This window comes from Podarcis melisellensis (assembly GCF_964234715.1).
Source record: "Podarcis melisellensis genome assembly, chromosome: 4".
Classification (NCBI taxonomy): domain Eukaryota; kingdom Metazoa; phylum Chordata; class Lepidosauria; order Squamata; family Lacertidae; genus Podarcis; species Podarcis melisellensis.
This window is the reverse complement of record NC_138531.1, coordinates 81,189,006-81,426,388: the sequence shown is the minus strand read 5'-3', so window position 1 is coordinate 81,426,388 and position 237,383 is coordinate 81,189,006. Positions and strand designations below refer to the sequence as shown.

Below are 237,383 nucleotides of genomic sequence, written 5' to 3'. Positions count from 1 at the left end.
CTCAATATGGTATTTTAAAACTAACTTTATGTATTTAGAAACAATGTTTACAAAGAATACAAACTGAATGCCAGCGCTCTAAACAGAAGCTCTGTATATCCTGTACTGAAATATCAAAAATAGTACTTATGCTTTGCCTGGGTAGTTTAAAAATGTTAATATAATATTAACACTGAAGGTCACATGAGGTTGACCTACAATATATAGATCTTGGGCAGGAAATAACTCTGGAAGGATCCACTGGTAGATCAGCTGGGTGATTTGCACTAGATCTACAAGGGCTTCTATTTTTCCCATTGTGTAACAATAGCAGGAAGGGAAAAGCTTTCTCACCCCCCCCCCTTCACCCCCCCAGGCTGCTTAAGTGAAGAAAGCTTGGAAGAAGGCAAAGAGTTGATTTTTGTTTAAAAGTACTGTGAGCTCAGCTCTGATACTGAGCGCATGTTCAGCTGGGTTCTGTTCCTGAATTTACAGGGCTCTATTAGGAAGCAAAAGTCGAGTCCACAGTCCTGGTCCCATCTGTGCCTAGTCTAAGCAACAGCTTTCAGTCTCCAGTTCTGATTAATCAGGGCAGTCAACAAAACCAGAAATAGGATTAAGCCGTTTTGACCCTGGTTTCTGTTTAGTGGCTCTTCTTTTGCACCGGCTAAGTAGATGCAAGTACCCAAGTACCAGAGAGGAGAATTCAAAAGTGTTTACTTTTTCTTTGTGGGTAATGCCTCCCATAAACAGGTTGGAACCTGAGAGGCCAGTTCAAATGCCATCATGCTGTCCAGTGGTTTCCCCCCTAGAAAACAGGGGCTGGTACTCACCATAAAGTTGTTACAGTAAGTGCCGCACTTTTTAACAACTAAAGAAAGAAGTGCCAATAGTGCATACACTTGAGTACCCCCTGAAAAATTAGCGCTGATCTTGTCGGTCCTTGAGAGAGCTGTGCTGTGCTCGCCTGCACATGCTCTCTCCCACATCCAGTTGCACAGATGCTGAGATGTCCCGCTCTCGAATTCGCCTGCCTTTGTTTCCCTTCCGCATGGGCCCCTCCTGATTACTTTTCATCTCCTCGCTGACTTGTTCACCAGCTCCCCCTTGTGATGTCATCTCCAGATGTCATTGGCCTGACCAGTTTAGAGTCCAGATTATTATTAATGATGGTGATGGTAAATAAATCCAGGCCTAAAGTCTTTTCCTGTAGCTCTTCCCTGGACACCTAACCCTAGTTTGATACGCTGCCATTTATCACTGCTCCGTCCAGTCCATGTGGCTGCATTCCTAGCTCAGGCAACTGGGTTATTTCACAAAAGAGATAGAAGGCATCTGCTGAAATCCACATGTAGGATAGTCATGCCAGACAGATCTGCCATAAGCCTTTTTGGATCTGTTGTGCAGAGGTGGGGAACAGGATCTGGCCACTGGGCCAGATCATTCTTCCACCTACTCATGCAAGCCAACTATGACAGATGGGTGGGGCTACTCATCGGTCAATCAGCTAACATCACAGTGCCATCAGGTGGCCCTTTTTTGCACAGGACTTTGCAGGCAATGCCAGGCGTCTGTTCAGCAATGCCTGCCTCCCCCTATCAGCTGTGGTGGCATGCACTGCCTTTCCATATGTGTAATTCAATTCAATTCATCTCAGCTCATAGTCCTTAGGACTACGTCAGCAGGTTGATTTGGCAGTAGTTCAGCATCAGCATCAGCATGCTTAGAAGATGCAGAGCCACCACACAGGTGCAGAATACCACAAATGTGTTTCATCAAAGAACACACCTAAGGGATTGTTCAGTTGAAATTGCGCCCTTGTAAGGGAAAGCTAACATAACACAGGTAGAAGTTCTCCAGTGTTACTGTAGACGAACCAGGTCACTTAGGGCCATTCGCTTGCAGAAACGATCATGTGGAGCAATGCAGAGATGTGGAAGCATTTGGAAAGACCTGTAGGTATACATTGGAACAAATTGCATGTAAAAAATGACACTGCCATCGTAACTCTCATGCTCTGTGCTGAAAATTCCACCTCTCAAATTGGATTGGCAACAGCATTTGGGCTCTTTATAACGCACTCAGCGATCTAACTTAATATGTTGAGCCTAAACCTTGCTGTTCAGTAGGATGTACCAATAGATCCAGTGGAAGATGCTTCTGGTAAGCATGCTTAAGACTGCAGCCACTGCCTTCTTTTTTCTTTTCTTTATTTCACTGGATGTTAATTTGACTACAGAAAATGGTCAAAATGTTAGAGGTGCCTGCGTGTAAGGAAACAGTTTACTTAAACTAGTCTGAATGGCTTGAGTAAGTGAGCAAAGTACAAAAGAAAACATAATTATCAGGATTCTGATCTGCAGGAAGAGATCTTCTTTATCGCAAATCAATTAAACTTTAAGCAGAAAGGCCATATCTCAGTAGTAGTGCTCATGTTTTGCATGCAGAAGGTACGACTGGGAATGTCCCTTGCCTGAAACCCTGGAAAGCTGCAGCCAGTGAGTGTGGACAATACTGAGTTAAATAGGCCAATGGTGTGTCTCTCTGTAAGCCTCCTTCCTATATACATTTCAAAGACCTAATTCCAAATAGGCTTCAGTTGCCACTCAAAGAGTTTGAGAAGTGTTAAAGGATTTAGGAGACCGAGCTTAAGACATATATTTTTATTGAGTGTCTCTCAAGGGAGGCACACAAGTATTTTGCAACGTTAAGCTCCCTGACTCTTGGTAACACTTATTTTTGCAGCCTCCATTCTATAGGGCCCAAACTGGCACTACTGCTTTCACGTTCCTCTTCTGTATTTTTAATGACTAATTCCAGACATCCTGAACAGAGTCCAACTTGTAGGAAGCTTAGGCAGACTACAGTCATCTTGAATCACTATTAATTCACTCCTGACACTGAGCAACAAAACATTTAAGGTTTGAAGCAAATATAATTTTGTTAACAGCAATAGCAAATGGAATTGGATAACCTCTTGGGACTCAGTCCTGTTTGCCTTTAACCGATTTGTACATGCATTTCAAAAATCTAAAAGGTAGTCATTTCTCTTTTACTCTCTAGACTTTTTTTTTTTTTTTTGTACGTTCAGGCACTCCAGATACAAATTCCAGGTGCACAAATATATGTTCTGGTTAGATCAGCATCAGAGTTGGATAAAAATGGGTCTTCCCAAAGTGGCCTTCCCTTCCCAAAGTGCTAGTTTGCACAGCTTAAGAATGTTTTAGAAAATGTAAACCATGGTAAATAGTGAGCATCGTGCAATAAATTTGTTTTGACCATTCTCCTATAGCAGGTTAATTTGGTCATCTTTATATGGGGTGGATGTGTTTAAGTAAGTCTGGTACGTGGAGTTTGAAGCACTAATAGGGTTTTGAGTGGGGGGGCGGAGGGCTGCCACTCATTAAAAAAAGCACACCTTGATCTTTTTCTATTCATTCTTTAAATGAAAGTCACCGTGTCACAAATGGAAAAGCCTGTTTTACAATAAAGCACAGTCATACCGTGAAGACCCTGTTTATCCTTCATGGTTGTTGTTTTTTTGCATGTGTGTAAAAAGCTGCACCAGTTGATTTACTGACTGTCGGGCAGTCTTTAGGCACCATGGCATTTACCAGAAGAAGAAAAAACTGGACTGAGAAAACCCTGCTTCACCTTTTTTCCCTTTTCCTCATTGGTGTGTTAGCATGTGAGCCTCTTTCTCAGGGCTTACTATTTCCTAGAATGCTATATAAATATAACTATACTTGTATCACCTCTATTATTGTAGGCGGGCAGGGATTCCCTACGTGTACAGATAGCTCAAGGCACCAAAGCCTTTCTTTTTAAAAGGGGGCATTTCTGCACCAAGGCAATGAAGCTTGGTTGTGCAAAAAGCGAGCTTTCTCAGGAAAAATTGCTTCTGCTTCACATATGGACATGAGTTGCAGAAACCTGGATCTAGTTTTGTGTTCCATTTGAAGCCAGAGGTCATGTTCATCCTCTTTCCAGAGCATCCATCTATGTGATGCTGCAGCTCTGTGCCAAACATGTCCCCAAGCATGGCTTTGAATTACGCCTAATTTCTTCCATTCCGCATTTGTTAGTGAGCTTCCAAGCAGCAACAGCTTCTGAAAAGGAAAGGTTATCCGATTTCCGCACCTCTTATTTAAACCTGCTTTTGCCTTCCTTGCTTTTACAAATAGGTACTTATCGCCTGCCTGTGAGTAGACCTATATCCCCTATTATGACGAAGGACAGAACTACACATTTATTGCAGCTCTGTGAGTCCTTCATAAGTGTAACTGAGTCCTGCTAAGTCAAGGAAGGGAGATGAAGGAGTTTTGGCTGTTACATGGCACTTCTCCCCTTCTCCTCCGCTCCTGCCATGTGCTCCCTGGGTAAATCTGCTCCAGAGGGTTTTTTTTTTGGGGGGGGAACCCTGGAAGCGTTTTAGGGGGCACACAAAGGGTGCAGAGGTTAGGGGATCACAGCTAAAACATTGCGCATCTAAAACTCATTGCGTTAGCAGGACTGTTTTGTTGGAGAACCACCTCCTCAAGCTGCTTCATTTTTTGGCAAAGAGTGATAAGGGAAGAACTTTGGGCCTGCTGTTAAAAACGAGCAGGAGCAGGGCCAGAAAAAAGGGGTCCAACTCTGTCTACAACAAAGGCACTGCATTAGTGCTAAAGATGTGTGGAAGAACAGAGACGACATACCCTCTACAGCTAAGAATCCCCGGAAGGAAAACGGGCAAACTATTGATGTGCGTCGGCTATGAGAGAGTTGAGCCGAATGAATCCACCTTACCATTGCATGAATGAGGAAATTGAGCATGCCTTTGTTTCAGATGCTGATCCGTTTAGGGAGCTGTCCAAAGGGTTTCTCTCTCCAAGTTTTCAAATAAGCAGGCCGTGTTTAAGAGCTGCAGCTGTTCCCCTCCTCCCCTCTCCTTGGCATAATAACGAAAACATTATTTAATGCAGTGCAAAGCAACTGTCAACATTTTGCTGTAATCTTTTCCAGCTGGGATAAAACAAGGAGTTGGGAGACGGTAGAGGACACACAAACTGAGTCCCTTTTCTTTTCCTCTGGCACAGAATCTCCTATGACCCGGCAAGGTATCCAAAGTACATCCCTGAAGCCTATTGCCTATGCAAGGGCTGCCTGACTGGTGTTTACGGGGAGGAGAACTTCCACTTCCGGAGTGTCCCGGTGCTAATGCCAGCAGTCATCTTGCGCCGAACCACGACGTGCACCGGAGGACGCTATGTCTACACAGAGGATTATGTCACTATCCCAGTGGGCTGCACCTGTGTACCACAGGTACATGAAAAAGAAGTAGAGGGTGTAAATTCCAGCATAGACAAGCAAGGGGTAAAGTTGCTCGTTGAATCGTAACCGCAAGCCACCATCAGAATGAAGGCCCCAGAAGAAACCTGATGGCAAAGGTTGCTTTGCATCTCCTTTTAGCTTCGCCATTCCCTGGTTCTGGGAGTTCTAGAGTCCATTCATAAACACACACACACACCTGCATGATGATGCGGGCTGCAGCCTGCATCCATGAATGAGTCCATATGCACAGGACATTTGTGCCAGCTCAAATACAGTCCCCTTCAGTGCAGTCAGATAATGTACCCGGCTGCGAGGCCTTTGTTTTTGAGAGGTCAGGTGGTGCTTGTGCATATATAGGGCCCACCCATAGAAGCAGCGTGCTTTGAAAATATCATTACAAACGTTGCAAAGACAGAAGCTGGAGGTGTGGTGGGACACAGTCCAGTGACACAGAGCCATGATGAGATTTGAAGAATCATAGTTGAGTTGCACAAATTAAGAAATCACGCCTGGAAAGTAGTTCTGGGGATACAGTAGTGGTCCAGGAAATATGAGGCTTGTACCATCTAATAGCTGCTATAGATAAAGGCAGAGGTCCACAAATGTTGGCTTTGCTCTGAAGCAGAGTCATTAAGTGTCGTCATCACTGACCCCCTTCTGAGATCCACATATGCCCTGGGGTCTGTCATGTCACACTGAACCTTAAAGGGAGTGCAAGCAGCTCATTATTTATCTGCTCCGAACATCAAATGATGGGGGACTCCCTTTTGTCACATCTTCTAAATCCTTAATGTAGAGGTGGCTGAAAGGGCTGTGTCTTTAAGATATGACCCTGATGTTGGGATTCTGATGTTAGGATTCTAACAGGGCAATGTCCTGGACTCCTGATTATTTTTGTTTCAGCTTTAATTGTTACTTCTGTGTTCAAAGGAAGAAAACCTTTCACAAAATAACATTTCGAAAGCAGCATCAGCAGACTCGCTGAAAAGGTAGCATCCTCACACTGCAAAGGAGTATCAGTCTACGAATAGGAGCAGTGCGAAATGTAGAGAAGTGAAGAACTTTACTGCTGGCGTTAACGAGGAGTAAAGTACTGGTGTTTTTCCAGTTTACAGCTCAGATGTTGATCAGAGCAGTATTGTATATGCCGCAACTGCACACCAACCCTATACAATATACTCTTGCTCACATAACATCATGGAAAGAGAAGTCTCGGCTTGAAAAACAGTCTGGTTTATGACCCCTTTCAAAAGTGTGGAAACATGCCAGTTACCCTTTTTAAGCTGTTCTTAGCTTTCAGCTTACAAGCCAGTTATCAGTTTTAGATTTTTCAGGCTGCAGGAGCCTTTGGGAATAACAAGGATGATGAGAGATCAGATAAATGAAACCAAACTGCTTGGCCAAGGGGGGGGGGGATGTGCCTTGGCTTCCATCGGTGAGAGAGGGAAGCATCTGCCAAATTAAATGAATGTATGAGCCAAAAGCTCTAAACAGCAAAGGTTCAGAAAACTCTGTAAGCTGGAGGCAGCTGCCTCTTTAAACTCCCAATGATAGACAAAGCTGTTGGCTCAATTTACAGGGTTAATTCTGTCTATAACTCATTTCTCCGCAACTTCCTACATTGCAAGCACCATCCTTTATGGATATTCTGTGACTATTTCCCAAGTCACCCATTCCACTTGGTGAGAGTGAGCCATGGTTTTCTAATGTATAATGTTAGCAAGCGTCAATAGGTTACCAAATTGCTTTGCCTTTATTCATGTATCTTTCTAGCTTTCAGGTAGATGGTTGCTAATCTATCTCCAAATTGCACATGACACAGCAGTTGCCATTTGGCCTTTGTTTAGGGTGACCAGAATGACACCGTTGGACCATCAGTAGTTGTGTAGAAGGGGTGGCAAATTTTTGGGATGAAGATTTCCCCTCAATTTAAGGAAGACACAAACTGAGAATAGCAACTAGTACAGGGGTCTGCAACCTTTAAGACAAAAAGAGCCACTTGGACCCGTTTCCAAAGGGGAAAAAAACTGGGAGCCGCAAAACCATTGCGACATTTAAAACAAATATATCTCTGGAGCCGCGATCTGACAGCGGGTGGGAAGGTGGACGTCGGGACAGTGCGTGACTAACGCACGCCCCCCCCCATGCGACATCACAGCCAGTACAGCGCCCGTCACAGTGGGGAGTGTCAGGGCACACAATGCGCCTCCTCCCCTCGCTAGTATCCGCCCCAGAGCCGCGGCAGAGGTGTAAAAGAGCCACATGCGGCTCCGGAGCCGCAGGTTGCAGACCCCTGAACTAGTATGATGACCTGAGAAGGGTGACTAGGAGGAAGAATCTGTAAACCAAATCCTATACGGAACAATTAAAGAATACCTGGGTGCATCTAGCCTGGAAAAGATTAAGGAGAGACATTCCAGCCGTCTTCAAATATCTGAAGTGCTTTCATGTAGCAAATGGAAGAATTTTGTGTTCTGTTGCTCCTGAGGGTAAGTCTAGAACAAATAAGTGGAAATGGTGGGAAAGGCAATTTTGGCTAAATCTTACGGGAAACTTCCTAAGAGTACAAGCCACTGAACAGCGGAACTGCCTGCCTCAGGAGGCAGTCAGCTCTCTTTTCTTCATTGGAGATATTTAAGCAGAGGCTGAACGAATGTCAGGGATTTTGTAGTCACACCTTGCAATGTAGATCCTGCATTGAGCAGAGTGTTAGACAAGTTGACTTCCACGATTCCTTCCAACCCAGAGGCCCATCTCTGCATGAAAAGGCGTATCTGCCAAAATCCTTTCTTTTTCATAATGGACTCTGGGGATGAGAGGATTTATTCCATTCTGTTATTTCCTCTGATGTGCTCTGCCCAGAGTTTAACTCCTGGTCTCTAGTTTAACTACTTTTTTTATTTTAAAAAAATTACAACTAGATTTTTCACCATCTAGCTCTCATTTCTAAGTTTCTGAAATTACAGCATGTACAGTTTGCAAATGAGCTGAAAGCTGAGGCATCTCCCTCCCCACTGCTTTCTTAATGCACCTTTGTACTGAAAAAACAGTACAGGAAGATCCATAATAATGTGAACCTATTTTTGGACGGTTTTACTAATGTGCACACTTGTTTTGGCACGCAGGTAAAATACCATCCAAAAAGAACCATCACACAATTGTGTAGAATCACATATTGCATTTTTACAATATTAAAGGTAAAGGTAAAGGTACCCCTGCCCGTACGGGCCAGTCTTGACAGACTCTGGGGTTGTGCGCCCATCTCACTTAAGAGGCCAGGGGCCAGCGCTGTCCGCAGACACTTCCGGGTCACATGGCCAGCGTGACATCGCTGCTCTGGCGAGCCAGAGCCGCACACGGAAACGCCGTTTACCTTCCCGCTGGTAAGCAGTCCCTATTTATCTACTTGCACCCGGAGGTGCTTTCGAACTGCTAGGTTGGCAGGCGCTGGGACCGAGCAGCGGGAGCGCACCCCGCCGCGGGGATTCGAACCGCCGACCTTTCGATCGGCAAGTCCTAGGCGCTGAGGCTTTAACCCACAGCGCCACCTGCGTCCCTTTTACCACACACATATTCATGAACACACTGGTAAGATGGTAGAAAAGGGATTGCATTCCAATCTTGTTCAAGTTTATTCCCCCCCCCCACTGTTTTATCAACAAATGGGGAGGAGTGACAGACACCCTGAAAAGCCACAGCTAATCAGAACAGGCAGCACTGGGCAAAAACTGATCTGCTATAAGGCAGCTTCCTATGTTCCTCCATAAAAACGAAAAAGAAGAAAAGAACTCAAATACAGAACTGTGAATTTCTAATCCAATTGGAAACAAGAAATCAACTAACTAACATTTCCCAAAATCAAGGTAGAAACTTCTGAAATACAGTGGTACCTCAGGTTAAGTACTTAATTCATTCGGAGGTCTGTTCTTAAGCTGAAACTGTTCTTAACCTGAAGCACCACTTTAGCTAATGGGGCCTCCTGCTGCTGCTGCACCGCTGGAGCACGATTTCTGTTCTTATCCTGAAGCAAAAATCTTAACCTGAATCACCATTTCTGGGTTAGCGGAGTCTGTAACCTGAAGCGTATGTAACCTGAAGCGTATGTAACCTGAGGTACCACTGTATGCCTAATGGAGCCTGGCTAACCTTTGCATCCATAACATGTCCTCCTTCTAGAAAACTTCCCAATGATGAATTTAATTTCTCTCTCCATCGCTGCACTACACTGCACGATGCTGTGGCTCTTCCAACCAAACATTCCTTTCAGATTACTTCACAGCCCTGAGTCCATGGACCCCTAACAGAATCTCTGCATTCTATACTGGGGTGGTGGGGAGGGGGAAGGAAGGCAAATTTAAAAGGAAAGAAATGCTTGTTGAATGCAGTCCAGACATAATTTGGGAGCACAATTCAAAAGAAACACTGGCAGCTATACATAATTTGATATAACTTTTATGGCAGGAGCCCCTCCCTGCAACTTTTATTGGAAACTCAGAGGTGCAAATTGTGGTAGTCATTCACTTTAGTATCAAAATCAACTGACACAGAGGATTTTCCTTGCATCTGCCTTGTATTTTACAATACAACCAGCAGCATCCCACCATAATTTCCAGCATCAAACGGTTCAGGCATCTGTGACTACTATACTATGCAACTCACAGGCATGCACTATCAGAGAACAGCTAATTTTAATGCACCCATTTGACCACAGTTCATATGCTAAACTGGGTGAATTATGTGTATCTGCAAGTGTCTAACGCTAAAGTTGTGGCTTTCAAAGGCCCCCGGGGAACCTTTTCCACACTGGCAAACTAGTTAATGACCTCTGCACATTTTGGTTGGAGGCGATTATTCATAATGGGAAGGAATAAGAATTTGCGTGGGGAATGCAACTATTATTGTAGAGGAAACTGTTCCAATCAAAGAGCAGAGCACTTGGCGGCTTAAGTAAGGGCAAGATTTCAAAGTACAGGCAATATACAGGCTTAGTCTGGAGTTCTGAGATAATGAATACAAACCAGACTCGAACTATTGAAGATTTTGTGCCAAGGCATATGTATCCAATGTTCTCTTTTGCTCTTATTTCAGAATTTAGTTCATATTCAAACAAAAATTTAAAACCTTTGGTGCATAAGTGCATAAGCCTGTAGAATGCACCCTGCAGGGATACTGGGCAAGTGAGAGGTGCTATGGTCGTGGGAACTGCTGAAATGCAGGGCTGTATGAAGATGCCAGGGCACTCAACTTCGTAAGAACATAAAAGAGGCCGTGCTGGATCACGTCAATGGCCCATCTAGTCCAGGCAGCTTGTTTCCAATGTGGCCAACCGGATGTCTATGGGAAGCTTTCCGCTACCCAAAATATTAGGGGGAAGAAGGAGCAGGTGTGTAAACACAAGGACCAGTGCATGGAAAGCTGGAAACCCCGCGGGAAATGTTAACATCATACTTGACATGGATGTCAGCAAGCTCTTCAAAGCAAACTGGAGAAATGGGAGACTTGTAAAAATGGGAAGACTGACTTAAAAGGGAAGTAAGTACCGTATTTTCCCACATACAAGACGATGTTTTTTATTATTAAAAAAAAGTTAGAAATTGGGGGTCGCCTTATACACAGATAGTGCATAGGAGGGACGGTCGCCTGTTGGCATCCGCGAGCAGGAGATTATCAGCGGTGATTTGGCGGGTGATTGGTGATTCCCCCCGTTTCCTTAATTTGGAGTCCCCAAAAAATAGGGGTCATCTTATACGCTGGGGCATGTTATACATGGAAAAATACGGTAGTATCCTGCACTGCTGAGCAGGGTGTAACTAAAATGAATGGTTGCAACTTTCCTCCCAGTATTTGTGTTAATCATTTGCTGGACTAGAGAGGAAGGGGCACCACACCTTCCCCTTCATCGTATCTTCAGTACAGGGAGGTCCCATAATCCATAAAATCAGACCAATACTCATTAACAGTTAGGGTTCTGTACAATGACTGCAGCTCAGCCAATGGCTGGGGCAGAATAAAAACCTAGCCATTCCCCATCTCCAAAGCAGAACAGGATTTAGGCAGTTTGAAAGGTTGGCAAGTCCCTGTACCATAATACATAATACATCATACAAGAGAATCTAAGGACATTTTATGGCACACAAGCGTAAAAAAATGAATTCAGTACTGTGCATACAACTTCAGTTTGATAAAGGTCAGAAAGGTTATCCAATTGCCTCTTTGGATCAATGGATGCTATGCTGCAAAAATGCTTAATGGCTTATTCAGAGAAAAATGAAATTAGTTCAGGTTTCATATGCAAAAATGCTGTGAGATACACCTTGAGTGTTTGATGAGGGTCACGCTCTTCCAAATTAGGAAATAATTGGGAAATAAGTATTTTGCAACTCAACCACATGATAAAGTCAGGTTCACAATACACCTGGGAAAATAATATGGCAGCCTAATAACATAAAATGCCCTTTTTAAAAAAACTTCTCCCGTTTCTGTGCAACATTTTAATAAAATGTTTTCCCTTCCTCTCTAAGAAGGCAATAATTTCTCTAAGAGAGCAATAATTTATTACAGATCAAATACACAAGGCAGCAATTCATAATGAAAAATATGGAGCTTGTTACCAGTGCTGGAGTTCAGATTTATGCTTGCCAGGGACTCATGAAGAGGAACTTAGTTACATCACTTGTCCTCAGCTTCAGCTGCCCACAGAATTATAAAGAGCAATAGGAAAGGGAGCAAGACCTGTCAGTTGGGTTGGCAGAGTATAAGAAGTCTTTTGGTGGGAGAAAGGTTATCCAATGTTATTGCACCTGTTCCATGTCCACTTGCTCAACCCTCGCCTTTCATCACCACCTCCGTCCTATTAGCACAAATATTGCTGAATGTTAAAAACAAAAACAAATTACAAATGTTCACACCTCCAGAGAAGGAAAAAACCCCAGACTGAAACATTTGGTTAATTCTTTATGAGTAGTGTCAAGAAACAGAATCTAGTCCAGAATCATAGTTCACGTAACATCTAAATTCATTGGCTAGGTTTCGAGTATGTTTTGGAATAAACTTGCTCATCTTCACACCAAGATACTTAGCAGCATATTCCTCCATAACAGCACCTGCAGCAGAAAATGAACAAAAGATCATGTCTTAATGGAACAAAAAGAGTAAGAACTTTCTTGTTGGCCCATCCCATTTCAAACAGTGGCCAACCTCAGACTTCTCAGAAGCAGGGCATGAGGGCAAATAGACTTTCTCTCTGGTTGCCACGAGCAGCCAATGTCCAGAGCCAACATTGAGATTTCAGTTTGCTATCATAGCAAAAAGGTAAAGGTACCCCTGCCCGTACGGGCCAGTCTTGACAGACTCTGGGGTTGTGCGCCCATCTCACTTAAGAGGCCAGGGGCCAGCGCTGTCCGGAGACACTTCCAGGTCACGTGGCCAGCGTGACATTGCTGCTCTGGCGAGCCAGAGCCGCACACGGAAACGCCGTTTACCTTCCCGCTGGTAAGCGGTCCCTATTTATCTACTTGCACCCAGAGGTGCTTTCGAACTGCTAGGTTGGCAGGCGCTGGGACCGAGCAGCGGGAGCGCACCCCGCCGCAGGGATTCGAACCGCCGACCTTTCGATCGGCAAGTCCTAGGCGTTGAGGCTTTAACCCACAGCGCCACCTGCGTCCCTGTATATCATAGCAAAACAATGGCATATTTAAATTATCTTTTTTAACTACTCCTGTTTCCCCCCCCCCACTATCCTATATCCCCTTACAGCAGCTTTCTGTAAGAGCTGACTGTTTCCCAAATCAAGATGCTGTACAAAGTCATGAGCATTATCCTTTTAAATGAATGCAGACACTATAATTATAGATAATAAGATGTTAGATGTTGCAATGCTTATACCTGTACAAAGCAGAACCTTTCCTTTAGTCAAGTATTTTATGGTTTCTGCAGTTTTTCTGAGACACTCTTCAGACAGGTAGGGTGGATCTGCTATGACAATGTCAAAACTGTGCGCTGTGAGGTTGGCCGGAAGGTTCAAGGGATTGTTGTAATCGTAGAAAACATATTCAGCTCCATGCACAGAAAATCTTTGGTCATATTCCAATAAACATGTTGAAAAATCTTTGTTGTCCCGTTCTTTCAATTTTTGATAAACACTGGGCGCACTAACACATGCTATTCTGAAAAGATAAAGAAATAAAGAAAAAGGTTCAGATATTTAATCCAGAACTTGTGCTAAACAGTGTGTACACGGCAACCTGAAGTTCGCATTGGCATAGCAATTACTCCGAAAAGAAGGATTTCTTTTTTCGAGTGGAAATGCTAACTTAGAATCACTGAATTTAAGAAACTTCACAAGCAACTGCAAACAAAACCCTCACACACCAAGTGGACTGTATCTTCCTTATTAAGGACGGAGAACACCCACAACTATCTGCTTCTTCAGCTATGACAAGGTTAAACAATGCATTTTTATTACCCGCATATTCCCAATGATATCTCTACTGACTGCATTGTGTATATTCAACCATTACAGTTTTCATGCTCCAAGAAATGCAATCCCCACCACATGTAGGAGCCAAGGGCTGAGCTTCTGTACTGCAAAAACAGTTGATCATACAGAGTTAGTGTGCACAATTAGGACTGTGGCATGTCACAGGAAGTAGAAAACTGGTCCTCCAAACAGTTCTGGAATGCCATCTTAGTCAAATTCACAATAAATATAAAAGAGGTCTTGGAGATGGACAGGAGTTCTTAGCATCATTTTGCAAAGTTCCCTTGGGCCTCAGAAGTGAAGCTTGAAATCCTTGCACAAATTAATAGATGGCCTCAAGTCTCAGTCTCAATTCATCTGTAAAATGGAAATGTTGGTTGCTTCGTCACAGGTAGGTAATAAGGAAAGCTTTGCATGTTATATGCAATGTAGAAATTATAAACACCAACATTTCACAGTCCTGTGCTTTAATGATCAAAGTTGTCTCACTATCAAAGCTGTATTACAGTGATGTACTACAGAAAGGTTGACAGATTAACATACTATGAAAAAAAAATGGAAAACAGTATTACAATATTTTCAAAAAGACAAAAACACATTGCTAGATTCATAGAACTCACCTGCCACCGCTTCCAGCTGCTCTTGCAGCCTCGTTAGCTAAATGGAGCGCAGTTTCAGCATCATACCAAAACTGGCTCAGTTGCTGGGGGTAATAAAGCACAAATATCAGTAATACGCTTCTCTTGTACAATAAATGTCAACAGAATGGGGGGGGGGACACATCTGACTAAGCAAAATGGGGCTCAGGGTTGTATATAGCCTCCACTACAGATATCCAATAGTTGTGTCCTTTACTCTTTCCATTTCATTGTCCCCTAAGTAAAAAGGGCACACAGAAGAAAAAGGGAGACACAACATGTCAAATGATCATGGTAGAGATCTGAAAGGTTAGACTGTGGAAGGATCAAGATGATAAGATACAATGGACTCAGTAGACAATGCTGAGTGTGGGGTGGGGGGAGCCAGAGAAGCATCAGCAGCAACAGGGGTTAAAGATTGGCTGCTGGGTGCAGACAGTGGACATACACTCCTGAATCACATTCATGTTAACAATTAATAATTTGTTATTTAAAATATGTACATGTGTGTGGCCCAGGCTTATGCGACACACCAGGAATTAGTTGCCAAGAGAAGTGGGCACGGAAACTAGAATGGGAAACAAGTAGGGTGGGGGAAGACCACATGCTTGATGCTTGGAAGAAATACAGTGGTGCCTCGCAAGACGAAATTAATTCGTTCCGCAAGTTTTTTCTTCTTGCGAGTTTTTCGTCTTGCGAAGCACGGTTTCCCATAGGAATGCATTGAAAATCAATCAATGCGTTCCTATGGAAACCGCCTTCAGACCAGGTCCGGGGACAGTCTGTCCCCCGACCTCTTCTGAAGGCTGGGGGGGGGGGACAAGGGCTTTTCTTCCCACCGCCAGCCTTCAGAAGGCTGTTCTGAAGGCTGGTGGTGGGAAGAAAAGCCCTTCTCCCCACCTCCCACCCCGCAAGCTCCGGGGACAGGAGGGCTTTGCTGCCGCCCGCCAGCATTTTAAGATCGCCCCGGGACAGTGGAGAAGTCTCCGCTGTCCCGGGAAGGCAGGCAGGGGGAGCAAAGACTTTCACCCACCGCCGGCCTTCAGAAGAGGTCCTGGACCCAGAATCCGAGACCTGGGAGAAGAAAGGATCGAAGAAGATTGGAAGAAATTCAAGATTTATCTACAGAAGTATTGTGATTTAGTGGAATATTAAGAAGGATGCTTGGTTATAAATAATTGGCCATCACTAAATTGGATTAGAATTTGATGATAAGAGAGATTAAGAGAAACAAAATTTGTAGGAGAATTATTATATTGTATTTAAAGAAGTGGTTATAAAATTGAAAATAAGATGATAATTTGCTTGATAAAAATTCATTAATGATGTAAGTGGGAGCGGGAGATGTGAGGAAGTCTAAAGATGTTATGAAATCTTGTAAAAACAAAGTAATGCTGTTTATTATTTCTGTATTTCTTTTATTAAAAACTCCAATAAATATTTATATATATAAAAAAAAGAAGAGGTCCTGGACCTCTTCTGAAGGCCGGCGGTGGGCAAAAGTCTTTGCTCCCCCCTGCCTGCCTTCAAAAGCCGTCGGGATGGCGGAGAAACGCGCTGTGCTTCTTCGCTATCCCGGGAAGGCAGGCGGGGGGAGCAATGACTTTTGCCCCCCACCGGCCTTCAGAAGAGGTCCAGGACCTCTTCTGAAGGCCGGCGGTGGGCGAAAGTCTTTGCTCCCAACGGCCAGCATTTTAAAAGCGGTCCGGGATAGCGGGAAAGTGCGCCGGCCTTCCTGGACCTCTTCTGAAGGCCGGAGGGGGGCGAAAGGCTTTGCTCCCCACCGCCAGCATTTAAAAGAGGTCCCCGGAGATTTCCCTATGGGCTTTCTTCTTGCGAAGCAAGCCCGTAGGGAAATTCGTCTTGCAGAACGACTCAAAAACGGAAAACTCTTTCGTCTTGCGAGTTTTTCGTTTTGCGAGGCGTTCGTCTTGCGGGGCACCACTGTAATGATGAGAGTTTTGTGTCCCAAACTGGGATCAAGAATACAAGTAAAATTTTCCTGGCTCCACTCTTGGTTCCCCTGCACCCTCCAAATATCCAGTTCATACCCATTTCTTTGTCATGAGAAAAACTGGAAAGTACAGGTTAGGTAGAAAAAGCTGAGCCAATGATAACATTATTTCTTAGTATTAAATTGGATCTTCGGTTCCGCTTAATTTTTCACTGAAGGAAAAGATAATCTCTCTTCCACTTTCCCAAACTGCAAGTTTCCCATGAGAAGCAAGCTAATGAGTGGAAATAGTGCAATTATACTAATGCAGTCAATGTCTAACAAACAGAGAAACACACGCCACTAGAGACAATTTGCTTGCCCAGAGTTTACATTCTCTGAACTGTTAGTCAATACAGCAAGTTGACTTTAAAGCCAAAACCAAGTAAAAAATTTCATCTGAGCTGTAATAATAATGGTGGATCTCGATGTCATTTAGCATTCCAACTATTGATAGTCTTGTTGGGTGCCTCTCTTATCATTTCTGTGATCCTGTACCATTCTATAGAAGTGCTACCACAAACTGCATTTTAGTCAAAATGCACCTGCTTACCCAGTTCTCTTCTATTGAGCCAAGAGAACTGTTATCAAATCTTTCTGTTGCCTTAATGTCTTCTCTCTGCTGTTGCTCAATATAGAACTCTTGCAGAGCAGATAAGGCTTCCGATGAAAGCTGAGGGACATCATCGTCACTGTCACTCATTTTCTAGACACAAAGGAAAATAAAACAACCCTTTTGTTAATTAACAAAAATCTTCAAAAGATACAGGGATTAGCTGTAAAATTATATCTCTTTGCCATAAGAGGCAGAGATGAGAACATTTTCTCGTTTCTGGCAACAACAAAAATAGGAATCAAGGCAATATTTCAGAAATATTTTAAATTTCATACATTTTGACTGCCCATACATCATGGAGAGCATCTCTAGGAATCCTTATAGAAAAGGAGTTCTCAAATACTGTGGGTGTTTGCAGCTGATATTATTCCAGATTAATTCCCTTCCTATGTTATTTTCATGTTGAAGTTACATTTTAATTGGTGGGGAGCAAGAGAACTAGAAACACTCTTTAGTTTCACTTTTAAGGTGTCAAGCAAAATTATTAAACTGTATATTTTATTATTCTCTTCTGAGCCAATATCAGCACAGCTGTCAACTTCAAAAGAAACATGTTTTCATGTCTACAAACCTCCAGCTGCGTATATTTATGGTATGTTAAACATGGTTCATAATGAAAAGTCTTGCATGGATTAAGATCATATTTGACAAATGTATGCCTAAAGCAATTTAGTAGTAGTAGTAGAAGTAGTAGTAATAATAGTAGTAATAGTAATTTTACACCCCACCCATCTGGCTGGGTTTCCCCAGCCACTCTGGGCAGCTTACAGTACAGTCATACCTCGGGTTGAAGTAGCTTCGGGTTAAGCATTTTTGGGTCGCACTCTGCGGCGACCCAGAAGTAACTGAGCGTGTTACTTCTGGGTTTCACTGCTCGCGCATGCGCTCAAAAGGACATCACACGGTTGCGCGGAAGCGGTGAATCGCAATCTGCACAGACGCGGGTTGCGTCTGCTTCAGGATGCGAACGGGGCTCCGGAACGGATCCTGTTCGCATCCAGAGGTACCACTGTACATATAAAAACATGTAAAACATAAGACATTAAAATTTTCCCAATACAGGGCTACCTTCAGATATCTTCTAAAAGTCTGACAGTTGTTTATTTCCTTGACATCTGATGGAAGGGCGTTCCACAGGGCAGGCGCCACTACCAAGAAGGCCCTCTGCCTGGTTCCCTGTAACCTCACTTCTCGTAGTGGGGGAACTGCCAGATGGCCCTTGGAGCTGGACCTCAGCGTCTGGACTGAACCATGGGGGTGGAGACGCTCCTTCAGGTATACTGGGCTGTTGTTTAGGGCTTTAAAGGTCAGCACCAACACTTTGAATTGTGCTCGGAAACATACTGGGAGCCAATGTAGGTATTTCAGGTCCGGTATTATATGGTCTCAGCGGCCACTCCCAGCACCAGTCTAGCTGCTGCATTCTGGATTAATTGTCATTTCCAAGTCACCTTGAAATGTAGCCCCATGTAGAGGGCAGTAGTCCAAGCAGGAGATGACTAGAGCATGTACCACTCTGGCAAGACAGTCCGCAGGCAGGTAGGGTCTCAGCCTGCGTACCAGATGGAGCTGGTAGACAGCTGCCCTGGACACAGAATTGACCTGCGCCTCCATGGAGAGCTGTGAGTCCAAAATGACTCCCAGGCTGCACACCTGGTCCTTCAGGCACACACTTACCCCATTCAGGACTAGGGAGTCCCCTATACCTGTCCACCCCGTCTCCCCAAAACAGTACTTTTGTCTTGTCAGGATTCAACTTCAATCTGTTAGCCCCCATCTTCCAACTGCCTCCAGACACTCACACAGGTCATTCACTGCCTTCACTGGTTCCGATTTAAAAGAGAGATAGAGCTGGGTATCATCCACATACTGATGAACACCCAGCCCAAACCCAATGATTTCTTCCAGCAGCTCCATATAGATGTTTAAAACATCTCTCAAGTGCATTACAGAAATGCTTCTTTAAAAATTATTGCCTAGTTCACCACCACTCTGGGGCTTATGTGACCAATTTATATCAGAAACATATAACCGATTGGGACACAATTTCTTCATATAACTTTGTAAAGTGGTTGGTGTGTGGGGTGAGGTTTGGAAATAGTCAGACTCAAGCCCCACTCCGTCCTAAAGCTCACGATGCATCGGAAGTCGCTTTGCCGCTTGACCTACATTGTGTTAATGGTTTTGATTTTTATCTAAGCAGAGATGAGGAGCCTGCGTCCCGCCAGACATTGTTGGATTACAACGCCTACCATCCCCGACTACGGACTGTGCTGAGATTGCCACAGGTTCTCCATCCCCAACCAGAGTAGTTCAAGGAAGCCACCACACTTAAGACCCTATTCGCCCAATTCATATTTGCAGGTGCTGGAGTGAAGTAAAGCCTTCCTTGACTTCTGCTCAGCTGCAAACTCAGCAGGGAACTTTGGGTCCAGCCAAGGGACCAGGGAGAGTTTTACACTACTGTATGTATTCCTGAAGCATTTGGGGCTCGCTGCCTCTGCTCAATACCACCCACTTGTGCAACCTTTTATACGTTCCCTCTTCCTGTCCTTTCAAAACAAAAAAGAAAAAGGGGGGCATCTGGGCTAGCGACTTCGAGAGCGCCCCAAACAGCTATGCATGCATCCCTGGAAGGCGGCGGGAGGAAATCTCAGCTCAATAGAACAAGTTTGCCACACTGACTGCCCCCCCAAAAAAAAGTTTTTAAAGGAAGTGCGTTGGGAACTGCGGCGTGGAGGGACTCTGCAAACACACGCAAACACACCTGACCTTCACAAGGAAAAAAACACAAAATAAATAAACCCAGAGCGCTATTTGCGTGAACACGCTGCCCCACACGCCACCTTTGCCCCTGTCGCTAACCTTTTCCATGATGCTGCGAGCCCAGCCCAATGCAAACCTCCTCTCCCCACCCGCCCCGTCCCACGGCACGTCCTCTTCGTCCAACCTATTCCCCCCACAGGCACAACACTGAGAGCTGCCGGGCCTCCCCATCTCTTCCTTCGGGACTCCGCTCCTTCCCTCCTGCGCCGGCAGCCATTTGCCCTTCCCCGCCACTCACCGCAGCGCGGCCTCCCTTCGTCAGGCTCCGCCCGCCGCCCCTCGCGAGCAGCCGGGAAGCTTCTCTCTTGCGCCCCCTAGCGCAGGGAAAGCGGCTCCTTTGCTCGCCCTGTTTGTCCCTCAGAGCGAGCCTGATTTTTTTACTATTTTCTTTAATCTTGCCACCTACCGTTTATGACACACCTCATCTTTATTATTTTATTTTATATTAACGGAGTGGGTGTGAGTGGGTGGGTGGAACGGGCCAGTTAATAAACACGCAAAGCTCACCTATAAACCAGTTAAGGAAAACCGACCTGGAAGCATGAGAATTAAAATAAAGAGTGGAGCGAGGCGTTTAAATAAAAGGGGGAAGGGGCTGTTTGAAGGGAATAAACAGAACTCGGTGGTGGGGGGAGAGAAATGGGAAACGAAGGAAAGGGTTTTAAAAAATGCTATTAGAGATAACATCATTCATTAGTTCTGCATTATAATTAAGTTCAGCTACATGACACTGCCAGTTATTGCAAAATACCTGAGGGGTCTTCATTCACTCGGACTACCAGATTTATTTAGGATTTGCAGCCTACCGGGAAGTAAGACCCATTGAGTTGAATGGGGCTTGCTCCCAAGTTTAGGAATTGAGTCTTCGTTCTGAGCAAGCTTTTTCTCTCTCCAGTTTGTACATTGGTGTAACTAATCAGTTACTGTTAAGTAATTCTGTTCCAAATGGTTACTGAATATATAAAATTGGTTAGCCTGATAGTCACGGCTATTGGTTGGTTCAACAACACTTCCATACTGCCCCAAGTCCTGAGCGCCACTTTATATTAAATCCAGGGTCACTGCCCCTCTGGTTGATTCAGTGGCCAGCTGTTCTAGGGCAGTGTCATGCAAGGAAGGTATCTAGAAACATGACCTCTTTTGCCATAACAATTCACCCCACTAATATCAACTCCATGTTGCACAGGGCTCAAGAGGTCATATGACCATCATTTTATTGTTTCCTGACAGCTCCCATGGAACAAGAAGTAACTAGATCTTCAATGGGCCATCAAAATCTTACCTTGGGTTAAGAATTTAATTCGTTCTAGAGGCCCATTCTTAACCTGAAACTGTTCTTAACCTGAAGCACCACTTTAGCTAATGGGGCCTCCTGCTGCTGCCACACCGCTGCTGTGCGATTTCTGTTCTCATCCTGAAACAAAGTTCTTAACCCAAGGTACTATTTCTGGGTTAGCGGAGTCTGTAACCTGTAGCTTCTGTAACCCGAGGTACCACTGTAATGCTTTATCTTGTGCCTCCTTTCACCTCAATGGTAGTACTGACAGCAACTTTGGCACGCTGGATCAAAGCATGTACTGCATTGCAATGCTATGAGGTGTTCGCTATTGCTGTGTCTGGGAGCATTATTGCTCACTCCACCAGGCGTGCTGCTACCTTGGCTGCACCCAGTATTAAAGCTCCTGGCTGATATCTGTAGGATAGCCACCTGGTCCTCAGTTTCTTCCTCTATCAGGTACTATGGATCAGATACATTTTCCTTGCTCAAAGCTTTGTTCAGCAGGAGGGTGTTCCAGAAGAAAGTCTCAGTGTAGGGGAGGACCCCTGGACAGTTAAGTCCAGCCAAAGGTGACTATGGGGTGCAGCCCTCATCTTGCTTTCAGGCCGAGGGAGCCGGCGTTTGTCCCCAGACAGCTTTCCAGGGTCATGTGTCCAGCATGACTAAACCATTTCTGGCACAACAGAACAGTGACAGAAGCCAGTGTGCATGGAAACGCCATTTACCTTACGTCTGACTATAGATGGTTGCTCAGGCAAGTTCCTGACCCATATGGGGAGAGCTGTTGAATATCCCATCTTAGGATCCTTTCTGCAACTGCAGAAAAATTAAATATTGGTTCTTATTTGAGCCAGGAGATTGAAAGAATCTTCCCCTTTCTTTCTCACTGCAGGGTGGAAGGGGGGACAGTGTAATCCTGATTGTAGTAGTATGTTTCCTTGGTTTGGGTGAGAGCTGTTCTCCTACTGTTCCCGCTGCCATGGCCCTTTTTCTTCTTCTAATGTTAATTGGAACTAGTTTGTTGTGGTGAAGAGCGTATGGCTGTTGAAAGCTGGACACCACTGTTAATACATTGCTTTTTCCATCTTGGTACTGTTACGCCCTGGAATATGCAGAGAGAGAGAGACAGACTCTATGAATTGCATCCCCCTTGTCTACTAGTAGAACAAATGGGAAGAGCAACCCATATGTGTTTATGTCTTTGTATAGCTATAGCTTACCCACTGCTATAGCTTACTCACTGTATTTGGGGCCAAGACTGGAATACATCCACAAACATGGGTGAAAACATAATACAAAAATGCCGAATAGATGACACAATGCATATATAATATGCATGAACATGTTTTCGAGTTTTACTTTTGAGTCCCAGAGTTTTAAAGCAAGCTGGTGCAGACTGTACAGGCGTCTCCATGTCATCTACAAGCAGCAAATCGGCTGGCTGTATTACAAATCCTTAGTCCGCTTTGCTATGAGCAAAGGAGATACATAAACCCAATGGCTCTATGTTGTCCAGATTCCAGCCTGTGTTCAAGCCAATATTTCAGCCAACCCTAACTCCTCGGGTGATACTTTGATGCAGTACAATTTTGTTTGTACAAAACTGAGACTGCATAGAAATTTTAGTAACTACTTATTCACCAAAAATGTCCCTCACATTTTCAAACCATAAGAGTGTGGCAACAAAAACTTACACAATGAGCAAGAGACAAGGAAATACTAATATTTAAATATCTGCTCCAAAGTACACCACTGCAATAAAATAGAATTAATGAACTGCTCGAAGCCTACTTTGTCTTCACTCCAAAGGAAAGCAGTGTCCAACCTAGTGATAACAGAACAAACAATACAGGGAGGGAGCTGCAGCCCAATATAGGGAAAAAGGCAGTAAGGGAACCCCTAGCTACTTTAAATGAATTTAAATATTCAGGGCCTGACGAGTAGCACCTGAGATCTTGTGGATGTAATCTCAGTCTCCATCTGTAATTTTTGAGAATTCTTGAAGAATAGGTGAGGTCCCTACAGACTGGAGACATGCAAATGTTGTCCCAATCTTCAAAAAGGGAGGGAAAGACCACCAGCTTGACATCAATCTCAGGAAAGGTCTTGGATCAGATACCGGTAATTAAACAGTCGGTCTATGAGCACTTAGAAAAGGATGCTGTGATTACAAAGACCCAACAGGAGTTTCTCAATAAACAAGTCATAATAGTTACAAGCTTGGTGGATCAAGGGAATGTGGAAATAGCGTATCTTGATTTCAGGAAGGCTTTTGGCAAGCTGGAATGTGTGCAGAGGAGGGCAGCCATCGATCATCAAGGGTCTGGAAACCAAGCCTTATGAGGAACAGTTGATAGAATTGGGTATGTTTAGCCTGGTAAAGAGGAGACTGAGGAGATATTATAGTCATCTTCAAATATCTCAAGGGCTATCATATGCAGGGTGGAGCATATATGCAGGGTTTTCTCCTGCTCTAGAAGCTAGGACTCAGACCAATAGTTTCAAGTTATAAGAAAAGAGATTCCAATGTAACATCAGGAATAACTTTCTGACAGTATGAGCTGTTTGACAATAGAACAGACTCCCTTGGAAGGTTGTGGACTTGCCTTCCTTGGCAGTTTTTAAGCAGAGGTTGGAAGGCCTTCTGTCAAGTATGAGCTATTTGAGATTCCTGCATGTCAGGAGGTTGGAATGAATGACCCTCAAGGTCCCTTCCAACTCTACAATTCTATGAATCTATACTCAACTACAGTACATTTCTGCTAATCAGTAAGTTTTAATACTATACAACTTCTCTCTAGTCTACAGTACCCATGTCCGTCCTTTTTATTACAAGGGCACTCAATTTAGGATCCAACAGCATCAGCATAATTCCCCACCCCAGAGCATATGTGACTTTGCCTCAATAGCTATTCTAATAGGTAATCAATATAAGAACATACAGTGGTACCTCGGGTTAAATACTTAATTCGTTCTGGAGGTCCGTTCTTAACCTGAAACTGTTCTTAACCTGAAGCACCGCTTTAGCTAATGGGGCCTCCTGCTGCCGGCGGCCGTGCCGCCGGAGCCCGATTTCTGTTCTTATCCTGAAGCAAAGTTCTTAACCTGAGGCAATATTTCTGGGTTAGCGGAGTCTGTAACCTGAAGTGTCTGTAACCTGAAGCATATGTAACCCGAGGTACCACTGTACATTTCAAAGTGGGTGGGTGGGTAACCAATGAATAATTTCAGGCATTTCTCCAGCAACAATACCACCTAATCCAGAAATTAGAGAGTATTTATTTGTTGAAGAAGCACTTGAAAATCCAGGGTTTGGGAGATAACTTCACTAGTTTTGAACAACAGCTGCTGCTCTCTCATGCCAATTTTTACAGCTTTCTGGTTTGTAAGCACCTAGCTTGTTGAATGTACTGGTCATCCATATGAGCAGCAGAATTCCCTGAGAAAACTAATGTCTGGGATTGAGTAAAGAGACTGCTGAATATGAAAAACTAGGCAATAAAAACATTCCCATATATTGAACATTATAATGGCCCAAGAAAAGTTCCAGTGGCTTGTCTTCCACTAAATTAACCCCACTTCCGCGGACTATGACAAATACCATTCTGACATATCTGTAAAGCTGGCAGAACAGCTTCCCTTCCTATACCTTTGCAGCAGTCAGGCTGCTACCAGAAAAAGCAGGAAGAAAAATAAGATGTATTTTAGCAAAACCAGTATAATTAGAACAAAAATGAATTCAATAGCAAACCAATATGTACAGTGACAGATTTTCCCAAGGGAAATGGATAACCTATACACACCTACACTATGGTTTGTTCATTCCTCATTCTTATGCTCTGTTCTAAAAGTATGAAAGGAACCAAATATAAGAAATCAACATTACGGGGGGACGGGAATGTTTAAATTTGAACAAGGTTTTGCTTTACCAGGTTAAACTAATAATCAGTGTTGATGGTTTTTTCCCCAAGTTACAGTTCTCGTCTCTAAACATGATGCACCTATTTTAAAGACTGTAGATGGAGATATATATATTTCAGTTAAAATAAGAGACAGGTACCTATTGTAACTTGCTTTCCTGAGGCAATTTGGTTTTGTTTGTTTTTAATACATATGCATTTATCAAAATATTTGCAAGACAATTCATTTCAACGGCCGTAAAGTCACAAAAGTGCATAAAAGCCTGAAGGCAGTCCGAGAGAACTTCAGCAGAACAGTCTTTCCATTAGGATGGTAGACGAGTATGTATAAGCATTCACCGCAGTTAAGTGTTGATCTTGTGAGAAGAGATCTTCCTAAGATTCTCTGGTCAATACAGCAATAGTTCAAAAGTAGCAAAATGCTGTTTTAAAAGCGATGGAGCAGATCAAGAAAAATGAATCATAGACACAACAGTTAAGAGCAGGTGTGACGAACATTGGATATTGGTTCCCCCGCCCCAGCTATTTTGCAGTGTTGACACTGACTAAGTTTACCGAAAGAATAAACCAGACAAAAATATTTGTACTGTAGTCTTGCTTGCAGCAACCACCTCCTGCTTCAGAACAGAAAGAAGACACGTAAGCCTGTTATATAATCCCACTTTTTGGTAAAAGGCAATACAATGATTTTTAGAGTTGAAGACAGAAGCTCAGATAGTCAAACATTCATGTAGAAGCAAGCATTATTAGGTGTAATAAAGAAAAAGTTGCAATCTATACTTCCAAGACTTCTGCAATAAAACATTTTACTAGTCAGCCAGCAAAGAATACCAAACCCAAATACTGTACTGAACGATGCACATTGAAGCGCCAAGACTGTGGTGCTACATTTATGGGTGTGTTTCTTTACAAAAAGCACACAACCCACTGTCAATTAAACGAAAGGTTTGATGTTTCAGTATCCAGCCAGGATTAAAAGAATGTTTCTCCTTTCCCTTCCACTCAAATGCTGTTCTAGAGAGAATTCATTTGCTGAACAAGGCAGGTTGGTAAAAATCCTACAGCAACAGTTCTTCATTAATGAGAACAATCATAGCATGAAGCTGAAAAATACGAGTGTGAGCAGGAGAAAGGGCAGTGATGGGTAAATTTAAGGGTTTCCAAGTTGATGATGCTCATCTGTGAAAAGAAACAATTATTTCTGAAACAGACTAGCATTATTCAGTCAACGGCATGCCTCAATAATTTGAAGACAAACTGTTAGTTGCCCAAGATTAACATGTTTTTCCAGCTCCTAAAATTGGCTTCGTAAGAGACGAGAAAACAAAACAGCATCTGAGGTGTTGGGAAGGCAATCATGATTTTGCACCCTTGTTGCCTCTTCTCAATACTGAATGCTCATTTCACTGCATTACCAAGAGCAAATGGCCCAGATTCTACTCAGATTTTGGTGGCACACAGAGGTAGAAAGCTGAATAACTCCCAAACTGGGTTGAAAATGTGCTACTATAAACTTATCTTGAGTAGAAACAATTGGAAAACAGTATTTCAGAATTCAGAGCAAAGGGAGATTGTAGTGGAAAAAGCAAGAACATGAACACCACAAAAATAAAGTTTCATAAGGAACCCTTTGCCACCAGTATTCTGGCTTCTTAGGTGACTATAACCTATGGCTTTTTAATGTCAGCTTCATCTTTATCATGGGATATTCCATTTACTCTGATATGCAGTGGGATTCAGGAACTTTTATGCAATTTCAGCACTGTCATTCCATTTTTTGTTTAATTGAGACCAGGCTGAGAACTGAAAAGCTTTCATGTTCTACTTCAGTCTTATGGTGAATTATGTTTAAATGTACAAAATTTACAGTGCAGCACTCCACATATCTACTCAGAAATAAGTCCCATTGAATTCAATGGAGCTCGCTCCTGGGGTGTGTAGGATTGCAACCTTCATGACCTACATCTTACAGGACCTTTAGCATTATGGCATTAAATTGTGTTCTGCATCATGAAAAGAAAAAGGAAAAAAAAGATTTTGCATATTTGCCAAATTTTGCATAGCATGGAAGTCCAAAAAGAACATGTTCTACTTAGAGGACTTCTCAAAATAGTGAAGAATCTCAAGTTACAGAGATGACTCCACAAACATCAGCTGGCCAACTCAACAAAATGCATACCCTTCCAGTCAGCTCAGTCAGGAAAAGCAAGTTTCTCTGAGTTACCAATGATTTCAGATGGTTTTTGTTTGCCTGTGAGGCGCTTTTGCACACATAACCAATTTCTGGCGTAGAAGTAGCTCACATAACCCAACCTATTTCCAAATTAAATATCATCCTTGATTTTGCCCTATTGCAAGACTGGAAAAACCTACCATACCTACTACACCCAATTTTAGAATTATTATACAAATGTGGACTATTAGTGAATGGTTTGTATGTTTTTGTGATCACAGGGCTTTCTTTCAGTTTACATTGTAGTCAATTAACTGTCAAATAGTAGATGTTATAGTTAGCATATGACGCTAGATTCTAAGCACTTCACAATAATATACAATTGTTTAATTGCTTGACAAGCATTATACCCAGTATTTGTGAATACGGGAAGAATAACTTTCACTTCGCTAAAGGTCATGGAGGACAGAACTGCTATTAGAATTTAGGATTCTTTTTCACTAAAATGTAAACTCACTTACCGCCCCGCCCCCCCTATATTTCATTTCAATAATAATTTGTGATAATACATTTTGCTAGGAGGTATGCCTTTAAAACTTATGAACTTAGATTACAATTGTTTTCAGATTTTTAGCTCTGTTGCAAGTTGAGACCATTAAATATCTATCCACACTTTGAATATATTTGTTTTATGTACAAAAAACTCTTCAAGAACCAGACAGAAGAACAAATTAGAATTCCTGTTCAGTTCTTTTGGCTGTAAATATGCCAACACTTCTATTGACTCCCATGTTGAGTTCAAAGTTAACTTCCCCGTGCTCAATTCTCTAGTTTGCTCAAGATGTATTAAACTGTGTCAGTCAGATTCATATGCTTTGAACAATCTAGCAATTAGCAGGGTGGAATTTTAAAAAGCTATCCCCAAGAGTAATGAATGTTTTGGAAAGGTGGACTTTAACCTTGGGGGAAGCAGGATCGGCGAGCTTATCATGAGAACAGACATCCCATGAAAGCGTCCAAACACCACATTCAATATTTTTATATGTTAGAATTATACAACTGTGGCTTGCATAACAGATTCTTGCATAAATCAAATTTTAAAGCATTTTCTATAATTTCTCACTGTGTGCCAAAACAAAGTGCTCTTATGTTAATGAACCAATTTCTTTTTAAAAAAAGTCACATGGCTTAAATTAACAGCCAACTGAAATGCATTATTATTTTTTTATTGACTTCCATGAGCTTTGTTTGTGCCCCCACTAATAGAAGTACATATTATCTCATTATAGATTGCTTTCTTTTAAAGACATGGACATAGTCAAGTAATAAAAGAGCTCTCCAGTGTGGTGAAGGTGCATAGGCACCAAGTCAGGTTTCCAGAGCTGCTATAAATCTCTGAAATTGGTAAAATGCTAACATTCAGAAGCTGGAGATACATATTGTGACATCTGGAAACATGTCGGATGGGGAAAGACAAGATTGAATGTCATTTATACTTTTAAAAAATACAAAAAACAGAAAAGATAGTCAGCCTTCTTAGATATTACTAACAGTTACAAAAATTTCAGGTAAAAATGTACTGGACAGTGTCCCTTTAATATAACATACATTTAAAATGAGGAAGAAAAGTTTAAGATTACAAATAATCCATGACAACTCTTAATTTTAGAACCAGTCTGCCAAGCATTGTTGTTCACAAGTTCCATTCATTTTGCACTGGCATCTACAGAAGCCTGTAGCAAATGCCCTGGGAAAAAAATGGAGGCTGCAAAGCAGCAGTGTTTGGTAGATCTTTCCCCAAGCCAGCCGGAAAGGTAGAATTCTTGGGCAAGTTTCACTATTGCCTTGCAAGTTTTTTACACTTTAAAAGGAATCTTGCAGACCCGCTTATTCTCAAAGCTTCTAGAGATAACCCTCTTTATCTCATATTTCCAGAAATTAGAGGTTCACATGGCACCAATTTTAATCACTAGTTATATAAACTAGAGCAGTTATACACAATAACTGAAAAATGCAATTGAGTTACACCCCAATTTGCTATGTAGTTGCCATCTGTGAAACCTAGGCTAGACATTTGCCTATTTTGCTAACCGTTAACGGCCTTCAACACAACCAGTCATGTTTTGAAAGCTGTTGTTTCAGAACCCCCCGAATTATCAAATCATTTAAAAGGACACACTCAGAATCTGTCATAATTAGAGTGAGAATGGCTTTGGAGGAGCCACAGGAACTAAATTTTCAAACAAACAGGCACCAAAGAAATTTCCTCATTCTACAAAACAACACTAACATTAGATTAGAAAAACAGGTGAAACAATATGAACCGGGAAGGAAGAGACTTGGGCTCAGTTCAGATGTCACAGCCAAACCATGGTCCTCAAACGAGTGGTTTTTAGTTTGGATAAAAATTATGGCTAGTAGAAACCAACATTTGCACCATTCAGCCACCACTGCAAAATTCGGCACATTGGAACATGGGGGGAATGCATGAGCCTGCGAGGGGAGAAGGGAATGCATGAGTCCAGGGTGTCTTCTTGAAGGCAAAGCCATGGTTTGGTGGCGGTATCTCAATTGAGCCCTACTCAGTAAGTATTTCAGAACTTATCTTATTCAAGGAAACAACTTGCTCCTGCCTGTCTTCATTCTATGAAAAGGTTTTGCAGAAACAGTGACAAATCCCTCTCTTGATTTCTGAGTTCATGGCTTACCAAGAAGGAATTAAAGAAGTTATGTCTTGGACCCTTACAAAATCCCACAACGTGTGTGTGCGTGTATACACTCACGCATCAGGTAGTGTGATTAAATTTTGAGATGAACAGCTCAAGGGTGGCAAAGAATTGAAAACATGATGCTTATACAGAGGCAAGTGTTTTATACATCCCCATATAAAATGTAAAAAAATTACTACTTGGAAATATCCAAGGGGGGGGGGGATCTTGCAGAGGATGAAGCACAAGGCCTTGGAGACAAATTATCCCCTTCCTTCATCAAAACAGTTCGTTTTAACCAGCAGCATATGCATTAGCATTGGTTTAGTTTGGCTTGCAACTATTCAAAAATTCCCTGCTTCCATATTTTTAAGTTCCTGCCACTTCGTTCCCATGGCAACCTCCTATTTGGTGGGTGCAGGATGAAACCATAAAGATAATCTTACATATTATTTTTTTTTAAAGTGCCAACACATTAAATGAGTGGGATCAGAGCAGCAGAAGACAAGCACCGCGGAATCTGACACTGGTGGCAAGACATCAGACCACAGTTCGGTATTCTGAATCTTGAAGATCAAACGTTCACGGCTTATGGCTAGACAAGTCTGACACTCGCGGAGTCTAGCCAACGAATCTAATGCCCCAACATAAAAAACAGTTTGTAGAAATTAATAATTTACACCATTTGAAACATTATTGCTTCAACAAATTCAGTCTAGTTCAGTCTAAAAATACACTGCAGTTGTGTACAACCTGGGCATAAATCAATAGATATCGAAAGTAAAATTACACATGAACTTCTCTCTTTACACTCACACAGACATAATACTCTCAAACACAGGAGGAGGGCTGCAAACAGGTACAATGGCAGCTTAATGCCAACATTCTAAAACAGTTCTGAAGACCCAAACTTGCCTTAGATTTCTCACCTAACTTACATCAGCTATTTTTATTTTTATTATTTCTTTTAAATTAAGGCAATGAGATGGCTACGGTTCCTAAAGTTCATTTCAGGGGAAACAAAAATATACACCTTTCTTCTTTCTGAACTTTAGGGCAGCAGCATATAATGTAGAAACTTGTATTACACAAACATGCAACGCCAGGTTGATGTAAAAAAACAAAAACAAAACCCCTCCCAAAAAACAAGAATCCCCCCCAAAAAACCCTAAATCCACATTAAAAAATATCATTTGGTGTTTTCTCTTCTTCTTCTTCTTTTTCTTTTTCTTCTTCTTCTCTTAATTACACACACAGTTTTCAGAGGGGGGGAAAATAAAGCTTAAAATTGTTTTACAGTTCTGTATGTGTCTAAATCACACACTAAAAGGGTTTATAGTAACAGCAACAAAATTAGGAATCTGAATCGTCACTATTTGAGGCCATTTGGGACAAGGCACTGGTTATTTTGACTGTGCCCACATCTGTATACACTTGTGGAATTCTTTTCTCTCCCTCTTTCTCTCTCTCTTTTTTGAAGATTTCAGTTTTTCTGTTTATTCTGTACAACATAAAAAGGTATGACAGACTGTGGCTAACAGACATTAGCAGAAGCTGATTTTAGAGTTGACACCTCCTATTCCACTGCACTATATAAAAACTTCCAGGCTCTCTAAAATCTTGGATGGCTGCAAAAAACCCAGAAACAGGCGTTAAAATTAAGTCAGCTTTCAGCATTTTTCAGTGCATTTTGCAGAAAGGGTCAAGGTTAGGCATACAGTTCTGGTGTTTATTTTACACAGAGGAGACCACCGACATTTGACATAAAGTCTTCTAAACTTTTGAGGAAGGCCATCTTCTGCTTACGGTCCAAAGTTGGTGGAGTGCTGCTTGCGGTAAGCTTGTTGAAGGCATCTGCTAATCGCTGGTAAATTATAGGGTCTTGTTGACTTGTTAATAATGTTTCAACTAATTCAGAATATTCTGCCTGTGAAGAAGAGAGTCTTTGTTACACAATAGAACACTGTAATTGATGTCCTTTTCATTTCATTATATATCATTTCCCAGTAAGCTTTAACCTTACAAGACCACCACATATGATAAAAATAACCTTCTTTAAAGGATGTTTAAAATAACCTTTGTAAAAAACTCCATAATCTTTCCTTTTGGGAATTATAGGGACAGAACTACCTACAATGTACAGAAATTTATCCATGTATGCTACTACAGCAGTTAGAATGTTACTCGCCCAAAAATTGAAAGAAGCAGAAGTCCCAGCAAAGGAAGAATGGATACAAAAAGTTATGGAATACGCAGAAATGGCAAAACTTGCTGGAAAAATAAGAAATCAAGATAATAAACTTTTCATAAAGTAATGGAAATGGTTTCTTGAATATTTACAGGTAAATTGTAAACAGATAAGACATTGGCAGGATTATTGTAATAACCCACAGTTTTATAAGCGTATACATTTAAAGAAGATGAATGAGCAAATTAAGTTAATTTGGATATGCAGAGGATACTAAAAATTAATTTAAGGAACTGCAGAAAGAGGAGGAAGGAAGTCAAGTTTTGAAATGTTAAAATGATTGTAAAATTGGTGAAATGTAGAAACTTGAAAAGTACAAATAAAATTTGAAAAACTGGGGGAGGGGGACGACATTGTAATTGATGAAGTATCAGCACTTATATCGTGTAAATCCAAAGATTTCACATAGATCCTAGTAGTATTAGTAAAAAGCCATTCGAGGTAGCTCAATATTTAATTATTGCAGATCTGGGAGTGTGTGTGTGTGTGTGTGTGTGTGTGTGTGTGTGTGTGTGTGAAGGCTTAGGAAGAGGGTCATTTCTCAGCCCACTAGGTGAATTTAAGGCTGAGGGTAAGGGGTGCAAGAGGGAGATTCAACCTCCCAGACACCTCTTCCTTCTTCATGCATGCAGAGGCCTCTTAAGAGTCCTACCCATTATTAGAATTATTCTGCATGGAAATAGGTGCTGAACATTAGTGGTGAGAGTAAATGCAGGATCCATAGTTACTTGTTGTTAACTTCCTAGAGGCAGTTTATTCTCGACTCTGACGTAAGCTGCTTGACATTTTGAGAACTATCACAGCTGTGATCATTGGAAGTGAAGAGAATAATAGAAACGCAGAAGCTCATACCTGATGCAAACATACTAACGTGTAAAACGCTTCACCCGCTGCAGCTGTCATTTCTGTATTGTGCTTTTGCAGTACCAGCATATCAAAAACCATCTAAATTGCAATAAAATGAAGTGACTTAATAACCTTGAAATCAGTTTTGCATACATGTTGACTGCTGAAAATCAGAACCTGTACTATAGAAGCCACGAGACATCATAGCTATTCAAGACAGCCGCAATAAACAAACTTTAAAATTGCACACAGATCTGTGAGGTGGAGGGAGGGAGTTGTTGAAATCGGCTCCTGTGAATGATTCAATGCATATTCATTGAGCCAGAGTAACTACTCCTTTATTTTTATTTTGCCCTTCATAGAACTATCCCAGAGAGTTTTACAATAAATTTGGCTCCTTGAATAGATATGACCGCTTTTTTGTTTGGTTGCAAACATTATTCTACATTAAATATCAGAAGAAGGAATATTACATAGTGCGTATCCTAGCTAGCAGGACCAGTGGTCAGGGATGATGGGAGCTGCAGTCCAATGGCAGTTCCAACTTTGAGAAACATGCTTTAGCAGAAGTGTTGTGCAAGGCAACTCCCAATCCAGTTTTTGCACCTTAAAACTTTTGCAGAAGCTCATTTTAAGAACTTGGCATGGCTCACTAGAGTTTATACCCCACACTTTGTATTCTCCTTATTTGCCATTTCTTCTACTGGAGTACAACCTTTGAGACATGTGCCAGTCGGGCAATAGTTTGAGGAACGGCACTAACACACTTTCTCCTTCCACTCATGTCTCTTTGGATTCAAGTTTCAGTTCACTTCTGATTCAGAACATGGATACTGACTTTGCTTTCTAGGGAAATAAAATGAATAGGTCCACGCCTGCAACTCACAAGACAGTTAAGATACGGAACACCCCTCTTACCTTAAGAAAGTGCCTTGTTGCTAAAAAGAGGGATGAATCGGTCTCCTGTGCTTTTGCACACTGTTCTGCTAATGGGGTCAGAGCTTCCAAGCAGAGCTGGCAAACATCCGAACTCATTCTGATTAATCAAAGTCAAGGAATCAAAAAACATTTGCTACTGAAAACAGGAACGTGGCATCAGGAAAATATTAGCAATTAGACCTTGTAACTTGCCAACTAGCTTTAAAGAACACAAGACCATCATAGAGAAATTTGTTTAAAAATTGTCACCATTCTCCTATAGGCACAAGTCCAGACTTACAGTGGACCAACTGAAATCAATGGGACAAGTTATCACAACTAACTTAAGTCAACTTGATTGCCGTAGGTCCACTCTAAGAATGATTATATATTGGTTCAACCCTACAAAATGTTTCCAGAAAAGGTTTCTTAATCATTTTTTCTCATGGTTCAACTCAAATGCAATTAAAGAAAGGGAAGAGAGAGTTTAGCGCTCAAACATGTACATGTAAGGGGGTCAGTAGAGAGACACACTGGCTAAAGGCAAAGGAAGGCACACAAAGTTCACCAAAAAGGATACGACGTCATCCCTAATTCTAGGGAATACATAAGGCTTTTAAACAAGTCTTCTGGAAGCTGTGGAATTTTCTCAGGGAATATTTCACAAATAAAAGTAATTAGTTTGTAGTACTGATTACACAGCGACGGAAACTATAGGAAGGAATAGAGAAATCTTGGTTAATTAGGCTTCTTAAAATACAAACCTCTATTCTAGCACCAGATTATAAACACCATGTTAGTAAAAAACAAAATACTATAAAATACAATATAGATGTCTTCAGTTTATATATAATCCAGATCCTGCAGGCTAGTTCCAAATTGTTAATTCAAAACACACAGGTTACGCGAAGAAAAATAATTTTAAAAGCTATGATTTAAGAATAAAAATTGCTGCAGGTAGAAGTCAATTTGATGTAAAAATATTCATTTGCATTTACAGTGCTACCTTGGAAGCCAAATGGCTTGGCTCCCAAACAAACCGGCTCCCAAATGATCGAAACCCGGAAATGAGTGTTCCAGTTTTCAAATGATTTTCAGAAGCCGAACATTCTGCGCAGCTTCCAATTGGCTGCAGGACGCTCCTGTTCTGACAGGGTGGTAAGAGGCTGAGGCAGCTGAAAATTGAGCCTGACCCATTGGCATTGGTCCAGATCAAAGCCTGGTTGCTGTGCCAGTTCCAGGCTGCCTAGAAAAAATTGATTGTTCTGCAAGCCTCAGGCTAACACACACATGTACATATGCTGTTCAAAGCTCAGAAAAAGGAGAAAGCTTCCAGGAATGGGTTGGCATTCCCACCCAGGAACACAAGAGCAGGCAGCAGTGGGAAATGTACTGCTGTATTTAATGGCTTGGTGTATCTAGACTTGCGGGCTAAGAGTTTTCAGTTGCCTTGTAAACCACCACCCTCTCTGCAATGTTGCATTCAACGGTACTTACTTTTAGCAAGTCTTGGGACATTAAAGGCAGAATTAGATTCACCCCATATAAGACAACGTCGGCCGCTGACACAGATCTACTTGTTGCCTGCCCAGGCTCATGTCCCCTAAATACTTCATCTAAAAGGAGAGGGGAATACAACAGCACATCTGAAATATGCCTCATTAAGACAAATACACATTCCCTTCCTGACAAGTCTGATATATAATGAGCACACACTCTGCTTAAAAATTATTATGCAGAAGCAACTGGAGTTCAGAACAGGCATTCTTGTAAGTCCATCTTGAACTTGATTCTGGCCACTGTAGCTGGTCTTAATTTTCTTTTCAGAGGCACTAAGAAGCAGAATGTTGCACACATACCAGTTCTGCATGTTCTGTGTCCACGACTTGGTACAGATGTATTTTTAAAGACTCACTATACGCAATGATGCAAAGAATAAATTGTGTAAAGTTACAGATGGTGGATCAGATTCTTCTTTGGACTCCACAATGGACAAAAGGAATCTGAAACCCAACTAGGAAAGGAAGGAAGGCAACTCTAAAAAGAGAACCGCCATCAATTCCAGCTAGGGGGTATTGAGCAATCCAACTGCATCAAAGACGTCAGTTTGTGAGTTAAAAAAAAAAATTGTATTTACTCTTCAATTTAAAGTTGTCTAGAAATAGATGCTTTGAATATATTTCAGAGCAAATGCCTCCTAATAATTTGGCTATAAATCTACCTTGTGGTAGAACAAAATCTAGGCATTACATAAATTAGCCACAACAGTTTTCTGTAAAGTTCAGCATCATGAAGTTAAAATCTATCTCTAGGAAAGCTCAATGTAGAATCTCATATAACCTTTAATTATAAACTCGGAAAGACTTTCAAACCTTACACAGATATAAACCAGGATTTACACATGTATGGTCCAAAGGTGATTAATGTGAGTCTTTCACGTTGAATTTTCTTCAAGTTTGGTGCAAAAATCAAAGAATGTGAATTCACTGCATTTCCCCATTGAATAAAAGTATCTGTACAGTTTTTAGTTGCTATCTGAAGAAGTTTACCCATGAATAAACATGTGTATTAACTAATTATATAATTTCCAATGCATTAAAATGAATATTCTCCTGTTTTAAATGAAAATGCTCTAATATTCTCATTAATTGAGAAAATTCTCAGGAATATTCTTGAGAGTATTCTCCAAAAGATTATTCTCAAGAATTTAACATCACTACTTACACTTAACACTTCCATTTAAGAGATTTATGCCCTGCCTTCCAGTTTATCAGAATTCCCAGCTGACTTCCAAAATTACACAATATTAAAGCATGAAACTTTAAAAATACAAAAGGAGCAAGTAATGTTAAAAAAAAAGCAGGAGGGCAGCTTAAAAATGAGGGGGGGGGATAGCAGGAAGTTCCATAACTTAGGTATCACTGGAGAAAAGACCCTGTTAACTTGGTTGCCACATGCCCAACGTTTAGAGGGACACTGAGATCAGGGGGGGGGGGGTGATCTCAGTAGTCAAGTTTGTTCATATCAAAGCAGGTAGTTCATATGGAAGAAGGAATGGGGAACACACTGGCCTCCGGGAGCTGCCATTTATGTTGAGAGTTCAACATCTAAGGGCCACAGGTTCCCCACCTGAGCTTTAGATCAGGCAGAGGCAAACTCGGCCCTTCAGATGTTTTGGGACTACAACTCCCATCATCCCTAGCTAACAGGACTAGTGGTCGGGGATGATGGAAAGTGTAGTCTCAAAACATCTGGAGGGCCAAGTTTGCTTATGCCTGCTTTAGATACTCAAATGGCAAGAGGTAAAGTGCCCAATGCTTCCCACCCCCACTCTGAATCCTCTCTTACCTGTATCACTGAAATCTATAAATTCTTTTGAAAGTAAATTGGTAAGAAGTTCCATGATGAGAAGAAGATCCTGGTATTGGTCCTCTTCTGCTGTAACATCTATCCGCTGCCTACCTAAATTATTTTTGGAATACACTTGAAGTAGGGTCAGACAAGCTTCGTATAAATTCATGGCTTTAGACTACAAAGAAAAGAAGAGGGGGCTTAGTGGGAAATGTACGTTTGTTTCAGTAAGGACAGTGCAAGCTTAAGAAACAATTTCCATTACTATTTACGTTGTTCTAACAGTCTCTAGGATACCGTCTTTTTTATTATTTATTGCATTTGTCACTCTATAGAAAAAAACCAAATTTCCTGCAGGTGCGCAACCAACAATACAATAAGGAAGTGAAATCCTAGCCAATCCCATTCAAAGATGAGCACCACAGGAAAGGTTTGAAATCACACCCAAATACAACCCCAAAACTTAACCACCAAAAGCCTAGATAAAAGAAAACAATTGAAGCTTGGTGCCTAAAATCTGAGTGATGGCACGACGTGTGTTTCGCCAGGGAGAGCATTCCACAAACAATTTCTCATTCTTCAAGAGCCATTTTCAAGTTCCTATGGGTGTAACTATCTGCCACTTATTAATAAAGTATTCAAAAATACTGTATGTGTTGTCAAGAACCAAATGCCTATTTTTCTACTCATGTAAGGATTTAGCATTATGAGAAGGAGTCCAGTTTATGCTCTTTCAACCTCCTCTCTTCTTCTCAAGTGCAGCTGCAACGTCAGAATCTTCAACTATTTTAGATTATCTGCAGTTTATAGTGTGTTGTGTGACTTAAAGCAAGCTTGTATCCACTAATCATAGTTAAGGTTAACCACATTTTGTGGACAATATGGCAAACTGCAGTAAGTCACAAATGGATGCAGAAGTATGGTATTTGCAGTGGCCACTCTTCACCCCTGGAGGCACACTCCATTGTTTCTTGAGACAGACGGATGCCAACAACAACACGAAGGAGAGGGAAGCATGTGAGCCTGGGAGGAAGGCTAGTCTTGTTCTTGTAATGTTAAACTATGTTAGTGCTAGGTCCAAAACAGCCCATCCTGAAGGATTTTTGATTGACTGAACCAATTCCAGAGCGGTAAATATATTAAGTTTGTTGCAGCAAAAACGACAAACCTAACACTGGTACCTTGAAGGCATAACAAATTAATTGTGCTGCACTCCTTCATGGGCTAGAGACCACTTAATCAGATGCATGAAACCCAGATGCATGACAGATGTATGTTTATGTGTTATATGCACACGCATGTGCACATAGATTAGCAGTGTAAGAGATAGGGCTGTTCTGTTGCTCTGTAGAGGACAAATGGTCATGAGTTCAAAACCATTCCAAATGGGCAATGGAACAGCATAGAAAAACACCTAAAAATGGGCAAATACTTCTGCTAGTGAGCCATAAAATTTCCAGTCTCTAGTCAGCCCATCTGCTAACATCCAATCTGTTTGTGAACTCCATCTCAACAGCTTGTCTGTGCTTCCCTATGGAAATTTTCTGCTGCTGTATGGCCAGCTGTTCAGGAATAGATTTACTGGAAAAAGAATACAAGGCAGTTCTTAAGTTTGCAAGGTAGTGGGCAGGTAGGGCCTGGAATAGCCTGAAACATAAACCTCAAGTACTAAGGGAAATTAAAAGGGCTGAGCATTGATTGCCCAAGTGCTCCAGTCTTCAGAAACTTGCACCCCACATCCACGCCCAAATTGTGTATTTGCGCCGTTATTTACCTCTCCAAGATAGCATATTTGTTTATGTGCAACTTCAACAAAAACTTCTATAATGAGGTTAACAGTCTCTGGTGTATTCTTGTACACCTCCATGAGTCCAATGCAATTGGTGAGGAAGTCCATTAGAAAATTAAAGAGAATTGCTACATTGTCTATCTGCGTAGCCTCAGCTATGCCGCAAAGTGCCTCTAAGGTGGCAGTGATTTCCTGTTTCACCTCCTCCTCTTGACAAATCTGCTGGAAGTTTTCTTGGTTTATCACATTCAAGAACCGCTGCTGAAGTGGTTGAAGGACCTACGGAGGAAGAAGCAAAACAGAATGCGTTGCAGTTCCATGTTAAAGCAGTAACAACAACCTCAGCTGGGGGTGTGAAATTTCTGACTTTTAACACTTAGCGAGAGCAGCTCTAACATTAGAGAGGCAGTACGCCTCTGAATGCCAATGGATGGGAATCGAGGGCTGGTGTGCTCAGATCCTGCTGCTGTGCTTCCTATAGGCCTCTGGTTGGCCACTGTAAGAATAGGATGCTGGAACAGATGGGCCACTAACCTGTTCCAGCAGGGCTTTTCTTGTGTCCTTACAGAGCCATGCTATTCCATAGGAGACAATCTGAAGAATAGCCGCTGAAACCCTGTTCACTCTCCAACTTATTTGGAAGCCGGCCTGGCCTCCAGGAGAATTAGGGGTCTTTTGACTATAGCTCAGGAACGCTCTTTGTCAGGCTTACAGTGCTACTTTGGTTGTTGAACGCAATCCGTTCCAGGAGTGCATTCGACTCCCGTTATGGTTCAAAAACCAAGGTGCGGCTTCCAATTGGTGGAAGGAGCTTCCTGCACTCAATTGGAAGCCACAGACACCGCATCGGAAATTCGACTTCCAAAAAACATTCGCAAACCAGAACACTCACTTCTGGGTTTGCGGTGTTTGGGAGCCATTTCATTGTACTCTTTAGAAATGTGTCCCCATTCGACAACCAAGCTACCACTGTATTTCCCTTTTTAGTGCCGTTCTGCGAATCTGCGAAGACCATTATACCTTTAGGAGCCAGTGCTCTTGCTGCTCCTGCTTATTTTTGCTGGTGGTTTTGTACTTATTACTGCTCTGCAGTAGAAAAGGCTTCCCACGCAGCTTATGGAAGATCAATAAAAAAAAAGCAGTTCCTTCCTGCCCACAAGTTTACAATCTGATTCTTTCACCTACACTATCACACAAACGTTTGTCCTTCACAACTTACTTCTGATAGTATTATATGATGTCACTGGGACAAAAAACTAACACTTGGTTCTATGCGGCTAAGAGGCTCCAGTAATTATTTCTGCAGTTCTAACGTCAACTACATGATACACTAAGACTAATGTTAAAATAAGCTGGCATTTAAAGGTTTGCTTGAATTCTGTCACATGCAAAAGGAGATGGGAAGCCTGTGGTCTTCCAGGTGGTGTTGGGACTCCCAACTCTTACCTCTGTCCAGTACTGCTGTTTGGTATCTGTGTCCATGTGAGCGAAACCTCCGAGAACTAAGGCTTTCATTAACGTTCGTTGCACAGAGCTAGACAAAAAGTGAAGAGGTGGGTTCCGCCGGGCAAACTGCTTTGCTAAGTTCCACCAGTTCTCACACTGAATCACTAAATTTGCCCTAAGAGCAAAAGGAGATTTAGACAATGTAGCTCAAAAGCGCACAGCAGTGACACAAATAAAGATTCAAAAGCCCTGAATGAGCAAGGCATATGGAGGACCCGTCTTCATCCATGCTGCTTTTGTAATTTTTAAGCAGGTTTCAGTGGCGGCCTCCTCCACGTGCCCCAGCCTTCCTAGATTAGGGGAGTAACCAGAGAGGTATTTTCCGCCTGGACTAGGTTGTTACAGAAAGATAAAATACACACATACAATAGCTTTATTTCCTTAAAAAACAACCCCTAAAATTATGGTAAGGATTAAAAAACAACAATACAGTGGTATTGTTAAGAACTCAATTCGTTCTGGAGGTCCATTCTTAACCTGAAACTGTTCTTAACCTGAGGTACCACTTTAGCTAATGGGGCCTTCTGCTGCCACCACACCACCGCTGCATGGTTTCTGTTCTCATGCTGAAGCAAAGTTCTTAACCCGAGGCACTATTTCTGGATTAGTGGAGTCTGTAACCTGAAGCGTCTGTAACCCGAGGTACCACTGTAATCTAAATCAGCCTTCACCATACTGGTGCCATCCAGATGTTTAGGACTACAGCTCCCATTAGGCCCAGCTAGCTGATGTTCATAACATCTGGAGGGCACCAGGTGAATGAAGACTGATTGATGCACTGGGGATTCTTTCGAAAAATGACAACTATTTCCAGCAGTAGATGTGCAAAAGCGAATGCAGAGCCGGCTGAGATTTTTTTTTTGCATGGGGCACATCTATTTCTGAGGTCATTCTTGTTCCTCTTGTGCTCCCAAATTGAGGTCTAAAAAAATGCTGATGAAACAAGCTGTGGAACTCCCTCACTAGGCCTATTTGCCTGGCATCTTCCTAATTACATCTTACAGTGTAATCCTACTTGCGTCCACTCTGTACAGGACTGCAGCCTTAAGCACAAGGTGATGTCTATCCTGTTTCTTTGGGCTTTTTAACGATATCCAGTTGAATTGTATGATGCTATTTATTATCTATTAATTTGTGAACTGCCTTCCACAAGGCCTTAAAAACAACTAAAATAATTGTTACAAGCTGTAGCGGAACATAAAAAATGAACATCTAGGGCACAGACTTTTTCATCTAGCTGGGAAAGCTTGTTGAAACGAGAATGTCTTCAACTGTTGTCTTGCTGTTAGGACTCCTTTGGGCTGCTCTGAACTCACCTTGGGTTTTGTTCTCAGAATGAACAGTGTAATTAAATGAGTGGTTGAATATTCCTAGCAAACACTGGTTATCCTTATTACCATCAGCTTTGACGGGGCCAAGCCAGAAGAGAGGCTTTACAAATAGCAATTTGCAAGAGAGTGGGATTTTGGGGGGGGGGGGGTTTCGTAAACTTTCCCTCCTGATCTACAATGAACCTAACCTTTCTCAGGCGCCTTGCAGCTGCTATTTATATAAACGAGAAACATCAGCTGCATTCAGGCAACTAGCTAACAACAGAATCTCAACCAAGAATGCTGGGGAAAGGCAAATCTTTTTTTTCCAGCTTGTAACATTTAGGCTTACCTCTCTCTCCTTTCTACCAACGTTACTAGCAACTGCACGGTGTCATTTGCAAGGTCCTGCTCAGAACTCCACACGGCAAGGTTGCTGATTACTTTTTCTAAGAGGTAACCCACAATCCATTGCGCGCCCTCTGTGTCAGCACCAAATGCTGTATTGAATGGCAGACTTATCTAGGAAAAAAAGGAAGAGAAAGGTAATCCATACTGTACCTTGATGAGCACCACAGAATTACTCTCCCATGGAACTATGCTGACAATTTTGAATAGGCTAAGGAAGGGTTGGGTAGCCTTTGCTCCTCCATCTTTTGCCCAAATATTATTCCCATAACCACTGGCCATGCTAGCTGGACCTGATAAGAGTCCAACAACATCTCGAGAGCCAGGGATCCCCTTTCCCTGGGAGAAGGCAGATCTTTTGAGTTGTGTAAGTTATACGGTACTTTGATAAGAAAATTCTCAAGTTCATTCCCTAATGCTGCCATGTTCACATGTCACAGCGGATCATGTTCCAAACACTTTCATTTTCTGATAATAATTTATTTAACAAATTTTATACATCCCTTGACTGTAAGAAAACCTCTTGGTGGTTTTCAAAAATATAAAACAAAACACTGGATTTCTCCGTAGGTATGGGCTAACCACAATTTAATTATAACTGGAGGCACAGGATCCCTGGCAGTGCTGCATGCATATGTTTTCAAGTTAGAAACAAAGGTCTATGGTCTGATTTGAGCCCTAACCTGCATATGCAACAGAATGAGGTGGTAAAGGAAACTGAAGCATTTCAGGCCAAAGGTGAGGTATGCCATTTTAGGAATTTCCCGCCATATACGGACTCCCTGTGAGTAAAATGTTAGCACATCAGACAGAAAGATTCTATAATACTCACTGCTATACAGTCGTATCTTGGATCTCAAATGCCTTGCGACTCAAACGTTTTGGCTCCCGAACGCTGTAAACCCAGAAGTGAGTGTTCCAGTTTGCAAATGTTCTTTGGGAGCCAAACATCTGGCGCGGCTTCTAATTGAGTGCAGGAAGCTCCTGCAGCCAATCGTAAGCCATGCCTTGGTTGTTGAACGTTTTTGGAAGTTGAACGGATTTCCAGAACGGATTCTGTTCAACAACCAAGGTACGACTGTACTAGCTTTCTACTTGCAGGCAGGTTTTTGTTTTCAGATAGAATTCAATCCTTTGCCTGCTGGTGGTCTGGTCTAATTGGATCACCTCAGAGTTCTAGCACCTCATCCCCAAGTCATGCTGCTGTATTTACTCTATTTAGAATAAGTAGTGAGCAAGACTAATAATGAAAGGTAGAAGCTTAGGCCTTCCCTAGCAAATTCATCACCTGATTCACCTGGTACATTTAAATGGAGGAGGGGGGAATGCTTTTAGATTAAAATAGTTTTACCTGGTCATACAGTTTTTCATCTACTAGGAGATAGGTTTTTGCCCACCGCTTAAGGAACCATACAATGTCTTTTCCCATTTGCGGGCTCAGGAGGTGCGTTAAATCTGCTCTTATTGCTCGAGATTCCACTTCTGACACTCTTAGAATAGAAGACAGTAACCTGAGGAAAATTAAAGACACCATGATTCTCCCTCAGTGTTCTCCTGTTTATCTATTTCCTCACCACAAACACACACACAGGCTTGAAATTTTCAAAATAAGGGGTGGGGTAGACTGAGTGACATGATCAGTACTGGGATTTCTTAAGGGCTGGGTGTAATTGTTCCTGTTTGGAAGAGTATGTTCTCAAAGGATTCTCTTAGCTCCTTCATGCTCTAAATGACAGCTATCCTGCCTGCCTTGCAGACTAGTATGTGCTGAAGAGTCATCTACATTTGCCTGGGACTCAGGTTACTAGAGAAGAATTATTTCCCCAAGACCCAGATAGTGCTGGGAACACACTCTAAAGTTCTTGAAGCGTCTGTTGAAAGACGTGCCAATTTTAATGTCTCAAATTGGTCCAAAGCCACAAAGGGCTGTAATTTTGTAATTACTTCAATGGTAAAGTATGCAAGCCGGTGAATTAGACTAATAATAATAATAGTCATTGCTCAATGGTACAGCATGTATTTCACTGCATAATGTCCCAAGTTTAGCTCCCAGCACCCAGAATACAGGTTCTTGTGTAGCAAAACTGGGACAGATTCGTGATCTTAGAAAGCTTCTTCTGCCAGGCAGAAGACAGGGCTGGGCTATTGGCCTATATGAGTATAAGGCGACTCTTTAGAACTCTATTTTTGTCCACAAGGTGTCTCTGCAGTGGCAACTGTACTATTTAAAGGAGAAACTGTGCTCATGGATATGTAATGAACAAACACCTAGGAAGTAACTGCAAACCCAAATGTGTTTACCATGTATTATGTGAAGTGGTTCTTAAGGATGCTTGTAGAGCTCTGGAAAGCCATTATCAATTTATTCTCAATTTTGTCTTCCAAAATACTGGAACATGGTAAATATTATTTCTGTTGCCACTTCTATACCCATCTTCCCTTACATTTATTGACCAGTGCCGTGGTTCCAAGACTTGCAGTGCTTCTAAAAAAATACTCAGCCACTGCAACATCACAATACTGCAAATCACATTCCATCTCACGGCACAATATTTCCCCCCAGCATGTATAAATATTGTCAACTTAAGGGTCACATGCGCAGCAATCAAAACATTTTATATCGTTTCTTGAAGAACATTAGCTGTCAAAAAGACCACAAGTTTAACATTAATTTGAACTGAAACAGGGGATGCTGTAAATTCAGTAGAATACACTATCACTTCCTCAAGATGAGATTTTGGAAACTGGCACTGCTCTTGTAAAAGAGAGGAAACCCTTCAAGTATTCCCCTTAAAAGTCAATTGAACTCCACATCTAAAATCCGTTTTGGAAGCACACAATTGGTTCTGTGAACTGCAGCCCTAACAGCCAATAGCTTGCAGTTGAAAAAAATATACCCCTTTCAATGACTAGAATGCATTTTGAAAACCTCATACTGACTTAAGACAGTGTACCCTTGGGCCCCTGCTAAAGATAGAATTTTTATTAATTGTTTCTGCCTTGTTATGATATATAAATATACACTTCAGTGGATAACCTGCAGGTGGCATTTCTACACATGCCCACAACTCACTTCACTTCCCATTATAAACTACTTACTTGTCTGTTCAAACACTTAGCCCCCTCCAGACTTGATGCTATTGTCTAATCATAGCTGCTCTTGCAGTGAAAACTGATTTTAAATTGCAATGCAGCACTAACCTCTCCTCAAAGCAGAGAAACCTTTACAGATTTACTTCCTCCTCGACCATCAACTCTAGGTCACTACGGCAACTTGCCACGAAGCCTATTTAACACTTTTTCACCATGAGTGACATTCACAATGCTCACGTGGATTAAATAATCTAGAGTGTTAGCCCTATCTACCTCTGATTTGTTTTCAATATTTGGCATTAAAATACTAAATAAGTTACCTAATAACAGAATCGGTTCTGTTGTACCCTGGAATGGAAGAGGCCTTTTCTCCTGGAGATCCAAGAATTTGAAGCGTTGTATTGATGTCAACCTCAGTTGAATGCTTAATGGAATACTCCATTATTTCTGGAGGTATTAGCGGAGTCTCTCCCTGAGTATCATTAGCTAAGAGGTAGCCTTAAAATTAAAAGCAAACAAAACAAAAAAAGAAAGTAGTGACCTCAGGTTACCTGACCTAAATTAAGTACTGCTTTAAGGGCCATCAGAAGAGATGTTGAGAGCATTGGCATCAACATTTGACTATATTCTATCAGATGCTTAAGCTGTAACTTGCATTTACGTTACCATATTTCAGTTTTCTGCATGTGGGGACACATTCTGAAGAGTACAATGAAATATAATCACTGGGGTGGAAAGCAGCAGGCAATAGGGAAAAAAATACTTATCACTGTAAACTACCACAGCAAATGTAAACTAACTTTTTAAGTAAGTGCACAATGCAAATAACCTTCACAAATGTCAATTCGACCCTTTTTCACGTTCACTGTGCCTGCAGCAAACCTGAAACATTTCAGAAGTTCTGCAATATTGGTGGTCCAAAGAAACTGACTTTCATTTCAGAGGGAATACAGAAAGGCTAGGAGTATTTCATTAGGAAGATGCGATAAAACAACTGTAGCCCTATGGAGGAAGAACCTATATATTATGAGGAATATATAGCATGTGAATCATGCCATTCCACCTGCACTTGAACCTGATGAATGATTGCAAGTCTACGCCTCCTGCAGCATTAAACTCCATTTGAATATGATACCCAGCAGGTGGCCGCCTGGCAGATTTGAGGGGGTAGGCAAGTGCCTGACTGGCTGGTGTGGTCCAATCTCAAAACTTGGGAGGACCTACAATTAACTCCTTGTTCAACACACCTTGCTTTGTCATCTGCTGAAAAGTTTTAGCCTTTTAAGAAGGAAGGTTTGACAAATGGCACGTCAGCGAAATTTCGCTGTAAGGAGACATTCAATTCTACAAACACACTGATGGGAAGTCGTCAGCCATTCGCATGTTACGTACCAATACCCTTTCTCTAAAACAGGACTATTAATTCTTCAAGCGTCAGCCTGAACCTATCGTGGTGGGGAGGTGGCAATACACTGGAGGTAAATGTGACGTTCCGTTCATGCTTATTAAGGGGAAAGTAGTTTGCACTGCCCCTAGCTTGGTTAATGGGTGAGGGTCTGGGATTGACATTAAGGGGAGCTGCTAGTGAAAAGTGGGCAACGGGGCTTATTTGCTGAGGGAGAACGTGTAGAAGATGCTGCTGCTACACAAATTCTGGCTCCTTCAGTAGCAGCACTTTTGTTTGCCACCTTTCCATTCCCTTCCTCTTTTCAAGCTGGCTCTGGCCTCTGGAGCCACTTGCTTTAAGTAAAGCAAGAAAGCTAAATCTGGGTGGAATGAATCTCCGCCTCAGTTGGTGATGGTGGAACATGGGAAGCAGCTATGCTACAGAGTCAGACAATTGGCCCATCTATCTCAGTGATGTCTGCACTGGCTGGCAGCAGCTCCCCAGGCTATCAGGCAGGACTCTCTCCCAGACCTACCTGCAGATGCTAGGGATTAAGCCTGGGACTTTCTGCATACAAAACAGATGCAAACTGGCCTTGGCAGTGGCAGCTATCGCCTCCACTAGGGTTATTTTGCTAAGCTTTCTGTGCTTAAGTTTCATTGTCTCAGTGCTAGTGGGACTAAGTGGTGAGGCTTTCTGAACTCTGAAGGAACAGACTCCTTTTAAGATTCCCTAAATATTTAGGGTCATCGAAAAAAGTGGGGGGAGAAACTTAAGGTTGGGGGGTTGATAGCCTGTTGAGCTGAGTTTCTACTGGAAAAGCTCAGGCCACTGTGGCTAGGCAGCACCATTGGGCAGGGAGAAGAAGAAAAACTGCCTCTCCACCTCCTGCTTCCTGGCTTACAACTGTAAGAGCAGCTTCATCCCAATGTAAACTGTTCTCCCTCAGCAACAGAGAATTGATGTGTTGTTTAATGGTACTATCCTTTACCCAAACCTCTTCTTCAACAGATGCACACCAGAGGCACTAAGAAACTTTTGCAAATGGTGTTATTCATTTTTTATCATTCCTTATTATATTTTATTTTATGGCCGGGGGGCAGGCTATGATGAGCTACTGTCACAGTTACAGAAAGCCCAGCATGGCCTCTTCCTGCTCCCTTGAGGGCGCATCCTCATGTGTGAACAGTGTACACGCAACTTCCATTGTTAAGCAAAAACTACCAAAACGTCAGTCAAAGCAGCACCCGCTTCCAACGGTGCAACATCAGTGGTTTGTGTGTTCAAAGATTTTCTACTCACCTGTGACTAGGATGAGCCAATGAATGTCCTCATATAGGTCATCAAGCGCTTTATTGTCAATAGAGGCTGACCCGGCTGAGCTAATTAACTGCTGATGCCTTTGCAACTGGCCATGAAGCCTTGTCACTCTGTCTTCTAATAAGCTGAGGGAAAGTATTGAGAAAACTTGATCGTAATTGCATTCACCCTGGGGGAAACCCCTGTAAGCACATTTACAAAGGACTGCCACAGTCCAGAAATGATTGAAGGCCATACCTTGTAAGAAGAGGTATACAGTGTTCGGCAGCAATTCTTCCTAACATGCCTACGCTGGCCAGCTGGTCACAGAACTGCTCTCTGTCATCCTCCTGCAGCTCACTTATTTCTTCCTCTTCTCTGGAGGCAACACCATTGGCAGTCTGACATTGAAATGAGTTAAGCAGATGTTGAGGAGAAGAAGAAGAAGAAGAAGGAGGAGGAGGAGGAGGAGGAGGAGGAGGAGGAGGAGGAGGAGAGGAAGAAGAGTTTGGATTTGAAATCCCGCTTTATCATTACCCGAAGGAGTCTCAAAGCGGCTAACATTCTCCTTTCCCTTCATCCCCCACAACAAATACTATGTGAGGTGAGTGGGGCTGAGAGACTTCAAAGAAGTGTGACTAGCCCAAGGTCACCCAGCAGCTGCATGTGGAGGAGCGGAGAAGAGAACCCAGTTCCCCAGATTATGAATCTACCACTCTTAGCCACTACACCACACTGGCTCTCTGTGAGTTCCAGTGAAGTTCCTTCACTGGTACACAGAAAGATACAACTCCCTGGCTGCTTGTTAACTGTTATTTCCCCCCCTCACCCACCCCCCTCAGTACCTCAAAAACAAAACATAGATTCAAGAAAGTCTGGCTGGTTTCCTCACTTTCTCTTCCCACAGGTAGAGGAACTAGAAAAACCATTTAAAATTGCTGAAGACATCACAGTAAGGATGCAAGGCGTGACTTCTTTCTGAGGACCTCTTTCAGCCCTCTTTCATTTATGCAAACCGTCAAATAATACTCTTAAACTTCAAAGCCTCAGCTGTTTCCTGAAGAGTGCCTCTCTACTTGAAAATCCTAGCTGCTACTTTGATATCGAACAAGCCAGCCTCTGCCATGCCAGCTGTGGCTTTTAAATGGTTACTCATGGGAGGAGTGCCTCATCATGCAGACATCTAAGATTTAACCTGTATAAACAAATTACGCTAAAATTGCCAAATTATAAATTCAATGACTTCATTTACTAAGTATTTCTTGTACTGGCACTGATAAGCTTCTAATAGTGCTACCATGTGCATTAACCATGCTTTGTACAGCACGTGTAGAAACACTGAGTCACTTCAATATACTTTAAAAGGGCAACAATGGGCATTCCCTAAAACAAAAGGAATACAGCTTCTGATAGGTACTCGCTCTCAAGCAATCTACATAAAAAACTGGAAACCAAGCAAAGATTATATCCATTTTGTCCTTTAAAACACCACAGAAGCTTGCTCTCTCTTCCTGGCTTGATAATACCCTACACCTTGAATTGTCAAAACGTAAAACCTTAATAATTCTGCAGTAGATTATATCTGAGATATGAAAAAACAACAACTAGATTCCGACTCTTCAGAACTTTAAATGGCAGACTAAGAAAGCTGGAGGAGGCTTAAGTCATACTGACAAGGAAAGGACTGCCCTATTGTTGCTATTTGGTTAGGGTTTTTTTCTTCCGATAGGTTTAGACTTGTTTAAATTGGGAATTTTTAAAATCCATTTTTGTTGTAAGATGCCTTGGAAACAGTTACAGTGGTATATAAATTTAGGGCTCAGCTCACACTGCAGGAGCCTTCCCCAATCAGGTGCCCTCTTGATATTTTGAACTATAATCCAATAGGTGCCAGCCAGCATCAAGGAAAGATCCCTTTTGTTTGTGGAGTTACAATTCTGGATCCAACCCATAGTCGATAGGTAAAATTACTTCTGCTATTTAGTGTGTGGTTTGTCATGGGCAGGAGACAACTGGAGCTAAACAGCAGGAAGAAAAAGCTCAGTCAAGTGTCTTTCCTTTCTTGTAAATATTTCAGCCTCCTCTGTTAATTTTAATATTTATTTTATTGTAGGCAAACCAAAGCTTTTTAATTACTCTGCAACCCCAGACCTTCACTGACAGCTCAAGAACTTACCAAATTCCTTGTACCATCAGGAGCAGCTAAGTGGCACTGGATGTAAGAATTAAAAACCTGAACAGCATGTTGGGTAAAGAAGCCTTTATGGAAATGTTTGTCATCTTGTACCAGAGTTAGCCAGGATTCCAAGAGCTTGTCATATGCCTCCATGTATACCATGTCGTCTTTGTCAAGCTAAGGAAACAGAAGAAAAAGACCTGTTACCCGACAAAAAGTTGCCCAAGCTTTCTTCATGTTACACTACTGTGCCTATTAAGAACACAAGGACAAAGTGTTTTCAATAACATACACTCGCAGATTATCAACGCATGTACCACTCATTCCGAAAACAGTTCACAGTTGGCACTTTCTGGAGAAAGATACTTTTTAGTGGATCCAAGCATCTAAAATTGCAGACAGGCTGGATCCAAACAGCTGGTTGCAAAATCAACTAAGACACACCACACCAGATATAGCAACTTGTGCCAGCTCAAATGCCACTACAGAGGGTCTCTCAAGTCTCAGAGTTGGCTTTTCAGGGATGTAGGCGGGTTGCAGCACAAATGAGGCTGCGAAAACCTGTTTGGGGAGTAGAACGTAACTTGCAGTTCTTAATGTCTAATCCATTTCGACTGTAACAAAGTAGGTAGATGTGTTTTGATGAATATGACATCTTTTTGTTAATTCGTTTACCTTTTTAAAAAAAACAAACCAAAGAACACCAATATATTTTGCCTCTGAAAAACATATTTAACATTTTGAGAATAAGGAATCATTGAACACAATGCCTCCAGTCAGTCAGTCTTCCATAGTAATAAGTGCTCCCTCTTGCGGGCTCTTTTTTGCAAGTTATGAGGTCTCAAAACTTAAGGAAGTGTTTTAGCTACCTAACAAAAAACTAAAAAAAAACCCCAGCAGCTGCTCAGAGATAAGCTTACCAAAAAGTTGTCTAATAATAATAATAATAATAATAATAATAATAATAATAATATTCTTCCTTCTGAATTTCTTGAAAGATGATTAGAAAATTCAACCAGCTTCTTCAATGATTGGACAATGGAATTAGAATAGACTCATAGCCCTTTTCACATATTGGTAAAACTGGATATAATCAACATGCAGTGAGATTGTCCCAGTTCAGTTCTTATGCCAAGTATACCCACTGGGCCGGCCTCACATACATATCATGGAGTCCCAGTGGAGTCCCATGATTAAATCATTGTTGTACTACAATAAAACATGATGACCGAAGCTGCCTGTTAAATTGAATAGCCCCTCCCCTAAATGAAACAGGAAGGCCTTGTTTCCTTTTCCCAGTCTCAAAATTCTTTTTTACACCCAGCTACTCCTTCCCCTTCCTCACAACCACACAGATGAGAAAAGCCTACTTATGTACCCCACCCCCAACGAAAGCACATAGCGATTGTCGAGAGATGTAACGCTTTTCCGAACTGAATTATTTCGAATGTGCTTTGTGCTAAGTGCTGATCAATGTTATTGACTTCAGTCCATATGGCACAACTTTTGGCTTGTTGCTGATCCTTGCTCTTCTCTGCACATATCAGGAGGGACTTCAGGAGTGCCATGCACAGTGGTACCTCGGAAGTCAAACGGAATCTGTTCCGGAAGTCCATTCAACTTCTAAAACGTTTGGAAACCAAGGCACAGCTTCCGATTGGCTGTAGGAAGCTCCTGCAGCCAATTGGAAGCTGTGGAAGCCGTGTCAGACGTTCAGGTTCCAAAGAACTTTCGCAAACCAGAACATTAACTTCCTGGTTTGCGGTGTTTGGGAGCCAAAATGTTTGAGTCGCAAGGCATTTGGGATGACTGTACTGCACTTGGTTTTTGGAGCAAACACTCATGGGCTGCTTCTGCCTGCACCAAACTTCAGCATAGCATAACTGCTCCCCAAATCCTCCTCTAAGAATGGGAGCTCTCATGTCGGACTGAGCTTTTACACTCCTGGTTCTGTGTAAGAACCTCCCTCCCTACTGTGTGCGGAGAACCTCGGGAGGGACACATGAGCATCTAGCCTGCCAAGTGGGCCAGGGATACTTCTTAAGCAAACAGCTTGGAGGAGGCCTGTAAAAGATTACGAAGGAAAACTGACAGCACAACTCACGCTTTTTTCCAACCCATATGGAGATCTATCATTCCATTCTACTGGAATGTTGTAAATACAAAGCAAAAATTAACTTTGTGAGCCAAAAATACATGTTCTGTTAAGTGAAACCAGAACACATGCAAAAACTGGGCTGTTCTAGTAATTCAACTATTTAAAATATTCTTTAAAGAATGAGGAAACCTGAGCCACTTTATCCTAACGCCCTGACAGCCCATAGGCTGGTCTTCCTGAAAATTTGGCCAACCCATGAAAAGGCAAACATCAACTAACAGAGCAGTTCATGGGAAACTGTCCCTTGTAATTTGTTTCCAGTCAATCAACTGCCTTTAGAAAACTTCTGAAGGATATTAGCTTGTTTGATAACCGTGTTGCGTCCCTCCCTGGTCATTTAATTAGAACACACATTTAGAGACTCTTTGGGCACAAGGACATGCTGTACCAGTACGAACCTACAAGGTATTAAGAACTGTCAGTGCAGAATCCTCTGCAGGAAATCTAATACCCATCTGGTGTTTGAAATATAGCCATCTGTGCCAAAAGAAAAACCATAATCAAGAAAGCTAAATGCCACTATGACATTGCATCCAAAATTAAGCAAAAGCGAATAAACTATTCCACTAGTTGCATTCGGGATTTTGGTGACAAGATGGCTTCAGAGCCTTCGGGGAGGATGCATTTTAAAAACTGGAAGGTGAACTGTTTGTGTAAGGCAGAAGATCCATTCAGTGCGAATGAACTGTAAGCAGATTCAATGATCTTTCGTTACTTCTTTCAAGCTAGGACAAAATGCACTAAACTGCAATCAGGAATGGTAAGGCCTACCTACACTGGACATTACAAGATAACTTTATTATAAGATGAAAAGGGATTTCATATGAAGCAGAATAAAGGCTATAAAGGGTGAGAGTTTGCAGTGAGTAAGACCCAGAACAGAGTCTTAAGCCAATTTATGAAAAGTTGGTCTGTCAGTCTTTGATGATACTATTATTATTATTATTATTATTATTAGCCGCCCTTCACCCTACAGGCCCAGAGCAGCTAAGAACAATTAAAACACAATGTCAAAAACAGTTTAAAGCAAATTACAATCAAAGTATGTCCTAAATATATATATCTCAAGTGACAAAATCCATTGTAAAGAGAGGTTTCTTCAGCATTCACCAAAAGTTGCATAATCAAGATGAAAGATGCACTTTTGTGGGGAGGAAGTTCTACAAGTTAGGCGCTGCCAGGGAGCATGTCCTCTCCTGAGTCACCACCCCCTGGGTTTCTGACCATATCTCCGCCCTGACAAATCAACCCTTCCATGAATGGCAGGAGCTATGCATAATGTGTGCATCTTACTTGATTATAAACTAACTGGAATCAGCTGCGGAAGTGGTGTGCCTTTTCTAGGTTATGCCAAGTGTGAAGCTTTCCAGTGAAAATAGTAAAATGGTGGGGCAGTTGCAAGAAGAACCCAGGAAGGAAGAATGGTGTGAGGTTCATGGGATGTGAAAAGAAGTCCTGTCATATCAGTTGGGTATCCTTCACAATAATAATAATAATAATAATAATAATAATAATAATAATAATAATAATAATAAAAATTTTATTTATATCCCGCCCTCCCCAGGCGAAGCTGGGCTCAGGGCAGCTAACAACAATCAAATAGTTTAAAAAGAGTTGCGACAGATATTCATTTCCATGCTTCAGACACAGTATTGGAGCTCAAGCTGTACTTTCCTGTAGGTGTGTCAAACTACACACAAAAACATGAAGCGTATTTGAGAGAGACGTTTATCTGCTTAGGATTTATTGAGCTTCCTTTTCAACTACCAGTTCATAAAAGGCACAGCAGTGAACAAAGCTGTTTATGTAACAAAAGTGTCCAATTCAATCCTGCTGTTCCCAATAAAAGGCAATGATTTCATGGATGGGAATTAAAGAGATAATTTAACAAGAACTAGATTTGGTATGGTGTCATAGCAAGAAAAAACACCCCAAAGCAGCCTCATTTGTTCACTCTGTGGTTCCCGTTTCCCCACGTTAAAAGTATTTTCTTAATTAAAAAAACAAAGTTAAACTCTCAAGCAAAATTCAAAAGCTGCACTGAGGCAGGTACCTAACACACAATTTTAAAATGTGAATTCACTGCTGAAGTGCCAAGTTTTGAACTAGTACTAACTTCTCACCTAATACTGTCTCAAAAACTGCTCTCCAATTACCCCGTTTGCACACAAAAAGTAGACTAACACAACTCATTAGAACTATTACAAATATATTTAGCATTTGTGGGGTGGGGGTGGAGGATGCATGGCAAGCTGAACTAAAAACTAAAGATAAAATTTTTGAGCAAGCCTTTAGGAATTCAAAGATCTGTACTCACCACTTCTTCCAAGGCAGCACTTCTCCCAAAAGAGCAAGTGAGGTGTGTGAGGCAGTTAACGAACGAAGAAAAAAGTTCATTTGGAATGGCTGTTAATATATTGCGAGGAAATACAGTGATCAAGTTGCTGATTATACTTGATATTCCCACCGCTTCAGAGTCCTCTATCTCAATTCTGCTAAGACAAAACATTTTTATTTTTTAAGAGAGAAGAGTAAATAACTCTACCGGCATAGTCAAATCAAGACCCACTGTCAAGAATCTTTTAAGTATTCCACGCCACTGTTCAAGCTGCAAAGAACTACAGGAAGCAAGTCCCTCCCTCCTCAAATTCTAGGAAGCAAACCTATTACATACCCATTGATAGTGTTGAGCAATCCCTCAATGAAGTGAGCTAAGTAATCGACTTGAGAACTTTCATCTGGAAAAACTGGCCCGTGGAGAGAGGCTAGCTGAGCCAAGCACTGCAGCGAGTCTTGTGCCATATCTGTGTCTTCTCTAATTTTTCGATGCACCTTTTTGGAAGCAAGAGGGTTAACATCACATGAGAGGCGGGGGTAGGAAATTAGACATTCTTCTACCATCGCCACATGGCTTGCAATCCTAAAGAGCACACTGCGAGTCCATGCACACTCAACACACGCTCAGAGCTTTCTCCACTGAATTTGAAATCAAGAGTCTTATTATTTCTAGGCACCCTAAACCTTCCAAGCTGCCCTCTCAATATACCAACTTCATAAGCCATATTTAATTAGTCGAAGGCAATGTTTCGCTGGGACCTACCTACATGTTGAACTGTCTATGCATGTTGAGACTTAAGAGAGAAACAGATGCCAGTCAGACATGCTGCTACTTCTAAAAACAGCAATAATGACAGCCATCTGTATTATGCTAACTATGCCTGGGCTAAAGTTAGTCGACAAGTTCAATCAAGATTATATAGATGCTTCTTTAGCAGAGGTAAACACAGAAGCCGCAAGAAACCAAATATATTTTGCTTGCAGCAAAATCTTTTGATTCCGTTTTGATCCACTCATTTCTGCGAGCAGGATCATGTCACTCTTCCTCAGGAGGTCCTCAATGAGAAGAAATCATCTCAACAAAGTGAGCATCCATTTATTGACTGAATTTTTATGACAAAATAAGGATATCAAGAGAACTTACTTTACATAAATTCTTGGGTGCAAATTAGAGCATCTAGAATCCGACATCAAGAAATAGTCATCCAATAAGAAATACAATACTAGTAATTGAAATCTATGGATATAAATTAAATGAATGCCCATCTCAAAGTACTAAAAAAAATAGAAGTGGTGATAAATTAGCGTTCTCTTTGATTAAAGGAACACATTGAATTTTTAATATAACGAGATTCACTGTAGTGCTATGTTTTCTAGTTTAATCGAAGCTCCTACTGAAACACAAGCATGGCAAATAAACACTGCAAATCAGGAATTAGCCAGCACAGCAGAGATTCTGCTTTTTAGATACTTAGTAAGCCATAAAAAAGCTGATAAATGTGTTAGTTACCCTTTCATTTGTATGAATTTGATATCTAAAATAAATCTAAGTGTGTCTGGTAAAGAGAGTGATATAATTTGAAAAGAAGTTCTTTTACCAATAAAAGTGAGCCTTTGAGCCAGAGACCTCGTAACAGAGAATTACATTAGAAAGGGTTAACCTGTAAATGCAAAAACTATTTGCTTGTGGGGGTTCCCAGCTGACAGTAGCAACTGTCTGGGTTGTCTAGACAGCTGTTCACATTGTGTGCAGCTGTTAAACGGTCTGCCAGCAAGTTTTTCACCTTTTTGAAAATGCTTGAGCAAGATAAAAAAACTCACAAGTAACTATGTACACACAACAGCTAAAATTGTCAAGCAAATTAATACACTATACAAAATATTTACTAAACGCTATTTGACATCTAGACAAGAGTTTTAAATATTTCTTAGCTTTGAAACCAATACCCGCACATTCCTGCAATACACCATTTTATTCCTGGAGATAAACCTAAACTGGTTTCTTCCATGTATTTTTTTCAGGATGGTAATCTATATTCTTAAAGCATTGTCTTTTTCTCCATTAACGTGCAATGATTTGGAACCAAACCAAAGCACCACTGAACATGTCTAGATGGCCACAGATTTCCTGAACAGAGTGCTCAAGGCACCAAAGGCGGCCTCACATGCAATGCCGTGATTTCTTATATGGTAGAGAGATCTATGTAGAAGACATACATGTGCACTGTTCACATGCAGCAAACATGCATGACAAAATTGACACATGTGTCCCTGGTTGCTTATGACAGCGACACACATCTTTCCTGCACGGAAACATCATCAAAGTAGGAAGTTGCCTACATGGGTATACAGCCCTTAAGCTGCATTAAGTTCTGCTATACCAAATGAGAATAGGGCCTTCCGAGACAGCAGGCAAGGATTTGTCTGCTTTTTGTAATCGACTGGGAATTTTTAAGTGTCGTTATTAGGGAATTGACTAACTTCACCCTGCAACACCACTTCTCAGGTCTAAATGACACCCAGATTAAACCCTATTAAAATTCATTGGAAACTTAAATATGGTGCCTTCAATTCTTTTCACCAAGCAAGATCTTAAAGCAACAACATCAGCGCACATAGGAAGAATTTCCGTTAACCTCTAACTAACAAACAAACCAACAAAAACAGTGTGACCTTTAGAAATATAACTGTTTGGCAAGTAAGAGAATTTCATCTATGCAACCCTCACCTGAATTCAGAGAAGGGAGTACCAGCTTCTTTCCTACTAAGCTAGCAACAGCAGAATGGGACTTACCGTAAAGAAAAGCTCCATAACTCTGCTGTCCAGGAGGGTCTCACGCCAGGACTCTGTTGGCTTTAGCATCACATTTTGTGAGGATTCAAACATAGCTATATAATGTCTGCCTAGTTATCGGGTGTCAAGGTCAACAACAACATTCCGACTTGCCTTTAAAGAAAGAGGAAAGAAAAAAAAGAATCCCAGATACAACAGGTCCCATTCAGAAAGAATGCAATGGAAACAAGCTTTAAGCCCCTCCACATACACAGCATAATTCATGCATGAGGGCAAGGAATAAAAGGTATTAAGGACTGGGAAAAAAGAATGCCCTAGGAATGCCAGATAACAGTTTGATCACAATGACGAGACATTCCATAGTGGCACAATCACTTTAATAATCATCCCGTTGTGACAGGAGAAAGGGAAACAAAAATGATACCACACTTGGCAGGTATGCAAACTTGAACAAAATATTTTTCTTAAACCATTCTGAAATGTTATTGGCTGACTTTATCACAAAATTAAAACGAGCCCTTTGAAATCTGTTGATCCTGATCTTTATAACAATCTAACAGGCTTCACAGAATTAAATGGAGTTTATCTTCAAGCTATGCAGAAGAACAAATGAAAATCCTAATATATACAGGACTGGGGCAGAGCTATCCTGCTGGGGTGGGATGGAGAGAATCCAAGGTAGAAAGAAAGAAAGAAAGAAAGAAAGAAAGAAAGAAAGAAAGAAAGAAAGAAAGAAAGAAAGAAAGAAAGAGGGAGGGAGGAAGGACTACCACTAATTTCAGTGGGTCTTATTTCCAAGTAAATGAGCTAAGGATTTCTGAATCAAGGGACAGACAATGAGTTCTATGGGGCTAGAGCATCAAAATGGGAGACAGTCCTCTAAAATAAACAGGCTGAACAACCCTATCACAGAAAACTATTACAAAATATTATGAGATTTATTTTGGCAATAAAAATATACATGTAATAAAGATGTGAACATTTGCACTCAACGTTAAACCAAAGTTATAACAAACTATGAATGTTTAAGATATCTGCCAGTTATCTGATTTATTGTGTGGTTCAATTTATCGTATTTTGCCAAGCACAGAAAAATATTCCATTCATTTTAAAGTTCCACACATAAAGCAGGAAGAAACCATTGGTCTGAAGGGCTAAACCGCTAAACACATATTTCTTCCTAAAGATGCGTTGCACAGCTTTTGGAGCCCCCCCCCCAATGATGCATAGTTGGCTAATTTCAAAACTGGAGTGGTAAATTACGCTGCACATCATTCACCACCCTATCAAACAACTGGTAGGCTTTTTTGGGGGGGGTGCTGAAAATTGAAAAACAACAACAAAGGAACCATTTCAGTGCTGTCAGAATACAATGCCTTTGACAATTATTCAATTTAAATAAAAACCATTTGCAATAAGGGTAGGGCATAATGTAATTCAAGAGGGTGCACACTTGTTTTTAAAGATAAAGATTTGAAAGATTCTCACAACATAATAAGTATGTATTATTATTACAAAGTGTAAATGCAGTAGTTGCTATGATCAGAACAGCGGGTCTTGTCTTCTGTATGGGCCCTTTGGCCTCCAGCACCTCCCCCTCCTTTTTTAACCTCTTATTTTTAACTTTGCTTAGGGGTGGGGGTGTGCTGCAAAGTGCAATGTCAGTAGGACCCCCAGCCTCCTGCCATCTTAATTTGCCCAGAGGCAGATTTCTGCCATAGGCCTGTGCCCCAAAGTCTTTTAAGAACCTAGCAACGCCCATGTAAATAAATAAAAACACAAAATAAATACAGATAAATACAAAAATATAAATAGCAGCTTCAGCATAAGTATATGTCTAACTGTATAACCACATATATTAATAAACCCCCGGTTCGGTATCCTCTTGACCCGGGCGTCTAATTCCAGCTCCTATCTAGCTCCAGTTTTGTTGTGTTGCTAATTGTTGTCTTTCTGCAGATGCTTAGTCAAATATTTTGATGCATTTGCAACAGCGAACTATGAGTGATTAGCAAAGAACGCAGCGACATAGCAAACGTAGCAGCCCGTTGGGAATAAAATTAGAATTCTGAAGCTTACAATTCCTCAAGACTGTTTGTCAAGATCAGGTGATTATTTCCCACATGTAATAAACAATCTTCCAAAGGATATAATTTGGAGGGAGAAAATTCCAGCTTAAGACCTGATTGGCTAGTGCAAGATAACGCTGAAAGACTGAAGACATCTGAGCATTAAGGTTTTCACGCCGGCTGAATTCCTGTAGTACCTCTACTGTGAGCATGAAGATCTGTCGGAGGTCGTCCTCCTGTCCGGGATAAGCAAAAAACGTTTTAATTTCTTTGGTTAAAATAATAAAACTATCAGGATTTTTTTTAAAAAAAAATACATGCTCCTTAGTGTGTGTTCTTTGCAATCTGAAGATTGCCTTGCACCAAGTCAGATCACTGGTCTATCTAGGGCAGGGGTGTTAACTGGATTCTAGACCGGCTGCCAGTGAGAAGACCTTTAACCAGCCTTACCTGGAAACATTAAGCAGTGGCGTGCAATCAGTGGACTAGGGGGACGAGACTAGATCCATCTCTCCCACCACCTTCCCAAAGCCCACCACCGATGCCAAGAATTGACCTGCATGCAAAGCACTCAGCTATAGTCCAAGTTAACAGACAGCTCTTTTCAGATGACAGGTGATTTAACGCAATGCGTGTGTGTGAAGAGGCTCATGGAGATAAGTCTTGTCTATTACCTACAAACTCAACTACTGTACTTATAGATACTCTTGTTTACTTTTGTGTACATATCTGTAAGTGAAACGGGGATTTCCTTTATTCTATATTTCTAAGAAGAAATGTCAACCATGCAATATTTGTTTACCTGAAATATCCGCTTGCAGTTGCCGTGGAACTCCATGCTTAGCCCAATGTTGCTGGTTTTACTTGAACTTGAGAACTCGCTCAACAGCGCCGTTAAAATGGAGCAGGCCAGTGTTTGCTGCAAGGATACAGGGGAAGTATTATTATTATTATTACTACTACTAAATTAAGTGTATGATGAAGTAAACCTCAACAATATCTTAACACAACACATCTGTTATATTACTTATTTTAAGAAAACCAGCGTTAGAAACTCAAGATATATAAGCTAGGGGCCAAATGGCTCCTTAAACCAAGGTTACAGTCGCCAAATGGAATGTCTAAAGTCTTATTTTTCAAATGATGGACGGATTGTGATTGATTCTCAGTTCAGATGACAACCTTGAGCTAGTTAAGAGCTTTGAGAACTTAAAGAAGAAAAGTCACTTGATGGACAGTCCACATATATATTTGCCTATTCCTACTCTCTTTTTTGGGGACGCGGGTGGCGCTGTGGGTAAAAGCCTCAGCGCCTAGGGCTTGCCGATCGAAAGGTCGGCGGTTCGAATCCCCGCGGCTGGGTGCGCTCCCGTTGCTCGGTCCTAGCGCCTGCCAACCTAGCAGTTCGAAAGCACCCTTGGGTGCAAGTAGTTAAATAGGGACCGCTTACTAGCGGGAAGGTAAACGGCGTTTCCGTGTGCAGCTCTGGCTCACCAGAGCAGCTTCGTCACGCTGGCCACGTGACCCGGAAGTGTCTCCGGACAGCGCTGGCCCCTGGCTTCTTAAGTGAGATGGGCGCACAACCCCAGAGTCTGTCAAGACTGGCCCGTACGGGCAGGGGTACCTTTACCTTTACCTTTACTCTTTTTTTTGTAATGGTGACTGCTTCTGCTCAGGCTTCCCACTCTCTGAGCAGTTTAAGGAAGCCCCTATTGCCCTGACAGTTCATGTGAGCCAAAGTGGTATGGCGGCTTGCTCAGTAGGGCTGGGTGATGTATCTCTGCTGCTTCATTCCCTAAGGTGGGGAGGAAGAAGCAGCCGAGATGCATTCCATACATTGTGATATATCAATCATATCACAGTATTTAGGTATCACCCAGCCCTACTGAAAACATTGGAAAGTCAGGCAATAGTTATATGGTCCAAGTCACTTACAGGGGCCACCAGTGAAAAAATCTCAGTATTTTTTTTTTTAAAATAATTTATTAATCATCTTTCACTTGTGTCTCAAGGTGACCATACCATACCTACCTACCCACCATAAAACAGATAAAATAGTTTTAAAAGGTCTAAACAGTTTTAAAGGTCTAAAAACAATAAAAAATGAACACCGAAGGCAGCTGGAAAAGCTTGTTGAAACAAAAATGTATTCATTTAGTTCTGGAAAGAACAGGTAGTGGGTGCCATATCTCAACAGGGGTGCAGTTCCACAGGACTGCGGCAGCTAGGCAGAAAATCCTGCTACAAGTTACTGTAGAGCAGGCTTGCAGAATACAGCGACCTGGTGGGTATATAAGGGATAAGGTGATCTCTCAAGTAACCTGGTCCTGAGTTATATAAAAGGCCTTATATGTTATTACCTTGAACTTGCCCTGGTAGCAGATTGGCAGCCAGCGCAAATCCTCCAAACAAGGTGTTATATTCTGGCAGTAGTTTCATAGAAACATAGAATTGTAGAGCTGGAAGGGTCCCTGAGCTAAGGCCTCCCGACCAACTTCAACGGTAGATCCACATAGAGGACTTTGCAGTAATACAACCTTTAGTTGAATCCAGCCTTATGGTTTTACTCTGCGTACAATTTAGGAACATGATGTAAGAAGAGCCTGATGGGTCAGGCTAATGGCCCATCTAGTCCAGCATCCTGTTCTCACACAGGGACCATCCAAATGCCTGTGGGAACCCTGGAAGCAGGACCTGAGCACAGCAGTATTCTCGCCTCTAGTGACTGGTATTCAGAAGCACATTGCCTCTGACCATGGAGGCAGAACATAGTTGTATACCACCCTCTACAGTGGTACCTCAGGTTACATACGCTTCAGGTTACATACTCTTCAAGTTACAGACTTCGCTAACCCAGAAATAGTGCTTCAGGTTAAGAACTTTGCTTCAGGATGAGAACAGAAATTGTGCTACAGCGGCGCGGCGGCAGCAGGAGGCCCCATTAGCTAAAGTGGTGCTTCAGTTTAAGAACAGTTTCAGGTTAAGTACGGACCTCCGGAACGAATTAAGTACTTAACCTGAGGTACCACTGTATTCAGAAGCACATTGCCTCTGACCATGGAGGCAGAACATAGTTGTATACCACCCTCTATCTGAAAATTGGGGGAGGGGGTGCACAAAAAGGGAAAAAAGAAAACAAGTCTAATGGTTGAAATTCCTAAATCAATCAATAAAAGTCAAAATATGGCTTTATAGAACATTTTGGCTACCTTTATACTCAAAAGAGCTACTTATTGTCGTGGATCAGTCATAATCTTGCCAGGTTACAACACATGGGGCTTTAAAGGTTTTTTGGGGGGGCGGAGTTAAGGTTGGACACATATAAATTTCCCATGAGAGCGTGGATAGAGAGAAGTTTCTCTCTCTCAAAAGGCTAGAACTTCAATGAAGCAGAATGGTGGAAAATTCAGGAAAGACAAGACCTTTTCACACAGCACACGATGGAACGATCACAATGCGTAGTGGTGGCTACCCATATAGACACCTTTAAAAGGGAATTAGACAAACTCATAGAAGATTAGGTTATCACTAGACATGATGGCTGTGTACTCCAAGACCAGGGGCAGCAACAAGAGAGAGGGCTGCTTCACTCATGCCCTGCTTGTGGGCCTCATCCAGGAATCTGGTTAGCCACAGTGAAAAAAACATATGCTTGACTGGATGAGGCTTTGGTATCACCCAGCAGGGCTCTTCTTAGGTTCTTATTGCAAGGTTCCAAAGCCCCTCTAAAAGCTAGAAGCTTTAAATATTGCATGCTCATATTAGTAGTACCTCGGGTTACATATGCTTCAGGTTACATACGCTTCAGGTTATAGACTCCGCTAACCCAGAAATAGTACCTCGGGTTAAGAACATTGCTTCAGGATGAGAACACAAATCGCTCAGCGGCGGCACAGCAACAGCGAGAGACCCTATTAGCTAGAGTGGTGCTTCAGGTTAAGAACAGTTTCAGGTTAAGAAGGACCTCCAGAACAAATTAAGTACTTAACCTGAGGTACCACTGTATTTGCATTTTCCAGACAAAGGTCTGTTGCAGTTTTATCTTGGTAGCTAAACACGTCTTGACCAGGCCAGTAGCTGGATAGGAAAACCCTACCTGTGTCAATGAATTTCACTAAAATCTGTAGTAGTGAACTTTGTTCAGTTCATCCCCAAAATTTCCAGATGCACTGAAGTTTATAGATCTTCCAGACTCCATTAAAGGTGTATACTCTTGTTCCAAATGGGTCAAGCTTTACGTTTAAGGCGAACTTTCAAATACCAAATGTTACCTTTGGCGATAAGTGTCACAATACCTATTTCTGCAAGGGAGAGCGATTTATAGCTCCTCTATATCATACATTAAATGTCCCGTATTCCATTGTTTTGCTCTTCACAATGGTTGTGTGCACAATAGATGTCTACAACTATTGGCTTTATTCCTAGACTATTTGGAGCCAAGGTGCCAAGGATGGACAGAGGGACAGGAATTGTTAAAGGGTCATGCATGCCGGCAAGTGTCCAGGGGTTAAACGGAAATATGCACACTACCTCTGAACACCCGAAAGATTAAAGTCGTGATGATACTATTTATGCGAGGTCACGCAACAGCTGACAGTAGTGCCATCCACCCACCAACTGCGACATCTTTGTTCAGAAATGCCTCTGATGTCAGTACCTTGACCCCACAGAGAGCTAGTTATCTCAGCTAGTATACACAAAATTAACATTCTTCTTAGCTATATAAATCCCAGACAATCCAAGAAAAAAAGAAAGAAAAAGATACTTTTAGATTAAATATGCATTTAAGTGGAATTCAGTGGGAAATTACAATACTGAGTTTGGACTCCACAGCCAAAACAAACAAGCAAAAACCCTTTATTTTATTTTCTAGAAATACTTATTGTCTACTGCTGCAGTGCATGCAGGTTATGGCTTTGGCCCATTCACGCACTATTCTGAATTCTGGTGTGCTTGCTTCCTGATAGTCTATTAGAAAAACAAATTTCAACAAATTTAAGTGCTGGGCAGCAGGTCTCTATCCTTTCCTTATATTCTCATATACTTCAAACAATACCTGATGATTTCAGTCCTTTAATTTTTGTTAAGTCTCCATAGTAGTATTTTATATCACTATAACAGACTGACGCAGAGGTAATATTCCTGATCTACTAACCATGGTTAGCAGATCAGTATGCTGTCATCTCACAGGTTCTTTCCTTTCCCTCCCCAAATTCTCTCTTCCTTCTATGATTTGCTTTAACCACGCTGTACAGCTTGGTCAGCATTGGCCCAAACAATGGTTAAAACTGGCTAGAATTGCCTGCTAACCAAAGTTTGCAAATCCACCTCGAACCCTGGTTAAGAAGAAAGATCTAAAGTGTGTAACTGGAGACAGTACATTAGCTTCATACCAGCAAAGTTTGTACCTCATGAAACTAGTTTGTCTCACCCACCAGAAATTTCATTAGTTCCACCACATGAACAAACTACATACCCAAACAATAACCCCATCTGACAAAATAAAATAGTTCTCTTGTTTGCAGAGTGAATTGTCTCTTAGAATAGCCTGGCACTTACCCCAGTTGGGCTTTACTACCAGGAATATACTTTATAAAAGTTTGCCATGCTTAAAAGAGACTTTCAGCTGCTCTAACGGAAGATCAATGAGAATGTGCTAAGAGAGATTAACTGGGCAATCAGACACCCAGTGGAAGAAAAGTGGTCCCAGACAATTATGATTGTTGTTTAAATTTAGGATCTAATGAACCCAACAATGCTACTTTGCAAAAAAATAAATATATATATATATACTCTTTTTATTATAAGAGAAATAGTATGAATTATTTCTGCATGCTGCCGTGCTCTTACCAAAAGTGTGACTCGTGCCTTCAGAAAAGAATGTCACTTAAACTGAATGATAAAGCCAGAATGAATGTTTGAAGGGATTTCACACTTGTGTCTGGGACTGTCAATGGCATACGCGCACCGTTTTATTTGAGAGTGGTTAGGTTACAGAGGATGAAAGGGATAAGAGTTCAAAGACTGTTTAGGAAAATAGAGGGGAGAGTGCACACCTGTCCAAAACACAGAATCTGATCGGAGAATTAATTTCGGCAGCTAAAACTGTTGTGTCTCCATCAGACATGTGAATCCTAGTCCACGGCAGGCGAAGAAGGATCGCTTTGCTTTGACCAGTTGCCTTTGCTAGTGCTTCTCAAAACAGAAAACAGTGAAATCCCTTTGGAAAACGCCTGTGTGTATGTGTGTTTTCCTCTTTATATCTAAAGCAAAGAGAGTGCTGCACTTAGGGCCAAGAGGCTTCACAGTTGTGTTATCGCAGCATCTGAAGCTAATCCTGCTGTCTTAAATCACTTTCAGACACCGCCAAGATGATTTATAGGGTGGCTGTTCTTCTGAAATGCTTCTGTGAAATCCATATTGTCATTGTTAGCTGATGTCTAAGAACGCAGGAAGTATTTGATAACACCACTCAAGAATGACTTGCAACTAATACAGCGGGAGGAAGCAGGCACAGTAAAACAAGGAAGCTCTAGAACTAACATGGGCGTTCTGGAAGCAAACCGTTTTCTAGAACAGCAACTTCAACAAGTGGCTTTTTGTTTTAAGTCCTTGTCCTTATGCAACCTTCCTCAGATGAAAAAGCGGTAAATATAGCTTCTCTTTTTCAGTCAATCCTGAATCATATGTACTGTTTAGATGTTCTGGGGTTAAATCCAGCTGCTACTCAAGTCAATGAAAACCCTCACACACTTTGACGAAGCTGGAGCCAACGCTCTCTGCGCTAGCTGGGTGTTGCATGGGTGCTTTTCAGAAAAGAAGGATCTCCCCAAGAAATCCTGCACACTGAATAAATGTGACTTGAATTGCATTTCATTACAGCTGAATTATGCATTCAGGGATAATTTTTTAAAAACATTAGTTAAGAGTTTGAGTTAGCGTGTCAACAAGTAGTTAACAATAGACCAAACAAAGAATCAACACACAAATTCAGATATGTATGAGGCTGCATGAAAACAAGAGGTAACTGGTTAACTGGAGACATTTCTTCCCTTTCAGCTACGGGTATCATATCTAGACAACCATCTCTCAGCTTAGGGTGCTCAGATATCATTGCCCAAATAATACCAGTCCGTAGCCTTACTGAATTTAGAAATTTTTTTTTAATTTTTTTTTATTAAGTTTTGCATAAATATATTTCACAGACATACAACAGACAAAAGTAAATGAAATAAACATAAAAAGAAAAGAAAAAAAGAAAAGAAAAAGAACATAAAATACGTACAACATGAACAACACAACTTACATTAATTTTACAACAACATTGATCGACTTCCCTTTATCTCGATTTCGGATAATGTTATCTTAATTATCTTTCTGCTGTATCTATTCCAAAATAAAATTTATAACATAGTAAGCGTTATCTCATGCCTACTGTGAATTTTTTTTTTTTTAGATACATCTATATTTCTGATTAACATTTTGATTTTCCCTTTGTCTCTATTTCCATATATATTCTAAATTTGTCCCATACATTACTAAATTTTGTACGTTTTTGATTTCTTATTTTCTGAGTCAATTTAGAATTAGAAATTGTTTTTACTGCTGATGTTTTTATTTTAAGGCTATCGCTTTTTATTTCTTTCCTCTATGTTAAACTAGTCTTGAATGGAAATAAATAAATAAAATGGTAACCACAGACAGTTAAACAGGCTAGCAAAGAAAAACCCCCACTATAAACATTTGTGGCTTTATATAGGTTAGTTTAACATAACAACAAAGCGTTCACCTTTATTTTCTTTTTCTAGTATTTATTACTACAGTGGTGCCTCGCAAGACGAAATTAATTCGTTCCGCAAGTCTTTTCGTCTTGCGAGTTTTTCGTCTTGCGAAGCACGGTTTCCCATAGGAATGCATTAAAAATCAATTAATGCGTTCCTATGGAAACCGAACCGCCTTCAGACCAGGTCTGGGGACAGTCTGTCCCCCGACCTCTTCTGAAGGCTGGCGGGGGCGAAAGTCTTTGCTCCCCCCCCCCCGCCTGCCTTCCCGGGACAGCGGAGACTTTTCCGCTGTCCCGGGGCGGTCTTAAAATGCTGGCGGGCGGCAGCGAAGGCTTCGCTGCCGCCCGCCAGCATTTTAAAATCGCCCCGGGACAGCGGAGGAATTCTCCGCTGTCCCAGGGCGATTTAAAAGCCCCCGGGAAGGCAGGCAGGGGGACAAAGACTTTTGCCCCCCGCCCGCCTTCGGAAGAGGTCCTGGAAGGCTTTGCTGCCGCCCGCCAGCATTTTAAAATCGCCCCGGGACAGCGGAGGAATTCTCTGCTGTCCCAGGGCGATTTAAAAGCCCCCGGGAAGGCAGGCAGGGGGACAAAGACTTTTGCCCCCCGCCCGCCTTCGGAAGAGGTCCTGGAAGGCTTTGCTGCCGCCCGCCAGCATTTTAAAATCGCCCCGGGACAGCGGAGGAATTCTCTGCTGTCCCAGGGCGATTTAAAAGCCCCCGGGAAGGCAGGCAGGGGGACAAAGACTTTTGCCCCCCGCCCGCCTTCGGAAGAGGTCCTGGACCTCTTCCGAAGGCGGGCGGGGGGCAAAAGTCTTTGCTCCCCCCGCCTGCCTTCAAAAGCCGTCTGGGGGCTTTTAAATCGCCCCGGACAGTCCCGGGGCGATTTAAAAGCCCCCGGTTAGGCAGGCGGGGGGGGGGGCAAAGAGGTCCTGGACCTCTTCTGAAGGCTGGCGGGGGGCAAAAGTCTTTGCTCTCCCCGCCTGCCTTCAAAAGCCGTCCGGGATAGCAGGAAGCGCTTCCCTGCTATCCCGGACCACTTTTAAAATGCTGGCGGTGGGGAGCAAAGCCTTTCGCCCCCGCCGGCCTTCCTGGACCTCTTCTGAAGTCCGGAGGGAGGGAAAAGGCTTTGCTCCCCACCGCCAGCATTTAAAAGAGGTCCCCGAGATTTCCCTATGGGCTTTCGTCTTGCGATTCAAGCCCATAGGGAAAATCGTCTAGCGAAGCGTCGCAAAAACCGAAAAACCCTTTCGTCTTGCGGGTTTTTCGTCTTGCGAGGCATTCGTCTTGCGGGGCACCACTGTATATTGATATCTCACTTTTCCTTCAAGGAGGAGTTTTTTCTCACAACAACCCTGTGAGGGAGGCTAAGCTAAGAGGTGCTGGCTGGCCCAGGGCCATCCACTGAGCTTCGTGGGGATTTGAATCTCGTCTCCTAGGCCCTAGTCCAGCACTCTAGTTGCTACAGCACGCTGGCCTATCAATCAGCACCCACCAGCTCCCCAGCTTCTCTCGCTTAAGGACGTAATTACACAAAACTGGTCCATTGACAGACTGCTCCATTTATCTTTTCTTGATGTATTTTCATTTTTCTTCAAAACACTATTAGTAACAGGAGCACAGATGCCTGAAGAGGGCTAAATTTGGCAACACTTCTTGAAATTGAATTGGGTTATCTATTTTTATACAGTTTACACGTATTCATATTTATATAGGTTTCTTACTGAACCATTCCTTGTTTATTTATCTTTGTACTAAATTACCTGCTTTAACACACAAGGTTTCGTTGTGCCATCTGTCTGTGGGCTATGCAATTTTGCTTCCCCTTCCTTTTCCTTTGCAAATTGTGGGCGGAAAGCACCAACATTACTAATCTGGGCCCTAGAGAAGAAGGGTAAGCATGAAGAAGCCCCTTGGGCTTTTGTTTGCTGTTGCACTATTTCCAGCTCCAATTTATAAAACACAGGTTATTTTATTTGACGTTTTCATTTACTAAATTTATATACCGCCCAACGTCTGAAGATCACAGGGTACAACATAAAACCATGCACCAAAAGGACCCCCCACAAAAATGTGTAGAATAATAATAATTAAAAAATAACACACCCACATCTCACATATGTTTAAAAGGACATAGATTTTGACAGCAAAAGCCTAACTGAAGAGGAATATTTTTGCCTGGCGTCTTTTACAACTGGAGTGAAGGGACAGGACCCTTCCAGATCATAAAACTTAAGATCTGTGTGCCCTGAGGGAAGGAAGAAGAGAAGCAGCCCAGGCTCCTATGGGCCGCATACCACTGCTCCTGAAGCAACTATCAGGTCGCTTGTGCCCCTTCACCCTCTTGCTACTTCAGATCTGTGTGCCCCGAAGGAAGGCAGATGCGAGGAAGGCCCAGACCAGGGAGATCATGCCAAATGGTCCCCAAAGGACCATCCGTCAGCCTGGAAGGACTCTGCTCTGCCGTTCTGTATCATTTGCTTTGATATTTTAAGATTGCAAACCATCTTGGGTGACTTGGCAACAAGGTTATGTATAAAGACAATAAATAAAACGTTTCAAGAATCCACTTCTGCTTTTCCTTTATATAGAAAAAGGATCGGTGCAAAGCCTTAGGGGTTCCACTGCTTCATAGTAGAACTGTTATCAAGAGTTTGAGGGGGGCTTATCAGTTCCAATATGGCCGAATTGTCCTATGTGTACTGAACTATAGTGATACCTCGGGTTACATACGCTTCAGGTTACAGACTCCGCTAAGCCAGAAATATTACCTCGGGTTAAGAACTTTGCTTCAGGATGAGAACAGAAATCATGCAGCGGTGGCGCAAGGCCCCATTAGCTAAAGTGGTGCTTCAGGTTAAGAACAGTTTCAGGTTAAGAACAGACCTCCAGAACGAATTAAGTTCTTAACCCGAGGTACCACTGTATATTCAAGACTACAATGTGATGCCCTTTCTATCAGTGGCTGCTACCACGTTTCGATGTCAACCTCTGTTAAAGTTAGCTTTGCTGGAATCAAGAAGCGTTTGCCAACATTCGCTGTGCAGCCTGTTTTACAAATTTACAAGGCACTTCATGGACAAAATTGCCCCGAGTGATAGCCTGCCTTCTTGCCTGCTTCAGTGACGGGAACAATATATTCCCACTGGCAAGCTTTCTAACTGTCATCCATTCCACTTTGTTCTGTCTATAACAAATGAGTTAGTTTTGCGTGGTGATGCTGCTGCAATTTTCCTCTGAAACTGTTTGGTCTGGTTCTCGATACATAAAGAAGCAGCTTGCTGGCGTGTTCTCAGATCCTCTTGTTCCACTTCAAAGAGTTACCCCTCTATACATTTGCTATTAGGTTAGGGTTTTCAAGCTTTTAAATTTCCAAAATCAGAACTTGCTCTGTGCAAGTTCAGATCCCACAAGTAACTTCCTTTGCCCATTTCCACAAAACATTGAATCCAAACGGACATACTATGGTTGTGCTACCGTTCCAAAGCAGAGCACAAACCAGCTTCAAACAGTGGGGTCCAATCCTGGTTTGGAGGGCAGGCACAAACCATAGTTTAATGTTCAAATGCAACAATAAAAGTAGCAACTTGATCTGCAAAGTGCAAAGGGGGGAGGAAGGAACATGAGGCTGGTTTGTGTAGCAGCAAACCACAGGTTGGTATTATAGCTGAACAGAGCTTCTATCTCTCATGCTATTAATAAGGCACCCCCATAGGACACAAAATGTAACAGCTGGCTCAGAATTTTTCACTGAAACTTTTGCTTCATGATTGTACTTAAATAAATTCAATTTTTAAAAAACAAAAGCGGGATGAGATTTTGTTCAATTACAAAATGTTTTTAAAAATTGCTTCCTTAGAACACATTTTATGTGGGAGGGGAATAAATTTTTAGTTCCACTTTATTGCAATCCTTTACCGAAATGCTGATTTCAACCCGTTCCAAAGTTTTCCACAGGCCATCATGAACACCTTTACCCTCCTCCTCTGCTTTGAAACTTTCCAAGAGTACACAGCTCACTCAACACATTAGAAGCAGTGTTCAACAGACTATTTTTATGTATTAATATGAGGCAGCTCCCCAGGCAGCTAAAGGCAAGCAAGTACACACACACACACACACACACACACACACACACGAGAGTATGATGCATTTGCACTTTAGGTCTCAGAAAGGGGAATCCTTCAAATAGCAAAAGTAGAAAGAGTACCAAGGTCCAGGGCCAAGGAACTGCAGGCATCTGTGGTTAAGAGGAGTCTCTCCCACACACATTTCCTCAGCATCTTGGAATCAGTGATGGAAAGCATGAATTAAGCTGACTAAAATTAGTCAGTGGCTTTTTAGCAGAAGCTCTGTCCATCAGAGACTGAAGCAGGCTATAGTGCAACAGATTACAAGAGGTAGAAACTTTCATGATGGGTGCTTCTAGTTATATAGGCAGTTTGGTCCACCCTCCTCAGCTCATAGAACAAGTGAATGGTGTTTTAGACACATCTGTATAAGATGTATTTTGCAGTTCGTCAAGGGCTTTTATGAATAACCAGAAATGTGTAAACGTCTTCATCAATGATGGTCAATGAGCAGGATTAGGCCTCTGAATCAATTCTATGTGGTGCCTGGTCGTCCTGTGAATTAATGGCTCAAAAAAAATATTGCCCAATTTTACTTGTAAGGAATAGAAAAATGTTTTCCAGTTATCAAGCAGAAATAATCAACACATGCAATATTGCATCTCTTCCCAATTCGGTACACAAGATCCATGTAATTAAAAATGCATGTGTTTGCATAGAATGGTACACTCGAGTACGCTTGATCTGTAAAAGTGAGAACATTTTCTGTTTGATAAAACTCACTTTATTGTGGAGACTGACTAATTCACAAGTGGCTCAATTTGTGTGGCAAGATACACACTCTCAACCCCTGAGCAACTATCCGGAGATCTGTCCTCAAGAATTGCTCCTGAAAAAACAGTTCTTTGGAAAAAACTCAAAGTGCTCTTTGATCTGGCTGTTGTTGCATGATGCAAATCTGGGGCCTCTTCAGTTGTTACCCCAATTGCTCCCACGCTGCTCTAATGGCTTCCCGCATAGCTTCTTTACTGAAAACAAGGCGGGGAACCCTTCTCAGTCTACTGTGTACAACATTCTAGGGGCCACATGCCAGCAGTGGTCAGGGCCAGAGGGAAAGTGGGGAGAGCCAGAGTCCCTTTGTATAGTGGGCTACATTCCAACCATGCAAAAGCCAGCAGTTCCTATACAGTTGAACCTTGGAAGTCGAACGGAATCCGTTTCGGAAATCAGTTCGACTTCCAAAATGTTAGGAAACCTAAGCGTGGCTTCTGATTGGCTGCAGGAAGCCAACCAGAAGCCACAGAAGCCCTGTCAGATATTCAGGTTCCAAAAGAACGTTTGCAAACCAGAACACTCCAGTTTCCGGCGTTCAGGAGCCAAAATGTTCAAGTACCAAGGCATTCGGGATCCAAGGCACAACTGTGTACACACACACACACCTTCAAGCAATGATTTAGGTTTTATACATATTTGTGCTTTTTGTAGCACTGCGATAGGAGTTGCATTATTCTCATTACACCCCCTTCAGTATTTTTTGTTAGTCGGCTCACAGAACCTGTAGCACAGATTTCATCTGGGGAAAACAAACATACAAATCTTATCTTTGGACAAGCATTAGTCGCAGATAAGCATTTCAACTTATTTGGCTTTAACTAGGAAAGGTTTCAGTTTGAAATCTAGATGGCTTATTTCCACAACGGAACTTTTTAAACCTTATCTTCTGGCTTAGTGTGTGGAATTGAACTCTAAAGGCACACAAGTGGAAATAAGGTACTGGAAATCTATTTAGAGCTTCAGAGAGGCTGGAGGATATTTCCTCATTGGATTCTAAGAATGTAACACGAGTAAATTTTGTATTGCCATTTTCAGTTCTGTGCCGGCACACACACACCCCTTCGGCCCAACCACACCACTTCCCCAGGGAATGGAAAAGGTCTTCCCTCAGACAATTCCAACAGCTGAATCATAGACAGGACACAGCAAGGGACAGATGCAAATTGAACGGAGTGCAAGGGAAACAATGCTTGCCAATGGAAAATCCACTTTGATATCAAACTGTTGTGGCTCTTCAAACAAGTTCAGTACTAACATTCAAATGAAGTTGTCACATTAATAATGTGAATGAGAGCTCTACAATGAATCACTGGGAGAATAACATATCCTTTGTGTTGTATTTAAGTGTCAAATTTGAATCAAAGCATAATGATCTCACTTCGTGGCAGAGTACTGGGATTTAACTTATTACCATACCATAACTAAATTCATTTCACAATCGCTAGTTCATTTTCCCCACTTAATGGCAAACTTCTACTCAAGCAACAACTTCAGCCTGGCCTACAGATGCAACAGGATGAAGTGGTCAAGCGGGCTGTAACTCTGCAAACTGCCAGTTTTAACAATCCTGGCCAAGTAAAGCTCCAGAATATCAGAAAAAAGGGTCTTCCATCCCACTCCACTCTCTGCTGTGCTAACTTTCTACATGCAGGAAAATCACAAGTATATGATTTCTCAGATGCAGGCCACATTCTGCTGCATGTGTAGACCAGGCCTCACCAGGTGCAACTCACCAGATTCAGTTTTTAAGTGCCTTAAGTTTGTGAAGAAAAGTTTGTGCAGATGGGTTGGAATACATTTTAAAACGCAGGAACTTACCACTGTGGGGTTGCCGCTGCTTATCAACTGGCTGACTTCATGAAAAATGCTCTTGCATTCAATGGATTTGTCTAAGGACCCTCGTTTCACTATTACCGCTACGGCTAACAATATCTGCTCCCGCACATACTTCTGGAGGCTGCAAATACAATTTTCAAAAAATTAATATTCAGAATCAAGGCAACCGTTCCAAGACTTATAAAGTAAAATCCTTAGCTGTACTGCTTTTGGAGTAGAGCAGGGATAGGAACCTTTGGTCCTCTAGATGTTGCTGAACTACAACCCATCGCCCTTGGCCTTTGAAAATGCTTGCTGGGGCTGATGGGAGTTGTAGTTCAGTAACGTCTAGTGGAACAAAGGTTTCCCCCCCCCCCCAACCCTGGAACTGAATTGTTTGGTCCGCTGCTGCTTTGAGCCTGATTCTCTTGTGCATTAATTGTTGCACGTTGTCTGGAACATTAGCTGCAATCTCTGAGAGATGTTCCTTTTAAGTTACTGAAAACTTCTTTAGCTCCTATGGTACATAATTCCCCATGGTTAATATAAGTAGCACAGACAGCATCCATCTGACTGAATAGAATCCAATTATTTTACAATCTCATAGAATTGTAGAGCTGGAAGGGAAACTGAGGATCATCTAGTCCAGGGGTAGGCAACCTAAGGCCCATGGGCTGGATCCGGCCCAATCGCCTTCTAAATCCGGCCCACATACAGTCCAGGAATCAGCATGCTTTTACATGAGTAGAATGTGTCCTTTTACTTAAAATGCATCTCTGGGTTATTTGTGGGGCATAGGAATTTGTTCATTTTTTTCCTTCAAAATATATTCCGGCCTCCCACAAGGTTTGAGGGACAGTGGACCGGCCCCCTGCTGAGCAATGTCAGCTGATGGGCAGGAGCGCGGAGTTCAATCCTGCTGTGCTCCATTTTGGCAGCGTGCTTCCTGTGGGGAATGTTCTGGCAAAGCAGAAAACCCTGCAGACAACAGAAGTGGTTTAATAGCCAATTTCTCTTTCCACGGAACTCTGGGAACTGTAGCTCTGCGAGGGGAATAGGGGTCTCCTAACAACTCTCAGGAGGCTTAAAATACTACAGTTCCTCTGATTCCTTGGGGGAAACTGCGACTGTTGAAAGTGGCATGCTACTGTTTTATATGTATATGCAGATTGGGACTCAAGTCATTGGTCTATCTAGTCAAATCTTGTCTACTCTGGTGGGGAGCAGCTCTCTACAGCTCTCTGGCAAGGAGTTTTCCCTGTCACCTGCTACCTGAAACACGCAACTTTCTGCATGCAAACCACATGATCTTATCAATAAACTATGCTCCTCCCCATGAAAACAGAAGGCATTTTCTCATTGACTGGGTTCCATATTTCTGAACAGGAACACTTACAATATTTTTTTTAGAACTGGTACACTTCAGAAGTGTTTTTTTTTAGCAGTACTACTTACTTAGGTCTTTGTAAGACATATGTTAAAAGGAATGTTCGTAGGGACTCGATGCTACTTTTTTCCAACAGGATCCATTCTCGTACAACTGCTTCCATGATCGCCGTGGCAGCTTGAAAAAGGACATAGTCCACTTTACTAGTTTCTGCCGGAGAGATCCAAAATGGTAAGTTTGCAATCCACAGGAACTAACCTAGAAGGCACTGGTTACACAAACCCGCCACGATTAAACACAGTTAGCACAAACCGAGCACGTTAAAAGGGTTTCCCAATCAGAAATAAGTGGCAACTGGCAGGTCATAATGTTTTTTCATTTAAAGCAGGCTTCCCCAACCTGGTGCCCTCTAGATGCTCCAATCAGACACAGCCAGCACTGCATGGAGGGTGCCCGCATGGAGGTTAGAGAAGGGTGATTTAGAGCAGGCTTCCTCAACCTCGGCCCTCCAGATGTTTTGAGACTACAATTCCTATCATCCCTGACCACTGGTCCTGCTAGCTAGGGATCATGGGAGTTGTAGGCCAAAACATCTGGAGGGCTGAGGTTGAGGAAGCCTGATTTAGAGCATCATTTTTGGGTGCCCTTGCTTTTCAAGCCAGGTGGATGCTGACTAGAGACAAAAGGCAGGGTCTACTCTGTGTATGGCTTTGCTGGACACTACCCAGAGCCTTTTCTGTACTGGCACCATGTCTTTGAAATACCTTCCCCAGTGAAAACTGCTTGGTGCGAACATCACTGTAATTTAGGTGCCATGTAACTCAGTTTTTTGTTCAATTCGGCTCTTTTATGTTTGTACGGTGCTCTTTTAATAAAACAGATTTTTCTTTAAAAAATGTAATTTTTGTTTCATTTTGGTTTAATATCTGCCAATTACTGTAAGCTACTTTGAGCACCATTGGTGGAAAAAAGCAAGACAAACATTTAAAAACCCAAAACCATCATCACCAAAAGCAACTAATTCATAACAAAATGACACCACAGGGTGCCAGGGCAGTGACGATTTACAGAGAATTACATTAATTGGTGTCCTGCTTGTTACAGCTGGCAAAAGAGTGGACTTGCTGGTCCCTAACTCAATTCTCCCCGTTTCAGTGAATATTGACCTTTAAATCAGGGGCTGAGGAGCCCCACTGATATCTGGGGCAACTTACTCTTTGGTTAAGTGTGCAAAGGACTGCAGAGTGAAAACCCCAAGTCCAATCTGGCATGCAGACAGCAGCATTTCTCAAACACACCAACACACAAAGAGGCAAGTGATGCAATGGGCCAATGAATCTGTCTTAGTGATACACTTTGAATATTCAGCTGAATACACACATAAGGACTTACCTAAAATATGCCTGCAAACAGCAAATGGCGATTTTGATTTTCTAAATGATAAGAATATGTGTTCAGCATGCTGACGTTGTTCATTATTGACCATGGAAGGTGGTGCCTAAAGAGAAAATACTTTGCTTCAATATATTGGAGGGGAGGAGGAACCTTCTGTTTCCAGTGTAAACCCATGTTAAGAATAACCACAAGTCCCTATTTTCATGGGCAGAAAGATGACTACACTTAACTGAAGGCTATTTTGGTGTGTTTTTCTTTAAAATAATAATATAAAAGATTATTATGATGATCAGATTTCTAAAATATATATTTATAGCACTTTTTCACATTAATGATCCCAGGAAAGGCTACAAAACAACGAACATTAATCAGCATTCAAATATAATTACAAAAATTCCCTAAAACGGATTCAGAGACAGCCTGTGATTCAGATCCATCCCAAGCAATACAGTAGCAGCAGAACAACTCCCAGTAAAAGCCAATGCACTACTTCTTCAGTTCCTTCCTTCTTGCCAAGAGCACAGCAAATACCATATTTTTCGCACCATAGGGTGCACCGGACCATAGGGCGCACCCAGTTTTTAGGGGGGGGAAATCAAGAAAAAAAATTGTTTTCCCCCAGCCCCAAAGAGCAGCGTACAGGCTGCGCACAACCTCTCCTTGCTGCAGGGGTTGCGCGCAGCTATGGAGCAAGCCAAGGCAGCAAGAGGGATGGATCCCGCTTGCTCTTTGGGCTTCCCCTTTAGCCCCGTGCAGCCTCTCCTTGCCAGGAGACGCTGCGCGGGGCTTTCCTGGCTTTACTGGGAGGTGGGGGGATTCCCTCACCTCTCCCAAAAGCCCGCAGAACCGCGCAACCCCTTTAAAGAGATCGCGGCTTCTCCTGGCTTTTCTGGGAGGTGGGAGAAGGGACAGATGCGGCCAGTCAGTCCCTTCTCCCTCCTGTGGAAAAGCCCGCAAGAGCGCACGGAGCTTGTGTGCAGCTCTTGGGGGCTTTTCCCGCCTACCTCCCCCCTGCATTCGCTCCATAGGACGCACACACATTTTCCCTTGCTTTTTAGGAGGGGAAAAAGTGTGCCCTATGGTGCGAAAAATACGGTAGCTTACTCAGCTGAATAGCCGAGAAAACTTCAAATACTGGTAAAAGAATTTAGTATCAAAAATACCGGTGTTAAAAGGAGTCAGCTAAGACTTCTGGGTTCCAGCTATAAGCTGCCATTTAGTATCCTTGCTACCTACAAACTGATTCTTGTTGACAATCAGCCATAATTAACTTCTCCTGCACTGAAGACATATTTGGTCCTCGACTGGGGGAACCTGAATATAGTAGTATCATATTTCCTAGAGCACGTTTGTTTAAAAAAAAGGGGGGGGGGAGAACAGCAATGTTGCAAACTGAAGATTAGCTAGACCTGAACTTTCAAGAAGCCAACAACAAGGTCTTTAGCAGTAAAATACTGCCCTCTAGTGCAGTGGCTCTCAAACATTTCCCCCACAGACCACTTGAAAATTGTTGATGGTATTGAAGGACCATTTGATAGTTGTTTTCCTGTCCGCAGTTGCAACTGTAATGTGCTGCGTTGAATGCCGTATCATTTTTAATTGTACTTGTATCGCTTTCTTTCTTTCTTTCTTTCTTTCTTTCTTTCTTTCTTTCTTTCTTTCTTTCTTGCATTTTCTTGCAGTGCAATTTGAATTCTATAGAATTAAAATTTTACATGTTCTTCACAGACACACTGCAGAGGGATAGCTCAGTCAGTAGAGCATGAGACTCTTAATCTCAGGGTTGTGGATTCGAGCTCCACATTCCAGGGTTTTGAAACTCTTGCTCTAGTGTAAGGTCAGCATATGCCATGTGAAAACACACAACACTATTCAACTTCCCAACAAAGTCTGGTCAGCTCGAGGTTTTGATGTTCTACAGATCATTCTGATAACAATCATTATTTATTATTATTAATAATAATAATTCCATTTATTCACCAAAAAGACCCCCGTTTGCTTACAGTATTTTAAAAACATCTTATTAAAAGAGTTTAAAACTCTGGCAAGAATTGTGGGGGGTGAGGATCCTGAAATTAAATACAGCTGTACCTTGGAAGTTGAACAGAATCTGTTCCGGAAATCCATTCGACTTCCAAAACATTCGAAAACCAAAGCACGGCTTCTGATTGGCTGCAGGAGCTTCAGAAGGTGCGGAAGCTTGTGTAAGTGGACTGTGCTACAAGCATCCTATGCTATACTACACAATATTGTATAGTATACAAATACAATGCCTTTAGAATCCTGTTGTACAAGTAGTAGACAAAACTTATTCAGAATCTGAAAAGCATGTCACTGTAAGCATTCATACACAACAAGCGTATGTATCTGAAGGTATATTATGGAATTTAAGGATTTATAGTGATCAAGTAGCTTTCCATCAGATGAATTTTCAACTAAGTGGCCATTATTAACTTTCAAACTATCTTTTAACCTGCAAGACACAGTTGAATACACTATTTAATTCACACATGTCTATCCCTCGAAGACAGCCTATAACCACATTGATTGCTTGCAAGCAAAATATTATTTGCTATTGTAATGTTATGAGTCACTGGCTACAGAGAAATAATTCTTTTACCCGAGTTCCAACTTGTTCATGATTATAAAGAATATATTTCTTAGGAGTGGAGACTGAATGAGGAAATAGGAATGTGTTCATTGGCAAAAAAGCAGGCAAGTATATTTTTATTGGTGCAAAATATTACAAGTGCTCTGTAATTTTATTTAAAAGACAGGTCAATGAGAAGATAGCCTATACAAACACTCTGCAATAAGCAGAAAGGAGGATATTTGAAAGCAAACAATATATAGAAAAGAATAGGCAAAGATGTCATAACAGGACAGAGGAACAATATTTTTTTAAAAATAAGCCCACTTTGAACTTTGGAAAAGTTTGCATAGACTAGATCTCTACACAGCCAATAGTGACACACACAACTGTGATATTGCAAGGATTCATGAGAAGGATTACAAACAACATACAAGTAATGAATTGTGATAATGCAACCCAAAGAGCATCTTCTACAACAGGGATGGGGAAGCCTGCATGCCTCCAGAGATTGCTTCTTGGCCGTTTGGCTAATTCAAGTGTAGTTATCTTATAATGGCAATGGTGCCCACCTGAGAGACAGCGGAACTGAGTTCCAGCTGAAAAAAAGTCCTGCATGGTCAATGGTCAACCCCTAGCACAGTTATTATATGGGGCTCAGATTTGGACAGGTGCTCACCTTGGATCTACAGAAGCTGTTCAGTCTAAGTTTCTAAGGCAATTTTTTCTGTTCCATCCTGTGTTCCAAATGCTTCATTGCACCTGGAGGCTAATCTCCCCTCTGTTGAATTACATATTTGGTGTAGGACATTTAATTATTTGCTTCGGCTAAATTTAAACCCCACCAGTCTACTATCCTTAGTATCACAAGATTGTCATAAGAATGCTTGGACCAAAATTGTCAACCAAAAGCTTTACTTTTCTGGTTTATCACCATGACAGTTATTAACACTGGGCTTTAGTAAATAACCACATGCAGGAATCTATGCGGCTCCAGATCAGCAACAGTCCCGGAAAAGAGAAGCCAATTGAATTTTTTGCAGTGCCCTTCTGCAGCAGGCCACTAAACATACACTCACATATTGAGTTTCCAAGGAATCTTGAAGGGCAGCCCCATGCATAATGCAATGCTGTAGTCTTATCTCTTGTGGACACGAGAGAATGCATCACTTTGGCAATACTCTCTGGGTCCAGGAGGGGTCATAGCTGGTGTGCATCACTTCTTCACTTCATCACTTCTATTTGGGATAAGAGGTTTTCAACAGGTAGAAAGAATGAACCACAAATTACAAGGACTGAAGCAGCATACCATCCCTGTTCTGCAAACGCAGGTGTGAACTTGCTCGACTCCGGTGTGCGTCCTCCCCATACCCCTCTATGCACATGTTAAATGGTTCGGAAGAAGCTGTAAGTTATTCAGTTCTCGTGCATCAGGAATGAGAAGCCTGCAGGTTTTTGTTGGCTAGGGCTGATGGGAGTTTCAGTCCTACAACATCTGGAAGGTCACAGGTTCCACACTCTTCGAGAGCTTATTTGACAAGTGAGGATTTTTAGTAGTGTTCCTAATCGTAAGCTGAAATTTAACGCTGAACTTAACGTAAATGAACTAAGTCATACTCAAGCTAAAATCAATGGGTTTGACTAATATTAGTCCACTGATATCAGCTGGTCTACTCTAAGCATGACTTATGAGTCAAAGAATCAGAATTGTAGAGTGGGAAGGGACCACAAGAACCATCTAGTGAACCCCCTGAAATGCAGGAATCTTTTGTCCAATGTGGGGCTCAGACCCATAACCCTGAGATTAAGTGTCTCATGCTCTACCGACTGAGCCATGAGCCATGACTTAGCTGGATTCAACTTGTAACAACAGCCAATACACAAGAACAAATATATCCACTTAACAACAAAGATATCAACAAGGACCTGAGTCACATGCAAGGCAGAAGGAAAGGAGAAGCCAGAGAAGACAACAATTAAACCCAACACATGATAAAAGTCTATGTCAATTCTGTGTTAAAACTTCATCCACTAGCCTCTAGTCAAGCCAGCTGAGTTAAAGTGTGTCTCTCTATGCAAAATATCGCGTTACTGCGTAAAAATAAGAGGCATGTCTAAACGTGATCACTTTGATGTAACTTGGTTTCCATCCATTAGTTATATAAACGGGTACAGAGATGCTTATCGTACATGAAACTTTATGGTGGATGTTTTTCCTTGAAGTAGCTGTGTTAAGTAATACCTAAGTAATTTGATGCTGTACTCATGCTCTCCATGAACGAAAGTTGTTTTTCTTTATATTTATAGAAATTGATAATATATACATATAAAATATATATAATATATATTTAAAATGTTACTGGGTAAAATACACCCTTTCGGTCAAGCATCACAAATGTCAAAAAAAGGTCTACTTTGATGGCAAATTATGGAAAGTTTGGGCACCGAGGCAAGAATCTAAAGAGTAACAGGCTCATACAAGAGGTTTGTACTACCCCAGATGAATATTTTCATCAAACAGATCACACATAAACAAAACACATGCATATCATACCAAAGTACTTTTGAAACTGTCCTCAGTTTGGAGGCTGCTGTTCAATAAAAATAAGCTGAAAGGATTTCATGGTTCTTTTGACCCTGGCTTTAATCTTCAAGTAAATCATTTTGTTTTGTATTCTTGCATATGTACAGGAGAGATAGACATATCTATCAGCCTCCCTCTCTCTATCAGTCTCTAAGCACTGCAAGGGGCATGTATAATACATAAGGAAATGCCCTGATTGTGCGCCTAAGTTGCATACCAGCTCCATTTGGTGGCAAACCAGTGTTTAATCAACTATAATAACTATACAATATGCCAATTATAAAATGAAAAACTAGCTTCAATCAATCTTGCTTTCCCCCTTTGCCAGCACCATAAAGCCAATGTTGAGGTTTTATTCCTGACGTTTAACATTTGTTTTGAATTCAACTGATCCACCTGGGATCATAATAAAAATACATGATAAGTATTAAACTTTTGGAAAGACAGTACAAGCACGTTTTATTTTACCACAGGAAAGTGTAATACATCCACTGAAAGTTTTTTTTAAAACCCTGCAATTTTGTCAGGACAAGTTATGTGTTGTTTACTGTTGTAACAATTGTTTTCTCAAAATTTATCTTCTATACCATGAAAATAAATAAAAATGTTATTTTAAAAAATTGAAACAGGGAAGCACAAAGGGAAGGAGAGGCAAATGGAGACAAGGAAGCAGAATGCAGTTGCTTCAGTCAGGTGCATTTAAGTTTAGCTGCAGACTACAGTAGCTAGCATGAGAACTAGGGAGTTGTGCCAAGCCAAAGAGATTTGAAGAGAAGAGAGAAGGCTTCCGGAACAGCGCGCTCAGCGTCAGGTCGGAGTTTGAGCTCTAAGCTGTTCACGACAGACCCGGCACCTGGAGAGGCGAAGCAGGAGCAACAGGAGGCTTAAGTTGCCCCTATTCTGGTGGATTTCCCGGGAGCAGAGGCTCAGCTGCGCAAAAGGGGGTTTCCTCACACTAGAATTGGACTTAAAAACACTTTAAAAAGAAGAAATTTAGGGGAGAACCTCAGCACAAAGGAGCGAGACCGCCCTCCGGTGCCTTCGCCTCCAGACCCCATGAGCTAGTGCTGGACTCTCCAGTAAGATATTGACACAAATTCAAGGAGAACAAGGCCATGGAGGTCTTTGAAGGCAAGGGCAGGCTTGTGCTGGATCTGGGAGAAAACAGGAAGCCAGCACTGTAAGTTAAAGATCCTGTCTAAACATGTCAGTGGCAAATGATAGCCAGATAACAATAATGCCTGTTAAAGGAATATTTCAGATAGCCAGTGTTTCTGCATGTGAGCAAATTTGATTTTAGTGTGTAAATTGGCATCCAAGGCTCCACTCTAAAGACATGTACCCAAGAAAGAATGTTGTAGCTGAGGACAGCAGACCTTTCTCAAAGGCTTAATCATGCTTGCTTTTATTTTGCATAATGATTACATACAAAACCACTGTGTACTGTCCCTACTCTTGTCAGGTACTTCCAACACCTTCAAATATCCAGCAAGTATCATTTCATATCAGAAGCAGGGTTCTGCCGATAATGAATGGCTGGGCTAGGTTTTGAATTTTTTGTTTCTAACAGCCAGCTGCAAAGCCCAGTCCCGCCATGATAACAGCAACAAATTATAAAGATTGGTTCAAAACTGCAATGGGTTTGCTCCTTCATTAGCCTCTATGTATCTATGTTAAATGATCTGACCAATGATGGTATCATGGTACCTAATGGCATGATATGAACCTTATTTACTGAAAGTTCAAATAGTGAATTAAGGTGTCTATTCAAAAGGGGTGTGCATGTGTAGCAGATGTGAGAAATCTTCTATATTCCAGGTACAAAATACTACCTGTCGTCCAACTGTTGCTAACACTATACTGTGATTCTAAGACTGCGATCCTTTGTAAATTTACCTGGGAATATGATCCACAGAACTCAGTGGTGTCTGCTTCTGCGTAAACACGCGTAGGTTCAACTTTGAGAAACATAATAAGCATTTGTTTAACAAAGGCTCTTCTTCAGCCAGATGAAATTTAGATTTCATAGAAATGCACACAGAACTTTTACCATTCTGCTTATATAAGCCTCATCAAAGAGAAAAGGTACAAGCTCCACCCTATACTCTCCCAGCCTTGTTTTTACACTGAAATCTCTTGCATCAATCAATTAGCATAGATAACTGAACAAGAAATCTCCTGTCTACAGAGTGTCTGGCTTCCTCTGTCTTCACACCTTTTCAATTTGAGCTGATCGTCATAGACAACAGTAAAACTTTAAACCCTTCATTCACCATAGCAGGGAGGGCCTAATAACTTGGCAAAAAAATCTGCCCAAGCAAATGCTGGGAAACTTTAGTAGTTAAACTGTCAGGTCTTTAAGAGACAGACATGTTTCGTTAAAAAACTCAAATTCGTGAAAGTGCTACAGCAACATTGGGGATCCTCCAGACTGCCAAGAAATCCCATTTGGCCTTCTAAAGTGGTATGGCCCAAACTACACACATCTTTCCATCACTTGGCATCATATAAGGTTAGGCACGGGACTTGTAAACCAGCAGAAACAAATAGAAATGGAAATTCCTTTTCAGCCACCCTTCACCCATTATTCAATTGAGATGCCCAATATACTTATGCATTATGTAGGTACTGTATCTTATTAGTAAAAACGATTTGCTCCTTTAAAACAGGGGTTGCTAACTTGTGGCCCTCCAGATGTTGCTCTATTATTACAACTCCCATCAGCCCCAATTAGCATCCAATGATCAGGAATGATGAGAGCCGTAACCGAATTGCAGGTAAGAGGGTCTACAAGTTAAGCTTCCTTGGATTAAAAAAAAGAAGCTTTCAGATGATTTTGCAGCCCACTTTTACTGTTGTGTTCTGAATGCTTTGTTTCTGAATGTTTCTGAATATTGAAAGAGATGGAGATTTATCAAAGCTCTAAAAAAAACCCCCTCTGGTGTGCGATTTTCACAACCTCAAGGAACTATTGGCAAAGTTTGAAATTTTAAAGCCATTTATTCCCCAGGTTGAGCAATATGTCCCCTAAGAATTGTGTCCACAGAAAAATCAGGAATGGGCCTCAGGCTATCGTGCCCCTCCCATCTCTTTCAATTCTATCACAGCAGGAAAAAGGAAACAACTGAACTGGAAAATCCCATGTGCTCTCACTAGTCCTGCGAGAGTAAGCTCCTTCCCATATTTGACCACATAAAATGTCTATGTGGGGAAGAAGGGGTTAATTGCAAGTAAATTCCACCATTATTGGTTAGCTTTGCTTCCAAACTGACTTACTAATAACTGAGGTGTAAGACACATATCTAAGCCTTAACAACAAATCCTTTTACAGAAGCAATTATGGAATTGCGTTGAAACATGTAAAATAGTCATTTTCAATCATATAAACAACAACAACAACAACAATAATAATAATAATAATAATAATTTATACCCAGCCACTCTGGGCGGCTTCCAACAAAATATTAAAAATACAATAAATCATGCAGGCTTTCTGGAAAGATATTAGCAAAGAAAGAAAGAGAGAAAGAAAGAAAGAACAACAAACACTTTTAAAATCATAGAATTGTAGTGTTTACAGGACTCTTAAGGGTCACCTGGTCCAACCCCCCTGAAATGCAAAACTGTACTTAACATATGTAGAAATGAAGCATAAAGAAGAATGGACCCATATGCACAACTTTCCTTTTGTCAGCTATGGAGAAGGTACCACAAAATCAGGGAAATTTGCTCATCAAGAGCAAGCAATGGGAATCTCGTGAACTTCTGAACTGCAATCAAGGGATGCACTTTGGCATCAAAGAAAGTTGCTATTAACTCAAATAAAAGCACAGAAGGCATGGGAAGAATGCCAAGGTATATATTAAAAACACTCCTTTTCTAATGTTTTGCTACCAAAGTTTTGTAAATTATTTTAGCCTTCCAGTCTGTAATGTTGTAGTCTGAATTAGAAAACTAGGCATAGCTATCACAGAAGTAACCTCCCACATACACATCCCACAATCATGAAGCCTGTTTGCTTTAAAAATAGTACTTCCCCATCAGGCAAGGCTTTTGTCTGTACAACTTTGTTGTGATCTGCATTTGTAAGAGATTGGGACCATTTGCATAAACAAAGCACACCTGGTGTGTTCTGCTGATATGAATAGCTGCACACAATGAAAATTTCTGTCAATAATACCATTAATGGGATTTTGTGTCTTGCCTCCTCTTGAAGTACTCTGGGCTTGTTGGGTCACACTCTTAATGGCACTGGCAAAGGCGTACAAAGGAATTCATAGCTCACTTTATACTCATTCACCCAACACAGAATCTACAGTCCTCTGCAAATATCTCTGCGTCTCAATTACAGTATTAAGCAGATTTCTACCACAGCTCCTCAGAAGGATTCAGAGTGTAGCTTATTTAATGCAAAAGTTCCTCTATTTTCCTGCTTTTTTCGAAACATTCAAATCTGATGTTCTATTTCAGTTTAGAGTTTGGGAAGTCTTTACAATATCATAATGGCTTTAATATCTATGCATATTTGAAGTACGGTAAACCATGAACCAATACAGTGTATTGTTCAAACGCCTATCTTGCACAGAGAAATAAATGTGTGCTTAGTAGTGAAATATAGAGTGCATTCCCATATAAGCAGGCATAAATCACTCCTAAACCAAAGTCTGTGCTAAATAATTTATCCTGTGTACTATTAACTCTTGGCAAAAGATAACAACCCAGACTTTTCACTCAGATTTCCTTATCTATAGTAAATCCCAGGAAAGGTATCCACAGATTTTAAATCTGCAGAGTAGAAACAGCTTAGCCATAAAGACTGTTCTCTACAACAAGAAAGCACACAAACTACCGACCTTTTAAGTGAAAGATATGCACCAAGAGAATTGTGTTTACATTTGAGACATGCCTGAATTGGAAGTGAAACCGTGTTTGCCTCTAGTGCTTCATTGTTTCTAACTACTGTATACAGAAGTCCCTCCCCTCCCCTAGCTGTCCCCTCTTGTCCAATAATTGCTAACCCACCCATTAAATAAAAGGGTGCTGTCACATATTTAAATAGTTTAAAGAAAAAAATTACCATCAGCAAGTCTACAACAAATGAAGCTGAAATATTAACAATAAAGCAATCCAATACTTCCTTCAAGCACAGATTTTCTACATATCACCACATATTCACCAGTGCAGTGGGTAAAACCAGAGATACCTGGGTTGAAATTACCTCCTGTACGTCAAGCTTGCTAGGTGATCTTATTTTTTTGCCTTAAAACATTTCATAAAATTTATATGCTTCTTGTTGGCAAACTGCTTTGAGGTTTTTTAACAAAAAGAATAAAACAATAAAACTATCAGTAAAAACCATAAAACTCTTTAAATCATTCAAAATATAAAGTCAACTATAAACTAAAATCAGATTAATGCATACATCCACATTCTACACCCTAGATCCAATGGGAGCCTAATCTACCTCAAAGAGTTGTAATGAGGAGCAGGAAAGATAACCACAGACATACCAGCCTGTTTAAAGAAAGAACAGGACGCAACACTCACACATACTAGGTAATGTTTTCATCCATGCTATGCATTAATGTATAATTGTTAAGCAATTGCTCAGTATCTACTGATTACAGGGTAGTATGGCAGATCGTGTGATGCTTGTGTGGTAAACTTATGCTTACATAAAAACTGCTCATGTAGAAGACTATGAGAAAATGTTAATTACCAATTCAGAGCATCAGTTTCCCACTTGTATAGTGGAATACCAATGACTCGCCTTCTTGTATTTTGGGAGAATAAGCAATAACTTTTTGACATTTTGGCAATATTATTATGGTATAGTTTTTTGGTTGGAGGATACTTTTAGCTGACGGATTTATCTATTTCTCTAGTATTTTATTGCTTTGTCAATAACCACAGAAAAGTTACTAGCCCGCAAAACAAATTTTAGCAGCCTGCTATAAGGGCTGCATTTTCATGGCTGCTCATGAGGACAAGACTCATCCTTAAAGGCCTACATGGAAACCTATTGAAAGGCTTGGTTGTTGTTTTTAAAAAAGACTTCTATATAGTAGACGGGCTCAGAAATGATGGAGATGTTAAAGCACAGGTTGTGTGGACCATTTGCACAGGACCCCATACCTCCTGTGCCTTCCCTCCTGTTTTTAAACATCAACTTTAAGAAAATTCTTACCAAGTAGTTTCTCTCCCCCCCCTCTCAAAGTTTGCCTAAGATTTCATCTAAACAAATAAATTAGCATACACCAAAGTGTGTCATGGGTATAAGTTCTTTTAAGGATCTAGCTTTGCTCCTGGAAGGAGAGAACCGGCACTTTTCTGCTAGGCCTTTGCATTTCTATGCAGCTCTGGCTTCTTCAGAGTCAGGCACAGAAACCAAGTGGGCTATTCAGTCAACTCACAGGCATCTATGGCATTCCTGGACACCTATGGCTACCAGGAAACCTATGAAATACGAGGCTGGTTGCAAGTGTTTCGGGTGTGTGTGCAGAAGATGCAACAAGTTACACTGCAAAGCACTTTCCACACACACACAAAAATGTTTAAAAAATTAATGGTCACAATTCCACAAAGCCCAAACCATCAAAATTCTACCGGAGTAAACAAGTGTACCTGGGTGGAGGTGGGGGCATTGATAGCTTCAATGCTAACAACAGACTGACAAAGTGGCTCTGACTGCCTTGTTTCACACAAAGCTTTTAAACACTGATTGAAGGAACAGTTTTCTCTTTCATAGGCAATACTAATAGGTGGAAAGGTTTTGCTATTCAAGCCCAGATTTTCCAGGTGCCTTGACTGTTGAGGAGAACAAGCAAATGGAACAAGCATCTTAAGATTTATGTAACCCAGACACATGAAGGTTGGCTTGCAGAGACAGAGGCGGGGGGGGGGGGAGCATTCACTAGTTGAAAAAAAAAGGGAATGAATATGTCGTTTTATACTGATTGTAGCAGATGCGCAGCAGGAAAAAATGTTTCTAAAATGAAAAAAGGAGCAGAGCAAAGAGTGGTGGAGCAGCCCATAGCAAGGATCTGAGCACGTGGGTACAGGAGTGAAATGGAGAGGATTTGGGAAGCAGAGGCTATGATGGTGCAGAAAGGAGCAGGAGCCCGAAGCAAAGATAAAGGAAGCGAAAGGGTTGTGGAAGGAGAAGGGGCCCCAAAGCCGAGAGCACTAGCAGCCCCATCCTACGCCCGTTTGCTGGGAAGCAAGTCCCCCCCTCGCGGAGGGGGGTCCATGGGACTTGTTCCCACAGCCAGCGCGCACGGGGCTGCAGCTTCGGAGGGAAAAAGAGGGCAGCGGCGAGATTTCCGCGGCACCGCGCGGAAGGAGGCGCAGCCCCGCGGAGTCTCTCTCCGAGGAAGGAGCCTGCAAGGGAGCCCAGGGAAGAAGAAGAAGGGGCACTCGCGGCGTCTCCCCCGCCCAGAGGGATCAACTGGGGGGCGGAGGGGCCGCCCCGCTCCCCGCCGCGCCCTCGGCCGCCCAGCCTGCCCGCTCCGCCCGCCGCCGCGCCGCCCTCACCATCAGCACTTTGGCCGCGTTCTCCAGCTGGGCGATCACCTCGGGGGCTCCCCCCGCCGCCGCGGCCGCCGCCATCATGGTCTCTCTTCAATGACGCGCCATGCACTGCATTCTGGGACGAGGCGGCCGCCCAGCCAATCCCCGGCGCGGGCGCGGAAGGAGAGAGGGGAGGGAGGGGCGAGCGGGCAGCGGCGGGAGAGCCTCGCGGAGCGGAGCCTCAGTCGGGCGGCGCTGCCCGCCCCGGCCGGGAGGGTGGCGGAGGCGCGCGCGTGTGCCCGCGTGGGGGGGAAAGGGGGGGTCTCCCGCGCCAAAACGGCCATGAGGAAAAGCTGGACAGTCGCTGCCCTGGTCGGGGGAGTGGGGGGTGGGATACGAAGATGTCCCCTGAGACTCACCGCAGCCATTCGGGTGCCGCGGCTCTTTGCCTTTTTAAGCGCAAGGTAGCGCAGACCCCAAAGTCCCCTGAGCGAGGCTCCGGCTCCGGGTCGAGTTTGCCCCGCCGGAGCTCTGCATGCATGCGGACGAAAGGTGTGTTTGTGTGAAACCGTGAACACGGGGGAAAGCGCCTTTGAACACGTGCAGAGTGTTCGTCACTCTGAGCGCGGAGTAAGCGCTGCCCGGGAGGTACTGTACTTGGTTTCCACGTCAAAGGGTGGTGCACGCGCTTTCCAAGTAGGCTCAAAAGCGGCGGAAACGATCCTGGACTATTTTGGCGTTTTAATATCGCGCCTCAGGGCTTACAGAAAGAGTAAAGTTAGCAAGCGCGCACGGAGAATAAAGTCGGGCCAGTATACTAGCAGCTCTTATTTAGCCCCGAAAGCATCACTTTTTATTATTATTTATTGATTAGTAAAGCGGTTTCACTGAGCCCAGATTTTGAACTTTTTTTGCTTGCTTTTGTAATAGGCAGCAATTCAGTAGATGTGCATCCTGAACTTGTACTTGTTATTCACTGTCAGAGGCACTGTGGCCCTGACAGAATTGGAGATACCCTGTTCTTCTGTGCAAAGTTCATTTTTTAAAAATGGGAAGGAAGGACTGTAGCGATAGAGCTGTTGCTTTGCCCCAGGTTCAGTCTCTGGAATTACAGTTTTAAAAATAATCTGATAATGGGGGAAACGTATGCTTGAGACCATGCGGACTCACTGCCTTTCATACAAGACAATACAGATGGACAAATAGTTTGAATTGACCTCTTATGTCTGTATTTACCAAATGGAGCTGTCTCTCTTGTACTTCACACAATAATAGGCTAATCTTCCCATGCATATATGGCCGCTCACATACAGAAATGAGACCCCATGCTGCACCTAAAAAATTGCTGATACAAAGCATGCAGTTTCCCAAATGTGTGCTTGTATGCACTACACTTGTTTTCAACCTGAACAATAAATCAAGTGGGCGTCTGCTTTTTGTTGAGAGTCACATTCCCTCAGAGGAATCAGTCAGGGACTATATGCCAGTGCTGAGCAGAGCCAAAGCTGCATGGAGAGGGAATAAAGATCTGGCCCACCTAGCCAAAAAAGGTTCACCCATGATGTGCTTTTTGAAACTGATGCTGCACATTTCACATAGATCCATACCAAAAACTGAATTTGCAACATACTGTATACTTAAATCTTATGGATTCATTGCACTTTAGATCTTCACTCATAGGGAATCATACTTTGACCTTTATTATATCAGTTGTTCCACCATAGCTACTCTTCACACGTAGGTTTAATAACTATAGTGGGATCTGAAGAGCTACTTCAGGGAATGCTATGGTTTTATTTTTCTTTCAGGAGCAAATATTAGAAACCGTTTTTGAAAGTCCTTTAATTGTGCTATGTTGCAAGTGGGGTTTCATTCCTTAGCTCCTTTGGATCTTGCCCTATACATTTTAAGACTCCTAGGCAAAATAGATTTTAATAAATTGTTACAAATTTCTAGCATTAAGCTTATAGTATACTATGGCAGCATACTATCACAAATTACTTAGTTGCTTGGAATAACACAGAATTCACTTGTTTAGTAAAAAAAAGGGGGTAATGGTAAGAGGAGGGGAGCAAGAACAAATTTTCCAGATACTTACTGAGAGCTGATACAGATAAATTTCTAAGTGAGAACTGTAAGCAAACTGAATTACTCCACCACCTGCAACTCCTGAAGATAAGGCTGAAGGTTAACATTTCTACAGCTAATTATAATCTCATTACACTTCCCCTTTGTCCATATAGATTAATAGTCACTAAAATAGAACCATACAGAAATTAATCATAGTGAATATGATACAGTGAGAAATGGAACTGTGACACTACATATTACCAGCTTAACATGCAGCTAAGTTGTTATTTTTCTCAATTTGTATCAAAGCTGGTTTGGGTGGAAATACATAAAAATGTGGCATTTCATAAGAAATTATAGGAATGATATAGGACAGATGTGGATATCAGGAAAGGTCCTAGAACAGATAATTAAACAGTCAGTATGTGGACAGTCAGAAAAGAATGCAGTGATTATTAAGACTCAGTATGAATTTTACAAAAACAAGTCATGCTAGACAAATCTCTCTCTTTTTTGGATAGAGCTGCAAGCCTAGTGGATCAGCAGAATACTGTGGACCTGGTGTATCTTGATTTCAGTAAGGCTTTTGACAAAGTCCCACTTTTCGAGGAAACTGGTAAGATGTGGGCTGGATGAGGTACAGTAACTGAAAGTTGGATTTGTAGCTGGTTGACTGACCGAACCCAAAGAGTGCTTGTTAATGATTCCCCGTCGTCCTGGAAAAAAGTGACAAATGAGTTGTCCTGGGCCCATTGTTCAACATCCTTACAAATGACTTGGATTTAGGTATTTAAGGGATGCCCATCAAATTTGCAGATGACACACCAACGCAACAGAAGACAGAATCAAATTGGAGAACTGGGCCTAAAGTGAAACTAGCAGAATGAAATTCATTAAGGATAAATGTAAGGTTCTACACTTAGGCAAGAAGAACCAGATGCACCAATATAATACAGGGGACACTTGCCTTGCCAGTAGTACATGTGAAAAGAATCTAGGGATCTACTGACTACAAACTTAACATGAGTCAACAGTGTGATGCAGCAGCAAATAAGTTAATGTTGTTTCAGCCTGCAGTAACAAGTATACTGTCCTGATCAATGGAAGTAATAGTACCACTCTATTCTGCCTTGGTTAGACCACACCTGGGGATTGGATAGGAAGTACTAGAGCTTCCCTGATGGAACAAAACTTAGCTTGAACTATCAAGTTTTCTCCAGTTCCATTGTAGGGACACAACACTCATTGCTAAAGAAAAGCCAATCTAAACATGGTCTTGGGGCATGTGTAGAGTTCCAGTTGAACTGAGCTTCTGAGCATCATCTTTCGCAGCCCAACCTGGAGATGGCAGGGCTTTTAACTTGGGGCTTTCTGCATGTAAAACATGCTAGTATTGGAGCAGAGGCTATTATTAAATAAACCACTTGCTCTACAAACCATTGGCCCACGGCTAGAATGAAATCTTTTAATTGTGTGATGATTAATTGTACGGATATGTCAAATAATGTAGAATGTCACCCGCATATACTGCATCCTTTATTCTCAAATGAGAAGTGTCCTTCATGCTTTGCAGTTGGCTAAATGCCAGCTGCAGCAGAGAGGCTCCCTGAAAAACAGTGTTATAATATATATAAAGGGCACCCTTGTCTTTGCTAGCAGACAAACCCTTAGTTAATTAATGGCTCTGCTTGTATGGATGCATGGTTTCTGAGCTTCCTTTGGTTCTAACAAAGTCTTTGTTTACGAAATGTGCTTATTAAAACGAGTTAATATGTTATTCTACTGGCTGCAGCAACATAACGTTAATTTTATCTTTGTAGAACTATTTCTGTATAACTGCCCCCCAACAAAAAAAACCCCAGGATCAGGGCCATGCTACAAGGCAATAGGTTTTTAACCCAGGTGTGGGATATGTGACCCTACAAATGCTACTCAACTCCAACTTCCATCAGCCTCATCAAGCATGGCCAAAGGTCAGGAATTATTCGAATTGTGGTCCAATAACACCCAGCCATGGTGCCCCAACTCCTGCATAACCACACCATAACTATGGTTTATTCATTCAGTCATTCCAGGATGGATGTTTACAATCATGCTATTTCAAATGCTGTTTGCAACCACTAAGACTCAGGCAGAAGTGTATATTGCCGCATGCCACCCCAATCTCTGAGTGGTGTGAGATTCCAGGGGGTTCCAGGTTGCTTTCCCAGAGTTCCTTGGAATGAAGGAGACAGTGGAGACTGTGTTGTCTTGATGATAGATGGTTTATTTGCACATCTATATAACGTGAACCTAAGATGGAGTGGCTCACAACATTAACACCTTCCGGACCTATCGTGGAGGAGGCACACGAAGAAAGATCTCAATGAGCTCAAGGTCCAGATAGGTTCATATGGAAAGAAGTGGACCTTTGAGGTATTGAGGTCCTGAGCCGTTTAAGCATTTAAAAGTCAAAACCAGCACTTTGAATTTGGCCCGGAAACTTCCTGGAAGCCATTGCCGTTGAGTCAGGATAGGTAATATGTTCAAACTGTCTTGTCGTGGTTATTATAGTTCTGGGAGGGGAATAGTGTCTCCTGACAACTCTCAGCACCATCAAACCACAACTCCTACAATTCCTTGGAGGAAACCCATGCTGTTTAAAGTGGCATGATACTTCTTTAAAAGATGAATTGGATGCATTTGTATATTTCACATACTGTCTCCACTTTGTTCCTCAGGAACACAGTGTGTGTTTCTGTTCTTTTGAGACAGTCCTTTTAAGGATCTTTTTAATAGTATTGGACAAAGTGTTCATGTTGAATGTACATCATTAATCTAATCTTTCTGACAGATCAGGTCCTAACACTTTAGAGAAAACCAGCCTGCCACACCATATATTAAAAGCACTCCTGTGTCGCTTAACAGTCATGGCTTTCACCAAAGAATTATGGGAACTATGGTTTGGTAAGGGTGCTGAAAGTTATTAGGAGACCGCCCCCCTCACAGAGCTACAGTTCCCAACACAGTTAATAAACTACAGTCCCCATAATTCTTTAGGAGAAGTCAGGACTGTTAAAGTGCTTTAAATTTATTATATGGATATGATTGAGTCACTAATATCCTTTTAGTTGTACATAGGCAGGATTATTTTCTTCCATCTTAAGCACTAGATAAAATATTACAGCTCAGTGGTACTTTAATAGCTGGAAGATCATTAAAGATGAACCTTTTAGATTCCAATCCTATAACGCGTACCTGGGAGTAAGTCCCACTGGACTCAATGGGAATGACGTTGTTATAAATTCCACTCAAAATTCCAGGGCAGAACTCCAATGTATAGCTAGCAGAGTAAAAACTTGTAACATGTTGCAAGACTCCCCCCAAAATAGACCAGAGGCAACTATATTTCATATACCAGAATTTACTATTGCTACTGAAGGTAAATGAGCATACTGGTCACAAATCCAATACATTCATGATTGGCACTGTCCATAAGAAATCAATTTGCAGCAGAATTAACCTAAACTTACAATAACTTAACAATAAGACTAAAACCTTAACACTAAGTGTACTATGTACAGAACACCACACTGTTATTATAGTCAGCATGACCTTGAGTGAAAGACATAACGGAAGCAGTCCAAACCAGCTGTTCAGCTTCTCCGAAGGAATAACCCAAACATCAGGAACCTTCTGCCTGTTTTTTTAGGCAAAATAGAAAATTCCTTGTCAGTTAGTGTAGCGTTTGCCCATTCTTTGGGGATACGTTTGTATTGGGGGAGACAAGGGGTTACTAGGTTGACCAATAAGAAAGCCCGAAGGCAGAGCCTACCTGATTTTGAGGCTCAGCCCAGAGGTTTTGACAGTTTGGTTGGTTCTTTTGGGGGGCGGGGGAGACAGAGGAGTCAGGGTGAGTTAGAGACAGGGACAAGACTGAGAGGGAATAGAGTGACAGCATTTCGAATATATTTTAAAACTTGTTTGTGTTTGAAATAAACTTTAATCTTCATTGTTAACTCTACCTGACTGATACTCAATACTTCAACAGGGAACCCTGGGTTTTTTCCACAAAATTGGTGGCAGTGGAGGAATAAAGTAGTGGTGTACAGGTCAATAGTCCGTGAAACAACTGGGGGCTTTGTACGTACGCCACAGTTAGAAACCTCCATCTTGCACTAGCTTGTATCACACAGAGAAGCTTCCAGAACCCTCTTGAATCAATTAGAATAGGAAAGAGCTCTCTACACGTCAGATCAATACTTTCTTCACCAAAAAATGCAAACTGACAGACACTTCTAAAATCAGAAATAGCTTTTCTTCACAGTCATATAGCATTTGAATTCTTCATTCACATAAAATAATAAATTATATCCCTTATACATATATGCAATAATCAACAACAAAGAGAGATGAGCAAAAGGTACACATTAATATGATGTTTCTCCACTAAGCTGACATTCCGCACAGGACAGAATTGGAAACAACCGAAGAACAATAATACCTAGTACTGTATGTGTGTCAAGACTCAATTGCTGAGGTCTTCTCATGGGACGATGTTAGCACTTGCCCCTGAGCTTCAGCTGACCTTTACCAGGGTCTGAGCCCTTAATGTTGTTGGCCCTGCCCTGCGGAACCCCTTGCAAACAGTAGTTCAGCAGGAGACATCCCTGCTTCTTTTCAGATGCCTTCTAAAAAACTAATTCAGACAAGCCTTTCATATCTGGAACACCTATGGGTGTGTTTGATTTTTTTAAAATTGTTTTCATTGTAATAGTGTGTTTTCAGTCTGTATACCACCTCATTATATTCTAGATGAAAGTGCAGTTTATAAATAAATAAGTAAGTAAAAGGGTGCACAATCTGCATAGTATTATTTAGCTTTATAACAGGCATATGATATAGAACCATCATAACACTGTGACCTGAATGGTGCCTGCTATGGGAGCTTATCACTAAAATCTCTCTGCTGACTAAGCTACAGCATACTCTTTTCATTATGTAAACCACTCCGGAACAAATTTTAATGAAGGGTGAAATATAAATATTTCAAACAAACAAAGAAATCTATGTAATAGTTTACAGGCTGGTTGCAGAGCAACATACCAAGCCATTTCTCAAAATTGGCATGGTTGCAATGAAAATCCGTATTACTCATTTGCTGCATGCCGATATGATTTATTCCGTGTGTTTTCAACCCAAAATTGAATTTAGGTTCATATTTCTCATAGATGAACAATTAATCTGGCCATGCATACTAGAGCAACCAGAAGATTATCCATGTTGATGCACAGATAATCTTCTGATTGCTGTAAAGCATGCATAGCAAGATTATTTTTTAGCCTATAAGGAGTAGCACACGGTGAACAAACAGAAAGGTTTGAGCTAACATCTCTTGTCTTTCAAATGGAGTGGGCAGCCTGTGGCCCTACAAGTTCATGTGGACCTTGGTGGTGGAATTTTATATGGCCCTCATTCAGATCTTTGGCAAGAGCAATCTGTCCCTCTCCATATAGCTTGCAGGGGATAGAAAAATGATATGAGATAGAAGGGAGTGCCTAAAGTGTGTGACTCTACACACTTTTTGGCTCTGACCCTGCCTACCACAGACTTCAGCCCTGCCTACCATCTGCACACGGCTCCGAATGTATCCCCCCCAGCAAGGAAATGCACATACTCTGTAAGTGTCACAGAAAAAAAATAGGCATCTTGTTTTCTCGTGGGAGAGCATGGCAGCCATTTTGTGTGCCATGAGATCTCACGTGATTTCACATCAAGATCTCGTCCAGAAAACAACAACACTTCTGCCCCAAAAAAGCACATTTTTTATGGGTGGTGTGATGGGACGATGAGCTGCTTGTGCGTAAAATGCAAGTCCCTCAGAGTTTGATCAGGTTTTCAAACCTCTGCCTGTGACGGAGCCCCTCCAGCATGGCTGCGTCAATCACTAGTAGAATCCGAAAGTGGCTGCTTTCGGAATCGTTTCCAACATAAAAGCTCTTTAACGGAAACACGTCGTCTGGCCTCTCGGCGTGACAGTTTCCGGCGAGGTGTGGGTGTCCCTATAGGAGGTCCTGAGACCTCCCCACTGTTTTCGCTGGAAGCGTCTCTGAGCCATCCCTCCGACTCACTTTCCCTTGGAGTTCTTGCTCGCCCTCTACTGGTTCCCTCTTCCGCTGCTACTCCTCTCTCAACCTCAGTGAGCCTTTGCGCCCCCGGCGCTTTAGATGGCAGTTCCCTGACAGGTGGCACCCCAAAGAGGGCATTTTTGGTTGCTGTGTGAACAAGGCTGTGACAAAGGGCATCTTGTGGTCTCATGCAAGTCACGTGACTCGTGAGGGAGCACAGGCAGCAAGACACTCTTCCTGGTTTGAGGGTTCAAGATGTTGGAGGGTATGAATGCAGTCCTAGAGAAACAGAAAGTTACTAGCCCCAGTGTTAGAACATAGAAAGATAACGGTCTGGTGTAACCAGTTACATATTATTATTATTTTGCCGTCGAACAGTCTCACTTCATCCTATCAGTACACAAAACAGTGGTACCTCGGGTTAAGTACTTAATTCGTTCTTAACCCGAAACTGTTCTTAACCTGAAGCACCATTTTAGCTAATGGGCCTCCTGCTACCGCCATGCCGTCAGAGCACAATTTCTGTTTTCATCCTGAAGCAAAGTTCTTAACCTGAGGTACTATTTCTGGGTTAGCGGAGTCTGTAACCTGAAGCGTATGTAACCAAAGGTCCACTGTAAACCATTCTGTTCATTCTGATAGCTAATAAAACCAGCCTTCAGGGAAGACATGTAACATTAATTTAATGGGCTTTTGTTTTATTTTTAAAGCAGGAAACAATAATATAAGTTTTACAAATTCAATTTTTCATTAAAAAAATATTTAGTAGTCAGTGGCAAAAAATAAATGTGATAATGATATAAGGTCCTATGAAGTTGTTAGGAGATCCCTGTTCCCCTCACAGAGTTACAGTTATTGGGAAGAAGAATTGATTGTTAAAACACTCCGTAGACCAAACTTGACAAGCTGTAGTTCCCAGGATTATTCGTGGGAAGCCATGTTTGCTGAAGTGGTATCCTAGGGCTTCATGCTACTTACATGTAGCACATGCCCTTCCTGTACCACTAGATGGCTCTTTCCAACCATAACTTTAAATTGTATAGTGAAATACATTTATATTCATCATTATACATATATAATTCATGGTGCTCAACCCATAGTACCGTACCTCACACAATCCAAATACTGACAATTACCCACCTAGAACACCTTATTCCTTCTGCAGGATTTGTACAACAGCCAATAGCACCATGGAGTTTTAACCTTCAGAGCCTGGGGGTTGGAGGAAGCTAGTAATGTAAGGCCTACAAAGCTTATGAACCATAAAGCAGAACACAGTTCTTCGGCCATATATAAGCTGGGTTCACTCAGTGTTCTGTGTTTGTGGTCTGCCTGGGATTGTAAGAACTGGGAAATTGCAGTCAAACATAATTAAGCATAAGTGCATGAAAGGGTTAAGACCAGAGAGGTTTGTTTCTAGACTCAGGTGATCATGCCCCCTTACCTCTGTGATTGAGGATGTGATGCTGTTTCTCTTGCTTTGTCTCACTCTCTTCTCAGCATGTAACCCATCAGAACAGACGGGTCTGAACATTCTCAAAGTTCAGACTGCATGTTTGAAACTATATTGTGAATTTTGCACCCAAGAGTAATCTACCTGGCTTCTCCTTGTTGCTGCGTGGGGCAACACATGAACCACACCTTTGAATTTAGTGAGTAAATATTTTAAACTTACTTAACCGTGTGTGGTCTGTTCATTGCTAGAGAGGGAGAGGGTGGGGCAAGTGCTTTAAGACAGAGTAAACAGGCTATGCAAAAAGGCTGAACAACCTATATTCCAGGCTGTGCTGCAGGTTAACTCTGAAAGTGTTTTCTACTCCGCTGGGGGCTCTCTCCAGCTAGAGAGTGTGCTAAGCCCCATGTTTTAAATCTAGGTGCTCAGCTGATTCTGTGGGTCAGATCTATTTTCCAATTCCACAAAAACGGGGGGGATTGTCAAGCCTTCCCGAGGCTTGACCTTTGTTTGAATCAAATGGCAGTCGTACTTCCTTTTGTGATGGCCCCTGAAGAACATGATTTGGCTTGCTACCTCTGTTTGTGGCCTTCTGTAGCCTCCCTGCTTTTATCTTGGTTTGGTCGTTGTGGTTTAGTCGTGTTCGACTCTTTGTGAGCCCATGGATCAGAGCACGCCAGGTTTAGTCATACATTCCATCTATTGGTAAAAGAAGGCATTGTGCTTCATATTAGTATTATGCCACATCCTAACTTTGTACTTAAAGCACCTCCAAAAGGATCAAGGCTTCAAGGCAAGAACTCCAGCAAGTGAATGACAAAGAGAGAGTTAGCTGTGAGTCCAACTCAAAGAGCCACTAGGAACCACACAGAAGAGAAATGAAAACTCTATTACTGTGATCAAAGAACAGAGAAGTAGAAGTCAAAGGGGACCCCAGCCCCTTTTCCTTTGACAGTCTGTGTTTCAGGGGATGAGACTTGTAGCTTTCACAATAAGCTTTATTACCTCCCCATTCCCCACAATTTGGGCACTAGGTTCAACAAGCTAGCTGGTGAACTTCATTTGGCTCAATGAGTCACGAGCCTAGATTAAGGGTTGCCCACAATGCGGGAGTCATATTTGGGCATCCTGATTGTTGCTTTAGTTTTGCGATTGCTATGGGAATTATTTAGAATGATTCTTGAGAGACTTGTGTGTGTTTTGCATGAGCCAGCAGAAGCTCTTGTGGCAGGCATTTTAGCTTGACTGTAAATTCAGACTGCGTGATATTTAAGACTAAGTATGGTAAAAGAGAAAAATGGAACGATAATAGAGGATTAGCACAGATTACGTGGAAATGACAGAATTCCCTGCTATGAAATCAATCCATTATTTGGCACCCACAAAATGCACTGAAAATGCTCTGTATCCCAGCAGGAGTGTCCGATATGTCGATTCTGCTGCTGTCCTGAAAAACAGTGTCCTCTCAGTTTTTTAATTAAAGAGTCTGATCTGTGCCAACCAGAGATAGAAGAATTGCTGGCAGCATCCAGTCTGTTCGGGGGATGGGGGAGGGAATGGTGGCATGAAGGGAATTGCCATGCTATTTCAAGTCTTGGAAAACAGAATTTACAAGCAGGTACTGGAGAGCGCGCGTGAATGTGCTTTGACGGTTTGGCTTGATAGTGCACGTTCTTTGGTTATTGTTTCCTAGATTATAAGCTAAGTTTTGAACTGATAAAAAAACTATAGGCAACAATGTTGTGTGCCTCACTGATTTCTGAAAGAGCTACCTGCATGGTAAATCAGGGCAGGGAGTGGGATTTATGCCAAGCATCCCGATTCAGTGGTTCTGCTGCAATGTATCTACATGTAGAGATCTGCAAGTGGTGCATGGCTGGTGAATAGGTGGCCCTCCACCATAATGCAACATTTTGTCATGGCTGATAGGCACTTGTAGGCTTACTTTCCACTGACTTTTGTGAAAAGCTTTCTCCAGTATTTTTAGACAATGTGCTTTTCATTCATTGTTATGATATTTTGCTGCTTTTTTATGATGTAAGCCAGGCATAGGCAAACTTGGCCCTCCAGATGTTTTGGGACTACAACTCCCATCATCCCTGACCACTGGTCCTGTTCGTTAGGAATGATGGGAGTTGTAGTCCCAAAACATCTGGAGCAGGGGTCTGCAACCCGCGGCTCCAGAGCCGCATGTGGCTCTTTTACACCTTTGCCGCGGCTCCGGGGCGGATACTAGCAAGGGGAGGAGGCGCATTGTGCGCCCTGACACTCCCCACTGTGGCGGGCGCTGTACTGGCTGTGACGTTGCATGGGGGCAGTGCGTGCGTTAGTCACTCACCGTCCCGACGTCACCTTCCCGCCCGCTGTCAGATCGCGGCTCCGGAGATATATTTGGTTTTGGTTTTGCGGCTCCCAGGTTTTTTTTCTCCTTCGGAAACGGGTCCAAGTGGCTCTTTTTGTCTTAAAGGTTGCAGACCCCTGATCTGGAGGATCAAGTTTGCCTATGCCTGATGTAAGCTACTTTGAGCTGCATTATATGGTCAGACCATTGGTTCACCAGGCTGTATACTGCCAACAGTGATGGGTAGTGGTTTCAGAAAGCATCTTTCCTAGTCCTTACCTGAAGATGCCAGGGATGCTGCATGCAGGTGATGCCAGGTTCAATCCCCAGTATCTCTTGGTAAGGCAGCAAGTGATCTAGAGTGCTGCTGCTGATCAGTGTTGACAGTGCTAGGCAGACCAGTGGTCTGACTCAGTAGAAAGCAGCTTCACAGGCTGCTTTTTTGAGTTTATGTATATGTTAAAGAAGCAGCACACATATTGTTAAAATAATACTTTTGTTTGCCTCATTTGCAAACCCTCAGACTCTGAATATATTTTAACAGGCTAATTCTGAAAATGTAACATTTTCTTCTTCTCACTCTTAATTAGGAAAATGGTGTATAAGGCAGATGGCGGAAATCTTGCCAGTGAACAAACCCAGAATCCTTTCCACCACATGCCACCATTCACTGCTTTAACACATTTCTCTGCCAGAAAAAACATTCCGAGTTCCACCCCCCATAGAATTTAGCATTTGCTATTTATGTCATATGCATGTCTAAATCTATTATTGCCTGCAAGGAGAAATTCAGTAAAAGTATGTTTGGAATTACATGTTTGATGATCTGCCAATAACATTGCATTTTTCTGTTATTATTTTAAGCTTACAGGTCTGTTTTTGCTTTGTACGAAAACAATGGCTTGGATCGCAAGATGAATTAACTTAGGCCACAACTCTAGCACCACTTACCTCGAAGTAAGCCCCAAGTAAATTTGATAGGACTTGCTGTTGAGTAGACATGGTTAAAATTGCACCGCAAGGCTGCAATCGAGCTGGGAGCCAGACTTGTAGAACTCAGTGGGACTTACTTCTGAGGAGACATGTATGGGATTGTGTGGATAAAGAGCTTTGTGGAAAGAAAACTTTCTGTTCCTTCCTCTCTCCTGCAGCCACCCAGCCCCTAACTCCACCACCCACAAAAGGCTCTCCAGAGGTTTAGGGAGCCTTCCTGAACATCTGGGGATGGACCTAAGATGACTCACAGGTAGTAGTGCATTGACAGCTGTGCCCCTTCTAAGATTATGCAATAACCTTATACAGTGGTACCTCAGGTTGTACTTAATTCGTTCTGGAGGTCCGTTGTTAACCTGAAACTGTTCTTAACCTGAAGCACCATTTTAGCTAATGGGGCCTCCTGCTGCCACCACGCCGCCGGAGCATGATTTCTGTTCTCATCCTGAAGTGAAGTTCTTAACCCGAGGTACTATTTCTGGGTTAGCCAAGTCTGTAACCTGAAGCGTATGTAACCTGAGGTACCACTGTAATTATACAATAGTAATAATTTGGGAAGCCTAGCAACAGTCTTCATGTGTTGCCTATCAGTGAGTTCTGTTTTCTGCACACATAATTGGGAAATGATTAGTAGTGCTCCAGTATCACCTTTCAGAGCGGATTTCAGAACTCCTTCCACTTTGGCAAGTGCTGTGATGCTGCAATTACTACTGTTAAATTCAATTTCATTATAGACTTCGACACCAGGTTGGGTTTCTGCAAAATCCGGCAAAACACCCTTCCCCCGCTCCCACAACAACTACAATAGTCTTATTGAAAGTCCTGCTGACTTCCTTCACATTTTAGTCAGTTGCTTCACCTGAAGAGGAACCTCCATATTTGTTTCATATTTATATTTCAGGCAATAAAAGACACCTGCACTGCAGGGAGTTGGATTAGATGACCCCCAAGACCCCTTCCAACTCTGCAATTCTCTGATTCCATATGGTGTCCACGAGGGAGTAAGTATACTGATCCCCTATCTTATTCAAAATTCATAAATCTGATCAAAACACTTTTGACTTCATATGAAATTCCTTAAAAGCCATTTGCCTGAGGAGAAACTACCAAATTCAGCTTCGAACTTCACTTTAGGTGATGTGGGTTTTTTTGGCAATTCTCAAGTTAGGTTTGCAAACACCCGCTTACTTGAGTTTCTGTGCGAAGAGTAATTGCCAGGGCCTACAAGGGACAGACGTAGGGATATTTAGGGAAGCAAAATTGTTGTGAGCTAATCAGCATGTATGGCAGAGCTTTCCAAACTGTGCGTCGCAACGTGTTAGTGTGACGGCTGCAGGTGTGTTACATGAACACTCCCTGAGCTCCTCCCGGGGCTGGAAAAAGTTAGTTTAACCTCTGGTTTGCTAGTAAAACTGAATTACAGTGTCGCAAAAGTAGCGCAGGTCCATGGCTTGGCTTTCAAAAAAAGGGCGTTTGCAGTACTTCGCTAATTAAGAACCACTATAATAAGCTAAAAGAACACACACAAGATACATCCTTTGATTTTGATTCGGTTTTTTTTTTTAATAATAATAAATTGTGCCAGCGGAAGCTTTCGAAAGGCAAATGATAAATAAATAACAGTTAAACTGAGTTCCTGAGGAAGAACCTACCACATGAAAGAATGTCAGATAGTTGTAAATATATATAAAAAACATGGCATTATTATATAAAAAGTAGTAATACTGAAATCTTTCATAAACTGCCACAACACAAGCACTGCATACCTCAGAACACTCCTTTCATACAAATGTAAACAAATACACAATCATTTTGTTTAGTTTAGCCTGATGGATTTACAGGTGCTGTTGCTTTAGATATCTAGACAATGGGTAGGATTTGATAGGCTAAAATGTTAAGGAAGAATATTTGGAATAACATGGGAGTGGGGGAAAACGCAGCTTCAGATTCAAAAGCTTAACATAAAAAGCAAGAACACAGTGGAATATTGCCCTCAAATGTTATTGCAATGAATTATTTTAAAATAGGACTGTTAAACTAATCTGATTTAGGTATATATATAATATAAATGAAGATATTTATGGCTTACTTATTTTTAGTATTCCATTATCATTTTGAATAATCCTTACGTTAACATAACTAATAAAATGCATTATTTTAAACAATTTTTAGAAAATATTTTAACGTACGCTTGCATTTTGATAGAGACGCAGGGTTAGTATAGGCCATCATAGATATATAACAATATAACAGACCAGGTATAATCGGGGCCAGCATTTGGGAACGTCACTTAAGACAACTAAGGCTGCTACCCCAAATATATTCATTTCTGTGTATACATGGTTAGAATAGGCCTATTTAAATAGGAAAGAAGAGTTCACAATTCCTGGCAGCTCTGGAAGTGCCAGCCATTGTTGCCTCAATGTGATGTTGATAAAGGACTGCGCTGTAAGCCATTTCTGGTCCTCCAAGTGATCACAGAGAAGCAGCTAGAGAGGCCAATGTGTATCTATGGTTTCGGGGATTGCTATATATACTGTAGATCGGTTTTCCACCATAAGATATAGCCGCAACAAAGAAAAGATGCACCTGGAGAGGGTCTATATCTCAATGCCAAAATTTATGTTTTGCTATATATAGTTCCACGTTAAATCCCCAGTGCCTCCCAGTGAAATGGTCTCAGGTTAACTGGGCTTGGAAGAATTCTGCCTGAGAGACTGTCTGCCAGAGGAGACAATACTGGCTAGGGTGTTGAGGAAACAACTTGGTATAAAGGCAGCTCCATAGATTCAACATATCCCAGAAAGAAAGGCATTGTCACTGAATTACCTTTAACATTACTGCTCTGAAGAGTCCTTATCAGTTTTAAGGATAAGGAAGTAAGGCCCACAAATCAAATTTAAGGCACAAAGAATTCTCCTCTATATATTTTCCCCCATATAGACACTAAATGATAAGATAAATGAATACTATATGGCAAGTTTCAGACAACTGAACACTGCATACCATGTGGTAGGTGAGTGGGCTATCAAACAGTTAGATTTTGGCCACAAATTTATTTCCAAAGCAACTGTTTTGCTAGTTACCCATCTTTGGGAGAAATTTTAAGAAACAAGATAATCAACTGCTACTAACCTCTCTCTCTCTCTTCCCCTGTACACACCACCAACCCCTAACCTGAATTAGAGCTTTGTAATTTGTTTTTTTACAGAACACACAGTCATAATAAGGAGTCAAAACCATCCACACAATACATTATCAGCACACAAGTCCCGAGGGTCGCTGAGATCCTCAGTACAAGTACACGCACAGGACCTGCCTGTGAATGGCAAGAAATAGGTCATTTCAAAACAGAAGAAACAACATAATCACAGCTCCATGCAACATTCTACACAAATCCAGTCACTGAAACCACTCTTCGATTGCCACTTGCTCACACTTTGATTACACAAATTAAAATTTAAAAAAAGGGAAATAAAGCAGCTTCAAAAATGATGTCAGGATATTGAAAGTACATATAGATTATTATGGTGTGAATAAAAATGGCACTGGTTAATGTAGGACAGCAGACTTTTTCTCCTCTTATTAAAACATTATTGCACAGAGACCTTTAATCACACGTTCTTCAGTCTTACTTATTTTCCTAAAAATGTGACATAAGTGCGATGGACATTAAAAAAAAAAAGAATGTAGAAAAGAACAGCAGCATGATTTGTCTGAATTAATCCCTATAATTTAGTAGGATAAACAGAACCCTGCTATAAACGAAAATAAGTGCTCTCTGCTCACTTGAAAATAAAATAAAACAGCACAACACTGTGGAAGCTTGTAAATGCTCAGAGTGGGCAACGCTGACCCAGAAGGAAAACTTGGCTTAAGAACACGCCTGTCCTTGGAAATCGATGCTGAAAATCTGGATTTCAAGTGCACTCATTAACATAGCTATTTACAGTCCTAAAGAGCCTAAACTCAAAACCAGCTTGCATTTAGGACCTGGTCTGCAAGTCCTTCTATCTGCAGGCTCAGATGGAAGTTATGGATAAAGGGGTTAATTTTGTAGAACTCTGTACAATAATTTACACGTATACGGGTTGACAGGCTCCTGCCTGATCCAGCCCATCTTTGCTTTCTGTATCAGAATTCTCCGACTGGCTCACTTCTATTCCAGAAGGCTTTGGGTATCTGAACGGGTATCCATTGTCGTCAAAGAACCTTCGGAAAGTGAACTCATAGAAGGCATGTTCCGTGTGTTTGCCGCTGGAGGAAGTCTGCGGGTCCCATGCCCTGGTGCTGTCCTCACTAGCGTCATCCCAAGGGCCTTCTTCCTCAACGGGATCAAAATTCGAGGTGTCCATTGGATGGCTGATCTTTGGGACGTAAGGAGCTGCCTGCCTGCGGATATCGGTGGAGAAGTCCATGGAGTCAAAGAAAGGGTGGACCTTGAGGTCATCTGCTCCATTTCGCCCGAGCCTCTCTTCGGCAGCACAGCACAGTTTTGTGATAAGGTCACTTGCTTCGGGGCTCAGCTTGATCTGGGAGGGGATGTGCAGTGTGTTCTCCCAATTTATCACCTGAAGAGTAGTTAATATAGATGGTTAGCACCCAGTAGCATACCTCCTGAAAGGCAAGCCTTCTAGACATAAAACAGGACAGAGGTTAGGCTATCCTGGTCCAGACAGAGGCGCAACTGGGCCACCAGTTGAAGCTGATGGAAGGCATTCCATGCCACTGAGGCCACCTGAGCCTCAATCCAGAAGTATCCTCAAGCTAAAAATTCCCCAAAGGTTCCACCCACCCTCTCAAGACTCTTAAATCACTGATATCTACAGATGGATATCACTTGGTTAGATGCTAAGGAGTGGCAATACGAAGTAGGAAATTATTGAACAAATTCATTTAATTTAGAAGGAAATGTGATTAATGTTATTTACAGAGAAGCCTAAAATGAACTTTATATTAGAAATACAATTTAATCATTCTAATAATGATTTTTAGTACTGGCTCTGTTAGGAATTTTGGATATCTATGGCTTTTTTATACCATTATTGTTGTCCTCTAGATTTGATTTTATGAAGGATAAAGGGCCTTTCCACCCATGGCAAATTCCTTCAAACAGAGTCATCTGTCAGCTTCAGACTGTCAATATTTTGCAGGTGACATTCTAGAGCATACTAGAAGTTTAGTTTTGTGCAATTAAAGTGGGTTAAATTGCTCTGTTGCCTGGCACAACAAATCCGCTAAAAAAACACACCCCAGACTTTTTGCAGTTAGGAAAATGGTGGTAAAATGTATGGACAAGATAACTGCTATGCAAGTAATTCAGGTTGAATGCTCATTGCCGTGTAACCTCTTTGTATAACTTTCTCCACCTATCTGCCCACCCTGTTCCTGGTTGCCCTGCTAGCCAGGAGCGTTTGCTAATTCCAGAGGAAGAGGAGAGTGGAAGCATACTTGGGTAATACACTTGTCTCCCAACTCACGGACTAGGTAAGACTGGCTGCACTGCAGCAAGCGACTGGTGATGGGAAATTCACAAGTGGTTGATGCTAAAGGGAATTACCCCTTTGCGATTTTTTTTTTATCCATTTGGATAAAGTGATATATTATTGGGTGGCTACTGGCACTATGCTGTTGTGTGTTTCAAGACTGCTTAATACCAGATATAGAGGAAGTCAGTAAAGCCATACCTAAGTGGGAGATAGGGAGGGAGTAATGCTGTGGGCATCTATCCAACTCAATAGATGGAGTGAAGGCAAACCACTGCGTTTGTGGCACTGAAGCAACCTCCCCGGGAGCCGGGGCAGTGTGTATGGAGGTCCTGGGGTGCCCCTCTCTCAGCCTCACTGATGTGGTTCAAAGGAAAACAGAGCAATACTTTTGGCACCAGCTTGGCTGCAGGAGTTATCAGAAGGAGGCATACAAAGTGCCATCCAACCGTCTTAGAGACGCCACTCCAGATTTGTACTGTTTGTATAATAGTGTATTACCCTAGGTGGAGGTGGGCGAATGAATTGGTTTAAGTTGTGCTTAATGCTGCTAGTTGTTTTTATTTTTATTTTTTTTAGGGATTAGCTGTTTTATCTATAGGGTTGGTGTAGGGATGCCTGAGATGAAGAAGAAGAAGAAGAAGAAGAAGAAGAAGAAGAAGAAGAAGAAGAGGAGGAGGAGGAGGAGGAGGAGGAGGAGGAGGAGGAGGAAGAGTTCGGATTTGATATCTCGCTTTATCACTACCCTAAGGAGTCTCAAAGCAGCTAACATTCTCCTTTCCCTTCCTCCCCCACAACAAACACTGTGAGGTGAGTGAGGCTGAGAGACTTCAAAGAAGTGTGACTAGCCCAAGGTCACCCAGCAGCTGCATGTGGAGGAGCAGAGACGCGAACCCGGTCACCAGATTATGAGATTACCGCTCTTAACCACTACACCACACTGGCTCACACCACACCACACATACGAGGCCTGTATGTGGAAGATTGCTAAGGGTATATTTCAGTTATTTCGTTCAGCTGCCAACTATGCTGAGTATGAAGAGTTGTATTTCTGTGATTTTTATTAGCACTATCTTTATGTGTAAGATAATATTTATATCAAGTGCAAAGTACATGTTTAAAGCAGCACAAAGTTAACATGTAATGTTTTGGTTTTGATACTTTGGAATGTTCTACTTGATGTCTTTAAAATAGGTTTAATATTTTTGTTGACGTATAAACTGGTACAGAAAGGATTTAAATAAATCAAATGCACAATAAAGATTGGGCACATTCTAACCTCCTGGAAAGCTTTGTGCAAGCAAATCAGGATGAATGCTTAATAAACATGCTAATTGACTAGAGCAGCCCATGGCCTCATTTTGTACAAAAGATAATTAGTATTAGATGGGCCATTGGCCCGATCCAGCAAGCTCATCTCATGTTGTGGACAGCTCAGTCAGGAAAGCATGAGACTCTTAATCTCAGGATCATGGGTTTGAGCTCCATGTGGAGCAAAATATTTCTGCATTGCAGGAGGCAGGAGTAGATGACTCTCGTGGTCCCTTTCAACTCTGAGATTCTATATAAAGGCCTTTGCTTAGGTCAGGCATCCCCAAACTCGGCCCTCCAGATGTTTTGGGACTACAATTCCCATCATCCCAGACCCCTGGTCCTGTTAGCTACGGGTGATGGGAGTTGTAGTCCCAAAACATCTGGAGGGCCAAGTTTGGGGAGGCCTGGCTTAGGTGTTCATTCCGTGTTTTTAAACCTATCCTTGGTTGTTATATTGTTTTAGTTTTAGATGATTTTGAGGATATGTCTGTAAAATGCCATATATACGTGTGTGTGTGTGTGTGTGTGTGTGTGTGTGTGTGTGTGTGTGTAGAAAATAAATAAATACACCCATGCCTTGCCCAAATTGGATTGTTGCCTAACAAAAAAATCCAGGATTGAGATATTATTTGAAGAAAATTGAGAAAAGGGGGTGGGGACCCCCCACAGAGCTACACCATTAATTTTTAGCAATATTAATTGGGAGTGAATTTACCTTCAGCTGGGTTTCTGTGGGAGAGGCAGCCAGAAAGGGAGGCTGCCCAACCAACATCTCAAAGAGAATCACACCAACACTCCACCAGTCACATAGCTGAGTGTATCCTGAAAGGCAATCAGGAAAACAATGTGTTATCTGCTGTGTTTTCAAAGACGCAAGTCAGATTTTATTTTCAATTTTATCAATAACCTTGCCACTTATAGGTTTGCAACTTCATCTCAGAAGAATGAACTGTGGCCAAAAACCTAAACTACTGAAAAACCTGCTTTATGTGCCTTGTGATGGCTGACCTTGATCCTGCCTCTGAAAGCAAAGTGGATATTCAAAAATGCTCAGAGTATTTTATTCACTGCACTATGAAGTGTATAGCAAGCCTCAGAGAATATGGAATTCTGTACTGAGATGCCTGAACTTTTTGTATAAAACGTATATACAGTCAAACCTTGGTCGTCGAATGTAATCAGTTCTGGAAGTCCGTTTGGCTTCCGAAATGTTCGACAACCAAGGCATGGTTCCGATTGATTGCAGCAGCTCCTGCACTCAAGCGGAAGCCGAGTCGGACATTCAGCTTCCGAAAAAACTTAGAAAACTGGAGCATTTATTTCCGGGTTTGCGTCACTCGGGAGCCGAAATGTTCCAAAACGGAGGCGTTTGGGATCCGAGGTTTGACTGTACTGCAGTATAGAATACTGAGCGCTTGTGATGAAGGGTGAGCTAGAAACATTTTAAGCAAATAAACCACCTACCTTTACGAAGGAGAACTTCAGGTGCAATATAATTGGGTGTTCCAACTAATGAATGGGCTAAACATCTCTGATGTTGCTTTTTAGCTCTCTGCTCCAAGGTCTTCAGCCTGTCTCCACATCTACAGTTAGACACATCATCCCAAAGGTCGCTTGGCTCCATGCTGTCCTGCCTGATGTGGCTCCCTTTCAAAAGATGGGAAAAGAAAACAGGAAATTACATGGAAAGATCAACAAAAGCTCTCCCAAGAAACAAAACAGGCACCATTCACTATGTTTTCCTCTGAAGTGCAAGTTTTGCAATTTAATTTGGGTTGCAATTTTTGTTTGCATTTCACCCCTTCCCCTAACATGCAACATCTTAGAAATGAATAGAGTGTTTAAAAAAGGTTCAAGAGACAAAAGGTAGCTGCTTACTCAAAGGTAAAAATGTTTGTGGCTCTGGGGACTCAGAAGCAGCCGCAAAGGGTGACTACATTCACCTCCGAGTTGTCAGTATTTTTCTTCAATTAAAGCAGACTATAGTGCTCTGTTGCCCTGACTCAACAAATCCACTTAAAAAAACCACAACCTAGACACTTTGCAATTTAAAAAGTAACAGGGAAATGTAGTGAAAAGTGTGGGATGAACATCTGAAAAACGGGAAAACCACCATGCAAGTTAATCAGGATGAAAGCTCATTGCCGTTTAACATCCTCACAAACAAACTGGAATGAATGCTCAATAGAGACTGGACAATGTTGTATTCCATGTAGCACTAAGTCACTAGTTCTGTCAGTGCAGGATTTTCTCCTTGTGCAATGACACCTTTCCTCTCCTCTCCTCCCTCCATGTGCCCCCAATTCTGTTCTGCTGGATCAACATTTCAGAGCAGTTTTTGCAGGGTAGGACAAGTGCGAGGGAAGGAGGAGGTGGGCGGAAAAATCCCATTGTGCTAGCAGCAATATTTGCACTGATGGGAATATTTAGCTGAATGCCACGTGCATTCTAAGATGAATGCCCTGATTGTCTGGAGGAGCCCTATATGTTATGTGTCTCATATGTCTATTGTGCATTTATTTAAAACACCTGTGTTTGTAAATAGGCTGGCGTTGGCTACTGCTACCATCTCTCTGATTTTACAGTCACACCTTCGCCCTCTCATCTCCACCCAAAAATCTGCCACCAAAGTCATTCACTTTTTTCTCTTTCTGCTCCTGGTCCAGTACAAATTCTCTGTCTTCCCCTTTAAAGCTCTCCTTAGCCTTGCCTGCCCTTATCTCTGCTCTTATATCCCCCATGCATCCCCTGCCCATGACCTTCCCTCCTCCAGCCTCTGCTCCATCTCCCTTATTGCCCCTTATTTTTGGAGCTACCCAACAAATGGGTGACATCACCTCTCTCACATTCTTCAAACACTTCCTCAATCCCCACCTTTCTCATGGGTTTTTTTTTATGTGTTTATTGTATTTTTGAGTTTGTGCTATAAGCCACTCTGGGGATTTTTTCTGAAGGGGAGGATATATACATATGTTGAAGTCATCGTAACAACAACTACGGCACATTTCGAAGCTATCTCCTTGTCCCCAAGCCCTGTACCTTTCTGGTAATATTTCGAGTTGTGCGTCCACCTGAATCCAGTGCAGAGGCCAAAGTCGGTCAGCTTGATGTGTCCATCGAGATCAATCAGAATGTTATCAGGCTTGATGTCTCTATGGATAAACCCCATTTTGTGCACGCTCTCTATGGCCAGCGTGAGTTCAGCAATGTAAAACCGAGCTAGCTTTTCTGGAAAGACTTCCATCCGGATGAGCAGGCTCATCATGTCTCCGCCAGGGATGTAGTCCATCACAAAATACAGGTTCTCCTTGTCCTGGAAGGAGTAGTAGAGCTTAACCACCCATTCATTGTCTGCCTCTGCAAGGATATCCCTTTCGGCCTTGACATGGGCAACTTGGTTACGGTTCAGCACGTCTTTCTTCCTCAGGGTTTTCATGGCGTACAGGGCGTGGGTGTCCACTTTGCAGGCAAGGCAGACTTCCCCAAAAGCACCGATACCCAGAGTCTTGATTTTTACAAACATGGATTTGTCCATTTTGGCTCTCTTGAGCCTGTTGTAGTTTGACTCCTTTTGGTAGAGAATTTTCCTCATCTGCTCTTGTTCTGTTTCACAAAGGCCAGCCTGGGTTAAGATTATGAGGTAGGGAGAGAAAAATCAAGGGAGTCAGGATCATCACACACAAACACAAAATTGCCGGAAAGACTGTACAATCACATCAGTTACGAAAAATGTGGAACAAAAGCTCGGTCTGTTTTTGTTCCATCTCACCCTCTAAATATTTAAAAGCAGTACATGCAGGTTGCATTCATTCTATTACTTTGTTATTTTCAGTTCATGCTTCTAAGGTTAAAATCTGGCTCAAAAATAATCACCGCAACTATCTAATTCCTCATTGCATTTCACTAGCCCACATGGCAAGGAAGGTAACCTTGAAAAATCTGAGGGAAATCCCTGATAAAATTTTGTAAGTCAAAGGGATTCCACTGGTCATTAAACCATAAGAGGACCAATAAGCAATGGCGTAGCTAGCCACTCAGGTGCCTGGTGTGGGGGCGTGTTCTGCAACTGGGGCGGGGTGAGCCTCTTCGACACCTGAAGCCTCTTCACCGCGTTCCCCTCAGCTGTAGGGCAGCTGAGGGAGAGGCAGTAGGCAGATGCAAGTCCCACGCTGCCATTTCAGGCAGCGCAGAACCTGCAGGCACCTAAACCACCATGTCACTCCTAAAAAGTTTTGCGAGCCAATTTTTTAAAAAAACTTATTTTGTCATCCCCCTTCAGTGATGACACACCCCTCATACCCCCCTTCCTCCACCACTGCCCATAAGAGGAATCAAGCCAAAGGCATAAGAATTCTAGCATCCTAGTTTCAACACTGGCCAACCAGATGCCTATGGGAAGCCTCCGAGCAGAATATTACAAACAGCCCTCTCCCACTGCTATACTCCAACCACAGGAATTTAAAGGTCTGCTGCCTTTGATAACACAGCTTCCATAGAGCCAACATGAAGAGGAGTCTACCAATTCTATGAGTCATTGACAGCCTTATCTTCCATGTGTTGTTTGTCTATTCCCCTTTATATCAGGGGCAGTGGGGCTTGGCTTTCTGCTCCTTCCTCTGTATTGGGGGGGGGCGGGAGAAGCACAAATGACACCCAGCACTAAATCAATGGTCATGAATGTCAGAAAATATCTCTGCAGGGGGTTGGGTGAAATTGTGACGTATCAGGAAGTGTGAGAGACTTGCATATCTGTTGAATACAGAGGTCTGCTACATTATCCCAGTCTTATTACCTTTCAAGAAAAAAAAAGCACAAACATACAAGTTACCTTGGCCATTTCTTGCTCCAGCTGCAGCCGGCGATTAATTTTCTGCTGGTAGGTCTTTATGACGTTCTCCACATGCTGCTCCATGTAGAATTTAAAGGCGAACGGCGAGTAGCTTTTAATACGTGACTCTCTTTTCTCTTCGTCTCTGCCGTTCTTCCGCACCGGCACTGGGGACGTCTGGATCTGTTTCTTATCCTTGCCTGGCTTTTCAGCTTTGGCTGACTTGATTTTGTCGTTTCTATCCCCATTTTCCTCAGCTTTGTTCCCTGATGAGCTGGGGACTCCCCGAAGGGTCTGCTCGATCCCTGTACGTAAGCAGTTCATATCAAACTGCTCGGAACTACTGGGCAGCAGCAAATGCTTCGGATAAGGAGGCGGAGGGCACCTCAGCTCCTGATTGCTATAGTCCACATCTAGCTGGTAGGCATTAGCTCCTCCAACAGGAAGGGGGTGCTGTTCGGCCATTCCTAAGCCATCCACAGCTGAAGACTGCGCAGCCAGCCAGCCAGGATGAGCGGGGCCTACTGCAGTCTGAGGCTCAGGCCTCATCACCCTTGTGCTCTTCACTGGCTGTAGAATATGAGCAGATGTGACGGCCGTGATGGTGTTTGGAGAAGTAATGGAGGCCTCAGCTTTGCCTGGAGACGTCTGCCTCATGGATATCGGCATCTGTTGCTGGTGGCTGTTGAAAGAATTGGTTCTGCTTGGGACGCAGCCCTCAGGCCTGAAGGGCACGTGCTGCCGGACCGATGCTTCCAGGGATGGGTTCTGCAACGAGTCGCGGCGGGACGACGAGGAGGACGACGACGAAGAGGTCGTCTGCCACTGCTGAACTTGAGGGTTGTTCATATCATACAGGTCCATGTTCAGACTGTTTCTGGATGGCGTCAACAGGCCCTGCGGTGGGCTGTCTGAAAATTCGTTCGTGTACGCTGGGCCTCCTCTGGCGATCACGTGCATCGGGTGGGATGAGGGGATGGGTTGCTTGTGATGGGAGTGCGGCATATACAGACCGCCTGGCGCTTGCTGGAACCCGTGGCCGGAGTTATTCTGAACAACCGTTCCTTTGTTCGGAAGGCTTGGATACCCTCCCTCCTGCTGCAACTTGTTCTGGAAAGAATGGCTCCTCTGAATCCCATAGCCGAGAGCCTGAGCCTCCCCTTGCACCATCACGGGCTGCCTGCCGTAATGAGGGCTGTTTGAGCCAAGCTGCAAGGCTTGGCTGCTGTGGCCAGCCACCGGGTAGTTGATCACTGGGGCATCCATGTTTGCAGGGTAGGCTTTCTGCTGGTGACTGCCAGGCGTATTATGGGAGCCTAAGCTGGCAGGCCTTTGTACTGGAGAGTTCATGGTTGCAGACTGAGAAGCAGAGAGCAAGTAGTCCATATATGGCCTGGGAACGTCACCCAGCATGTTAGCAGCTTCTGCCCCAAAGCCTGCACCTTCATAGCCCGGGTTGCTAACCTGGTGGTAGGGTGGGAAAGATTCGCTAGATCCTTCAAAACTTGGCCTGCGGCTTATGTTGTTTGGCATAATACCCTTTCCTGTAGTGGGGAGAGAAAGATAATGGGTTGGGTAGTGTTAGGAAACCATTCAGGTGACTAGACTTATTCCTGCGTATGCACATAAGACTTAATTCATCATTTCACAAAAAGGTTTCAGATCTGTGAACAAGGGCAACACCCCCCCTGTCATCGGTTAAAACAACACTTAAACTTGGCTCTGTATAACACTGCAATGCAAATGATGAAACAGTTTTGAAACTAAAAGGTCAAACTGTTCTTCCTAGTAAATTCAAATGTGTTTCTTGGCTAAGTTTACCTTTGCATTTGCACTGAACCAGAAATAAGGAAATGGAAGGAGGAGCGAGAGTGAAATGCTACATGATTCTTCAGGATGAGGATACGAGTGCATCCACACTTATGGTAAAATACCATTTCTTTTCTTTTTGTACTGACAACAAGGCAGAATTCTCACATTCAATATTTCCTTGTAAACTCCCATTTCAAACCCTTCAACAGCAAAATGCAATGAAACTGTTGCAAGGCTTCTATCTGGTTGCATCAAACTTTAGCACATTGGGAATGAAACTTGAAGTATATATTGCCACACAGTCCACAGGTCAATGATATTTTATCCCTTGAGAAACCACACTTAACAGGGTCAAGACAGCTACCAAGTTGCTTTCGTATTCCACATGGTATCAAACCAGGCGAAAGCTTAGGAATGAGATAGAAAGAGCACCCACACTTACCCGAAGATGTCTGTTTAATTACCCGGACTATTTGTTCATTTCTGGGATCCAAGTATCCCATCTTGCTAATGTATTCCAAAGCTGCTTCAATGCTTCTACTGCCAGTTTGTTTTAGGGCTCTCACAGCCATCTCCTAGGCAAAACAGATATACAGAAACACAAATGAAGGCCCAAGTCAATGATCCGATGGCATAACACCGTTGAAGCTAAACAGCCATATGAATTTCAGTCCATTTACTGATTAAATCACTGATGTAACTACAGAACTATGGCTTTGAAGAAAAAACAAACACCCTACTTTAAGAACATAGGAAGCTGCCTTATACTGAGTCAGAATGGTGGTCCATTTAGATCGGTATTGTCTCCAGGGTTTTTCATAGGTCTAGAAACACCAGGGACCAAACCTTACGCCTCCTGCTGGCAAATCTGATGCTCTACTGCTAAGCTGTGGGCTTCCCCCAGTTTCAGAAGCATTAACATGTTGCAGCAGACACTGCAGGGTGACCTTTTCTAAGAGGGCATCACCATTCTATAAGTACTTGCATGAAAAATAACATTTTTAAAAATCCTGCTGCATAACCAGCAATTAACCTAAAGGTTTGAAGTGTGTTAACCAAAACTGGGCTGAGTATTCGGCCCCCAAGCAATGAAGTTTTTGCTATCGGGGGGTTGGATTAGATGAACCCCTTCCAACTCTACGGTTCTAGATTAGCAATATCAGGCACCTTACAAATAATAAAACTATGTTTTGGCACTCTAGAAGCAATCAGCACATGGCACGCACGGCATGGAGCAAGTGGACAGACCAAAGTTCTTTTCCCTCTTTCCGAACTCTAGCGCTTGTGGAAATCCAATTGAAGCTGAATGTTGGGAGATTTGGGACCGGTAAAAGAAAGCACTGCTTCATGCAGCGCGTGATCAAACTATGGAGCTCACTTCTCCCCAGGAGGCAGTGACCAACTTGGACAAGCTTGGAAATAGGATTAAACAAATTTGTGGAGGACAGGACTTTCAATGGCTGCTAGCCGTGATAGCTATGCTCTGCCACCACAGTTGGAGGCCAGCGATGCTGCTGAACACCAGTTGCTGAAAACGACAAGAGGGAAGAGTGCTATTGTCCTCATGTCCTGCTCTCTGGTTTCCCAGAGGCATCTGGTTGTCCACCATGAAAACAGGCCATTGATCTGATCCACCAGGCTCTTCCTGTGTTCTTGGATGTTCTACTAGTGTGAAATGTTTTCCACCACTCTGAAATTATGGTTTCCTTTAAGTTCACTGCCATTTTTTTTAATGAGTCGGTGGTTCATACTCTTATAAATAAATCAAAATAAACAAACAAAACTTCGTCCTGTAGTTCCCTGGATAGAAATCACTTAGAAAGTTCTCGTGAGCCTGTAAAACTGTTTAAACAAAAGTATATATATATATTTTATATTACTGACTTGGTCCCAACACAGCCAAAGAAACCGTTCCTTCCAGTATTCCTTGTGGCAAGCCTAGTATAAATTAAGCCTAGACTTTAGTAATCCCCTCATGTTTTGAAGATGCACATTGAAGGCATATTCAGCAGTCAGGAGGTTCGGGCTTACATTGGCCCCAATTTTCCCCTCTCCCAACCTCTGCCTTGTGGTTGAATCTGCTTCACTATGTCGAGCTGCAAAACGAAGGCAAATGAGAAACCGCAAATGTGCCCCTCTGCCCTCAACATTTTTATTCATTTAATTCCTATCCTCCCTTTCTATCATAGTGTTCTAAGCAGTACGTACACCTCAAAAACATGTTTGATCATTCCATATGGGAAAGCAAACATTACATAATCCAACAGCCGTCTTTGATGCCAGTTGGGTTCTTCTATTTGGACTGTGGCAGCTTGGGATGGAGGGAATATGTGTCAGCAGTTTGCTTCCTGGCTAACCAACCCGCCGTACACACAAAACATGACTCCCCCACCCTAAAAATAACCTCCACTCCATTCCTTCTTTCGTACTCTGAACTTCATGGCTCTAGTGTAAACACAAGGTGAATTCAGACACAGCAATAAAGCTGAACTAGCACAAAACATGCTATTTGCTCTGAACTGGCTCAGCGTTAGTGCTTATTCAGTAAGGGAGTTATGAGTCAAAGGAATCTAGTTGCCTCAAGTTAGAAGCCCTTTAGAAAATACTAAATGTTTCCACTTGCACACAATTGAATATATTTGCCACAATAGAGAAACACGGCGATAAAAATCGTGCTAGTTACTGAGAGGTGCTTAGATGTTTTAGTGTGAATGATCTTGTAACCACAGGTTAAAACATATTTTTTTAGAAAACTTAGTAGGCACCCGAGCAAATTTGCAAATTTCCCAGAGTGGGGGAGGGAAGGGGGAGACATTTTTATACGACTCTTTCACTACACGCAAGTTGAAAAGCCAGTTTTGTTGCTAAGTCCTATAAGTGGATGTAAGACAACAATGCCGGATTTACGGTAGTTTTTCCAGTTAAGTAAGATATGCATAAAATAAAGCTCAAGCAAGGAGCACATAAGGTATTTTGTGTGTGAGAGCTTTTGAAATAAAACAGCAATTTCTGATACACTTTCTTTTTATGAAGTCTCAGATATAATGATGTACTATTAAAAGCAGTCATTTTTTATAGGTCTTATCGATGTCCTACTTGTTCTCATCTAGAAACATTCTTCATGTGCTCAGCTGTTAAGACTGTAATAGTACCGTATCACAAATAGAAGTCATTTATTAATTAAAAGCATTGTTATTCCTCTCTTCAACGAAAAAAAGATTATCAGAGTAGCTTACAAATGTCAGTAACGAGGCAGTCATACACTAAGGTTTAAGGATACAGCACAAAAGGAAATGGGATTAGGAGGGAGGAGAAAGAAAAAGGCACCATTACAGAATCCTTATAATGATCAGCTGGAATTAAAACATTTTAAGGAAATGTTGCTGGCCTTTCAGGTAGAGCTGAAGGAGAGGCCCTGCCAGACCCATCTCTCTCTCTGTCTGTCTGTCTGTCTGTCTGTCTCTGTCTGTCTCTGTCTCTCTCTCTCTCTCACACACACACGCACGCAGAGTCTCACACGCTTTCAATAGCAACTCCTTGACCTCAATGTTCAGGGCAAGTAATCTGTCCGGATGGCACTTTCAATGAACTTCAGCAATGAGGTTATTCCCTTCATTAGCATCAGTGATGCATTTTGCTAATTTTACCACACGCACACGTTAGCCAAACATTCATTTGGCTGACATTACATTTATAAAAAGTACCACCCAATATGCCAACTATTTCAGTACCGCAGGCACTAATTTAGAAGTGACTAGGTTCTAGTCATTCCCTTCCTGTTGCTTCCAAGAAAAATCTAGGGTATGTGCAGAAAAAAGCAAAAGCAAAACAAAAAAACCCCTGTGCTGTTTACAAATCCTCCCAGGATTCAAGGAGAATAATTCTGTCAAGCTGGGTGTAAAGAAATCCCTCAGCTGTGAGTACAGATCAAAAGTTACAAGTCACTGGACTAACTGCCCTCAGAAAAACAAGCACGTTTAAGAATTGCAGGCCTGCCTTCTGGCGTCAGTTACAGCCCTTATACAAATATAGTATGGCAAATAACTCCCCACACTTGTGACATACTTTATATTAATAATGCAGCTACATTTTACGCACACAAAGGAACAGTGTTCTACTCAATTTATATATGCTTGCATCCAACCACCTTTCCAAGGAGGCCAGATAAATTTATAGGGGTTCTGAGACAAGTTTCCCATCCGTGTCTGGGCCAAGCCCAAATTGGGCTTTGCTTCAGAAAAGGAATGGAAACACACCTGGTACCTTCAAACGATTTCATTTTACAAAGCAGCGAAGTCTTCCAGTTCATCTCACCATTGTGTATAACAGCACCTTTGGGCAAAGCAATAACAATTCAGGATAGCTGACCTGAATGCATTATAATTGATCCATGTTCTGCTTAAGATATTCCTATCACTGTGAGCTGCTTACCCATGTCACATTGTAATTAATGTGCGCTAGCTTTAAAGACAGAACTGCAATGGGGCAAGTAACAAACACAGTGGTATCTCAGGTTAAGTACTTAATTCGTTCCGGAGGTCCATTCTTAACCTGAAACTGTTCTTAACCTGAAGCACCACTGCTTCCCGCTGCTGCTGCGCTTCTGGAGCACGATTTCTGTTCTCATCCTGAAGCAAAATTCTTAATCCGAGGTAATATTTCTGGGTTAGTGGAGTCTGTAACCTGAAGCGTATGTAACCTGAAGTGTATGTAACCCGAGATACCACTGTACAATCATTTGGAGTTCTGGATTTTAGAAAGTAATTTTGTACTACAGTGGCATTGTGGTGTAGTGGTTAGTCTATGACATGGGAGATTAGGGTTTAAATCACTGCTCAGCCATGAAGCACACTGGGTTGACCTTGGACCAGTCATAGTCCTATTATTATTATTATCATTATCATTATGATGACGATGAAGATGATGCCCTTCATCCGAAGATCACAGGGTGTTTTACAATATAGAAAACACAAAAACACAAACAACAATAATAAAAACAAATTCAACCCCCCCCCACATAGTCATAATCATTTATAATTTTCTATAATAGTCTATCCTACCTCACATAATTGTTGAGAGGATAAAAAGGGGGGAGCATTTTTGGGGGAGGGGGATATAAATAAATAATACTGAAAAGGCACCTGAATGTCAGCCTAACTATTCCCATATTTTTAAAAAGCCAGGAGAAACTGTTCCTTTCATTGTTCAAATAATATTCTGTAGTAGAATTTACTAATACATACATATATTTACACATGCATACTTAGTAATAATAAGCACATCAGAATGTTCTACATACATTATCTCAGTAATATTTATACTAATCGTGGTCCCTATTATTATCGCCACATTGCAGAGAAAAACAAGTAAGACAGGCCCAATTTCCATTGAATATTAAACCATGGTTCAGCAACGTATGAGAACAAAACTCCACAAGCCACAAGGAAAAACAGAGTTCACACATTCCCCCCTTCCTTTTCCCCATGCGGCCAGGACTTGTGTTGAATTTATTTCCACCTTCCAAGGGGCTCACAGTTTAGCACTATCTATAAACTGGGGGTTGTAGTTTACAATGCTAGTTTCATAACCCATGGTTTGAAGTTGGCTTGTTTAGCAATTAGCCATTGTTTATTGTAAACCACAATTGCCCAGTTGGCATGCAAAGATAAGCTGAGACTTCTTCAAAAGCAGTACCAAATTCAGCAGAAGTCCTCTGCCTGGCCATGCAAGAAAATGAGAGGGGATGGGAGACCATACAAGCCTAATGTGTTGCTTGGACTAACAGAAGGTCACCTACATAGTCCTAAATCATGGTTTAGGATTACGTGCGAGTGCTTCCAATTTCTTGCCTTCAGATCCCTAGTGAGTTTGTGGCTTAGGCTGCTCACAGCTCACACTCTTAATCATTACCCTACACCAGATGTGGCCAGCTTTTGTCCCTCCAGATGTTGCTGAGCTACAAGTCCCATCATCCTTGGTCATTGGCCATGCCTGCTAGGGCTGATAGGAGTTGCAGTTCAGCAACAGCTAGAGAGCCAAAGGTTATTCACGCCTGAACCACATCATCTCTTAAATGTACTCTCAGCGGGAGCAAGAGGACAAGGGACCGAGGATGTTTCATAGCTGTTATCGTCAACAAGTCTTGTCTCGATAAAGCCTGAAAAGCAAAATTGACAAGAGGAATGAAAGTTTTGCAGCCAACAAATGAATTCCGGAAACTGTACATGGGCAAATGAAGGCAGCAGATGGTGGATGGAACAGCAAAGTGTGGGAGGTGATGTAAAGGATATATCCAGCCAGGAGCAGGAGACTGGAGCGGGGAGATAATGAGAAGAGTGCACACAGGACTAAGACGATTAGCGGAATCTAGGCAGGAGCATGTAGCCAAGGAAATAGGCTGCAGACATGGAAAAATCTCTGTGGAGACATCCTTAGGAGTCTGTTGCACAAACTAGGAGTTGTGGAGTCACAGTGCAATTCATATGAGCCAGGATCAGTAAGACAGTCCATTACTGCTACCAAATCTTTGCCCATAATTCTTTAGGCTAAGCCATCGGTAGGCAAACTAAGGCCCGGGGGCCGGATCCGGCCCAAATGCCTTCTAAATCCGGCCTACAGACAGTCTAGGAATCAGCGTGTTTTTACACAAGTAGAATGTGTCCTTTTATTTAAAATGCATCTCTGGGTTATTTGTTGGGCCTGCCTGGTGTTTTTACATGAGCACAATGTGTGCTTTTATTTAAAATGCATCTCTGGGTTATTTGTGAGGCATAGAAATTCGTTTTTTTAATTCAAATTATAGTCTGGCTTCCCCACAAGGTCTGAGGGACAGTGGACTGGCCCGCTGCTGAAAAATTTTGCTGACCCCTGGGCTAAGCAATACAGAAGAACTCAAAACAGATCTTGAGCAGCAAATTATCTGTGCCCAAGAACGAGTGGCTCCTGAGCAAATCCCCTGCAATGAACCATATAGTACCCTTGTTTGAAACACAACCCCTGTGACAACAAAAAGTGGCTGCCTTCATATTTCCCCCAGTATTATGCATTTCTCCTTGCAATCTGTAAACCAGGAAAGAAGTATGCCAGCGAAATAATATCATCCAGGAAAGGCGTGATCAGCATACTATAAAACATAACATTCCATTTATATTTGCATGCTACTCAAGTCTAGTTGCACTTACTACATGTAAAATGCTGCAGAAGACAGAATCAGAATTCAAAATGACCGTAGCAGGTTGGAGAACTGGGTGCAAGCCAACAAAATGAATTTCAATAGGGACAAATGTAAGGTTCTGCACTTAGGCAGGAAGAACCAGATGCACAAATATAGAATGGCTTACTGACAGTACATGCGAAAAGGATCTAGGGGTCTTGGTGGACCACAAGCTTCATGGGAGTCAACAGTGTGATGCAGCAGCAAAAAAAGCTAATACTATTCTAGGCTGCATCAACGGAAGTATAGTGTCCAGAAGTAAGGGAAGCAATAGGTAAAAGTAAAGGGACCCCTGACCATTAGGTCCAGTTGTGGCCAACTCTGGGGTTGCAGCGCTCATCTCGCTTTATTAGCTGAGGAAGCCAGCGTACAGCTTCTGGGTCATGTGGCCAGCATGACTAAGCCACTTCTGGTGAACCACAGCAGTGCACAGAAACACTGTTTACCTTCCCGCTGGAGCGGTACCTATTTATCTACTTGCACTTTGACGTGCTTTCGAACTGCTAGGTTGGCAGGAGCAGGGAGAGAGCAATGGGAGCTCACCCCGTTGCGGAGACTGGAACCACCAACCTTCTGATCGGCAAGTCCTAGGCTCTGTGGTTTAACCCACAGCGCCACCCGCGTCCCAAGGGAAGTAATAGTACCACTCTATTCTGCCTTGGTCAGACCACAGCTGGAACACTGCGTCCAGTTCTGGGAGCTGCAATTTAAGAAGGATGTTGACAAGCTGGAACGTGTGTAGAGAAGGGCAACCACGATGATCAAGGGTCTGGAAGCCAAGCCTTATGAGGAACAGTTGAAGGAGCTGGATACGTTTAGTCTGGAAAAGAGGAGACTGAGAGGAGATACGATAGCCATCTTCAAATATCTTAAGGGCTGTCACATGAAGGAGGGAGCATGCTTGTTTTCTCCTGTTCTGGAGGGTAGGACTCGAACCAATGGCTTCAAGTTACAAGAAATGGGATTCCAACTAAACATTCAGAAAAACTTTCTGACAGTAAGAGATGTTCAACAGTGGAACAGACTCCCACAAGAGGTAGCGGACTCCTTGGAGGTTTTTAAACAGAGGTTGGAAGGCCACCTGTAATGGATGCTATAGCAGAGATTCTTGCATTCAGGGGGTTGGACTAGATGACCCTTGGGTCCCTTCCAACTCTACATTTCTAAGAAAAACACTTTGAAAAACAACTCACAAATAGGTATGCTGACCACATTCCCAAGTGGCAACTCCATCTGCTCTTCTTTGTGTGTTTCCCGATACACACGTTTCATGTTTGCTCCAGGTCATTTTGCACAATCAGTCATTGGAAATAGCTCAAGGACCTATCCACACTAATCTCAGCAACCTTAGCGGCAAACAGCAGCCAGAGTGAATGTTTTCAGCAGGAAACCTGGGCCCCGCTGGCTGCTCTTTCTTCAAAACAACAGATTCAGCTTTTTAAAAACCTTCATGTGTAGTTTGGTGATCTCCTCCCACATTTCTCTCGCAGTGGTGCGTCTCCCCAATATTGGTAATTGTTCTATCCTGCCTTTCCCATTGTTTCTCAAGAGTTTTTGAACCAATTTTGTATGCAGTGACTCATTCACTACAGCTGCTTTGCAAATTTATTTCGTTTATCTTTTTTGAATTGGGGAAGGGATCTGTAGTTCCTCCACCTGGGCTTGCTTCACAATCAAAAATATTTTTTCCAACACAGTTACTGCAGTCAATACTCACAATTTTGGGCAATTAATTTGCTGTGTTGTGTTTTTAATTTTGGTATGCCACTTTGGGTATTTTCTTTTAAATGGAAAAGCAGGTTTAAAGCACCTGGAGGTTTATTTTATTTTATTTATTAAATCTGTGAACCGCCCTTCATCCGAAGATCTCAGAGTGGTTCACAGCATAAAAATACAAGATAAAAACACAAAATGCATAACATAGAAAAAGAGAGCAAAAAAGGAGAAGATAGCAAGCCCAAAATGCTGAAAAGCAGCAGCACATACCTAAAGCAAATGCTGAATACAGTGGTACCTCGGGTTAAGTACTTAATTCGTTCTGGAGGTCTGTTCTTAACCTGAAACTGTTCTTAACCTGAAGCACCACTTTAGCTAATGGGGCCTCCTGCTGCCACTGCGCCGCCGGAGCACGATTTCTATTCTTATCCTGAAGCAAAGTTCTTAACCTGAAGCACTGTTTCTGGGTTAACTGAGTGTGTAACCTGAAGCGTATGTAACCCGAGGTACCACTGTAGAAATGAAGTGTAACAGCCAGCGTGATTGCAATATATAAGAAACCCAAAAAGAAAAACGGTAGCTTTTTCAGGAATGGATCTTGATGTGGAGATGTGGGTTCAAATCCTCCTTTGGAGCAAGGAGAGCTACAAATGCGATAAGGAATTTGAAACCTGAACAAGAGCCAAATGGAAATGGAATCAACAGACAACATGAAACACTGGTGCAAGACAAACACATACTATTATATATTTTGCCGATGTGCCTGTGGGAACCTTGTTTGAATCGAGTAACTCCACTGTGCGGCCACTTCAGAAACAAGACTCTGCCCTCCAAAAGATCACAGTTGATCCTGATCAGTCTCTCTGATGAAACCACCATGAGATGCTACAGTGAGTTGCCGGGGGGGGGGGGGCTAGACTGCAGAAGGCAAGATGCAATATGGAGGACACAGCAAATGGCAGAAATATGAGGGAACATTCTAGCACAAAAGAAACGGGTGACAAGAGCTAATTCTTTTATTGAATTTGTTCTCATCGTAGAGTCGGAACAGCTGCAAGCTCCACTTGGAATTCAGATTCTTATATCAGCATAGAAGTCCATTACAAAGGAGGATTGTTAATTAAGACACTGTCAATTTGCTCTGCTTTCCGAAACCGTAGGGTACAATTTTTGAATAGCTGGGCGACTGCTGGAGGCAAAACCATCAGCAGAATAAAATGTCCAAGAGGTCAAGCGTTTTCGCATAAAGCAGCTGCAGCAATATTACTGAAGTTCTTGTGTGTCTACAGCTGACCAAGAATAAGGTTGCACGAGAAGGCTAGCACCTCAAGAGAACAGCTGCAGGTCCTTCATCTCCGAAAGCGCGGGGGGCGGGGAGAGGAGAATACATTCATATTGCATGACTATTGAGCTTGATCTACTTTGTTCTTCTGTGACCAAACTAGATGCTACAAATAATGGCTTCTTTCATCCTTCCTCTCCCTGGTCCTTTCACCTTCTCTTCTTCCTTCCACGGCAGCTTTCCTCTCCCCATCCCCTTCCTTTCCATTCCTAGTTTACGTACTGATAGATGAGGTGAGGGGAGAGTCTCCATCAGGCAAGGCCTCCTTCCACCTCTGGCCCTAGGAGTCCTCATAAGGGAGCGGTTCCTGGAGGAAGAACTGTGAGGGGAGAGACTTCATCAGGCAAGGCCTCCTTCCACCTGCCTTGCTCTACCCTCTGCTTCTCAATGTGTATTGTTTTATGTACTGTGGCGTGCCGTTGTTTTATTGCTTATAGTTTAGATATTATTGTAACTGTTGAGTGGATTTCTGTTTAACTTTTATATGTTGATATTATTATTTTATACTATTCTAATGATTGTTTAATGTTACTTTTTTGATGGAGGTTGCCTATTTTAAAGTTATATTTTATTATCACATTTTTGTATTGCATTAGATTGTTATAAGATGTACATTTTTTGTTTCTTCAGCTTGTAAACCGCCTTGAGATAGAAAGGTGGTATACAAATTATAAATGATGATGATGATAGATAACAATGACGATAAAAATTACTGTTTTAACTTGCTAATTTCCTTCAGCATCTCCTCCTCCTCTCATGAACGTCTCTGTCTTCTGGCCACTCTTTAATCACCTTACTCAGTAAGTTGATGGTACTGGTCCAGTCCAATGGCTATGGCAGGGCAGGCAGGTGAGGAGGCACTGAGGCACCCAAGACCACTGTTTGGTGTCGGCCCCCAGTCTGAGAAAACACTGCTCTGCACGACAGCATCCAGTCCTGGCCCAGGTGTGGTTGGCCGATGCAAAAACACAGCTCTAAGTCACTGTATTCCCTAAGCAGGAACCACTCTCTGGGGTGGTTTCCATTCAATATTTCATGTTTTTTTTTCTTCACAGGCAGAACTAGCACAAACCCATGAATACTTCTCTCGCCTCATAGATCCAACAGCCTGATGATAGCTACAAGGTTTTTCCATGACCAGATAAATCACATTGTTTTATGTTGACGTTTGTATGTTTTCCTTGCAACAGAAAACCACCATTAAGTGATCCAACCATTCTTGGCATGGAGTCCGATGTGCTATAAAAGGCAAGGTGAGGCATCAACGCTTGCCTCAGATTGTTGATTTGGGCATTTTCTTTTAAATGGAGAAGCAGGTTTAAAGCACCTGAAGGTTTATTTTATTTATTAAATCTGTGTACTGCCCTTCATCCGAAGATCCCAGAGCGGTTCCTTCATTTTCAAATTTCTTTGCAGATAATTGGATATTTGTTTTTAATATAAACTGCTTTGGGCGTTGTCATGTTGGAGAGGGACATAAACTTTTTCCTTTTAAAAAAGTGCATTTTTTTTTAAAAAAGTGCTAGGTTTAAATGAGATGTGTGTCAGTCAAAACATGAGTGATTAGGAGGCTGCAGCTGCCAGAGAGGCTGAATCAAAGGCTTCCATGTAGCATCTGCTTCACCTGACAGAACACACCTTGTATAAGAGCATTAAATTTTAAAGGCTTTCAAGGGCCTCATGTACAGTAGTTGTGATGCTAGAAAACACTGTGGTCTACATAGAACAGTTGTCTGCTTTATGGTGAAGTTTAAAAATTACTGTGGTGATTTAAGGCATGCACCTGATGAAACATGCATATAAATTACAGCTAAAAAGTGACTGTGACACAGATTTGTTCTGCCAGGGATATGTCTCTTTTTGAACAGAACTTCTCCATTTCCCCTCTTCTGTCTGAACACGTAAGCGACTTCAAGTTAAGTACACAATCTGAGCAATCCTTTGATATCCTGTCTGCCAGGAAAAGATCAAGGAATCTCCTTTAAAAAATATTGGTTTTAACAATGCAGGGATCTGCAACTGAAAAAGCGAGGGCTGTAAAGAAACAACACCATCCACAACTGGCTTCATGATCACCCACTAGATGCTCCCAGCAGTCTGCCCAAACTACCTGGCTGCAAAGACCATGGGTGAAATTCTGCTAACCATGGCTCAGAGTAGACCAACTGAAATTAATGGCCATAACTAACTTAGGCCCATTAATCTCAACGGGTCTACTCCTGAGTAAAGGTTAGTTGAATACAACCACATAAATATAAAAAACAGTGCCTAACTATACCTTTGTATAGATACCTGTTTTTCTTGCACTTTTGATCATCCAAGGACACTGTTTGCTCATGATTTCATACATCTGCCTCCTCATCTTCAAGGTGCAGAACAGACAGGAATGGGGTCTTGCGCAGTACATTACCAGCGGAAATGTTAAAAGATGCAGAAACCTAAACCACAAACAATGGCTTTCTCATTGTCAAAATGCCACAAATATATATTAGCAGTGTTCCACACCAAACATATTCCACACGGGAACAGGAGGTTCTTATTCACCATTCCAAATGGTCAGTTCAAAACAGAAAACTTGCACTTAAACTAAAAAATGAAAATACAACTTCTTTTTCGCTTCTTTTGCCAGCTCAAAACTCTTTCCCCCCGCCCCTTACAGATGGACAGTGAAAGCATTTCACTGGCACAAGTTGGAAGAGGAGGAAAAGATGGTGTGGAGGAAGGGACGTTATCCATGAAAACATGCATGTTCCTCTGCCATCTGCACTTTCCGGCTTTTGAATGCCATTGCACTTTGTACTTTTTAATTAAAGTCTTTGTCACATCCTTAAACTCAAGCCTTTTGCCCAATCGAGCCACCTTAATTCAGATATTTATTGTGCTGGATGTTTGTAGTGAACATGAAGGGTGGCGTTCAACAAAGCACTAAATCACTCCCTGTGCGAGGGGAATGACTTGCCCTTGTGCAATGGGACTTCTCCCTTTCCACCAGTCCCCCGAGATCTGTTCTAGCACTCTTATAGCACTACCGAGAAGGCCCTCTGCCTGGTTCCTGTAACCTCACTTCTGGCAGTGAGGGAACCGCTAGAAGGCTCTCGAAGCTGGACCTCAGTGTCAGGGCAGAACGATGGGGGTAGAGACGCTCCTTCAGGTATACTGGGCCAAGGCCATTTAGGGCTTTAAAGGTCAGCACCAACACTCTGAATTGTGCTCGGAAACATACTGGGAGCTAATGTAGGTCTTTCAGGACCAGTGTTATGTGGTCTTGGCCACTCCCAGTAGAATGTGAGGGAAGGCCTTTAAAGGGAACCTTCCTGAATGTAAATAAAACCCCATGTCTGTTTGAAGGAGGATTTACTCTACCTTACCCATGACACCCGGACTCTGCCCAAATTCCTTCGTGCTTAGCCTCAAGCAGCTAAAACAAAGATTAGGTTCATAACTATCCGCCTGCAAGGCAATGAACTAGAAAACTATGGGAACATGCACAACTTTCTGCAAGAAACATCCTACATACGCTGCTTTGAAGCGATACTCCACTACAAACTGGCACGTAGCCTGCGCATTCCAGAGCACCGTGTCATGCTTCTCTGACCTACAACATGCTGAAAATTACTGGCATTAGAAGTCCTCTGGCGCAGGATGTCTTTTGCAACGCTGAAAACAAAGTAGTTTTTTAAGATTGGTTAAAACTGGCTTATCTCTTCGGCGACTGCATTTGTTTCCTGAGCTGTGCAACTCTATTGCTTTACACTTACACACACACACACACACAAACACACAAAATATTTGTACTAGTCCATCGTCAAGCTGTCAACAGACTGCACAGGCTCCAGTGTGAGGGCACCATGGGAGACAGGTAGACAGGCAGCAGGGCGAGCAAGCAGGGCAACAGGTGAGCGAGCTGGGCTGGCAGTGGCAGAGTCAACAAAAGGGGGGGTAGAGAGGGGCGAGAAAGGGGGGGGGCAAATGAGCTGGGGTTTGAAGCAGGCCAGTGAGCTTTCGGTTGAGCGAGAGGGATGTGTCCTCTCCTCTCATAGCCATTGCTCAGGCAGGGTACCACCTTCACAACTAGCAGCTTTAAGAATGTGGTTCTAGTTTGCTTTCCTTGCAAGAGAGGTGGTTGTCCAGTAAAACTGCCTCCCCACTGCAGCAGGCCCAGGGGACCCCCTGTTAATGGACCCTTTGCTGGGGAGGGGTGGGCCTACCCTTGACGCTAGCCCTGGACAGAGATTCAGGCAAAGGCAAACTCCGTACTCCAGTTTAGGAGGCCTTCTGCCTACCTTGTAAATGCTATAACCAAGGTAAAGGTAAAGGGACCCCTGACCATTAGGTCCAGTCGTGAACAACTCTAGGGTTGCAGCGCTCATCTTGCTTTATTGGCCGAGGGAGCCGGCGTACAGCTTCCGGGTCATATGGCCAGCATGACTAAGCCGCTTCTGGCGAACCAGAGCAGCACACGGAAATGCCGTTTACCTTCCCACCAGAGGAAGCAAACTTGCACTTTGACGTGCTTTCGAACTGCTAGGTTGGCAGGAGCAGGGACTGAGCAATGGGAGCTCACCCCATCACAGGGATTCGAACCGCCAACCTTCTGATCGGCAAGTCCTAGGCTCTGTGGTTTAACCCACAGTGCCACCCGCATCCCTTTTATAGAGGGTAGTCTGTATTATAAAACGAGAGTTGTCATCCCTGGTGAAATGAATTTCCATGTCAGTGAGATGATATGGGAAGAAAATGAGATCACTATCATCCCATGTTGGTTACAAACCTCAGCTCACATGGCCAGCAGTCAAACTGGGTGCACATGAATTCTTAGTAAGTGAAGTAGGCATGGAGCTAGTCAAGCCCCTTGGATGGGAGATCACTGGAAATTTATTATATACAGAAACTGGCTATAATATATATTTTTAAATGAAGTCTCAATCCACTGGGGCGAGGGGGACTTTTCTGCCTTAACCCGAGCCGCTTGGCGGCCTGTCAAGTCTAAACTATCAAGAAGTGTGGTTTTGACTAAGCATAAAAACCTTCCAAGAGGAACTATTACACCCTGATTCTATTGTGATACCACTTCCTGCTGCATTAGTAGTTCTCTCAACCCTTTCGGACTCAGAAGTGACTTTGAGCGCAGGAATGAACAAACGATCAATGTTTTCAATGACCTGCTGAAGCAATCGTTTCCTCTTTTCCTAGCAAGACTCTGTTCCCACAATACTACACATTCCTTTGTGACTTTTTACTGCTCCCTTTATGCAGCCAAAATCAGATGACAAAAATCCGGTGTCAAGTGGGTGAAGGGTTTTTGTTGTTGTTTGTTCTGCACAGACACAAAAATCCCAATTCCATTACGAGGAAACACAAGCTCTGTGCTCAGAATTAAGCCGTTGTAATATATGATTTATTCTGATTAGAGCATTTTAAAAAAAACTGGGCTTGTTTGCATGTCACAGTAAGCCATAGTTTGCATTAGTCGTGGTTTCATTGTGAGCATGCCTTCCCTCGTGGCACAAGCAAGCCATATTGTGGCTCACTATGTTTGGGAAAATGCTGCAGCATAATTGTCTGGAGCTCTTTTTTAAAAAAGCAACTCATGGGTGTGATCAGCCAGTTCATTTGGTTATAATGGAAGCAACTTTAAAATGGGCATAAATATATTTTTGTTAAGGACAAGGGACTGCTGGAGAAATGTTGGATTTTTTTTGGCTGGAGATTGGGGTGGAGTGGGGTGATGGATCTGTCGGTTTTGGTTCTCTCCATTTCTCAATCTTCCCCAGTTCTCCATGTTTTGCAGCAATTTGTCATTTTACCCCCTTGAAAACTCACCAGCATTTTAGTGCAAAACACATTTCTATGTGCAGTTTTGACTAACGTACACATATTTTAAGCAATTTCCCGTAATGCGCATTTTGTATGCTATTTTCGCTAATGCCTTTATTTTTCATGTACACTTTCCCCTACTAGATGCTTTTTTTTTAAATAAACACTGGCTGTAGAGCTACAGTACATTTCAAAATGAAGATAAGTGTGAATTTCAAAGGGGAGCTGTGTTTCAGTTCAAATAATGTTTTGGAAAGGCCGGATTTGATAGATGCAACTTTAAATGCGTGCTGAATCAAATTTGTCCTCCAACCCTACCTAGAGACAGACATGCTATAAAGAAGGGTACATGATGTATTTTTTCAGCTTTTCAGCAAACTCTTCACATCTGAAAGCTCAGATGAATATACAGTGGTACCTCTGGATACGAACGGGATCTGTTCCGGAGCACTGTTCGCATCCAGAAGCAAACATAACTAGCGATGGCACGTCTGTGCATGCACGCATCGCTTTTTGCCGCTTCTGCGCATGACATCATTTTGAGCGTCTGCGCGTGCGCGAGCAGCGAAACCCAGAAGTAACACGCTCCGTTACTTCTGGGTTGCCGCAGAGCGCAACTCGAATTCGCTCAACATGAAGCATATTCAACCCGAGGTATGACTGTATTAGCAAACTAAACACCCATCTGTCTTCTCCTTCCTAACCATTCCCTCCCACCTTAGGGTGAGAGCCCTATAAGGCTGTACAACCAATGCAACCTTCTCCCATTTAAGGCTCCCAGCTGGAGGACCTTTGCTAACTTTCTCCAAGCTACAGGTGGCAATGACAGGCAAGAAAGCAAACAGAAGCATGGCTGGCAAGCTTTAACAACAACAGCAACAACAACAACAAGAGTTTGGATTTGATATCCCGCCTTTCACTCCCTTTAAGGAGTCTCAAAGCAGTTAACATTCTCCTTTCCCTTCCTCCCCCACAACAAACACTCTGTGAGGTGAGTGGGGCTGAGAGACTTCAGAGAAGTGTGACTGGCCCAAGGTCACCCAGCAGCTGTATGTGGAGGAGCGGGGAAGCGAACCCGATTCACCAGATTACGAGTCCACCGCTCTTAACCACTACACCACACCGGCTCTCAAGGTGATTTGCTGGTATGTTCGCCTGATGCTTCAGATGTAAAAGCAGGCTTACAGCCCCCCCCCCACGCTATTTTATTTGTATGCTGCCTTTCCACAGGTCAAACCACACTTATGGCTTATAATGGGGGGGGGAGCATAACTGCAACATGGCAAAAGCAGTCATGAACAATAAACAAAACAGTTTTAAAAATACAAAACCAAACTGAACCAATTCTACATGGATGACAACTAAATCTAAAAAAAAAGATACAAAAAAACCACCCACAACTCACCCCCAATAACCCCAAACAACACCCCAAGCCCCTTAAAGACTAAGGAATTTATTGTGGCACCATATTTTGTGGACTAGAGTCGAATTTGTCAGATGCCCTTGGCCCATGAAAGCTGAAGCCACAATACATTTGTTTATTCTTTAAGAGACCACAATACACTTTTTGTTGCATTTGCTCTTTTCATCTCACTATCGGTCTTTGGTTTCTCAATGTGTTTTCCATCCCAGCAAGATGAAAGGAAGTTGGAACGCAATCAAGACATCAAGACTGCTGCCTGAGCAGACAAGATTCCAAGCCTTTGACTTCAACACAGGGGACGGGTAGGTGTTCTCCGGCACATTACAATATTCACAAATAACTCTTAACTTCCCAGGTCATGGAAAGGCATCATAAATAGTCTCAGGTATTAGCAGAGATGCTACTCCCCTTTGTTGGGTCCGAGCACAGAATCTAGCGGCACATCCAGAATCCAGGCGTCTGACAACTGCAGTTGGTAAAGTCCTAGACGCTAGAGAAGGGGTATTTGTTTTAATTTGCACATTGCCAAAAGAACTTGTTATGGTGTGGCTGATAAAAGCAAATTAATGAATATTGAAAGTGGAGGGAACTGACTTGCCTTCCACTGGGACCTTATCTGGGCTCAAGCTTCATGGACACAGATGGGACATACATGAATTATACTCTCCCCCTCCCCTTGAATAAACGGTCCCTAGGTGGGCTAGGTAGGGACGCGGGTGGCGCTGTGGGTTAAACCACAGAGCCTAGGACTTGCCGATCAAAAGGTTGGCGGTTCGAATCCCCGCGAGGGGGTGAGCTCCCGTTGCTCGGTCCCTGCTCCTGCCAACCTAGCAGTTCGAAAGCACGTCAAAGTGCAAGTAGATAAATAGGTACCACTCTGGCAGGAAGGTAAACGGTGTTTCCGTGCGCTGCTCTGGTTAGCCAGAAGCGGCTTAGTCATGCTGGCCACATGACCTGGAAGCTGTATGCCGGCTCCCTCAGCCAATAAAGCGAGATGAGCGCCGCAACCCCAGAGTCGGTCACGACTGGACCTAATGGTCAGGGGTTCCTTTACCTTTACATGGGCTAGGTGCAAAATAGTGTAAGTTAAAACAGGTTTTAAAACAAAAATAAAAAACAGTGCTCAGACTGACTATATCTCAGTTTATAAAACCTGACACACCACACCACTCAATCCTCATGGGGCTGACTACCAGAGATCTCTTAGCTTAGCTCAACCCAGCTCACCAAGTCCTGCTACCTCTTCAGCTTCCGACACATCTTCCCAGTCCTCTCCCTCTAACCACTCACTGTCTGAGCCTTCTTCCAGTGAAAGGTTCCCCAGCTGGTTCCTTCCACCATTCCACTGCATTCAGACAGTCCTATGACACAACCCTCTCCATGACTAGCCAAGTATATTTTGCCTAATTTGCATAACTTATGAAAATTCAGATTTTAAGCTCACACAGTTCCTGGTATTAGTATAAATGGCAATGTGTGTGCACATGGTTCTTCTCCTCCCCACCCCTGAAATTTGGGAAGCCCCTGAGCTGAAAGACGTCAGATCACAAACATTTTGCCGCTTCATGCCAAACTTTGCTAAATGTATTAAGGCACAACCAGATCCATATTGCTGAAAAACAGTTTCCCGCACTGCAGCTGTTCCACAATTCACATCAGCATATCATTTTGTAGCAGAAGCAACAACCCTGTCAACATTTCCGCTCTGAGAAAGAATGAAAAAGAGAGAGCAAGCTGGAACCCAAAACTTCTCCAAGTTGATGAACAAATCCAATCATATGCTCAATTGCATCTATTCAGGGCAATTAAAATATTTAAAAAGCTACTATCTACAACTTCATGCAACATTCCACATCTAATTGCCTGGGGTCCTTCCAAGTGGATTAATGATCAGCAAGGAGGACAGCTACAGTCCTGCCACCAGTATTTCTCGAAGTCTGAAAGGTGCACTTTCAGGCCCTGCAAGTTTTGTTTACCAGCCGATGGGCAACTAGCAGCGATTCTGGCTTCATGTTTTCATACTGAGTAAGCCTGTGCCTTTTTGCTGTCTAGTTCTACAACTCCTGAAGCTGTCTGAGCTTTTTTTTAAAAAATCATACTATCACATGCTATTTGGTTTAGTCATCTCTGAATGAATAAGAAGTTATACATTCAGCTGTTGAGGAAAGGTAGAGCCCATATTTTTGTTGCTGTTGTTCTTAAGGCCACCTCTAGACACCAATGATTTGCAATATTTGAGACCTCTAGAAGCCCTCAGCAGATGTAGATCAAAATCACCCACTTGTGCTTTTAAACCAAAAGTGGTGTGTCGTATTAGTTGTTGATTTAAAGGATAGCCAGTGAACAAGCCAGAATCATAAACCAAGGTTCGTTAAAGCCCTAGCCATAGTTTAAACCAATCAGAGTTTCCTGCCCAGTTCAAACTCCCTCAACAGGGAACTATGGTTAGGTTATGTGAAAACTTCCTCCTTATAGATTGCAGCACACAGTCACATTAACGGTCCTTTACAAAACTACTAATATTATTACATTTCTTACTTGCCCTTCACTATTAGGTCCCAAGGGCTGATCACAACCATTAAAAATACAATTATTAAAGCCAGTTAAAGCAAATTACAGTCAAAAGAATACAGTGGAGCTTAAAATATATATCTCAAGTGTCAAAGGTCATGGTAAAGAGATGGGTCTTCAGCAAAAAGGACAAAACTAAGAAGGTTTTATTTCATCTTTTTAAGCCAGAGAACATTTAGTTCTCTTTATAAACACATTTACAGTCATACCTCGGGATGAATACGCTTCGGGTTAGGCAAATTCGGGTTGCGCTCCGCATCAACCCGGAAGTGATGTCACGCGCATACGCAGAAGTGCCGAAACGCGACCCACGCACGCACCGTCGCGTCTTGCGTTCCATTCGGGATGCGAACGGGGCTCCGGAATGGATCCCGTTCGCATCCTGAGGTACCACTGTATAGGCACATTTATGGGAAACCTGTGCCTGTCTGCAGCTTCTTTGGAGCATTTAAAGCAGAACCTAGACTCTCTTGGTGATAGAAGGTGCCCCCTGCCGGTCTAGTACTTATGCCCCAAAGGACAAAGCCATGCCTCACTGACTGCTCAATACTTTTTCAGTCGCCGCAGCACTTGGCATTCATTTATTTTTATCTGTAAAACTAGTTCCATACCAGCGTATCATAAAATAACAGGGCGGTGAACAAAGTCAGAATACAAAACGCCATTTAAAAACCAAGCTAATGATGTTTCATTTGATGCAAACGTTATTCTATTTTAAAGCTCATTTCTAGCCCCCATGGGTTTCTAGAAAAATGGTGGGTTCAATTTACACGGCCACTGTGCAACGTCTTACAGCCTTTGGCTTTCTTGGACACAAGAGGCAGGAAGTAGGGGAATGTCTAGAAATAGAATGAGCTGCCAGGGGCATCCAGTCACAGGCTGCTCTGTATTTTCTTCAGTCTTGATACTCTGTGGCACCATTTTTGCCTTACAGGCAGTGCAGCTCAGAACAGAAGTAAAACAGAGTAAGAAAGTCCTTTTAACTGATGCTTAAATTCTGAAACCAGAGATGTCAAGGCTTGGGACTCTCTAGAACAGGGGTCGGCAACCTGAGGCCCGTGGGCCGGAACCAGCCCATGGAGGCCGTTTAACTGGCCCACAAGCCGCCCACGAACCGAGCTACCCGCTCAACGAGTCCCCAGCCCGGCGCGGGGACTCTCTTCTGCGGCTCTGGAAATCGCTTCTGCACATGCCCAGACGCCAAAAAACATTATTTTTGGCATCTGGGCATGTGCAGAAGCGATTTCCGGTGCCGCACTGCACTGGCCCAGCCCATGGAGGATCTCTGTGGGAGTGATCCAGCCCATGCCCAGTAGGCCTTGCCAACCCCTGCTCTAGAGGTTATACCCCTGGCACAGAAAGGACGCTTAGTACCAGCTGCATATGAGTTGGTTACCATTATTTAAGGAGAGAAAAAGAGAAAGGCACTCTATACTTTTTACTTTATATGTTCCGGTGAGGAAACGTGCCATTAAAATATGCCCAGGGGCAGCATCCTGGGGCTTGTCCACATTGGAGTATTGTTGAGCTGTCAATCCACTTCCCCCCGCCCCCATTCAAATTAGACTGTAGCAGTCCACACCCACACGTAATTGGATGTGTATGAGGAGCTGCTTCGATCTTTCCCCATTCATACCAGTAGGAGTTCCCTTTTGTGTTTGCTCCGCCTTCTAATTTGTTGATTCTGTTATGCCGATTAAGTACCAGCAGGGCATGTGGGCAGAGAGATGTGCGAGCACACCTTGTTTTTAAAAAGATTTCCCTGCCCAGGAAGTGTGCAAGAGTGCACAGTCAGGGAATTGTTTTAAATTCTCAGCACACACCTTGGCAGTTTTCTGGTTGGGTGCAAATCTACATTCCTCCTTTAAGGAGCATGCTGTAAATTGTTATGAACATAACCGGAAATGAAAGCACAGAGGAAGCAGTGAGCGTGCAAAGGGAAACAGCAGAAAGTGACAACTGATCCACTCCCAAAACAATGCAACAAATCGTCTGTGACCCCCCAAGTGAAACAGTTTTGTGCCTAATCTCCCTCAACATTCAGATTATTCATGTATCAGATAAACCCAAATTTACTGGGGGAGATTGATGTTGTTTGAAGGTAACGTCATGTGGACAACGCAAATTAAACGTGAATGCAAACACACAGCAAACTCCAGTGTAGACAAGCCCCAGCGAGTCCTGGGACTCATCTACGCAGCTGCAAATAAAACGTTTTAAATGTGTTGTGAAGTGCAATATACAAATGTGGCACTAGATGGCGAAAGCGAGCTATGCAAAATTCAATGTATTTTTCACAATGATTTTTTTAAAAAGCATTTTCACTGTGTGCTTTTAATGTGTGTGTAGATTCCACCCTGGTTTTGAATCTACTGTGGCAAACCCCACTGGAGATTCTTCTGTTACATTAAAAATAAACAAATATATCACATCATCACTTAAGCATGTTGCATTTTTTTTAAGCAAAATTATGGGCAGCCTATGGAACAAGAATGCAAAGCACAGTGGTACCTGTGGATGCGAAAGGGATCCGTTCCGGAGCCCCGTTCGCATCCTGAAGTGAACGCAACCCGCGTTCGCATGCTGCAATTCGCCGCATGCGCGGGACGTCATTTTGACTGTATGCGCGAGCAGCGAAATCCAGAAGTAACACGCTCTGTTACTTCCGGGTCGCCGCAGTGTGCAACCTGAAAATACTCATCCCAAAGCTACTTCAACCCGAGGTATGACTGTATTTCAGCTCATTCTTTCAATCCCCAACTCAGCGTGGCAGAGTGAATGCTGTGGCAAAGCACATCAGCATGTGGTAAACAGAACCACAATGCTCAACCCCATGAACCATAATGAGGGGGAGTGTTTAACTTGGTTCTTGTATGCCTGTATTTCCATCAATATCACTATCCGATTAATACAGCTTGTTCTAATATAATGCTTACCTGATCACACCCTGCATTCACCAGTTCCTGGAGCATCTGCCTATTAACTTCAACCGTTGCAGAAGTGGTGCCCAACTCATTAGCAAAGGGCAGCAAAGAATATCTGATTTCTCGCAGTGCTTTCTGGTAAGGCCCAAACTTGGCAACTGGTCTCATTTGCTGCTGCCTGGCTGCATCTTTCCCTACTGCAATTTTAGGGTCCAGAGAAGTTTCGCCTCCTGGTCCAATGGGCAATCCCTGGCTGGAAGATTTGGTAGGTTGCTTCAAACCTTCCCGGATCTCCTGCAATCTTTGTCTGCTGTTCCCAGAGTAAGTGGTAGCAGGAAAAGTCTTTGGCCTCATGGTTAATCCAGGTTTGTTTCAGCATAAATTCCAACTTCTTTTGCATAAAACCAAAGGGACATTCAACGCGGTTCTTCCTGAAGGTATCAGTTTGCTGTAAAACATAATCCCTTGATAGTAGTTCCAACATAAATGGTAAAACTGGAGAGGAGTCTGTGTCACACTTCCGTATTCTCCGAAGTCCCCTGGTATGTCTATGACACTACATAAGTCTCAAGGAGCAGGTGCCACTTTCAAGCTTCTTCAGTTCAGTTTTCAGAATTTCTGTACACAGAGGGGAACCCCGAAACTTCCATCTCGCTGCTATTTAGTATCTGGAAGAAAGCAGAACACAGATATAGTCATGCAGTTCTCTTCTTTATCAAAAGAATTCTTCCCAAGAGTCAGTCTGGTATGTTATTATATTCCACATTGCTGCTTTGCTTGTGAAATCCAAAATGGTGAACAAAGATAAGATTAAGAGCATGCAGAATATGGAAATATGTCACAATTAAAACTGTCCAGGAAGTTTTATACTAAATCAATCCAACAATAAACAAAACACTTTCCCCAGAAGCTCTTAAAACTTTTTCCTGAAGAGCATTGGGCATCTGGGAGATTCAATGAGGAGAGAGTTCTAGAGATTCAACTGTAAGTCACTTTGGGTTGCCCTGGGCAAGATAAAGCCACTAACAAATTTAATGCATAACAAAACAATAATAGAGGAAATGAGGTAAAAAAAACTGTACTCAGTGAACAGACTGCTAGTTCTGGATCAAGGAGTCAAAACACCCATGCAAGGCTGTGCCATGCAAGTTACTCTTATTAGAATTTAGCAGAGTGCATGGGAATATAAAACCTGGATTTATCTCATGTATGCTGCTCTGAGCTTTTTGGAGTAACAAATAATAATTGTCAGCATTTGGCAATGACAGGAGAACTTCCTGAATGGAATCACTGTGTTTACAAATGCGCGTGCGCGCACACACAAACACAATTTACAAGTTTTACTGAGAAACTTTAGAGCCCATCTCTAAGGTCTGCAGACCAACAAAAAAAGCAAGAGGACTGCTGCACAACTGCACTGGAAAAGCTGTGCCTCTGTGATGACACACAGTTACATGTTGTCCGTAGTGTGTTATCAGAAACACATGTGAACTTGGTAATATCCAACTTATGACGCTCTGAACAACTTGGGCCCCCAATTACCTCACAGGCCCCCTAATTCCTTACACTCCACCCTCAACCACTGAGGCTGTGGAGACATTACCAGTTATTCCACATTCAGTGTCCTCCCACGACCAATTTCTGAAGCCAGATACAGAAGACATTAGCCACAATCCATAGAGATCCTGCCATTTCTGTTGTACGGTGCCTTGTTACATTTCTTAGGGAAGTGAGGTTTATAAATATCTAAATAACAAACAAATCAATCTAAGAATGACGACTTATGCCATTTATGAGGAGACTTGGAATAGTCTCTGTCCATTATGGCCAAGAATTTTTATTGGTAAATAGAAACTGATATATTTAACTGAAAAGGCGGCTTCATTTACTTTTGCAGGAATGTGTATGCATTACTGGTGTGTTTGTGTGGATCTTAAAGCATACCATGGATTGTTTTAATAACGAGCATTTTATTATTGTGCTGGGCTTAATGTTCACATTGGTTTGTTGGTAAGGTATCGCAAGCCACTCTGGCAGAGTCTTAACTGGAAAAGGCAGCCTATATTATTTAAACTGTAATCTTGCCATTAGACGTGCTCAAGAATTCCAGTAAACATGCAGGAGATTTTTCATTGATGCAGTAATTCGGGGTGGCGCAACTATGCCAGCTAAACTGTACCAGCCAAACTCTTGCTGCTTGAGTCAAAAGCAGGTGAAGGGAGGCACAAGGGGGAAACGGCAGAAGAGATGTGCCTGGGGTAATGGCAACACTATTTCTAATAATCTGGGTGGCCACGGAGAGGCCAGGATGCTGAGCTAGATAGGACATTGGCTTGATCCGGTAGGCTCCTGTGTTCTTATGGGCTTTGTCCCTGACCCTTCTTACACATAACAGACTTGTGCACATCTCAACACAAATATGTTAGCTCATTAAAAAAGCAGTTCTTAGCTCTGTGGGGGAATAAACTACAGTTTCCGGGATTATTTGGGTATGTGCATGTGCTTTAAATGTATGGTTTGTACCTAGCCCGAGTCTCTTTGCTCTTCTGGGGACAAATTAGCTACAAACAATATGTTTCTAGCTCAGTCGATAGGTCTTAATCTCATGGTTGTGAGTTGGAGCCCCACACTGGGCGAAAGAAGAAGAAGTAGAAGAGTTTGGATTTGATATCCCGCTTTATCACTACCCGAAGGAGTCTCAAGGCGGCTAACATTCTCCTTTCCCTTCCTCCCCCACAACAAACACTCTGTGAGGTGAGTGGGGCTGAGAGACTTCAGAGAAGTGTGACTAGCCCAAGGTCACCCAGCAGCTGCATGTGGAGGAGCGGAGAAGCGAACCCGGTTCACCAGATTACGAGTCCACTGCTCTTAACCACTACACCACACTGGCACTGCATTATAAAGGCTTTGGACCAGGTGGCCCTCATGGTCCCTTCCAACTCTGCAATTTTATGATTCTGTTGTTTCTGAGCTCTCGTACAATTCCCATTCATTTCAACAGCACGCACATATGAGAATTTTCTAAATATCGTTTGCATTATTTACAGTGGGGAGCCTTTCTTCCACTGGAGGGTCTCATTCCCTTCTAGATACCCTTCCAAGGGCCATATGCCAGTGGTAAAAAAAGGATAAGTAAAAGAGGATAAAGTAAAAAGAGGATAAGTAAAAAATAGAACTTGGTGTTGCCCAGCAGGCTCTGCAAGGTCCTGGGGAGAGTTCTGAGGACCAGACAGTGTGAGCTCATTTGATTCCTGAGGCTCCATTCCCCTAAATCCTAAACAAATGTATATAGAACTTTACTGCTTTCAAGCAATTGTGTTTAGGATTTAGATTTTGATCACATTCCTTACCACCGAACTACTTTCTTTATAAAACAGGGAAAAGCAATCTCCAGAAACGGTGGGGGAGCAGGGAAGAGGGGGAGGAACAGAAGTATATACTGTACATGAAAACATGTGCCGAGGACAAGCCTTCCATCAACACAGAGGCAAAACTGGCTATAGCACACACAGCTGGTGCAAACAGTCCACATTCCTCTGGAGGAGAGCCCAAAACGGCATGATCAGCAGGGTAGGCGTGATAAAACTGTTCGTGGGTTTCTTCAATCTCCAGAGCCACATGCAAACAGACAGTCTTCGAGTTGATGCCAACAGAGGCAGGGACGTGCCCCTATACAGAGGGCGATTGTCTATCCCCCATGCCTTGGTATTCTGCATCAGGGTTTTAACCGGGAGCAAAGTATTTTCATTTTGTTAGTATTTTAGCTCCAATGAATTTATTTATTTATTTATACTTCGTGAAAAAATATTTCTCAAAATATTTGGAGAGGTTATGGAAAAAGAATCAAGGTGAAAGGGAAAAGAAGATTGAAAAAAGGGATTGAATTAACCTGAAGAGAGTGAAATATTAGGTTTTTACTGATGATTTGTTAATTATTTCATACGACATATTTGCTGCATTTGTGATGTTCTGTTACGTTTCACTAGGTTGCCGTTGTTTATTACTTGTAAGTCGCTTTGGGATTCATCTGAATGGAAAGTGGCACGGAAATAAAATGAATCAAATACCCGCGGTGAATGAAAATAGCACAGCAACTAGAAACTTAACCCAGATTCAAAATCCAAACCAGATTCCACTGGGGCTTTACTACAAACTAAAAGCGAAGCTCACCACCAAAGAGCAAAGTGTCTCCCCATCAGTTTTTTACATTTACAAGAAGGTGCCAATTTCATCCATTCTTCCTTTGAAAAAGCAAATCAAGAAAAGTATCGCTGCTTACATTTAAGTGTGGGTTTTATTAACATGAGATTTTGATCTCCTTGGGGGCCCGCAAATATTTGATTTCTTATTTTTCAAATTGTTCCTCCTATTTGTTTGTTTTTTAATATTTCTTTTAAGGCTCATCAGCACAGGCTTTTGGGGGCCTTGTTATGATATAGGCTGTTCTAATAAGAACTTTGCTCATGCTCTTATGTACAAGCAACCATTTCCCCACACTGTTCCTTCTCCTATCCCTGCATGGAACATCCAGGAACTGATGCAGCTACTGAAATAATGCCGTATCACACTCCTGTTATCTTTTCCTGCCCCACAACATTACAGATAGGGGTGCAGTAACCTTCAAGGAACAGGCAAATTCTCCTGCAAAGGTTCGTACTTGGGCTAGGATCCCAAAAGGTTGAGATGAGCAAGTGAGGGAACAGTAAACTGTGCAGATAATCTAAAGAAGAAACAGAAAGAAGAACCATGCGTGTGGATGAAACTTTCATTTGCCACTGCAGCCATTGCTTTAGCTTCTGTTTAAAGAGCAGAACGGTTGCGTTTGACAGCGAGAAGAACCTGAAGTTGCAGAGAATGCACAACACATTCTACAACGCATACATATTCCTTGCATCCTAGCTTCAATGTATATATCTCCACAGTCTGTTTCCCACACTCATGCTTCAGACTGCAGCATTAAAACGGAACCATAAACTTGAGTTCTCACATAACTAGGAACGAGGGAACAAAGCAAAACCTAGACACCAACACTCCATCTGCATCTGTCGTGCATGATGATCTCCTACATTTTCAGTGTGAAAAGGCAACGAACAAATATCAGTGAAACACTGCTAACTGCAGTCATGCACTTTATGGCTAACAACGAAAGGGTCACATTCCTTAAAACAAGGCCTTTGTCCAGAATACAGCTCACCTGCCCCTCACTTTTTTGAAAAGCATGTGTGGAGATGTTCGGAGTTGGCAAAACACTGGAACACTTCTCAGAACTGACACAAGCGACAGCATGGTTGTTTCTTGAACGGCAACTGAGTGGAGGCTGCTCCATGTTCTGTGTAAGGAGGCTCACCATGCAATTCTATAGACTTTTGCCATCCCATAGCAAAATGCCTGAAAGTGGGGTTGCAAAAGCACGGCAAACGCATGTGCATTTCCAAAGAGATGCCACCTTGCTGCTTGCGTAAATCAGGCCATAGCAGTTTCCAAAGTCAGATTTTCCTGCAGCCAAATTTCTCAGGCACCTCAGAAATACCATAGCCCAAGTTTCTAAAAGGAGTGTGCAAAACAGGATTAAGTAATTTTTCTTCCATCCAAGACCTCTGAGAGTGGGAGTAAAATATGGCTCTGCATGGGAGAGGAGGCATATTTTGTCCAACTACGATTCCAGATTCCCGAGCAGTGAGATGAGACAAAGGGGAAAGTCCCCCTTCCTCTGCCAATAGCTGCAGGGATTTCAAGCACCGGAGAATATGAACAGATTATTCTGGTGCTCTATGCACTTTTACTTGAGCATAGATGAGCTATCTGTCAATCTTATTAGTCTAGACGTTAAGCTCTTCAGGGCAGTGACTCTCCCTCAAATTACACATCAAATTGCATGCACTGTCCTTGACACACAAATGAGCTCCAATATCATTTGGGTGTCTCCAAGCTTTAATAACTTATTTGCAGCAGATTAATATTGGGGAACAAAGAGGTAAATCCAGGCACATGACCTTCTCGCTTGGGGTGTGGAATTAAACACTGGATGTTTTACAATGGCCACACAAAAAAAACTAGCACTCTTCTGCTTCTTACAACTCAGTGGACATACTGTAAAGTTCTCGCTAGATTTCTGTGATGTGGAGTTATTGCATTTATCAAAGAATTCTGTCTATATGGTTCTATCACACACACGCACCAGCGATGGTCCTCTGGTGAACCACAGAAAAGTCCTACCACTTTTTTTTGTACAGTACTGCCTGATGCTACAGTATTATTATTATTATTATTATTATTATTACACCACCAGCGTACAGCAAACAGAAAGCCAACCAAATAGTGCTATAGAGGAGATAGGAAGTGATAGCTGAGGAATTCAGTCTACCATGCTTGGGAATGAAGCATGGGTTGGTGAGCAATTGCAGCCCATCCCCAGAAAGGATAAAGTATTCAGTAAGGACTGTCTGCATGGGGAATTCTAGTTTCCGGTCCAACGCAAAACTGAAACACGCTGTGTGTAAAGGGAGATTTTCTTGTCTGTGGTGAATGTACAGGTGATGACACAGCACAGACAGATCCCATTGTTCGGGTTATGCAGAATAGGAAGAGACTGCTGGTCTTTGTTACCTGTCTGATCCACTTCCCTGGTTTAAAAAGGTGAGGCACATACCCCGGTGACTTCATTTCCACGTAGTTGGCCTTTTTCAACACCTTCAATCCCCATCTCTATCAATATGCCGTTCAATTGTGCAACACGGCAATGTTTTGCCAGACGAGTTACCCATGACACCAATTGCTCCTACGCTATAGTCACTAGTATGCTAGACATGTGGAATAAGAAGAGGATTACACAATTCTCGTGAGAGCTCAGATGAAAAAGAGAAAAGCAAGAGCCCCGTTGTCCCAGCGTGACCTCAATATGTACAAACAAATGCAGAATCATGGGCTGAGAGCCATTCCCACATGTCCCTAAAGACATCCCATTTGGCCCAGGATAATCTGCCCACAGATGCAGCATATGCTCTTAACATGGAAACCCTGGAAATAACAGCCGTATATGCACCCCCAGCTATGCAACACAACATTGCAAACACAAATAAACCTGCAGTATAGAAATGCCTATACAAATTGCAGCTGTCAAAAGTTCCTTTATTATGGAACTTCACAGAGCATAATGAATCTCACTTTTTTAAAGAACAATTCAGCACTGCTTAATATCCCACATAATAACAATTGCTACAATTCTGCAAAACAACCAATTTTTTTTTTTTGCTGGACAAACTGCTAATTGTGTAACTTTCAAGTTACGCAGAAATCTGCATAAAGAACAACTGAAACTGCAGAAGAATTAGCTTTCTTTATGCATTCTGCCTAAGACAGTTATCATGCATTGAGCTTTCCTAGAGAGCCTTCACAAGAGATGAACATGTTATCAGCAGCATTTTGCTTGTCTGTTTCAAGTGAGAACTCCCAGGGTGCTCTATAAGAATGATAAGAGTCCTCTGAAACTACTAGCATCCTTGTAACTTGGGAGAAAAAGTGGTGGTGAAAGACAGAAGGAAATAAAATGATTGTCTGAAAATGCATCTGCCAGAAAGAAATAGACCCAAGCCATCAACTGCTTCCTACCACCCATGTCTCCATGGCTAGGCACCTGACCTGATGAAGCTAGGTCCCCTTTCAACTTCTAGCACACACTGATGTCTCGCTCTCAAAAATCTGCAAAGGAACCTCTTCTCTGGTCCTCTCTCCTGCTAACTAATGTGGAATGGAAAGTAAAAGACTGTCAATTTTAAAGCCAAATTTCTCACAGCAATATCGGATTTACATCTGTGGTAGAAACTACAGCAATCAAATGTCATTTGTGAAAATGTTCTAAGAATGTAAGAGGAGCACCGCTGGCTCAGACTAAAGGCGTATCTAGCCCTGCATTTTGCTCTCCCAATATCCAACCAGTTGCCCATAGGAACTCACAAGCAGGACATAAGCACAACAGTACTCTTGCTTGTGACCTCTAGCAATTGGTATTAGGAAGCATCCACAGTCACTATGACTAGTAGCCACTGAGAGCCTTATAGAACATGAATATGCCTCATCCCCTTCTAAAGTCATCCGAATTGGTGGCCATCCATACATCTGGTTATAGCATTTTCTACAGCTCAGTTATATGCTGGGTGAGGAACTGCTTCCTTTGGGGCTATCCTGAATTTCCCTCTCACCCTTCAGCTTCACTAGATGACCGGGGTGGGGAGTTCTAATATTATGAGGTAGAAAAAAAGAAGATATTTTGGCACCTGGCAGACCCCCAAAATGACAAAGGGCCCCCTCCCCACCCAGGAATGGGTGAGGGAAGATCTCCATCAGCAAAAGGAGGGGATAGATGGACATTGTGATGTGCTTCCGCCGTAGACCATGCCACCTGAGGGACTGCCTCACCTGGTGGACCCGCCCCAAAGAAAAACATCTCTATCCACTTTTCCCCAAACCACGCACAAGATTCTCCTGTGAAGGCCCAGGAGCAATGAAAACATTGGAGATCTGCTTTGGCGCTGCAAGCGAGCCCCAACCTTTTCCCGCTTCAAACTTTAGCCCCAGTCGCGCCCCTCAAGCCCATGCTGAGGAGAGGTTGCAGGGCGCTTCTCCAAGACTGAGGGGCCGGGGTTGGGAAAGCAAGGAAGGAAGGTCCTGCGGCTGGGCTCAGCTGTCACACGGCCACCAATATCTACTCCAAAGCGGGTGAGGAGAAGCCGGGAAGGCGAGGCCCGGGCATAAGGGATGGGCGACGGAGGCAACCGCTCCAAGGTTTCCCCCGGCCCAGAACTGGGACTCGAGCAAGCGGCCAAGGCGCCACTCCCCTCCGCGCAGCGCCGTTCGACTTCCAAGGGCTGGGAAGAAAGTTTGCTGGTTTCTTCCGGCCGGGGAGCCGCGAGAGGCCTCGAGCAAAAGCAAAGGGAGCGCCGCGCTGTAGCAGAGGGCGAGCGCGACAGCGGCCGGGCGCACACAGGCTCACGGCGACTCCCACTCCGCGCCCGTGCAAAGGCCTCTCTGGAAAGGCTTTAAGTGGAAGCGCAATCCTCCCCCTCTTTCCTCCTCGCTTCCACAGCCCACGGGAGGTGTGGCGCTGGGCAAGAGGAAGAGGCGAAGGTCGCTCGGCCGCTCCAGAAGCCGGGAGGCTGCAATCCCGAGCACGCCGCCGGGTTCTGGAGCGCCAAGCCCCGCGCAACTTCCGAGGAATCGCGCACAGGAGCGGGCAGGAAAGCTCCGTCTCTTGTCCCTTCCATGCCACATCCTCAAAAAAATAATAAAATAACCACGCTCTTGCGCGCCGCACGGCTTAATCCGAAATTATAATTATAATGAAACCCGGGCTCGCACGGCGAATTAGAAATTGCCCTGTTCTACACCTAAAGGACACAACAAAATCCCACCTTTGATTTTATTTTTTTTAAGGCGCGGACGCGTAAAGGCTGCGTAAAGGCTGACTTGGACCTTAAGACTTGCCACGGGTTAAAATATTGCCCATCTTGTTCCGCATCTCTCCCGACTGTCCCTTTACCACGGAAGAAGCCCCATTCGCGTGTAACGCGCCGCCGTCGGCTCAACTGCCCGAGCCACCTCTCCCTGGACGAGCTAACGCTACACACGCGAATGGGCTTACCTGGGCGTGTAAACGCTCCCATAGGGGACCGTGTGGAAACGCTTACGGGGCAACTGGCTCCACCAGCGGTTGACACCACGGCCAGTTCAGCCCCTAAATCCAGATGCAAGGGCACGTCAAGTAATCCAGAACTCGCTCGCTCTTCCTCTTCTGCATGCTGCGCAGCACCCTCTAAAAACGTTAAGTTTTAGCCGACGAGGCCCCTGGTCAGCAACTAGCGCTCCACTTAGCAAAGCAAAAGGGAAGCGGCGGGCCAGAATCCCAACCCTCCCTCGGTTTGCCAGCAAATCCTGTTGCCACAGATACCACTTTCTCCACCCCAGTCGCCTCTGGGGCTGCCGGCAGCCACCATCCAGCGCGGGGATTTGGTCCCGAGCAGCCTTGAAAACGGGAAGATGCCTTCCTCCGTCGAGCCCCCGAGGCTCCCCACAGGGCTCCCTCCTCACAACGGCTTCTTCGCCCAGCCCTGACTTTGCTGGCTTGCAAAGCCCTCCCCCCCCCCCCCGCGCACGGCCCGTGTCCTTAGCACACGCCGTCGAGTAGGCGGCCACTTTCCGCTTCTTGGCCAAAGCAGCTGCCCTCCGCCGCTCCCTCGGAGGAACTCCCCCGCTCTCCTTCCAAGAAGAGCCGCTCTCCTCCGCCGACTGCCCAGCTCCCTCCCGGCCTCTTTCCCTTCCCGGAATAATAAATCGCGTCGCGTGGATCCCTTTTTCTTTTAAAGAACAACTTCAGGATTCCCCCGGGAAAGCCGCCCCCTCTAGAATCCCTGCGCAACTTCTGCAAAAATCCCCTTTAAAGAAAGAAGAGAAGGAGCCAGAAAACTGCGAAGTAACGCCGAACGGGGCGGGAGGGGCAGGTGGAAGGGCTCAGCCTGCTCCACCAGGGGAAGCCCCCTTGCCCCACCCCTCCAACAACCCCCTTACCGTCTTGGTCGAGCGGAGAAGGGGGTTCCCCGCACGCAGCCCCCTCCCTCTCTCGGTGCCCGCGGGAGAATCAGGGGGCCGCCGCCGTGACTCCTCTCCGCTGCCTCCTGCCGCTGCCTCGATTGCTGCTGCTGCCGCCGCCCCCAGCGCTCCGCTCGGTCTCCATTCTTCCCTTTCCCCCTTTCGGGCTCCGAATGCGGCGGCGGCCGGGCACAGTTGGGACATTCGCTACATTGTTAGCATTCCACTCGTGCCACGTGACCCGGGCTCCGGCGTCATTCCGCCTCCCTCCCCTTCAGCATTCCAGCGGGGGAAGAAAAGGGGCGGGGCGGGGCCCTGCTCGTCAAGCGCGGGATGGGCGGGGCCCCGCTGGACGTCCCGCGCCTCGGCTGCCGCGCTCTTGTTCGCACGATCCCGGCTGCGCTGATAAATAGCGCGTTAAAGAAGCGGCTTGGGACCTGTTGCAGTTCTGCTTGGGTGGCGAGTCGTTATTAAGCCATGTTGGTTACCGGGATAATAGTGGTAATAATAATTGTTGCTATTTTGCAAAGTTTTTTTTAAATAATAATTAACTCCATTTTATAATGATGGCTATAGAATTGTAGAGTTGGAAGGGACCGCGATCCCGCTGTAATGCAGGACTCGTTTGCCCAACGGAAACAGAGAGGATAGTTAAAACAACATGAAAATTAAAAGATGAGAAACAACACTGTAGAATAGGCGCATAGAATCAGTAGTTGCACATGAGTTAAATTATCAAAGTCCAAGTAAAGGCAATCAACCTTATCAGATCATCAACTATTGTTCCAGATTTGCCAGGCTTGTGAGGAGAGTTGTCTTGAAAATGATGGTTCCACTGTATATATCCCCAAAGGAATGCCAAATCGTATAAAAAGTGGCTGTAGGTTCTGGTCCTTGCCGAAATCTCAAATTATTTTCTCCATAATAGCTATATTCCAGAGTGAGCAGTACCAAGCATCCAGTGTAAGATTTGGGACTGTTTTCCATTGAGTTGCAATGACTATTCATATTTAAGACCAATTCTTTTGACAATACAGTATATATTTACATTGGTATCATCAAAAATATTCAGAAACATTAATGTTGCTTACCAGTACAGTGGTACCTCGGGTTAAGTACTTAATTCATTCTGGAGGTCTGTTCTTAACCTGAAACTGTTCTTAACCTGAAGCACCACTTTAGTTAATGGGGCCTCCCACTGCTACCATACCGCCGCCGCACAATTTCTGTTCTCATCCTGAAGCAAAGTTCTTAACCCGAGGTACTTTTTCTGGGTTAGCAGAGTCTGTAACCTGAAGTGTATGTAACCTGAAGCGTATGTAACCCGAGGTACCACTGTATAATTATTAAGGTTGCAATTCCAGGAAAGGGGGAAGCTGGTCATAGTACAGCTCAGTATCATTTTTTAGCAGTGGCTCCAACCCCCATCATCCTTGATCATTGGCTTTGCTGGCTGGAGCTGATGGGAGCTGGGATCCAACACCTGGAGGGAAACAGGTTCCCCATCACTGAACTAAGACATACATAGCATGGAGCTTACCCATAGACTGCCGGATTGCATTACAGTCCCTCACTGTGTGTAAAATACAACAAAGTCATACCCAGAGTACAGTAAAGCTTAAGTCTGTTGATTTCAGTGGGCCTATTCTGGGTTTGACATTGTTGGAGACAAACCTACAGCCCTAATACTTATAATATAGATATTCCAAACTGCCTAAATATTCCAAACTGCCATGTTCTATAAAAAAGTGACTCCACAAACAGAATATGTTTGGTATTTCAACTGTGCTGCCAGTTACATAAGGATTCATTTTAAACTTCAAGTGGTGTCAATGAAAATACCGTATTTTTCGCTCTATAAGATGCACCAGACCACAAGACGCAAAATATTCTGAATCTCAGAAGCCAGAACATCAAGAGGGATCGCTGCGCAGTGAAAGCAGCAATCCCTCTTGCTGTTCTGGCTTCTGGGATAGCTGCGCAGACTGCATTCGCTCCATAAGACGCACACACATTTCCCCTTACTTTTTAGGAGGGAAAAAGTGAGTCTTATAGAGCAAAAAATACGGTAATTTATTAAGGAATTGAAAGGAAACCCCATCTTGGAAGAGAGCAAGAAAACCATTAGGTTCTCAGAAAATTCCAGGGCTGAAAGAATGTGGTGGGGTGAAGCAGTTAATTTTGTAATGATCAAATACCTGCAATTTAAGCAATGCTGCACATCTTCATTTTTCAAATTATTGCAGTAATTAACCCACGAAGCATGGCAATGTGCTTGCTTAAATATGAATATTGCTCAGTGGTGTTTTCTTTGGCTTACAAAGGGCACCTAAAAATAGTAGTACATAAATGAACTGAAAATATCTCTGGTAACAAAATATATTTCTGATGTAAGCTTGTGTGCTATACCGTCCTGGACTAGGACCAGGGAGACTCGGGTTCAGATCTCCATCTGCCATGAAGAGTTCCTCCTCTTAGCCTAACCTACCGCACAGGATTCTTGTAAGAGTTAAATAGAACTCAGTGAGGCTTGCTTTTGAGTAAACACTGTCAGGATGCACACAGTGGAGCTTAACTTCTGAGTAGATATGCATGGGGCTGTGTAGTATCGTGTAGAATTTATTTTTAACACCACACAGTGATTAAATTTGTACTCCCGTTGATTTACACCAGTGTTTTCCAGACTCCAGACACTCCTCCCCCAAAATAAAACAGCAGACATGTTATAGGGCAAGAGTAATTCCTAGCTGTGGCTGTGCCATGGGACAAGCGCATTCATTAAGGCTGCAGTACTGTATATACACAGGGACGTGGGTGGCGCTGTGGGTTAAACCACAGAGCCTAGGTCTTGCTGATCAGAAGGTCGGCGGTTCGAATCCCCGTGATGGGATGAGCTCCCGTTGCTCAGTCCCTGCTCCTGCCAACCTAGCAGTTCGAAAGCACGTCAAAGTGCAAGTAGATAAATAGGTACCTCCGGCGGGAAGGTAAACAGTGTTTCCGTGTGCTGCTCTGGTTCGCCAGAAGCGGCTTAGTCATGCTGGCCACATGACCCAGAAGCTGTATGCCGGCTCCCTCGACCAATAAAGTGAGACGAGCGCCGCAACCCCAGAGTCGGTCACAACTGGATCCAATGGTCAGGGGTACCTTTACCTTTACTGTATTTGTTGTTTAGTCGTTTAGTCGTGTCCGACTCTTCGTGACCCCATGGACCAGAGCACGCCAGGCACTTCTGTCTTCCTTTACTGTATATACACACTTAACCTGAGAATAAGCTCCATTGAACTTATTGTGTCTTCTGGATAGGCATAGATAGGATTGCAATGCAAATAATGAAAGAGGCCAAAATACCCACCTGTGGAGGCTGTCCCCAGAGACCAGTGATGCCTTTACTTGCATATGCATCTCGGAGTTACTGCTGCTTCACTCCTCATCAGATTCACCAGCAGCACAAGACAGCACCTCTATACTACCACACTCTGAATATGTGCAGTTTTGAACACTAACTGGAACCATAGCTCCATCATGACCAGAGGGGTTAAAATGGCATGTTTATTTCAGCCTAGGTGCTGATATCAAGCTTGTTTGCTGCTGCCTCCAACACCTGCCGCTCTCCAGGTGGTCATTTTGTGGGTGGGGGGAGGTCCCTTGGGCTGCAAAGTCCTGGACTTCAGCCCCGAGGTTCACCCATCATGAAAACCTTTGCACAAAACAAAAGCCTGAGACTGGGCTGTGTGAGAGAGAGACAAAAAATGCTAACTATAAACCAATGAGAAGGTGCACAGGCACTCCTCCAGGCACAACAAGAATTCTGGGAATGCTAACTATAAATCAGCTCACAGGTATTTCACCATTGTTGTCTAATCCTGTTGTTCGGGGAAAGAATGTGAGATTTTCAGAATGACCTCTGAATAGATCGAGGATTGGCATTTGTTTACTAGCAAAGGCCGCTTCGGAAATGTACCGTGAGGAAGGCTGCAAAAATGTTACCTCGCTGTGCTCCCGGCGTTCTGGCATGCTCCGGACCAGGGTGGGGGAAACTATTTTCAACCTGCATTCCCTCAAAGGCAACCTTCCATGGGCCATTGGCCAGAGGCAAAAATGGCTGGAGCAGTGTTTGTGGTCCTTTGTGGTTGTTTAGTTGTTTAGTCGTGTCCGACTCTTCGTGACCCCATGGACCAGAGTATGCCAGGCACTCCTGTCTTCCACTGCCTCCCGCAGTTTGGTCAAACTCATGCTGGTAGCTTCGAGAACACTGTCCAACCATCTCGTCCTCTGTCATCCCCTTCTTCTTGTGCCCTCAATCTTTCCCAATATCAGGGTCTTTTCCAGGGAGTCTTCACTTCTCATGAGGTGGCCAAGGTATTGGAGCCTCAGCTTCACGTGATCCACCTGGAGCAGGAACTGGCAAGCCACTCCAGTATCCCTGCCAAGAAAACTCCATGGACAAAGAAAACAGTTGTGGCCCTTACCTTTGTACAATCCAGGCATGCAAGCGGGATGTTTCTGCAGCCCCACACTGATCTTCGCCCTCCATCCAGGCATGCAAAAGGCATTAGCGCAACACAAGGGCACATTTCAGCAAAGCAAAAGCGCTCAAGGCGTGGGTCAGGAGGACCAGTGAGGGTTGTGGCTTGCAGAGTTGACGTGGCCTGGGAGAGTGCAGAGGGGCAGGAAGAGAGGCCTGGAGGACTGCATTTGACCTGAGGTTCCCCACTCCTGCTCTGGACCCAGGGTGGTGATATGAAGATAGGAGCTGATGGCTGTAACTGGATTCTGTGGGGCAAAGTAAGCAGGAGGATGCAAGTGGGAAAGGCAGACTTTTCGCTCCAAAGCGCCACCAGAGACACGGGTCAGCATTAGTCACCCCACCCGGGTGCCGTCTCTAAGTTTAGCACATATAGCTGAGATCTTAGAATTGAAAGAGTAGGAAGGTACCCTAAAGGTCAATCTAGTCCGACCCCCTGCATTGCAGGGAGGCTGACATCTATTCCAGGGGGTAGGAGACAGCAAAGTGTTACAATGGGAGCCAATCCTGCCCACTTGGCCTCTACCAGCAGAGACCCCATGGAGTGTGCGCTGTAATTCTATGAGCCTGCAGGAAGTAGTTAGGATGGTGATCTCCACTCAGTTGCACAAAGTGGTTGTGATGATGACCCCCCACTGTGGCCCGTTCAAAATGAGCAGCAAGGAAGGCCATAGAAAGGCTAGACCCAAGTCAAAGGCCCTTAGCCAGAACTTGTCTACCAAGTAACCCAAACAGGGATCTAGAGAGGCCTCTGCTCTTGAGTATAGGGTCCCAAGCAGCCAACTGCCTCCTTGCCTGGGGCACCATCTCAGCACAGGTAATGAGCCAAGAGGGACGTAATGAAGAAGAGGAAACCGTAAGGTTCTAGGCCAACATTGAAGTTCAACATTATCCAGGAAAGAGGCAGTGCTGGAGTATAAGCACCTCAGCTAAGAAGGCTTCATTTGGAGATCAAACTTTGTTGGAACAAATAAATCTGTCCCCCCAATAAACATTCCTAGAGTAAGTAAAAGAGTGTTGCTTTATGCAACAACTACGGCTAGAGTATTAATTGCCAAGTATTGGAAAGGGGATGTGATACCAACTAAGGAAGAGTGGCAAAAGCAATAGTGCGAATACTTGGAATTAGCCAAAATGACAGAAGCAATAAGAAATCACTCAAGTTTAAAGGTGAAAAAAGAACAGGATTGTTTTAAAAGTTATGTGTGTAAACATGGTTCCCAAATCCAAACGGGTGTGCCTAGAATAAATTCCACAAAATAAAAGACAATCAGAGGAGATATACAAAGAAAAGGTGCCAACCTAGCAGTTCGAAAGCACGTCAAAGTGCAAGTAGATAAATAGGTACCGCTCCGGCGGGAAGGTAAACGGTGTTTCCGTGCGCTGCTCTGGTTCACCAGAAGCGGCTTAGTCATGCTGGCCACATGACCCGGAAGCTGTACGCCGGCTCCCTCAGCCAATAAAGCGAGATGAGCGCCGCAACCTCAGAGTTGGTCACGGCTGGACCTAATGGTCCTTTACCTTTTTTATATATGAGAACACAGTACAAAAGAAAATGAAATAAAGAGAGAAGATGAAGCTGTTAAGAGGTAGGGGAAAGTCAATTATAATATAGAGTAGATTAATATGTATAGAAGAATAAGTAGATTATGTATGTAAATGTAAAAGGAAAAGATTATGTTTACCTGTTAATTTTAAATTGCAATAATAATCATTTTTTTTAAAAAAAACAACATGTCCCCTGCACATTCAGTTCTCCCTTGAGAGGTCCCTTAGATAGAGCTGGAGAACCTGTAGTCCTCCTGATGTTGCTGGACTACAGTTCCCTCCATCCCTGATCATTGTCCGTGCTGATGGTGGCTTTGTGTGCTACTCTCAGGTGAGCATTCATAGGATTCCCAGGTGTGTATAGGACTGTAAGCTGTAATCTTATCCACACTGCACCGGGGAGTAAATGTGGGACTTCGGTATAGGTATTCACTGCACATGGTATGTGTAGGTGTGACTGGTCCCTTGTACAATACCTACTAATTAAGTGGTTTCTAGTGTTATACAATTAGCAGCATATGCTTTCATTTTAAAGTGCTTCCGATGTGTATGGATTTTTGGTGTCATTATCATACTATTGTTTGCTGCTTATAGTCTTCTGAAGCTCAAGGATTTGTATACCCATTCTGAACTTCCTTCCCACACCAGTCAGTTTTTAGCTTCTCTCAAGGATATTTACTTGCTTTGAAAAGCTCTGCAGCAGTCTTGGCTTTATTTTACATTTTTAGCCCTTTTCTTTTTCAGTCTCTGCTGTGTGTGCTATAATTTGATGCTGAGTGGGATCTTATGACTCATAAAATCCAGGTTGGAGAACACAGACCTGGAGTCTTCCAGTTGCCATTTATTCTGCCCGCTAGCGTGGGCAAAAGTTTTACAAAAACAAAACCACCAAAAGTAGCTGTGGCCCAAATGACAAGTATCAATCAACAGGGGGAAGCTGGAAACAGCCTTAATAGAAAAATTAACCAATAAACTGAAACTGACACGGGGACAAATAGAAGAAGACACCTTCACCCCTGTATGGCTCCCCTTTATCACACACACAGCCCAACAAGACAATGGCAAAAATCCACCAACAGCATACAAATCACAGGAGACTAGGGCCCTGCGGGACCTGACATCTTTCCGCAGGGCCTGCAAGACAGAGTTGTTCCACCAGGCCTTTGGTCAGGGCGCAGCCTGACTCCCTCCTCTGGCAACCTGCACAGAATTTTGCTTAATCGGTTGCCATTAATTTGATTTTAATTAATTTTTATAATGAAATATTTTTAGAATGTGTGATTATTTTACTGTTTGATTATTTGGTTGTTGTTAGCCGCCCTGAGCCCGGCTTCGGCTGGGGGGGCGGGATATAAATAAAATTTATTATTATTATTATTATTATTATGGCTAACCTGATCCAAAACACCCACCCACCCCACTCACACATGAAAACAAAGACCACCACATCCAATCACAAACAAACAACCACACCCCAGGCCAACCCCAACCTCACCACCAAAGGAACACAAGTGAACAGCAGTGAACCTGCACAAGCAACGCTGACACAAAACCCCACATATATTAAGTAAAATAGAAACATCACCACCTGTCCTCACCCCCACTTATCTTTCCTCCCACCCACCTCTTTCCCACTATTCTTCCTAATGTCTCAACAAATGAAGCCGATTTATTAAAAAAAAATGTTACATGGAAAAAAAATACAAGAGAGAGACATTGCCCATACCTTTGTAAATCAAGAACATCTTTAATAAAAATACATTTAAAAACACACCCAGGGGGAAGCTGTTCTACTACAGCAGGGATGGAGAATGTGTGACCCTCCAGATGTTTTTGGACTACAAGTCATCATCCCTGACCATCAGTTAGGCTGGCTGGGGCTGATGGGAATCCAACAACTTAGAGGGTCATAGGTTGGCCACTCCTGCCCAGTCAGATAATTTATCCATCCAGCACAGCACTGTTCATTCTGATTGCCAGAGGGTGTAAAGGGTCTCTGGCAGAGGCTTTTCATTACACCTTTTAAATTAAGATGCCAGGGATTGAACCTGGGAATTTCTGCATGGAAAGTGAATACCCTTCTACTTTGCTAAAACAAATAGATTGGTTTACAGCAGCTGCAGCTCTTCCTCTTGTGATTTTTCATGGGGTGGGTCAAACAGTTCCTGATTCTCCCCATTCTAGCTCTCTTTTTTTGTCAACATATTTAGAGGGACACAGGGGAGGTCCTCCCAAATCTACAGAGACATACTTGCCAGTTGTGTAGCATTTAGAGGACCCTAGAATGTTTGATGGGGTGGGTGGTGTTTCTGCAACCTTGGGCAGAACTATACCTTGCAAAAAAACAGAAGGCCCGTGTCAAATTCCCTCCTGTATTACTGCAAGGTGGAATACAATTTGCGTCCTCATCACACTGAGCATTCTGCCAGTGGCACTCAGTGATGCAGGGCAGGTAGAAACACACTTAGTAATGACATCAGAACATCAAGTAAATTGAACCACACTTTACGGAGGAGGAAAACTGCCTTTTTCCAACAGCAACCCTGTTTTTCTTTCACTGTTTAGTTCCTATCCTTAGAATGAGACCTCCCGTTAAATGAGCACAACTATTTTTTTTACCTCCTCTGATAAATTCATCCCTTAAAATTGGTGGAGCGCCTCATTCCTCAACCCTGAGGAGATGGGGAAACAAAGCAGATGGAGCCATACAAAAAAGTGTGTGGAAAAATGAAAGCAAATTTTATCTTTTAACTGGTGGGCAAATTTCTACACACCCCTCTATCCTCCCTTCAAGCAAGAGTCATTATCAGTGTTCAAGGATATTCCAGCCAAGCAAAAACACTCAAGGTGGGTGAGATGCAAGGACAGCCAGCGAGTGGGCATGGCCCGGGAACAATGCCAGGGGCCAGGCAGAGAGGTCTGTGGGGAGACATCCCCCCTCCAGGCCTGAGGTTCCCCATCCCTGTCTTAAACCTTCAAAAACTATTTTTTTCACTGCATTCAGCTTGCTTCTCCCTCTCTTGTTCATTTGGGTGGAAGGCCCAATTTTAACATACACGCTTCTTGATGCTGTTGTGACCATTTATATCCTGAGTGCCTTAAGAAAGGCAGTAACAGCTCTCATGTAGCTGTTCTGTTCTGCACGCGTGAGACTGGAACAAGCAAATAGGTTTTTATGTGCGTCACACAGTGGAAAGCGACAGCCTGTGTTTGCTCTCTAATTAAAACTCTTGAATGGCTTTTTCTTGTAGAGTGTGAAAGGGAAAGGACAGGAAGCACCACAACATCCCTGTCTTGAATCCCTGCCTTAAAAGCAGCTCAATAAAGATTTTATAGAAAATCTGTTGCTAGACTATAAAAAAATATAGAGAGTAGGTAGAGATGTGAAAGTCCAGAATAAGCTAGGATAATGAGGGGAGGCAGGTCGCCCTCCAATTTTTAAGGAAAACAAAAAAACCCCACCCTGCCTGGGCTTTCACACCCCTCACCTAGTAAAAATGAAGGTCAGAGCACATGGCTGTCTCTCAGTTATAGGCCAAGTATTTCTGTGCTGTTCCCAGTTGCCCAGTGCTTGGAGGGAAGGGGGAACTGAAGAAAGAAAAATCCCCTCCCTCCCCATTCTTTACCAAAGGAGAAGAAATAAGGTTTGAAAATGAAGGTTAAAATAAGTTAAAGTATGGGTGTGATCTTGTCATGCAACATGAAGCTATTTACTACGCAAACATTTGCTCACCTGCTTTTCATCAAGAAGGGTAAGCTACATGGGAGCGATGCTGTTTGTCCTGGTAGCAGCCATGTAAGGTAAGTGAGGTAAACAGAGCAAGGGAATTCATGCTTAGATTCAACGCAAGTGCAGCCCTCTAGAAAACATCACTGGCTTTAGCACTGTGTCCCAGATCCTGTACAGAAGTAGCAGAGTCCTTGCTACGGAGGTTTGCAATCTATTCCAGGAAAGATAAGTCAGGCAATAACAGGGATTACAGGTTGGTAAGTGAACAGGCGGGTGATTTGTAGATATTTTTCTTTTCTTTTTTTTAAAGGATTTTTATTAAGGTTTCAACAGATTTATAATAACAAACAAGACAAAATAACACAACAACAAACAATAAACGATAAAAAACACAAAAACCAAACAAAAGTATATAAGTTCAACTCTTAACTTCCTATAACTTACTTTCCTGACTTCCTCACATCTCCCTTTTCTGTATTGCCCTTGTGTAACAGAAAGGCACTCCAAGCAAGGCACATCTGCATACAGAAAACAAAGCTTTGTTTTACCTGTCTGACTCATGGTTACTGATTGACCCAGGTGAGTGTGGTTGTTCCAAGACGAGATGGCACAAGATATTATTGTACCTGAAGGGGAAAATCCAAGTGGCTGCCTTTCCTAGAGGTAAAAAGAAGTTAATAATTAGAATAAATATGGCAATACATGTTTTTTAACGGTACCGCCAAAATGTGCCACCTGCAACATGTTCAAACGTGCTTGTTACTACTGTAGAAGTAAGTGAGAAGGAATTGAATTGCAGGGGGATAGATAAGCGTGTTCAAGGAAGTGCCAAAGGTAGCATGGCAAATTGAGATGCTTTGATTGTTTCCTGCTGGCAAGGGTCATTTTCAGAGCAGATAGTGATTCTGAGTAGTTTAAACCAAATTGGAGAAGGGCCCTTGGTTATAAAAGGAACTGCGGGTGGTACTGTGGGTTAAACCACAGAGCCTAGGACTTGCCGATCAGAAGGTCGGTGGTTCGAATCCCCGCGATTGGGTGAGCTCCTGTTGCTAGGTCCCTGCTCCTGCCAACCTAGCAGTTCGAAAGCACGTCAAAGTGCAAGTAGATAAATAGGTACCGCTCTGGCGGGAAGGTAAACGGCGTTTCCGTGCGTTGCTCTGGTTCGCCAGAAGCGGCTTAGTCATGCTGGCCACATGATCTGGAAGCTGTACGCCGGCTCCCTCGGCCAATAAAGCGAGATGAGCGCTGCAACCCCAGAGTTGGCCACGACTGGACCTAATGGTCAGGGGTCCCTTTACCTTTACCTTGGTTATAGCATTTACAAGTTAGGCAGAAGGCCTCCTAAACTGGGGTATGGGGTTAAAAATGGAACCTGACAGATGTACCTAGCAGGGGTAGGGAACTGTTTGGAGACAGTGGGTGACCTTCCCTTCTGGACAACCTTCTGTGGAGGTCAAGGGGGGCACATGGGTGGGGCCAGAGACAAAATGGGTGGTGCACCTAATGTAAATTTCATCTTTATACAATAGGTTGGTTTTGCAAACACTCAGATGCCTCTGTCTAGCCTCCATTCAGGCAAGAAGCATAATTCAGAGTTCAATAACACAGTCCAGGTGGGCAAAAAAAACTCAAGGAGGCTGAAAAATAGTGCCAGTGAGAGATGTGACTTGGTTTTGAGAGGTCACATTTCAACCCCATGGCTTGTGGTTTTGTGGCACTGGCCTAGAGGATAACACAGGGAACTGGCTCTAAGAAAAGCATCACAAGTTAGTAGAGAAACACTGCTAGAGATGAAGAGAACCCCAGAAATAGTGCTCAGTTTAGTATCATACCACACAGTATCTAAGTAAGGAAGATGCAGCTTGTCTATTAATGGTACACTTCCAGCTCCTCTGCCGTCTATTTCAGTAGCTCATGATGCATTTCCAAGTGAAAGGCTGTTACAGTACTGTGTTTCTTTTGCTGTGCGTGTTTTTATTCATGTTCGCTTCACCACTGTTGTCTTTCACTGGCAAACAAAAATCCATAGCAGAAACTGTACAGGGAAGCAAAATGTCACCGTCCGTCTGCAGCAGAAACTCTCTTGCACTTGGAGGGGGAGGGGTGTGCCTTCGTGAGACAGGATGCAGGCAGAATGACCTCCATTCCTGAAGAGGGTGGTCCTGAAAGGTCAGGGCTCTACTTGACAGAGTGGTAATGTGAAAGGAAGCTAGCTCAAAGCACAGTTTCATAACTCTTGGTCTTGGAATGAATTCAGTCAGCTCCCAAGCATTAGTCACTCACTGATTTCTATGAAAACATTAAGGTTTGTTACAAAAACCCTCCAGCCAAATATTTACAACAGAATAATTATTTTTCTCCTGGGTTTCAGGAAAAATGGAAGCATGACTTTCAATGACTATTTTACAGGAATTAATATATGCACACATAGTCAGTGAATCTTATTATTGTGCTCTTCCTTTCCCCACGGAAATGTCACCATAAGGCAAGGAACTCCCACAATTCTTCTATGTTCTATGCCACGTGCGCCTCTTGTGATGAAATAAAACCACAGCTGTGGAAAGACGATATATATTTTTCAGTGGAAGGATTTCATGACTGCATCCTTATTGTCCCATGCAGAGGTACGTGAAAGCATTAGACCAGGGATTCCCAAATTGTGGTCCACAATGTTCATTCAGGTGGTCCAGGGCACACTTGTGGATTTGTGGTTGAAAACAGGTGACGACACAAAAATCATTCTATAGTCGTACTCCTTTTTAATGGTATCTGTATGGCTTCTTTTATTTCTTATACTGTATTACAATTTGAATTCTATTTCTTTACAAAATACAGTATAGAAGAAAAATAAAAGCGTCAAAAAATAGAGTTTAAAATCATACGGCATATAGCACAGGGTATCACAATCACTGCAGTGGGCAGAAATACCCTAAGTGGTCCGCCAAGACCTCCAGCAGTTTTCAATAGGACTGGGGGGGGGGGGAGTTTGCAAACTACTGCATTAGACAGATTTCTAAGCTCAAAGCTATGGCTGGTGCCAGAGTTTAGCTTGGTTTGTTAGTTGTGGGGGCCTTCCTGACAAGAGCCAGAACTGCCACCTTAGTTCTCCTTTTAATTAATTATCAAAATTTACATACTGTTGATTGTAATAAAGCCTCAAAGTGGTTTACAATAATTCTTAAAATTATTAGTAAAAACCATTGAGAACAATTAAAATTAACAGGTAAAAATATTAAAATGTTTTTGTGTGTATCAATAAATTGTGCTCTGAGTGATTTATAAGGAAGCTTAAGATTAGAGTTGCTTCATTCAGGCTGCAATGCTAGGCACATTTACCTGGGCGTATGCTAGGGACACAGGTGGCGCTGTGGGTTAAAGCCTCAGCGCCTAGGACTTGCTGATCGAAAGGTCGGCGGTTCGAATCCCTGCGGCGGGGTGCGCTCCCGCTGCTCGGTCCCAGCGCCTGCCAACCTAGCAGTTCGAAAGCACCTCCGGGTGCAAGTAGATAAATAGGGACCGCTTACCAGCGGGAAGGTAAACGGCGTTTCCGTGTGCAGCTCTGGTTCACCAGAGCAGCGATGTCACACTGGCCATGTGACCCGGAAGTGTCTCCAGACAGCGCTGGCCCCTGGCCTCTTAAGTGAGATGGGCGCACAACCCCAGAGTCTGTCAAGACTGGCCCGTACGGGCAGGGGTACCTTTACCTTTTTTTATGCCTCACTGAACACAGTGGGTCTTGTTTATGGGTATACATACATAAGAAAACATTGCTGTCAGTGACTTAAGGCATTTGCTGGCAGCAAGACAAGCATTAAAATAACAGTAAATACTTTAACCTCACACAGCAGCCCTTCTGGCTGATTACAAGTCCATTTGGGCTGTCTAAAATAAAGCAGGTCACCTAGTTAAATCAGAATGACCAGAAGACCTCACTCTGACAGCAGCAAGATGGCAAGAAATAAAAAGCTTAACACTGGTGGGGCACTGCCCCATATGCCCTAATGAACCAGCCTCCATGGATCAAACAGATCTAGGACTGATTCTGTCTCACCCCTGGAATGCCCAGTTTCAGGGCTTAACCCTAGTTAATGCCAGCAGCAGATCTATGCCCAAAGAATTTCACACAAGCATAGTGGGGGTCTCCATGGTGGACAAAGAGCTCTGGCAAAGCTCTTCTCCTTTACCCCTTCCCAACCTAGTTATACAGGAAAGAATTACTGTGTTATTCTATTCTAGAATTTTATAATTCCTCATTTAAATACACCCAATGCTGCTGAATTCCACAAGGCAGCCCAGATACAACACATTTCAGTTATCTAACTTGGAGATTACCAGAGTATAGACAACAGAAGTTAGGCTATCCCTGGCCAGAGAGGGGCGTTAGTGGGCCACTTATGTAAGGCACTCCAGCCACCGAGGCCATTTGACTGTCAAAGGACAGCAATTAATTCAGAAGTACCCCCAAGCTACATACCTGCTCCTTCCTGTGGGAGTGTAACCTCATCAAGACCAGGTCACCTCCCATCCATTCTAGTCCATGACCACCCACAAAGAGTGCTTCAGTCTTCTCCTGTCTGAGCTTCAGTTTGTTGGCTCTCATCCAGTCCATTACCAAGAAAAGACAATGGTCCAGCATGTCCACTGCTACACCTGCAGATGTAAAGGAGATGCAGAGCTTTTATGATATCCTTTTACGAAGCAGGGGAAATGGAACAGTACATAAAGGTAAAGGGACCCCTGACCATTAGGTCCAGTCATGACCGACTCTGGGGTTGCGGCGCTCATCTTGCTTTATTGGCTGAAGAAGCCAGTGTACAGCTTCTGGGTTATGTGGCCAGCGTGACTAAGCCGCTTCTGGCAAACCAGAGCAGCGCACGGAAACGCCGTTTACCTTCCTGCCTATTTATCTACTAGCACTTTGACGTGCTTTCGAACTGCTAGGTTGGCAGGAGCAGGGACCGAGCAACGGGAGCTCACCCCGTCGCGGGGATTCGAACCTCTGACCTTCTGATCGGCAAGTCCTAGGCTCTGTGGTTTAACTCACAGAGCCACCCGCGTCCCTTGGAACAGTACATGGAGTGACACCAAATCTATAAAAATATGCCTCGGATCCCAACTAGTCTTCTGTGTGCTCCCATTCAAGGATGGAATTTGGATCCAGCAGAGGCAACAGATTCTTTTGGCCAATCTCTTCTCCCCACCCACTGCCTCTCATGCTTCTCTGGAGGGTCCCCAAACCTTCCAGAGCAGATTTTCAAGGAGCAAAGGAGCTGGGGGGAAACCAGCAGAACATGCAATCCCTCCTTTCTGGAATAAAAAACTCGGGAACATAGGAAGCTGCCTTATACTGAATCAGCCTATTTGTCCCTCAAGCTCAGCACTGCTTGCAATGACTGGCAGCAGCTCTCCAGGGTTTGAGTCTCTTCCAGCTTTACCTGCAGATTAAATTTAGGACCTTCTGCCCACAAGGCAGATCTTCTACCACCGTGCAATATCTTTTTCTTTCAACAGGAATGTCTCATTAGCAGAACTCCAGGCATGGGATGTTCCCACCACCAGAGCCTTACTAGCAGTTTTGTTTTCAAAACCTTTTAAAATCATCTGTGGTATGGAATTTGCTCCCCCCCCCTGTCACCGCACACTGAGATGGTATTTTCAATGAGCTGTACAACGCAACACAATACGCTCTTTCTGAGTTAGTCATGTGCAGTTCTCAGATCCCATCAGTGTTTATGGGAAGAAGGTATTTTAGCTCCGTTGTGTTTTATTTCTTGCTCGTTTACTCAGTTTCTTGTTGCATTACTGATTGTTCACCAAGACAGGGGCTGCTACAGTCCTCTGCTGGTCTTGACCAGCCCAAACAGTGCTTCATAATTTACCCTTTTAGATATATACATAAAACACGCTAAGTGTATACTTAAAAATTATATATATATATATATATATGGTACTCTCGTCTGGAATTGGCTCAGCTGGAATTGACTCCAGTTTTGCCTCTTAGTAATGACCGCACAATTGCACTCATTTCATACGCTAGCAAGGTTAGGCCTAAAATTCTACAAGGAAGGCTCAAGCAGTATGTGGACCGAGAACTCCCAGAAGTGCAAGCTGGATTTCGAAGGGGCAGAGGAACCAGAGACCAAATTGCAAACATGCGCTGGATTATGGAGAAAGCTAGAGAGTTCCAGAAAGACATCTTTGCTTCATTGACTATGCAAAAGCCTTTGACTGTGTCGACCACAGCAAACTATGGCAAGTACTTAAAGAAATGGGAGTGCCTGATCACCTCATCTGTCTCCTGAGAAATCTGTATGTGGGACAAGAGGCTACAGTTAGAACTGGATATGGAAAAATTGATTGGTTCAAAATTGGGAAAGGAGTACGGCAAGGCTGTATATTATCTCCCTGCTTATTTAACTTATATGCAGAATTCATCATGTGAAAGGCTGGGCTGGATGAATCCCTAGCCAGAATTAAGATTGCCAGAAGAAATATCAACAACCTCAGATGACACAACCTTGATGGCAGAAAGTGAGGAGGAATTAAATAACCTTTTAATGAGGGTGAAAGAGGGGAGCGCAAAATATGGTTTGAAGCTCAACATCAAAAAAATGAAGATCATTGCCACTGGTCCCATCACCTCCTGGCAAATAGAAGGGGAAGAAATGGAGGCAGTGAGAGATTTTACTTTCTTGGGCTCCATGATCACTGCAGATGGTCACAGCAAGCACGAAATTAAAGAACGCCTGCTTCTTGGGAGAAAAGCAATGACAAACCTAAACAGCATCTTAAAAAGTAGAGACATCACCTTGCCAACAGAGGTCTGTATAGTTAAAGCTATGGTTTTCCCAGTAGTGATGTATGGAAGTGAGAGCTGGACCATAAAGGCGGCTGATCACCGAAGTATCAAAGCTAGCAGCATGAGTTTGACTAAACTGCGGGAGGCAGTGGAAGACAGGAGTGCCTGGCGTGCTCTGGTCCATGGGGTCACGAAGAGTTGGACACGACTAAACGACTAAACAACAACAACAATGGGCAAAATAATGCCTTTAAGCAGAATCATAATGGGCAACAAATTCAAAATGTGAACTTGATTTTCGGCTCTCACTTCTTCTCCCATTTCTGCAATGCAAAAAAGCTTTAGGAGGATACCTTTTTGCTCTTCTCTCACCGGACCACTAGTTCAATAGTAAATTTGCAACATATTTTGAGCAAGAACATTTATTTACTACATTAACTGCTTCCTTGCCATTTGTTAAGCCTTCTACACAGATCCATGCATGTATCTTTTTTCTCCTGTTCTCTTCTCTCCAACCACTTTTGTGCTCTCAGCTTACAATATTTTGAAGGAAGTTGATAAAACTGAGCATTCTTGTAAACTTGAACTTGGTTGCCAAGAATGTAAGTGATTCATGCCGTATGAGGAATTGATTTCCTGTGTCCCTACTCCACCCCCCCTTTTAAAACACACATTTACTACTATAAACAATCAACCCCCTCTTTTTTTATTCTGAACAAAGCACATCCTTAATTGCATGACAAACAGATTCCTAAAATACTTCCGAAGAGCTATTATTAGAGGAAAGAAATATTGTCACTAAAGGCCTCAGCATTAATGAGATATATATTACAAGAACGTTGCAAAAGAACAAACTGGTGTCTCTTGATTACATTTCTCAGGGAGGGTTACATGACAGAAGAAAGAGAACTGCCCTACATAAAAAAACCTATTTAGTCTTAAGGTGCCACAGAGCTTCAGAGAAAAGGATTGGGGGAAATGGCAGGCAGAGCCATAGAAGTCCCAACAGCTTTTGCCAAAGCAATATGGAGACTTCTACTACCTTCCAAGAAGATGAAGAACACTTTTCAGGTGTAAACACGTTAAACACATTCTCTCTCTTCAATTAGGAAAGAAACAGCAATAAAATAGGTTGTTTAATGCAGTGCCTTCTGAGTCTGCAACTTCCTTATGCAGCTAAGCATGGAAATATACTTGAGTGCCCTCTAGCTTATCCACAAAAGTACTCCAGATCACCAACAATTGCTACTATCAAGTAAAAGAAAATTCTCTGTAAAATGATTTGCATAGACAATGCCACAAGGTTACCTTGCAGCTCCTGTGAAACTTAGCTAACAATGTCAAATTGAATTGCTCATAAAAGATGTACAGCTGAATTTCTGACTGCCAGTTAGCCATTTAAAGACACAGGCCCACTATCCAATAACAAAAGGTGCATACCCAGATTAAGTCTTTTATAAGTTTTATTGTTGAAAAGTATGTCACTCAAAACTAGTCATCGCACCCATGCTGTTCAATATAGAGTTTGTTTCCCCCATGCTGGAAATTCAAGGCAGACTTAGAGTCTGCATATTCTCCTGTATTTTTATTTTAGTAAATATTTCATTGAGATTATATTATGCAAAAAGAAAACAAGTCCCAGAGATTGTTTTGATTGCTGAATTGTGATACAGTACTTGAGAGTTGCTTTCTTCCTACATGTATATGATTTTTTTTTTATTGGAACAGGTTTACCAGCAGTAAAAATGATTACTACTTGTAAATGCAAGGGGTTAGGGAGATACTGTGAGGGCACTGAAGTGCGATCAAAGCTGGTGTTTTGACGCATGGAACTTTATATGCTCATAGGCTAACACTATCATAAGATCCAGTTACAGATAGGTAGCCGTGTTGGTCTGCCATAGTCAAAACAAAAAAAATTCCTTCCAGTAGCACCTTAAAGACCAACTAAGTTAGTTCTTGGTATGAGCTTTCGTGTGCATGCACACTTCTTCTGAAGAAGTGTGCATGCACACGAAAGCTCATACCAAGAACTAACTTAGTTGGTCTTTAAGGTGCTACTGCAAGGAATTTTTTTTGACTATCCTAAGACCGACGCTCTATAAACCACTGCGGCTTACAAATCATGTACTTGACACTCCAGATGCGTGTTTTTAGTACCCACTTCACTTCGGTAATTTTAAGTCTTTTAAAATGTTTTTTATACCACGTTTTAACTGTTGTAACTTGCCCTGGGACGTTGGGGTGAAGACTGGGAAACAAAGAATAATTATAATGACGATGATATATATTGGGCGTGTGTACTCTTTACAGTGCATATAAAATTAAAGCTTTCAATTACTAAATGTTTTCGGTGTATAATGCACGTCCGAATAACAAAGGGGGGTTGAACGTGTGAACCTGCACCTCCAGACACGCGTCCCCGCCAAGCCCGCATTTCCCGCGGCCGAACACCTCACAAACAGGCCCCAGCCTCTCTTTTCAGTTCCCCCAACCGCAACTCTTGCCCCGCCCCCAGCCCCGCGCGCCCCAATCTCGGCCCAGGATCTCCGCGCCTCCATCGCGGAGCGAATCCTTATTGGCCACTTCGAAGAAGCTTCGCCTCTGAAGCCCAACGTTTTGTTTCTTAGACCTCGCGAGACCTTGCGCCGCCGCGGTTCCAAAAGCAAGCTTGACGCCCGTGGGCGCCGCCATCTTGCTTCAGCGGAGCCTGAAGAGGCGGGTAGAGGCGACGTCCGGGCTCTTGGGGTGGGGGAGAACTTGCGGCGGGGAGGAAGGTGCGGCTTGTGGGTTGGAACCGGAGCCTTGGCTGCCGCTTCTCCCCTTTCGCTTCGCTGGGTCGCTTCCACGGAGGTCGGTCCGACCAGACAGCAAGATGGCGGTGGAGTCTCGCGTTACTCAGGAGGAGATTAAGAAGGAGCCCGAGAAGCCTATCGATCGTGAGAAGGTGTGGGGAGGAGCTGGGGGAAGAGGCGGGAGGGCGCTTTCACACGTTACACGCCCGCGTTTGCAGCAGCGTGTATGCTTCACAGGGAGGGCTGGTTTACCTGTTGGGAGACTTCGTGATGGCCTACTCAGACGTTCAGTATTTAGCATTGGTGAACTAAGAGATGCCTTTCTCTCAACCATACCGTTTACGTGTGTGTATGTGTGTGTCCTATTTTATGGCTGAAGAAACGCTCGTTTAGATAAGTTGTCTAAGTGGTGTTGGAAAAAGTGGGGAGGGGTGTGTCTACACAAGCGGTCTCTCCCCCCCCCCCCGCTTATAAAAGCAAAATTCAGTTTTTCCACTTTGGCTTGCTTTTATATCCATGGGATATAAAAATGTCTAATGGGAAAAGGCTAAGATGCAATAGCTTTTTAAAAAAAATATATGTAGATATGTAATAAAAGTACATAAGGAATGATAGTACAGAAGATATATGCATGCAGAAGACAATGTAAATAAGAAATATCAAGACATAAAACAGCAGCACTGCCTATTACACTATAAGAGAATTGACATAAAATAACGACTCACATATTATGCAGGTGAATTGATTGGAGCATCTTTTGAGCAGTTAATTTAATTAGCTAAAGTCTCAACCTTTATTTAGCCACAGTTTTTGCTAAACTTTGTAATTATATCCTACAGTTTTTTGTAGCCCAAGCACAAGTCCGTTACATATGAAGAAAATTCCAAGTACCTCTAGATTTAAAAAAGGTTCCACTTAAGTGCCTTGATGTTTCTTAGTCAAATGGTGTATAAAGTTTATGAAATAAATAATAACAAATGTTACAGAAAGGGCCAACGTTTGTTATTATTTATTTCATAAAATTTGTAAAAAAAAATGCCTCGAAATTGTTTATCATAGATTAAACAGATCCCTGTTCCATTTTAATGTATATAAGGTGTTGGCTTTTTGTTACAAAAATTAAAAGAAAAAATGCAATTAAATGTTAGAAATTATTTTTTAAGAGTACTTAACAATATCAAATTTAATCTTAGGTCTTGAAATATTTTTCCCCTTTGATAAATTTAGCTACAAGTATTGATTAAAGGATAGTCTTTACATTAGTCTTACATTAAGGACTTGGTTATAAGAATTAATTTAAAAGTGTTGTATAAAAATGTAGGTTGAAAACAAAACAATTCTTGTATGCGATCTAGGTTAGTTGGGTTTGTTATTCGTTGCTTGCTTTGCAGCAAGTGACTGGTTTCTTCTTTGCCTTACAGACCTGTCCTCTCCTTCTGAGGGTCTTCACCACCAACAATGGGCGCCATCACCGAATGGATGAGTTTGCCCGTGGAAACGTACCTTCCAGTGAACTGCAGATCTATACCTGGTGAGTGGCAGCAGTCTGAGCTGCAGGTTTCCACTTGTAGCAATTTTGGTGTGGTAACTGAAGTTGGGTTGCCACACACCCCTCCACTGGACACAGGCTGTTTTTTTCATTGCTACATGAAAGGCCAAACATGAACTGGTGAAGCTGATATTTCTGCTTCAGATATTGAAGGCCCAGAATCTCTGCCACCTCTTCTTTTAGACAGTCTGGAGTAGAGCACTTGTTGAATGCATCCAGCTCCTACTCTGTTTTCTGCAGTCCTTGTCACTGACAAATACCAGCCAGTTGAGAGAAAAACTTCCCAGTACTGCTTTTTTCCTGTGGAACAATGACTAAGGTCTCTTGGTTGTCCTCCCATTTCTTATGGGCCATCTGTTGAATGAGAAGAAGAGGCTTGTATCTACAGCACCTTTGTGAATGCAGTGCAGCCTATTTTTTTAGCCCACACGGCACTTCTCACCCAGCAAATGCCCTGGTCCAAATTGGAATGTGACTGAGATGCAAAATTAGAGAGTCCTAATGCTGTTGATTTCTGCATGAGTGTTCTGCAAATTGACAAAGAGCAGTTGAACAACAAGACACTCATTCTGGATTTTAGGTTATGGCGTAGCCAGTCTAATAGTTCTTTGTCCTGTATGAAATACTGAGACTAATCCTTTGTGAAATCTCTAAAATGAGATGTAGTTCTTGATGCAGTTCACTGACCTCCTAAGCGTTTTGACTTAATATTACAATATTAAAATCTAGGGATACTATATGACTTAAAATGCTGCTTTTCTTCCAGGATGGATGCAACTCTAAAAGAACTGACAAGTTTAGTGAAAGAAGTCTACCCGGAAGCAAGGAAAAAGGGCACACATTTTAACTTTGCAATAGTCTTCACAGATCTTAAAAGGCCTGGTTACAGGTAAAATAGTCAATGGAGTCAGTAGATGCAAATTGTAGCAAAATCTGAAAAGTTCTAATGAAATTCTTCATAGTAATTATAATACACTGGAAATTGTGCATTAGCTTCTAAAATCTTAAAACATGTACTAGTAAGTGTCCATATATGCTGTAATCTGATCACCTAAAGGTAAAGGTACCCCTGCCCGTACGGGCCAGTCTTGACAGACTCTGGGGTTGTGCGCCCATCTCACTTAAGAGGCCAGGGGCCAGTGCTGTCCGGAGACACTTCCGGGTCACGTGGCCAGCGTGACATCGCTGCTCTGGCGAGCCAGAGCTGCACACGGAAACGCCGTTTACCTTCCCGCTGGTAAGCGGTCCCTATTTATCTACTTGCACCCGGAGGTGCTTTCGAACTGCTAGGTTGGCAGGCGCTGGGACCGAGCAGCGGGAGCGCACCCCGCCGCAGGGATTCGAACTGCCGACCTTTTGATCGGCAAGTCCTAGGTGCTGAGGCTTTAACCCACAGCGCCACCTGCGTCTGATCACCTAGGCTGTTGCAAAAGGGCATATAAGTACAAGTAACACAACATAAACACATTTAACTTGTGCACATTCAACTTTATGTGCGTAGAATTTTAAAAAGAGTGTGTAAAAACAGGGTGGACATCCAGGAAAAGAAAACCTTTGGAAATTCAACCCCCCCCCCCCAATTGCACGCAGTGTGTTGACTATATGTGGTTTTGGTTTTATCCCCATGTAAGTTGGCAGTCACCTATCTGCACTTTTCTAAGTGTCTCTAATTTAAAGCTACCAAACCCACTGCTGCTGATCACAGGACACAGTACTTGACTAGGTGGAACAAAGATATGGCTCATGTTCTTATTTTGGTCTTAATTTCTTTTTACAGGGTGAAAGAGATTGGCAGTACAATGTCAGGCAGAAAGGGCACAGATGATTCCATGACTCTGCAGTCTCAGAAGTTCCAGATAGGGGATTACCTGGACATAGCAATTACTCCCCCAAATCGAGCACCACCTCCATCAGGTCGCATGAGACCTTATTAATATTTTGCTTTCTTCTAATGACCACACTACATGGTCATACAGATTACAAACGGCTTGTTTTTTTTAATGCAAAGTGAAAATACTAGAAAACCTGTTAAGTTGTAGAAATACTGAAATTATGTTACTGTATATTTTTAGAAGGTTGTTCTCTGCTAGGTTTTCGTTTTCTGAATAGCTGAAAACCAGACACTGCAGTGTTTCTTAAAATGTGTAATGTTTGGCTAAAACACCACAAGCAGTCTTGAGGTATTTGAAACTGTATATATTCTAAGGCCAACCTATAGTGTGGAAAGATTAAATGAGAGGTATTTCATAAGCGCACTGTAAGATTGCCTTTTAAGAAACATCTTTTTGAACATCCATAAAGTACCTATTTTGTCAGACAATGCAATCTGGGAGAGCTGCATTTTCCCAGGTACAAAGTATTGGGTGTAGATGATGGGATTGCCAATTCGGTGAGCGCAACATCTGTGCTCAATAATTGCAAATTCATTGTGCAAAAATATTCACCCTAATACAGCTGTAGTAGGACTTACACTATCAGATGGACAGAAGTGTCAAGGTTTGTTGAAAATTGGTCATAATAGAAGGAAATCATGGCAGCTTAACACCTGTAATATTACACCTTATTTTATTCACTGATGTGTAAGTGCGACCAGGAGGGCTACTATTTTTGCTTCTGGTTTTGACTGTATTTGACTATGAAAGGATTTGAACCACTTAAGGTATTCCCAATTTAAAATGCAATTGTTGCTTTAACTGGAAGTTACATCCTTAAAAATGGGAAGTTCTAAAAAAATCTTCCACAGGCAAGGTTATCCATTGTTTCCACAGCTGTATGACTGTCTTGATATAATTAAGTCCTTGTTAAATAATTTTATTTTTTAAAACTTGTAAAAATAAAAGCAGTGACATAGCTTTGTAAAATGTGTTTCATGACAATGATAGCAGTTGCTATCAAAAACAAAAGCTGGAAGTTTTACAGTTGCTTGCTTGCCCACCTGCCCTTTTTGTCTAGACATTACATCACATGCTGTAGACTGAAGATGCGATTCTCTCATGAATTGCTTGCTATAAAATTGAAAACATTCTCGATCATGATAGATCAGGATTGCTTTAGTTGGAACGTGAGTGCCCATAACAAAAATATGGGGTATTGTACAGTGGGACTTCTGCAGCCTCTCAAATCTGCTCCAGGGTCCCCTCTACAGCACAAAGTGGATGCCTTCTTAATACTATGTTGAAACATTGGTAACAGACCATGGTTAAGTATGAACACTTACAATCTTGGATGTTCCATCTAACTTTTTTTAATTAAAAAAAAATCAAATTTAAAAAACCACAATGGCAACACCCGCAGTCCTAAAAATATGTAGACAATTTGAGGGGCAGGGGGAGGGTGGATTCAAAGATCAAATTAGTTTAAGAGCAGGGCAGCAGAGTAGGCCACTCTTAACTGTTTCCCCCTCGCTTCTACCATCCTTACGTATCAGCTCACAAGCAGAATTTAAACAAATATTTAATAAATGCAGTCCTAACTTCCATTAGCATGGAGATACAGGTTTTCATAATGTATTTGGGGGTCTCTGGGGAAATGAAAGAAGAGACTATAGTTTTAGTTAAACTGGTTGCCAAACGGTTAGAAATAAATATTCTGATATTTTTCCATGGAATTTGCTGGACAATCTTCATTATAGCAGCCTCTAAAAAGCCAAGCCATAGCCTTCATCCAGATTACTTTCTGCAAATGTAATTGAAAAACAAACAAAGCAGTTAAATTATAATATTGGCACCATGTTCAAGTGACTTCCATTGAAACATGCCCATTTGTATTCATTTCATAGGGGTCTTGACTAAAGGACAGCCATCTTGATTTGTTGGTTTTTTGAAAAATTCTAGAGATTCACTCTTCTAATGAACTGCTAAGTCTGAAAGTGCAAATACATTGCATTCCTTCTTTACCAGTCTTTGAACTCCTGTTCACCTTTTCCTCCAATAAACCTGGGTCATGCCCAGGCAACAAGAGCTGATTTGAGTAATGGGATTTTCAATTAGCCCAATCCCACTTTTCAGTCTGTCCTCCTTTCCATTAGACACTGATAAGGCTCTCAGTGGCTATGTTCTGCTTCCAGTGTCAGCCGCAGTTTGCCTCTGAATGCCAGCAGCAAGGAATCTCGTCAGAAGAGTGCTGTTATTTTCAAATCCTGCTTTTGGGCTTCCCCATAGTCATCTGGTTTACCACTGTGGGAACAGGATGCTGGGCTAGACAGGCCACTGGCCTGATCCAGAGCTATTCTTAATATATACTGAATCTTAAAACTTCAACAAGATATTGGCAGTAGCTCCGTGTCCACACAGTGTTTCCAAGAACTGGTTGCAGGAGAGTTCCCAGACAGCTAGCTTTCATTGATGCCATGTGGTGGGTTGGAATTGTGGCTGGGTGCAAACCCATGTGTACAGCAAGAGGCAAGGGTGAGTAGGGGTCCTGTTCTTTGGACACCATGCCACAAATCTACCTACTAACTCCAGGGTTTCGCAAGGGGCAGCGAGTGCCTCACATGCCTGCACATAGTACAATGCTACTTCCACCGAGTGTCTGGAAAAGCCAGGGGTGTGTGTGGAATACCTCATGCTCAAATCTCACCTGTTTTCTTTGTTCCCAGTATCAAGAACAGGCTGTTTTTCAAACTGTGTAGCAATTCCAACACGAGTCCCCTTTTCCAGTGATCTGTATGCTTCTACCTTTGGATTGTATTTTGACAAGATCTGTCAAAAAATAATAATAATTAAGTAGGTGATGTTAGAGAAGCGTGGACCTTTCCAAGTTTTATACTTTCCATGCACAAGGAAAACAATTTGCTGGCAAAAATGTCAAAATCGGCATTAGCAGCAGGAAGGTTTAACTTCTTCACCTGAGAAATCTGCCTTGGAATCACGGTTATTTCAGGAGGCGGCGGCGGAGAACTGAACAGGCTACTGTAATCTGATATTTCTGGAGGAGGCAGTTCTTCAAGCCTATCCAGTGCTGCTGAAGGTGCTTCAAGACACTCCAGATACTTGTCTGAATGAGGGACAGGTGGAACAGTGCCATATCCAACAACTGTATTATTTGGGACACATGTCTGCTGTAAGGAAAAAGACAAAGAATTGCAATGTTCAGATAATGAAATACAAGGACTATTTTTTCTATTTTAAAAATCATGCAGTTAAGACATCCTTTGAAGATCTTCATTGTTAAAAGCTTTTCCTAATAGTACAACACGATGCAGAAGTCCCATTAAGAGACCCATTTCATTTACAAGATAAAAACTCAGTGCTTACTTTAGGTTTTGTTATCAGAGACTCTGTATCTGGAAGAGACGTTTCTGTCATATGATTAGAGGCATCCAATTTATTACTCTCTGGGGATATGGCATCCTTTCTGCTGGGAATCTTCAAGCCAGGTGTGCAGAACTCGGGTGCAGCGGGTGAAGCCATATAATCGTCATCTGAAAACACAGTATGTCATTGGCAATTTCACACGGATAGTGAGTCTACAAATTCATTCAGGCGTAAAAGGATGAAAATGCAGAACTGAGGACCACACTTCCATGAATGAAGAGTTCTCACTGGACCTAGAGATTTATAACTGAATGCAGTAGAAACTTTCATCACTGGTGAATGCAAGCTTTTGGCCTTTCTGCATAGCAGAATTTGATGTATGCCTCTGAACAGTTACATTCAGATAATGAAATCAGATTGGCAGAAACAAGTTTTCCCAAATTCTGAAACTCCTTATCAGGATAAATTGTCATCACTCTCTCAGTTCATACCCACTTCAGTGGTTTTTGGTCCATTTCCAGGCCAAATTCAATGTACTGGATATGACCTTAGGCTGGGGCAGCCAACATGGTGCCCACCTTGAGAACAAATTATCCAAACGGCTGCCGCCTCCTTCAATATCAACTAGGGCCACCCTCCTGCTTGTCCCACCATCTGATGTTCAACTGATGGTGGTATCACATGTGGTTGGTTGCCTCTAGGCTCCAGAACCTATCCCCTTCCCGAATGAAGTCAAATACATTTTTCATTCCAGCAGCCTTTAGGTGTGTTGAATAGGCAATTGTTTTGTTTTGCTCCTGCCTTTAAATTGGAGCTGCTTACTAGATTTTATTTCAGCTTTCATTCTGCCTGTTCTTTGTTTTTCTTAGACTTTTTATGAAACTTGTGAGCTGCCTTGAACCTTTTTCTAGACAGAAAGGCAGTATATAAAGGTTTTTAAGGGCAGGGGGTGCAGAACAGCTTCAACCTATATTTGGATAGCCCAAGATGTTGTAAGTTAATCAACTGTATGAAATATCAATTTAAAATTTTTTTATTCAATTTCTAAATAAATGCGCTTCCCAGTTATTTTCTTTGTACCGATTGGTCAAAGCACTGGAAGAACAGATTTACTTATTAGGCTGCAATTCTAAACACAATTTCTAGGGAATAAGCTCTATTAAAATGAGACTGACTTGTGAGTAAATATGCAAAGGCTCACTCAAGAACAACTATTCTTTTTAAAGAAAACTGATGAGGAGCCTGGAATATCCCTGAAACCAGGCCTCCACAGGCTCCCTTTGGATAACTCTTTACTTTCATTACATTTCTTCTAGCTCACAGACCCCCACGGCACACATGTTCCCTGGAGATCTTCCAAGTTCCAGCTAGGTAGCAGCCTCACATGCCTTCAGACCCTATACTCTGGAATCTCTTTAGTTACAAGCCTAGGGTATTTGAATGGTTCCTTACGGAAAAGAAATCACTAGCCTAATTTGAATACACAGGGCTTACCACAAAATTTGTTCTTTTGCTTAGGTGTAGCTAGGTTCTTGTTTGATTCCAATTCCACTGCAGATTCACTCGGTTTATTATTAGCTTGCCTAAGGATAAGACAAAAATATTGTCACATTATTTCAACTCCCTTCTCTTTTCAGTAATTGTGAATTGGGCAGAAGGGAACAAACTTAAGCACAAGTAAAATAAAATAGACACATTTTCCCTGTTTACTCCGGTCTCCATTTCCATCCCATTCCTCTTGTGTTGAATTATAGACTGTAAGACTCTTGGAAGGGAACTTTACAAAGTACATGCACTGAAATATTTGGGAGACTGCAGTTTATTAAGGAGGCTCAAGGAGATGCCCTTCTCTACTCTCTCTCTTTCATGACTTCAACACAGATCCGTCACCCGCACTTGCGGCCATCTTTTCTGATAGCTCAACTCTCTTCCACAGTCCCATCACAGGTTGGATGGGGAGATGGGGGCTTTCTTCTCCCCAGCGCTAGGTTATTACTGATGGCGTCCAGAAGGGGATGGAGTTATTTTGTGCATTTTCTTTTTTTAAACTGGAAACCATTAGCTGAAAGTGTTTTGTACAAAAGGCAGAATTAAAAAATCTCCAAAAAAGAGTAAATAGTTAATTGGTCTTCCAGCTGGGGGGTCAGAACCCACTACTTGGGCTCAGCCTGATTCAAGATAGATTGCAACAGCAGTACCAGCACCGTATAAACATGGTTTTAAAGAAATGAGTCTCCCAAGTGCATACTTGGGTTAAAACAGGGGAGGGGAGGTGCAATTCTGAGTCAGAAAAGGTTGAAGACTACTGCTCTAAAATGATGGTGCCATTAGAGGGTAGCATCAAGTCTCGCCCTCCTCCCACTAAATATTTGTGTGCACAAAATCTGAAAATCTGCTGGTCGATCACCTCAAGGATGGAAAGCGTCATTAGACAGAAATGAGAACCCGTGTATTTTTGTAACTCTCAAAGGATGTCACTTACCTACTGTTTTTGGGATTGAGTAGGAAGATGGTTTGATCTGCCACTAAACTTGTGGTATCATCGTTCAAACCCATTTTATACCCATAGATACGAAACTGGTCTGCCTTGGGTGATAAACGCTCAGAATAATCCACTCTCGGTTCCTCCTTCTGTGCATATGAGGGCTGATTATGCAAGATGCCTGAAGTACTTGGGAGAGCATATTTTGAAAGGCCAAAATCTGAAAGCTGTGGAATTTGCAGCAGAGCATGAGGTGCAGATGATTGTTCAGGAAAATCAAGGATTTTGGGCTCTTCTTCAGCAGATGTAGACTCAGGGTTAATTTCAGCTTCATCCTGTTTTGCTTTATTAAAAAGAGAATCTGCTTAGTTTCAAAAATAACCAACTTTTAACGCTGACACCAAACCCTACATATACTAAGTAAAATAGTAACACCGTCGCCCAACCCCAACCCCACCCATCTTTCCCCTCCTCCACCTCTTTCCCCCTTTTCTTCCCAATGTCTCAACAAATGAAACTGATTTGTAAAAATGTTACATGGGGGGAAAATACAAGAGAGACATTGCAAACACTTTTGTAAAACAAGAAAATCTTTAATAAAAAAATTAATAATAATAATAATAAACCCCAACTTTTTAAAAAGACTGAATTGCTCATAGCCATTTCTACATTTCTGATCTTCTAATCGCAGGAGATCAGGAGTATTAGCGCAGTATAGTGAAATATCTGAATTTATGTTAATACAGGGTTATGGTGTAATATTTAGCAGATTCTCTTGTAGGGTGGATTTGTTTTAAATCAAATCGATTTAAATCACTAGTCAGCAAGACTGATTTAAATAATCTTTTTTCTTTTTCTTTTTAACAAGAAGACTAATTCTTCCTGGTATTACCGTAATATTTACAACCAGATGAAGGTTTCATTTTTGGAATAATAAATGTTCAGAGTAGTTTTTACAGTTATATCAAAAATTACTGATTTGGTTATACTATTAGAAATACATAGATAATTATGAAATTATTGTGAGGTTTAATAAGTTAACTGTTTATATTTTGACAACTTTTCTGCTGTACTTTATTGGAAGGAGAAAAATAATCATTTCCTTAATAACAATTTAAACAATTTATTTAACTGAAACAATAACATTATAGCATATGTATCCATGTTTGTTAACAGATGTGGTTAAACAATTAAAAATAAATAAATCTTAGACTGGGTTTTAGCACACATGAAAAACTTAAAACAAATCCCTTTTTCCTGATGAATAGCCTTTGGATTATAACTTAAATAGAAAAATATCTTTAGAATGATTTTTTCTCCAAAAGCATTTAAGTTTAAAAATCTGATTAAAATTTTTAAAAATCTGTTGTTTTAAAAGAAAATCATCAATTTTTATCCACCCTGTTCTCTTGTAGTCAAGCTTTGCAAACTCAATTAAAATTCTAGTTCAAACTGACTATAAAAGTAATTATAATAAAGCCTGGTTACTACATAATAAATAATAATAATAATAATTATAAACCATTGTGAGGATTGATATATACTAATAATGGTATAGGGGACACGGGTGGCGCTGTGGGTTAAACCACAGAGCCTAGGACTTGCCAATTAGAAGGTTGGCGGCTCGAATCCCCGCAATGGGGTGAGCTCCTGTTGCTCGGTCCCTGCTCCTGCCAACCTAGCAGTTCGAAAGCATGTCAAAGTGGAAGTAGATAAATAGGTACCGCTCCGGTGGGAAGGTAAATGGCATTTCTATGTGCTGCTCTGGTTCACCAGAGGTGGCTTAGTAATGCTGGCCACATGACCTGGAAGCTGTATGCCGGCTCCCTCGGCCAATAAAGCGAGATGAGCACCGCAACCCCAGAGTCGGCCACAACTGGACCTAATGGTCAGGGGTACCTTTACCTTTAATAATGGTATAGCAAACTATACCATTTTTCTGCTATATTCCTTCCTATTACCCATGAAATTCCACTCCTCTTCTGAGGAGTGGAATTTCATGGGTAATAGGAAGAAATAGCAGTGAGGGAGGTACATAATATATTCCAGAGCTCCTAAGCATAGTTAGGAAACAAGGAACTCTACCATTCGAATGCAGCTTAAAAAAAGAAAAGTAAACCTGACTAGCTACACCAGAATATGGATGCACACTTGAATGCAAACACCACTGAAAGCAATTCAATGTGGGCAGTATCTGCAACTGGATGGAAGGTTTATTATGCAAATCTTAACACAGCAAGAGATACTTGGGCAGAAACCTCGGAAGTATATTAAAGAATTACATTAAAGCTTCGATAGCTTCTGTACTTATAGGCATATAGCAGTTATATAAGTCAGAGCTTTTAATTAAAAGGATTCCAAGCACATTTTACACTAGAATAAAAAAGGAGGATGACTGGAGTGAGTGAGTGAGTATGCAACAAAAGTATTAGTAATTTCCAAGCTGAAAGTTTCTATTGCATTCTGTAAAAACACCCAATATGTTCTTTAATTTTAAAAATACACATACAGTGATAAGGGAAATGTGGAATATATTCATAGTTACCTGCATCCTCGCCAACAGTAGGTTTGTAGCCATATTTCTGGAAGAAGTCTCTTATTTTCCCAAGATCTGTTGAAGTTTGTTTCATCAAAACTTTAGTGGCTTTCAAGAAATAATATGTAGCATCTCTTTCTGAAGAACTCTTACAAAGAGTATTATCAGCATCACTCTTCAATTAAAAAAAAGAGTTTATCTTTAGACAATACTGAACAGTTTGTATAGGTCAGCAAGCAGTATGGCAGGATTATGACATCAGTTTTTTATTATTGCCAACAGAAAGGCAGCAACAAAGGGTTCTTTTTTTTAAACGAAGGGAAAAAATTCTTCTACAAAATATGAATGATATACTGTATTTTTCACTCTATAAGACGCACCAGACCATAAGACGCACCTAGTTTTAGGAGGAAAACAAGAAAAAAAATATTCTGAATCCCAGAAGCCAGAACAGCAGGAGGAATCGCTGCGAAGCGATCCCTCGTGCTGTTCTGGCTTCTGGGATAGCTGTGCAGCCTGCATTTGCTCCATAAGACGCACACACATTTCCCCATACTTTTTAGGAGGGAAAAAGTGTGTCTTGTAGAGCGAAAAATACAGTATTCCTCCACATGCTTTTGGGGGATTAGAGCCAACATTGTATATCACTGATGGATAATTTGGTGCAAGCTTAACAGAAGTATTTTAATTTTCCTGCATATTTAGAATCATAGCTGACACACACGAAGAAAACAAACGTTACCCCTCACTACTAATGTGACTTACTTCATAAATGCAGAAATGTGAACATTCACTACCAAACAGGACTTATCTTCATGCTTACATTTAGTCCTTTATTTCAGAGTGCATAGAATCAGAGAGTTGTAGAGGTGGAAGGAATTCCAAGGATCATCAAGTCCAACTCCCCGCGATGCAGGAATCTCAGCTAAAACATCCATGACAGATGGCCATCCAACCTCTGCTTAAAAACCTCCAAGGAAGGAGAGATCAGTCCCTTCCACTGTCAAACAGCTTTTACTGTCAGAAACTTCTTCCTGATGTATAGCTGGAAATCTCCTTTCTTGTAACTTGAAGCCATTGGTTTGAGTCGTACCATGTAGGATTCGAACCAATGCTGACTAGCTCTTTCTTTAGAATTTCAGTGAATTAGAACTTGGCATACCTAATACATAACCAGTGAAATTACAGCAAGAGTTTTAAAAGGTGAAGCAGGGGTTGTGGAGAATGGATCAAAAGTACCTTTAGCGTTCTGACTTCAGAGAACAGTTCGTGTAAGTACCTCATTGGTGAATCTTCTTCAAATTCTTCAAGCCATGTTTTTAAATGAAAATGGATTTAGAAAGAAAACACAATTCAGTATCTTTAAGGTATTCTGCAGGACAGCAGTTCCCAAACTATTTTTCCTACAGACCATTTGAAAAAATCACTAATGGTCTTGCTGGACCATTTTCCACCTCATTGTAGCAATGCACTGTGCTAGATGCTGTATGATTTTTAATTACAATTTTATTTCTTATATTTTATTGCATTACAATTTGAATTCCATAGAATACTATGTAAAATACAATAAATAATAAAATAAGTTTTTATTTTAGTTTCATGGGTCTTCCTTACCTGTGTCATCACTCTGAAAAATCTGCTTCAGCTGCTCGGCCTCTTTTTCCACAGTGACCGCTAAGGTTCGCAGTTTGTTGAAGAACATGCCGCTCACGTCCATAGTGAAGGAAAACCCTAGACAAAGCAGCAGGTTTTTGTTGCTATTGGCATAATTTGCAGAAAGAATACAGAGCAACTTTTCAACAAATAGGCAGGACACAAGCCATAGAAGAGTAAAATAAAAATAAATAAATAAATAAATAAATAAATAAATAAATAAATAAATAAAAAAAATAAAGTTTTAACAGCTCAGCATTGGGAAATTTGGTTGTTTTGCAAGAGACTTTCCTCACAATCAGTTTAATCCAAGGAACACCTGCAGCAGAATAAATTTGTGTCACATACACTGCTGGATATTGTGTGTTGTCATTAGCTACCATTGATCCAACACCCACAAAGATCTGACATTTCTGAGACTTTTCAGTGCATAGGAAATGCCACAGTTTTGTGTTTGTGTGTGTTATTATCACTGATAATTTTATTTTTTGGATTCAAGTTGAAGTGAAATTCCATTCCCTTTGAAATAAAGTACCAAAGAACACTGCAATTTTATGAGAAGCCATCACCCTAATAATTCAAAGAATATCTTCCTCAAAAAGCAACCAGCTGTAGCTACAGCTTGCCAGTGTGCTTTGTGGCCTCTTTTACTATGCCATATACAAATGATGTTATTACAGAATAAAGCATGGGATAGTATATTGTAGCTAATCTAAGCTATACATCTGCATTCTAATTTGTGAGCCTCAGGCCAGGGACTGTGCATTTTAATTTTGCTCAGGACTTTGAGCCCTTCTATAAAGAATAAATGGCAGTGATTATTTAAACAAACAGATTCAAATATTTTATTATTAGTTAATATATTTGTACTGTATACCACCCTTCAGAGGGCGGTTCACAACATAAAAATGCAGAACAAGAACATATGTATTTTACATACAAACACAATTAAAAGACAATAGCCAAAGGCCAGGTTATGGAGAAAGGTTTCTGCCTGGTGCCTGAAGATATTTAATGAAGGTGAGGGAGAGAGTATTTCCTAGCAGGAAGCCACAGTAGAAAAGACCTGTTCTCATGCTGCTACCCTCCAGCAGAGGTGGTCCTTGAGAACCTCTGTTTCCTGAGAGTAAGATCCACTGAAACCAATTTTCTTCTGAGTAGGCACTGCACTGCAAGACTGAACTTTTTATAAGGTCCTAGACAACTCAGGTCCAGGCTGTTTTGTAGGTCACCTTGACCGCTATATCTCCACATTCAAAAGATGAAGTGCTCAGCGTGCAGCTACTGACAAGGCCTTCAGTACGGTTGTACAAATACAGTGGTGCCTCGCAAGACGAAAATAATCCGTTCTGCGAGTCTCTTCGTCTAGCGGTTTTTTCGTCTTGCGAAGCAACCCTATTAGCGGCTTGGCGGATTAGCGCTATTAGCGGCTTAGCGACTAAAAGGCTATTAGCGACTTAGAAAAAGGGGGGGGAGCGAAAAAAATTGCAAGACTCGCAAGACGTTTTCGTCTTGCGAAGCAAGCCCATAGGGAAATTCGTCTTGCGAAGCGCATCGAAAAACGGAAAACCCTTTCGTCTAGCGGGTTTTTCATCTTGCGAGGCATTCGTCTTGCGGGGCACCACTGTATTATTAAATTCTGCCCCCTCCTTGATTAGACAGGCACCTATTGCCCTGTGCTTTGGACATCTACTCAAACCTCTGCTTTTTACTCAGGCCTTCCTCCAGCTAATTATTACTTTAGCCCATAGCCAATACAATCTACCACGAATGACTTTTAATATGCTTTGCAATTTTGTTTTGATATTTCATGTTAAGCATTTTATAAATCCTTAAAAATGTGGATCAAGCCAAGGCCTCTTCAGTCCAGCCCAGCCAGATGCTTTGGAAGTTTCCTAATGGAGTTTGAAGATAACTCTCCCCTAGTAACCTCACTATCCAAGAACACACTTTCCAGTTATATAAAAAGAAACGTTTTACATGCTGCTGTTATTTTAATGTTGCTAAACTCTATATCTATATTACCACACTTTACACCTTAGAATGCTTAATGGTATATTTTATTGCTGCATTGCATCCACCTTGGGAGAATTGTTGTTTAGTCGTGACCGACTCTTCGTGACCCCATGGACCAGAGCACGCCAGGCACTTCTGTCTTCCACTGCCTCCCGCAGTTTGGTCAAACTATGCTGGTAGCTTTTAGAACACTGTCCAGCCATCTCGTCCTCTGTCATCCCCTTCTCCTTGTGCCCTCAACCTTTACCAACATCAGGGTCTTTTCCAGGGAGTCTTCTCTTCTCATGAGGTGGCCAAAGTATTGGCGCCTCAGCTTCACGATCTGTCCTTCCAGTGAGCACTCACGGCTGATTTCCTTAAGAATGGATAGGTTTGATCTTCTTGCAGTCCATGGGACTCTCAAGAGTCTCCTCCTCCAGCACCACAATTCAAAAGCATCAATTCTTTGGCGATCAGCCTTCTTTATGGTCCAGCTCTCACTTCCATACATCACTACAGTTAAAGCCATAGCTTTAACTATACGGACCTTTGTCAGCAAGGTGATGTCTCTGCTTTTTAAGATGCTACCTTAAAAAGAACTGATGATGTTGTTCAACCACTATTAAGGCTTTCCAAAACTTGCCCTCCCCACGTTTTAAAGAAAAACCTAAAAGGTGCAGAAGACAAAAAGTAGCCTTACCGTTGCCACGCTTGGGGAGCCTGCAACTTCTCTGCCTTCTTCCACACGACCGCTCACTAACACGTATTTACAGCCCCTCTCCCTACGGGCAGGAGCAATAAAACGGTGAAGGGGGGGGCGAGAAACAAACGCGCGCAGACTCCTGCCCAGTAGAAGGGACCTTTTTGAAGACCAGCAAACGGGGTGGGGTGGAATTGCTCCTTTAAATCTCTATCTGTCTCCAACCCCCACCGCTTTTCTCTCACGCCACACCCCCCTCTCCCGCCTTGACGTTTGAATCTGCCAGCTCAGCGATTGGTCAGCTGGGAAGCGAGCGAGCCAGCCCCGCCCTTGCTTACTTTCCACGCCTCTTCAGTGAACCTGGGAAGGGGGGGTGGGAGGACATCTCCTCACTCTCGCGAGAGCTTTGAGGCTGAAGCGCGGTGGAACCTTTCGGGCGGCGCCATTTTCTTTTCCCTGCCGAGGTGGGACGGGCGGACCTGTGACCGGTGAGCTGAAGAGGAGCAGCGGGAAAGGGGTTGCGGGGACGGGCGGGCAGAGCGGAGGGACGGGGAAGCAGGTGGGCGCGGGGGAAAGGGTTTCCCTCTAAACCGGCGGCAAGGGGAAGCGGGCGGGACACCGAGAAGCTGCCCAAGGTGGCTGGTAGGCATTGATAGAATTGGAGTGGAAGGAGGCAGGGGCTAGTTGCCATCCCATCCCGGGATGGGAGCACTTCAGACGTGTCAGATCTCCTGCTTTTTCTTCTTGTTGTTACTAGAGCTCCTAAGATTTACCAGCCGAAGCCCAGGCGCAAAAGGCAAACGTGTAGCATTAAAGCAGAGGCGTTGTTTTCCGCTGCTGGAACTGAACTCGGTTCACAGTCCTTTCACACGCTCCAGGTGAGCCTCCAGGGAAGTGGGGATCCTCTGGTCCTCAAGGACGTCCAGGTTTGTCCATGGGGCCATTCCCCCCCCCCCATCATGCACACCTTGCTGATCAGCTGATATCACTGGTGGCATCAGGCGATGGGCGAGGGAACAGGGTCAATACAGAAAGCAGGATTTCATTCCCCATGAGTGGGTGGAGGTGGGGAGCCAAAGCAGCTCACATGCTTCTTCCAGCATGTAGTGCATAACTGTCAACCTTCCTTTTTTTGGCAGGAAATTCCCTTATTCCAGCGCCATTTCCCGCTGCTATCCCAGATTGTTAGATATCCCGTAGACTGTCCCCAGGACAGGTGAGGCGGCTGAGCCCTTATTTGAGGTTGTTGATCCCTTATTTTCAAATCTGAAAGTTGACAGCTATGATGTCGTGTGTGTGAGGTGTTTCAAACAACGCGTTTGAGAAGCGATGTAGGGCAGCCTCCACACTTTCCTTACAGCAAGAAATGAGAGCGTGAGGGTTGCCTTGCTTCTCAAAAGTGTTGTTTGAATCAACCACATCTAAATTCCCAAGACTAGGAATTTCAGCAGCGTGAGAGGTTTGCAGCTATGTGAATTTATTTCAGAGTTTACTTTCTACAACATGCAGGTGGTAGAGGGCTTCCCTAGCCTCCCTGTGAGATGACAGGGCTTTATCGGTGGTGGCCCTACACTTTAGAACTACACCCCCAAGGTGCAGTCCCTCACTGCTGGTGGTCTTTAAAATAAATATTTCTTCTGGGGTTTTTTTTGTCTGGTTTGCTGAATTGTGCTGTACAGTACTTGAAAAAAACTATTTAGATGCTGCTGCGTTTTTGTTATTTCATTTCATGCATTTAGAGTAATGTAAGCCACTTTGTGCCCTGAAAACGGGGTTAAGAATAGTTTAATTGACGAGAGCAATCGGTAACAAAGTGTGATCTTTGGTCCTGGGAGAGACGGGTTTCAGCTGAGTGACTATTTTCATCTGTTAATACTTTTTGGGGGGTGGGGTGGGGATTATATTATAGTCCTGTGTCTCTTCACATGAATCTGAGATCTCCTGGAGATTTCATGATATTTTTTTCTCACAAAATCTCCGGGAACTTGGATGGCCTGCAAGAGCCTCCTGGAGCCCAGGAAGCAAGACGGAGAGCTTAAAATTAAGCTCTTGTTTTGCTTCACAGTCAAGATTGCTCATATGAAGGTGGTTCAAGTATCGGATTTTTTGCATATGAAGTGCTACCCCAAGAATGTAATCCCTGCTCAGTGTACTACTGTGGGTTCGGCATAGCACAGTAGGTGGGGTTGGCATATCAGTGTGAAGGCTTTGATTGAGCTCTTCTCTGATACTTAGTTTTTGATGTGGGACATTCAAATATGAGTCCCCAGCTGATGACGGGGGCTGCATACACACCATTCATTTAAAGTCTACACACCCCTCACAGAATCTTCTGTCCAAATAATTTTTATTGGTTTCCATGTAAATACAAGAATATATAACTACAGTAACTTGTCCTGTGGTACATTCTTATTAAGTTTTGTATGCAATACACAGCACAAGCAATATGTTTGTTTATGCATTATCAATTCAAGTCTCTGCTCCACAGAGATTCTAGTGTTGTTGTTGGAATAAAAGTACAGTATATTCTGTCCACCCCTCACAGAATCTTGAGGACCGTAGTTTACCCCTCATAGAGCTACAAGTGTCAAGATTTTATTTTATTATTTTTTTGCAGGCAAGGAATAAGCTTTAAATGTATGGTATGTACCTAGCCTCAAATGGTACAACCCTTACTGGCTTATCAGTAGTAAGTGTTGCCTCACTTGGATTTTCCATTAACTGAAGAGAATCAAGGGAAGGGAAGAGTGCCTTTGTGGGAATCAAAAGATGCACCAGTCTGTCCTCTACTTACACATGATCAAAAATCAAGAGAAAGACCCCCGCAGCCTCTGACACAAGGATGATTGCCAAAAATCCTATGAGATAGGTGTACACATTGATGTCTCAAGCTAGAAGTCAGCTTCTCTAATTCATCATAGCCATGGGTTCTAGCTGCTAACTGTAAATAATATTGACCTCTTGTATTTGATTGAAGAATATTCAAGTAATCAATGTTAACCTCCTTTGCTGTTAAAGGTATGTTTCTGACCATAGCACGGCTTCGAAACCGCATTCCTGGGAGTCAGTGGATTGGTAAACACAGACGGCCGAGGTTCGTTACAGAGATAATGAAACAGGGTATCATCAAGAGGCTGGAAAGGGAAGCTGAAAATGAATATTGGCTGAGCCGGCCATACATGACAAAAGACCAGGAGTATCGCCACAATGCAGAACGCAGACGTTTATGGCGGGAAAGAGCAATAGCTGCAGAAAAAGCTAAGTTTCCAGAGCATAAGTATGCTACAGAACATCTGGGTCACCTTAATGTGACCAAGAAATGGACAGAAGCTTGAAAAACTTAAGTTGGCGTTCAGCTGGACTGCTTGCAATTGCTGACAGTGGCAACCACCAGTTATGTAAGAAGGCCTGTAAATAAATGTATTACTCTTCAGCTCTCAGTCTCAGTGCTTGTTCCAAGTTACAGGTGTTCTTTTTCTTCCAAACTTTGGTACAGTAATGCTATTCTGCCTAGAAAGGATCATCTTCTCTCCTCAAGTTGTGCTTGCAAAAGTTTCTCGTAATAATCTGATGTTCAATCCAGAGTAATGTCCAGTTATTCGTTCCTTCTAGGTGTTATTTTCCCAGTGTTAAATCCAGGCATCTCAGTTTCATTCCTTTCCCTTCCCATCCAAGAAGTCCAAAAGAGGTTCTCCAATTATTATTAAAAGTAAGAGTCGGCCTTAATCTTCTTCCGGTCCACCCTCACAACTTTACCACCAGATTTTAAAAGACAGTTCAGTCCTTATTCTTTATTCATCATGAATTTCTTTACTGTGTTTATATGACAATGTCCACAATTGATCAGAAATTAAGTAGACATTCGCACTCCCAAAAAGTTCCTGTATCTTCCAGTTCCATTTCCTATTGCCATGGTCTTCAGTCCTTGCCATTTTTTCTTTCAATTTCCTGTATTTCCATTCTTTTTTTCCAAAAGTATGGCAGGAAGCATGATCACTTTGTCTTCTGAGATGATTCCAAGTTAATACAGAGTCCTCCTTCCATGAATTCCATCGCCTTCCAGCATTACATCTGTTGCACTCCTTCCAGCATCAGCAATAAACCATCCTCGAGGGCTGACAAATTAACCTTGATAATTTTTTCCAGGAGCTGTGACTCTTCAGCAATCTGTGTAAAACCTTCCTCCTGATATAGCAAACCATCTCCAGTATTTTTCCCCAGGAGCTGCAATTCCACACCCACCTCCACTTTACTCAGTGATTTGCTCATTATCATTTTCTGCATCTCCCATTTTTAATTGCGTTCTCTGTTGATCAAATAATTTTTGAAAACCTGCCACAGTTAATAGATTATTTCTTAACATACTTGCAATCTTGGGTGCTGCTAGAAGTACAGTCCTAACCACATTCTTAGCATTCCATTCTTCCTAATGCAAGCGCAGCAGTAACCATTAATTTTCATTACTGTCAATGCAATCACTTGTGAAATGGAGGATCAAAGATATAACAGCACAAGAACATAGACACTTCTTAGAGATTCTCTTCTCTGTTATAAGCAGGTGTGTGTTATGAACAGCTGTATGCTTTCCTCGAAACAAACTAGATACTTCCTGAAGAAAACCAATTTTGCCGTCAGTCTTTCAATGACTTCTCTTCTTAAGCCAGCTTTAGGGTTGTATTTCAAATTGACATTTTTACTGACAAAGGAGTAGTTTCTTTAATTTCTTTAGTGATTTATAGTAGTTTCAGATATAACTAAAGAAAGGAGGTATGGTTACGTCTTTTCCTAGGAGATTGACCTCCAGAGATCTTTAGCAGTGCCTGGGCAATGTTACCGTTTTTCCCACTCCTGGTCACTCAGCCGTCCAATAGGATTTCTCGATCCCACGTCAGCAAGCAATCCATCAAGAACATCCAGGAATTAATCCAAATGTTGTCTCTGTTCAGCAGAGACAAAAATGACACATAATCCTCCACCGTTAGTCACCACTTAATTACATCTGGGAGCTCCCGAGAGAGGTGACTAACCTGCGACGGCTCCTTCCCCGGAAGTGTATCTTGAGAGTGTTTCTTGATTTTAGCTTTGTCATGTTGTGTGTCCTCAGTGGTAGCATGCTTTCTAGCAGCAACCTGTCAGGGACAGAGGTAGGCAACAGTGATCCATGCTTTGGGCTGGGACACTTCCATTTCAAGTATAGTGTCAATGGGACCTGTGAAATGTATCCTGTCCTAATTTGTTAGCCTTTACTAGCTAACATTTCCAGGCAAAATGGAGCCAAGTGTGGGAACCCAAAATGGAGGTGAAGTCTGGCAACATCTGCCCACTGTTATCTTTATTTAATTGGACTGACACATGAGAGATAGCCCCAACTCTTTTAAAGCTTCTCTTCCCAAGTGATGTCCCCACGCATTTACCGTATTTTTCGCACCATAGGGCGCACCGGACCATAGGGCGCACCCATTTTTTGGGGGGGAAATAAAGGGGAAAAAATTATTTCCCCCCCCCCCAGGCGCGGGGCTGGGGCGGGGGAAGCTCGAGCTTCCCCCGACCCCAGCCCGCAAACAGGCAGCTCTCTGCAAGCCGTGGGAGCGCTCCGGCTCCTTGCGGAGAGGTCCGCGAAGCCTGGGTGCGCTGAGCTCAGCGCGCGCAGGCTTCGGCATGCTGGCAACTCCCCGCAAGGAGCCGGAGCGCTCCGGCTCCTTGCGGAGAGGTCCGCGAAGCCTGGGCGCGCTGAGCTCTGCGCGCGCAGGCTTCGGCATGCTGGCAACTCCCCGCAAGGAGCCGGAGCGCTCCGGCTCCTTGCGGAGAGGTCCGCGAAGCCTGGGCGCGCTGAGCTCAGCGCGCGCAGGCTTCGGCATGCTGGCAACTCCCCGCAAGGAGCCGGAGCGCTCCGGCTCCTTGCGGAGAGGTCCGCGAAGCCTGGGCGCGCTGAGCTCAGCGCGCGCAGGCTTCGGCATGCTGGCAACTCCCCGCAAGGAGCCGGAGTGCTCCGGCTCCTTGCGAAGAGGTCCGCGAAGCCTGGAGAGCGTGAGGGGTCGGTGCGCACCGACCCCTCTCACTCTCCAGGCTTCAGCGAAACCCTGCATTCGCACCATAGGACGCACACACATTTCCCCTTCATTTTTGGAGGGGGAAAAGTGCGTCCTATGGTGCGAAAAATACGGTATACCCACGCATAAAAGAGAATTGAAATTGTATCTTCATCACTTGCACCAATTAGAAATGCATTTCACAAGTTAGCTCATTTTTTCAACGTATTTATTTAGTTTCTTTTGCATTCAGTGTGTCATAATCCATTTTAATGTATCATCACTTTGGCAAAGAAGGGTTTAAAGATTATGCTTTTTCCCCTTAAAAGGAGCTATGCTTAAGATATTAATGGAAGTCTGCACTTTGATATATAAAATACTCAACATGATTTAAAATTATTGGTGAAAAATACACATGAAAATATTACAAGGTGCAGATAAAAACATGAAAATTTCAGGCAAAATGATCTGTATTCTTTTATATTTAATTTATTTATAAAAGTCCGTTTAAAAAGTCACTTTAAAGTATTAATGGCAATGCTTTCTTTGTGCATAGGAATATTCCTATCTGCAACATAAAAAACAGATGCATTATTCACATTATATATCCTCTAAATAACCTCATACCAATTTAAATTTGAGTATTTGCAAGCTTGCTTAGTTACAGTGGATATACCTTTATTTAAGTAAAATCCTTGCATACACCTTTGTCATAAATACAGGATAATGTATTTGACATACCCACTGGTAAACACACAGGTTTGGCAGCCCTAGACATAAACTAAGGATGTCACTATTATGGCCTTGTAATTTACACACGAGGGCAGAAGAAATGAAGACACAGTGGAGAGATGTTCTCTGTTTTGCATTAAGGTCTGCAATTCTAAACCATGTATGTGTCATCTCTGCAGAAACCCATAGGACTTCCTGGTAAATGCATTTAGGAATGAAGGAAAAATCTGCATTCCTTAAACCACTTTATATAAAATTTTCCTGGTAGAATCCCAGAATTCTGGGACTACTTGGGAACTGCAACATAATTAACTTGTACATCTGTTGGTGTTTACAATTTCTGGGTACCAAGAAAAAGGTTCTGATGCCATCCTAACTTGACCCAAGTTATGAGTCAGTCATATCCCTGTTGGATGATCTTCTACAACTTAACTTCACTTAATGTTCTGTAAATGTGGACAGACACTTTCTACCATTTGCAAGATTCAAGTTAAGATCTGGAGAATACATATTGGATATTAAGACTGAGTTAAAGCATGAAAGTTTCCAACACAGATCCAAGAGATGTATTGCTAAGTAACCAGGAGCTAACGTCACATTGTGTATTAGGGTTGGCATCTTATTAAAAATAAAGATGATGTTTGGAACTTGATTGACTCTAGTAGTAGATACCAATTGTTAAGGCATTATTCTACCAGAAAAAGAGTGGTTGATAAATGAAAAAGTGCTGCTGTTTTAAAAAACAACTTCACCCCAAATCTGTAACATAAAATTGAACTCATAAAAGTGGCCAGCAAGCAACGCCAGATTGTGCTAGAATCAGAACTCAGGGGAGCTTCTTGAAACAGGAATGTGTCTGCTAGGGAATGCAAACTATTTACTAGCATTAAAAATTACATTGATCCTTAAATGTGACCTGCTGATGCTAGGTCATTTACTAGCAAAATGCTTTCATAAGGCATTGGAATTAAAACTAAACCGTTTACAAACTATGTTCTTTGGTATTATTTCTCAATACTGGTCAAGATAGTTTACACATTAAACAACGGATACCATGAAGAAGAGTCTTCTGGAACCTTTTCAAAGTGGTTTAAGGACTGCAAATCAATAAAGTATTAAATATTGACAATTATTACCCCATCAGTGAAAAAAGGGAATGCATTAACAGCAACGTGTGGACTTCTAAGATTCACGTTAAGTGCAGATGGGCCTTAATTCCTATGTACACACTACAAAGAGAACCCTGTTACCCATTTTACGTACTCTACATATATGACATACTATAAGAAATGTGCTGCTATAGTTGACCTAACTGGTAAACGCAACCCATAAATTTATGGCCTGGCTCCCAAGATATACTTGATTCCATTCTATCCTTCCTGAAGCTGTTGAGAGTCAAAGCACAGGTACTGTATGATGAATGGGACAAGCAAGGCAGAGCATGGCACCTCTGCCCACTTGCGTCAACACTGAAGGGGCTGTCCATTTGCTACAGTGCCTAGCTAGTGCAAGAAGTTGTGGGACCATTCTGTGGGCTGGCTGGGACATAAGAAGACAAAAAAACAAACCTGCCTCTATTCATCCCCACCTGACCTGGAGAAGCTATATGCAAGGTGCTGTTGTGCCACATAAAGCTTATTTCCCCCATGTGCTCTGAAGCACTGGTGGCAACTGCTATTTCAGGACAGGAGTTGGGGTGAAATCCCACTACCTTGAGTATGGAGAGTGAGGTTAGCAGTTGCACAGAAAGCCCTGAGCTTGATTTCTGCATTTTGCACAGGAAGTGTGTAGGATCCAGCTCTTGAGTTTGGGTTGGTCACAAAGACAGCACAAACCATTTTAGCTTTTCCTTCATTTTGTAAACTAAGCTGATCTAAGAAGATCCTAAACTATTTTACAAACTACAAAATTTATTTTCAATATAATTCCCCCCATCCAACTATTGTCATGTTTCCTAAGATTTGCAAAGTGGATCCCGGTTTTTCCACTTGTATCATACATGGGATAATTTATATAAAAGGGGTTTGGGAAGAATTTAATATTTTTATGGAGCTAACGAACTATGAGCAGCTTGGACACAATTTATGATAGGGAATTAAAAGGTACACATCAAGGTAGAATGACGGGGAAGTCTAACACCATACGGTGAGCCAAGACGGAACTTCGTGGCTACAATGGTCTCCTCCTTAAAGAGTATCGGAAGCCAGAATTCTGCTTAAAGAGCTGGGCGGCTGGAGATGAGGATTCTTCTGAGTCAAGCATCGAGTACTTTGCTGCCCCTTGTGAACTGATAATAAAGATTAAGCCCCCACAGTAGTTTGTAGAATTATTTGCTCAGAAAAAGGTTTGTGTCTTAAAAGGATAGGCCTTGGATTCAGGGTCAGTGAGACTGTGGGAGGGAGAGATGCCAAAGCAGGGGTAACTAGAGAACAAACCCTCTTTCTCCCTTGGGTGCATTCTTCCACATCTTACTCAAGGAATTTTGCTAGTAAAAATCCCTGTGAAATCCAGTCCCATAAAGTACAGTACATATTTGTTTATTTTCTCTTAAAAAAGAAGTGGATGATTTATGGAGCTGGGCTGAAAGAAGATGGATAAATCAATTGGGATCTTTATGCTGGGATTATCAGTCAAAAAGATTTGAAAGTAATATTCAGGTAAACATCTGGGGGGGGGAGGAAGGAGAGGAATTCACTTTACTAAATTTACTAAATTATATTGTTGATATGGCTTAATAAGACAAATTGTAGAAATTAAACTATTGGCACTTTAAAGAAACAGAAAGTCGGGGAAACTTTATTCTCCCTAACTAATGTACCATGTTGCCAGTGGGCCCTTATTTCTGGAAAAATTTAAAAAATAATGCAATGGAAAACCCTTGCTTGTCTGATGTTGTATTGCAACAAAGCAAGCCTGTAGGAAGAGAACTTCAATATCAGAGAGGACTAAAAGGCCAGAGTCTTGGGTTGGCTGTTTAGCAACACCTACCAATACCACTGGTTATCTGATAATGGTAGTGGAGAAAGCAAAAATGCATCATGCTGCAAGTCCACCAGATAGTGCTTTGAGACACATAATCATACTGTGCAGTTTCAATGGCCGTACTCTATGATTGTTTCACTCTTTTCTCCCCTGCCCCATCTTTCTTCCATAGACTTGCTATGGAAGAAACTCCCGTATGACACCGGCATGGCATTTCTCACACCAACTTAGTTTCCTCCACCGCGGTGCAGCCAAAATGCATAGTTTCTGCACTTCTAAGAGTCTTGCATACTCTCATATCCTTCCAGGGTATTTCAGGATTTGGCCCTTGTAGTGGCTTACGTCCATGTTGCAAAAATGCACATCAAGAATCTTAAGGCATCAAACTTTCTGCTATGCAACAGTGCTCATAAGCATCCACTGGATACCGTCAAGGATTTCATTTTTTCATATCCTGCTAACATGCTGGCACTGTTCCATTGATATATCAGTGTCTTCCATACAAAATTAAGTAATATCCAAGCACAAATGTAGTGTAGAAACCTATACAGAAAACAAATTGCATTAGTGTAATGCTGCATAAAGACAGAGATAGAAAAAAGACATGGCTACCTACTCCGTATTTCGATCTATGTCACTTCCTTGCATGACTTACTGCTTATGAAGGGCTTTCTCCAAAATGACTGAAGCCCAACTGGGGTCTCTGTGCTGCCACCTGCGTTCCACTCATACAACTTCTATCAGCTTGGGTCTTGGGATGCTGGCAACTGCACTGTAAACACATTTCTATCCAAACAGGAATTGGCTTCTACTCTGTGAAATCTGCCTGCTGCTTTAAATCTGCTTTGGAAATAGATTTGCGGTATCTCAAATTAGCCTATAGAAAACTCATCCCCTAATCACAGACACAAGGGAACTGATCGCGGCTACTCCACACTGAAGAAACACTGTCCTTAATTGCTGTGTTTCTGCCTTCACTTTTAAGACCAGGCTTTATATTTCTGATGCATCACCCATGCTCAATTTTCCTTTTTTTTTTTTTAAAAAAAAGGAAGGCTTTCAAAACGAAAAGAATCTTATTTCACAGCCTTGCAAGGTCACAATAAATCACTATTTCTGAGCGGAAGTTATCTTACCATCTTTTCCTCTCCACTGAGAGGGATGGACACTGAAGCCAAGATCAGCTCTCCAATGAAACTATAATATGCTTTTTTACACCTTTAAAAAATAAAGAAAACGTAATTATAAAGGTACATGCTTTAGAGACGTTACATGATGAAATTTTTTTGGGGGAGGAGCGGCATTAAGCCAGTATCTGACCTCTTTATTTGTATTAATCTGCAAAAAACAAACTTGTTCATCTTTAAAATCAGTTACTCTCCATTCTCTCTTTCTCTCATTTAATCAGAATGTTGAATTTCTATTCTATAACAAGTGATTATAATTAATCAGTTAACATTCGGTACCTGATTTAACATTTTCATCTTCTGAATTGGTTTCCACCCACTGGTTTTCACTGGCCAGCAATCGATTTTGGGACTCGCTTAGTGGCCTAACAGGAAATGGTTGACTGGGACCCGAGCTGAAAAGAAGAACTGCTATCAGAAGCTGGAGTTCATGCACCAAAGAACTTGAAATTCTTAAACACTATTCTGGAGACCAACACAATATGAATTAATATTGCTCAGTTCAGACATAACTTCATGAGCTTCAGGCTTGCCTGCTGTCCTCTCCCCTTCATGCATGATGGGAGGAAATTTAAGGCACCCATTCCTAGTAAGTAAGAAAAAGAGGCTTTAAATGTCCTCCCCTCAAGTGTAAAGGGGAGGGTTGGATTGTTCAAGCCTATAACAAGAAACAATAGTTTGTGGTTACATGATCTAAACTGGCACAATCTCTCTCAAGGGCTACTCTGAATGCCTGGCATACAACAGAAAGGATGCACAGGGAATTAATTGGTGAGAACAGTGAGCTTGTAAGAGATATAAGGCTGAAAGCTCCATATGGCAGGTCAGGACGAAGGCAGGAAAAAATGAGGCTTAGAAAGCTCAATTTTAAATGGACAAGGTGTCCATAACTAAGCTTGCACTATAAATATTGTCAAACATAAAGAACTTCCCATTAAAAAGAAATAAACTTTCCAGCCTAACTCACTTCAAAGTCAAACAGCATCAAAGGACGTTTAGAGTGGGGGAGTAAAAAAGGAGGCTAAGACCTGGTGAACAATGGGTCAAAAGCAGAGGCAGGGAAAAGATTAGACTACAAAGAGGACGGTTCACATTTGGCCACAGCTGTGGTCTTCAATATGCATTTTTCCTTGCTTTGTAAATTGTGAAAGAAAAACCACACACCTTTTAGTGAAAGAAAAACCACACACCTTTTAGCAGGATCATTTTGGCTTGAGACAGTAAGCTGCTCTGGATCCATAATCACCAAGCGTGTTGGAAAGTTACAGCCATCCCCTAAACTGAACAATAAAATAGACATGACATCTAACTAGCGTGCTATTAAAAACTAACACTAATGGATATACTGGGTTTAAAACAGTTATATGAAGTGGCACATTTGAGTGACTCAGTAAATGTAGATAGTACATCACCCTGTTCAAACAATGGAATGTTCTGGTTGGTATAGCAGATGGTTAAGTAACTTTTAAGCACTGCAACCTCCACTACAAATAATGCAGGAAATGACTTATTTCAGAGCTGCGGGTAACTTGCACGTTTATTTATTTAGTATAAACACCATGGAAGCATATATGTACTTGTTCAACAAAGTTTGTCTCCAAAAATCAAAAAAAGGCTTGTGCTCCACTGGAACAACACAAAACACCTATGTGAGCTTGCCGTAGGAAATTTAAGATTTAAAAGAGTGTGTATTATCAGTAAATTACATGCAGTCTGTTTAACCTCAAGAGTTCACCGGAGTGTGCTTGAATGTCTCAGTTTGAACTGAAATCCAATTTTCTTGTGGTTTCTCTTAAATTTCTAAAACATGGGGCGTTAGCTATTACTGTAGAAACTGTACCTGGCTGCTGACCTCACAAAGCAAGGCAGTCTTTTTAAATACAAAGTTCTTACAAAGGTCTGAGTGACCTATATTCCTTGACAGTATGTTATTTCTGCATGTTCAAGGTTACAGCACAGCTGTTAGCATGTGGAAGGCAACTAAAACAGACCCTTTAAAAAAGTGTTGTCCTCATGCTGGGAATACTAACAGTAGGACTTGGAAAAGATGCCACTTTTTAAAAAAGGACAGTTGTACAAATGATCTGCAAATATCCACAGATAAGAACTAATGACGACCAACTATTTTGACTCTGCTTTATTTTGCAAAGTCATAGAAATACTTTGATATGGTCCCATTTGTATTTAACTTGAACCATAAATGTATGAAGCCCAATCCTACTGAATATTACTTGGGAGGTATATTTTAATACTACTAATAATAATTTATTATTTATACTCCGCCCATTTGACTGGGATTCCCCAGCCACTGGGCGGCTACCAACAAAATATTAAAAACGCAACAAAATCTTGACAAATAAAGTTTACTCCCAGGCAGGCATGCACAAGACTTACAAACAGTTATGTAGAATAAAAGAGGTGTCTACTGCAAAGTTCTGAAAATGTTTGTCAACAACAGACGTTACAATGGAGAAAACAATAATAACTGTCTAGAATACAGAGGAATTAAAAGGAAAAACTGGTATGTAGTACAGTGGCATGGTCCTGAAGAAAAAGGTTTATACAGTCATACCTCGGGTTGAATGTGCTTCGAGTTGAGCGTGTTCAAGTTGCGCTCTGCGGCAACCCAGAAGTAATGGAGTGCGTTACTTCTGGGTTTTGCCGCTCGCGCATACGCTCAAAATGACGTCACACGTGGAAGCGGCAAAATGCGACCCGTGCACGCGCAGATGCGCCGTCGCAGCTTACGTTGCGTTCAGGATGCGAACGGGGCTCCAGAACGGATCCCATTCGCATCCCAAGTTACCACTGTATATATAAATACGGAATATTTTAAATAATTTGTCTAAAATACCCAGTACAGAACAAGGACCTCACAATATAGAGGATTGAACATGCCACCTCCCAGGCTACATTATGCACAAAAATAATTTAAAAAATAACGCAGTTTAGGTCTTAGCAGACAATATATCATTTAGTTAGCACATAGGTATGTTCATTGTTCAGGAAATATACAAGTTACAATTTTAGCAGTATTTAGGACTGCTAGCTTCACTAAATCACCAAACTCTAGATTTTACTCTAATAACTTTTAAAAGTAGAAGAATAAAATTTAAATAGGAATACCTTGTAAAAATTGGTAGCAACCAGTACTTCTTCTCATCTCCAAAAACCTCTTTCAAGTTTTTACTGCATCCGAGAGAGAAGCCATTTTTGTCAGGTCCATTTCGAAACATAGGTGCCCTGAAAGCTTCTGTATCACACACAGAAAACAAAAGTAAACAAACGTGGGAAAGAGGACAGATCGCTTAAGAATATATGAAGAGCCCTGCTGGATCAAGCCAAATGCCCACCCAGCATCTTGTTTTCACAGTGCCCAGCCAGGACCTCAGCACAACAACACACTCCTACTTGTGCTCCCTAGCAACTGCTATTCAGAGGCATAATTCCTCTGAGCCTGGAGGTAATATATGGCCATTAAGACTAGTAATCACTGACAGCCTTACCCTCCATGTATTTGTCTTACCCTTTAAAGCCATTAAGTAGCAAAAATGCAAAATGCCTACAAAATAAAAGTTTGTTGTTGTTGTCATTAAAATTGCACACTTAAAAAATGAGCTAGAAAAACATGGACCAAATTCAGCAAAGGCAGCGGCTGGAACAAATGTAGGAAGCAACTAATTAGACATTTTCAGTAAAGAGGTTCCATTTGGTATGGTTTAAACCAGCTCCTGTATCTAACAACAGCCAACCCAAGATGGAAAGAAGCATTTTAAGAAGTTAAAAGGGCCAGTAGCAGGGAACGTTGTAAGTCACTTTAAACCAATATGTTGATTGAGGGGTACAATCCTAAACTCCAGGGATTCTTAACAGGACTTGCTTATGAGTAAGCACAGCCATGAGACACACACTAAGCAACCTTGAGCTAATAGCACATGCTCAGACTAACCTAGCTCACAGGATTAACGGTGAGGGTAAAGTAGAATAATGTTGAGTTTCTTGGAATTGGAATAGATAACAATACCGCAGATTGCTTACTAACCTATTGTTGACCTGTTTTTGCCAACCAGCCAGCAGTGATAGCTGAAAAGTGACAGTATACTGATGAAGAACATGGCAGCCACAAAGAAAAGGAAGAGAACATGGAATTTTGCACGTGTGTCCAGCAGTTCATTCTGGAAGAAGAAGAAAACGGGAGGCGGGATTAGTATTTCTGTTCAACAGCTGGTCTTCTATAAAGTTGCCTCTCTGAGCTAAAGCCAGTATCACCATATCCGAACATTACTATTAGCATATTTAGCATTTTAGAAACCTAAATTATATGAAACCAATGTAGAACTGCAAGTCACAGGGCTTGCCATTATTTTGTGACAGAGTGTACATGAGTAGCACTGTAAAAGCACATTCAACATCCTTTGTTACATGTCCGTATGATTTCTAAGTGCTGCTATACTTCCTATACGATGTTTACAACGTGTATTTTTCTTTACATAACTTAAACTGCCTGAGGGAAGATGTAGAGTAAGCCTACACACTATAAATTCAACTATAAAATCGGAAATGGGGGCAGGATGAGCCTTCCTCCCACTCATCTGATCTTAATTAGACGTTCAGTATGAAGTTAACTGAACACTGTTATTTGTAAGTAGCCACATGATCATGTGAACCAACACACACCACATACAATGTAAGCCTCTGTAAGAAGGTGAAAGTTATAGGGAATGTGCAGGAGTTCTTTTTAATGATGTTTTTACACTGAGTAGAAGTGTCATTTCATGAGAAAAGGTCTCGTGTATTTTTAATTCAGTTTCAAGTTTTTCCACATATGCTCAGATTGCAAGAATCTCATGAAACAATAAATAGTTTAATTGCAGCAGTTACATAGCTTGAAAAACCAATTATTTCTAAAAGATGACCTTTAAAATAGAAAGGTAAAATTCTCTCATCATAGATTAGCATCCATTTAAGTTACCACTAGCATTTAAGTGTACTAATTTCTTCTTCGGCTCTCCACAATAAGCTTCAATTAATTAAAAACACATAATTATACAGACAGTATTACAAAATAGTATGATAATCTTGTTTCATTATTAAAAATGAATGAGCACACCAGAACAGACTTCAGCTTAAATTGCATTTTACCTTTGGACAATTCTCAGCAGATTTCCTGCGGCAAAGCTTTGTGCAAATAAAGACAATTTATTAAATAGCTTTATCCCTTCAAGGCTGGTGTTTAGAAACAGTAAAAACGTTGTTAGAAAATTAATGGCTTATGCGTGCAGCATTCAATGGCAAGAGGCCTTAGTCTACATTCAGTGGATGAACATGTAAAGGTGAGCTTGTGTTTGCACAATGAGATTGAAGTAAAAGGTAATTTATTTTAATGGTGTGGACTCAAGGCACACCATTAAAATTAAGATTAACACATTGCTCTCTCTAATTTTCCACATTGGAAGTTCAGCCTTGAAGCCAATTGGTTTTATATAGATCCAAGAAGACTCTTGGAAGCTAATGTTCATAGTGATGTGAGGTTTGGAAATTTGTTACCCAGCTACAAATCAGAGCATTTTGAAAGCACAATGTCCTTGCCACTATTACAGAATTACAGAATGAGTTATTTGGAGACTCCCTTCAATTTATTGTATGATGCTTAGTTCTTTTATGTAACTGAAAGTGGGTTTGGGTACAGGCAAGATACCTATCATTTTGCTTACGTATATCACTTTAATTCTAAAATCATAGCTTAAACCATTCTCAATGGATCTTTAAAAAGCCACAGATCTCCCTATGCTTTAGAGCAGTGGTTCCCAATTAGTTAAGTACTGCAGTTAAGTAATCACACAATTTTGGGTGCTGCAATCTTGTGTGTTTTGGGGCACAGCATGGCCACCCCAAAACAGGATGCCCCAGATAGTTGCCAGGCATGTGGCATTGACTCCCTGGGTAAGTTATGCCAGTTGGAAACCACTGCTTTAAAATGTATCTTTATAAAAACTGATGGAGAAGTATCTTCAAAAATGTTTAAAAGGAAAGCAGCATGTTTCCTTTCAAAATGTTAGTGAGCTAAAACTCACATATCTGAAAAATGGAGGAAATCAAGAATATCTAGTAGTTTCTTGAAAAAATAACGGGAGTCACACACACACACACACACACACACAGAGAGAGAGAGAGAGACCAGGAATGGAATGTGTTTAGGGAAGCTTTTAATGTTTGATTATTTATTGTGTTTTTAATATTCTGTTGGGAGCCACCCAGAGTGGCTGGGAAAACCCAGCTAGATGGGCAGGGTATAAATATTATTAATTAATTAATTAATTGATTGATAAAACACATCTTTAGATTAACCAGTTCCAGTACTGTATCTCAGAGCCACTGACTGATATTACATTATCACATGAAAAAATATTACGATTCTATCTGCCTATTACTAATAGCTGCCCAGAGACACTTGTCTCCTTATTTGTACTGTATGTATTGCTATATATAATTCTTCTTCTTCTATCTTTTGGTAACTTTCACTACAGTTACTGAAAACAGTAGTTGTGGGTATGTTTAACCTGGAAAAGAGCAGACTGAGGGGTGATATGATAGCCATCTTTAAATATCTCAAGGGCTGTCGCATGGAAGAGGGAACATACTGGTTTTCTCCTGCTCTGAGGGCAGGACTCAAACCAATGGCTTCAAGTTACAAGAAAGGAGATTCAGACTAAATACAGTATCAGGGAAAACATTCTGACATCAGGAGCTGTCTCCATGAGAGGTTGTGGACTCTCCTTTCTTGAAGGTTTTTGAGCAGAGGTTAGATGGCCATCTCTCATGGATGCTTTAGCTGAGATTCCTGCATTGCAGGAGGTTGGACCAGCTCTACAATTCTGTGATTCTTTAATAGATAATTGGTAAACCCAGAAAGTGTATGTGGTGCCAAGCACAGAATTTTGGATGCATCCCGTCACGTTTAAAGCACTGGGTGAGGACGCACAGGACATCTGCTGTGAATGTAGAAGGTTCCAAGTACAGTCCTTATCATCGTCAGGCAGAGCTGGGAGAGACTCCTATCTAAAACCCTGGAGAGCCATCGCTAGTCAGTGTAGATCAGTGATGGCCAAACTTGGCCCTCCAGCTGTTTTGGGACTACAACTCCCATCATCCCTTGCTAACAGTGGTCATGGATGATGGGAATTGTAGTCCCTAAACAGCTGGACGGCCAAGTTTGGCCATCACTGGTGTAGACGATACTGAGCTTGATGGACCAGTGGTTTGATTTGATGTAAAGTAGCTTTCCATGTTTCAGGCACAAAGCTCACTGGATGGCATTTGCCAAGTCTGTCTCAGTTCAGATGTATTTAGCTCAGCTTAAAGAAATAACGAGTGAGTCTTGCATGCATGCACACCACCCTTTCCTTCTCAGGAGGTTGCAATTAGCCTCCAGTTAACCATTGTCCCCCCCATTATCTCCAAACCTAGAAATGGTGGTTTTAAAATTAGAAACAAGTTAGGATCTTAAACCACCATTTAAAGTTGATGTAAGATCCTGGCCTGTTCTGAAGCTGGTAACCATAGTTTTCCAAATCAGATGTAATGGGAAAGAAGGAAGAAGAAGAAGAAGAAGAGGAGGAGTAGGAGTTTGGACTTGATATCCCACTTTATCACTACCCTAAGGAGTCTCAAAATGGCTAACAATCTCCTTTGCATGGCCAAATAAAGCCCTTTGTGGCACAGTGGATCAACGCGTCTGGCTGTTAACCAGAAGGCTGGTGGTTTGAGGCTGTGGGCAGGATTCATGCATGGCAGGGCATTGGACTAAACAACTCTCAGGGTCCCTTTAACTCTACAATTCTATCATTCTATAAGGCTCATATTTCTCTATGCTTAACCAACCCTCAGAAGGGTGTCTTTATCCTCACAAGAGAAGATCTCATGGAATATTAAGAGAGAGAATTTACTCTGAGCCGGTCAAAGATTTTCCTTTTCTACTTGTGATACATGCACACACAAACTGTTTTCTGAAATCAAAACTGACTTCTTTAATGTAAGAAGTTATCTCATTAAATAAGCAGCTCTCTTATATTCCATGTTCTTCAGAAGCACAACGGTGCAAGTCCACAGCCATTGGCAACATGAGGCATTTTGGGCTTCTTGTGGCACAAACCTCAGTGGTCTACAGCCTTCATAATATTGTATTTTCAGGTAGTGATTTAATATAAAGTAAAGAATGCTACTCAATCAGAGTAGTGAAGAACATTATTTTGGAATTAGATGAGGGCAATGTTGACATTTTTCGAGTTAATAAATGTCATATGAACATAATGTAGTCTCTTAAAACATGCAGAGTGAAAACTGTCCCAGAGTTTTCCAGCTCTAGTGAATCTGAAAAAACACACATTATTAAATAAATAAATTTAGATTAACTATCGGTAGGTTTTTATTCCTTCAGGCGCTTCAAACTGATGATGGTTATATGTGGTATGTCAACAATAAATGCATGATGTTTAAACACAAAGAGACAGACAGCTAAATAGACAGATAAAATATCTAAGATATGATTTTTTAAATAAAAAAATCCCACTTACTGTCCAAAATTTTATGAAATATTGCAGCACTGTAGAGGCAACAAAAAGACAATACAGGAGGGAATAAAATAAAAACAGGAGGAAAAACTTGTAGTTTGAAAATCCCACGCAGTTATTCACCCTAGAAAAGAAAAGAGAAACTGCTATGTAAACCTGGAAGAATGGCAGGCATTAAAAGGGTCTATCTTTTAGATTTGCCATTGCAAGCAGAATTAGGCAAACTGTTTTCTGGAAGTAACTTAAATGCCTAAAGTAAAAAAGTTTGCTCTCTTTTACAATGCACAAAGCTGAAATTGATTTTTAAAAACCATCCCTTTATCAATTAAAAATGACTGAAATGTTGCTTATTAACTATGCAAACATGAATACAATTTGTATTTTTGTCCAGTTGTTTCCATTTATTCACAAATTGTCTCTTTCATTCTAATGATCCTTTTTTGCTCTAAACCTGATTTTATTTTAAAACTCTAATCCTTCTGAAGGGAAGTATTAAAACCATTCAGTAGAAACTGTCACTACGTAATAATATTAATGCCTTTTATGGTACAATCCTCTTCCAATATAAAACTTCCCATTAATTTTAACAGAATATGACTGCAGCCTTAGGCTTTCATTTTTCATTTCGTTTTTCATTTCATTTTCATTTTCATTCCGTTATAAAAATCAATCAAACCTAATATACATTTAGACTTTGCCAGTAGACCAACTCCTAGTAATGTAGAATCAAAATTTCCCCAGAGGAGGTAGTCACTCCTAGTTATCCCTGTTCTTGGTTCATCCTGCAGCACAGCTAACAAGAGGTGGTTTACTTATTTCTCTCTGCACAGACAAAAATTAAGAACCCAAGGGGGGGGGGAAGCATACCAAGGACAATGATGGTCCATTTTCAGTACACACCTAAGGAAAAAAGAAAGACATTTCCAGTAAAGTTAATGATGGCAAAACAGTACAAATGTGGATTTTCCAAACAAGAATGTCTAACTGAGGTGTGCACTGGTCAAATAAAAAGCTGAATTAGTTAATCAGCCTCCTCTTCATCTCAGTCAAGGTATGATGTCATTATATTCCCTGAGTCAGACCAGGTTCCCACAAAGCTCTGGGTCACACTGCCACTCTTTTTCTTTCCTCCCCTGGGCCATTCAACAATGTTTCTCTACCTCTGTGTTTCTCTAGGGTGGCCCACAGGCTTTGCAAGAAGTGAGGCTCTGGATTATTATTTTTTGTTAAAGCACATCAACTGGGAATTTTTTTGAAAACTAAAAACCTTCATTGAGTTTTGTTTTGTTTTTAAAATCCTATGTTCCTCTGCTTTAACAAAAGCCCAGAGCTCTTCAGAACCCTGCAAAGAGGTTTCTCGACAACCTTGCACCATGAGGCCAATCAGAGATCTGTAAAGACTATCAGAGGACACAAACAACGATCAGAAAAAGACTGGTGCAAAGCTGCCATGTTTCTAAAAATATACCACCTCTTAATTATTTATTTTAATTAAATATTTTAAGGTAAGGAAGAGACAAACCCAACAGGAATTATGGAGAAAAATTCATCCCTTTTAATTCTCCTCCACAAGCCTCTGGATGTATTTGTCTGCAGTTTGGCAGGCTTAATCTAACCAGAGGGGCTTCTGTGTCTGTAAGTTATTTTGGCAAAAAGAGGGGAATGTTATAGTTGTTGTTAGATTATCCATTATAGTGAATGAGGAAAATGCAAAGCTTAATTGTATACAGAGGAGCAGAGAACCTGAAACACAGATCAAAACAGAGAAAGGACAGAGTGTTTCAGAAGCAGATCAGATACAATGCAAGGCCTGGAGCCTGTGCATACCCCTAGTATCTAATCTCTAGCTTTCAAAGCCTGTTAAAGCATTTCAACACCCAGGCAAACATCACAGTTGCCAAAATTCCCACTCACTACAGAGCCATGCAAGATGTTGTGTAGGTCTTCCTCTTCCTTCCTTTTTAGATTTTAACTTTTTATTTTAAAAGTTTGTTTTCCTCTCCCCCTCTTTCTGTCAAGCAGCCAAGGAAGCCTGAATGAAAAAATAGCTGAAGAGGGGGGAAAATAATGCTTCCTCTTCTACAGTCATTTCCCCAATAAAAATCTCTCCCAAACTAATTTTTCACCCATGAAGTGAAACATACATATCTAATTTTCATAGCATGTTCTAAATCTAAAGCGTATGACTACAAGCAAATATCTTCCAGCAGGTCACTGCAAAAGTGCTAACAGAACACAGGAATGCAAAAGTGAAGGCAGAGAAGCATAGTGTTTAAGACAATGAGGTATAAACCCAGGAACTCCCTGGTGAAACTTATTTTTGTAGAGAACCATCCTGTACCTGGAAAAATAACACAGTAGTTTCAGGTGTGAACATGTACTTGATACTGACAACCCTAAGAGGCATAAATCTGAAGACGTCTATCCTACCCCGTGGCTAAGTACCCCCAAGTACTTACAGGTCACAGGCAGAACAGTGGTGGCATCGATCAGGCTTGATGAGCTGGCATCTATCGCAGTATCTTATGGCTATATTGAACATTAAAATCAAGGTGTTAAATATGAAGCTGTAGTTTAGCAATCCAAAGGTCAGAGGTAATCTAGACCTCAAAACAGGATTCTGCCAAGTCTGCTTTAGTAAAATACACAGTGTACTGTAAAGGTGATTGGTAGCTCACATATAGCAGAGGTTGAAGCAAGCTATCATGACGAGAACTAGAATGCAAGAGACACATTTGGACAAGTGATGAGCGAAACATAAACGCAATCTAAACATTAGTCTAAGCATATGGACACAAGGGTGCTCTTGCACTCAGGTCCTGCTTACTGGTTTCCCACAGGCACCTGGTTGGCCACTGTGGGAAATGGATGCTGGACTGGATGTACCCATGGCTGAACTAGGAGGTGCTTCTTATGTGCTTATGGTCTGGTTTGCAGAATTAAAATATGGCTTAACCCACTGTTTAAAGTTGGCTTCCGGATCCTACCCTGTTTGGAAGAAATTAACCATAGTTCCTGGTTTGCACGTAATGGGAAGCTATGGTTAAAAGGTTTGTTTTCCCACTCATGTGACAGCAGGAGTGAAGTGGGAGCACAGAGGTTGCATGCAGGTGCAACTTGTACACATCCTAGCTTATTAAGCCAAGTTTTGATTGCATGAGTGCAGCTGCTATCTTTCTTCTCCTGCTACAGATGCACATATCTGTATTTTAAATTCTCCCCAAGCAGCTATGTCTCTGTGCAAAGTTGAATTCCAGAGCTGGTTTTACTTTAGAAAACCTGTATGCCTTTTGGTTAATAGATAAAACAGGCTAAAACCAATTTGAAGAACTAGATGGTTCACCACGGTGAATTAGCTGAAACATAATGCTAAACCATGGTTTCATTAGAAGAACTAACAGGCATGCACCTCACCATTGAGCACTCCCTCTCCCCAGTCTTTCACTTATGCATGCCAGTTACTTTCTCAGAAAACCAAAGGTTACCTGTTTATCCAAATCAAGGGAACTATGGTTTGCCTATGAATCAAGGGTGCAAACTTCATTCAAACCAAGATCTCCAATCCTGGTTTGCCAGGTTAAAATGATATGGCAAACTATTTTTTGCCAAGAATCCGGAAGTAAGCGAGGAAACATGTAAGCCTAAGGATCATGCCTGCTGAATGGCCCCAATCCAATCAAACAATAGCATCATTAAGGAGTTTATGCAGTGCTAGGATTCTTTGCAGGCTAACCTCTTGAGGTTGTTGTAGTATAGACTGGGAGGTCTTTAGCAGCTCTTCTGAGGATTTCTTGTTGGGATTCTGGTCTCTCTTCTTTTTCATATTGTTCCTTATCTGATTTGGACAAACAGAACTGAAAAAAGACAACAGAACTATGGTTTTTTTAATGCCATATAATAGCAGCTAGAGAATACATCAATTTGTTTTAAGGATTTCTGTTAGCAATTCAAAGCAGAAATGGGAAGGAGAAAGGAAATCCATAGCTATTCTTTACAAATCAATTTCAAAATGTTATTTTTGAAAGTGTTGCTCATGTGTAACAAGGAACTTTTGGATCACTGTGAAAAAGCATCAGGGCCTCGTCCCTTCCAACTCTCCACTTTCTATGATTCTCAGGGTGCAGTTGTGAAATAAGCCTGCAGTTCAAGGTATATGTTTGCCTGCCAACCCCTCCCCTGCAAAATAAAAACTTAAGTGAAAAGAACTGAATTGAATAAAAGTATGGCTGCCAAACCAAACATACGATATGGATGCTTCTTTAAGTGGCTAACAATCACTCCCCCCAGTTATAAAGTAGAATGCTCTCTGTGAATATGTGCTGCTGCCTGCTGAGCAGGTCTGTGAGTTCAGCAGGCTGAATCTCAAACTTCTTGTTTCTTCTTAAGGGGGGCGGGGGCTAAAGAAAACAGGATGTTGGGTCTGCCAAGACTAATGCACCTTCGGTATGCATCCTCCAAGATGATTCCTTCCTTCTTTCCCTTCCTCACAAATTAGGGAAGAAACACTTCTTTTTACATCAGCTGTGACTTGGGATTCTGGACTGTATTCTGTTAACATGTTCAGTTAGTGCAAGGGCTTCCATTTGTGCAACAGAACTTCCTTTCACTCCCCTCTCCCTGCAACATATCTGTTCTACGAGTTCCCCTAAGCCTCCAGAGCAGATGTGGAGAAAGGGTGCAGAAAAGAACATAGAATTTCCCTTTTTCACAGGTGTTGATATCAAACTATTCACCACAATCCAATGAGGAGCATGTCTTGGGACTCCAAGGACCATGGCCACCAGAACCTCAAGACCCAAAGTTCTCGTTATGCACTGTTCCATAATGTGTTTAACAACTCTGAGAACCAGATTATAAACTGGTCTTCATCAGCATCATTATTAATTCACTGCTTAAAGTCTCCACAACTGTCTCAATGCAGTGTACAATAAAAATAGCAAAATAAAAAACAGAAAACAAAAAAACAAAACAAAAACCAGTTAAAAACACAAAACCCCCCAGCAGATACATTTAAAACAAAACTAAAGCAATACAAAATTGGCACTCATTGCAAAGACCCATTTACTCAGCTGGGAAAGCCTGTTGGAAGAAAAATATCTTCCATTGTTTTCAGAAAGTGAACAGTGGGCACCTATAGAATCTTAACAGGAAAGCTATTCAACAGAACAGGAACAGCTGTATTAATACCTCTACTCCAAGTTACCATGGAGCGGAATTCTGAAATCTTTGGTATTTGCAGGAGAAACTTTCCTGTAGACTTCAGGGATATACTGGAAAACCCAGCAAGATGGGCGGGGTATATCCAGGCACAGGCAAACTCCGGCCCTCCAGATGTTTGGGACTACAATTCCCATCATCCCTGACCACTGGTCCCGTTAGTTAGGGATGATGGGAATTGTAGTCCCAACCATCTAGAGAGCCCGAGTTTGCCTATGCCTGGATAAGGCAGTCTTTCAAGTAACATTGTCCTGAGACATATGGGGCCTTATATGTTGGTTCCAACACCTTGAACTTGACCTAGTAACAGACTGGTAGCTAGTGCAAATCCCGCAAGCAACGTGCTGCAGGCTGGAGGAAGTTTGCTCCCACCAGCAACATAGCTGCTGCATTCTACACCAGTTTGAGCCTCTGGTCCATCCCCAAGGTGTGCCCCCCATATTACTAAGGCTGCGGCTCTGTTTCTGGCCCTGCCCCATGTTCTTTAACATCAATGTGATGCACATAAATTTAGCAGGTGACATTTCATACTTCCAGCTTATTTTTGTTGAGTTGGTTTACTGTTAAAGCCCCGGAGAAGGGGCCATTTAAATGTCCTTGTCAGGACACAACAGAATAAAATGTACCCAGGAAGACACTAATAGCTGTAAAGTAATTATACATCCAGAATGTCTAAGGGAGTTGCTCAGTTGATAATAATTTACTTTGCAGGGCATGTCTGCCCCAAGTAAGAAGAACATCATGTAAATATTCTGGCAGCTTGTCAAGAGCAAGGGTGTTGCAAAGAAGCTGTGAATAGATGAAGCTCAGACAAGCTGTTTATGTTGATAAGAAACCAGGATACTTTAAAACACTTGTAAAACCAACCACCACCAGCAGAACACTGACTGATTCAAGAAATTCTTGAAGCAATGCTCCATTTATATCATCTTTAGGTGCTAAGAGGGCCACAGCATCTTCTTCCCCAACAACATCTACATACATTTGAAATAACATGAGCTCGCAAAAAGCAAACAAAAAACCCTAGGAGGGTTTCAAGCAAGGTGCAGAATATTTTCCAATTAATCTGGGGAAAAAACAGCATCCCTTTGTTCTCCTGTTTCTTTCCAGGGTGTCAGACAAAACCAATTGTTCTTTTTATTGACAAAATGTGGCACTGCAGTACAGCAAAACTTGCAGTCAATGCTTTTTGTGTAGTACAGGCTTCCCCACTATGTGGTTGTTTTAATAAACTATAATAATACTCTTTTATATTTGCATTAGGTATTTGAAAGAGCAAGTTGGACACCATCAACTTGGAGATAAATCCACCATAATTTATGAAGAAAGAATTGCTCTATGCAGGGAGCATGCTCTTTAAACACAGATTTCCTATTATTTCAATCTACAAGAATGCATTTTTCTATCAGTTAGATCGGCACCTCTTTATTGCTACCTGAGAATGCATACAGGATTGGAGGAGGTAACTCAAAGGAATTGTGGCAAGATGTAATTAATATGTTTTATATGGACAGCCCTGGTCCTTTACATAGCAAGTGTGCAAGTAATGGGGCTGGAGATGCCTTGTCCCAAGTAAGAGGTTTTGCTACATATTCCTCTTAATGAAAGCTTAGCTAACTGGTCAATTGACCCAGACTTGTTAGGAATTGACACACATGCTCCCTGGCAACCTCAGCTTCCTCCATATAACAAAATCTCAACTATGTACGATAACAATCCTGGCATAACAGACTTGGCCACAAAAGAGACCAAAACTCCTTCACTGTGGGAACTGTGACCAATGTCTAAAATATCTTAATAAATAAATAAATGAATAAATAAATAAATCTGAAGGATTTAACTGGATAAGAACACAGGGAAACCATGGTTAGGAGATCAGAAATACCTTATCTGCACTAGGCCTACCAGATGCAGTGCGGTGCAGAGTAGCCAAACAAATGGTAACATCTTTGTAATTTGCATGGGTCACAATATATAGGTTACCTACACACAAGTCTTTTTTTAAAAAAAAAAAAAAGCTTGGGTGGCACTGTGGGTTAAACCACAGAGCCTAGGACTTGCTGATCAGAAGGTCAGCAATCCCCACGACGGGGTGAGCTCCCGTTGCTCGGTCCCTGCTCCCGTTGCTCGGTCCCTGTTTCTGCCAACCTAGCAGTTCGAAAGCACGTCAAAGTGCAAGTAGATAAATAGGTACCGCTCCAGCGGGAAGGTAAACGGCGTTTCCGTGTGCTGCTCTGGTTTGCCAGAAGCGGCTTAGTCATGCTGGCCACATGACCCAGAAGCTGTACGCCAGCTCCCTCAGCCAATAAAGTGAGATGAGCACCACAACCCCAGAGTCGGTTACGACTGTACCTAATGGTCAGGGGTCACTTTACCTTTACACACAAGTCTTTTAAAAAAAACAAAAAACAGAAAATATAGTATATCTGGCCAGCAGATATCCTTCATTCTGGGGCACTTTTTCCCCCTACTGAAATGTTTTCAGCTGTAAAATATGCTTTAGGCCAACTTTTCGTAGAAAAGCAGCATATGTCTACAATAGAGAAGAATGACTTAAGTAGTTTAAGTCCACTGACTCCAAGCACTACAGTTTAGACAATACCCATGATTTTAGGAAGAGTCATGATTAATTTAATTTAGCCAAATAGATTTCAATAGTGTTTTACGAGAATGTGACCATAAGTCTACATCTGCATTATGAATGTGACCGTAAGTCTACAACTGCATTACTTTTCTCATTATCTTCTTTGTTGAGACATATGGATTGGTAAATATGACACATTGCTCAGTACAACAATGGTGGCTCCCTGCTGACAGTGCTCTTCCATATTGTGCTTGCGTATTGCTTGGAGTCCACTCACTCTTAAAAGAATTCCTAAACAAGTATGAGACTTGTCACTGAGCACAATGGGATGTTGTTAAAATAAGGATGCTTGCAGAGATACACATACAGTGAACTAATTCATATCCATTTCAAAATATTAGATTAAGAAACTGATTAACAACATCTCCTTCTTGAATGCCACATTACTGGATTACAGCATATGGAAACGTGAGCAATTAATGTCCAAATTAATGAAATGTGAAGTTGGCATCAATGATGTGTTAATCATAGAAAATATTCTTAAGAACTTCATTCACAACAGAACAGGGTTACTTACTGAATGGAAATGAAAAAAGCAAGCCACATCATACATCAGTAGCAAAAACAATTCTGTTGTAAGAAAGGCAACATTTTGCCAAAGTTAACCTTTACCTCATTAGAAGGAGAGGCAGGAGATGTAAAAATAGTCTTCCAATAGGACCACACAAACATGACAAACGACAGATGGAAAACCACAAGGTAGACAACTGCAATAAAAAAAAATACAAATAAGGTTTTAGTGAATACAGCTGAAGTAAAAAAAACAAAAATGCAATGGTTTTTCTTCATTGTATCAGCAAAATAACTTTGAAGAGATGATCGCAGAACAATTGGTGTGCTATCCTGGCCAGCTCTGAAGAGAGAAAAAACTATAGAATCAGTGTCGGGAGGAATTCTACTAATGTGGATAAAAACAATCATTTTGGTTTAACTTAACCCAGATTTTAAACACATTTTAAATTTCAATCATAATATGATTCTATTTCTTTTTTAATCACCTGCTTTAGGATGCTGTAAGAATTCAGTATAAGCATGTTAAAGCAAAACCAAAATCTATCATCTCAAAATAACAGAATCCATGGCCCTTTCTCTAACATACAACTCAATTCAGACATCAAACCAAATCATGGTGTATTGAAGCTAAACTATGGTTTGGCATGATGTCCCCACTGATAAGTCATGGTTTGCAAGTGGCTAACAAACCAAAATCAGAAGTCACTGTTTGATGTAGGTATTCAGAGGCTACAGCACCTAAATATGCACCTGCTGAGCAGACACAGAACAAAACAAAAACAGAAAAGCAGCTCTAAACCATGGTTTGCCTGACTGTTTGGAAACTGAAACCTTGGGACAGGTTGTACTACTGGTATTAAGTGCCAACCAGTTTAGCTTGGTGTCTAAATTGAGCCTCTGAGTTAAGGGCTGCTTCATATTCAAATAATGAAAACAGGTAAAATATCTGTCACTGAGGTTAAGCATTACAAATATAGCATAGTAAAACAGTTATAGGTAGTCTCTTCCAGAGTTTTCTTACATGTATAAAGGGCAAAAGAAAGAGAGGCAAATAGAAATCTTTATTTTGAGTGCATAGTTATTTTGTATACCAATGCAGCTTGGCATAAGAGACAACAAAGAAGATATCTGCAAAATTGTGTGCTGTTTTCTAAAATATTAAAAATGTCATATTTAAGAAATGGTATATCAGTTTTAAAAGACCCTTCTAGGTAGCACTAGAGCACTATATAATTGTAAACCAACATTTTGATACTGTTATTATTATACACTTTTTTTAGAACAATTATTTTCTTCAAAAAATGCTGTGAAAATCGGTGCTATCAAGTCAATATCTGGGGAAGAGTTGTTTAGTGCCTTATGTATCAATTACTCTTCCTAATATGTATTCCTCGCCTAATCTCAATTCAAAGTGGGATTACAGTGACATGAAACCTATTGCATTGTATGGACGTAGCACACACACAAACACACCTGTGCACCAGAACAGGCAAATCATAGAATCATAGAACTATAGAGTGGGAAGAGATCCCAAGGAATCTCAACTAGATCATACTTGACAGATGGCCATCCAACCTCTGCTTAAGAACCTCCAAGGAAGAAGAGTCCATCCCCTCTTGCGGGAGCCTGCTCCACTGTCAAACAACTCTTACTGTCAGAAAGTTATTTCTGATGTGTAATCAGAATCTCCTTTCTTGTAACTTGAAGCTACTGGTTCAGGTCCTAGCCTCTGGATCAGGAGAAAACAAGGTTGCTCCATTATCCATGTGAAAGCCCTTGAGATATTTGAAGATGGCTATCTAAAGGGCTGTCACACCAGAGGTTCACGTCAATGTAGTAAATTGGTGGCTCACATTTCTAACAGTCTTGTAAATAGGTCTTCAAAGCTACTAGCCTACGAAAACGACTGGGGAGCTCCATCTCTCCTGCAGCAGCCTTTTCATCCACCCAGAAGCAATTCCTCCTTAGCTAGTGCTACCAGGCTAACACACTATGGATTAAGAAGCAATTTGTAGCTGTTCCCAACTAATTTACAAGACTGCCAAGTGCACTCGCTTTTTGGCCCATACGTTCCTCCAGTGGCCTAATCCAACCTGATTTTCTAAATAGGTATATTTAAGCTACATTAAGAAGATAACAAAATACTAATTAGCAGGCTTGCTATTGCATCTTAAATCCAGTTGCTGCTACACTATCAATTCTACCAAACATCTACAGAAGAATCTTAAGAGTGGTGGAAGAAAGCACTTTGTATAACTAACTGATGGGGTGAGGGAAACTGCTGCATGATGTTGAATATTTAATGTTACTTCTGTCATATTCTCACACCAAAGGAGAAATTATTGACCTACTTTCGCAGTCTGATAAAGGACAGAAGTTTAAGAAGATATTCAATTAAGCCTCAGTCCAATCCTAGAAACATTAGGGGATTCCATCTGCTCCAAAGGCATTGTGCACATGCTAGATTTTCCTGTGACAGTCTTTCTTTTAGAAAGTTATATGAAACCTTAAAACTCTACCAAGAATATTATTTAATTTAATTCTTAAATGTTTAAAATATTTATATGTAGTCTTTCTGGAATATATCCCTGCAGATATTATCCAGAGGGGAAATATGAATGTTTAAAATTATTATTACCGTATTTTAAGTAGAAAAGTAATCAAGCTTGAGGTTTTCTAAGTTTGGAGTTTGAATAGTTCTTAAATTCAGGAATTATAAGTAGGACTTTATTATTGAAGGGTCTATATCCAAACAATTCACAAAAATCCAAAAACTGTAATGTCAGGCAATTATTGTTCGATTGCAATCATAATGCATTAATTTAACTGAGGAACTGCATGCATTCAATGCTAATCCTGATTTACTAGCAGTTTCTATATAGCATCTTGCTTTAGTGATTTTATGTTCCTCAGAAAGGAACTGTGAGACTATTACTGGGACCTTTTCGTCGTGGCTCTTGTGACTTAGCACAAGCAGAACCATAATTCTGTTGCTTTCCCCCCTGCTTCTTCTACATTAAGCCTCCTACTTCATAGGTGTACCACAGAATAAGAGACAGTTCTACCACAAGTGTTTTCCTACAGATTCAGATACAGTATCAAGAAAGAGGAAGAAACTAAATAATCAAACTAGTGTGGTTACCAACAAAAGAACACTGAACAGTGAGACCAAGGACAGGCTTCACAAGGAGGAGGAAAATAAATGCCAAATGGAAAAATTCAGCCGACTGGGTAATAAGAAAGCTAACCTAGCAATATAGATCAGAATATACATGAATTAGGTTTCCCACAGACAGACACTCACTTTGGCAATCCTTCAAACAAGCATCTCAAGATAAAATCTGAAATGCAAAATCAGGAAATACGCATCCCACAGGTTTAAATCGATTAAGCAGCTATTCTCTCCCTATGGAACTGTAATACTACAGTGGGTCTCAAATGTTTTTCTTTCTCTGGGCCACACTTTCAGAGTAAAAATTTATTCGCGCCACACCAAATTTCTTATTGACAAGAAATACACGGGGGAGGAATCTTCCTAGCAGTGCTTGAGTTATAATATAGAACACAAAAAACGAAGCAGCTACATAATAACATGAATCATTCTCTTTGCATGAAGTTACATTTAAACTGGTAGAGAATGTGTTATGTCTATGGTAGCTACACAATCTCGAGAAATGTGTTTGAAGTCAAATGGAATTCTTCAAACAGCAGTAACAGCAGAAAGATTAACATACTAGAAAGTAAAATAAAGAGAATGACAGTTGCTTCATACCACTGTTCAACCATCAAGGCAAATATTCTTTTCAGGAAATAAAAGCTTTCTGGAGACTAGCAACCTTTCCTAAATTCTACACAGTGGTACCTTGGTTCTCAAATGTCTTGGTACTTAAACGCCTTGGTTCTCAAAACACCAAAAACCCAGAAGTAAGTGTTCTGGTTTTCAAACCTTTTTTCGGGAGCGGAACGTCCGATATGGTTGTCGGCTATTGTTTCTGGGGCGTCTGCACCAATCAGAAGCTGCGCCTTGGTTTTCGAACATTTCGAAAGTCAAAAAGACTTCCAGAATGGATTAAGTTTGGCACTTTTTATGGGAAAGCATGCCTTGGTTTTGGAATATTTTGGTTTTGGAATTGACTTCCGGAACGGATTAAGTTTGAGAACCAAGGTACCACTGTACTCTACAAGCATTCTCTCCCCACACTGCAGCCTGAATTTCTCATGCAGAAATAATGTGAGAGCAATTCCCAGCAGCTTCCAACACACTCCCTTGGGAAAAGGAATGAATCCTAACCCTGACAGATGGTAGCAATAGCAGCCCTCAGGATGCAGTACTTCAGCTTATGAATAGCCCAATGTGAGGCTCCTAAACTGCCAGGTAAACTCTCCCTGAGAACTTTTTTGTTGATCAGCTTCTCACAACTTTCCAAATGCATGTCTAGCATGCTAAACCGATGCATACCTGGCAATTTTTCTCTATGGGAAATCCATTACCGGTACCACCCATTTTTTAAATGTGTCCTAGCTACATCACTTTATTTTCTCTCTGTGCTAATTCCAAAGATGATAGGATTATAATTATAGGCAGCAACCACAAGAGAGAAAGATTATAATTATAGGCAGCAACTATAAGAGGGAAACTAAAAGAAGAGATAAGCAAGGAACCACATACATGCATAACCAATGGCATGCAGGAACACAAGAGTAGGGGAAATTTGTGCCATTCTTAATAAAAATACATAAATGGAATTCTAAATCTCAAACAAAAGGTCATCTTTTTACCAAGGCTAATGAATATATGCACTCTATGCAAAGAAATATATGTGAAGAAACATTCTTACCTTTTTCGCCAGTTGAGGTTATTGTAACTAGGGGGAAAAACAGAAAAAACTAGAGTGAGTCTACCAATATTTAAAAAACCTGAGCAAAGATCATCTAATTTTAATGTAATCCTGGAGAAAATTCATTTTGCCATTTTCCAAAGTACGTACAAGAACTTAAGAGGGGGAAAAATCAGTGTGTGTGTTCAGCAAATGAGCAGAATTCCTTTCACATAAATTGTTGTATCTATTTAGTTAGGGAATGGTTTGATCACAAACGCTATGTTCATTTCAGTTCTTGTGGGGGAAAGCAGTAGCTGTGACAAATGAATGCAAAATACACTAATTCTTCAATTTTATTTATTTCACTTTTCCTTCAAGAAAATGAAGCTCAAGTAATGCAGACGACCACTGAAAGAGTGTCAGTGTGTCAATAAGGGAGCCATAAGCTTCAGTTGCCAGAGGGCTAAACCTGCTGAAGACCCAGAGTCAAAACCAGGTGAGTCACACATGTACTGTGCTCTTGGGCAATTGCCATTTCTTTCATACTCCATGGCCCAGTTCAGATGACTAAATCTGGCAGTAATATGCCGAGATATGAATTAGCCTTGTGCCTGCATCACAACCCTTTCCCTTTCTTGGTTATGCAATTAAGCCCAGATTCAGGTCCTTTCGCCAACCCGGATTGTAGCACAGGTTACCAGGTAGAGGTTCAGTAACCAAAATAAAGCCAACAATTCAGTTTTAAAATGGACTTCAGTTACTATTGCTGGCATGGTCTTGGTCTATTTTTATTTAGCCTAGCAGGATTACATACATCCAGTAGCAGATTCAACATACTAAAAATAAATTTAATCTCATATGGAATAGTGACCACTGGCAGCACTCGGGAATCAATTTAGTACACTTTATTAAACTCAAATACCTAACTGATATCTACATTCTACCACTGTAAGTTACCTATGTTTGTCCTGCAAGTAAGCCTTTACTTACAAAAGAAGCCTAATCATCAATTTGTTAAGCCAAGCCCCACAGACTAGCATCACCTATCAGCATTTGTTTTGAGAGCAGCAAGGAACAATGAACAGGTAATTGGGTGGACAATGCTTACATATAAATGCAGAGTAAATACGTACAAACATTTCTAGTGAATATACTTCTATGGCTTCAACACAGCCTAATTCAAATCCACTGAATAGCTAAAAATTTGCTCCTGTAAAATGTAATCTTATACAAGGTGAGTCTTTTAAAAAAGAACATGTGTACTCTGTATCCACAGGGCCTCTTTTAAACGACTCACCCTGTATTTACCAAGCACAACATCCTATCATCATCAACAAACTGAACGCACTAAATTCAGGTAGGTAGCCGTGTTGGTCTGACACAGTTGAAATATATTTAAAAAATTAAAAATTGTCCAGTAACACCTTAGAGACCAAGTTTGTTCTTAGTATAAGCTTTCGTGTGCATGCACACTTCTTCAGATACCTTCTTCAGATACCAACAAATTTAGTTGGTCTCTAAGGTGCTACTGGACAATTATTTTTTTTGAATGCACTAAATTGGTCTGCTGATTATTGGGAGTAATTCATGCTTTATATTGTGGAGGTAAAGGAAAGATGCAACAGAATTACACATTAGCTAAAATATTTGAGGGGTGGGTAGGTTTCTTCCCAAAATAAAAAAACTATCACCACTAAACTGGGGTGTCTGTAATAGAAGTTTCTCCTTCTGTATAAAAGGATCAAACCATGTTTCAAAATGTCAGCTGTAGAATAAAGGGTCCTAAATTTTGATCAAAAGGTTCTCAAGAAGAATGAGTGAGAACAAGTTGGATTAGATAAAAGGCACATTCAAACACCATGTTTATAAATAAGCAAAGGGAGTGGGTGAAAATGTATAAAAGCAAGACAATAGTATTGAACTTCCAAATTATACAAAGAACAATTTTATCTGATCATGGGATAAAATAAATAACTAAACTAGGGTTATTAGTTATCTTGTATGTTACCTTGTACGTAGCAGTATGCCAGAATGATGGAGCAAATTTCTTTTGCATTGCTCCAAAAGGTGGGACATGAACTAGGATCTACAAGTTACACAGAAGTGGATTTTGATGAAATAGCCTACCAGAACCTTAGGATCCTCTTCATCCCTTGCTCTAGGTGCTTCATCAAGGCAAGCGGCTACACAGAGTTGCTTTTTGGTACACAATATCCAGAGAGGCTTGACTGATGCCTCCTATGCAATCTTTCTGGCATGACGTAAAGAGCTTTTTATTCATGCTTTAAATCTGGGCTGTAAACCGGTTTAAGCTGTCTGTGGCAAGGACTTTTTTGCTGTATTTTATTGTTGATTTAAACCAGTGTTTCCCAAACATGGGTCTCCAACTATTTTTGGACTACAGTTTCCATCATCCCTAACCACTGGTCCTGCTAGCTAGGGACGATGGGAGTTTCAGTCCAAAAACAGCTGGAGACCCAAGTTTGGGAAACACTGGTTTAAGCTATTAAATTGTTTTTTGAAATTCTGTGTTGTTATAAGTCAGCGGCTACTGATAAGCACCTATATAAATGTAATGAATAATAGTAAATAATCATAAGGCCATTAAGATATTGCAAGGTATAAATTCCTCATGCAGAAATATGCCAACAGGTACAAAAAGCTGATTAATAGTAATGTACCCTAAAACACTTGCAGCAATTCTTTAACCATCATCAAAAAGATCTACAAATTAGAAGTCATATTCAAATATAGGTAGGAATTTTTATAGAGAAAAAACAACAAGCAACCATGCATCTTTGCTATGAACTGCAAGAGCTGTTCCGAAAACTAATGCCACTTCCAACAGAAGTGATTACACCCTGTACAACCTACAATGTCTGAGGCACAAAACTGGCGAAGTGATACCATAAGGAATACAAGCCTACCCTTCACAAAGACTGTGTGCATTGTTCTTGCCAACAATATCTCTCATACACAAATATACACGCGCGCACACACACACTGCATTTTTGTGAGTTTTTAATCTATTCAGAAGTTGTATGCATGGAGAATGTCTGTTTACAAGGAACTGGTCAAGCATTCTCTCCCTAGACTTAGGCTATTACGTTTGGATACTGACTCCCAAATCTGTGCTCCCATTAAATTTTAGTGGGATTTGTATTTTGTGCAGGATATATTTCCCAGTGGATTACGCCCTACATCTTTTGATCTCTTCCAACTGAACCTGAATTCAGGCCAATGGCACTGTTCTGAAAGTCTTGGCATCTTTTTACCCACCCTGAATCATCTGGACTCCACACACAAATATTTGATACTGAATAATTTCTGACAGGCTTAAAGGTTTATTTTGGGAATTCAAGAGATTGGCTGGCTGCTTATTTCTAGGAATGAACTAAGAACATTCCAAATTATCTAGAAGTGACCATTTTAAATCTCTTCCCTTCAGCAATATCAAGTTAAATCACACTCTTTTATTATGTACTGTAAATGTTTTTGTTCCCTGCCCAGTATGCAAACATACTAGGGACCTATTCCACTTTTATTTCACTTTTATTTATTTTATTTCCACTTTTATTAAATTTCATACTCAAATGCAGCTTGTTTGTGTAATGATCTGACCACCACACTGCCAACTTCAGCTGGTTTACAAACCAACTTATTGACTTGAGACAAGAGGGACCATACAACTTTGAGTCATTTTGTAATCCACATGCTATTTGTATTGCAAAAGTATTGTGCTTCTTGAACAAACATCTATCTGACTTTTAGGAGATATCTGAAGGCAGCTCTGTACAGGGAGGTTTTTAATGTTTGAGGTTCTTTGTGTTTAAATATTTTGTTGGAAGCTGCCCAGTGTGGCTGGGGCAACTCAGTCAGATGGGCAGGACATAAATAATAAGATTAGTAGTAGTAGTAGTAGTAGTAGTAGTAGTAGTAGAAACAAGTTCTCAATTTCAAAACAACTTCCCCAATTTCCATACATGCTCCACTTAAGTTCCTCAGAGTTGTTTTTAAGGCTACTAGGATATAAAAAAAAACTTATTAAATGCTGCTTAATAATGAAAACACAGCAGGAAAATACCAGTCTAGAGTATAGGAAATGAATCAGACACAAAGGATATACCACACTTAGTATCCTGTCTAACGTAAACCCAGATGTTTCCTATTCTGCTAGAAACTGTACTGCCAATAACACACCTCCTCAAACTCAAACTGCTTGACTGACCAGCCTCTGCTTTTCAAGTATCTCCCACCTCCCTTCCTAGCCTTTCAACAGCTTTCTTCCTTTAGAGGCTGGGCTGGATTGACAATGAATGGAAGCCAGCACAATGACTTCCAGTAGCAGTGGGGTTGCCCCCACCCTCCTGCACTTGTGGGAGGTCAGGGGGAAAACTCTAGAAAGAGTGCCTGAGGAAAGAGAGATGAGATCGTTCTGTCTGGCAAGTTGAAATGCTTGAGCAGACAGAATTATCGCCATAGCGCTATGTTGAATCCCTCCCATCCTCCGCATTTCATACAGAAATAATGCATGCAGAAAGAACAATGTTCAATCTTCGTACCAGTGTTTTTTTCCTGCAACACAGCTGGGACACCGTTATAAACCTGAGAACACTGGCAACCCAACTCAAGCACAGTACTCTCTGCACCAGTACAGGCAGCTTTCCTGAAACGAAATGGCATGTAAACTGTACCCTTGACCAGTGTCAGGACAGCTGCCTGGAAGGAAGAACACCAGACATATTACGCCTGCTGTCTGCCACACCCAGGCAAAGCGCTGCTGATTCTGCATTGCATCAGGTGACCATGTGAGCCAATGATACTTCACCAGGAACTATAAATCTCTAGTACTTTCTGTTGCTGCTCTTTTGCTAAGCAACTTGCCTTCTTAACAAAGATTAACCTAGCTCCCTGTGTACTCACTGAGGTGCCCACCAGTGCACCTTCCCTCGGCCACTGATTTTGGTTTTTTGCCTTCACATGCTGCTTTGACTATGTCTCTGTCCACCATCACCAGGAACTGCCTTGCTCACTTGTCAGCCTTGACGATCAACACTGTGTTCTGTAGGAGTGAGCTGAGACATTCCCACCCAAACACAAACGTGATAATCCAGTAAGAAGAATTAGGGTGCTACACTGAGATCCTAAGTAGTCTTCTCTGGCAGTGTTTCAATTACAGTAATTCAAAGAGGCATGTAGCCTGATCTCATATGTTTACTCAGAAGTAAGTCACAGTGAAGCATGTACAGAATTAGAGCCTCAGTTACCTCTAAGAAAATTTGATTAGGCCTACGGTCATTACTGTCCATTTCATTTAACTAACAGCATATGAAAGAACTGTGTGCGAACTATTGTAGCATTACACAATGTACAAGCTACCAATAAAAAGGAAAATACAAGCCACAAAAACAAGGACATATTTTTACTTTAGTAATTCTCCTGACAGGCAAAGGAAAGAATATACCGTATTTTTCGCACCATAGGGCGCACCCAGTTTTTAGGGGGGGGGAATCAAGAAAAAAATCTCCCCCCCAGCCCCAAAGAGCAGCGTACAGGCTGTGCACAACCTCTCCCTGCTGGAGGGGTTGCGCGCAGCTATGGCACAAGCCAAGGCAACGAGCGGGAAGGATCCCACTTGCTGTTTTGGCTTCCTCTTTAGCCCCACGCAACCTCTCTCTGCCGGGAGAGGCTGCGTGGGGCTAAAGAAGCCATAGCCCAGTGCAGCCTCTCCTTGCCGGAGGGGTTGCGCGCAGCTATGGAACAAGCCAAGACAGCAAGCGGGATGGATCCTACTCGCTGCTTTAGCTTCCTCTTTAGCCCCGCGCAATCTCTCCCTGCCGGGAAAGGCTGCATGGGGCTAAAGAAGCCATAGCCCTGTGCAGCCTCTCCCTGCCTGCATTCGCTCCATAGGACACACACACATTTCCCCTCAATTTTTGGAGGGGAAAAACTGCATCCAATGGAGCGAAAAATATGGTAGCTTTTAACATTCCGAGTCATTACAAATTTCAGAGTAAACTGTCTCCAACCTTCTTTTTGTCCCCTACTGCAAAGTGCCCACATTAATCAGCTTCTGCCTGGGACTCTTACACATCACAATAAAATCTAAATGTCAAGTGCTTTATTATAAAGAGTAAAAAAACCCACATCATAGTGCATGTCACATGCAATGATTTTTGACTGGTAGGAGAACAGACGGCCGCCAGGAAGAAAAGCAAAAAGGTTTTCCTGCTCTTGAAGGTCAGATTTTCCTTTTCAATAACTTCATCTATAATCTCATGCGTATATTATCACACAGTGTATTAAAACAAGTGGGCACTTTCATTGGGCTAAATATCCCAACCAGCAAGTTATGGACAGAAAAAGAGTTGCCAGAGTATAGTGCAAAGTTCCCACCTGGTAATGGGAAAGAAAAATCTGCATGGGTAGCGAACTCTGTATCCCTAATGCTAAGTTAGGAGATTGCTCTAGCTAAGAGTGTCCGGATGTAGTTGGTCTCCATTTTCCATCAGCATGGCCAATGGTGAGGGACAGTGGGAGTGACAAGCAAGTGGCATTGGGAGGACCACCAGCGCCTGGGGCTGATCAAAGTTGCTGAGCTTTTTGTCCATGTGGTTCAGCACACTTGCAACTACAATTATCACTACTGTGTGTTATATTAGAGAGTCAAGAGTACATCAGTTACTTTTTATGTATTTATTTGTTATATTTAAATACCACCTGTCAGGGATTCAGGAGTGGAGGCACAGGGGAAGGAGGAAGCGGAGAGCGAAGGGGAACAATCCGAGGGCAGTGTAGGTGAGGAAGACAGTGGGGCAAGAGATTCCATGAGTCTGTCCAGTGAGTCAGAAGATTCACAGAAGGGGGCACCCATAGCCAGAGCAAGGGGGTTCCCGGGAGGGAGGCACCAGGAGCAAGGAACCAGCGGTGACTCCCAAAGCAGCAGCTGGAGATCGGGACCAGCTTCCCCACCGGAGTGTAGCGGGGGGGAAGGGTCCCACGTGTCAGGGCCGGCTTCCCCTTCAGGGGAAAGAGAAGATGAGTCAGGACTGACCACGCCCCTATCGCTGAGTGAGGGAACAGAGGGGAAGTCAGAGCCAGCTAGCCCCCCCCCGAAGGGGGAAGCAGTGAAAGGAGCAGCGTAACGGTCAGGAGGAAGGTTACCGGCTGGGCGCGCGAGCCAAGTTCAAATGCACAGGCGAGCGGGACAGCCGGGAGCGCAGACTGGGAGCCAGGTCCTAAAGCACGCCGGAGGGAGGAGGAAGAATCCGCGGACTCAGCATCAGAAGAGTCCAGAAAGGGCAGCACCCCAGCGGGCAGAAGGACCCAGAGGAGAAAGGAGCAAAGGAGGAGGTGGAGCAAGGCTAGGGTCTTGAACTGGTGTCTGGGGGGAGGAGATTCAGACGGAGCTTCAGCGGTCTAGGGTTGAGACGTAGAGCTGCGCGCCGCGGCTTTGGAATCGAAACTGAACCTTAATAAAGACTTTTGTATATAACAAGAATTGGCGTTGGTCCTCTGTGAGCTGGGACCTTGGGCAGCTCTGACACCACCTTTATCTTCCAAGGATTTCAAGATGGTTCCCACCCCCCATTTCATCCTCCCAACAACCCTGTGGTGTAGGTTAGGCTAAGTGACTGGCCCTCACAATTGGCAGAAATGTCAGATAAGAATCTTTCAATTCCACCAACTGTGATTCTATCCGCAGGTTTGTGGATGTAGCAGGTTGCTCTCTACTGCTTTCAGAATTTTAATCTGCTTGATGCAAGCTAACCTGGTGAAGATATTTTCACATCAACAATTTATTCTTGAAATAAATTGCTGGCAAATAATAATAAAGGGTTGGGCATCCGCGGGAACGTATTTTGGCAATCTCATCCACCACTGAACCTTCTGTGTTTTTATATGCGCTTTTGGCTTTAAGGATAATCCCCAGAATGTAATTCCCACGTAAATTGCGAGCTGACTGTATCATTAATAGTTATTGTTGTTGGAAGCCACCCAGAGTGGCTGGGGAGCCCAGTCAGATGGTCAGCATATAAATAAGTTATGATGATGATGCCTGTCTATACCAAGCATTTGCAATTTGTAATGGAAATTATCCAAAACTAAACATTTTACCTCTCCTTTATCCTCCCTATCTTAATCCAAAGCAACTACTCTATTCTGAATTTAAAAATTGAAAGTGTAATGCTGGTGGCCAACAAAAGAGGTTTAAAGACTGTCTCAAGGCAAATCTAAAAAAATGTAGTATAAACACTGACAACTGGGAAACACTGGCCTGCGAGCGCTCCAGTTGGAGAACAGCCTTTACCAAAGGTGTCATGGGCTTTGAAGACACTCGAACTCAGGACGCAAGAGAGAAACGTGCTAAGAGGAAGGCACACTTGGCAAATCCATACTGTGATCAACTCCCGCCCGGAAACCAATGTCCCCACTGTGGAAGGACGTGTGGATCCAGAACTGGCCTCCACAGTCCCTTACTGACTCATTTTTAAAACCGTGTTCATAGAAGACAATCTTACTCAGCTATGAGTGATCGCCAAAGAAGAAGAAGAAGAATCTGGGGTGCTAGAGGAAGATCACAGACTTAACAGTCAAAGATTAATCCACCAAAATAAGAGCCATAAGTTACACACATTTGCTTTACGAAGCAGTTGCTAACTTTTTGAGGTTCCCATATGCCTGCTAGCTATAACTCCTGAGAATAATTAACTTTTTACTGAAGAAACATATAGCTTACAATTTTGTTTCAATATATTTATGTACGGTATTTTGTGCATAAATAAAGGCATATATTTATGTATTTATGTGAGATATAGATGGCCTAGTGCAGATATAATAATTTAGCACAAACTATGTTTTAGTAGCCAAGTTATCAAAACAGGATTAGATCCTGGTTTGATATTCTAATTTGTAGGAAGTGTTTAAGTCATAGTTTCAGGCATTATGGAAAGCATGTGGTTTAAGAAGCAAGGAAATATTTGCTGAAACTTGGCAAAGGGGGTACATGGCTCATTCTAGGTTTGAGATCATAATGTCTGAACCAAGCTTGGACCTTCATGTGGCAATAGACACTCCATGGAAGAAAGAACAAAGAACCTGAAAAAATATTCCAAGCCATTGGTTTTGTGAATGTCAATTGTTTGACCTCGAATTAGGGAGTTTTAAAAAGTATGTTTAAGTCAATCCTTCAGGCATTCTACCAATAAAACCTTCATAGGACAGGGATATAGATGAAGCCTTGATTGCTGAAAACATTATGAATATTAACACATTTCACTCTAACATCTTAAGTTTCCTGTATGAGGTTATGTTAAATGCTATATGCATTGCACTGCCGTCATAATAAATTCATAACAAAAGTAACCTACTCCAACATCAGAAAGGGTTTCAATAAAATAATCAGATCAGTGGTATCTTTGCTTTATGATACAGTATAGCATATATACCAGCCCTGTTTCAAATAGGGGACATTTAATGCATGCCACTTGCCTCACCCTCAGTCAGCCATAACTTCTGCAAAGTGCATACATCTACAGTGGTACCTCCGTTCTTAACCTGAAACTGTTATTAACCTGAAGCACCACTTTAGCTAATGGCTGCTGCCACGCCACCACTGTGCGATTTCTGTTCTCATCCTGAAGCAAAGTTCTTAACCCAAAGTACTATTTGTAACCTGAAACGTTTGTAACCTGAAGCGTCTGTAACCCGAGGTACCATTGTAGTATGCACAAATGCTCTCTATACAATCTGTACTCAATATTTACAGGGTACAAACTGCACACACTGAGTCTATATACATTAGGCTTGTGTATGTGGAGTTTCTGCTTAGAGATCTGGATCAACACAATGCTAATTCTCCCTTTCCCTTGCACACACTGAAAATCTACAGTGCTTAGGGGTCCTGCAGAACAGTGCAGGATGTGGTACTGTAAGCAACAGGGAGGAGGAAATCGGTAAAATGCATCCCCCACCCTTAATCTGCAGAATTCCTCCAAGGATGAAAAAGCCTTTTGTGAATGGCAGGAGCCCTTCTCTTCATGGATGGCAGAACCCTATGTTTTTATTTTGTTTTAAGTTCCAGATTGTGAAACAGGAATATTGAACCCTTTTTATATTTTATTTAAAAAAAATTAATTCTAGAGGAAAACAAACAGCAAGTTTTTTTTTGTAAATATTCCCATATTACACCACGGAACATTCACATGTTATTATTTATAGGACAAAGAGCTTTAAGGATGGCTAGTGAAGTAACTCAAAAGTTGAAGAAGAAGAAGAGTGGTCAAGGCTGGAAGCAATCATCTGCTCATTGGAAGGAATACACTCAAATAATCTTAGCTCCTTTACTTTGGATGAGTTAACAACTCCTTACTTGCAATCACTAAAGCATATCTGCCATTCAGCAAATAAATATGCATGAAGCCTGTTTTCATAAATCTATCCTTTCATCTCCTTTAATTAGCCTAATTGCGGGGACAAGTGCTGTTAAAACGAGCAACTTGTATTAAGTGATCTTGAAGAGGCACCCATAATCATTTCATGAACAGCAGAGGTTTAGACTCATGTCTTACCATACAATTGAAATTTATCTCTGAAATCATCGTTCTATTTCTCTTTGGAGTGGAGTGTCTTATGCTAAACTACCCTACCACCCATAAGGATCAATTATCAGACCCTTCCCAGGCTATCTCACCAGGAACCTTGTTCAATGTATGCTTTCAAAAGAGCAATGACAAGAGAAGCACAATGAAGCACTGCAGGAGTGCTAAAGGACTGCTGTTCCTGCCCGCAAGCTCTCCACTAAAATTTTGTCCAACGAAAGGGACTCACAAGAACGTTTTAGCATCAACCAAAGCACCATAGGGTCACGGTTAACAGCAGCCTCAAATGAATTAAAACTGAAGCAAAAACTTACAGGAAAGAGTGAAAACCCAAGGATTTTAGCATAGCGCAATGTTCAGTAACACCAGCATTTGCCTACTAACAAACACACATCAGTTAAAGAGCAAGTCCCACAAAACCTAAAGCGTCCAAGATTTTAACACGAGACATGGGCTTGTTTCGGCTTCAATCCTATGCACACTTCTGATGTTTGACACCAAACAGGGGCTTATTTAGGCTACAATCTGAACACAAGGGTGCTTTCAAGGAAACGTGCATGGAATAGCACTGCTCCGTCCTAGAAATACCCTGTTGCATTCACAAATCAGAGCTGCAAAAGGGTGGATTTCCTCCTCCGGCTCCCTTCAGCGCCAAGCCTCGAAGGGAAGCCTCTAATCCACTTTAACAACCCGAAGTGCAGAGAGGGAGAGAGAGCGCGCGAGTGTGTGGTGCTTGCTACTACCTCTTTCCAGATTCATAAACGCAGCAGACCACCCAGGACAGACCCTGTGCATATGGCAGTGCCAGATACCAGGGCGAAAAAGAGGCAACAGGTCTCCCCAATACCCTTTAGCCACGAATAACCGCTGCTGCTGGGCTGAGCACCTCAGGGCTGCTGCTCAGCAGGGAGGAAGTAACGAGACAGGCGGTGGCTGATTTGGGGAAGGAGGAAGCACAAGACTTGCCTTGCCACCATTAACGTTTAATGGACTTAAGGTTTATTTTTTGTGGTGGTGCTGGGGTCGAGGAGATGAAGAGGGCCTCCACCCGAAACTCACCCCGCCGCCAAACCCCCATGACAGCGGCGGTTTCAGGGGCATCCCAGGAAGCTGAGCCCGCCCAGCCCGCTTCTACTCACACAAGCACAGCTCCACCACGTAGGCGTAGTAGGACCAGGCCACGACCAGGGCGATGAAGACCACGGGCACCCACGCCAGCACCTTCTGGCAGCACTTGAGGACGTGCGACGGCGCCATCTTCCCCGCCGTCGAGCCTCCGCCGCCGCCGCCGCCCGCAGGAGCCATCTGCGCCGCCGCTGCTGCTGCTGCTCCCACCGCCTGGAACCGCCTCTCGGCTCTCCGCTGCGGCGAAGCCTCCTCGGCCCGCCCGCCCGCCTTGCCAGCCAGCCACCCCCGCCCGCCCGCCCGCCTGCTAAGGGGGCAGGGCCGGCCGGCCTCCTCTGCGCTGCGACTCGGGAGGGCGGGAAGAAGACGAAGAAGAGGCGCCTTCGCTACCCTCACGGAACAAAATCCTGACAGGGAAGCGGGAGAGGGCGGCGCGGCGAGGCGAGGGAAGGAGACGCAGGGCTCCTGAGGCGGACGGAGGACGCCTCCCTCGCTCGCCTCCCGAACAGGCTTCCTTGCACCTCAGAGCGGCTGCCCTCCTCGGCCGCTCTCGTCTCCCCTCGCGCAAAAAGGCCGCCTCGGCTTCCCGAGACCTCCGCTTCTTGTCAAGGTCACGGGGCGGAGGGGCGAGGCAGCTCCGCGGAAAAAGCGCTCCCGCCCTCGGCTCTGCAGTCCTCCTCGCAGCCCAGGGAAGCCCACCGTTCTTCGGGGTCGTCGGAAGAGGCATTCGTGCACACCACCCCCCCCCAACAATCTCCTGGTTTAGTGATCACAAGATGGGGGGGGGGAAGAGATTTCGAGCCTCGCTGGTCTTGAATTTGCGCTTCAGCGAACGCTTCGCCTCAAGCGGAGGGAATGAGGTCCCTTCGCCCCCAACCCCAATAAAATGTTTGAAGGGGCCGCTCCCCCCCCCCCAGTTGATGGGCATTGCCATTCAAATGGTATTTGAGAACCGCATCATGTGATCAATTATGTGTGGTGGGGCTTACCTGCTCTCTCTCCCCTCCCTATATTTCTTCAAGTGGACACCCCTGACCCCAAGTCTTTCATTTTGTGGGTGAGTCTGAAATAGAAGATCCAACTATTCTGATGAACAGAATTCATCATTCACCTGTCAAGGAAGTCTGAAAGGTTTTTCAAGCTATGACCCACTAGCTCCATTCAAGTGGTACCATGGAAAGATCGTGAAATAGTCAATAGTGCCCATGTTTGGCCCTGGGCACTTTATGCCACACAACCCATGGCTGTTCTATTCAGATGTTCTCTTCTCCGCGCTATGGATCTTGCCCCTCAGTCCCCCTCCAAGAGTGGGAGGCCAATGGAGAGGGTGAGATTTGAGTGTTCCTAAAATAAATTGGTTTGAGATTGAGGGCCAAATTGTCAAGAGGCCCCTGCCTAGAACCTGTGATTTTCACAACCCTGTGCTGATTTTGACAATGCAAGCTAAGGTAGAAAGAAATCAATGTTTTGTTTTTCTCCTAGCTATGGATAATGAATTTTCATCGCTTGCTACCCTCATCCAAATTCAAAAGCAGGATGACTGCTGAATCAAGTGAGGCTAAACCTGACAGACTTATGCTTTGCTTCACAGGGTTTTGCACACCCATCACACTGGAAGTTCAGTTCGGTTTTACATTTTATGTATTTTTAGCAGGCAGCTAAAATTCTCTGTAAAGTCTTCTTACTACTTAGTTTCATATTGAGCATTAATTCAAAGAATAAGCTCATGCACGTTAAAAGATAACAGTTACAGAGAGAAATAAAATACAAATGAGCATAATGGATTAGACTAGTTTATTCTTGCTACAGTTAGACACCACACATAAATTCACTTGTACATCCCCATCTACGCCTATTAACTTTCAAGCGCTTTTTGAAATCTGCAATGAATTTAACAAGTTCTGCGTGTGACATACTTGCTCTGACTGAACAGCAAATCTATTAATTTCTCACGATTCCCTTCTGAACTTTAACAATAATGGTAGAATACATCTCCATTTGTACTTTCATATACATTTCACACTGCAGCAAAAAAAAAAAATATGTGCAAGAGTTTTCACTTCTGCTAAAAATATTCGCCCTAGGAATAAGACAGAGTTGCAGAGTTTGACGACAGGAGAATGGGCCTTTTCAGTAGTGGTTCCACATTTGTGGAATGCTCCCCCCAGGGAAACATGCCTGGTGCCATAACAGCCTGATTTTTGGCACAAGGCAAAAACATTTTTGTACCTCCAGGTTTATATTTTTTAGTTGCAAGGATAACTCAGTGGCCTTTGTTGTATTCAGCCTTGATGTGAGGTGGATAGGACTTCTTCCTTTAAAATATATTGTTGGATGGGTATTTTCATCTTCGTTGCCGTTTTTATCTGACTTTCAAGTCTTTATTGTTTTATTTTTACGGTGTAAATTGCTTTGAGGCACTTGAGTACAAAAATGTACTCAAGTGAATAATGTAATAAAAAACAATCACCTGGTAGTGTACACACACCATTTGCATATCAGAAATTAGAATAGCATCCTCTGTGTATCATAAGATGGCACAATACCTTGGCCAACCTTCGTGGAAGAAGTGGTCTCATCTTCAAAGAAGCTGCAGCCCTGTTCAAAGTATAAATTAAGCAGTAAAGGGACCAAAATACATCTTTGCTGGACTACCTTTGGGACTGGAGTCTTAGCTGATAGTTGACGATTGGCTCCTATCTTAGCTTTCAAGGTCATGTCGGTATACAAATTCCTCATGCAGTTCAAAAGCTTAGTATTGGTACCCTAGCAGACCGGTCTGGTCCATAGCCAGTTATGAGGTACTGAGTCAAATGCTCCTCTTACAACATCAGAAAGGCAAGATTATGTTACTAAAATAAGAGTTAGGTATGTGCTTTGACTTGTAGACCAGAAATAGTTTATTAAGTATTCTGTCAAAACCCCCTACACTTTCCAGTCTGATATAAAATAAATGTGAGAATCTTTGCCTTAGAGCAGTTGCCTTCAACCTTTTCAGACCCAGGGTCCCATCTTTAACCCAAACATGTGTTTGGGGACCCTTTTCTTAATCTTTTACCATATATTATATGGTGGAAGCACCTCTGTTGTGACCTACCTTGGATCAGGCTGTGGCCTGATAGCAGGTCCAGACCTACCAGTTGAAGACCAATGGCTTTTAACAGCTGGGGCCCTCCAGATGTTTTGACTTATGCCTCGCATGACCCCCAATATCATATTGCTTTGCCTGTTACTGGCATGTGGCTCCCACAAGGTTGCTCATGAGGCAATGTGGCCCTCAGGCTTAAAATGTTCCCTACAACTGCTTTGCACGCGCACGCACACACACAGCCCTTTCTTTTTAGCTGAGGTGGGTAGGTATATTCAAGTTTATAGCACAGCAGCAGTTTGCCCATATACAACACTATCTTAGATAGAAATATGCCGCTTATTTGGTGCTGGGGGGTGCAGCTAAAGCAATTTTGGATCTCATGGGCCTTTGGAATAGGCACCATCCAACAGAATGTGACCAAATATTTATTCTCTATTACTCCACAGACATTTTAGGCCACACTATTTTTTTTAGTGCCTAATCAATTTTTACAATTCACAATAACTGTTGGAATTGGTCCTCTTAATTTTACAAACTATTGGCCTGTTGTATTAAAGGTTATTGCAGTCTTGAGAAAAAGAGGCCTCTCTCGTGCTTAACACAGCTTTAATGCAGATTAGATATCTGAGAGCAGATGTAAGGGATCTCTACAAATTATTTGGGATGCATTTAAGGCTTTTTTTGAGAGAGAGAATCATTATTCACACCTCGTATAAATGAAAAGACAATGAATCTGAACTATTTATTTTGGAAACTCTTTGGATATAATGTAGAACCAGGTTTGCAACACCAGATTTATAATAAAATTAAGCACTAGGAAAGCAAACGGGCCAGTAAACTCCCAGATTTCTGCTTGAAACAGCAGAAGTCCAAGAATATTACTCTGATGCATGATGCTAGAGGGGCAGATTCTTGTAATGCCAAAAAGCATTTAGACACAATTTTTATAAATCCTTTTACCTGGCTGATATCAATCCTGCTAGGACAGAAATACAGAACTTGCTTGATACATTGGCTTCCCTGTACTACATGTATCAACAAACGTTTGCCGCATTCTTAAGTAGACATAGGAACAAAATATAGAATTGAAAATGGTAATACTGTAAAACTTTTTTGACTAGATGATTTTAATGTGGAACAGTATAAAGCATTTAAGGGGTAGATTATCCACCTTGCCTGCAGAAGGTCCCAGGTCCAATCCTAGCATCTCCAGGTAGACTGGGAATGTCTCAAGCCCTGGAGTCCCAGCCAGTCAGTGTAATGACTCACTATAGGGCAGCTTCCCATCCCCATGTTCGAATTAACTATTACTTTGTCCATCAAAGTTGTATTTCCCTTGGAAGGCTGGGAAATTCCAGTTTCATCCCTCACTCGATATACTTAGTGTGTTCCTATTTTCAAGAGTGGAACCTATTTACTGGACCTGTTTACTGAATATGTACACCTGTTTTAATTCAATGTCTCAGTCTTCATGGCAGATATCACACTGCCAGTGGTTGTGTGTGTGTGTTTCTTGTGTGTCTTTCAACAGAAGTATTGATGTTCATACTTGAAGCACACACTGCCATCTTGAACATGCACACCAACTTGTTCCTGTATCTCAAAAACTCAAGGCAGATACAGTAATGGGGTTCTCCGATGGTGTTAACATTTCCCATGTTCCACTTGAAAAAGCGTGCCGAGGTTGAGCTCATACTGGAACGAAATGTAGCATTCTGTCCTGTACATATTCCGTTCCAGTACTTCTGCATTCAGTGAGGATTTTGACCCACATACTGAAGTCCCAGGTGATAGACCCTATCAACTTCACTTCATTGGTTTTCTGTGCTACTCACTAGAATCAATATGAGCTTATCTAGTGAAATGCACTTGTATTTGGCCAGAGTCCAAAGTTCCTCCTCTGCATACACAACAGCTATTTATTTTGTGCAAGGAGAACTTTGAGCAGATACCTTGTGTGAGGAAAACCAGGTTGCTTCTAGGGGAGTTTGCTGTGTATGCAGAAGCATATTTTGGACAGCTAAATAAGCTCATAGCTCCTGCAGTTCTAATGTGCTCATGGCTAGAACAGCAAGGACAGCATTTCATCTCTCTGGGTCTCTGACATTTATTTAAAGCGTTCTACCCTACTTTTTCCAAGCAAATGAAGCAGTTTCCAATGTAACCAAACCAATATAATACAATATAAATACAAAAATACAAATGAAATTAACGAGTCACCAAAGCAATTAACAAACTTTATAAAAACATATTTTTGTTTAAACTCTTTGAGTTTAAACAAAACCAGTTTAAATGACCAGCTCTATTATTTTTGGGTAAACACCCAGATCTTGATCATTGTTAATACGGTCAGAAACTGCTCACCACTGCTCCAGTGCTGATCATTGCCTCAGGTGAGCTCTGAGTCATTACAGGCCTTAGTTAAAAACTTACCCAACTGACCCAACCCAGGCTCCTGGGCAGTAAGGAGTATAGGAGGGCTTCCTGTCTCAGTGGAGCTTTGTTTGTGTAATAAGGTCTACTGGAGCACTGATGCGCCTTGTGATTCTAGCCTGTCTTCTAATTTTCCCTCTGCCCCAGGTTGCTCTTTGGTCTTGAGTTCTGGCTCCAGAAATCCCTTACGAATACAGAAGTTCCTTATACCAAGCAACACCATTTACACTATTTGGAAGCAACTGTCCAAGGTTTAGCAGCAACTCTCCAATGGTGGCAAAATGACCTCTTTGAAGATTGGAGTTTATGACAGTCTGGAAAGCCTTCTTCAGCCTAAGAGTCAGGTCAATAACTAGCCTCCCCTGCATGGGCCATTTTTAAACAAGTGGCCAGGGCCACACATACCTGTTAATCACTTGACATTATGATGTCAGGTGGGACTTGCTTGTCAGCTGATTGGTACTGACAGCAAGACCTGCTTTGCCTTTTTGTCAATATTGTTTGGATTCAAACTGTTTCTTCTAGCTGACCTTTTTCCTCTGCAGACCAGCAAATCTGTCTGTAAAGCTGGCCTACATTGGGGAAATGTTGGTTTGCAGGGCCAGCTTTAATCCGGTTTGTACTTGCCAATGGAATTCAAGGGGCTTGCAGTCAGCACTGGCCAGTGAGCCCTGCTTGTCAAGAAACTGTTGAGACTTTAAGCTCCTGTTTGCTCTTTGCTGCTGTGTCTTTACTGCCCCATACCTGCCATATGATGACACAGGTGTGGGCCTGGTTGAGGAAGATGGCCTCATAAGCCAAATTAGGAATCTTGTGGGCTCTTAATTAAGTCACAAACCAGAGGTTCTCTATCACTGATCTACAGCCAAGTATATATATTTTTAAAGCTCTTTCAAAAGATCTTATATTTACAGTGTCTTGACCCTTATTACTCAATGACTTTAACATATATAAACTTTTATTAATATGCTGCTGCAGTGCCAAAAAGCCACAACACTGGATGAGAACTGCATTATACATTAGAACATAAAAAAGCCACGAGGTATGATAAAGAGCATTTATCATAAATTTATCAAGAGTATTTAAATAAATTATGCATTTTGAAAGCATGCTTAAATGCCCTTGCTCAAGGCCTAGCTTTCTCTGGATTGCACCCACAGGCTAAATTTAGATATTCATGGAGGTTTTCAAGCAGAGGTTGGATAGTCAGTCATCTGTCATGTATGATTTAGCTGAGATTCCTGCATTCAGGGGGTTGGACTAGAGTTGGGGTCCCTTCAAACTCTATAATTCTATGAGCATATTAAACATGGACGTTTTCTCTCCCATTTTAGAAACCATCAAATTAGTCTCTGAATGTTGACTCTGGAGAGGGACTATTAGAAAACCTAGGGCTCCACCTTGTGGGAGAGTGGTAGTATTTTATTTCCCAAACAAAGATGCAAACATACTTAAAAACAGGTATGCCACAAGGATAGCCACTGATGCATAAAGGAAATTACAAAAAGAAGGGTGTGGGGACAAAAGAAAGATGCAGATTTCTGCATATGCTAATTTACAGGTGTTGGTGCAAACATATCAATAATGATTATAATTTGAACAGAAATTTTGTATTGGGGAAAGGCTGTGACCAGGTGACCTGTGTGGCTGCTCCATCTGCTGCCCAGAGGAACTGTCCTAATTGCCCTAATGGTTGATGGGCAACTTCAAAGCATCTGTTCTCCTTTCTTATGGTTCTTTATCTATGAACTGGACTTGACATCTTCTCTATAAAACAGGACATGTGACCACCCAACGTACTGAATTTTTGAATCATTTCCGGAGAAAACAGGCGACAGGACTTTGTGAACCATGAGCTGTTCTTAACGAACCACACGGAAGAACAGGCTGGAGTCTAATTATCTTAATTAGGCATGTGGACTGTGCTATATGGGCAACAATCACTATTCCAAGGCTGCATAGCTCAAAAGAATCTGGAGTGAACTGCTAATAGAGGATTTTGGGTGGCAGGGAGTTATTGTACGTTGAAGTAGAGACATAATGGGTGGCAGCAGAGTCAATGATAGCGGCCATTCAGGCATTCCCCCCCCCCCAGGTGAATAAATTACTGCGCCATAAATATGCACAGCACTGTGTCAATCATTTCCACTAGGAAAGTACGATAGCAAATAACAGACACAATTATGTTTGCTCAATTTATTACAGGGGTGGCCAAGCTTTTGTAGTCCGAGGACTACATGCCAGTGTTGGATATGGCCAGTCTAGGCATGCATTCACCCAAGACATAATCACACAGCACTCTCTC

The 237,383-nt window shown here is 42.3% G+C and overlaps 8 protein-coding genes and 4 long non-coding RNA genes across 24 annotated transcripts in view; 5 read left to right on the top strand and 7 right to left on the bottom strand.

Annotated features, from left to right (window-relative positions):
* Positions 1-6,777, top strand: part of IL17D (interleukin 17D) — a 9,931-nt gene extending 3,154 nt beyond the window's left edge. Inside the window, 2 exon segments of the mRNA XM_081908101.1 lie at positions 5,058-5,349; positions 5,351-6,777. Coding sequence (XP_081764227.1) covers positions 5,058-5,349; positions 5,351-5,380 — 322 coding nt within the window. The 3' untranslated portion in view covers positions 5,381-6,777.
* Positions 6,778-11,768: 4,991 nt separating this feature from the next.
* EEF1AKMT1 (EEF1A lysine methyltransferase 1) lies at positions 11,769-62,534 on the bottom strand. 4 transcript variants are annotated; one of them, XM_081908687.1, is made up of 5 exons: positions 62,527-62,534; positions 16,956-17,108; positions 14,392-14,474; positions 13,177-13,457; positions 11,769-12,395 (listed from the first exon to the last, which is right to left on the bottom strand). In XM_081908687.1, exons 2-5 carry the CDS (start codon positions 17,103-17,105, stop codon positions 12,259-12,261), a joined length of 651 nt encoding a protein of 216 aa, XP_081764813.1. In that variant the 5' UTR covers positions 17,106-17,108; positions 62,527-62,534; the 3' UTR covers positions 11,769-12,258. The 4 variants fall into 4 exon arrangements, with proteins under 4 accessions (XP_081764813.1, XP_081764812.1, XP_081764810.1 ...); XM_081908686.1 differs by lacking the exon at positions 62,527-62,534 and adding an exon at positions 20,083-20,087; XM_081908684.1 differs by lacking the exon at positions 62,527-62,534 and adding an exon at positions 19,884-20,074.
* XPO4 (exportin 4) lies at positions 25,185-89,701 on the bottom strand. Its single transcript, XM_081908678.1, has 23 exons — positions 89,601-89,701; positions 76,891-76,996; positions 75,567-75,708; positions 74,115-74,253; positions 60,416-60,532; positions 59,696-59,849; positions 57,545-57,657; positions 55,088-55,245; positions 54,731-54,905; positions 50,256-50,432; positions 48,338-48,480; positions 48,083-48,225; positions 45,714-45,891; positions 43,652-43,811; positions 42,245-42,414; positions 40,523-40,697; positions 39,062-39,355; positions 37,285-37,465; positions 35,434-35,552; positions 34,517-34,647; positions 33,937-34,054; positions 33,025-33,117; positions 25,185-31,851 (listed from the first exon to the last, which is right to left on the bottom strand). Exons 1-23 carry the CDS (start codon positions 89,676-89,678, stop codon positions 31,654-31,656), a joined length of 3,462 nt encoding a protein of 1,153 aa, XP_081764804.1. The 5' UTR covers positions 89,679-89,701; the 3' UTR covers positions 25,185-31,653.
* A 206-nt stretch (positions 89,702-89,907) lies between these two features.
* LOC309368539 lies at positions 89,908-102,806 on the top strand. The gene is made up of 5 exons (XR_014167811.1): positions 89,908-90,128; positions 92,168-92,283; positions 93,467-93,619; positions 99,254-99,405; positions 102,138-102,806. It is a non-coding gene; the product is annotated as an uncharacterized lncRNA (long non-coding RNA).
* A 1,906-nt stretch (positions 102,807-104,712) lies between these two features.
* On the bottom strand, positions 104,713-149,790 carry LATS2 (large tumor suppressor kinase 2). Of its 2 annotated transcripts, none has more exons than XM_081908679.1 (8): positions 149,547-149,790; positions 138,999-139,654; positions 116,423-116,555; positions 114,169-115,712; positions 112,380-112,962; positions 110,805-110,987; positions 110,056-110,162; positions 104,713-107,111 (listed from the first exon to the last, which is right to left on the bottom strand). In XM_081908679.1, exons 2-8 carry the CDS (start codon positions 139,338-139,340, stop codon positions 106,617-106,619), a joined length of 3,387 nt encoding a protein of 1,128 aa, XP_081764805.1. In that variant the 5' UTR covers positions 139,341-139,654; positions 149,547-149,790; the 3' UTR covers positions 104,713-106,616. The 2 variants fall into 2 exon arrangements, with proteins under 2 accessions (XP_081764805.1, XP_081764806.1); XM_081908680.1 differs by lacking the exon at positions 149,547-149,790 and adding an exon at positions 148,624-149,015.
* On the top strand, positions 108,718-111,884 carry LOC309368541. The gene is made up of 2 exons (XR_014167815.1): positions 108,718-109,019; positions 110,889-111,884. It is a non-coding gene; the product is annotated as an uncharacterized lncRNA (long non-coding RNA).
* Positions 149,791-159,855: 10,065 nt separating the features above from the next.
* LOC309368540 lies at positions 159,856-168,660 on the bottom strand. Of its 3 annotated transcripts, none has more exons than XR_014167812.1 (3): positions 168,576-168,660; positions 163,845-164,020; positions 159,856-160,027 (listed from the first exon to the last, which is right to left on the bottom strand). It is a non-coding gene; the product is annotated as an uncharacterized lncRNA (long non-coding RNA). The 3 variants fall into 3 exon arrangements; XR_014167813.1 differs by lacking the exon at positions 159,856-160,027 and adding an exon at positions 161,324-161,659; XR_014167814.1 differs by lacking the exon at positions 159,856-160,027 and adding an exon at positions 161,324-161,659 and having other exon boundaries at positions 168,376-168,643.
* Positions 161,931-163,850, bottom strand: LOC309368542. The gene is made up of 3 exons (XR_014167816.1): positions 163,763-163,850; positions 163,075-163,727; positions 161,931-162,706 (listed from the first exon to the last, which is right to left on the bottom strand). It is a non-coding gene; the product is annotated as an uncharacterized lncRNA (long non-coding RNA).
* Positions 168,661-168,811: 151 nt separating the features above from the next.
* Positions 168,812-173,374, top strand: SAP18 (Sin3A associated protein 18). The gene is made up of 4 exons (XM_081908688.1): positions 168,812-169,116; positions 170,386-170,495; positions 171,280-171,402; positions 172,291-173,374. The coding sequence occupies exons 1-4, from the start codon at positions 169,045-169,047 to the stop codon at positions 172,445-172,447; spliced, it is 462 nt and encodes a 153-aa protein (XP_081764814.1). The 5' UTR covers positions 168,812-169,044; the 3' UTR covers positions 172,448-173,374.
* Positions 173,375-173,948: 574 nt separating this feature from the next.
* Positions 173,949-185,465, bottom strand: SKA3 (spindle and kinetochore associated complex subunit 3). 2 transcript variants are annotated; one of them, XM_081908682.1, is made up of 11 exons: positions 185,366-185,460; positions 185,135-185,216; positions 182,401-182,517; positions 182,026-182,090; positions 180,796-180,961; positions 178,251-178,593; positions 177,263-177,351; positions 175,769-175,935; positions 175,360-175,572; positions 175,092-175,213; positions 173,949-174,188 (listed from the first exon to the last, which is right to left on the bottom strand). In XM_081908682.1, exons 3-11 carry the CDS (start codon positions 182,501-182,503, stop codon positions 174,182-174,184), a joined length of 1,275 nt encoding a protein of 424 aa, XP_081764808.1. In that variant the 5' UTR covers positions 182,504-182,517; positions 185,135-185,216; positions 185,366-185,460; the 3' UTR covers positions 173,949-174,181. The 2 variants fall into 2 exon arrangements, with proteins under 2 accessions (XP_081764808.1, XP_081764809.1); XM_081908683.1 differs by lacking the exon at positions 185,135-185,216 and having other exon boundaries at positions 185,366-185,465.
* Positions 185,466-185,513: 48 nt separating this feature from the next.
* On the top strand, positions 185,514-188,567 carry MRPL57 (mitochondrial ribosomal protein L57). 5 transcript variants are annotated; one of them, XM_081908673.1, is made up of 3 exons: positions 185,514-185,622; positions 185,892-186,012; positions 188,153-188,567. In XM_081908673.1, the coding sequence occupies exon 3, from the start codon at positions 188,155-188,157 to the stop codon at positions 188,467-188,469; it is 315 nt and encodes a 104-aa protein (XP_081764799.1). In that variant the 5' UTR covers positions 185,514-185,622; positions 185,892-186,012; positions 188,153-188,154; the 3' UTR covers positions 188,470-188,567. The 5 variants fall into 5 exon arrangements, with proteins under 5 accessions (XP_081764799.1, XP_081764802.1, XP_081764801.1 ...); XM_081908676.1 differs by having other exon boundaries at positions 185,892-186,060; XM_081908675.1 differs by lacking the exon at positions 185,892-186,012 and having other exon boundaries at positions 185,526-185,622.
* A 2,808-nt stretch (positions 188,568-191,375) lies between these two features.
* Positions 191,376-229,818, bottom strand: ZDHHC20 (zDHHC palmitoyltransferase 20). Of its 2 annotated transcripts, XM_081909413.1 has the most exons (14): positions 229,569-229,818; positions 217,847-217,873; positions 213,108-213,202; positions 208,368-208,488; positions 207,094-207,163; positions 205,502-205,534; positions 204,638-204,758; positions 201,207-201,242; positions 200,107-200,239; positions 199,191-199,317; positions 197,255-197,344; positions 196,344-196,459; positions 196,014-196,095; positions 191,376-195,420 (listed from the first exon to the last, which is right to left on the bottom strand). In XM_081909413.1, the coding sequence occupies exons 1-13, from the start codon at positions 229,732-229,734 to the stop codon at positions 196,058-196,060; spliced, it is 1,173 nt and encodes a 390-aa protein (XP_081765539.1). In that variant the 5' UTR covers positions 229,735-229,818; the 3' UTR covers positions 191,376-195,420; positions 196,014-196,057. The 2 variants fall into 2 exon arrangements, with proteins under 2 accessions (XP_081765539.1, XP_081765540.1); XM_081909414.1 differs by lacking the exon at positions 201,207-201,242 and having other exon boundaries at positions 229,569-229,815.
* Positions 229,819-237,383: the final 7,565 nt, after the last annotated feature.

Coding starts and splice junctions, on each gene's coding strand:
- EEF1AKMT1 (XM_081908684.1), bottom strand. CDS start 20,015: ATGGGGAGGCCCGGCAGCTCTCAGTGTTGTGCCTGTGGGGGGAATAGG. Junction 14,475..16,955: donor GCTCAATAGAAGAGAACTGG/GTAAGCAGGTGC, acceptor TATTACCCCCAG/CAACTGAGCCAGTTTTGGTA. Junction 12,396..13,176: donor AAAGGTTCTGCTTTGTACAG/GTATAAGCATTG, acceptor TTTCTGCTGCAG/GTGCTGTTATGGAGGAATAT.
- SAP18 (XM_081908688.1), top strand. CDS start 169,045: ATGGCGGTGGAGTCTCGCGTTACTCAGGAGGAGATTAAGAAGGAGCCC. Junction 169,117..170,385: donor AGCCTATCGATCGTGAGAAG/GTGTGGGGAGGA, acceptor TTTGCCTTACAG/ACCTGTCCTCTCCTTCTGAG. Junction 170,496..171,279: donor GAACTGCAGATCTATACCTG/GTGAGTGGCAGC, acceptor CTTTTCTTCCAG/GATGGATGCAACTCTAAAAG.
- MRPL57 (XM_081908673.1), top strand. CDS start 188,155: ATGTTTCTGACCATAGCACGGCTTCGAAACCGCATTCCTGGGAGTCAG.
- LATS2 (XM_081908679.1), bottom strand. CDS start 139,340: ATGAGGCCAAAGACTTTTCCTGCTACCACTTACTCTGGGAACAGCAGA. Junction 110,988..112,379: donor CTCGAAATATTACCAGAAAG/GTACAGGGCTTG, acceptor ATCTTTTGAAAG/GGAGCCACATCAGGCAGGAC. Junction 107,112..110,055: donor CCACAGAAACCCAGCTGAAG/GTAAATTCACTC, acceptor ACTACTCTTCAG/GTGATAAATTGGGAGAACAC.
- SKA3 (XM_081908683.1), bottom strand. CDS start 182,503: ATGGACGTGAGCGGCATGTTCTTCAACAAACTGCGAACCTTAGCGGTC. Junction 182,091..182,400: donor TTTTCAGAGTGATGACACAG/GTAAGGAAGACC, acceptor CATGGCTTGAAG/AATTTGAAGAAGATTCACCA. Junction 175,936..177,262: donor GCAAAAGAACAAATTTTGTG/GTAAGCCCTGTG, acceptor CTGTGTTTTCAG/ATGACGATTATATGGCTTCA.
- ZDHHC20 (XM_081909413.1), bottom strand. CDS start 229,734: ATGGCTCCTGCGGGCGGCGGCGGCGGCGGAGGCTCGACGGCGGGGAAG. Junction 217,874..229,568: donor CGTGGTGGAGCTGTGCTTGT/GTGAGTAGAAGC, acceptor TTTTCCCCCTAG/TTACAATAACCTCAACTGGC. Junction 207,164..208,367: donor TACTACAACAACCTCAAGAG/GTTAGCCTGCAA, acceptor TGTTCAATATAG/CCATAAGATACTGCGATAGA.
- XPO4 (XM_081908678.1), bottom strand. CDS start 89,678: ATGATGGCGGCGGCCGCGGCGGCGGGGGGAGCCCCCGAGGTGATCGCC. Junction 50,433..54,730: donor GTGCTGCCTTGGAAGAAGTG/GTGAGTACAGAT, acceptor CTGTTTCCTTAG/CTTGACAAAGACGACATGGT. Junction 45,892..48,082: donor TTGGCTCATCCTAGTCACAG/GTGAGTAGAAAA, acceptor TTTAATTTTAAG/GCTACCTCTTAGCTAATGAT.